We start from the raw sequence: 288358 nt of genomic DNA on the forward strand, positions 1-288358 counted from the left end.
AGCTGGCCGCCTTCCGGGAGGAGCTCCTCGCCGGAAGAGCGGTCAGCAGGAAGGCGGTGCCTCCCCGACCTGTTCCGGTACAGTCGGGGAAGGCAAAGAAGGGCGGAGTGAAGGCTCCGCCCAGCGTTGCGGCACCAGGGCCCCGGGTCGCGACCCCCGAGGGGGGTGGTGTACCCGTGGTCGCGGTGGTCGCGTCCTCCACGGCACCCTCCCAAGGGGGGGTGGCGTGGAGTGAGGTGGTGGGGCGGAAGGCGAAGCGGGCGGCGAGGAAGGCCTCGCAACCGCAGCCTCCGCCTCCGCCGCCGGCGGCCAAGGTAAAGGCCGCGAAGGTCGGGAAGGCACGACCAGGTCGTCCCCCAAAAACGGCAGCGGTGACGCTGACCGTTGCGCAGGGGGGCGACCTGACCCTCGCGGAGGCGATGCGACTCGCCAGGGAGAATATCTCCCTGGAAGAGCTGGGCATCGCCTCCGTGAGGGCGAAGAAGACCGTGATCGGGGGTCTCTTGCTGGAGATCCCCGGTGCAGAAGGCGGCGCGAAGGCGGATCGTCTCGCCCAGAGGCTCCCGGAGCCTCTGGGCGAGCGAGGTGTCCGGGTCGCCCGGCCCACGAAGCGCACGGAGATGCGCGTTTGTGGGCTGGACGACTCGGTCAGCGCACAGGATGTGTCCCGTGCCCTTGCGAGGGCGGGGGACTGTCCTGTGGAGGACCTGCGGATCGGAGAGTTCCGCAGGTCGCCCTCCGGCCTCGGGTCGGTGTGGGCCCGGTGCCCCCTCTCCGCCGCCCGTAAGGTGGTGGAAATCCTCGCGCCGCGCCCGCTCCAGTGTCACCGCTGCCTCGAATTGGGGCACGTGAGGCAGTGGTGCACCTCGCCGGTGGACCGCAGCGGTCAGTGTTACCGCTGCGGTGCCAAAGAGCACCGTGCGAGCCAGTGCTCGGCGGCCCCCCACTGCCCGCTGTGTACGGACATGGGGAGGCCAGCCGATCACAGGGTGGGGAGCAAGAAGTGCTCCCCCCCCCCTCCCGGAAGGAGAGGAAGAGGCGGGCTGCACCGGCTCCGGTGCCGAGGGCGGTGGCATCGTCCTCCATGGAGGTGGACGGTGCTACGGGGACGGACGGCCGGGAGGAGGCTGGCGCGGCCATTAATTAATGCCGCCCCGCCTCCTCCTCCAGGCCAACCTCAACCACTGCCGCGCGGCACAGGACTTGATGTCCCAAGTCCTCGCGGAGTGGAGGGTTGGCCTGGCGGTCGCCGCCGAGCCGTACCGCGTCCCTGATCACCCTCATTGGGTGGGCGACGCGGACGGCTTGGTGGCGACGGTATGGGGAGGGGGCGACGGGTCCCCACCGTTCTCCTTGTTGGAGCGCGGTCGGGGATTCGTCGCCGTGGACTGGGGGGGAGTCGCTGTGGTGGGGTGCTACATTTCGCCCCGTAGCGGTCACGCTGCGTTCGAGCTGTACTTGGCCGAGGTCGCGGCATGCGTGCAGCGTTACGCGGCCCGGCCCGTGCTGGTCCTGGGGGATTTTATTGCCAAGTCTGTGGCTTGGGGATCCCCCAGGACCTCCGTTCGCGGCGGGATCCTGGGCGATTGGGCGGCGGGGCTCGACCTCCGGGTATTGAACCGGGGGTCGGAGCACACATGCGTGCGGCGATATGGGGGGTCCATCGTGGATGTTGGATTCGCGACCCCCAACGCCGTGCGCATGGTGTCGGGTTGGCACGTGGTCGCGGGGGCAGAGACACTCTCCGATCACCGGTACATCCGGATGGAGGTCTCTGCCGCCGCGAGTGCATCCCGACACGGCCGCCTGCGTGGCGCCCCACCACGCCGTTGGGCGCTTCGGCGCCTGGACAAGGACGCCCTGATGGCAGCTGCTCTCGCTGCAACTTGGCCGCAGGGAGCGTAGAGGAGCATAGAGGAGGAGGTCGCCCGGCTCGGAGCATTGGTCGCGGGTATTTGCGACGCGGCGATGCCTCGGGTCGGGCGGGCTTCTCCTCGCCGGGCGGTGTACTGGTGGTCGGACGCGATCGCGGAGTTGCGAGTCGCGACTGTCCGCGCCCGACGCCAGTACACCCGCGCGCGCCGTCGTCAACGTACAGGCGACGGCGTGGCGCGAGCGAGGGCAACTGATGACCTGTATGGAGCATACCGCGTGGCGCGGGTTGCTCTGCAGGTCGCCATCAAACGGGCCAAGACCCAGGCATGGAAGGAGCTCCTCCAGACCCTTGATGACGATCCATGGGGGCGACCATATAAGGTGGTGCTGAATAAGCTCCGCCCGTGGGCGCCCCCCGTCACCGAGGGTCTTGACCCCCGGCTGCTGGAGGACGTGGTCAATACACTCTTCCCAATTGGGGAGAGGGGACCGCGTCCTCCGGCGGCGGCGGCTGTCCCAGTGGAGTGGACGGCCGAGCTGGGGGTCACGCAGGAGGAGCTGGCAGCGGCCATCAGACGGCTCGGGGTTCGTAGCACGGCCCCGGGTCCGGATGGTGTGCCCGGCCGGGTTTGGGTCTTGACCCAGGGCGTCCTTGGGGCCGACCTCAGGCGGTTGTTCGACCGCTGCCTGAGGGACGGGCGATTCCCCCCCAGTTGGAAGGTGGCGAGGATGGTCCTCCTCCGGAAGGAGGGTCGGCCCGCGGAGTCTCCCTCCGCATACCGGCCCATTTGTCTCCTCGACGAGGTGGGCAAGCTCTTCGAGCGTGTGATTGCTGCCCGCCTCGTCGAGCACCTGTCGCGGGGTGATCCCGGTCTGGCCGACTGCCAGTTCGGTTTCCGGGGGGGCCGATCGACTATCGACGCGATAGGTCATGTGAGGGCCCTCTCGGAGGCGGCCGTCTCCCGGGGAGGGGTGGCATTGGCAATATCCAAGGATATTGCCAATGCCTTTAACACCCTCCCCTGGGAAGAGATAAGGAGGGGACTCGAATATCATCGAGTCCCCCCTTGTCTCAAGGCGGTCGTCGGGGATTATCTCCGCGGCAGGTGGATCGAGTATCCGGGCCGGGATGGTGATATGCGGAGGGAGGTGTACTGCGGTGTTCCGCAGGGGTCGGTCCTCGGGCCACTCCTGTGGAACATCGCGTACGACTCGGTGTTGCGGGCCGGCCTCCCCGACGGCGTCAGCACGGTGTGTTATGCGGATGACACACTGGTGCTGGCCGTCGGGGCGCACTGGGGGAGGGCCATGCGTCGCGCGGAGGAGGGGTCGCATTTGAAGCGCCAGGCCCGGCAGTCCGTGTTGCTCGCGTGGCAGGAGCGGCTGGCTCTGCCAACCGCGGGGCACCGGACTGTCGGGGCTGTTCGGCCACTCCTGAAGGAGTGGCTGGACAGAGGCCATGGCAGCCTCACCTACCGGATGGCACAGGTATTTTCCGGGCATGGCAGCTTCGGAAGATACCTGTGCCGGATAGGGAAGGAGCCGACGGCGCGTTGCTGCCACTGCGACGCTGAGCAGGACACGGCGGATCATACCCTGGAGGTATGCCCCGCGTGGGAGGGGGAGCGCCGTGTCCTGGTCGGCGTCGTCGGGCGGGATGTCTCGCTGCCGGGCGTGGTGCGCGCCATGCTCGGCAGCGCGGAGAAGTGGAGGGCCGTGGCCTCCTTCTGCGAGAACGTAATGTTGCAGAAGGAGGCCGCGGGGAGGGAGCGCGAGCTTCAGCGGCGCGCTGAAGCTCGCGCTCGTGCGGTGGCCCGAGGTCGTCGCCCGGTCGCGAGGCGTCGCGGGCGGCCGCCTCGGCGTGGCGGATGACCTAGGCTGGGAGGGGGGTCCTGAGGGGACCCTCCTCCCGCCAGGCGGCGCCGGGTCGGACCGGTTGGGGGTAGGAGTGCCTCCCCCTATCGGTCCGACGCAAGGGGAGGCACCCTCGGCGGTCTGGTGCGGCCATGAACGCCCGGCCGCCGAGGGGTGGAAACGGGGTCGCGGGCGGTTGCGAGTTGGGGCTCGCAGCCGCCACTAAACGCGGCCCCGGGACGGATAGCGGCGGGATGGAGTGGCCCCTTCCCGCCGCTATGAGGCAGTGTGTCTACTGGGGGGACCGATTGTCCCCCCGGGGGATGGGCGCGAAAGCGCGGGCACGGGGAGGATACCAGAAGAAGGCTTCGAGCGATTCCCGGTATCCTCCCAAAGCGTGCCGAAGGGTCACCGTGGGGTTTTTAGTGGGTAGGTCCCGCGCCTGTCGTTGTACGGGCGCGGGGAATCCCACACACCCCTCCCACCTCTCCCCAAGGAGGTGGGAGGGAGTCTTTCGAAGATTTTCCCCGCGACAAAAAAAAAAAAAAAAAAAAAAAAAAAGTCCTGTGCCGCGCGGCAGTGGTTGAGGTTGGCCTGGAGGAGGAGGCGGGGCGGCATTAATTAATGGCCGCGCCAGCCTCCTCCCGGCCGTCCGTCCCCGTAGCACCGTCCACCTCCATGGAGGACGATGCCACCGCCCTCGGCACCGGAGCCGGTGCAGCCCGCCTCTTCCTCTCCTTCCGGGAGGGGGGGGGGGAGCACTTCTTGCTCCCCACCCTGTGATCGGCTGGCCACCCCATGTCCGCACACAGCGGGCAGTGGGGGGCCGCCGAGCACTGGCTTGCACGGTGCTCTTTGGCACCGCAGCGGTCCACCGGCGAGGTGCACCACTGCCTCACGTGCCCCAATTCGAGGCAGCGGTGACACTGGAGCGGGCGCGGCGCGAGGATTTCCACTCGCGCCGAAACCCACCCCACCAACACCCTCCTGGATTCCGCCACCTTACGGGCGGCGGAGAGGGGGCACCGGGCCCACACCGACCCGAGGCCGGAGGGCGACCTGCGGATCTCTCCGATCCGCAGGTCCTCCACAGGACAGTCCCCCGCCCTCGCAAGGGCACGGGACACATCCTGTGCGCTGACCGAGTCGTCCAGCCCACAAACGCGCATCTCCGTGCGCTTCGTGGGCCGGGCGACCCGGACACCTCGCTCGCCCAGCTGCTCCCGGAGCCTCTGGGCGAGACGATCCGCCTTCGCGCCGCCTTCTGCACCGGGGATCTCCAGCAAGAGACCCCCGGTCACGGCCCTCATGGTAGGACCCGACTTGGCCCCCTGCCAATTCGGCGTTAGAGAGGGACGGTCCACGCTCGATGCCATCCAGCTGGTCCGGTCCCTCTCTCAGGGGGCTACCTCCCAGGGTAGGATGGTTCTGGCGATATCACTAGATAACGTCAATGCCTTTAATACCCTACCCTGGGAGACGATTATGGGGGCGCTAGACTTTCATCGTGTGCCCCCATACCTGAGGAGGATAGTCGGGTCCTACCTGAGCGACAGGTGGATCAGTTGCACCGACCGGGACGGAGTTACGATGCGGAGGGGGGTCGTACGCGGTGTTCCGCAGGGGTCAGTTTTGGGGTCAATGACACGCTGGTGCTCGACAGCGGGTCAGACTGGAGAGGGACTGCGCGCGCCGCAGATGGTAGCGGTGGCCACCATCGTCGCCGAAATCCACAGGCTGGGTCTAGAGGTGGCACCCCAGAAAACGGAGGCCATGTTCTTTCATAGACTTGGCCCCCGAGGGGTACCACCGGCCGGCCTGCGGATCCGAGTTGTGTCAGTCTACGTCGAGGTGAAAGCCTATATGAAATACCTGGGCTTGATCCTCGACAGCCGGTGGCTCTTCGTCGAGCATTTCGGCCGCTTGGCCCCCCGTGTGGAGAAGGTGGCTGCTGCGTTAGGCCGCCTTCTTCCGAATATCGGGAGGCCAGATGTAGGAGTCCGCCGTCTCTATGTGGAGGTGGTGCGTTCAATTGCCCTCTACAGGGCCCCAATTTGGGCCCCGCAACTGGATGCCAACCGACGCAGCACGGAGATGCTGTGCCGTGTCAATCATCGGCTGGCCATCCGGGTTGTTAGAGGGTATCGCACCATCTCCTACGGGGCGGCGACTACCCTGGCCTGTTTTCCGTCACTGGAGCTTCTAGTCTGGAGAAACCAATTGGTTTTCCAGCATTCCAGGGAGCTTCAGAAGGCTGGGAGGCAGCCAGAGGATAGGAGGCAAGCGGTCGAAGCGACGAGGCACCGTGCCCAACGAACTGTTTTGTTTATGTGGTTCCACCAACTCATTCAAGCTGGTGGAGCCACACAACGGTCCGTTGGTGCGGTCCTGCCACATTGGCAAGAGTGGCAGGACAAACCGGGTAGGCTACCCTACAGGATGATACAGGTGCTTACCGGGCATGGTTGCTTTGGTGAGTACCTGTGTCGAATCGGGAAGGAGGCGGCGACGGTGTGCCACCATTGTAGAGACCCTCAGGACACGACGCAGCACACGCTGGAAGTCTGCCCAGCGTGGTCAGATGAACGCCGTGTCCTAGAGCAGGAAGTTGGGAGGAACCTCTCGCTGGCCACAGTAGTTGGCCAGATGACGGCCAGCGAGAGGACATGGCAAGTGGTGGCCTCCTTCTGTGAGGTAGTCATGTCACAGGAGGCCGCTGAGCGGGCTCGCGAGCAGCCCGTGCATCCCGCTCGGAGAGGAAGCGCTCGGAGGAGAGCCAGAGCAAGGCGACCTTCGCCTCCTGGCCCCCTCCAGCGGCCTTGAAGTCTAAGTGAACCTCTAGATGCGGAGCAGCCCGTCAGCCAACTCCTCCGGCAGCCACGTCGATGGCCGAGCAATTGACGGGCTGCCTCTGGGGGCTGCAGGTGCTCGGTGCGAGGGGCCCGAGCACCGAAGGCAGCCCCGGGGCCGCGGGCGTCGGGCGACCTGGCGTCCGCGGTGGAGAAATCAGGGGGGGAGGGACACGTTGTCGTTCCCCCCGGGATGAGCCTCGACAGGCTAGGCGCGGCGGAGGACTCTGTGATGTCTCACTAGAGTTCCCGGACCCCCGCCGCAGCGCCGGAGGAAGGTCACCGTGGGGTTTTAGCCGGTAAGAGTCCGGCACTACCTCGAGGCCCTCCCCAAATTAAGGGCCTCGGGGTGTCTATGCGGATTTCCCCGCGAACAAAAAAAAAAAAAAAGAAAGGGGTGGTGAATCCCTAGTCGTCTAAGCCAAGGCCTATTAGGAAGCCTTAATGATGAGTCCACTAGGAGGCCCGGAAGAAACGCATCCCCTCTTTTCCTGTCCTGTCTTCCTACGAAATTTTCCGAGTTCCTACCTGCAGCAAAGTAGCGCCATAAAGGAAATATAAAAATGTTACAAAAACTTTTCATGCACCCGTTTGGTTGTCCAGGCAGCAGGGGAGGTGAACCCCTACGTGGCGCGTCCCCAGGTGGCGGATAGCCTGGTGGTCTGGTGACCGCATCCTCGCATGGCATCCCGGAGGTCGGAGCGAAAGCTCCCGCGGACCAAACACCGACATGAATGCTTTGCGTGGGTGAATATGTGTGTGAGTGGCCCGGGGCATGGGATATTTGCCGCGAGTGTTACTTAAGGCTGCAGGTTGGCCCGTTAGCTGCGGATGAGTCTAGCGGCCAATGTGGCCACCCAGCCGGCGGCTTAGTCCTATGTCACGGGGCCGTGGGCGCTGGTGACCAGGCGCCTGCGGTTGTGTGGGAATGCGGTGGGAGGAGTGCCTCCCACCGGGAGGGGCCTGAAAAGGCACGACTCTGTGATGTCTCACTAGAGTTCCCGGTCTCTCGCCAGGCGTCTGAGCATGGTCACCGTGGAGTTTTAGTCGGTAAGAGTCCGACACTACCCGCCGGCCCGCCCTTCGCGTGGGCCTGCGGGTGTCCATGAGGATTTCCCCACATACAAAAAAAAAAGGGGAGGTGAAGCCCTACGTTACACGTCCCTAGGTGGCGAATAGGGGCAGCCGCTGGAATGGGATTCGGGGATGAGTTCATCAACCTGAGAAGGCTGGTGGCCGCATCCTTGGATGGCACCCCGGAGGTCGGGGCGAAATCTCTCGCGGACCAAACATCGACATGAATGTGTTGCATGTGGGAATGTGTGTGTAAGTGGACTGGGGCATGGGATATTTTATCCGCTGGATTTTCCCACGCACAAAAGGAAAACAAGGGGATGGCAATGGACTTACTGGAAGAACAGTTGAAGGTTGTGATCACGAATGATACAGATTTATTAATTTGATACAATTGTGGTTTCCAATTTGATATTAATGCACAGAATGTTTGCTTTAAAAGTTTCAAATTGAAATCGATTTTGACGACTTAAGCAAACTATACCTCCGCTATTTAAGGTATAGATTATGCAAATTATAATAATTTTCTTGTATATTTGGTAATTCTTTGTAGTTTAAGATATTTTTAATATTTTGTTCCAGTTGGTTCAACAGCGATTTAGCTCTACACTTAACATTTGTAGTAATTACTGACCGAAATAGTTACTACGGCTTTAATTGTTTTTTAGGTTAATACTTATAATTATTTGTTTTTGTTCTAATTATTATAGAAATATTTGACGTTCTATTGCAAATTTGAGCCAAATTTCCTTAGTTCCAGATAAGTTTTCACATAAAAAATGAGCTTTCCGTAAAAATTACGAACCGATAGCTCGCAAATTTTTAACTAGCTAGGAAACTAAAATTTCATCATGAAAAATCAAATACATTTATGTTCCCTTTTCAAATTACAGATACATATAAGCAAATGTATTTCAGGGCAAGATAAATTTCGACCAAATTTTAGCTGATCGTCCCATGTAGAACTATGATATCACAGTCAAATTTTATTACGACCTTTCATTTTCAACCGTTCTTACCTCCGCAACATTAGTACGTGAACACCGCGCAATTATTTAGGTAATCACAATTTCCTCTAAACGCGACATAATTTACACAAAACGTTTGTACAGAACTTGTTTCTTTAAAAATTATAGCGTTTATTATTAAACAGAGGTAATCAATTTTTAAAATCCATCATTACACTAAGCGATTGTAGTTAAACTATCCAACAATAATATAACTTCTCTGCTCGAGTTATATTATATTTAATAATTCAAATTTACGAGGCCAACTAACATTATCTGCAGCTCCCTAATCTTGCATCAGGTTCGTATTGTTCAATAATGATCACTTTACGATTTCTGATCTACTTTATTATTAAATCTTGTATTTTAAATATATCAATGATGACACTAAAGACTAAAAAATAACAAAAGTAACTAGATAAATATAATTAGCTACACCAAACACCAAATACAAATAGTTTTGATTTTCTAACATTCTTAGTCTTACAAAAATTTTTGCATAATTTTTTCATAATTAAAAAATATTAACGTACGCAAAATGCTTACAATTATTTTATAATGAGCAATTACTTAATGTTCTTTACTCAATGTGTATTTCACAAATGCGAAATAAACATTATGACGCTAAATATAAACGTAACAATTTCAGTTCGCTTTTTTTTGGTTCGCTGGTTCTATCCTAGTAAGGATACGGAGCGAGGAATCGTGACTTTACAGCCACGTTGGGTTTTGTGCCAGAGAGAATCATACACTTAGATTGTTCACTATATCATTTAATCACAATTAACTCGTTAGCTGCGGACGCTTCGAATCTTAACACAGTTCTGGTTTTAAAACAAAAACGCTCATAAATCGCACGCTTGATCCGGTTGATGGCGTGGCGATAGGCCTAATCCTGCACGTATGACGCCGTTGACGTTTCACAAGGTCGTACTAAGGCTCGGGAGTGCCTAGGTTTTATTACTTTTCGGAACACTTTGCAATAAATTGACGTTTCGAATAGAAATTCTGTTAACGTTATATCAAAAACGTGGTTTAATAGTAACAAAATGAACATGTGCCCGTACAGCCACAGAAAAGCGTGGTCGGTCTTCTCGCCAGTTAGTCAAACAGCAACCGATCATGGACAAAAGACGATCGTCCTCTCGCCTCACTCTCCGCACTCTCGTGGCGGTCACACAGATACAATACGGCAAATACAGATTTTCTTTTATTACTTCAACAAATTCTTTAACAGATCCAATAACACAATTTTCAACGACGCTATTCTATCTTTGAGCTCTAACGACAAATTACAATTTACAAAATTCAGTCCAAACCCACCGATCACCACTAAAACTCTAGCAACTACAATTGGATCTATCAATTTCATTTAAGACTATTTTACTATTTCTAAAGGGTGATTCGAATTTCTTAAATATACCAAGAAAATCTTCTTTGCTAGTGACATATTTCACTTGATTTTACTCCTTTTATTCTATTAAGCTGTTTACGGAACCGTGTGAAACGTAAGATGTTTCTGAATTTCTCTGGAATGGTTCTGTTAGACGATCTAACGAGGTCATTAGCTAGTTTCACATGTAAAACAGAGTTACTGAAGAACAGAACGCTTTGCTAAATAAAAAGCTCCCGAAATTCTAATTCTCAAAAATAGCGGAGAAGTCACGTCCGTATTGTAAACCCACTGATCCTGAACACAGCCGTTAAGAAAGTTTATGAATCTCGATTTTCTCTGGCTTGACTGCCCGTGTTGAATTTCATTGTACTGTTACGTCTGGATTCCGTCGGCATTGGTAAAAAAGGATTTCCCTAGACTTACTTGGTTTCATATTCCTCCGGGGGCGGCGTGCGGACCGGCAAAGGTATTTCACGTAGCGCTGTTACCGTGGATCGCCCTCGGGGACGTTGGCACGGTCAAGGCGTTGGGATGGCACCACTATCGGGATGAGCTGCCAAGGGGTCCGAACTCCGAGTAATTGCGGGTCTGCAGGTGCCGACAGATTTAAAAGGATCACTAGACGTCGAATTTGTTGGCGACGACCGGAGCGACGGGTTCTCTTAGGCATCTAAATTTTACGAGTATGCTGATTCGCTACTATTTTCCCAGGCGGGCTTCGACGCTCAGTAGCCCGGTAGAATAGTAGGATATTCTGTGGTCCTTGAATATTTTTCTAAATGTTGTGGACGGGCTTCAACACTCAATAACCCACTGGATAAAAGAATACTGAGGACTATTTTAATTTTGACACGCATGCTATTGTCGCCAAGAGAGTTGGATTAGGGAATGGAATGAATGGATCACCATTACAATTTGATTACATTGATTTATTCTTTAGAGGTGAGCCCTTGCACGGCTCTGTGTTACATAAAACAAATTACGAGCGATCGCAACCTATTACCCGGGTGAAGACCATGTGCAGATTTTGCGAACTTTTTGAGAGCTGGATTAGGAGGAGACTCTCCTTTTTATTTAATGTCTGTCGTTAAATTCTCAGTAATCGGAAGAGTGGGAGACCTTTCCCTGTGCTCCAATCTCCTTACAGTATCAGGATTTCCCCGAGTATCGCCGGCTGAGACGTCGCGCCCAGGAGTGCTCTCATGCTCCTCTGGTCACCTACGCCGTCCAGCTCGCTTCAAAAGTATGTAAAATCTATATTTCTTAATGCTACGCATGCTTAAATTCTATTACTTCAATTAACTAACTTCTATAAATTTTTACAAGACCTAAATGAATATAATAATTAACAATGGATAAACATAACGATTAATACATGAATAAGACTAAATATTATACTTAGTGATTGAATATAATAATTATTAGTGAATAAACAGAATGGTTATAATATTTTATGACGTTGCGGGCGGTTTCCGCAATCTAGTTACTTACTATCTAGTAACTAACTATTCGTATGTTGCGTCGGTGCCCGTGGAGCGCTGAACCGCTCTGCTCAGCGAGGCGCGCAAAAATCAAAACTACTCGATATGTTTGAAAGTACTTTAGCAAAATTTATTCGTTGGAGTTAACTCAGCGTACGACTTTCTGATACAACTTGGTTGAAATTGAAAATCGATCTATTCCTCCGCGAAAATCCTTCCGTCGTCCTAGGCGTTCGTCCCTTCTCCGGAAAATTCTCGATCCTCCCTCTAAGGTGGTCCTGGTCCAATCGGGATTTGTGCCCTGCGCCATCCGTCCGGATCATCTTCAATCGGTGATCCACCCCCGAGCCGAGTGGTGGTGGAGGCTGCGTGGCCATGTTCGGATCGGGCGCATGTGAGAGAAGGCGTGGGAGTCGAGAGAAAAAACGAAGCCAGCGACCTAAAGCAACCCATAAGAAAATTTATGACCCTCATGAAAAAAACGGAATGGAACGCGAAGTATCACGAGGGCCATGCTGTGTTTCAAGACCATCGCAATTCTTAACGGAAATAATTAATTCGACACAGTCCGTAATAAATTAACAGAAGGAACGATGGGAACTCCGATTTGACACGACCTTTAGAAAATAAACTAAGTGTCTCTAAGAAATGCCTTTCTTTCTCTCTACCTTCCCCAGTTTGATCGCCCACGTTGAAAAACACACAATTGCATTGTTCATTACAATACGCTGGTTCATTTGAATTTCACTCTTAATTAGAATGCAGTTACATGACTCTGTACTCGACGGTGCGTACTCGGGTTTCGATTAATTCCCGTTGTGGTGCTATGTACATTAAACCTACGTTCACGTGATAGCGTAACACGTAATATAGAGACGAGAGGCCAGAGTTGAGAGACGTACGCTACACGGACGTTACAGTACATTATAATATGCTAGTCCGTTTCTTCACTCCTAATTTGAATGCAGTCACATGATCCTGCACTGGATGGTGATTAATTAAATTCCAATTAATTCCTGTTGCGGTGCTATGTGTATTAAACTGTTACGCCATCGCGTGAATTTAGGTTTAGTAGATATAGCTCGGCGACGGGAATTTATGGGAACTCGATTAATAACCATCGAGTGCGCGATCATGTAACTCCATTAAAATTCGGAGCGAATTCAAACGAACCAACGACTTATAATGTACGCCGCTACTGTATAAGAGTCTACGTGGGCGATCAATCAGGGGAAAGTCAAGGGTTGAAGGAGAAAAGAAGGTATTCCTTAGAAATGCTTAGTTTATTTTCTAAAAGCCGTGTCGAATTGGAGTTTCCCCCGCCTCCTGATGAATTTTATTTTTTCTAGATCTCGCGAGGATCTTGAGACACAACGAGGCTCTCATGGTACTTTACTTCGCGTTTCCGTTTATTTTCTCCAAGAGGGTCATAAATTTTTTTAAGGGTTGCTTTAACCCACTAGCTAGCCTCTTTTCGCTCTGGACTCCCACGCTTTCCCTTACCACATGTGCCTGCTACGAACATGGCCGCGTGTCTCCCACCTCCACGCAGCTCGGGGGTGGATTGCCGATCAAAGAAGATCTTGACGGACGGAGTAGGACCAAACCCCTATTGGATCAGGACAACCTGGAGGAAGGATCTAAGAATTTCCCGGAGAAGAGACAAACGCCGAGGTTCACGAGAAGATTCTGTCGGAAGGGGAGATCAACTCTCGAGAGAGTACAGCAAACATCTAAAATACGGCCATGTTGTCAACCTACGAAATAAAGTAAATTTGTTTGGAGTTACTACGGAAAATTTCTAAGTGTTTTATTTTGCGCGCCTCGCCGAGCAGAGCGTTTCAGCGCTCTAAGAGCACCAACCCACATCCTTATCTCCCTAGGCCGCAGATCGGGACGCAATAAAACCCAAATTCACGCGATAGCGTAACAATAGAAAATTTATTTAAAAATTGTTAGGGAAATGGGTCAAGAATGTGGGTGACGAAAAATCGTAAAGAGAAACATTGCTTCGGAGCATCGACATAGCAATAGCCGTTAAGACGTGTACGAAAGTCACCCACCGGTGTCAACGGCATAGGTGATAAACACTGCCGAAAGGCGAGCGACCGCGACCGCGAGAGCGAGAGTGAGTGAGTGAGTGAGAGAGTGAGTGAGTGAGTGAGTGAGCGTACGCGCGTGAGAGAGAGAGGAAGTGTAAAGGGCAATAGACGCCGAAATCGGTGTGACAATGAATGTGTTCGAGAACGCGAATATAAGCAAGCGAACGATAGAAGTCGAGACAGAGTGTATAGAGAGCGAGACGTATAGAGAGAGATTACGAGGGATAATTCTCTAAATCGATATCACGAAACCATATCCCTACAAGAATGATTTTGATATGTTTGAAAAGTGCAATATATCTGCATAATTGGATCCTCTAAATTTTAGCGCAAATAGTACCAGATCATGATATTGTAGTGATTAGAAGTTACCGCTAGTAATATAGATGATATAGCCATGCAGAACATATGGGGCTTCGTCGTATGGTGAATCATGTGGCCAAGTCCCGCCGCGAGTTGAGATGCGTATTTATAGGCTCTTTTACATAAATACCATTTAATCACTTGAATAAGTTCACATCTATGTATAAAAATGAAATTCGCCGTCATCGTTGCTATTAACAACGATGCGTCGATGCAGCGAATTGGGGTTATTTATGGTTAAGAAAATTAAACTACATGATAGCACGCTGAAACATTTTCATGTAGGGTCGAGACTTGAGGTCTGGCTGGCACAATAGGTCGCATGAAGCGTACTCATATGTACTCGTGTAAACCAGCCTTAAGGTTGCGCGCGCAGCGCAGTACGGCGGGACCGTGTGCTTCCGCTTTCTTCGCGATGAAAGAATCTACGGGGAATCTCGACATTTTTTCGGTTTAACTCATCGAGTTTATACGCGTGTGAAAACGAAGTGTAATATCAAACCAAAGAGATATATGGTGAGTTGGAATCATTTATCGCTAACCAAAGGAAAGGGAGCATATAGTTGGAAATACAAAGACTGTTCTGCATTCACGGTTTGTTATTAATAAAGTTGGAAGTAGACGATCAACGAAGATTTGAACCTAACCAGTTTTGCGAATTTCAGGATACTACAATTTGGCGACGAAGATGGGATGCTTGTCGCAAATTTTGGCGTAAAAGTGTACATCGGGAATGTGATACATGAGGACCGTACATAACCTAAATCGAGCACGTGTTCTACTTCATCGGGCATGAGCGTAAGACGATTTACACAGTCGATACCGCCGGTTTTTATAAAAGGTAAGTCTTAACATTTAAGTAAACATTTTGTTTAAAAATTTTCTATGAAGGCCTTTGTAAGTTTTGTCTCACATGCTTCAAAAGTCTTCATACAATTTTATCACTTATGCATGCATGCAACTTAATTTAATTGGTTGTTTCATAAAACAAATTTATAAAATAATGAAATACGTTTTTGACAAGCCCTTTAAAATAATTCAGTTTATTCGTAATTTATCAGAAAAAGAATCTAAATGTATATTATCCAATAGACAAGATATAAAGACACACATATATAAAGATAAAAAGAATATTTTTATCAGTATCTTCATATTCTTAAATATATCAATATTCTTCTCACTTGGCCTACTTACTTTATTAAGCCCGATTAAATCATCAACACTATGTCTATATTTATTAACAAATCTCTTCGCATAGAACTTAATATTATTAGTCGGAGTACTCGTAAATTGAATCCCTGATTGCTTAACTAAAGATATAGTTACAGCTATAACATTCAGATTATTCGAAATACTTTTATCACTCATAAAATATTTTATGAAGTTGTATGCTAATTGAGGCTCGTTAAAGTATTTATGATCTGCTGGGACTTTATTAACTTTATGTCTTAATAAATTAATAGTCAATGTGTCTATATTAATATTATAATTAAGTAAAAATGTCACAATAATATTAATAATATTGTTTATTTTTACTATGTATCTCTAATGTTTAAATTTGATTAAATATTTTAAAACTGTTATCATTTTTTTGTAAATATCAAAATTATTTTTAAATCTGTAATTTGGAAAAATGAAAAGGACTTGAATATAAGGGGAGAAACCACTGCGACAGATTGAAAAAATTTGAAATTTTTGTTTTATCTCTTTTCAATGCTTGGAGTTTTAAGAATGATCCGCTAAAATATTAAAGTAAAATTCGCAAAAATGACAACATTACAGAAAATTTAGTAGATGTGGAAAGTGTAATACACATAATGTTTGAAACTAACTGCTCTTTACTTTCGGATATTCATTTGAAACTTTTTTATTATTTCTGCTGTGGTAAAGGTTTTATGTGAATAGGAAGCATTTTGATCTAGACAATTGTGTGAATGAAGAGTATTTAGAATGTATTGATACACGACTAAAGTGGTCCAGCTGGCAACTTATTTAGCCGTAATCCAATTTAACAATAGCTATTCAGAATTATTACAAATTATGAAGGTCCTATCGACACAAACAGAACATGCTTTGCCTTTTTGGTGCTGAGTGAAAACACAAAACAATGACACATGACATTCGGTTGAAGGAAAAAGGAGATATAAATGAAGGAGATGAGGATGATCTTTCTACAAAAGATACGTTTTTGGGTCTTGAAATGGGTACCCTTTAGAAAGTTTAAATGCTCCAATGTTATTTCTTAGATTAATTGGTGCAAAACTTTTTAAACACGTTTTTCTCAAAACCATATTTTTCAAACTGCGTATCTCAATAATGCAGTCGATTTTCATCCGATTTACTTAAAATTTCGTATGGTGATTCCTAATACTATTTTCTTCAGTTGCACGTTCGAAATTTTCGATGAAATAATTAGTTTCGACGTGGTGTTAAAAGAAATATTGATTTGATTACAATTTCTTGAAAATATTTCCTTCAAAGTTCCATCATTTTATAATATATAATCATTTTTAAAAATCCGTACGTGAAACTGAAGCTACTGTCTTACAGTTTAAGGAAATTGCATGATTTCTGGTTTCACAACTTGCAATGAAAAATTACGCGTCCGGCCGTTTCTAATAAATTTTTGGAAGCCTCTCATGCTGGTTCCTATCATGGTTATAACAATTAATATTTTTATACGAAATTTTTACAAGAAGTAGTTCAAGAAATGTGCTTTCGAAGACATTAAAGATTTATCAGAAAAAGTTTCACAGTTATGCCCAAAAAATTGTTGAAAGTTGCCTTCATTTTCAACTGTCACAGTGATTTCATCCCTTCATGTCATCTTTTATCTTAAGATCACATTTCAATAGAAATCGTAACTAGAGTTCTGTGTAAGACAATTTAATTTATTTTGTATAATAAGAGTCCTCTTCGTGCCTTTATATTCACATTTTGTATCACCAAAAATTCAAAGTACGGTTCACTTTTACTGAAGAAAGGTTCAACATCCCAAACATTAAGTGTAATTGATCCATTACTTAGATATTTATCTAATGCGTTAAATAATGTAGAGTTATAACATAATAGCATGCCAATTATCTTAAATATCGTGTTATTAATTAAATTACTTTTCTTAATGTGTTGAATATTCTTTCTTATTCATTATCTCTGAATTTTAAAATTAGACAGGCAAAAAAAATTTGTCTCTTCCTATTATTTTATCAATTTTTTTCACAGGGTAAATAGATTCGTCATCCTCTTCTTCATTTGCCTTATCTTCATTTTCTTTGTTTCTTTCTCTTTTTGAAATTTGAAAATTCTACCCTTTTTCTCCTAACTTAAGCCAAACACTAAATCTCAATTCATCTTTCATATATTTCATATTACTTCTGAGTTTTTTTTTTATAAATGGATTTCTGTAATCAAGAAGGTAGTCCAAAACTCTCATGAATCATTTTTTTTCATATTACATATTTGGGTACAGTGTTTCGTTTTATATGTAGATTTCTTACATGAATGTAATGGGTATTCAACATTCTTATTGCCGCTTGGCATATTTTTACTAATTGTAAGTGTAGGGGATAATCTTCTGTGAATGACATAGGTGGTGAGTTGGTTGTGGAGGTTGGCAGTGATGATGGGTGAAGTTGGTAACAAGGAGTGAGAGAGTAATACTGGAGGGTGTCGAGGAGACAAAAGAGTCACGAGAGGACAAGCGAGTTAAATACGTGTTAAGTTTTAGTTAAGGTGTTTTTTTGTATATTATTATAAATAAATCTGTTATTTAAAAGAAAATAATGCAACAGTAAGGATAGCGTTATTTAAGTACTATAGACCGATGAGTAGATAACGAGGCTAAGGTATGCGGGTATGATTGGTCGTCGTCGATAAGACAGCTCATGCACACGCATTCTAGATCGTCGCGCGCTGTGAGCCGATCCGGTCACACACACTAATCGCGTCGCCTGACAAAGGCGTTTCCAGACAAAGTAAGATGTGACGACGTTTGCGTTGCGGTGGATTTTAAATCAAGGGCGTAGGTTCGGATTATAGAGTTTCATCTACAAACCAAATAAAAATGTCATTATGTTTTTTAATACACTTATTTCAATTACTTATACATAAATATCAGGCTGTTACTTACTTATTCCATATCTTCTGAAAGACTGCTTCCACTTGAGCTTTCAGTTTTAGAATTGCTGTCTTCAATTGTCAATTCTGCCATCATAGTGTCTAATAAATTATCTTTCTCCCAATACTGCTTTTCCAGCTTGTCAACGTGCTCACAGCTTTTTTCCAATCTTCAGGTGTTATAGAATTTACAGCATCATCTGTTAATTTGTATAATTCGGCACTGGTCAAAGTGGAGGGATTATTTTCCTTTTTCTTTTCGTTTCACTTGTGCCCAAATTAATTCTATTGGATTCAGTTCGCACATATAGGGCGGTAATCTTAACATTGTGTGCCCGTCTGCTTTAAAAATTTCATCGATTTTATGAGTTTTTTCTTTAATTTTATTTTTCTCGATTAGTTCGTATAATTCATATCGCTGCATGCTTTCAGGAAAAGGAATATTGGTTTTTGTGAGCCATTCAATCATTTTTGGCTTTGTAGCATATTTGGAAGGAGGCTTATTTATTTGTACCGAATGATAAGGTGCATTATCCAGTATAATAATTGTATCTTCGGGAATGTTTGGTAACAATTTTTCTGGGATCCATGTGTTAACAATTTTTGTATTAGGAACAACTGTGAAACGTGAGCAGGATAACTTATCAAATATCTAATTCACTAAGAAATAGAAGTTAATTAAAGACACATGTAATTTAATTTCATGTTAATGTATACATACCTTTGAAAATTTTCCCCATTCATTTGTCCGTGATAATCTCCAGTTTCAGAACGGGCTTTAAACATTAATTTGGCACCATTAACAAATCCTGCCTTCCCTCCAGCATGTACAATTATGAATCGATGAGATGCACTGGTGTTTTCCACAATGCTAATCATGTGCTCACTTTGCCAACACTTTCCAAAAGATAGGGTATTGTTCACCAAAGTTTCATCGATGTAAATTATATTTTTTGTTCTGAGCATGATAATACTGAAGTGCTTTTAAATATTTGCCTCTCCAAGTGTAAGAAATAGTGGATATGTGTGTGTGCGTGTGTGTGGGGATGTGTGACGGGAGAGAGCGGAAACGTCCGAAGGCGGTCGAGAATAGCCGAACAGAGAAAAATGATGAGCGGGAAAAACAGAAGAAGGCGAGAGAAATAAAAGAAGAACGGGAAGAAGGTAGAAAGGAATCGTGCACGCGTGGAAAGAAAGATATAGTCGATAAGCATTTTTAATAAAGATATTAGGAAAGTGTTTGCGTTTTGTTGGTGCGCGTAACTTTATTGACCATCCTCGACAAGAATTACATCAGAAGTGGGATAATACCGCGTGATAATAAGTGGAAGGTGAGACCGCGTGGGCACGAGGTTAGTGGAGAAAGGATAGCTGTGTGCAAGTTAGATTACAGGCGATCATATTTCAACAGAGATCATAATTAGACTTGTATATAAAACAATTTAATTTATTTTGTATAGAAAGTGTCCTCTTCGTGCCTTTATATTCTGATTTTGTATGACCAAAAATTCGAAATACGGTTCATTTTTACAGAAAAGGGGTTCAACATTCCAAACATTAAGTGTCATTGGTCCATTACTTGGGTATTTATCTAATGCATTAGATAATGTAGTGTTATAACATAATATCATCCTAAATATCGTGTTGTAACAACCCCCTATTTAGTTTATTAATTGTAAGAGTAGCGTTATTGAAGTAGTTTATGGAGGAAATTGAGCGCGAAATTTATTTTCTTATAAAAATTTAATAACAAAGGGTAAAGTGGAACTCAAAATTATATTTTAGTTATTTTCTTTGGGTAGTAAAATAGATTTCATTGGATGTAAGAGTAGATTTAATGGGACAGTTAAGTATGTTTTATTATACTGTTAATGGAATATAATTGTGCTTTTAATGCTTAAGTGAATTATTGGGGCTGCCGCGGCTCTCCGCAAGTTTAAACTAATTATTGTTTAGTATATGTCAATGTAATTATTAAGAAATTTATGTAATCCTCGATTAGCTCATTATTTTTTAAATGTTTTAAGGGAAAGTGGGGCAACAGTGATGTATAATATACAAATTCCAAACACGACTTGTAACAGTAAAAGAAATCGCGAATGGTAATTATTCGCAACACTATTCTGAGATGCAATCGCGTTTACTAATCATTCGCAACGCTATTTTTAAAGCAAACATTCAGAGTCTAAGTTTGCATAAAAACAATCGCGAGTCGTGTCTAGTAGCAACAGTATCCGAGGATGATAATGAACAGCCATTCGTTGCAGTCCACTCTTGCGACAGTTTGTCAGGGCCTCTTCTACTCATAGAGTCTTTTCTTTTATCGGCAGTTCTGCCAAAGCCTGAAACTTACAACTAGATTCGAGTATTCCGTGAAATACGCAGACCTCCAACAAGTTCTAGAATTGTTGTCTGAGCACGTGTGAAGTAACTCGATTGGGTTGAACATTTCGAAGGGGGCTAACCACGACCGCGAACGCGAAGAGTGACTTCAAAATTGTGGCGCTGTCAAGAATCGAAAGTAATACCAAAACAAACAGTACAACTGTTTGAATCGGCTAACTTTTCAACTCACGAAATCGAACTACAGGTACAGGACTGACACGCGAAAACATGTCTACCCAAATAACTAATGTGGACAGTCCTGCCTTGACCTACCCACTTACGTTTAGCACATACACACCAGAAAGTATGCTACCTACCTATTTATCTCTATAGTTAAGAAATAGCAAAACTCAATTTCACAAACAAACACTCCACGATTCTGGCATATAATGTCCGGGCGCGACCTAGAGAGGACTCCCCAGGGTTCCCCCGACATCCGGACACAACTGACTCCAGTCACACTTTAGATGTACGTACCAGTATCTGAAATCGGCTGATACAGGCTAGAGACCATTGCGTATTTTTATCATGTAAAAAAACATTTATATGGAATATTTTACTCTATGGAATACAGGTTTTAATAAAATATATTATATGCATATGTAATTATATAAAATTGAAAACTATGAAGATTGTAAATCTATTAAGCATTTTCGGTATATTAAATTACAAATAAATGGTATATTGTTAGAAACTAAGGGTTCTAACCGGGGTCCGGACGAGGGAAATAGCAGGGAAATTCAATTGACATATTTTATTATTAATTTTTTCGCTTGTCGCACAGTGTTAGAAACTAAGGGTTCTAACCGGGGTCTGGACGAGGGAAATAGTAGGGAAAGTTGAATGATAAGTTTTTATTATTTGTATTTTCGCTTGTCGCTCTGCGACAAGCCGTTTATTTGGAAATAAACTTGAAAAAAATAAAAACGTAAAAAAATATAAAATGAAAAAAAAAAGAATAATTCTATTTTTTTGTGTGGCCGGGGTGGCTTCACCGTTGCGGCCCCTGGTGGGATGGACCTTGGTTGCAACAAAGGTTCGCTCAGATTAAATATGTGCGTACACGTATCGTAAACACACGCTCGTCAGCTGTTCGCCTCGCTCTCCTAGCGACTATCGGTGCGCTGGGAGGGGAAGATCAGCTGTCTTTTAGCGTGGATCAGTGGACTGTAAATTTGTACTTGTTCGCTGATAATTATTTATTGAAATTATCAGCGAGACTTTTACCCTGAACAGAAGAGAATTCACTCGTATCTGTCGGGGGCGACTTTGCCACGGACGCGTCACCAAATGGAGGTCGTAAAGCTCCAAGTGGGTGGATCCCGTGAGCACGCTCTCCGTGCGGGTGGCGTAGAAACGTCGTGCGAGGTGATTTCTGCCGGGGACCGTGACAGTAAAGTGTCCTTTGCAAAAAATCCCTCGCGGGTCCAATCGCACTGTAAAGCCTACCCGGCGACCGTGTTGCACGGGGACCGTATGTGCTAGGCGGCGTGACGGAAGGTGAGGCGATCTTGAACCCGAACTCCTCCGTAGGGTGTACGGTCGACTCGTACACCGACGGGTTTCTGGAGAGGGTTTTCAGCGACCTTTGCACGAAGAGCACTCTACGAGGCGGTACCGATTCAACGGTATGACCTTTGGGAGGCTCCGAAGCCGTATAGCTTTAAAGGGATTCTGGGTGGGTGCACCCTGAGTCCCTTACGTCGCGGACGCGGCAACGACTGCAACGTACAATCTTTCCTAGCAAAGGCGGTCGCGTCACGCGCAGCGTGTATTACGACCTCCCTTTTCTCGCAGGTAGATTTCTCTGTGAAAACTCAAACCGCAGCAACGGTGGGAATTCTTTTTTATCAAGTCCAAATATCAATTTTTAGAGCACGTACTTGAGGAGCGAGATCTTCAGGGATCCGTTCCCGTTCGCAGTCGTCTCGTGAATAATTACGAATATCGTCGCGGATCGACAGATGAAGACTCGGTCGCGCCTTGTCGTCGCGACGCGGCGCTGCCGAATTCAGCTGTCGATCTCTTTTCAATATATCATACGGTTCTCTCTCTCGACGCTGACGTCACGATACCGTTTAAACCGGTGCGAAGCGAATCTTCGCGTGAGGTCTGCGTACAAAAACACGTAAACGGCTGCGGTTTTAAATTGTTCGTACGTTCAACGAACTTGACGAACGCTTAACCTTCCGCAGTGTCACGTACACAAACGGATACGGGAATCGCGGCCGAGAATTTAATATTTCAGACGAATGCGATTTTAAATAGTTTTTAACATATTTAAACATACTGCCCCCCTTGCACGAATTGTGCAATACCCGGAGAACGCGGCAGTCCCGGAGAACGCTTTCGCCATGGCGATCTGGCTGAACGGCTGCCAAGCCCTCTTTCTTTTCTTGGCCTGCGGGCCTGTAGGGGTCGGCGGCTGCAGGCCGTTGGTGGAAGGTCCAGGGTTGGCGGGTGCATTTTTGCCCGGCTTCCTCTGCTTCCGGTTTGATTGCGGAGCTCGTTCGGCGGGGGCAGCCACAGTCGACCTTGGAACTGCTGGTGGTGGCGGCGAGGTCGATTCTTCCCTTTTATCGGCCCGCCACGCACAGGACTTCATATGTCCTTCCTTATCCCACCGGAGGACATATTGGCCTCCGGGAGCCCGGCAGTGGTACATCCTCGTTGTGGTCAGGACCCTGGCCGGGATCTTAAAGGAGTCGACCCCGAAGTTTAGGGTCACCTCCGGTTCCCTTGGCGCCGGTTCGGTTGCTGTCTCCTCGTCGTTGCGTCTCGGGGATATGGGCCGTTCCCCGAGTTGTAAAATACGCCCGAACCGTTCATCAATTTCCGGGTCCCCGGAAAATGACACCGCACTTCCCTCGCAAGACAGGTTTGAAGCTGTGTCGCTCATGATATTCTCTTTGGTACTCAGCGGTTTTCGGTTCTGCGAATTTCGTTACGATTCGGGGGCGCTCGGATTACTCGATACGCCCTACCAATAATCCAACTCAGATTGGTGGATTCGTAACCCCCACTAATCCGTTTGAACTTTTAGTGACAACGGTCAGGTGAGAATCAACACCGTTTATTTCTAGAAACGGTCGTTTCTCACCTTTCGATCACTTTCGACCGTTGGATGTTATGGTTTTTATGTGACCTCGTCGGCGTCGCTAACCGTCGCGACTCGATTTCTTCCACAGACAGCTTACACAACCTCGTAATAGGTCGCCTAGAAATGGATTTTTCCGTGCGTATTTTAACAACACGTGCATTTCCATCCCTGTCGGTGAATACCTCCTCTACTCGTCCCATTTCCCATTGATTCGGGGGGAGGAGAGGATTTTGCACTAAAACTAAGTCGTTTAGTTTCAATGTTTTTTGGGCTGTACGCCACTTATAACGATTCTGGAGGTGCGTGAGATAATCACGTGCCCAATGCCTCCAGATTTGTTCGTGAAATTTTTGAATCGCCCTCCAACGTGTCAAACGGGAGAGTTTTTCAATTTCCACTGATTGCGTCGGAATCGTGTCCAACGGACTTCCGACTAAGAAATGTCCCGGTGTGAGCGGCGCGTAATCGTCAGGGCTATCGCTCAAAGCGGCAATCGGTCGCGAGTTTAAACTTGCTTCGATTTTACAAAGCAATGTCTGTAACTCTTCGCTTGTGGGAGTGAATTCGCCCAGAGTCGTTCGGGTGAAATTTCACCGATTTCACACCGGCCTCTTGCATGCCACCGAAGTACGGTGCACTCGGTGGATTAAATCTCCATCTAATTCCTTTTTGACTGCATTTATTACGCATTTCTTACGTGTTGTACACTGCTTCGAAATTTTCACGTAATTCTCGATCTGCCCCGACAAAGTTCGTTCCATTGTCACTGAAAATATAGGACGGAACTCCCCTTCGTGCAATGAATCGATCTAACGCTGCCAAAAAGGCACTCGTCGTATAATCGTGGACGAGTTCGATGTGGCTGGCCCGTGTCGCGTAACAGACAAAAACAGCTATGTATGCTTTGTGGGCGGTTTTTCCTCGACTGGCGGAGTCGCGGACACGAAAAGGTCCCGCATAATCCACTTCACAGTTCGAAAATGCTCTCGCCTCGCGGCAACGCTCAGGTATTAAATCCTGCATGATTTGCGTGTAGGTGGATTACCGTTCGCGCTGCATTTCGACAGCCGAGTATCCAAAATCTTTGTCTCACCGTGTACATGGTCAACTGCAATCCCCCGTGCAACGTATCAATGTGGCACTGCCGAATTATCATTGTAGAAACGTGATGTTTCGGCAAAATTATGGGGTGCTTGGTTTCCCATGACAGTGTTGTATTTTCCAGTCTGCCTCCGACTCTCAAGACATCTTTGTCATCGAGAAAAGGGTTCAGACTTTTCAACGTTGATTTTGCTGGGATTTTTCGGTGGCTTTTCAAACACCGGTACTCCTTTGCAACATGCGTGCGCTGGATGTAGCGGACAATTCTTTCGCTTGCGAGCTGCATCTCAGACGCTTCAATGACCTACGCATTATACGAGCTTCGCTCACCTTGCATCGGTCCCCTCAGTCGGAGACAGTATGCGGTTACACGAAGTAGCTTATTCCAGGTCGAGAATCGAAATACAAATTCCCATTCTTTCTCCGGAATTGCTACGTGGGCGTGCACTATGCGCTTTCCTTCTTCGGTCTCGATGGACGAAGGCGTTTTCGGCCAACAATCTTTCGATTCCGTTAGCCAATTTGGTCCTGAAATCCACAGCTTAGATTGAAGGAGTTCCGCAGCTTCCACTCCGCGTGAATTCAGATCCGCGGGATTGTAGCGGGTGGGAACGTGCCTCCATTCAGCATACGGAAGTAACGTTTAGATCTTTGACACACGGTTGGCGATTAAAACCTTCCATGTGGAGGCGTACTTTCCAATACAGGAATTAACTGCGTTTTAATCGGAGCCACTCGCGTTTTTGCCATTATCAATATCGAGGAGGTGACATTGCTCATTGTGGTCACTCGTAAGTAAGTGACCGCTGAGTAGGCTACGAGCGAAGCGTCACAAAATCCATGAATTTCCACGGAAATTGTGTCGGCTCCATAATTAATCCATCTGGGGATTTTTAGCTTATTTAAGCTGCTCCAATCCACGCAAAACGTATTCCACGTATTAAGCGTATTCGCTCAGATTTGATCATCCCACTGCATTTTCTCCAGCCATTGGGATTGCATCAGAATCTTTGCGCGAATCACGACTGGTGATAACCAGCTGAGCGGATCGAACAACTTAGCAATCTCCGAAAACAAATTTCGTTTTGTCATCGGCGAGGAAGACGGCTGAAACCGTTGCAGATTGAAATAAAAATAATCGCCGGACGAAATCCAGCGTGAACCTAATACCTTTAATTCGCTGTCATCGAACAAGGTAAGGTCGACGGCGTGGGAGTGAGCGCTTTGGGGGATATTTCGCAATAACAATGGCGAATTTCCTGCCCATATCCGCAGCTTAAACCCATCTCTTTGTAGGAGCTCGCAAACTTGGTTACGAATTTTCTCCAACAAGGACGTATCGGGTGCTCCCATAAAAACGTCGTCTACGTAAATGTCCTGCTCGAGTATCGGGGTGGCAAGGGGGTACCTGTGCCCGTCCTGATTTTTCAACTCAAGGAGGCTTCGCATCGACAAGTATGGCGCACACGCCGTACCGTAAGTTACGGTATTTAATTCGAACGCACTGAGCTGTTCGTTGTCGGGTGTGCGCCATAGGATGCATTGGAAACGACGATCCTGCGGGGCGACGAGAATTTGTCGGAACATTTTCTCTATGTCGGCCACCAACACGTATTCATACAGACGCCATCGGGTCAAAACTGACGTGATGTCGTTCTGCAATTTTGGACCTACGTGTAGGATGTCATTTAAGGAACGACCGCCGGCAGTTCGGCTTGTCGCGTTAAATACGACTCTTAATTTAGTCGTTGCACTTTCGGTGCGTATGATCGCTCGATGTGGAATATAGAGTCTGGTCTCGTCAATAGGCTCTATGCGAGTTATATGACCCAGCTCCTCATATTCTTCGAGAAACGTCTTATATTCTCTTACGAGGGTCTGGTCTGTGTTCAATTTTTTTCTTAACCTTCTAAGGGCGGAGAGAGCGATTCGATAGGAGTTTCCTAACGCTTCCTCCGGTCTCGGGTGAGAAAAAGGCAATCGGACGATAAACCATCCTGTCGCATCTCGAGCGACGGTTTTTTTGGAAGTGCGTTTCACACTCCTCCTCCGCCTTGGTGCGTACCGAGGTCGAAGGGATTTCTTCGACTTCCCAAAACTTGCGAATCGCCGTGTCCAGCGATTCGAGGACGTTACAGTGCAACGCCCGCAAAGTTTTGTTTTTATTACCCTTAGCATTTGTTGGGCCGGAAAGAATCCAGCCAAATGCAGTTTCTTGGGCGACTGGACGTGTACTGCTTATTCGACGGAAACCCGGTCGAATAATTTGTGCGTACAAGTCCGCACCAATCAACACCTCAATCGGTTGACCAGAAGCTGGATCGGGATCTGCAAGCGGCAGATAACTCAGCGCGTCGCATTTGAGCGCACTTGCCAAGGGCGAGACGTAGCTCGTAATTTTTTGTACGACATACGCTCTCGTCATGACTATCGGCGCGGTATCTTGTACCGTTCCCAAATGCATTTTCACGCTGTATTTTATTTGTTGGGTTTTGCCGCCCCGTAAGCCCGTTACTGTGGCTGGGGATTTCCTCCGCAAGAATTTGAGGTCATTTGTCAAATTCGCGGAGATGAAGGACCACTCTGAGCCCTGATCGATCAGTGCGCGCGCAATTCGCGACGCACCGTTCTCTCCGTAACACGTTCGTTCGCCGTGGTTAACAGGACAGCCTTCGGTACGTCTGCACCGATCGCGGTACAGTGTGTCGTACCGGGCTGTGACGTCGTCGCTTGTGACGTCGTGGTACGAGCAGCTCGTTTGGCATGCTGCGGCCGGCTTGGTGGGGCCGTAGACCGTTTTTTCGGGCGTTTGTCTAACGAAACCGTTGTCGCAGGTTTACGACTTTTGGTTTCGCTCCGAAAGGTCTCGAAATGCAGCAGAGCATGATGTCTGCCATTGCATTTCGGGCACCCCTCCTCGGAAGGACAACGCGCGCTTCCATGCTGAGGTGACAGGCAGAGAATGCACTGCTGGCTATCTTTTATGAACTGATAGTGGCGGTTCGGCGTCAAGTTACGGAATGCACCACATTTGGTCATTCTGTGCTCGAGGCCGCAGAATCCGCAGGTCACAGTTTTTTCAGCTGGACTTTCTAGAACGGAGTTGTGACTCCGTACTTTATGTTTCGGTGGGTGTTCGATTGCAGGCTTACTCGGACCATTATCTAACATGGTTAGAGCCCTTGCATGCCCGTCCAGGAACTCGATCAACTCGACAGGCGAGGGATAGTCCGGGGAGGGACGCTGCGACCTTTCCGACTCCGCTTTGAAAGGCCCTTCCAAATGGCTTCGAATAATATGGACCAGCGGCCAATTTCGCTGATGTAAAATTGTGCCCTGCTTTTCGAATGCCGCAAGGGCCTGCTTGAAAACGACGACGATCTGGTTTAGGTTATCCAGATCATCTCTTTTTATCGGTTTCAATTTAGTTAATTGATTGAGCAGTTTGGCGGTCACAATACGTGATAACCCGAATTGTTCTTTCAAGGTTTTCAACGCCACTTCGAAATTCTCATCGGTAACTTCGAGGTGCGCGATCGCTGCCAACGCTTTATCTTCCAAGCAGGCGTTCAGAGATTGCAGTCGATGCACATCTGCAAGCCTCGGATTATTTATTATGCCGGAAGTGAACAGATCCGCGAAATGTGTCCATTTGCGTAGATCACCTCCGAACTTATGGAGACGTTCGGAAGTTCGATAGCGACGTCATGCGGGCTGACCGACGTGGGTGCCGCTTTCGATTCAGCGGCCAGTCTGGTCAGCTCCGTAGTAACGTACGCCTGAAACTCCATGTACTCGGTCTCCTTAGTTTCTACACCACCTTTTGCGAGGAAGTCGCAAGTGTTGCGTTTCGCAGGGGCATATTTTCTCCGAATCGACAAGTACTGCTCAACGGCTTCCTTGTATTGTTCGGACACGGTGGCGAGCTTTGTTCTGTAGAGCTCCTCAGTGTATTGAGCTCGGCCACGTTTCTTTAAATAAGAGGTCGACCTTGACATCATGTCGAACCGGGTGATCAGGTCGTCGAGATTGCCTTCGAACTCGCTTTGACCCTCATCCTTGGCTACAGACATGCTGATCTCTGATTCGAGGATTTTATAATCTACTCGAAGTTAATTTGTCCGTAAGCAGCGACTTACGTGAACGTACTTGCAAATCTTTCCTGTTCTTTCAACCTCAGTCCGGCTCGAAGGACCGTTTGTTAGAAACTAAGGGTTCTAACCGGGGCCCGGACGAGGGAAATAGTAGGGAAAGTCAATTGACAAGTTTTATTATTAACTTTTCGCTTGTTGCGAAGCGACAAGCCGTTTATTTTCAAAAAAAAAAAAAAAGATTTTTGAAAAATATAAAAATATAAAAAATATATTTTTTGTTGGCCAGAGGAGTGGCCTCACCGGCGTTGCCCTGTGTGTGATGGACCTTGAGTGCTGAAACAAAGGTTCAACCAAATTTAATACATGCGTACACGTATCGTAAACACACGCTCGTCAGCTGTTCGTCTCGCTCTCCTAACGACTATCAGTGCGCTTGGAGGGAGAGATCGGCTTTCGTTTAGCGTTGATCAGTGGACTGTAATTTTTAATTGCTCGCTGATAGTTATTTATTAAAGTTATTTATTTAATACTTTTACCCTGAACAGAAGAGAATTCACTCGTATCTGTCGGGGATTGACATACGAAGACTCGGTCGCGCATTGTCGTCGCGACGCGGCACTGCCGAATCCAACTGTCGATCTCTTTTCAATGTATATTACGGTTCTCTCTCTCGACGCTGACGTCACGATACCGTTTGAACCGGTGTTTGAAGCGAATCTTCGCGTGAGGTCTGGGTGCAAAAACACGTAAACGGTCACGGTTTTAAATTGTCCGTAGGTTCAATGAACTTGACGAACGCTTAACATTTCGCAGTGTCACGTACACAAACGGATACAGGAATCGCGGCCGAGAATTTAATTTTCCGGACGAACGCGGTTTTAAATAGATTTTAACGTATTTAATCACACGTCCAGTTGTTATATCTGCGCGTGGTACATTTCAGCAGGCTGTAACTTCGTTAGTTTTCCGAATTCCAATTTAATATTTGGTAGATATATTTTCGAGACTATATACTAAAAGAAAATGCAAAAAAAATTCAATTGTTTTAATCCCACAAAGTAGAAAGGCCCCTTCAGAATCTTTTGCGTTTTCTTGATTTAGATAAACAGAACTGCTGGACTCATAGAAGCAATTAGAACACTTTTTCGATATACGATTGAATACGAGGCTCTGCACTGCTACTACTTTTTACTGTTTCTCGTTGTACAAATTTGTGAATATTACTGAAGGAGTAATAAATATATATGCGATACGTCGATGCAAGAAAAATACCAAGGAGATCATTTAAAAAAACACGTTTTACAGCAGAAAACCCCTTGAAGATCTCACCCGGATCTGTTTTTCAAAAGAACCTATACATTTCATTATTAAACTCCTACATTTCTTACTATTTTGTACTAAAAAAATTTATGTATTCTCAAAATACGAATAATACAGTGAGCGAAATATTCGTATTAAGAAGTCTCATGGTTTTTTCGTATAAAATTCGGAAAGAATGTCTATTTTGTTGTCTACTTTATTAAAGGACCCTGCTAAGTACATATATCTGCTACTAACCGCGCCGATAATCGAGTGTAGTATTGCATGGTTTTATGGTACTTGAAAACTGCTTTTGACTGCAAGAGAGTATACAGGATAAATTTTCCAATTGTGTAACCGCTAGAAAGTTTTTCGATCGCAAGTTCGAGTCTCTTTTTGGATTTAACAATTTTTATTTTTTTACATATTAACATATAAGTATTCTAAAAGTATTTCAGAAATTTCCTTAAATTTTTTAAAATAACGTGTATGTATCGGAATAACTAAAAAACTATAACGTATACTAATCATTATTGACGGGCTAATTATATTCGAAGTCTAATCGAATCTTCAAATCAGGATATAAAACGTAAATGTAAAATTACATTGAAATTCACTAAGTTGTTTAGACTCGATCGTATTAATAATATAGATACATAAACGCACATTCATAAGCGTAGTAAGACAAAATTATTTATTTTCTAATAGTTAAAATGTGATCAGGGGGCCATCAAACGTGTATTTCTGTAAAAAAAATTTTCGAAATATGTTTTCATTCTACTACTTTGCTTCCTGATACATATATGCCTACATAGCTAGGAAAGATAAATGCCTGGGTGGGAATAGAGTGGACCTTAGTTACATTTAATGAAAAATTTTTTTCGAAACAACCCCAGGAATTGTGAAAATTTATTATTTTTGTAACCCGTTTTTCTCCATTAAATTTCCATGTATCGCTGTCATACATTTTTATACCCCTCTGAATTCGTTTTTTTACACTTTTATAAGGATATAAAAACAGAATTTTGAATTTTTTGTTTCTTATAAATTACGATCGTAAAATTTCAAAAATTAATTGCGAGAAAAAAATATACTTTCTCACATTATATTTTCTTCGTTAAATAGGACAAGTTTTACCTATATCATTTTTTTATATGTTTGTAAATAACGAAGATATTTAGTGTTTCTATTTCAATCATTATAAGATATAGAATCAATGCAATGGAATATACCGTACAAAATGAATAGCCGTGAAACTAAAAAAGGAATATGCAGTGAAATGAAATATGAAAATATAATACATCATATAATACAGTCATAATATCAAAATGTAATACAACAATGCGGGTTTGATGCGATTACGAGACATTGGGACGGAAAACATTCACCAGCTTTACATGGGGCAGGAAAAGTCAAAAGATTACCAATAATTATCACTTCTAGAGGTGTCATACGGTTGCTGTGGATTCCCATCATTCCACGTAACAGTGGGAATGATCAAGCCTCTGCGGTATATGACTCATTAGAAGAATGGTGCAACAAAGTTCAAACACTTTGCTGTGACACTACATACTCCAACAGACACTGGACGTTTCCAAGGAGCTTGCGTTCTACTTGAATAAAAATTAAACAGGGATATCTATATTTACCCTGTGGGCGTCGTATATATGAGATTATTCTACAGAATGTATTTAACGAAAAACTATCAAAATCTTTGGCTCCCAGTGCTCCGCTATACAACAAGTTTCAAGAAACATAATCAAAAATTGATAAATTGAGATTTGTACCCGGAATTGAAAATAAATATGTCCACCAAACAATTCAAACTACAGTAGTTCAAGAAATGATCCAATTTTCAACAAATATTCTAGAAAATGAGCAACAGCCACGAGAGAATTATAAAGAAATTCTTGATCTTGTTATTATTTTCATAGATGGAACTCAACTAAAAAATATAAGTTTTCGAGCTCCAGGAGATTTTTATCACGCTCGATGGATGGCGAAAGCTTTGTATTGCTTGAAAATATATTCATTCAAGGAACAATTTAATTTAAGTGATAAAGAAGAAAGTGGAATTAGAGATATTTGTTTCTTTCTCGCCAAAGTGTATTTAAAAACATGGATTAAAAGTTCAGCGACGATGGTAGCTTCACGCCAAGATTTGGAATTCGTTGCAGAATCTCATTCGTTTCATGAGATTGGTGAAGAAGTAAGCAAGGTAGAAATAAGGAAATGTTTCAATCACTTGTGGTACTTAACATCAGAAGCATTATCTTTTTCCGATAACAAAGTGGAAAAGGAGGGCTGAGTGCTGGAGGCGATGGATCAACGAGGTCATAGATGACTCTAGCAAAAGACTAAAAATTGGTACTGAAGATATACAAAATTATATTGACAAAGGACTGGACCATTTTGTATTCCACGAGGCAACATGATTTTTTGGAGGAATTTCCATGTCAACTGGATTTTTAAGAAAAGATCCTGACACGTGGGAAGATGATGACAATTGTAATGCCACTGCTAAACGTGTAATTAAACTTATGAAAGAATACAACTAATTATTATCCAAAAATGAGGAAGAAAAACAATTTTACATAATAAATAATTTCAAAACACCGAAAACAATTTCCTAATGTGATAAAACATACTTTAATGAAAGAGATTTTAACACAATAAAAATAATTTCTTTTTTTACTCTCTTAGATATTACTTCAATGCTTCAGAATTGCTTTTTGTATGTTATATTTTCTTCTATAAATAGATCGTTTAAATAGAAATAAGTAAATTCTATACATATCGTAGTTATTTGTGAATATATAACAAAATTGTTCGAACAAAAATTTGAAGAATCAAATGTAACCCTCAAAGAAAAAATTTTTTTCAAAGACAATTTTTGAAATTTCAGTCCTTGTTTTTTTTTAATGCAATGATATATTTTTGTCTATATTTTTATACAGCGTAAAAAGACGAATTCAGCGATATACAAAACTATAAAAACTGTGAATTAAAACGGAGAAAAACGAATTACGAAAATAAGAAATTTTCAATTTTGATGTGCAACACTTTTTCATCTAATGGCATAATCCTAGGGGGTGTTCCAATAATAATCCCAATGTTTAAAAATATGTGGCTGAACCACGGACGAGGTATACGAGTAGACCTGCAAAATTCGGAGGTGATTTTAGTGCCTTCTTCGAATTAGTATTGATGGGCAGACAGCTGTAGTATATGCGTAAATGCATGTTGATTGACTATGGGAGGGATTGAAAAAGGCAATGCAGTATAGTAATGCCTACATAAATGACCAAGCTCGGGACCGGCTTCGGCCATTTATGTGGGCATGGTTAGTTCTCAGAATTCAGCAGAGATATGGAAGGAGGATAAGTGCGAGTAAGGTACAATAGCTTGCACCCGGAACCATATACAGGGTGTTCGACCACTCCTGGGAAAAATTTTAATGAGGAATTCTAGAGGCCAAAATAAGGCGAAAATCAAGAATACCAATTTCTTGACTGAGGCTTCGTTAAATAGTTATTAACAATTAAATTCAAAAATTTCAAATCGTTCTGGAAAAATTATTTTCGATTGCGGGGGGCAATTACAATCATTTTTGTTCATTAGACGTACCCTCGAATTCCTACCCACTTTCGAGAAAAAAATTCGAGTAGGTACTAAAATTTTTAGACGAAATTAAAAAATTTCAAATCGTACTAAAAAAATTATATTTAGTTACAGGGGTCAATTACAATCATTTGTGGTCATTATACATACCCTCGAAATTCTACCAACTTTTGAGAAAAAAATTCGAGAAGGTGTGAAATTTTTCGATGAAATTAAAATATTTCAAATCGTTCTGAAAAAAATATTGTTAACTCTGGGGGTCAATTACAATCATTTTTGGTGAATAGACATAACCCCGAAATCCTACACACTTTCGAGAAAAAAATTCAGTTCTTGCGGAACTTTAAACATTAATAACTTTTTAACGAAGCCTCCATGAACAAATTGGTATTCTTGATTTTCGTCTTAGTTTGGCCTCTAGAATCCCTCATTAAAATTTTTCCCAAGAGTGGCCGACCACCCTGTATACAATGTATCGATATCGAACGGTGGCGTCAGGTTGTATTCGACACGCTCGATGTTCGAAGCCGCTTGGCTTCTAAGAATTGGTGGGGATATCCCTGGTCATTTATGTGAGCAAACATCAGTTCACTTATGTGGGCACTACTGTATTATCAAACGGCAGGCTGGTGCCTAAAGGAAACTACCCTTCCACTTAAACGCAATAATGCATAGACACCTTGTATTTGAGTTCCGGTGTTTCGTATAGCTTCGGGGATTCGAGAAGGAAGTCGAATATGAGTCTTTCCCCTTCTTGCTCTCAACACAGTTGAAATTCGATCTCGTATCACCGGCATGCGATTTCGAATCTTGACTGCCTAGGCATTTTTACTTTCCAACCTATGCAGGGTGTTCGGCCACCCCTGGGAAAAATTTTAATGGGGGATTCTAGAGGCCAAAATGAGACGAAAATCAAGAATACCAATTTGTTGATGGAGGCTTCGTTAAAAAGTTAGCGTTTGAAGTTCTGCTCATACTGAATTTTTTTCTCAAAAATGCGCAAGATTGCGGAGGTGTATTTATTTACCCTGCAACCGAAAATAATTTTTCCAAAATGATTTCAAATTTTTTTTTCCGTCGAAAAATTTTACACCTTCTCGAATTTTTTTCTAGAAAGTGGGTAGGATTTCGGGGGTATGTGTATTCATAAATAATGATTGTAACTGACCTTTGCAACCAAAAATAATTTTTCCTGAATGATTTGAAATTTTTGAATTCAATTGTTGATAACTTTTTAACGAAGTCTCCTTCAACAAATTGGTATTCTTGATTTTCGTCTCATTTTGGCCTATAGAATCCCTCATTAAAATTTTTCCCAGGAGTGGCCGAACACCCTGTATAGCTATAGAGTGCCATAATAAAAAGAAATTTCAAAATTTTTTTTACAGAAATACACGTTTTAAGACCCCCTGATCATATGTTAACTATTTAAAAGAGGACATTTTTTTACTATACTTATGGACGTGCATTCATATATTTATACTATTAGTACGATTGAGATTAAATAACCGAATGAATTTAAATGTAATTTTACATTTACGTTTTATGTTTTCATTTCAAGGTTTCATATACGTTATTTGTAAAAAATATCAAAAAAATATAAAGTAATAAAATTATAATTATAAAGAATGATTAAGTAATAACCAACAAATTAAAATTTATTTATTTATTTATTTATAAACGAGTTTAAAGGTCATAATGTACAAAAAGAGGGAGTGCATACAGACGAGCAATGTAGAGAATATAACTGTAACAAGAAATATACAAATTACAGTGTATTATACACAAGATCTAAACGAGATTAATGATGTAGAACGTAAGTTTTCTTCTTCGGCGAATGATTTGTCCGACTGATTCACTCGTATATGGAGGCCTGAAAAATAGAATCCATGAGAAATTATCATTATAATTATAAGTGCCTTTCTTTCATCTTAGTTCCATTACTACTATGTATGTATACAATAATATTAATATTATATAATATTAATATTATTGTATGTGTAATAATGTTAAGGGGATTGGCCACGTGAAGGCGTGAAGAAAGGACTTTACAATCCCGGAATACACTCAACGTTTCTGAAAATAGAAGCCATGCAATAGGCTATACAAATTATAATGTGATTCTACTATTATACATGACATCCCACAAATTTCCCTGAAAAACACAAAACCTTGAATGTATTCAAAATATGTACAAATATATATATATATATATATATATACATTAAATAGTCTACTTTGCTATGGAATACATTTATCTAAAAAAAACACGTTTACAAATTTTGCAAATTACGCAGTCTGGAAATATGAGAATTTCTAATAACAGAGAATCTCAGTTCCTGACCTAACCACACTGTATCTTTATGTATCTTCGTAATCATTGTAAAATAAACTAAATCCTTTCGATGTGTAGCACATTCAGTTTCTATAAACCACTTTAAATATTTTTGATGTACAGCATCAGATATAATCCGAAATAGTTTATCCAAAATGAATGTGTCGCTGCGCAATTATGGTATTAATAAATGACCAAACTCGACGTTTTCACTTACAATAAACGCGTGAAAGGATATTAGTAGTTGATCGTTTCGTTGAAATTCTCTGCTGTTGTCTGTTAAATCATTATAACACATGTTACATCGCGATTTTTCCGTGCTTTGTTTGGCAATATATCGTGCAAAGTATTCTATTGCACAAGATTCTAAAGAGCACACCGATGTCGACAATGATTCCAATTCGTTATGAATTTCTAACAGCATGTCATCATTCTCAACATCATTGTCCTCTATTTCTACATTATTAAATGAAACATCATTGTTTGATGATGCTGAAGTATATCGTGCTATAGCAACATCTTTTAAAAGCGTTCCGTCTTCATCAGGCGGACAATTACTATTTAGAGAACTACTGGTCAAATTTAACATTATATTCTTCCTGATAGCAAGACGCACCGCTTTCACAGATGGGTTTCGGTTGTAAGTGCCACCGTGCACTCGAAAAATCGAAAAGAAATTTTCTATAACATCCATATTCAATCGAGAGGTCATCAAAAACATGGCACCCTCTCTCTGTAAGTCGTGCCAAAGTTGCACAGTAGCATTTACTGACTGTCGCAATCCTAAGAAACAAGGCGGAGTTTTAAGTTCATTACCCGCGGTAACATACCAATTGAATATGTTATTTGATTGTGTTTGCAAATTGCTTTCGATATCAGGAAATAAATCAGAAATTGCGCACTTGTTTGGGTTAGGATCGGGAGCACATCTGCTGTTCAAATTATCAAACAAATCATTCAGAGTTTGAAAGAAGCATGCTGTATTTTGCACGGTACTCGATTTTATACATTTTGTAGCGCTAGCAGTAAACAAAGCAGAAGAAACTCTTTTACTAAATACTTGCAAAGCGAGCTTACATTTCATTTTATCAAAAGAATTTGGCCTAACATGTTGATCGCTTAATTTGTAAGCCGCTCTTGTGCCTTTATCGCATTCTACATTCCATAGAGATATAACACCGCACCGGGCTACTCTATGGTCATCAAATAAAAAATCGTACTTTAATAAATTATTCCTGATGCTCTTAAATAAGTGTAAATAATCAAATAAGAAATAAATTTTACGGCCATTTCGAATAAAAAAAGGATTTTCTACTTTTACTTTTTCTCCTGCTGTGCTTTAGTTGCTTGCTGCTTGGGCTGAAGCAACAGCTCTGACTATCAAACCTACATTATATAATGTGTCTAAAATAGCATTTAATAATGCTGATAATTGTTTCGATTTGATACCGTTCTTTCAAACAAATAACGCAAGCGGTTGTTTCGAATTCCTGAATAAACCTCTTATCATAAAAATGAGTACCTGCGTCCCCACTGCCGCGCTTCTACCCAAGAAACCTAAATCTTCGAAACCCTCAATTATTTGTTTACTTGGATAGAAACTAAATCACTTTTTAATTGCCATTTCATCAAATAGTAAAACACAATTCCGAACAAAAGCATCCATGTTGGCTGCTTTAATTGCTAAAACGTTAAATAAATTTGAACAAATTCCAGGTCAAATGTCGATTTTACCGAACCAACGAATGATTGTGACCGGACTTGGAAAGTGAAACTTGAGAACGTCGCGCATTTTATTATACGGCAAGGGCGAAGTATAATGCAGTGTTAAACATAAACGATGTACTTTTTTACTATATGCTTCCCTTCTTGAGGGGAATAATTGCATTAAAATAAATGTTAAAATAAAACCTCGAACTCTACGCGCGATAGCTTTCTTCAGACATGCATCACTGATATTGCTTGAAGAAATTTTTTCCGTTAATCTATCTACTACTTTACACTTTGTCCGTAATTGCGAGTAAAGAATCTTAGACTTATTCTTCTCTTGCATTAACTCATTCTCAAGTTTCTGTATTTCATCGCGTTTTTCTATTCTAGAAATGGCATTTTTTATTTTGAGGCAAAACAACCGGCTCATTACCAATATTGCTATCTATAGAATATAAATAAGGAACAGCATCCTTTTTTAATCTTCCAGAATTATGGAAATTATTAATAGAATAATGGTGATTACATATAAATTTTTTTTTTAATTCAGTGATTGTCATTTCCACCCAGTCGTCCAAGCCGCAATTTGTTAACCACGTTATACAGCGTTCATTGTCATTCATTGGAAAAGAAAAACAACGAATATTGTGAACATTTTCATGATTATTATTTTTATAATTATAATAAGAACACTTCTTATAATGTGGTCTCGCGTCTTAATAATGTTCCATTATATTAAATAAATTAGAGTCTTAATTTATATATTTAAATAAAGAATTTGTGACTTCCAGCAAATAAAAAGATAATAAAAAGTATAAACGTGATTAAAAAGTATTGTTTATGTCTCTTCTCTTTATTTAAATACTAAAATTTATAATACTAAAATACCATAATTTTATTATAGTATTATAAAATTTGCTAACACAAACTCCATATAAATCCAGCGTCATCCCTCGATGAAAAAACACTGGCACTAAACACTAATTGAAATGTGATTGATTATTGATAACAACCACAAATGTTAAAAAGCTGATGCTTTTAACGACGATGTCCGGATGGAGGGATTGGGTTTTTATTGTGGGAAGTGAATGGGACGCGTAAGATTTTCTTCGTCAAAAAAAAACGTTTATTATAAATGTAAAAAGAGAAATAAACTATAATGAAAATCAACTTATTAATTGCTGGAATAACTGGCTAGATTATTCCTCTCCGCTTTGTCGAATCTGCTGCGTTGAGGTAGGTCAGGATTCCTATGAACAGAAAAACACGGCCATGTGTTAGGCACACGTAAACACGTTACACGTATATTCGCCGCGTTTGTGTCCTCACGCTCCTGGCTTCGATATTCGAATGTATAGGTGCGGAGAATTTCGCTCCCTCGTAATATACGAGCTCGCAAGTGGTCTGTATTTGATTTTTGGCGTGAAAAGAATTAAATTTCTTTTCGACGCCGAATTGAGTCGATTGTCTAGTGGATGGGGATGCAAGTGGAGGTTGTAAGGTTCCAAATGCACTGATCCCGTGAGTATGCCCACTGAGTCTGTGCGTCGAGTCGCACTGCAGTGCAACGGTACGACCGTCGATCTGCGGCTTCTCTTTAACGTTCCAACAGATGACCTGTTGGCCGAGAGTTGCACTGCGAAGCCCGACTGCACGTTGTTCACTGCACGAATGCACTACTCGACGTGATTCGTTGCAGTATTTTGAACTACGTGGAGACCTGACCCACGACTCCGTTACCTCTCCGCACCTGGTGCTCCTCTAAGCGTTACACCGGCGGGATCTGTAGAAGTAAGGAGGCGAAGACCGAATATAAAACGTCCTAAGTGGACGTTGACCTGACTACAGTGAGCCCACCTGGAGGTTCACCACGTAGGTGCCTCCCTTCGGTGTCTCCTAAGCCAAACGGCAATCCCAAAGAAGTTTGGACGTTATTCGTCCACTTCTTTGTGTTTCAAACGTTTATACACTTGAAACGACCAGACAATTCTGTACAAGGGAAGTCGAACACCTTATTGGTGTATTCTCGAACCCTCCAAAATATTCAGTAAAGAAGGACTCGAAGCTCGCTTGGGAATTTCCCGAACGAAACTTCTGGATGCTCTTGTACGAATCGGAATTCGATTCGTTTGTCAAGTAAAGACTGAATTAATTATCACGCTTTTTCGAGCTTTAACGAATTCTCAGCTGTGCGAGGTCTATCTGTGGATCCGCACCAGACTGAACATCGGCTCGTTGCACCCTGTATTTAAGAACAATCTAATCGCTTTTCTTAAGAATTTCTATCTCAAGTTTCGCTCGAGTCCTGTTCGGACGCAATCAGGAGCCGGTGTGTCTCTATCAGAAGTCGTTGTAAGACTGTGCGGATTGACAGCCGTAGACGTCGCCGTGGTACTCTAATTAGTTGTCCCGCGGCGCTGTCTAAATTTCGACAGTCTATCTTTGTCTAATTATCTACGCGCTATCCTCTCACGATACTAACGTCATCAACACCGTTGGCACACTCGAATCGAAGGAATGAGCCGTTACCGATGCCAGAAAAACTAGTAATAAACGCGTTTTTCTGTCATTGCTTGCTGTACAAATCCTATTAGAGATAATCTCCTTAGTATTGTACGCTAACAGGATTAACGGTAATTGCGGCCGAGAATAATCGCTCGGCATTATGCAATCTTTAAACAAGAGTTAATTGGTAAAATTAAGAGTTGTAAAGCGTCCGGCGTTAATTTTTTGCATTTTTTTTTTTTTGGTTGTTTTTTGAAATTTTATATGCAGGGTGTTCGGTCACCCCTGGGAAAAATTTAAATGAGCGATACTAGAGGCCAAAATAAGACGAAAATCAAGAATACCAATCAGTTGATGGAGGCTTCGTTGCAAAGTTATTAACGTTTAAAGTTCCGCCTGAAACGCGGCAACCTGCGAGCAGATGCGTAAGCGCGGTAGGTCAGGAGACGGTGTGTTAGAGGAACCGAGGTTACCGACTTATCGATCGCCTTTCGTTTTTGCGTCAACTCCTCGGACGGCGAACGTGGTACGGTGAATAAGATACGACAGCCGCTCGTTTTTGCGTCAACTCCCAGGAAGGCAAACGCATATCGTCGAATGGGATTCAACCTGTCTTATGAACATCCGGAGGGGGCATATCAAAATTCGCCCGACAAGATGTTCACAGAGAGAGGGTGAATGCCTCTTTGAACACACACATTTTTTTCACAAAAATCACCCACACGCGAGCATACACGCATCGCGATTGTCCCGTCCGCGAGTGTCCACGTGTACGCACACCGCGATTGTCCCGACCGCGAGTGTTCACAAGTAAATACTTTTCGACGGGCACCACTATTCAATTAAATAATACACGCGCACCGCGATTGTCCCGCCCGCGAGTGTCCACATATTCACAGAGAACTGCCCTGCCTCACAATAAATGTTCCACGTGGCCACCATTCTCTTGTAGGCACAGCTGCATTCTTGTGTGAAAATTTCGTCGCATATTTTCCAAATTAGCCCCTTAACTCAATAATATCCGCTGATAATGTAATTCGGTGTTTGAGTTCCTCGAGCGAGTTTACTGGCATGGAGTAAACTAAATCCTTCAAGTGGCCCCAATAGAAGAAATCAAGGGGGTTGAAATCGGGCGAACGAGCAGGCCATGGTGTAGGTCCTCCTCGTCCAATCCACTTGTTTCCAAAATACGCGTTTAAATGACCGCGTACTGCCAGTGTGGAATGCGACGGTGCACCGTCATGCATGTACCACATGCTTCTACGTACATCTAGTGGTTCATCCTCCAGAAGGTTTGGCAACTGCGTTTCCAAAAATTCGAGATACAATTGTGCTGTTAAACGGTGTGGGAAGACCACAGGACCAATAATTTTATTGTCAAGTATTCCTGCCCAAATATTGACAGAAAACTGGCGTTGAGTATTTATTTCGTAAACCGCGTGTGGGTTTTCTTCTGGCCAAATATGGGCATTGTGTTTGTTTACTGTACCGTGGCGATTGAATGTTGCCTCGTCGGTAAACAGTATGTTTGAGATAAAATCTTCATTATCTCTAATCATGGATAATATCCATGTGCAAAAATCTTTTCGTTTTGCAAAATCACCCTCTTCTATTTCTTGTACCCGTTGAAAATGGTATAAGTGCAATTGCCTCTGCTTCAATACCTGCCAAACAGTCGAATTACTGACTTGCTCGGCTGCTGCAATTCTCCGTGTGCTGGTGCTCGGATCTTCTTCAATTCTTCGAATTATTCTTTCCTCCAATTGTTGGGGCTGTTGATCCCGCCCACCAATTGGACGGGTCAGGACCGACCCCGTGTCTCGCAAACGCTGGTATATTCTTGTAAATGTCTTCCTGTCCGGTATTTGCCTATCGGGGTACCTTTCGGCATAAATGCGACGTGCTTCGCAGGCATTGCCTTCTACTTCCCCGTAGCACATAATTACATCGGACAGTTCGACCAGCGTGTAATTGGTACCCGACATTTTTTCCGGTCCCGCGCCGCGCACTACACAACACAAACCACGCACACACACTACACTACACTACACTACGCTACACAATCCGCGAACTTACGTATTTTACGCACTATTATGGAATAAAAAATAAATACTGAAAGAAAAATGAAAATTATATTTAATTGCTAAATATTAAATTGCAGTTCAAGTCGTTCTAAGCTCTCTCTGGTCTGTATTCGTTGGCGATTGCCTTCGAAATGAGAAAAGCCAAACGAATGACGAGTGGTGAGAAAAGCGGACACATACTATTACAGTGCCAAACTCGCGGCCTACGAAGCACGTGGACGTGAATTCGGCACTTTGACATCGAGATCGACGAAAGCGAAACAAGGAGAGTGTAAATCTTTCCTTATTGCTCTCGTATAACTGAAATTCGAGTAACGTCGTCGCTATGCGATTTCGAGTCTAATCTGCCCCAACAGTTAATAACGTCAGGAGGAAATACATTGTAACAATATCCAGGTATGTTCTGGGTGTGTATCGCCGGAAAAAGGCAACTTTAATCATAAACTAATTTATTATTTATAAAAGTCCCAACATTTTTACGTCCCGACTTATGTAGGCATAAATACGGTAATGGAAAAAATTTCCAGAATTTTGTTTACGGAAATACTCCGTACGTAAATGAGATTAATTTTTGCACTTGGTTTTTAGTAGAAAACGCAACAAATTACACTGTATTTTTTAAATTTTGAACACAAATTTAATTATTTACGCGGTATTTATTGATGGGAAAATAACGTGTGTGATGTACACAGTGACTAGCTTCTTAGCGATCTCAATGTTTCTTGAATGCTGATTCGAAAAAGATGGCCTGGAAATTTCTATGAACCATCATACATTATTATCTCGTAAGTTGGCCGAAGCATTTGAATCACGAGGCATAGGGAACCATAGAGTTTTGTCATTGTTAGGATTTTTGAAGGTTCCCGCTACGGGGACACCGACCGCAAAGGATTAGAACGTGTATTTCCGTAAACAAAATTTTGGAAATTTTTTCCATTACCGTACTATCTACTATTCTACTACCGGACAATCACGATGCGTGTATGCTCGCGTATGGGTGATTTTTGTGAAAAAAAATGTGTGTGTTCAAAGAGGCATTCAACCTCTTTCTGTGAGCATCTTATCGGGCGAGTTTTGATATGCCCCTCCGGATGTTCATAAGACAGGTTGAATCTCATTCGACGATATGCGTTTGCCTTCCTGGGAGTTGACGCAAAAACGAAAGGCGATCGATAAGTCGGTAACCTCGGTTCCTCTAACACACAGTCTCCTGACCTACCGCGTTTACGCATCTGCTCGCAGGTTGCCGCGTTTCAGGCAGAACTTTAAACGTTAATAATTTTGCAACGAAGCCTCCATCAACTAATTGGTATTCTTGATTGTCGTCTTATTTTGGCCTCTAGTATCGCTCATTTAAATTTTTCCCAGGGGTGGCCGAACACCCTGTATAAAAAAAAGAGATAAAATAAAAGGCTTAGACGATCCTTTCGGCTAGGCGAAAAGTATATTTACTTGTACCGCTTATTTTCCGTCTGTTCCTTCCCTCGAGATCCGGACCCCCGTTAGGTGAGGTATTTTCAAACCTCCTCCCCCTAACATAAGTAATTGATCTAATTTGATATTACTACATTGTCAAATGGGAATTTGTAGAATGTGTATGCATAAAAATCAGTTTTTTACGCATAGACTTTGCTTGAGTTGGTCAGGTAGACAGTGTATGCCACAACAACTAACTCCTCCCCCCATATAACCCAGACCTAGTCAGATAGTACTTCTAGGTAGACAGTACATGCAGCAACAGTAAAAAATGTTGCCACCCCGCTCTGGCAGGGTTTACGAGTAGACAATATAATAAATTACTATTGTATGCAGTGCATTGGTTTAACTTTTTTTTATTATTAAATTTCATTATCATCTAAGTCCGGTATATTTTGATTTTCTACAGAATCAAATGAAATTTCTTCTAATAACTGATTTAATAAATCATCCTTTCCTTACTTGGAAGATTTATAAAATACGTAATGACTTTTAAGTACTGAATGGAATTATCTTTTTTGCTGAAAATAGAATATATTTATGGTTATATATGTTACAGAAAATATTAAAAAACGTGTGAAATTGCAAATACTAACCGACAATATTCAGGCAAAAAGTGTTTACAATGCCTCCACGTAGTTTCTATTGTATTTGTGTGAGCGCCCGTTTCTGGATTTATAAAATGTAACCTATGGTTTACGGTGAGATGTTTATACCCTTCTTTTTCCAAAATGTTGTAGACTTTCCAACAATCTGAGATAATTGTAGTTCCAGGCAACAAGCACTGTTTAATTATTGAAAGAAGGGATTCTGTGTCACTTTGCCTTTCTCTTCTTCCGAAAACCCACTGTCCTTCCACACGATGACCTCTGTGATATTTTCTTCAGCCAAATTTAGACTCGTCTATTTGTACCACTTTGCCTGGTCCACCAAATATTTCACATGAGTTTTGTAGCCTATCAGTCACCACTTGCTTCACAAAATAGTTCCATTGAGAAACAGTGTTTTTATTTAATTGTAATTCTCGTATTATATGATATTGTTCAAAATTGTGGACTAACATGTAAGTTAATTTTAGTACTATTTCGTAAGAAAGTTCTGTTTTTGAAAACCATGTTCCACGCTTTATAGATAGTTTTATATTACAAATTCGCGGTATATTTCTAGCAAACGGATCGTTCACCGATCGAGGTGAGTTATACGTCATTCGATTAGTCTAATTCAGTACATTATTGATATACATTTCATTATCTGCGGAAGTTCGTTATTTTTTTATAAACTTGTCGTAAAGTTACAGTAAAGAAGTAAGAGTGAAGTATATTTTGACAGGTTCACAGGTGGGAACAAGTGACTGTAGTTACTGTGTTCAAAATGCCAGGTAGTCAAATGCTAATTTGTTAAACATTTATTGAATGAAATTTTTGCTATTTCTGTTAATATTTCATTGAATAAATCACCATTTTCCTATTAGGTACATTTACTAAATACATAATGGCTCAGGTATCCAATGAAATTACTCTTCTTGAAAATATAAAATATTGATTGTATTATATGTTATAAAAAAGATTAAAAGATGTGTGGCATGCCTCCAAGTGGCTTCAATTTAATTCGTGTAAGCATCAGTAATGGTATCTTCAAAATTGATGCTGTGATTAATTTTCAAATGGCCCCTGTGATATTTTCTATGACAAAATGTTGATTCATCGATTTTTACAATTTACTCTACTCTGCCAATTGCTGTGCAGTATTTTTATTTAATTTTAGTTATATACTAATGTGACATTTCTCATGATTATATGTTAGCATATATGTTAATTTTAAAACATCTATAGCTGAGTTTGTTTTTAGAAAACCACGTTCTTTACTTTGCAAATATCTTTATATTACAACGTCTTTTACGTTTAGTTGGATTGACAGATCCTGGAATAGTTATCCTGCATTACCAATTTTCATATACCATTTTCATAACATTTCCACATTGCAGATAGTACAAGGAACAGAAGAAAAGCAGAAATTGTTTCAGTAATCATTTGTTTCAACTATCATTTCTGATTTTCTTCTGTTTCTTGTACTTTGTGAATTTTGTTCAACTGCGCTATAAACATGAGTGAATTAGTAGTTCCAGAAGTATGGACCTTATTTAAATTGCACGAATTTTGTAAAAATAAAGAAGCCTTATTGAAATTTTTGCAAAACAAAAAGTTAATTACCAAAAATCTTAATTGCCCACAGTGTGGAAATGCAATGAAATTGGTAAATGATAATTGGCGCTGGAGAAGAACAATCGCAGCATCTGCCAATGCTTGCAAAAGAAAGCGAATTTGGGAACATTCCTAGCAAATCGACCGTGTACCGATCGGGGTGAGTTATACGTCATTCGATTCGTCTAATTCAATACCTTATTAATATGTATTTCATTATTTGCAGAAATTCGTTATTTTTTATAAAGTGGTTGTAAATTTGTAGTAAAGAAGTAAGGTTAAGTATATTTTGATAGATTCACAGGTAGATACATGTGATTATCGTTGCTATGTTCTTCTTACAAATTATAAATGATTGATCTAATTTGATATTGCCACATTGGCATATGGGAATTTGTAGAACGTGTATGCATAACAATCAGTTTTTTACACGTAGACTTTGCATGAGTTGGTCAGGTAGATAGTATGTGCCGCAACAATTAACCCCCCCCCCCCCCCCCCCCCCCCCCATATAACCGAGACCTACTCAGATAATTCTTACAGCAACAGCAAAAAATGTAGACAGGTTGATAGCACATGCAGCAACAGTTAAGAATTGTGCTGCCCCCTTCTGTCAGTGTTTACAGGTAGACAATGTAATAAATTACTACTCTATACAGTACGTTGGTTTAACTTTTTTTTATTATTAAATTTCATTATCATCTAAGTATGGTATATTTTGATTTTCTACAGAATCAAATGAAATTTCTGAAATTTCTTCTAATAACTGATTAAATAAATCATCCTTTCCTTGCTTGGAAGATTTATAAAATACGTAATGACTTTTAAGTACCCAATGAAATTATCTTTTTTGCTGAAAATAGAAAATATTTATAGTTTTATATGTTACAAAAAATATTAAAAAACGTGTGAAATTGCAAATACTAACCGACAATATTCAGGCAAAAAGTGTTTAGTATGCCTCCATGTACTTTCAATTGCATTTGTATGAGCGCTTGTATTAGGATCTTTAAAATGCAAACTTTCGTTTACAGGAAGGTGTTTATATCCTTGCTTTTCGAAAATACAGTAGAACCTCGATTATTCGAACGAAATATTGCGGAACCTCAGATATACAGACTTGTGACTGAGCCTTTATTATCCGGACAGTGGTCGCGCGCCTCTCACAATCAGTTATACGAACGCGTCTTCTTATACAAATGTAATATGTAATAGGAGCTAACATCTGATGCAAGCTGAAACGTAATTTAATACAATTAATAAATTTGTAGATCATTTTTACATATTGTTCACAGTTTATTTGAAAACATTTATAAGTATGTACATAGGCAAAACAATTAGGTCTTAATAGCATAAAGAAAAATAATTAACAACAATAAATATAATTAGTTTTTACGCATTCGCAATTTTTGAACATGCAAGTTCTTTTAAGTTCAAGAAACATTTCAATTCACACTCAGCAATATTCGATTCTGGCTGTGCCATGAACCATTTGATTGCAGTCTTAAAAGCAGCTAGTGCATCGGCATCGCTGGAAATTTCTTCATTGATATGTAATTGTGATTCTTCTGATTCCTCTGATTCTTCATCATCTCTTACTTTCTCTCTTTCGTCAGTTGCTGCATTGTGTCCTGTAAATTTGTCTACAAGTTCTTCATCAGTTAAAATTTGGAAGCCGTGATCGTTTTCATCTCTTCTAAGCCATTCGTTGGCATCTTCAATTCCATTATCTGCATAACACGGAATGTTTCTTGCAACCTGATGAATATTCAAAATTTCTTCTTCATCTTCCCTGTTTCTTCTTTCGGGCACCTCCACTTCGTTGTCACGAAAGAGTTTTCTCCATGCGTTGAGAAGATTGTCCTGTGTCAGCAAGTTCCATGCTTCATTTGCCATATTGCAACAGTCCTTAAATGTTAAATGTTTGACAAACTGAACTACATTTACATTTTGACTCTCTTCAAGTAGTATTTTTTTAAGTAAATGTTTATGGTATAATCTTTTTGTCTTCTCTATAACGCCGCGATCTATTGGTTTAATTAATGATGTTACATTTGCCGGGAAAAATATAATACGGAACATTTCATCTGTCAATGTATTCAATCCTGCTACTGAATGTGATGGAGCGTTATCCAGTAGGAGTAATACTTTTCCTTTGTTTCCTGTAGTTTCCTGATGCCATTTAACAGTTGGAATGAAATCGGAAAGATACTAGGCTTTGAAAAGTTCCGTGTTTATCCGTCTATTTTTCTGTGCCTTATAACTGACCGGAAGATTACTAACGTGCTTAAAGCACCGGGGTTTCGCACATTTTCCTATTAAAAGTAACGGGAGTTTACGTGCTCCTGTTGCGTTGGAACAAACCATAATTGTCACCCGATTTTTTGAAACTTTATGACCAGGTGCGGTAGTTTCTGCACTTGAAGCAAGTGGTTTTCGGGATAATCACCTCCAGTACAAGCCAATTTCATTGGTATTGTATATACAGTTTTCTGAATATTGATGCTTTTTTATGAAATCAGATAAAAATTTCTTAAATATTTCAACAGCTTCCATGTCCACTGAGAGCTTTTTCTCTTGAATATGCAATAACTGTATCCCATGGCATTTTTTTAAATCTTCCAGCCACCCATTATTGGCCCTGAAATTGTCACTGCCTCCCATCTTTGCATTCAACTGCAATGCTTTTTCACATAAAATTGGACCGCTGATGGGTGTCCCTATGGCACGCTTGTTCGAAATTTCTTGATAAACCAACTTTACAAACTGATGGTTCTGTGAGTGCCAAGAGGTCACTCTTAGTCCTCTTACCAGAAGGCACCCTCGCCTTCCCCACTCCGTGGCCAGATCCTCAAGGAAGATAGTTCCTATTCTTTAAAGCAAAACAACGTCGTGTCGCTTACTTTTTCCTAACATACCCATGTTTCCTTAAAAAAAATCAATCCTATGGCGCTCGATAGCTACGTGACTTCGAGTCGCTAGTCATCGACAGGCATCTGGATTGTATCCTCGTGACCATCCCTTTTAAGCTACACGCAGGCCAAGTCCCTACCGTAAAACGTTCGAAAACGAAATATCGTCGAGCTAATTGCCCTCGACGTCCCTTAAAAATAAGCTGTCGCTAACACGCTGTTGCGAGAACCATCGGAATGTTGCACTATCCAAATTATGATTCTCAGCTCTATATATATATTTATATATATTTCAGGTTAAAGTCTTTGTAAAATGCCTTTAGAACATTTATAAATAAATATAAAGCATTGTTATATAGTTAGAATTTGAAAAAAAATAACGAATAAAAAAAAATACTAAGTCCCAAAGAGAGACCGAACCTATGGTAAAAAAACTTCCAGTGGTTCCACAGTCGGACATTCTAACGCTGCATCACCAACGCCGTTAAAAACATCGTTGATTTTTTAGGATATGTTGCGCTCAACGGTTGCTTTATTTTATTTCTTTCAATTTTTATGTAATTCTGCTTAGTGTAGAAACATTAAACAGTGTACAAAACACTCGTATATTGAAGAATACATAAAAATTCAACGTGTAAGTTACTCTAATACGCAGAAAATGAGGAAAAAATCGGTTTTTATTTTTTTTCACTGCGGCGCACCAAAATGAAAAATCTGAAAGAAATTGAGAATAATAGTAATAGCAATACGTGTTTACTGTAAAAGTATAAAAATAGTTCCGGACCTCCTTCAATACGTAATTGGCATTTTTCGGCATTTTTTGCGGTTTTTTATTTTTTACTACCTGGTACTTGAAGTGTCTCTGAATTTCTTTACACTTTTTTACTCAATAGGTTAAGAGAAATTGTACAAAAACATGATTTTCGTTTTCACCCCATTACTATCCCCATGGTCGAGATTTCAAGTTAAAAATTGGCAAATAGGGTTTTTTTTTGATAAGCTATCGAATGACCTGTCATTCGTTCAATTCGGTTTGGGGGCACATTTGACCCCCTTATTCGGCTATACCCTTTGGCAGAATTGTAGGGGCTGGTGCCCAAACGCAATCTGTAAAATACTAGATGTTTATGGCCCGCCATTTGTGTAAAAGATGGCTTTAAAGTGTAAAATTTCGATGTCGTCGGATCGGCGTTTTTTGTTTTCAAGTTATAGGTTTTGACGAGGGGAACACAAAAGTCCAATACATTTTTGCCGTACTATCAATAGTTTAAACAAGAAGTTGAGTTTTTGTAACGGAAGAAATCCGTATGTACCGTGTAGTTTAAGTGTACTTTCAGCAACTGTGGCACCCGTGGAGTTAGCGTCAAGGAATTCGGGCCGGAAAGCTTGGGTTTTGTCTCCGGAATTGGAGCATTTTGTTTTTTTTCTTTTTTTCGCTTATTTTTTAATTTTTATCTATTTTTTATTTTAATTTTTAATATTATGAAAAAAGTTGGCTGTTACAAACAAATAAAATACTGTTATGGTTATAAATGTTTATTTTCACACATATTTACAGACATATTCTCACATATATTTACATCTCACGTATAAATATATACAAAAATTTGATAATTATTTCAGACGAGTTTCGCAATGGATAGTACGATTTTTATCATAAAAACGTGAAAAACAAAATGGTTTCGTACCCCAAGCGCACGTTATAAATGCTTGTTCTGTACAGCATTTTTTATTTTTTAGGCCGTGTGGAAAGCATGCTTGATTCACATTACAAAATATTTCTTTTTTGTGATCTGGAGGGGTGAGTTTAGACGCATACCATGCATATTTAATCATGTCGGTAAAAATTGGTGCAGATAACTGATAATGGGTTATGGAATGTAATTTTATTATATCCTGTCTATTGGTTAGGTCTCTGTTTTCGCGGATCAATGTCGGGGCGTTTTGGAGTCTCGAAAGGAAGTTCTTAACCTGTCTAAAAAAGTACACGTCGCACGGTTGGCAAATGGGTGTACATTTTGGTGGTATAACTTTCAACGTGCAGGTAGTCATATTTTCGTCTTCCGGATCATGAAAGATGCTGTCGTATAATGCTGGATTTGTTTGTCCAACCCACGGATCGATGACTAATAGGAATTTATTTGTGTTTTCGTAAGATTTTAATGTATTTTTAAAAACAATTGATAAGTATCAGATTGCAATTTCCCTGACTTTGTGCAAGTAATGTGTACATTGCCTAATTCCTCTTCTTGTTTTTGAACATCTGTTGCCACTCGTGGTCCAAAAGCTCCTCCATCTTCTTGCAGGCACAAAAATATTTTTGGTAAAAGTTTTCTGGAATAAGTTAACGCATATTGCGCTGTATAGGAGTGCGACATTTTATTCAAACTCCCCACTGCAACTTCAGTGGTTTTCTCACCTTGAATACTTAATGTCCTCTTGGGTTGGATTTTATATTCACACCCAGTTTGATCGGTATTAATAACATAATCTTCATGAAATGTGGAAATTATTTTTTGAATTTGATCTTGGAATAATTGTGTTGATTTTGTAATTTCTCCCACCGTTAGTGTATCTTTCTTCGATACAAACCGTGTTATTTTTCGTTGTCTTATTCTTTGTTCTCGTTTTAATTTTTTTACTCATGATGTTGAACGCGAACTTAAAATCACCTGCCTTGAATTTATTTGAAGCTTGTAAAGCCCATAATTGTAACATTCGTGTAGTTACTTGCTTCTTCGATTGGCGAGCCTCTAGAAATCTGTCCATTGTCCACCGTGTAATTATATGATATTTCTCATGAGTAGAATTATTTTTTTCAACTGTCTGTTTCCAATGTGACAATTGGCTAGCAGAGCACAGCTGCCTTGTCACACTCCTCTGAATAGTTTTCCAAGTCCACGCAGGATGGAGCTCTGCAGCGGTTACTGCTTTTATTTTGGTATCCAACGAAATAATTCCTGTTTTCTCTTTCTTTGCGGATGGGCTGTATGTAGATTCATTGTCAGTATTGTTTCCCTCGCTGGATACTTCTTCTTCCTGGGGATCAGTTTCCTCCACGAATTGGTCGTCTGCGTTTTCATCCTCTTCACAGTGGACTACTGCCTCTTCCTCATACAGTACCATGCCTTCTATAGCATCTTCGATGCGTTTGAGAAACTAATTTCCAATTACAATTACAGCACTTGTCATGATGCCCGATGCTTTTTCGGCAGTCAAACCTTTTGACCGCAATGAACGCACTGCGAAATTCACAGCGTCTGCACAAATAATTTTGTACTCTTCGTTCACTGCTGCGATCGAGGTAGACGGTTGAGATTCCATTTTATTAGTAGATAAAGTCTACAGTAAATCGGTAGTCAAAAAGCGTGTTTTTTCTATGTTGCAAAAGGAAGGTTGTCGGAACGAACTAACTTCTATGATAATTTTGACTTAAAATTACACGTCGGAGGATTCCCGATTGGTGGAGGCCAATTGCGGTGGTGGACAGCTTTGAGCGGATATAATTCTGCAATTGGTTATTAAAAACGTCGTGGGAGGGTTTTTTGGAGAGAAAAGCGTGGGTGGTCTTAGGAATAAAAAGTAGAGATAGATACAAAGGTTGACGACGACTAGGTTGTTAACGTACTGGTGAGGGCAGTTACTTTCTAATTTTTAAGAAATTTCTGGCAGCCAAATGTTGGTATTTTCCTGTAGTGGCTTTGTCTCATCACATACAGGGTAACGGAATATTTCTTCGTGCAGGGGACGAAATTCTGGTATGGACCTTGGCACTGAATACATTGCGAATTTCGAGGGTGTTAACCGATTTTATGTGTTGATTTTGCTTGTTATGGCTATGGTGTTTTATTGCTATATGGTCCCGCGAGTCGGCGACGATCATTGACATTCGTGCCTAGGTACTACCTCCTTTACCGTACCGCAATATAAATCCATCACTGGTCAACCCGGGCGTAACGCATTCGGTGGACAAAGCGCTATTTATTTTATAACGAAATTTGCCAGATGCGAAAGACACCGAAACTTTGCGCGACGAAGTGATGGATCCGCATCTGGCAAAACAAAGAATGAATAACTTGAATTGACCGAATGGGAATAGTCCTATTTTCTGCTGCTCCACGCATTTATAACATGCGCTTGGTGTATGAAATCATTTTGTTTTCCTTGTTTTTATGATAAAAATCATACAATGCGTTGTGAAATTCGTCTGAAATAATTATCAAATTTTTGTATATATTTATACGTGAGATATAAATATATGTGAGAATATGCCTGTAAATATGTGTGAAAATAAATATTTATAACCATAACAGTATTTTATTTGTTTGTAACAGCCAACTTTTTTCATAGTATTAAAAATTAAAATAAAAAATAAATAAAAATTCAAAAATAAGCGCAAAAAAAGGAAAAAAAACAAAATGCTCCAATTCCGGAGACAAAACCCAAGCTTTCCGGCTCCAATTCCTTGACGCTAACTCCACGGCTGCCACGGTTGCTGAAACTACACTCAAACTACACGGTACATATGCATTTCTTCCGTTACAAAAACTCAAGTTTTTGTTTAAACTATTGATAGTACGGCAAAAATGTATTGGACTTTTGTGTTCCCCTCGTCGAAACCTACAACTTAAAAAAAAAAAAAAAACGTCGATCCGACGACATCGAAATTTTACACTTTAAACCATTTTTTAAATAAATGGCTGGCCATAAACGTCTAGTATTTTACAGATTGCGTTTGAGCACCAGCCCAGGTTGACAAGTCGTGACCTCCCCTTGTAAGTTGTAAGCAAAAAACCTTGACTGTTTATGAATGTTTAGAGGGTACGACTTTCTACATCCGCTGGCTTTATGAGTTAATTGTTACACTGTAACACTCGCGTTACCGTGTCGTAACATTTGAACCTCAGTTATTCGACCGTCAGCCCCGCTTATCCGAATGATTAAAAACACGGTGGAAGGGATAAGTACCTGAAACTCTATTATTGGACCACCTCGGTTATCTGAACTGCCTTGTCTCCCGACGTGTTCGGATAAACGAGGTTCTACTGTATATGTTTTCCAGCAGTCTGATATTACCATAGTTCCTGGCACCACCAACTGTTTGATTATCGGAGTATCGTAAAAAGGGACTCTGTGTCCCACCAAAAACCTACTGCCCTTCGACACGATGGTCTCTATGGTATTTTCTCCAGCCAAACTTGGATTCATCTATTTCTACAACTTTTCCTGGTCCGCTAATTATTTTACATGAATTTCGCATCCAGTTAACCATTACTTGCTTTACAAAGTAATTCCATTGGGAAAAAGTGTTTTTATTTCATTCCATTTCGCGTATAATATGATACCGTTCAAAATTATAGACCAACATATAAGTTAATTTTAACACTGTTTCATAAGGAAGTTTTGTTTTCGAAAACCATGTTCCACGCTTTATGGATATTTTTATATTACACATTCGGGTATATTCCTAGCAAATGGACTATCCACCTATCGCGGTGAGTTATACGTCATTTAATTCGTCTAATTCAGTACATTTTAGTAATACTGTTTAGGTAATACTGTAAAAATACTGTAGGCTTACAGCACATTACTTTATACCTATTTTTTATGCTACTCTTCTTTTTTAAATTATTTTGATGCTTTGGTTCATTAGCGATCCCTTTCCAATTATTACATCATCTACTTCAAAGCAGGTCTCGTTAAACAATATTTTGCGTGATTCCTGCTACTTTCTCCGGAAAGAATATTCTAGGTTTAGTTGGATTTCTGATTTTTAAAAGAGCCAATGTTATTAAATAAATGCTGCTAGGGGGAGGAGGTTTGGAAATACCTCGCCTAACGGGGATCTGGATCTCGAGAGAAGGAACCGACGGAAAATAAGCGGTACAAGTAAATTTTATCTTTCGCTTAGCCGACAGATTCAACTAAGCCTTTTACTATCCTTTTTTTTTTTTTTTTTGTATACAATAATGCAGGCCGTACGTCGGCGGCTGCCAGACGGTGTTGTGGTCCTGCTGATGTTGATGCCCTGTAACAGAAAGAAACACGAATAGGCGTTAAAAATCTATCGACGTGAGTCACGCTGTGTGTCTTACTCTTTTCCGCACGCTCCTGGTTTGTGCTTGTCGCACTCAGGAGCAGGAATCTCTGTCGCCGCGATACGTAGCTGAGTTTGCGGATTGTATATGTGAGCGTTCCCTTTAACTCGGGAATCGCTCGGTTATTTCTTCCAATTCTGAAAATTCAATCTCGTTTTCTTTTCGACTGGAACTCTTCATTGTCGCAGGAGAGGGTGCCTAGAAGGAGGTTGTAAGGCTCCAACCGTCACGCGGTCCTCGGCCCCTTACCGTCTTCGTATATGTGTGTGCGGAACACGATGTGGTGCAGTCTTTCAATGGCGTATATAACGACTTACAATTGTGACTGTCACCACGGCGCTTTTTGAGTCGCGTTCTACGCACAGTGGCCGTACAAGACTGGCGGTCAGTGAACAACGCTCTAGCTGGTCGCCGGAAGCTGGGCTTGGAATAACTCGTCCCACGCTCCGACTAGAAGGCGGCAAGTCCACCCAGGGTATGTGTGCCAAGAAGGCCCCTATAGGTGGGTGTATGATCGTTCGAGAAATCAAGGGAGGATCGAGTCTTAATCTCGATGCCTCTCACACGACCGCTGTTCGCAGCAATACGTGGAAATTTCGGGAACTCGATGATACCAACGAGTTTCCCGCAGTCTTTTAACCGGGTCGTACTCACGACCGAATCGATTAACTAATTGACTCGACAACCGGAATTACACGCAGTTTACTGGGGGCAGTTTGCTTACGCAATCTAATCCCGTAAAGCTACGGCTATACGTTGGTTGCCCGCGTTATGAAAGTTCGAATAACTCGAACTTTCAAATCTGCGAACGAATCAACCGATAGCTTACGAAATTTTTCTTTAATTTTCCAGAAGGCTCGAATGACTCGAAGCGATTCGGAAGTTACGAGATCTTTCTTGATTTTCAACGAATGCTCGAATAACTGGAAGCAGTTCAGAATTCTTTTGATTATACGAAGCGTGATCGGCTATCGAACTGCGCTTGGCAGGTTCTCGTTTTCAAGTGACGGACGAACACGAGCTGCCGAAAAGTACGCGTGAGAGAGGGGGAATCCTCCGACACGCGGCGCTGTCGCCGTATCTCTCGTCCGTCTTTATCTAACGTATAATTTTCGTACCTTCTCTATGGTCGATCGTTCAACCCACGAGTTCGAAATTGAACGTTACTGTATCGCTCGCGTGACTTACAGAGAAACTCGAGAAGCGGGGTTTTTTCTGTTGCCTTATGTTTCCAACCGCGTGCGCGTCGACCTAGAATATTCTGGTCGGTCACGTATATTGAAAACAAAACGGTTAACGAATTATTTCGGGTTTAAATAAATCGAATTAACTCGATCTTTAAACATACCGCCCCCCTTGCACGGTCCGTGCAATAATCACGGGGAGCACAATTCGCGGTTACGTCGCGGTAGTATTCCATAGGGAAGGTCGTAATGATTTTGTACTTTTTTTTTTTTTTTTTTTTTTTTTTTTTGTCGTGGGGAAAATCTTCGAAAGACTCCCTCCCACCTCCTTGGGGAGAGGTGGGAGGGGTGTGTGGGATTCCCCGCGCCCGTACAACGAAACGCGTGGGGCCTACCCACTAAAAACCCCACGGTGACCCTTCGGCACGCTTTGGGAGGATACCGGGAATCGCTCGAAGCATTCTTCCGGTATCCTCCCCGTGCCCGCGCTTTCGCGCCCATCCCCCGGGGGGTCAATCGGTCCCCCCAGTAGACACACTGCCTCATAGCGGCGGGACGGGGCCACTCCATCCAGCCGCTATCCGTCCCGGGGCCGCGTTTAGTGGCGGCTGCGAGCCCCAACTCGCAACCGCCCGCGACCCCGTTTCCACCCCTCGGCGGCCGGGCGTTCATGGCCGCACCAGACCGCCGTGGGTGCCTCGCCTTGCGTCGGACCGGTAGGGGGAGGCACTCCTACCCCCAACCGGTCCGACCCGGCGCCGCCTGGCGGGAGGAGGGTCCCCTCAGGACCCCCCCCCCCCAGCCTAGGTCATCCGCCACGCCGAGGCGGCCGCCCGCGACGCCTCGCGACCGGGCGACGACCTCGGGCCACCGCACGAGCGCGAGCTTCAGCGGCGCGCTCCCTCCCCGCGGCCTCCTTCTGCAACATTACGTTCTCACAGAAGGAGGCCACGGCCCTCCACTTCTCCTCGCTGCCGAGCATGGCGCGCACCACGCCCGGCAGCGAGACATCCCGCCCGACGACGCCGACCAGGACACGGCGCTCCCCCTCCCACGCGGGGCATACCTCCAGGGTATGATCCGCCGTGTCCTGCTCAGCGTCGCAGTGGCAGCAACGCGCCGTCGGCTCCTTCCCTATCCGGCACAGGTATCTTCCGAAGCTGCCATGCCCGGAAAATACCTGCGCCAGCCGGTAGGTGAGGCTGCCATGGCCTCTGGCCAGCCACTCCTTCAGGAGTGGCCGAACAGCCCCGACAGTCCGGTGCCCCGCGGTTGGCAAAGCCAGCCGCTCCTGCCACGCGAGCAACACGGACTGCCGGGCCTGGCGCTTCAAATCGCCCCAAGCAGGTTCCTGCCCGCCCGGGACCGCCCCCACCCCCGCGCGACGGTCGACGCGGTGCCGGTACATCACCGCGTGCGACCGCGCGAGCAGGTCCATGGGCGGCATCCCCGCTCGAACCGTCGCCGCCTCATGTGACACGGTCCGATACCCGCGGACGACCCTGAGCGCCATGCGCCTCTGCACCCGACGCAGCATAGTCATGCAGCCAGGTCGTCCGCCCAGACGGGGGCCCCGTATAGGGCCACCGACTGGACCATTGCCACATAGAGGCGACGAACTCGGCCCGCCGGGCCCCCCAGGTTGGGCAGGATCCGGCCCAGAGCCGCAACCATCCTTTCCAGCCGGGGGACCAGGCAGCGGAAATGCTCCTCGAAACGCCAGTGGCTATCGAGGATCAGCCCTAGATACCTGATCTGGGGCTTCACCTCGATGTCAGCCCCACCCACCCGGATCAGAGGGGGTGGCGGATCCTGCCGAGGTGAATGAAACGCAATCACCTCGGTCTTATGGACCGCCACCGTCATCCCCATCCCCCTGATCCGGTCGACGACGCGTTGCGACCCCTCCTCCGCGCGACGCATGGCCCTCCCCCAGTGCGCCCCGACGGCCAGCACCAGTGTGTCATCCGCATAACACACCGTGCTGACGCCGTCGGGGAGGTCGGCCCGCAACACCGAGTCGTACGCGATGTTCCACAGGAGTGGCCCGAGGACCGACCCCTGCGGAACACCGCAGTACACCTCCCTCCGCATATCACCATCCCGGCCCGGATACTCGATCCACCTGCCGCGGAGATAATCCCCGACGACCGCCCTGAGACAAGGGGGGACTCGATGATATTCGAGTCCCCTCCTTATCTCTTCCCAGGGGAGGGTGTTAAAGGCATTGGCAATATCCAAGGATATTGCCAATGCCACCCCTCCCCGGGAGACGGCCGCCTCCGAGAGGGCCCTCACACGACCTATCGCGTCGATAGTCGATCGGCCCCCCCGGAAACCGAACTGGCAGTCGGCCAGACCGGGATCACCCCGCGACAGGTGCTCGACGAGGCGGGCAGCAATCACACGCTCGAAGAGCTTGCCCACCTCGTCGAGGAGACAAATGGGCCGGTATGCGGGGGGAGACTCCGCAGGCCGACCCTCCTTCCGGAGAAGGACCATCCTCGCCACCTTCCAACTGGGGGGGAATCGCCCGTCCCTCAGGCAGCGGTCGAACAACCGCCTGAGGTCGGCCCCAAGGACGCCCTGGGTCAAGACCCAAACCCGGCCGGGCACACCATCCGGACCCGGGGCCGTGTTACGAACCCCGAGCCGTCTGATGGCCGCTGCCAGCTCCTCCTGCGTGACCCCCAGCTCGGCCGTCCACTCCACTGGGACAGCCGCCGCCGCCGGAGGACGCGGTCCCCTCTCCCCAATTGGGAAGAGTGTATTGACCACGCCCTCCAGCAGCCGGGGGTCAAGACTCTCAGTGACGGGGGGCGCCCACGGGCGGAGCTTATTCAGCACCACCTTATATGGGCGCCCCCATGGATCGTCATCAAGGGTCTGGAGGAGCTCCTTCCATGCCTGGGTCTTGGCCCGTTTGATGGCGACCTGCAGAGCAACCCGCGCCACGCGGTATGCTCCATACAGGTCATCAGCTGCCCTCGCTCGCGCCACGCCGTCGCCTGTACGTTGACGACGGCGCGCGCGGGTGTACTGGCGTCGGGCGCGGACAGTCGCGACTCGCAACTCCGCGATCGCGTCCGACCACCAGTACACCGCCCGGCGAGGAGAAGCCCGCCCGACCCGAGGCATCGCCGCGTCGCAAATACCCGCGACCAATGCTCCGAGCCGGGCGACCTCCTCCTCTATGCTCGGCAACTCGGCCGCTCCCTGCGGCCAAGTTGCAGCGAGGGCAGCTGCCATCAGGGCGTCCTTGTCCAGGCGCCGAAGCGCCCAGCGGCGTGGTGGGGCGCCACGCAGGCGGCCGTGTCGGGATGCACCCGCGGCGGCAGAGACCTCCATCCGGATGTACCGGTGATCGGAGAGTGTCTCTGCCCCCGCGACCACGTGCCAACCCGACACCATGCGCACGGCGTTGGGAGTCGCGAATCCAACATCCACGATGGACCCCCCATATCGCCGCACGCATGTGTGCTCCGACCCCCGGTTCAATACCCGGAGGTCGAGCCCCGCCGCCCAATCGCCCAGGATCCCGCCGCGAACGGAGGTCCTGGGGGATCCCCAAGCCACCGACTTGGCATTAAAATCCCCCAGGACCAGCACCGGCCGGGCCGCGTAGCGCTGCACGCATGCCGCGACCTCGGCCAAGTACAGCTCGAACGCAGCGTGACCGCTACGGGGCGAAATGTAGCACCCCACCACAGCGACTCCCCCCCAGTCTACGGCGACGAATCCCCGACCGCGCTCCAACAAGGAGAACGGTGGGGACCCGTCGCCCCCTCCCCATACCGTCGCCACCAAGCCGTCCGCGTCGCCCACCCAATGAGGGTGATCAGGGACGCGGTATAGCTCGGCGGCGACCGCCAGGCTAACCCCCCACTCCGCGAGGACTTGGGACATCAAGTCCTGTGCCGCGCGGCAGTGGTTGAGGTTGGCCTGGAGGAGGAGGCGGGGCGGCATTAATTAATGGCCGCGCCAGCCTCCTCCCGGCCGTCCGTCCCCGTAGCACCGTCCACCTCCATGGAGGACGATGCCACCGCCCTCGGCACCGGAGCCGGTGCAGCCCGCCTCTTCCTCTCCTTCCGGGAGGGGGGGGGGAGCACTTCTTGCTCCCCACCCTGTGATCGGCTGGCCTCCCCATGTCCGCACACAGCGGGCAGTGGGGGGCCGCCGAGCACTGGCTCGCACGGTGCTCTTTGGCACCGCAGCGGTAACACTGACCGCTGCGGTCCACCGGCGAGGTGCACCACTGCCTCACGTGCCCCAATTCGAGGCAGCGGTGACACTGGAGCGGGCGCGGCGCGAGGATTTCCACTCGCGCCGAAACCCACCCCACCAACACCCTCCCGGATTCCGCCACCTTACGGGCGGCGGAGAGGGGGCACCGGGCCCACACCGACCCGAGGCCGGAGGGCGACCTGCGGATCTCTCCGATCCGCAGGTCCTCCACAGGACAGTCCCCCGCCCTCGCAAGGGCACGGGACACATCCTGTGCGCTGACCGAGTCGTCCAGCCCACAAACGCGCATCTCCGTGCGCTTCGTGGGCCGGGCGACCCGGACACCTCGCTCGCCCAGCTGCTCCCGGAGCCTCTGGGCGAGACGATCCGCCTTCGCGCCGCCCTCTGCACCGGGGATCTCCAGCAAGAGACCCCCGGTCACGGCCCTCTTCGCCCTCACGGAGGCGATGCCCAGCTCTTCCAGGGAGATATTCTCCCTGGCGAGCCGCATCGCCTCCGCGAGGGTCAGGTCGCCCCCCTGCGCAACGGTCAGCGTCACCGCTGCCGTTTTTGGGGGACGACCAGGTCGTGCCTTCCCGACCTTCGCGGCCTTTACCTTGGCCGCCGGCGGCGGAGGCGGAGGCCGCGGTTGCGAGGCCTTCCTCGCCGCCCGCTTCGCCTTCCGCCCCACCACCTCACTCCACGCCACCCCCCCTTGGGAGGGTGCTGTGGAGGACGCGACCACCGCGACCACGGGTACACCACCCCCCTTGGGGGTCGCGACCCGGGGCCCTGGTGCCGCAACGCTGGGCGGAGCCTTCACTCCGCCCTTCTTTGCCTTCCCCGACTGTACCGGAACAGGTCGGGGAGGCACCGCCTTCCTGCTGACCGCTCTTCCGGCGAGGAGCTCCTCCCGGAAGGCGGCCAGCTTGCCATCAATCATGTCCCCAATCCTCCTCAGAAGATCGTCTTCTGAGGAGGACGGGGACTTCTTCACGGGCGGAGTGCGGGTGGAGGAGCCCGCGGTGCCCCGCACCACTGCCGCCGCACTCCGCTTATTTACCTCCGCCGAGGGTCGCGGCGGTGGAGGAGGAGGGAGGATGGGAGGGAGGGCCGCGCTGTTCCACAGCGCCTCTGCCCTCCTCCTCCCCTGTCGCTCCTCCTCCAACAGGAGCTGCAGACGGGCGTTCCGCCCTCTGAGCTCCCGCGCCGCCTCCCTCATTTCCTCTGCCGCGGCCTTCAGGGCCTCCGCGCCACCGCTTTTCTGCCCCTTAAAGGCGCAGGCAGCGGCGACTTTCTCCACCCGCCTCAGGGACGAGGAGATCCTCTCCGATATCTCCTCGGTCACCTCGTCCCTGAGGCAACTCAGCCTCACCGACGGGCTCATCGCCCCGCCCACCTCGACGACGGCCTGCCCCGTCCTCTTCCTCTTAGAGCCTATGAGGCTCCTGGTGGAGGAGAAGGATGAGACTGACGCAGTCTCGTCGTCCTCCTCCACCTTCCACGAAGCCGGGCCAGGCGCTGGAGGCGGCGCGAGCGCCTTCACTCCAGTCCCAACACCGCCTTCGTCCTCCCCCTCTGACTTACCCCGTCCCATCCCCGTTTTAATATTGAACTCCATAATATTCCCACGAGCATGTCGGAAGAAAAGGTCCGCCCGGGCAGAGCCGCCTTACCCGGGTAAGCCTATATACTCCGGGGGTTCGGCAGGTTCCCCGGAGGTGGTCGCTTGGGATTGGGCCTTCTCCCCCAACCATGCATCCCATCGCCGCGCACCATAGCTTAGGATTGGAGGGCGATTTTATAGAGTCGCCATACTCGTGGCCCAGGCGGTTAAGCCAAGACCCCCGTTCCTCCTGCCGTCACGTACCATTCACAAAACCAATAGGGAATTGTGAATGGGTCGTTGTGACGACCAACAGGAGGCTTACGGTGTGTGTATGACTCGGGTACCCCGGGTTCGTTAAGCCCGTACTGCAGCTGAAAGGCTGGCAGCCCCTGAGGGGATGATTTTGTACTTGAAAAATTCAATGTACTTACTCAGCGGCGAGATAGGGCCCGTCTGCCCTCCAAAACCTGGAGGGTCGTAAGGACCGCCTCCGTGATCGCGGCCCGGTCCGGTTCGTGGCGTTGACTCTCCCTCCACCGTTGTTGCCTCGGTGTAGGGTTTGCCCGTTCCCGCGGGCGGATGACTCCTATCTCCCGGGTGGGTCGTCGGTTTCGTCGCCTCCGTGTTGTATTGCGCCGCTCGTTGAACCTGGGCGGCGCGGGGGTAGTGGCAGGTCGCGTATTTTCGCCTGCTGGTTGCCTTGCAGCTGCCGCATGGGGCACAGCGGTGACCGCTAGCGCTGCCGGCGTCCTCGGGGTTGCAGCAGCGGGCCGGAATAGGACCCCAATAAGCCGCCCCCCTCTGGCCCACTTCAATTTAAAATGGCCTCCGAGGGCCTTGCACCTGAGGCGGCTGGTGGACCAGGGCACGAGGACGGGAATGGTTGGTGCATCCTGCCCCAAGTTTAGCAAAAAGGCGGGCGGCTGGGTGACTACCGGCCCAGGAAGCACTTCTGGTGCCGCGGTTGTGGTCGTTGCCGTCGGCATCTCCTCGGCTTCTGCAGCCCTTGACGTACCGGGTTGCGGTTGCTCGACGAGCTGCAGTAGCCGGTCGAACTGATGATTAATGTCTTGGGTCCTTGGTGACCCCACCACGGTCACCAAACTTTCATCACTGCTGCTTGACATTTTTTTTTTTCACTGGTTACTGGCTGCTTGAGCTAAAAACTGGACGAATTCTTCCGCGGGTCCTGCTTTTACGTGAGGACGCTCGCGGATCGCTCCCTTCCAGGTAATTAGCAGGATGGTAGGGTTAACTTCCCCTCTCATCTTGTTGTCTCCATTGATGCTGGGTATGTGGGAATCAACGCCGTTTTAATTTCAAACAGCTATTCTTCGTCCTTGTCTGAGCACCGCGGGATTCCGGACTTTGTCTGTCCTATTTGCTCGTTCGCCGGCCGTTGTCGTTATTGACTCATCGACGGGTAGTCTACACAGTCGCGTAATTGGGCGTGTGTATGTAGACGTGGCTGTGCGTACTTTTACTACACGCACACACCTGTCTCGGCCTGGCAATACTTCCTGAATTCGTCCCATTTCCCACTGTTTGGGGGGAGAAGAGGATTTTGTACTAAAACCAAATCGTTCGGTTTTAATTGCACTTGGGTGGTGCGCCACTTATAGCGGTTCTGGAGGTGCGTGAGGTAATCTCGTGTCCAATGCTTCCAGAGCTGCTCATGGAATTTTTGAATAGCCCTCCATCGCGTAAGCTGCGAGAGGTTTTCCGTTTCCACAGACTCGACCGGAAATGCATTCATCGGCCCTCCGATCTGAAAGTGGCCCGGTGTGAGGGGTGCATAATCCTCAGGACAGTCACTTAAAGCGGCGATCGGTCGCGAATTCAAACTCGCCTCGATCCTACAGAGTAGTGTCTGCATCTCCTCGCTTGTGGGTGTGAATTCTCTGAGGATGCGTTTCTGGTGATGTTTCACCTATTTCACACCGGCTTCTTGCATACCACCAAAGTGGGGTGCACTAGGTGGATTAAATTTCCACTTAATGCCTTTTTGACCGCACTTCGTTCGCATTTCTGGTGTATGATACACTGCATTGAAGTGTTCCTTCAATTCGCGATCCGCTTCTACGAAGTTTGTTCCGTTGTCACTGAACATACAGGACGGAACTCCTCGACGGGCGATGAATCGGTCGAAGGCGGTCAGGAACGCACTCATCGTATAATCGTGGACGAGTTCGATGTGCACGGCTCTTGTGGCGAAGCAGACGAACACTGCTATATGCGCTTTATGAGCCGTTTTCCCACGACCGGCGGAGTCGCGGACCCGAAACGGTCCAGCGTAGTCGACTCCGCAATTCGAGAAAGGTCGTGCTGCACGAGTGCGCTCCGGTATTAAATCCTGCATGATTTGCGTGGATGTTTTCGCTTGCCATCTCACGCATCGTATGCATTCATGGATAACCGTGCGCGCTGCGTTTCGGCAGCCGATGATTCAGAATTTTTGTCTCACCGTGTACATGGTCAATTGCAAACCCCCGTGCAACGTGTCCACGTGGCATTGCTGGATTATCATGTTAGAAACATGATGTTTCGGCAGTATTATCGGGTGTTTGGTTTCCCATGCCAGCGTCGCGTTCTCCAACCTTCCACCCACTCTCAAGACGTCTTTGCCATCGAGGAAAGGGTTTAGGCTTTTCAAGGGAGACGTTGCAGGAATTCCCTTGTGCTGTTCCAAACACCGGTACTCTTCCGCAAAATGCGTACGCTGCAAGTAGCGTGCAATTGTTTCCGTTGCACGCTGCATTTCCGACGCTTCGACAACTTTTGCATCGAACGACCTCTGTTCCCCAGCCAACGGCCTCCGGAACCGGAGGCAGTAGGCGGTGACTCGTAACAGCTTACTCCATTTGGAAAATCGGAATACAAAATCCCATTCCTTTTGTGGAATTGCCCCGAGGGTATGCGATGCGCGTTTACCATCCTCGGGCTCGAGAGAGGCCGGCGCTTTCGGCCAATTTTCCTCTGCTTGTCGAAGCCATTTCGGTCCAGAAATCCATAACTCCGACTGCATGAGTTCCGCAGCTTCTACACCTCGCGAATTCAAATCCGTGGGGTTGAAGCATGTGGGAACGTGTCGCCATTCAGCTTTCGGGAGCAGGGTCTGGATTTTTGACACGCGGTTGGCTATCACAACCTTCCATGTCGACCCATGTTTTCTCAACCAAGCGAGTGCAATTGTAGAATCTGTCCAGCAGATTATGCGGTCCATTTCGATAGGAAGTACCTTTTTACGTGCACTATGAGCTCGGAGAGGAGTACAGCCCCGTTCAATTCCAGGACGGGGATGGACTGTGTTTTCATCGGAGCCACTTGCGTCTTTGCCATTATTAATGTCGTGAAAACGTCATTGGTTTTTGTCGTCACGCGTAAATATGTGACGGCCGAGAAGGCAGCGAGCGACACGTCACAGAATCGACGTTCTAGGAAATTTCAATTCCTTGAGACTGCTCCAATCCACACAGAACGTGTTCCACGTCTTCAGCGTATCCGCGGAAATTTGATCGTCCCATTGGATTTTCTCCAGCCATTGGGACTGCATCAAAATTTTTGCACGAATTACGAGTGGTGATAACCAGCCGAGTGGATCGAAGAGCTTCGCCATCTCCGAAAATAAATTTATTTTGTCATCGGTAACGCAGACGGTTGAAACCGTTGCAGATTGAAATAGAAGTAGTCTCTGGAAGGGATCCAACACAAACCAAGCACTTTTAGGAATCATCCATCAGCGTGAGGTCTACGGCGTGGGAGTGAGCGCGTTGGGGGATATTCCGCAGTAATTGTGCCGAATTTCCAGCCCACTTTCTTAGTTTGAACCCACCTCCCTGCAGGAGTTCACAGACTTGCTTGCGAATTTTCTCGAGCAGGGGTTTGTCGGGCGCTCCCTTAAATACATCGTCGACGTATATAGCCTTCTCGAGAATCGGAGCGGGGGGGGGGGGGGGGTACTTCTCTCCATCCTGTTCCTTCAATTCGAGAAGGGTACGCATCGATAAATATGGGGCACACGCCGTACCGTATGTTACGGTATTTAATTCGAACGTTTTAAGCTGATCGTTGTTTGACGCGCGCCAGACGATGCATTGAAAACGACGGTCCTGCGGAGCGACGAGAATTTGTCGAAACATTTTCTCGATGTCGGCCACGAAGACGTACTCATACTGACGCCATCTCGTTAAAACCGAGGTGATATCGTTCTGTAGTTTTTGCCCTTCGTGTAGGACGTCGTTAAGGGGTCGCCCTCCGACCGTTCTGCTGGTTGCATTGAATACAATCCGCAGATTGGTGGTTGCACTTTCCGTGCGAATGACCGCTCGATGCGGAATGTACAATCGTCCTTGGTCCATAGGCTCAATCTGAGTCATGTGACCTAATGACTCATACTCCGCAAGGAACTCAGAGTATTCTCTGTCGAGGGTCGTTTTTTTTTTTTTTTTTTTTAAGGCGGAGGGGAAATCTTCCAAAGACACCCCGGGCTTTGAAACCCGGGGTAGTGTCGGATTTATGCCGACTAAAACTCCTCCGCCGTACTGATCCCGGGGCGGCATTGTTTGACACATTACTTCGCTCCCGGGGCCGTGGCCGCCAGCTGTTACGCAGCGGCAGCGAAAAACCCCCCTATCCGGAGAGGTCACCGTTATAAGTGACCCCTCCGGGGTTGCCTCCTATAGGCGGGAAACCGCCTTTACCCCGTCGATCCAAACGGACCTCGTTATTTTCAGGAAGGAGAGGGACATTTATGTGTCCCCCCCTTCCCTCGTCAACCACCACCATACCCACGTTGCGGGAGTATGCGTTCCCGCGCCTCCGTTTGACCCCGAAGGGTCCGCCGCAGTAGGGGTAGCACCCCTAGGCTCGCACGCCTTATTCAGCCATATGGTTTCGTCAAAACTAGGGTTACTGTTTCCAGCGCCCCTGTGTCAAACCTCCAGGTAGCCGTACCTTCAAGGTATCGGTTTCGTCCCAGGGTCTCCGTGGACCCACCCCTCGATCCGTGTGGTCCAAGACTTAGGACCAAACTTGGTGCCACCTTGCCCTCAAACTGCATCTACGTATACGTATACGCAGCGATATGCGATATCGTAGGCCATATATAAGGGCTATTTTAATGAAAGTAAACTAAAGATAAAACAATAGGTATGTAGATACATAATACTTGTGTGATATAGTATAGCGATATGGCGGAAAATCAGGTCGGGTAAAATAAAAGGAAGATAACTTGGTAAAATCACGAAGTAAAATAAAGAATAGGGTTAATACGGTAAAGTAAAGATTAAATTTTTAAATTTGACTAAGCTGAGGATAAGGATAAAATAACATGGAATAAAATAATTACATATGAATAAAATATAAGTAAATGTGAGTAAATGTGGAACAGATAATAAACAAATACGATGAAAATAAATAAAAGATAAAATATAAAAGGTAAAATAAAAATAAGGTAAAATAATAACAAGGTAAAATATAATATCAGTAGAGTATAATATCAGTAAATAAATAAATAATTAAATGAATAGATGGATGTAAATATATGTAAATATAAACGCGCCTATGAATGTAAATGCAGATGTGAATGTATAAATGTAATGTGTAAGTGTTAATGTATATGTATATGTATGTGTATAGATGTACTAAGAGAGTAATTGAATGTAAGCCCTAGATAGATCCAAAACGGATGTAAGAGTTGCTGCCACTGCAAAGCGCAAAGGTACGGCGGGAATGAATAATGGAAAGTGATACATGCAACCCTTTACGCATGGTGATACTATGCCGTGAGGTGTGAGTTGTCAGGTATATAAAGTAAAAGTAAAGTAGAAAGTAAAAAGTAAGAGTAAAAGTAGAGTAAAATAAAATGAAATAAAAATGATGTGTCGGTATAATATGTAGTAAGTGATAGAGTTATATGAAATGTATGAAAGATATATGAGCTGTAGATATAGACTATACATATACAATATGAAGAGTAGAATGCAGCCAGCTTGTTCCAAAGTTCGCTATAATGTATGCTGTGTGTGCATGGAAGTAAAGTGATGTGGGGGTACATACAGGTAGAAATCGAACTAAAGATAGTGCAATAGAGTAGTGAAATAAGAAGTAAAGTTAAGGTTAAAGATAAAGTACCGATGAAATAGGTGACGTGAATGTAAGAATAATATTGACTTAAGGTGAGAGGGAAAGTATCATGTATGCATGACAAGAAGAAGACGGAGACACGAGAAGGAAAAGAAAGGAAAGGAAAAGAAAAGGGAAAAGAAAGAAAAGAAAGCTTTATGATAGGGTAGTATCCTTGTGCTGTGGACGGAATAACCGTAATAAACCCCCTCCTACTACCTTACATCTAGTGTGCCCGTTACGCTGCTACCTCGGAGGGCGTGAGTGTGTGTATGTGTATAATATAAACGAACAATGATATATGGATGTAGGAACTTAAATTACTTATAACGTACCGTAGCGTAACTACAGTCTAAGACCGTGTCTACCACCAAGAATAAAGCCAAAGTAAGAGTGAAAATTGAAACCAGCAAGGTTCGAACAAGTATAATAATGAAATAAAGCTAAGTTATTTTGAAAATGAATAGAATAAATGGAATAAAATTAAAATAAGTAGGAAATACAATAATATAAAATAAGGATGGACCTAGAAAAGATACCAAAATATAATAAAGTAAATGAGGTAAATGTAATAAAATAAGCTACGGGACTAGAATGAAGGACGGTAGGTCCCTGCGTAAGTAAATAAGTAAGCAAGTAAGTAAATATGATGAACTCCAGGCAGGGCCTCGCCGTTATAGTAATTTATGACAATTCAGGTGAAACAGCCAGCTATGTTGGGATCCGGTTTCGCGGTGTGGCGGTGTATTTAACTAATGGCCTTATAGTATGACATTCGGTGTATGAGAATGAGAACATGAGCAAGTGAAATAAAGTACCGTATAAGGTAAAATAAAGTGAAGTAGAATGAAGAGACCAGCTGTGTGCACGTACAATACAATACTATAATAATAAAGTGTAATAAATTAAGTAGGATGAGGTGAGTAAAATAAAAGAAAACCATTGCCTCCATAAAGAGAAGCTGTAATAACAGTCGTAAAATAAGCTAGGCTATAGAGTAGAAACAGTATGGTATCGTATTTAAATTAAATGAGAATTTTGTTTGGGTTTAAGTTTGATTACAATACAGTTAAAGTAAAATTTGAATTTTGGCATTTAGACTTTAGCTTTAGCGCATAATAGATGGTCATTTCATTCCTCCTGACATAACATAGGGCACTTTTAAAGAAGTAGAAGGTCGTGCGTATAGATAAAATAATACAGACAGAAAGTAAGAGTAAAACGAAGTTCCCGGTGAAACTAGTATGCCGCGTATTCGGAAACTAAAATAAAATAGAATAAAATGGAATAGAATAGAATTAAGTTTATTATTACGCCAATTCGCCCAAACGCCCCATTGGCTGAGGTTAATGGAATAAAAGAAAACAGAAGCTTCGTTGCATGAGTAATTGCAACTTGCCAGTGTGTTTGAAGTGTAATTTCAAAATAACTGTTGTTGTTGCCTTACCTTGCCTTATCGTCTAGCTAGCTGGTACCACAGTGCTGCTGTATGAATACGCAGTCACGCTAAGGTGCTTTAAATGAAAGTCACGGTTTCCGTAGATAGTACATACATGAAACGTGGAGTAATTAAAGTGGTAGTATGGTAAAGAGTATGAACTGCGATAGCGTAAAGTATATATGAGGATAATTTGTTTTGCTTAAAATGGTAAGGATGAAATAGGAATCAGATTAAGTATAACGAAACCACGCTGTATCAAATGAGATAGAATGAGAATAAGAATAAAATAATAAAATAGAAGTAATAGAAACTAAAATAAGATAAAATAATTTTGTGGAGATGAGCAAGCTGAGGTGATAATAACTGCCACGCGTAGCCGAGATAATAAAATGAAATAAAGTACGGAGGAGTCTAGTATGACCATTGTGTTTTAAATCTGTTCAGTATGTTGAGTATGTTCTGTAAGATTAGAATTTTAAGAATTATCTAATACGATTCGCGACGCACACGGCCGGATTGTGTTCGTCAGATTGTCGTAATTGCAAAAAGCCCTGCATGTCGCGGACGCTCGCCTTTTATTGTACCCCGGCCGAATGTTCTCGATGTTTTCCGCGTTTCTGCGATTTCCAACATACACGCACATACACCAATCATACCGTACTCTTATCATTCTCGCCCGGCCGAATGTTCTAGACGTTTCCACGTTCTCGATGCTTCGGCCGGGCCATCGCACACATGCATATGAAACCACATTCACGCCATCAATGATCGCTCGTCTCCTACAGTTCTGTTATATTAAGTGTCGATGAGAATGAACTTGTTACTACTAGGAAAATAGATAAGTACCTAAGTAGCGAATGTAAATGCAGACAGCCTCCATAAGAATAGGTGTAGGGTGTACACGTTTGTAGATGTAAATGGGTAGAATAACAAATAAGTGAATGAATAAGTAGGTAAGTAAATGAGTGAGCAGAATCCCATATAACTAACTTAAGCTGGTTAAATACATAAAATAAAATAAGATAAGACAAAATAAAATAAAATAAGATAAAACAAAATAAAATAAAATAAAGTTAATATATGTTAAAATGGGTGCGAGTCGGTCTGGTGGGGGGTTTTCCCCCCTGACCCGATCTCTCACCCTTTAACGGGGTGTCCGAATTTCGAGGGATTGGAATTGTGTGGGAAAGTGAATTGTACATTCAAAAATTTCCTTCGCCTGGTCCACCGGACACAGGCCGTTTATTTAAACAAAATAAAATTGAAAATAAACAAAAAATGAAGGAAATTAAAATAATCGAAATTAAATTTATTTATTATTTAAAAAATTGCAGGAAAAAACCCCGAGCTGATGGCTCGGGAAAAAAAACTTACGCCGCCGTTGGCCCCTACGGCTCTCGTCTCGGTCTTCTGTAATCAAAAAGAAATACCGAAATCCGGCGGTTAATACCTGACAACGCTCGGTGTGTTGTCTGACTCGCTCTAATCCGTACGCTCCTTCTTCCGTTTACGGTAAACAGGAACGGGATTCTTACACAGCGATACACAACTGTGTTAGTGGACTGTATTATTATTTCAACGTTTCAGATTTTGGAAACGTTGAATTGCACATGGGGAAGACGAGATTCTAACCTCGATCTTCCCACTGCTGCAGGCTTGGTTTTTGCAGGAGAGGACAACAAGTGGAGGTTGTAAGGCTCCAAAGGTTGTCAACTCCGCGGTCCCTCGCCGTTCCCTGGTCCGTACGGGACTGGTGTGATGCAGAGCCTTAACTGCGCAGAAGCGACTGATTATTAAGGGTCTAACACCACGGTGCCCTTTGAACGTAGTTCTACGTCGAGTGTCCGTACCCACTGACGATCTGGAACCCACGCTCGAGCAGGTCGAAACCAGCCGAGATATTTACCCAGGGAATGCCAAATAAGGCCCCTATCGGGTGTTATCCCAAACTTTTGTTTCGACCCTGGAAAACGACGAACCCAACCCAGGGAGAATGCAACAAAGTTGCCCTATAGGTTGGGTTTTTGAACCGTGCAATAGCCAAGCAGAGAATCAAGAAATTCTCTCGATTCTCGAACACGACCACTGATTACAGCAATCCGTGTTCTTCGTCGCAACGGTGGCGATAATCAAGCACTATTTAAGTGTAAATTTGATTATGCTCAGCCACCGATTGCGGGTTAAATCGTTGGAAAGATAATCACGCTGATTTTTATTCATTTCCACTTCTACACGACCACTGATTACAGCAATACGTGTTTATTCAGCACCGATGGCGGTAATCAATCACTATAAAAGTGTAAATTTGGTACTTTTTAGCCATCGGTTGCTTTTTGAGCGAAGTGGAAAGAAAATCAGTTGGATTTTGTTTCTTTCCAAAATGGTTCGTTCGTCGCGGTGACCGATTTCTGCATGTGAACGTATGGCCGGAATATTTTGACTCAAGGGCAGGATTATTTAAATCCGCTGCAGTCTCAATTCCGAGCAACTTTGTTCACATGATTCTACGACAAGTTAGACAAAACTAACTTGTCGAGAATCGGTCTCCGACTTCAGACGAGGTCGACGATGAGGTCCGCTCTCGTCGACAACCAAATAGCGAGTACACCTGAGACATACCTGCTTAACCGTGGCCACGAGGGAGGGGAAATTTTCATCTCGTGGCACTGTCTGGTCTAAGCTGTCTGTCTCTTATTAATTTTGAATCCTCTCTTCGTTTTAGCGTAGTAACACCTGTTCTCTTGGAACCGTTACTGGGCCGATCGCGGAACTGTTATCGAATGTAAATACGGAGTTTTTCTATGCGGTATTGTTCCCGTAACGTATTACGCCTCAGAGAAGACTCTGGAATGTCGCGTAAACTAGGAACAACACCGTACAAGAAATGGCCCGTTTTTCTATTGATCACGCGATGGTTTAACCGACGTTTTTCGATTGTCGAATTAACGCGATATTTAAACAATATAAATATAATAAATATAGTAAAATAAAATAAATAACATAAAATAAGTAACTAGATAGATGAGTACATAAAATAAATGAGTTGTTAACCGAAGGCCTATATGAGTACATAAATAAATAAATAACTAAACAAAATAAATGCATGAACTGAATAAATGGATAAATAAATACACAAGTGATAGCTAAAAGTAACGAGAGATCTATGTAACCACGCTGTGAGAGAGCGTAAATTCGAGTGGGAAAATAGCGGCGGAAAGTGCACGTGGGTGCCAGGCCGGTACATCCCGTGTCCCGATGCACCCGTTGCACCCACCATGTCCTTCCAGGTGGTATGGCTACTGCGGGGGCGGCACAGGGGGGGAGGAGGAGAACCCCTTCGCTGAGCCCTGTCGATTTCCCTTTCGAAATCCTCCTTCTCTCGTATTATATCCGTTGCATATTTTTTTTTTTTTTTTTTTTTTGTCGTGGGGAAAATCTTCGAAAGACTCCCTCACACCTCCTTGGGGAGAGGTGGGAGGGGTGTGTGGGATTCCCCGCGCCCGTACAACGACAGGCGCGGGACCTACCCACTAAAAACCCCACGGTGACCCTTCGGCACGCTTTGGGAGGATACCGGGAATCGCTCGAAGCATTCTTCCGGTATCCTCCCCGTGCCCGCGCCCATCCCCCGGGGGGACAATCGGTCCCCCCAGTAGACACACTGCCTCATAGCGGCGGGACGGGGCCACTCCATCCCGCCGCTATCCGTCCCGGGGCCGCGTTTAGTGGCGGCTGCGAGCCCCAACTCGCAACCGCCCGCGACCCCGTTTCCACCCCTCGGCGGCCGGGCGTTCATGGCCGCACCAGACCGCCGAGGGTGCCTCCCCTTGCGTCGGACCGGTAGGGGGAGGCACTTCTACCCCCAACCGGTCCGACCCGGCGCCGCCTGGCGGGAGGAGGGTCCCCTCAGGACTCCCCTCCCAGCCTAGGTCATCCGCCACGCCGAGGCGGCCGCCCGCGACGCCTCGCGACCGGGCGACGACCTCGGGCCACCGCACGAGCGCGAGCTTCAGCGCGCCGCTGAAGCTCGCGCTCCCTCCCCGCGGCCTCCTTCTGCAACATTACGTTCTCGCAGAAGGAGGCCACGGCCCTCCACTTCTCCTCGCTGCCGAGCATGGCGCGCACCACGCCCGGCAGCGAGACATCCCGCCCGACGACGCCGACCAGGACACGGCGCTCCCCCTCCCACGCGGGGCATACCTCCAGGGTATGATCCGCCGTGTCCTGCTCGGCGTCACAATGGCAGCAACGCGCCGTCGGCTCCTTCCCTATCCGGCACAGGTATCTTCCGAAGCTGCCATGCCCGGAAAATACCTGTGCCATCCGGTAGGTGAGGCTGCCATGGCCTCTGTCCAGCCACTCCTTCAGGAGTGGCCGAACCGCCCCGACAGTCCGGTGCCCCGCGGTTGGCAGAGCCAGCCGCTCCTGCCACGCGAGCAACACGGACTGCCGGGCCTGGCGCTTCAAATCGCCCCAAGCAGGTTCCTGCCCGCCCGGGACCGCCCCCACCCCCGCGCGACGGTCGACGCGGTGCCGGTACATCACCGCGTGCGACCGCGCGAGCAGGTCCATGGGCGGCATCCCCGCTAGAACCGTCGCCGCCTCATGTGACATGGTCCGATACCCGCGGACGACCCTGAGCGCCATGCGCCTCTGCACCCGACGCAGCATAGTCATGCAGCCAGGTCGTCCGCCCAGACGGGGGCCCCGTATAGGGCCACCGACTGGACCATTGCCACATAGAGGCGACGAACTCGGCCCGCCGGGCCCCCCAGGTTGGGCAGGATCCGGCCCAGAGCCGCAACCATCCTTTCCAACCGGGGGACCAGGCAGCGGAAATGCTCCTCGAAACGCCAGTGGCTATCGAGGATCAGCCCTAGATACCTGATCTGGGGCTTCACCTCGATGTCAGCCCCACCCACCCGGATCAGAGGGGGTGGCGGATCCTGCCGAGGTGAATGAAACGCAATCACCTCGGTCTTATGGACCGCCACCGTCATCCCCATCCCCCTGATCCGGTCGACGACGCGTTGCGACCCCTCCTCCGCGCGACGCATGGCCCTCCCCCAGTGCGCCCCGACGGCCAGCACCGGTGTGTCATCCGCATAACACACCGTGCTGACGCCGTCGGGGAGGCCGGCCCGCAACACCGAGTCGTACGCGATGTTCCACAGGAGTGGCCCGAGGACCGACCCCTGCGGAACACCGCAGTACACCTCCCTCCGCATATCACCATCCCGGCCCGGATACTCGATCCACCTGCCGCGGAGATAATCCCCGACGACCGCCCTGAGACAAGGGGGGACCCGATGATATTCGAGTCCCCTCCTTATCTCTTCCCAGGGGAGGGTGTTAAAGGCATTGGCAATATCCAAGGATATTGCCAATGCCACCCCTCCCCGGGAGACGGCCGCCCCCGAGAGGGCCCCCACACGACCTATCGCGTCGATAGTCGATCGGCCCCCCCGGAAACCGAACTGGCAGTCGGCCAGACCGGGATCACCCCGCGACAGGTGCTCGACGAGGCGGGCAGCAATCACCCGCTCGAAGAGCTTGCCCACCTCGTCGAGGAGACAAATGGGCCGGTATGCGGAGGGAGACTCCGCGGGCCGACCCTCCTTCCGGAGGAGGACCATCCTCGCCACCTTCCAACTGGGGGGGAATCGCCCGTCCCTCAGGCAGCGGTCGAACAACCGCCTGAGGTCGGCCCCAAGGACGCCCTGGGTCAAGACCCAAACCCGGCCGGGCACACCATCCGGACCCGGGGCCGTGTTACGAACCCCGAGCCGTCTGATGGCCGCTGCCAGCTCCTCCTGCGTGACCCCCAGCTCGGCCGTCCACTCTACTGGGACAGCCGCCGCCGCCGGAGGACGCGGTCCCCTCTCCCCAATTGGGTAGAGTGTATTGACCACGTCCTCCAGCAGCCGGGGGTCAAGACCCTCGGTGACGGGGGGCGCCCACGGGCGGAGCTTATTCAGCACCACCTTATATGGGCGCCCCCATGGATCGTCATCAAGGGTCTGGAGGAGCTCCTTCCATGCCCGGGTCTTGGCCCGTTTGATGGCGACCTGCAGAGCAACCCGCGCCACGCGGTATGCTCCATACAGGTCATCAGCTGCCCTCGCTCGCGCCACGCCGTCGCCTGTACGTTGACGACGGCGCGCGCGGGTGTACTGGCGTCGGGCGCGGACAGTCGCGACTCGCAACTCCGCGATCGCGTCCGACCACCAGTACACCGCCCGGCGAGGAGAAGCCCGCCCGACCCGAGGCATCGCCGCGTCGCAAATACCCGCGACCAATGCTCCGAGCCGGGCGACCTCCCCCTCTATGCTCGGCAACTCGGCCGCTCCCTGCGGCCAAGTTGCAGCGAGGGCAGCTGCCATCAGGGCGTCCTTGTCCAGGCGCCGAAGCGCCCAGCGGCGTGGTGGGGTGCCACGCAGGCGGCCGTGTCGGGATGCACTCGCGGCGGCAGAGACCTCCATCCGGATGTACCGGTGATCGGAGAGTGTCTCTGCCCCCGCGACCACGTGCCAACCCGACACCATGCGCACGGCGTTGGGGGTCGCGAATCCAACATCCACGATGGACCCCCCATATCGCCGCACGCATGTGTGCTCCGACCCCCGGTTCAATACCCGGAGGTCGAGCCCCGCCGCCCAATCGCCCAGGATCCCGCCGCGAACGGAGGTCCTGGGGGATCCCCAAGCCACCGACTTGGCATTAAAATCCCCCAGGACCAGCACCGGCCGGGCCGCGCAGCGCTGCACGCATGCCGCGACCTCGGCCAAGTACAGCTCGAACGCAGCGTGACCGCTACGGGGCGAAATGTAGCACCCCACCACAGCGACTCCCCCCCAGTCCACGGCGACGAATCCCCGACCGCGCTCCAACAAGGAGAACGGTGGGGACCCGTCGCCCCCTCCCCATACCGTCGCCACCTAGCCGTCCGCGTCGCCCACCCAATGAGGGTGATCAGGGACGCGGTACGGCTCGGCGGCGACCGCCAGGCCAACCCCCCACTCCGCGAGGACTTGGGACATCAAGTCCTGTGCCGCGCGGCAGTGGTTGAGGTTGGCCTGGAGGAGGAGGCGGGGCGGCATTAATTAATGGCCGCGCCAGCCTCCTCCCGGCCGTCCGTCCCCGTAGCACCGTCCACCTCCATCGAGGACGATGCCACCGCCCTCGGCACCGGAGCCGGTGCAGCCCGCCTCTTCCTCTCCTTCCGGGAGGGGGGGGGAGCACTTCTTGCTCCCCACCCTGTGATCGGCTGGCCTCCCCATGTCCGCACACAGCGGGCAGTGGGGGCCGCCGAGCACTGGCTCGCACGGTGCTCTTTGGCACCGCAGCGGTAACACTGACCGCTGCGGTCCACCGGCGAGGTGCACCACTGCCTCACGTGCCCCAATTCGAGGCAGCGGTGACACTGGAGCGGGCGCGGCGCGAGGATTTCCACTCGCGCCGAAACCCACCCCACCAACACCCTCCCGGATTCCGCCACCTTACGGGCGGCGGAGAGGGGGCACCGGGCCCACACCGACCCGAGGCCGGAGGGCGACCTGCGGATCTCTCCGATCCGCAGGTCCTCCACAGGACAGTCCCCCGCCCTCGCAAGGGCACGGGACACATCCTGTGCGCTGACCGAGTCGTCCAGCCCACAAACGCGCATCTCCGTGCGCTTCGTGGGCCGGGCGACCCGGACACCTCGCTCGCCCAGCTGCTCCCGGAGCCTCTGGGCGAGACGATCCGCCTTCGCGCCGCCTTCTGCACCGGGGATCTCCAGCAAGAGACCCCCGGTCACGGCCCTCTTCGCCCTCACGAAGCATCACCGCTGCCGTTTTTGGGGGACGACCTGGTCGTGCCTTCCCGACCTTCGCGGCCTTTACCTTGGCCGCCGGCGGCGGAGGCGGAGGCTGCGGTTGCGAGGCCTTCCTCGCCGCCCGCTTCGCCTTCCGCCCCACCACCTCACTCCACGCCACCCCCCCTTGGGAGGGTGCTGTGGAGGACGCGACCACCGCGACGACGGGTACACCACCCCCCTTGGGGGTTGCGACCCGGGACCCTGGTGCCGCAACGCTGGGCGGAGCCTTCACTCCGCCCTTCTTTGCCTTCCCCGACTGTACCGGAACAGGTCGGGGAGGCACCGCCTTCCTGCTGACCGCTCTTCCGGCGAGGAGCTCCTCCCGGAAGGCGGCCAGCTTGCCATCAATCATGTCCCCAATCCTCCTCAGAAGATCGTCTTCTGAGGAGGACGGGGACTTCTTCACGGGCGGAGTGCGGGTGGAGGGGCCCGCGGTGCCCCGCACCACTGCCGCCGCACTCCGCTTATTTACCTCCGCCGAGGGACGCGGCGGTGGAGGAGGAGGGAGGATGGGAGGGAGGGCCGCGCTGTTCCACAGCGCCTCTGCCCTCCTCCTCCCCTGTCGCTCCTCCTCCAACAGGAGCTGCAGACGGGCGTTCCGCCCTCTGAGCTCCCGCGCCGCCTCCCTCATTTCCTCCGCCGCGGCCTTCAGGGCCTCCGCGCCACCGCTTTTCTGCCCCTTAAAGGCGCAGGCAGCGGCGACTTTCTCCACCCGCCTCAGGGACGAGGAGATCCTCTCCGATATCTCCTCGGTCACCTCGTCCCTGAGGCAACTCAGCCTCACCGACGGGCTCATCGCCCCGCCCACCTCGACGACGGCCTGCCCCGTCCTCTTCCTCTTAGAGCCTATGTGGCTCGTGCTGGAGGAGAAGGACGAGACCGACGCCGTCTCGTCGTCCTCCTCCACCCTCCACGAAGCCGGACCTGGCGCTGAGTGGGGCGCGAGCGCCGCCACCCTAACCCCAACCCCGTCTCCGTCCTCCCCAACCGACAAAACCCGCCCCATCCCCATTTTATTTTCTGTGTCCATAATAATCCCACGAGATGGTCGGAAATAAAGGTCCACCCGGGCAGAGCCGCCTTACCCGGGTAAGCCTAATACTCCGGGGGTTCGGCAGGTTCCCCGGAGGTGGTCGCTTGGGATTGGGCCTTCTCCCCCAACCATGCATCCCATTGCCGCGCACCATAGCTTAGGATTGGAGGGCGATTTTATAGAGTCGCCATACTCGTGGCCCAGGCGGTTAAGCTAAGACCCCCGTTCCTCCTGCCGTCACGTACCATTCACAAAACCAATAGGGAATTGTGAATGGGTCGTTGTGACGACCAACAGGAGGCTTACGGTGTGTGTATGACTCGGGTACCCCGGGTTCGTTAAGCCCGTACTGCAGCTGAAAGGCTGGCAGCCCCTGAGGGGTCGGCCAGGTACTGCTCGAACGCGGCGTGACCGCTGCGGGGCGAGATGTAGCACCACACCACGGCGACGAATCCCCGACCGCGCTCCAACAAGGAGAACGGTGGGGACCCGTCGCCCCCTCCCCATACCGTCGCCACCTAGCCGTCCGCGTCGCCCACCCAATGAGGGTGATCAGGGACGCGGTACGGCTCGGCGGCGACCGCCAAGCCAACCCCCCACTCCGCGAGGACTTTGGACATCATGTCCTGTACCGCGCTGCAGTGGTTGAAGTTGGCCTAGAGGAGAAGACGGGGCGGCATTACTTAGCGGACGCCCCAGCCTCCTCTCGGCTGTCCGTCCGCGTGGCACTGTCCACTTCCATTGTGGACGATGCCACCGACCGCGGTACCTGAACCGGAAAGCGCCGATTCCCCCTCTTCTTCCGGGAGGGGGGAAAGCACTTTTTGCTCCCCACCCTGTGATCGGCTGGCGTCCCCAAGTCCGCACATAGCGGGCAGTGGGGGGGGGGCCGCCGAGCACTGGCTCGCCCGGTGGTCCTTCGCTCCGCAGCGGTAACAGTGACCGCGGCGGTCCACCGGCGAGGCGCACCACTGCCTCACGTGCCCCAACTCGAGGCAGCGGTGTCAGTGGAGTGGGCGCGGCGCGAGTATCTCCACTCGCACCGAAACTCACCCCACCAACACCCTCCCGGATTCCGCCACCTTGCGGGCAGCGGGGAGGGGGCACCGGGCCCACACCGACCCCAGGCCAGAAGGAGACCTGCGGATCTCCCCGACCCGCACGTCTCCTTCGGGGCAGTCCCTCGCCTTCGCTAGGGCACGAGACACCTCCTGCGCTGTGACCGAATCGTCTAGCCCACAAACGCGCATCTCCGTGCGCTTCATGGGCCTGGCGACCCGGACACCCCGCTTTCGCCCCCGTCGGTCCGCCTTCTCCCCGCCCTCCGGTACGGGGATCTCCAGCTGGAGACCCCCGGTCACGGCCCTCTTTGCTCTCATGGAAGCGATGCCAAGCTCCTCCAGGGAGATATTGTCCCTGTCGAGCTGCATTGCCGCCGCGAGGGTCAGGTCGCCCCCCTGCACAACGATCAGTGCCACTGCTGCCGTATTGGGGGGGGGCCCAGGTCGCATCTTCGTGGCCTTTACCCTGGCCGCGGGCGGCGAGGGCGGCGGTTGCGGCTGCGCGGCCTTCCTCGCCGCCCTCCTCGTCTTCCGCCCCAACACCTCGCTCCACGACACCCCCCCTTTTTTTTTTTTTTTTTTTTTTTTTGTCGTGGGGAAAATCTTCGAAAGACTCCCTCCCACCTCCTTGGGGAGAGGTGGGAGGGGTGTGTGGGATTCCTCGCGCCCGTACAACGACAGGCGCGGGACCTACCCACTAAAAACCCCACGGTGACCCTTCGGCACGCTTTCGGAGGATACCGGGAATCGCTCGAAGCATTCTTCCGGTATCCTCCCCGTGCCCGCGCTTTCGCGCCCATCCCCCGGGGGGACAATCGGTCCCCCCAGTAGACACACTGCCTCATAGCGACGACACCCCCCCTTGGGACGGTGCCGTGGAGGATGTGCGATCCGGGACCGCAGGTACTCTGCCCCCCTTGGAGATCGCGACCCGAGGCCCCGGAGTGGCCACGCTGGGTGAAGCCTTCACTCCCCCCACCTTCGTCTTCCCCGACTATACCGGCGCAGATCGGGGAGACACCGCCTTCATACTGACCGCCCTTCCGTGGACGACCTCCTCCCGGAGGGCGGCTGTCTTGCTATCAATCATGACCCCAATCCTCCTCAGAAGATCATCTTCTGAGGAGGACGGGGATCTCTGCGCGGATAGAGTGCGGGTGGAAGGGCCGTTAGGGGCCCGCGCAACTGCAGCCGCACTCCACTTATTCACCATCGCCGAGGGGTGTGGCGGTGGAGGAGGGAGGATGGGAGGGAGAGCCACGCCATTCCAGCACGCCTCTGCCCTCCTCCTCCAGCAGGAGCTGCAGACGGGCATTCCGCCCGCTCAGCTCCTGCGCCGCCTCCCTCATCCTTTGGGCAGCCTTCCTCAGGGCCTCTGCCCGCCGCTCTTCTGGCCCCTGAAAGAGCAGGCAGCGGCCACTTTCTCCACCCGCCTCAGGGACGAGGAGATCCTCTCTGATATCTCCTCGGCTACCTCGTCCCTGAGACAACTCAACATAACGACAGGGCTCATCGCCCTACCCACTCCGTCGACGGCCTGCCCCGTCCACTTCCTCTTGGAGCCTATGTGGCTCCTGGTGGAGGAGAAGGACGAGACTGACGCAGTCTCGTCGTCCTCCTCCACCCTCCACGAAGCCGGGCCGGGCGCTGTGTGAAGCGCGAGCGTCGTCACCCCAGCCCCAACACCGTCTTCGATTGCCCTCTCCGAAATATCCCGCCCCATCCCCGTTTTTATATGAAAATCCATTAAGTTCACACGCGTAGGTCGGAAATAAAAAGATGTCCCCGGAGCAGGTCGCTTGGGATTGAGCCTTCTCCCCCAACCACACATCCCATCGTCGCGCACCGTAGCTTCGGATTGGAGGTCGATTTTATAGAGACGCCATACTCGCGGCCCGGGCGGTTAAGCCAAAACCCCCGCTCCTCCTGCCGTCACGTACCATTCACAAAACCAAAGAAGGAATTGTGAATGGGTCGTTGTGACGACCAACAGGAGGCTTACGGTGTGATTAGCATCAGGTACCTCGGGGTCGCTACGCCCCGTACTGCGCCCGACGACTGCCGGACACAGCCCCTGAGGGCAGTTTATTCCAGTTCGAAAACCGGAATACAAATTCCCATTTCGTTTTTGGAGTTGTTACATGGGCATGCACTGTACGCTTCCCTTCTTCGGTCTCAACTCCCGAAGGTGTTTTTGGCCAACAATCTTCCGATTGTTTAAGCCAAGATGGTCCAGAAATCTACAATTTTGATTGAAGGAGTTCCGCTGCGTCCACTCCCCGCGAATTTAAATCGGCGGGATTGGATCGTGTGGGGACGTGCCTCCATTCAGCCTTGGGAAGAAGTGTCTGGACCTTCGGCACACGATTGGCCATTAAAACCTTCCATGTGGAGGCGTGTTTTCTCAACCAAGCTAGTGCAATCGTGGAATTTGTCCAGCAGATTATTCGATCGACTTTCAACGAAAGTGACCTTTCCACATGCACTATGAGCTCGGCGAGCAGTACCGTGCCGTTCAATTCCAGAACAGGAATCGACTGCGTTTTAATTGGTGCTACTCGCGTTTTTGCCATTATCAATGTCGTGGAAATGACATTGTTCATCGCGGTCACTCGTAAATAAGTAACCGCTGAGTAGGCAGCGAGCGAAGCGTCACAGAATCCATGGATTTCCACGGAAATTGTGTCTGCTCCGTAATGAATCCATCTAGGGATCTTTACTTTTTTCAAGCTGCCCCAATCCACGCAAAACGTGTTCCACGTCTTTAGCGTATTCGCGGAGATTTGATCGTCCCACTGGATTTTCTCCAGCCATTGAAACTGCATCAAAATTTTCGCACGAATCACGACTGGTGATAACCAGCCGAGGGGATGGAACAACTTGGCAATTTCCGAGAACAAATTTCTTTTGGTCATCGGCACTGCAGACGGTTGAAACCATTGCAGATTGAAATAAAAATAATCACTAGACGGTATCCACCGTAAACCGAGCACCTTTAATTCGGAATCGTCCAACAAGGTGAGGTCAACGGCGTGGGAGTGTGCACTTTGGGGGATATTGCACAATACTTGTGGCGAATTTCCTGCCCATTTTCGCAGATTGAATCCTCCTCCTTGTAAGAGCTCGCAAACTTGATTACGAATTTGCTCTAATAAAGATGTATCAGATGCACCCATAAATACATCGTCCACATAAACGTCTTTCTCGAGTATCGGGTCGGCCAGGGGAAACCTATGACCGTCCTGATTTTTTAACTCAAGCAGAGTTCTCATGGGCAAATATGGCGCGCACGCTGTCCCGTAAGTTACGGTGTTTAACTCGAACGCACTAAGCTGTTCGATACCGGGAGCACGCCATAGAATGCACTGATAGCGACGATCCTGCGGGGCGACGAGAATCTGTCGAAACATTTTCTCAATGTCTGCCACCAACACGTATTCATACAAACACCATCGTGTCAGAACTGACGTGATGTCGTTCTGTAATTTCGGACCTACGTGTAGAATATCGTTTAGCGAGCGACCGCCAATAGTTTGACTGGTCGCATTGAAGACGACTCTCAAACGAGTCGTTGCACTCTCAGCTCGTATGACCGCTCGATGCGGAATGTAGAGTCTGGCTTTGTCAATGGTCTCGATTCGAGTCATATGACCTAGGTCCTCATATTCCACGAGAAACTCACTGTCTTCTCGCACGAGATTCTGGTCAATATCCAATTTTTTCCTCAGCCTTGTAAGAGCGGAGAGCGCTATACGGAAGGAATCTCCCAGTACTGCTCCCAAGCCAGTTACAGTGACTGGAGTTTTCCTCCGCTTACATTTGAGATCATTCGTCAAATTCGCGGTGCGTTGATACCGATCGCAGTACAATGCGACGTACCGGCCTGAGGCGTTGCAGCCGGTAGCGGCGCGGTGGTTTTCGTACGCTCGGCTTGCTGTGGCCGGCGCGCTGGGCCTGCAGGCCGCTTTTGCTCACGCCTATCTCTCGAAATCGCTGTAGTCGGTTTTCGACTTTCAATTTCGCGTCCGGGCAGCTCCAAATGCAACAGTGTATGGTGTTTACCTTTGCATTTATAGCATACCTGACCGGACGGACAACGCCCAGCCGCATGGCCGGACGACATGCAATTCATGCACCACCCATTATCTTTCGCATATTGAAAGCGGTGGTAAGGCGCCAAGCGCTGGAAAGCATGACAGTGAGCTATTCCGTGCTTGAGCTCGCAAAATTTGCAATTCTCGCCTGAATCTTGCTGGTTTTCCATCACAGAGTTGTGACTCCGCACTTTTGTTTTCGATGGAATACTTGGCGCAGATTTGCTCTGACCATCGTTCACCATGGTGATGGCTCGAGCATGCACCTCCAGAAATTCCACTAACTCGATAAACGAAGGGAATTTTGTGGAGAGCTTCTGAGACATTTCCCACTCTAATTTGAGAGACCCTTCAAGCTTGCTTTTGATCGCATGGGCAAGCAGCCAATCTCGCTGCTCTCGGTAGGTGCCCTGCTTTTCAAAAGCAGCGAAAGCCTGTTTGAAGACAACGGTGACCTGATGTAAGCTAGTCAGGTCATCCTTTTTAATCGTCTTCATTCTGGTCAACTGATCAATTAGTTTGGCGATCACAATACGTGGTAGCCCGAATTGCTCTTTCAGGGTTCGTTTACCCTCGGTAATTTCCAGGTGTGCGATCGCCGCCAGTGGCTGATCTTCAACACAGGCGTTCAGATACTGCAGTCGATGCACATCTGAAAGACTCGGGTTTTCTATTACACTAGCGATGAACAGATCCTCGAAATGGTTCCATTTACGAGGATCCCCGTCGAATTTATGGAGACGTTGCTTTGGGAGTTCAATGGCAACATCGTGCTGGCCGACGGACGACACCGAGGTTTTCTGATCATCGGCGAGTTTGGTCAGCTCCGCGGCAACATACGCCTGGAACTCCATAAACATCGTCTCCCATGCTTCGATTCCACCCTTTATCACGAAGTTGCTTAATTCGCACTTCGCAGGTGGATGTTTTCTCCGAACAGCGAAATACTGATCAACAGCTCTCTTGTACTGTTCGGTTACCGAGTCGAGCCTTGACTTGAGAAGTATCTCATTGTACTGAGCTCGACCGCGTTTCTTTAAATTAGCAATCGACCGTGACATCGCTTCAAATCGGAAGGTCAGGTCATCGAAATCGATTTCGATCTCGCTGCGAACGGCCTCTCTGGACAATGCCATGGTGATTTTGTTGTTCGAGGATTGAAAATCAACTCGAAAATTCGTCCCGTAAGTAGCGACTTACGTGAATGTAACTCTCTACTGTCTTTTCTACCTCGAATCCGATTCGAAGGACCAAATGTTAGAGTACTTAGGGACTCTAACGTGGGCCCGGATGAGGAAACAGACAGGTAGAGAAATTGTTACATTTACAAAAATTAACTTTATTATTATAAAAATATATCAATTACAAATGTAAATAATGCAAAAAATAAACAGAAACGGAAAACAAAGAGTATGGAACGAACGGCTCGCTCTTTCGGCCGGTCTCCTCTTTTCTTTCTTCAATTGTTTACCTTGGTGGTAGCCTTCTGTAACACAATTTTACAGCAAAGTATGAATATTTTGCGGACAGGTTACACGTTAACGCGCGCGTCAGCTGCTTATCTCGCGCTCCAGCGACAGTCTAGTATGTTTGGAGGGGAGAGCTGGCTGGCTATTTAGCGCTCTAACCAGTAGACTGTAATTTCTTTTTCTGGTCGTTGAGATTCGTTTCCTACGATCTCACCGACGCGCACAGCCGGGTAGACGAGGTATTCCTCCGATCTACCGGGTTCGCTCTCGCAATGCCACGAACGGGAAACTAAATGGAGGTTGTAAGGCTCCAAGAGGCTATATCCCGCGAGCACGCTCACCGTGCGAGTGGCGTCTGGACACCACCAACACAAGAGGACTTCCTGTCCTGGTTCGACTTCCTCGACGGCGGCTCCTCAGGAGCGACCTGCGGCCTGCCTACGCAGCTACCTCGCCAGCGATTCCTATCTATCAGGAATGCCCGACATCCAGCTGTAGCGACCTCGACGACGGCTCCTATGGACCGAGGAACTGGTCTGCGGCTCGCCGGATTAGGATGAATTCCCCTGCTAACCTAACCACCCTACTTTCCCAACCCAGTGTGATCGACTCACAGTTGATAGTAGGTGTAGAGGTGGGAGGAAGGCTCTTCGAACCCTTTGCTCCACCGAACGCTTGTGCTCTACCTATTGTCACCTCACGACGGTATATTGGAGCGGGTTCTCAGAAGCCCGATGCACGGAGAGCACCACGAGGTGATATCCTTCCTGAATATCTACCTTCCGGTTGCTCCTACGCCGTATAGCTCCAGATGGGTCGTTGAAACTTCCACCCCACTGGTCAGTGTACTCTCTGTGGTACACAGGACGGGTGTTTCCAGTGGGTTTCGTACGATCCCTACGAACGGTGAACTACCACTAGGCGATACCAGTATGTCGGTATCAGCCTTCCAGTAGCTCCAACCGTATAATTGGAAAAGACTCAAGGTGTTCCACACCGAATCTCCAACGTCGCAGTCGCGGCAACGAACTGCAACGTTCAATCACAATCCTGCGTCTACGATCGCTTCACACTCGGCGTGCCTTGCGATCGCTGCAACGTCAAGCAGATTGTTCTTTTTTTCTGGGAAAATCTCAAGTCGCGATGACGAGACTTTCAAGTGAATTAATATTGCTATCCGCTTGCTTTGGATACTAAGAGCGAGCTTGGCTCAAACTCTTCTGAGTTTCGATCGAAAACGGAGCGAGATCGTAACCAAATCTGCTGTGGATCACCGATGGTTCAGTACTGAACCGTGACGATCTGCAAACAGCCACGGCCCCGGCTGGCTCCGTCGCGCAGGCGCAGAACTGGGTAGCGACGCATCGCGCTGCTGGGCCCCGGGTAGCTACGCGCCGCGTGGCTACGGTGCGGCTCTGCCGCGTTTCGTTTATCGATCTTTCTTCGATAGATCTCTTTTCTCTCTCTCTCTCTCTCTCTCGATGCTAACAACACAATTTCCTAGAATTTGCTCTAAACCCAGAGAATTCCAGTGAAACTAGCTAGAAAAACCACGCAAATAGCCGCGGTATACTAATCTGAACGATGAAGAAATTCAACGTCAGCACAACCGTCTAGAATTACGCGAATTCAACATAGATACGGGCATCGCGGCCGAGTTTCTGTGTTTCGGACTCACGCAATATTTAAACAAATTTTATGTTCTCGTTTCAAGGTCTAATTAAATTTTGAGCGTGATCAGCTCCCGGGTAATGATGATTATACGTCTTATAATTTTATAATTATTTCGATACATATACATGTAGGAGACGAGCATTCTTCGTCAAATCGCATTGATCGCGGTGAACAGCTGAGCGGACTGAATGTGTCGAGTCTGATTGAATGATTGAATAGGTGAATGTATGAGTGCGTCGACCTTAGAGACGGAATGTTTACAACCGTTAGGAACATTCGCGAAACAATACCGGATGAGGAACTGGCAAGGAATAAATGCGAAACGTCAAAAACGTTCTGGAATGATTGAATTATATGAATGTGTCAACTCGGATTGATTAAATGATTGATTGTATGAGTGCGTGGACTATAGTAACGAAACATTGATGCGAAACGACGAGAACGTTCTCGAAGCTTTACCGGACGTGAAATCGACAAATGTTCGGGAGCGAAGGAATAAAAGCACACGTCCGGCAGACGAGGGCAGATTTTACGGCAGTCTGTTACGGTGAATGTTACGATTACGAATATTGTTTGCGCAATAGCACAATGTCGCACGCCAACTTAATTTTGTACAACTGATTGGGAGGATAAGCTTGGAGGCTCCAATACGAAATATCCGCTGGAGAGGTTCTTCGGTCTGTTGACTCGTGTTCTGTCTTGTGTGTGGTTGGTTTGCCTTTTTTACTTAATCTGCTCTCTGGGCCAAGGTTGTCCAAAGAGCTAGCCTCGCCATGGGCGTATCCAAGATCATGGGAGGAAGTATTAGTCGCTGATTGGTTTTGTATTATTGATGCGCCGGCCAATCATTTTGGCGGCGAAGTTTGTCGGTGGGAGGCGGCATGCAACGGTAGTTTTTAATAATTTTTGCGGGCCCGGGGTTTTCCGCGAGGAGGATACGGGCCCGGGCCAGCGCTTGGTGACTAGATGCGTCGCGCGGTACCTGGAATCGGCTATAAAACATCTGGCACCGGTCGTCGATGGTATTGCAGGTAGTAAAGTCATAGAGCGACTGGATTTGGAGGGCCATACCGATTTTAAGTGATTTTACTAATTAAATAGCCGCCTTAGGGGCATTAGGTTGTAAGCAAAGGCCTTGAATGTTTATAAAAGGTGTGATTCTACATCCGATGGCTTTATGAGTTTACTGTTGCGCTGCAACATGCCGCCCCCTTTGAACGATCGTGTTCAAAAACGAAGAATGGTTAATAATGTACGCCGCGCGTGGTTCCTGATTGCAATAATATAAACGACTAAATATAATTTAAAAGAACGCACGTATTGATATGTATGACGACTTAGAGCTAAAATTATGCTAAATTACGCAATCGTTAACCTGTCCTATACGCAGATGGTTGCTTAATAATAATTTATAATAAAAAGTTAACAACGATTTGGCAAAGGATTATAAGTCTGCGGTAGGTAATGGACATAGCCGGGTTATGCTTCGCTTGTATGTGCCGTGTGCTGTTTTCACCGTCACAACTCTTACGATCGAGTCACCACCGGGATGGAGATCTGTAATCCGCCCTAGTATCCACTTCATTGGCGGTACGTGGTCTTCTTTCAGGATCACAAGATCTCCTATAGCGAGAGCTTTCCCGCGGAAAGTTCTCCATTTGCTGCGTGTGTTCAGCTGGTTAATGTATTTTTTGTGCCATTTTGCCCAAAAATGCAGCTTGACCCTTTAGATGTGTTGCCACATTGACAACCGGTTAATGGCTATTTGCTGCAGATTTCTCTCAGGCATGCCCATTAGCGAATCTCCTATTAAGAGGTGGGCAGGAGTTAAGGCGTTTGTGTCGTTAGGGTCGGAGGACATAGGAGTTAATGGACGGGAGTTTAATATCGCCTCGATCTCAATGACGTAAGTGTTTAAGTATTCATACGTGAACAATTGATCACTGTTAAAAAGCTGATGCTTCTAACGACGAGGTCCGGATAGAGGTATAGGAGTTTTCAGGGAAAATTATTATGGGCGTCTGGTTTTCTTTTCGTCGGCCTTCTACGCCGACCTTTTATTACAAAAGTAAAATTGAAATAAAAGTAACAATCGAAAACCAAAAAATATATTAGGATTGTCTATATTCGTGCTGGGACGTTGCCTGCCTCGTCTCTGCCGGTCGCCGAACTCGCCGGGTTGAGGTAGGCCAAGGTTCCTATAATCAGAAAAACACGGCAATGTGTTAGACACGTAAACACGTTACACGTATATTCGCCGCGTGTGTGTCCTCACGCTCCTGGCTTCGATATTCGAATGTATAGGAGCGGAGAATTTCGCTCACTCGTAATATACGAGCTTGCTAGTGGACTGTATTTATAATTTTGGCTTTTGATAAAGAATAAATTCCTTATCTACGCCGTTTACAGTCGATTACCTTGTGGACGGGATTGCAAGTGGAGGTTGTAAGGCTCCAAATGCACTGATCCTGTGAGTATGCCCACGCAGTGCGGTGCAACAGCCCAACCGTCGAACTGTGGCTGCTCTTGGCTGCTTCAACAGACGATTTATTGGTCAGGGGTTGCACTACGGAGCCCGACTGCACGTAGTTCACTGCACGTTACACATCTATTCGTTGCACTTAGCAGTATTCGAACCACGTGGGGGCCTGACCCACGACTCCGTTACTCCTCCGCACAGGTGCTCCTCTAAACGTTACACCGGCGGGATCTGTAGGAGTAAGGACTCGCAGACCGGAAAAGTCAGACATCCTTTGTGGACGTCGACCCGACTACAATGGACCCACCTAGATGGTTCACCACGTAGATGCCTTCCTTTGGTGTCTCCTCAGCCTGGCGGTAATCACAAGAAAATTGAAGCGTAATTTTTGCCAACTTTCTTATGCCTCGATCGTTTATATGATCGAGACGACCGCTCAATTCTGCACGGAGGGATCGAACACCTTACTGGTGTATATTCTCGATCACTCCACAGGATATCGAACACCTTGCTGGTGTATTTTCTCGATCTCCTGTCGCAGGACTGATTTCGTGGAATCTCGATATGGGAAATCCCATACAAGATTCCGGGGCGTACTTGACCGAATCTAAACCGATCTGTTTGTCAAGGAAAAGGTGGATTATTTCCACACTTTTCTCGAGTTTTATCGAATTCTCAGCTGTGCGAGGTCAATCAGTGGACCCGCACCAGACTGAACATCTACTCTTTACACCCTTTAACTACAGGCAGAATCGTTCTGAATATCAAACAATTCGAACTTTCCTTTTGTAAATCTTTCCGTTCGAGTGCAATCAGGAGCCGATCCACTCTAGTTGGAAGTCTACGTAGGACTGCGCGGATTGACAGCCGAAGACGCGGCCGCGTTACTCTAATTAGTCGTTACGCGGCGCTGTCTAAATTTCGGCAGTCTTTCTCCGTCTGATTCTTAGCGCACTACTCCCTCACGGTACTGACGTCATCAACACCGTTATCACACTCGAATCGAAGGTAATGAGCCGTTACCGATGCCAGAAAAACTAGTAATACACGCGTTTTTCTATCACTGTTTGCTGTACAAATCCTATTAGAGATAATCTCCTTCGAATTGTACGTTAACAGGATTAACGGTAATCGCGGCCGAGGACAATCGCTCGGCATTATGCAAATCTTTAAACCAACGGTCCTAATTAAATGGTGCTTGAATGATTTCACGAGAGTCTCCCATAGGCCACCAAAATGAGGTGATCTTGGAGGCGAAAAATGCCAAGTGATTCCTTCATTTGACAGATAATTTAATATCTTAGTATTGTGTTCTGGCGTAGTTAATGCCCTTTGTATTTCCGAAAGCTCATTTTTTGCCCCTACGAAATTGGTTGCATTGTCTGAATAAATGTGTCTAGATTTTCCTCGTTGAGCAAAAAACCGTTTAAGACAACCTATAAATGCCTCCGTCGTCAAGTCGGTAACTAATTCTAAATGCGCTGCCTTTGTTGCAAAGCAAACAAATACGGCTACGTACGCCTTAACCTTAGTACGGTTTCGGAATTTCTTTTCCTTAATGTATAAGGGACCGCAATAATCGATACCTACAGACTCGAAAGGCCTAGCTGGAACGACACGATTTTTTGACAAATTTCCCATAATCGCGCTTACCGATGAGGGGCGCGCCCGGAAACAGGTAATACAATTTCGTATTATGTGCCGCGTGGTGTTTTTGCCATCGATGACCCAGTAGGTTTGCCTGATTGCGTTTAACGTGATCTGTATTCCACCATGGTATGTCTTAAGATGATTTTCCCGAATAATCAATTTGGTTATGTGTTGAACACGTGGTAATAGAATAGGATGCTTTTGCTGAAATTCTAGATCAGAATTATGTAGCTGGCCACCTACATGCAAAATACTCTGCTCGTCCATAAATGGATTTAAGTTTAAAATTTTGCTAGTTTTGCTTACATGGTTGCGCGTCTTTAAATCGTTTATTTCTTTAGCGAAGTATTGCTCTTGTACAATTCGTATGATACGGTTATGAGCGCGGTTTAATTCCTCGGCATCTAAAAGCCCCTTTCGATCTGCCTTCCGCGTGGCGTTTGTATAAAAGCGAAGACAATAAGCTATTACCCGTTTCAATCGGTTTATAGTTGAAAAGCTATTAAATATATCTATCTCATATGTTGTTTTGAGTACCGCAACGGGACGAAGTTCCGGAATATTCGTTAGTGGGATTCGAGTGACGGGCCATATCTTTTCTGATTCGCGTAACCACAACGGACCTTGATGTCACCGCGGATTTTTCCACAACTCAACGGGAGTTTGACCCCGCGATATAGCATCGGCGGGATTGTCTAATGATGCTACATGAAACCATTCGCCCGGTTCAGTGTGCTCCTGTATTTTTGACACGCGATTTGCCACGAAGGTTTTGAGTGTATGTGGTGGCGTATTTATCCAGCACAGAGCAATTGTCGAGTCTGTCCAAAATGTTATGGAATTGAACTTCAACCTAAGCGCGCTTTTTATGCTACAATATAACTTGGTTAATAAGACGGCCGCGCATAATTCTAGGCGGGGAATTGATACGGATTTGACGGGCGCCACGCGTGATTTCGATGCCACTAATTGCACTGTGATTGTGCCATCAGGCCTGCACGATCGGATGTATATGCAGGCACCGTACGCCTTTTCGCTGGCATCACAAAATCCATGTAATTGAATATTTGATGCCAGCCCCGCGACAATTTTTCTCGGTGCTTCAAATTTGGAAAGAAGAAGTAATTGTTGCTGAAATTCTTTCCAATTTACATATATATCTTGCGGAACAGATTCGTCCCAATCCACATTGGCTTTCCATAAGTCCTGCATGACGATTTTCGCCTTTGTAATGACTGGACCGACTAGACCCAAGGGGTCGAATAATTGCGCAACGCTCGATAAAATAGATCTTTTAGTTACGCGAGAATGGTTCTTGTCAAAGGCAATGCTGTAGGTGATTGTGTCGGTTGACGAATTCCAATACACCCCGAGTGTCTTTACTAAATCGTTTGAATTTAACGCGTGATTGCTATCCAGAGACCGCTCGGCAAGATCCTCGATCAAAGTCGGATCATTTGAAGACCATTTTCTTAAATGAAATTTTCCTAAATTTGTGAGACGTATTAACTCATCGCGTAATTGAATTGCGTCTTTATACGTTATTGCACCAGTTAATAGGTCATCCACGTAACAATCTTTAGTAAGTGCTATAGAAGCCAATGGGTTCGGTTTACCTTCGTCCTCTACTAATTTATGCAGCGCTCGTATCGCGAGAAAGGGCGCGGATGCTGTGCCATACGTGACCGTGTCTAGCCTAAATGTTTGCAAAGGTTTTTCTTGCGTTTCGCGCCAAAGTATTTTTTGATATATCGCATCACGTTCATGCAGCCGTACTTGGCGATACATTTTTTCCGCATCCGCGGTAAGAACATAATTGTACAAGCGAAATCGAACTAATAACGAGAAAAGGTCGTCCTGTATCGTAGGGCCTATTAGAAGAGTTTCGTTTAATGAAAGACCAGTGCTTGTTTTCGCGGATGCATCGAAAACGACTCTGAGTTTGGTCGTCAAACTAGACTGCTTGAAAATCGCGTGGTGAGGCAAATAATATCCTTCGTTAATATTATCGATCTTCGAAATATCGGTCATGTGCCCCAACGAATGGTATTCCTGCAGGAATTTGGAATACTCACTCTTCAAAATAGCGTCTTGTTCTAAACGTTTTTCCAACGCGTAAAAACGTTTTAATGCTCCGCCGCAGGAACTACCCAGCTTGGTTTTGGATTGATTAAAGGGTAATCGTACCACATAGCGCCCTCATGCATCGCGTCGCGTATGAATTTTAAAATGGTCTTCGCACAATTCCTCTTCCTTTGACCGAGGTTTTGTTGTGGAGCATTCTTCCATTTCCCAAAATTTAGCGAGTTGCTTGTCCAACGGTATGGATGACAAGTTACATTTCACGGATTTGGATGCAATACCCTTAGAACTGACCGCTCCCGATAATACCCATCCCAACGCGGTTTTTTGCAAAATAAGCGACGGCGCTGATAAGCGTATTTGACCAACGCGCATTAGCTGATAGAATAATTCCGCGCCTAATAGTGCATCGATTTTGGCTGGTTTATAATATTGGGGATCGACTAGCGGCACATTCTTCGGCAATTGTACGTGCGAATGACTAATTTGCTGTGAGGGCAGGTAGCCAGAGATTTGCGGTGCTACGTACAGCGTTATTTCGGATTTGTAGGCCGAATGTTTTGAGGCAATTATTGCCGTCACGGATGTTCGTATGCGTGTGTCTAGTTGATTGAAACCGGATACCGGTATATCTACATTGGTTTTCGATAATCGCAGTTTTTTCGCTAGATCGGTTGTAATGAAGTTTACCTGAGATGCAGAATCAAGCAAAACTCTGCACTCGTGGAAGGTACCTTCAATGTCGGATATAAAGAGGCGCGCGGTCGACAATAGAACCTCGGATGGGAGACAAGCGGTCAACATGGTTCGTGATTGCTCCGCAGGAGCCGATGTCGAAGGCGCTATCGTATTACTGTCGTTATTTTCTTCCCGGTGCAGCAAAGTGTTGTGTTTTCGATGACATTTCTTGCATGTGCTGGAATAGCACGCGGTGCAAGAATGCCCGAATTTTAAGCAATTAATGCATAATTTATCGGTCTTTGCCGCATTGAATCTATTGTCCGTGGAAAGGTTTAGAAACTGCTCACAGGATTGTATATAATGGCCTTTAGCGCAGATCGGACATTTAACCTTTGCTTGAGCGGTTATGTAAGTTTGTCGCGTGGTCTTGACTCTATAATCCTGAATTGCGGGCTTCTGGTACTGTCTTACATTTCACTGGATATGAGCCGCTTCAGGTGAGTTTGCAAGAGTTGTAAGTGCATCGTCGCGTGCAAATTTGGACAGAAAATGCAATAATTCCGCGATGGTCGGCATGGCATCATCGTCTAAAGACCGATCCCAATGTCGACGCGTAATTTTGTCTAATTTCGCGGTTACTATATAGACTAGGATTTCGTTCCACGCTTCTACCGAAATCTTGATGGCTTTCAACGCGTTTACGTGCTTTTCAGTAGCTGTGATCAAAGATCGTAATGCTACTGGGCACTCCTTCGTCAGATTGGGCAATTCAAACAATGTGTTAGGGGGAGGAGGTTTGAAAATGCCTCGCCTAACGGGGGTTCGGATCTCGAGGGAAGGAACAGACGGAAAATAAGCGGTACAATAAAGTATGATTTTCGCTTAGCCGAATGAACGGATAAGCCTTTTATTTTAGTCTTCTTTTTCTTATAGAGTTATAAGGTTCGTATAATTGCAGGCCGACGTCTGCTTCTGCCAGACTGTGTTGTTATCCTGCCTGCGTTGATATCCTGAAACAGAAAGAGACACGACTAGGCGTTAAATACCTATCGACGTGAGTCACGTCGTTTGTCTTTCTCTTTTCCGTACGCTCCTGGTTAGTGCTTGTCGCACCTAGGAGCGGGAATCTCTGCCGCCGCGATACGCAGCTAAGCTAGTGGACTGTATGTGTATGAGCGTTCCCTTTAAACCGGGAATCGCTCGCTCTATTCCAATTACGGAATTTCGTCTCGGTTTTTTCTGTTCGACTGCAACACTTGATTGTCGCAGGAGAGGGTGCCAAGAGGTAGGTTGTAAGGCACCAACCGTCACTCGGTCCTCGGATCCTTACCGTCTTCGTATGCGTGTGTACGGAACACGATGCGGTGCAGTCTTTCAATGGCGTATAGGACGTCTTACTATTGAGACTGACACCACGACGCCTTGTAAGTCGCGTTCTACGCGCAGTGACCGTACAAGACTGGCGATCAGAGAACAACGCTCTGGCATTCGCTGGAAGCTGGGCTTAGAGTAATTCGTCCCATGCTCCGACTAGAAGGCGGCAAGTCCACCCAAGGTATTTGTGCCAATAAGGCCCCTTTAGGTGGGTGTAAGGCCGTTCGATCAAATCAAGGGAGGATCGAGTCTTAACCTCGATACCTCTCGCACGACCGCTGTTTGCAGCAATACGCGGGAAATTCGGGAACTCGATGATACCAAAGAGTTTCCTGCAGTCTAACCGGGTCGTACTCACGACCGAATCGATTAACTGGTTTGATTCGACAACCGGACTACATGCAGTTTACTGGGGGCAGTTTGCTTACGCAAGCTAATCCCGTAAAGCTGCGGCTATACGTCGGTTGCCCGCGTTGTGAAAGTTCAAATAACTTGAACTTTCAACGTTGCGTGGGAATCAACCGCTAGAAACCCAGAATTTTCTTTATACTTTTCTTAATTTTTTCGAATGCTCGAATAACTCGAAGCAATTCGGAATATTTTAAATTAGGTGAAGCGTGATCGGTTATCGATCCGCGCTTGGCAGGCTCTCGTTTGCAAGTGACGGACGAGCACGAGCTGCCGAAAAGTACGCGTGAGAGAGGGGGAATCCTCCGACGCGCGGCGCTGTCGCCGTGGCTCTCGTCCGTCTTTATCTAATATGTAATTGTCGTACCTTCTCTATGGTCGAGCGTTTAACCGAAAAGTTCGAAATCGAACGTTACTGTAATGCTCGCGTGACTTAGAGAAAAACTCAAGAAGCGAGAGTTTTTCTGCTGCCTTATGTTTCAAATCGCATAAGCCTCGACCTAGAATATTCTGGTCGGTTGCGTATATTGAAAACAAAGCAGATTAACGGCTAATTACGGGTTTAAATAAATCGAATTAACTCGATCTTTAAACATACCGCCCTCCTTGCACGGTCCGTGCAATTAACATGGGGAGCCCTCTCGCGGTCACTTCGCGGTCGAAGCACATAGAGAAGGTTGCAATGATGAATTTTTTGTACTTGAAAAATTCAAGGTACTTACTTAACGGCGAGATCGGGCCCGTCTGCCCTCCAGCACCTGAAGAGTGGTGAGGACCGTCTTAGCGATCGCGGCCCTGTCCGGTGCGTGGCGGTGCCCGTGGCGCCTATACCGGGGCGCTGGATGACCGGATTTGTCCTTTCCCTCGGGCGGTTTGCTCCGGTTTCCCGAGCTGGACCGCGGTTCCGTCGTCTCCGGGTGTTCCTGCGCCGCTCGTTGGACGTGGGTGTCGCGGGAGTGGCGGCTGGTCCGGGGTTTGCACCTGCCGGTGGCCTCGTAGCAACGGCGGGCGGTACGGCGGTGTCCGGGTGTTCTACCGGCGTCCTCGGGACAGCAACGGCGGGCCGGAACTTGAGGTCGATCAACCTCCCTCCTCTGGCCCACTTCAATTTGAAGTGGCCCCCGGGGGCCTTGCACCGGAGTCGCCGTGTTGACCATGGTACATGTGCCGGGATGGTCAAGACGTCCTGCCCGAGGTTTAGTAAGAACGCTGGCGGCTGGGTGGCTGCCGGACCAGGCAGTACCTCTGGGGCGGCGGTGATGTTTGTGTCCACCGGCGTCTCTTCGGCTTCTGCAGCTCTTGATGTACCGGGTTGCGGTGGCTCCACGAGCTACAGAAATCGGTCGAATTGTTGATTGATATCGTGGGCCCGTGGTGACCCCACCACGGTCACTACGCTCTCGTCGCTACTACTTGAGGACATTGTTTTCTTATTTCTCGTGTCGCGAGAACTGGGCGAATTTGTCCGCGGGTCCCGCTTTTACGCGTGGACCCTCGCGGATCGCTCCCTTCCAGGAAATTAGTCGGATGGTAGGGTACCACTTCCCTTCTCATCATTCTGTCTCCAACGACGTAGGATATGTGGGAATCAACACCATTTTGATTTCAAACGGCTGTATTCCCTGTCCTTTTCTCTGTACAACAGGATTCGGGACTTTGTTTATCCTATGCTGCTCCTTCGTTGGCCGTTGTTGAAGTTGACTCATCGGCGGGCAGTCTATACAGTCGCGTAATTGGACGCGTGTATGTAGATGTGGCTGTGCGTACTTTGTACTTGTATGGGGCAATTCGTCCCATTTCCCACTGATTTGGGGGGAGAAGAGGGTTTTGTACTAGAACCAAATCGTTTGGTTTTAACTGCACTTGGGTGGTGCGCCACTTATAGCGGTTCTGAAGGTGCGTGAGGTAATCTCGCGTCCAATGTTTCCAGAGCTGCTCATGGAATTTTTGAATGGCCCTCCATCGCGTAAGTCGCGAGAGGGTTTCCGTTTCCACGGACTCGACCGGGAGTGCATTCATCGGTCCTCCAATCAGAAAGTGGCCCGGTGTAAGAGGTGTATAATCCTCGGGACAGTCGCTTAAAGCGGCGATCGGTCGCGAATTCAAGCTCGCCTCGATCTTACAGAGTAATGTCTGCATTTCTTCGCTTGTGGGCGTAAATTCTCCGAGGATGCGTTTCAGGTGATGCTTCACCGATTTCACACCGGCTTCTTGCATACTACCAAAGTGGGGTGCACTGGGTGGATTAAACTTCCACGTAATGCCCTTTTGACCGCACTTCGTTCTCATTTCTGGTGTATGATACACCGCATTGAAGTGTTCCTTCAATTCGCGATCCGCTCCTACGAAGTTTGTTCCGTTGTCACTGAACATACAGGACGGAACTCCTCGGCGAGCGATGAATCGGTCGAAGGCGGCCAGGAACGCACTCGTCGTATAATCGTGGACGATTTCGATGTGCACGGCTCTTGTGGCGAAGCAGACGAACACTGCTATGTACGCTTTATGAGCCGTTTTTCCACGACCGGCGGAGTCGCGGACCCGAAACGGTCCAGCGTAATCGACTCCGCAGTTTGAAAAAGGTCGTGCCGCGCGGTTGCGCTCCGGTATTAAATCCTGCATGATTTGCGTGGATGTATTCGCTTGCCGTCTCACGCATCGTATGCATTGGTGGATAACCGTGCGCACTGCGTTTCGGCATCCGATGATCCAGAATTTCTGTCTCACTGTGTACATGGTCAATTGCAAACCCTCGTGCAACGCGTCCACGTGGCATTGCCAAATTATCGTGTTAGAAACATGATGTTTCGGCAGTATTATCGGGTGTTTGGTTTCCCATGCCAGCGTCGCGTTCTCCAACCTCCCACCCACTCTCAGGACATGCTTGTCATCGAGGAAAGGGTTTAGGCTTTTTAAGGGAGACGTTGCAGGGATTCCCTTGTGCTTTTCTAAACACCGGTACTCTTCCGCAAAATGCGTACGTTGCAAGTAGCGTGCAATTCTTTCCGTTGCACGCTGCATTTCCGATGCTTCGACAACTTTTTCATCGAATGACCTCTATTCTCCAGCCAGCGGCCTCCGGAGCCGGAGGCAGTAGGCGGTGACTCGTAACAGCTTACTCCATTTGGAAAATCGGAATACAAAATCCCATTCCTTTTGTGGAGTCGCCAAGAGGGTATGCGATGCGCGTTTACCCTCCTCGGTCTCGAGAGAGGCCGGTGCTCTCGGCCAATTTTCCTCTACTTGTCGAAGCCATTTCGGTCCAGAGATTCACAACTCCGACTCAATGAGTTCCGCAGCTTCCACACCTCGCGAATTTAAATCTGCGGGGTTGAAGCGTGTGGGAACGTGTCGCCATTCAGCTTTCGGGAGCAAGGTCTGGATTTTTGACACGCGGTTGGCTATCACAACCTTCCATGTCGAGGCATGCTTTCTCAACCAGGCGAGTGCAATCATAGAATCTGTCCAGCAGATTATACGGTCCATCTCTATGGGGAGGGACCGTTTTACGTGCACGACGAGCTCGGAGAGAAGTACAGCCCCGTTCAATTCCAGAACGGGGATGGATGGTGTTTTTATCGGAGCCACTCGTGTCTTTGCCATTATTAACGTCGTAAACACTTCATTGGTGTTCGTCGTCACGCGTAAATACGTGACGGCCGAGAAGGCAGCGAGGGACGCGTCGCAGAATCTGTGTAATTCCACAGAGACTGCGTCTGCTCCGTATCGAATCCATCTGGGGAATTTTAACTCTTTGAGACTGTTCCAATCCGCGCAGAACGTGTTCCACGTTTTTTGCGTATCCGCGGAAATTTGATCGTCCCACTGGAGTTTCTCCAGCCATTGGGACTGCATCAAAATTTTTGCGCGAATTACGACTGGTGATAACCAGCCGAGCGGATCGAAGAGCTTCGCAATTTCTGAAAACAAATTTCTTTTTGTCAGCGGTAACGCAGACGGTTGAAATCGTTGCAGATTGAAATAGAAATAGTCTCCGGAAAGGATCCAACGTAAACCAAGCACTTTTAGTTCGGAATCATCGAACAGAGTCAGGTCTACGGCGTGTGAGTGAGCGCTTTGGGGAATATTCTGCAATAATTGCGCCGAATTTCCAGCCCACTTTCTCAATTTGAACCCACCTCCCTGCAGGAGTTCGCAGACTTACTTGCGAATTTTCTCGAGCAGGAATTTGTCAGGCGCTCCCATAAATACATCGTCGACGTATATATCCTTCTCGAGAATCGGAGCTGCGAGAGGGTACCTCCCTCCATCTTGCTCCTTTAATTCAAGAAGGGTAAGCATCGATAAGTATGGGGCGCACGCCGTACCATATGTTACGGTATTTAATTCGAAAGCTTTAAGCGGTTCGTTTGTTGACGTGCGCCAGACGATGCATTGAAAACGACGGTCCTGTGGGGCGACGAGAATTTGTCGAAACATTTTCTCGATGTCAGCCACCAACACGTACTCATACAGGCGCCATCTCGTTAAAACCGAGGTGATGTCGTTCTGTAATTTTTGCCCTACGTGTAGGACGTCGTTAAGGGATCGCCCTCCGACCGTTCTGCTGGTTGCATTAAACACAACCCGCAGTTTGGTAGTTGCACTTTCCGTGCGTATGACCGCGCGATGCGGAATGTACAATCGTCCTTGGTCAATAGGCTCAATTTGAGTCATGTGACTTAATGATTCGTACTCCGCAAGGAACTCAGAGTATTCTCTGTCGAGGGTCGAATCCACGTCGAGTTTACGTCGCAGCCTTGTTAAAGCGGACAGCGCTATGTGGAGCGAGCGTCCTAACGCTTCGTCCGGCCTCGAGTGATTCAAGAGCAATCGGACTATGAACCTTCCGGTCGCGTCCGGCCTGACGGTTTTTCGGAAGAGTGCTTCGCACTCTTCTTCCGCCTTGAAACGTACCGAAGTCACGGGGATTTCTTCGGTCTCCCAGAACCTTTGAATTGCGTAGTCTAGCGATTCGAGAACGGTACAATGCAGCGTTCTTATGGTATTCCGGGTTTCGCCAGCAGCGTTTATCGGGCCGGAAATAACCCAGCCGAACGCTGCTTCTTGGGCGATGGGACCATTGATCGACCCTCGTCGGAAACCCGCTCGAATTATCTGAGCGTAAAGGTCCGCGCCGATAAGAATTTCTATCGTTTGATCGGCCGCAGGATTTGCGTCGGCTAGCTGTAATCCTCGGAACGCATTGTAAACAAGCGCGCTCGCCGTCGGTGTGTGGTAGGTCGTGATTTTCGGCACGACGCACAGTGGTCCCAAATGCCGAAAAGATGGCTAAAATATGAAGGAGTTCTTCGATTTAGCTAAAAATTTGTAGATAGCTGTTATCGAGGTCGCTGATTACGAATCAAAAGACATAATTGGAAAAAACAAAATGGCGTCTCCAATAGACCTCACGCATATGCGAAGGAAATGTAGGAATCACGTGAAATTTGATACATAGGTGTTATCGAGGTCGCTGATTACGAATCAAAAGTCATAATTAGAAAAAACAAAATGGCGTCTCCAATAGAGCTCACGCGTATGCGAAGGAAATGTAGAAATTACGTAAAAATTACAATATATAATTATACATAAGTTATAATATATTTAAAACACACTGTTCAAGAATTAAAGCAAAGGTCTTAAGATTATTGATTGTACGCTATTTTTTGCTCGCTCTCTATTGGTTTGCTATACAGGGTGTTCGGCCACCTCTGGGAAAAATCATAATGGGAGATTTCAGAGACCAAAATAAAACGAAAATCAAGAATACAAATTTGTTGATGGAGACTTCGTTAAAAAGTTATTAGCGTTTGAAGTACCGCCCGTACTGAATTTTTTTCTAGAATATCGGTAGGATTTCAAGGGTATGTGTATTGCCCAAAAATTATTGTAATTGACGCCCGCAACCAAAAATAATTTTTTCAGAATGATTTGAAATTTTTTAAATTAAATTGTTAATAACTTTTTAATGAAACCTAAGTCAAGAAATTGATACTCTTCATTTTCGTCTTGTTCTGGCCTCTAGAATCTCCCATTAAAATTTTTACCAGGGGTTGCCGAACACTCTGTATAAGTAAAAAATCTACATGAAAACGAAAGAAAGAGAAAACGAAAGGTAATACCGCACAGATATTTTGTGACCGTCATAAAGTAAGGCAGGTATGAGGTACAATTTACAACTTGCAGCAGGGCCTTCGTATTTTTTGATTCTTAGTGCTTTTACATGACAAATGCGAAAAAATGTTTTATTTAGAAATTCTCAAATTTTATTAATTGTTTTCGAAATAAATAATTTTTTATCTAATTAGTTTAATACAGATTTATAGTCAATAATGAGCTAAATCAACTGGTTCATTAAAAAATATACAATTTTTAATAATAAAAAGTTATTTATGCATTAGTTTCAAGATTTATTAAACCTAATAATAAGTCCACCCAAAATTATACATTATTTATTTGAAAAAATTTGTTGCATCTGCCACAGTTTCCAAGAAAAAACCGCTTGATTTAGTAAGGCGGCCACCCTGCATTATAAAATAGGGTTGTACGATCAAAGGGGCAAGAAGTGGCAGCTAATTTTTGCAAATTCTATAAGATCAAAGTATCAAATACAAGTCTGAAGAGGAATTGTACCGTGATATTGTGGGATATGCAACTTTTTGCTTACATGTTTGCGATGCATGCATGAAATTTCACGTTCTATTTTCAATAATAAATGTACCGATTTACAAACTTACTGGATAACAATTTTCAATATATCAGCACTCAGAAATGTTGTACCTACTTCCAGGAACAGCATCCATTTTGCAGAATTGATATTGATGTCTTTTAAAAAAACTTATTCACTTTTCACTTGGTCGCACGTATTCACGCTTACGCTTTCGCCAAACGACTGACTAAAGAAGGCAAAGTTTGGATCGCAATTGCCATCCAGGTATAAGAATATGACACATTTCATTTTCCCTACCCTAAAGGGACACCATTAAACTAACGATTCCGACAGGTCAAACTTCCGTAGCGAAAAATTATTTTTTGGGGTTTTGGCCACGATTTCTCGATTTGGAACCACTGTGCACCGTCGCGATTCCGCGAATGCTTACGCGGATCATCCGTGGTCTCACGGAGTAACCAAATCGCTATAGGAAAGAAAAAAAGAATCATTCTTTTCCGTGTCGCCAACCGAGTCGTACGTAAGAACGTATCTCGTATGAATCGGAGCTTCAAGTAATCGGCCAGTTTTAACAAATAGATCATGTTTGGGTTTCGATGAGTCGACCAGGCTTATTACACAGACCGCATTTTAGTCAAGGCCAGCATGGACAAAAGTTAGAGTTTCGATAATAGAATGAAGTGTCATAAACTTGGTCGGCGAAGGCAGTCTCAAGTGGTTGCAACCACAGCGGCCTGTCGGACGGTCCACAGATGCTCGGCTTCGCATACGTGGGCCTTCCTTGTTCTCGTAGTTAGTTTTGCACGCGGACCCACGGACCGATGCGCACGGTGGAAAATCCCCAGAGTTGCCAAACAGGAACAGCATCCATTTTGCAGAATTGATATTGATGTCTTCTAAAAACACTTATTCACTTTTCACTTGGTCGCACGTATTCACGCTTACGCTCTCGCCAAACGACTGACTAAAGAAGCCGAAGTTTGGATCGCAATTGCCATCCAGCTATAAAAATATGACACATTTCATTTTCCCTACCCTAAAGGGACATCATTAAACTAACGATTCCGACAGGTCAAACCTCCGTAACGAAAAATTATTTTTTGGGGTTTTGGCCACGATTTCACGATTTGGGACCACTGTGCGACGTACGCGTTTACAATACACACCGGTTTCGCTTCGTTCTGCGAACCGAGGTTTACGCTGTATTTTATGGCTTGCGTTTGACCGCCCCCCAAGCCCGATACCGTGGCTGGGGTTCGTATCCGCTTAAGGTTGAGGTCGTTAGCCAGACCAGCGGAGATAAAGGACGTCTCTGAACCTTGGTCTAACAGTGCGCGAGCAATTCGTGTCGCACCGTTCTTACCAAATACGCGCACTCGTGCCGTAGCTAACACCACAGGCCTCGGTGCGCCTGTACCGAGCGCGGTACAGTGTGACGTCGAGGCCGGTTTCAAGTTAGCATTCGAAGCCGAATTTTTTTGCCTTGGCTTCGATTTGGCCGATCGCGTTGGCTGGTCACTTACACGACTTTCCTGGTTTCTGCCGTGTGCGTTATTGGTTAACGGCCTCGCACTGGCTTCTTCTCGTGTGCATTCGTAGTGCAGCAGGGAATGGTGCCTCCCACTGCACTTATGACACACAACAGGGCTCTGGCACTGCATTACGGTCTGTGAGGAAGCTAGGCACTGCACACACCATTGACGACTTCATACGTATTGACTACGCACTCTCGCCGGCAACACTTTAAAATTATGGCATTGCACTAATTGGTGTGGTCCAGCACAAAACCCGCACACTTCCGTTCGCACCTGCCTGACTCGTCCGTCGTGGTCCGAATTCGGCCCTCTTGGAATGGGAACCGGGTTGGAATTCACCACGACGTTGTGACTCCTCATGCCCTTTGAAGGGACACTCTTTTGTCGAGTGTCGATAAGCTTCGGTGCTCGTGACTTCATTTCGGGCGCGAGATGATCGATGAACTTCCTTACGTCTTCAAACGTCGAGTACTCGGTCGAGAGACTCAGCGTCCTCTGCCACTCCAACTCCAGTTTTGGAGTGAAATGTTGTTTCGCCCAGTGAGCGAGTAGCCATTCGAACAGCTGCTCGGGGGTTCCTCTTTTTCGGAGAGCAGCAATCGTTTCTGTGTAATCCACAGTGATCTGCTGCATGCTGGCCAAATCGTTTAAATCAATCGGCTTCAAGTACAGCAGTTTGTCCAGCAGTTTCCCGGTTACCAGACGTGGAAGGCCGTCTTTCTCTTTTAACGTTTTCCAGGCTTCCGGGAAATTTCGTCCGACGATTTCAAATGACGAAATCGTCGCGAGAGCCGGTCCCTCCAAGCATGCGTTCAGATGAAATAATCTCTGTACGTCCGAGAGCGATGCGTTTCGGATTACACCGGAGGTGAAAAGATCCTCGAAATGTTCCCATTCTCGAGGATCGCCTCCGAATTTCGGCAATCGTTGTTTCGGGAGCTCGATTAGCATGTTGGGTGGCTGTACTTCCGTTGTCGCTGGTTTTGCCTCAGCGACTATTCGGTCGATCTCAGTGGTAACGTAATTCTGGAATTCCTGGAATTCGTTTTCCGCACTGAGGAGGTAGCCCGGCTTAAACAGCACGTAGGCTTGTCTTTTCGCGGCGGGAATCATTCTCTGCACGCTCATGTACAGCGTTCGGGTATCACGCCATAATTGTGTGGCGTATGTGAGTTTTTCCTCAAGGAGTTTCTCCGAGTACTTGGCTCTACCCATCTTTTTTAGATTAACGGTCAGTGCTTTGAGACGATCGAACTCTTCGGTTAATTCCGTGAGTTGATCCCCAAGGTCGGACCGCGACACTTCCTCTGATACCGCCATAGTGATTTATCGAGGAGCAATCAACTCGATTTAAACTCTATCGTGGTAAATTCTTCACGTACAAGAGTGTTCACTCTTTTCCCGTTCCAATCAACCTCGTTTCGATCCGGCTCGAAGGACATTATGTTAGGGGGAGGAGGTTTGAAAATGCCTCGCCTAACGGGGGTCCGGATCTCGAGGGAAGGAACAGACGGAAAATAAGCGGTACAATAAAGTATGATTTTCGCTTAGCCGAATGAACGGATAAGCATTTTATTTTAGTCTTCTTTTTTTTTATAGAGTTATAAGGTTCGTATAATTGCAGGCCGACGTCTGCTTCTGCCAGACTGTGTTGTTATCCTGAAACAGAAAGAGACACGACTAGGCGTTAAATACCTATCGACGTGAGTCACGTCGTTTGTCTTTCTCTTTTCCGTACGCTCCTGGTTAGTGCTTGTCGCACCTAGGAGCGGGAATCTCTGCCGCCGCGATACGCAGCTAAGCTAGTGGACTGTATGTGTATGAGCGTTCCCTTTAAACCGGGAATCGCTCGCTCTATTCCAATTACGGAATTTCGTCTCGGTTTTTTCTGTTCGACTGCAACACTTGATTGTCGCAGGAGAGGGTGCCAAGAGGTAGGTTGTAAGGCACCAACCGTCACTCGGTCCTCGGACCCTTACCGTCTTCGTATGCGTGTGTACGGAACACGATGCGGTGCAGTCTTTCAATGGCGTATAGGACGTCTTACTATTGAGACTGACACCACGACGCCTTGTGAGTCGCGTTCTACGCGCAGTGACCGTACAAGACTGGCGATCAGAGAACAACGCTCTGGCATTCGCTGGAAGCTGGGCTTAGAGTAACTCGTCCCACGCTCCGACTAGAAGGCGGCAAATCCACCCAAGGTATTTGTGCCAATAAGGCCCCTTTAGGTGGGTGTAAGGCCGTTCGATCAAATCAAGGGAGGATCGAGTCTTAACCTCGATACCTCTCGCACGACCGCTGTTTGCAGCAATACGCGGGAAATTCGGGAACTCGATGATACCAAAGAGTTTCCCGCAGTCTTTAACCGGGTCGTACTCACGACCGAATCGATTAACTGGTTTGATTCGACAACCGGACTACATGCAGTTTACTGGAGGCAGTTTGCTTACGCAAGCTAATCCCGTAAAGCTGCGGCTATACGTCGGTTGCCCGCGTTGTGAAAGTTCGAATAACTCGAACTTTCAACGTTGCGTGGGAATCAACCGCTAGAAACCGAGAATTTTCTTTATACTTTTCTTAATTTTTTCGAATGCTCGAATAACTCGAAGCAATTCGAATATTGCGAGGGCCTTTTGAATCTCAACGAATGCTCGAATAACTCGAAGCAATTCGGAATATTTTAAATTAGGTGAAGCGTGATCGGTTATCGATCCGCGCTTGGCAGGCTCTCGTTTGCAAGTGACGGACGAGCACGAGCTGCCGAAAAGTACGCGTGAGAGAGGGGGAATCCTCCGACGCGCGGCGCTGTCGCCGTGGCTCTCGTCCGTCTTTATCTAATATGTAATTGTCGTACCTTCTCTATGGTCGAGCGTTTAACCGAAAAGTTCGAAATCGAACGTTACTGTAATGCTCGCGTGACTTAGAGAAAAACTCAAGAAGCGAGAGTTTTTCTGCTGCCTTATGTTTCAAATCGCATAAGCCTCGACCTAGAATATTCTGGTCGGTTGCGTATATTGAAAACAAAGCAGATTAACGGCTAATTACGGGTTTAAATAAATCTAATTAACTCGATCTTTAAACAATTTTGATTTTGAAAAATCGTATTATTAATATACATATGTACGCACACACATAAGAATAATAAAAAAAAATTTCTTTTTTTTTCAATATTTAAAATATGATCAGAGGATCTTAAAACGTATATTTCCGTAAAATAAATTTTATAAAATTTTGTTTTCATTATGGGTACTTTGCTTATGTGCGCCTACATAGGTCGGAAAGTAAAAATGCCTGGGCAGTCGAGAATCTCGAATCGAGATTCCAAATCGTATGCCGTTGACGGGAGGTCAGATTTCAGTTGTTAAGAGCGAGAAAGCAAATGTGAGCCTTTCTCTCTCAACTCCCACGAGGCAGTTCGAAATTACTTTGGGCAGCTTCGGAATAATCGAGAAAGAGGGCATGCGTCAGTTTGCCTTTGTCGACTTTCCGAAACTTTACGAGCTCACGTACGCGTGATCTGGCATGGTGTGAGAGAGCACCTTCGGTACACTTCTGGCATTTTTGTGCACTACGGCGGAATCGTGTCCTTCCGCTTCCTTTCGCGACATTCATCGAGTTAACATGCGTGTGAAAAACCAAGTGTAATAAGAAACCAAAGACTAACAAGCATTGCGTTGTTGAAATATATATCTGGTTGTTTTTTTTGTCAATCGTGAGTTGTAATAATTAATCGACAACCCTTTCGAAACCAAAGTAGGAGTGGGCCTACTAATAGACATTTCAACTCGTGGCAAGACTTGGCCATGTGTTCCTCCATAGAACGAAAATCTACAGGTATTTATTGAAATTCATTTAAGAATTAATCCGTGGCGAATTTCATCATGTGAACATGTGTAGTGTTGGTGGGTGAAGTATACGATTCAAATGTTTGATTAACAAATGATAAGTGCGTAACGATAATGTTCAGTTATTCATATTTTTTACTTCTACTAGTTTTATGGCTAGTGCTATATCGAAGGTACGAACAGCCAATCTTAAAAATAACGAATGTTTAAAAAAAACGAATATTTTCTGCTATTGAACATTTTCTTAAACTGAGATTACTTTGGAATATTTTATTATGTAATTCCGTCTTCCAAGGAATGAACGTTGAATTTCTTTGAATCTGAATATGAAGTTTTAAAAGAAAAGCATTGTTTATTCCGGAACATTCCTAGCAAACGGACCGTTCACCGATCGGGGTGACTTATACGTCATTCGATTCATCTAATTCAGTACATTATTGATATACATTTCATTATCTGTGGAAATTCGTTATTTTTTTATAAACTTGTCGTAAAGTTACAGTAAAAAAGTAAAGTGAAGTATATTTTAACAGGTTCACAGGTGGAAACAAGTGACTGTAGTTATTGTGTTCAAAATGCCAGGTAATCAAATGCTAATTTGTTAAACATTTATTGAATGAAATTTCTGCTATTTCTGCAAATATTTCATTGAATAAATCACCATTTTCCTATTAGGTACATGTACTAAATACATAATGGCTCAGGTATCGAATGAAATTATTCTTTTCGAAAATATAAAATATTGATTGTATTATATGTTATAAGAAAGATTAAAAAATGTGTGGCATGCCTCCAAATGGTTTCAATTTAATTCATGTAAGCATTAGTGATGGGATCTTCAAAATTGATGCTGTGATTAATTTTCAAATGGCCCCTATGATATTTTCTATGACAAAATGTTGATTCATCAATCTTGACAATTTACTCTACCCTGCCAATTGCTGTGCAGTATTTTTATTTAATTTTAGTTATATAATAATATGATATTGCTCATAATTATGTGTTAGCATATATGTTAATTTTAAAACATCTGTAGCTGAGTTTGTTTTTTACAAACCACGTTCTTTGCTTTGCAAATATCTTTATATTACAACGTCTTTTGCATTTAGTTGGATTGACAGATCCTGAAATAGTTATCCTGCATTGCCAACTTTCATATACCATTTTTATAGCATTTCCACATTGCAGATAGTACTAGAAACAGAAGAAAAGCAGAAATTTGTTTCAACTGTCATTTCTGATTTTCTTCTGTTTCTTGTACTTTGTGAATTTTGTTCAACTGCGCTATAAAAATGAGTGAATCAGTAGTTCCAGAAGTATGGACTTTATTTAAATTGTACGAATTTTGTAAAAATAAAGAAGCCTTATTGAAATTTTTGCAAGACAAAAAGTTAATTACCAAAAATCTTAATTGCCCACAGTGTGGAAATGCAATGAAATTGGTAAATGAAGATTGGCGCTGTAGAAAAACAATTGCAGCATCTGCCAATGCTTGCAAAAGAAAGCGAATTTGGGAACATTCCTAGCAAACCGACCGTTTACCGATCAGGGTGAGTTATATGTCATTTGATTCATCTAATTCAGTACATTATTAATATGCATTTCATTATTTGTGGAAATTCGTTATTTTTTTATAAAGTGGTTGTGAATTTGTAGTAAAGAAGTAAGGTTAAGTATATTTTCACAGATTCACAGGTAAATACAAGTGATTATCGTTGCTGTGTTCATGTTACAACTTATAAATGATTGATCTAATTTGAAAATGCTAGATCAGTGGTCGGCAAACTTATTAGCCAAAGAGCCAAATATGCAAGTTAAAACGATTAAAAAAAAAATTGAGAGGCAATTCTGTTTGTAAATGTAGTAAACTTTTATCATAATTTTAGACATTCATTAAATTATGGGTACACTGAATAAAACTTGATTTCATACTTAATAAGGACTTTATTCATTGATAAAAAATAATTTGATAGTAAAGTATCCATAACAAAACTACTTAATGCGAAGAATGTTCTTGCATCTCCTTTGAAAGTTTGTTCAAGTCCGGTTTGTAGGTTGTTGTTTTTAATTTTAAGCACATTTCCAGGTTCTCATCAATGAGACGACTTCTCAGTTTGCTTTTAATAAGATTCATACTCGAAAAAGATTGTTCGCATGAATACGTTGAGCCGAAAAGGGAAAGAACAGCAAACGCGAGTTTTTTCAGCTGATCATAACCGTCCGGAATACTATTCCAGGCGTTGAACATAATCATTTCTTCCTTCTCCAGGTCTTTCAAAGCAGACCACTTGTGTTGAGAACTTAGTTTGTTTAAAGACCTTAACCGCCCTTAGGGGGTTATTTTAGTCTGACGTGGTCCGGATTACGAGGGAAAGGACACTGGGAAAAAGTATTGAATAAATTGATGCACCTGAATTTGCTCTATGAAATTAAACGTTTATTTTTAAGTAAAGAAAAAAAGGAAAAACAACCGCCTAGACGACGGCCAGACGTCTGGGGGAAAGAAACCTGGGCCGGCTGCTCCTGGCCAAGTTCGCGATGTGTTGTTCTGTAACAAGGAAAGACAAGGCTGGATTTAAATACCTATTAACGCTTGTCGCGTCGCTCGTCTCGCTCTATCTCGCACGCTCCTGTCTGTGCCGTTCGTACTCAAGAGCGGAGATTACAGACACGTCTCGACGAACTGAGATATGTGTGAGTGGACTGTATATATGAACATTCTCGCAAATCGAGAACCGTTCGATCGCTGCGCGAAAGAAGAGATCTAATTTCTCAATTCTCCGCTTTTTAGCGATGGTTGAATGCCGCAGGAAAGAACAACAGGTGGAGGTCGTAAAGCTCCAAATGCTGTCCAAACCGCAGTTTCTCACCGTTCCCTGCGTACAAGACGCGGTGTGGTGTAGCCCTTAACGGCGCACGTAGCGTCTTACGTTTAAAGGAGCATACACCACGGTGCTCATTATGCGTTGCTCTACGCACAGGGTACGTACTCACTGGCGGTCAAGGAGCGTTGCTCGAGCAGGTTGAGCTAAGAAGTCCGGAATTTCTTAGCCCCGACCTGAGAAACGGTGAGCCCACGTAGGGTATCGGTCAGAGACCACCCTAGGGGTGTTATACAAAACCGTGCGGACAATTCAACTTGTCGCACGACCGCGTCAAATGCAGCAGTCCGTACGACAAATTCTTACACGACCGCGAAACTCAAACGTCACGTGAAGATAATCAGCCTCACACGATCGCGTCGAATGCAGCAGTCCGTGGAGTCGTCAGTACTGATCGGGCCGTAGCCCTTTGCTGAGACTGGAGTTTCGACACACGGGAAACGATTCTTATCTCGATTCCCCTTTCATGACCGCGAAGCACAAACGTCACATGAAAGTCGGTCGAAAACCCACAGTCTTTTAAATTTTGTTAATAATCTCGCCAAGCGGGAACCGAAGTTTTTCAATTCCCTCACACGACCACGTAGCTCGAGCGTCACGTGCTATTCGGCGAGATTGTACAGTCAATAATCGGGGCTGATAAAATTTCTCACCGATTTAGTTAATTTTGAGCAACAATTTAATATTCTCAACGAAAGGTTCGAGTGTTCTCAGAACCTATATTCGGAGATTTGGTTTCGTCGCGAAGCGGAATCGTTTATCGATCTGCTCGCTGCGGGGACCAGCTATCGAGTCTCGATACTAAGAAGCGAACAGACATCCGCAGTCGCGGCCACGAGAGGGGTAATCACCACCTCGCGGCGCTATCCCTGCTCTTCAATGTCTATCTCTTCTTAATTTCAATATTCCTCTACCCTCTCTGTTTATGGATCTTCGACGATCGATCCCAAGTAAATGTATTGGGTCGATCACGTGACTGAGAGCAGCCAACACTCGCGTATGGTTTTTCTAACCTGTATCGTTCCGTGTACCGATCTACGCATCAGAGTCTCTGGAATGTCGCGTATATGAAAACAATACCGTACGAGGAATTTATGGTTCTCAGTTATAATTCATGTTAAATTGAATATTTCTCTAAACGGTTCTCATATCCGTCAATTAACGCGATATTTAAACAAAGTTACTTGTGTTTTATGAACAACTACACATTATACATTAATTTTTTTAAAAATAAGGAAATCGGATTTGGGATTGGTTTTGAAAAAAGAACAAGATATATTAATAATATTATTTATTTAAATAATAAACATTTGTTACACCAGCTCCTGTACCACCTCTTCCTCCTCCTCCTCTTCCTCTTCTTCCCCCTCCTCCTCGTCCTCTCCCATAATGGCGGGAACGCCACTTCTTTTTCCAGTCGTTAAGCTACAATATTGAAGATGTTGTAATGATGTAGAAAGTGCAGACCTCACGTTGTCATACGAATGTAAGAAATGTGTGGATATACATACTTCTTTCCAGTAGCGCTGCGCCAACTCCCGGTGAAGAATATGTGCGCGGTGCGTCTTGGACCGAGTTGCGTCTGGAAGATCTCGGGCTGCGTCTGGAAGATCTTGGGCTGCGTCTGGAAGATCTCGGGCTGCGTCTGGAGGATCTCGGGCTGCGTCTGGAGGATCTCGGGCTGCGTCTGGAGGATGCCGAGCTGCGTATGGAGGATGCCGGGGTGCGTTTGGAAGATACCGGGCTGCGTCTTGAGGATGCCGGGCTGCGTCTTGAGGATGCCGGGTTGCGTCTCCTAGGTGCCTGGCTGCGTCTCCTAGGTGCCGGGCTGCGGCGCGATAGTTCCTTCATCTAAAAAGAAATGGAGAATGAATAAAAATGTTTTTTTCAAATTTCCACTGTTTGGTAATGAAACTTTAATCGAAACATGTCTAAATGGGGTCTCGGCTTCCAAGCAAAATATACACGGTGTTCAACCACCCCTGGGAAAAATTTTAATAGGGGATTCTAGAGGCCAAAATAAGACGAAAATCAAGGTTACTAATTCGTTGATTGAAGCTTCGTTAAAAGGTTATAGAAATATTTACGGCCACACACAGTATATTTTCGGCAAAGAATTTTTTCTCGAAAGTACGTAGGATTGTGTATGTGTACGTTAGCGTCAAAATGCTTTTGAAGCTAAGACACGTGTCGGGGTCGTACGAGAGGATGGCCGATGCAGTTAGGATCGGTGACACGTGTCAGGGTCAATGCATTTAGGACTTTGGCCTGACTCTCAAGAGTATCGTAGGTATCGATACCGGAACCATAAGTCTGTCATCAGACTGGACCCGACGTAGCTGATATTCGAGGCGCGACGAATTCTAGGAGTCGCGGATGTTTTGTTTATGCGTCGGCGATAGAGAGCTCGATCGCCGATCATCAAAAGTACCGTGTGCGTGGCCGATGAAGCGAAGTCATGGTGTCGCACGGCATGTACCCCAGAACCATCGAAGGTAAAACTTGTAACATGTATTCACCAAAAATGATTGTAATTGAGCCCCACAACCAAAAATAATTTTTTCAGAACAATTTGAAATTTTTTTTCTTCGTCGAAAAATTTAGGCACCTAATTAGATTTTCGGTAAAGAATTTTTTCCTCGAAAACGCGTAGGATTTCGGGGGTATATTTAATGACCAAAAATGATTGTAATTTACCCCTGCAATCGAAAATAATTTTTCCGTGAATAATTTGAAATTTTTATAATTTAATTTTTCAATAACTTTTTAACGAAGCTTCAATCAAGAAATTACAGAATCTCCTATTAAAATTATTCCCAAGGGTGGTCGAACACCCTGTATGTTACTCCCGGTTGCCTAGTACTAGGAGCATTTCAATTAAAAGCAAAGCACAAAGAGGAAAATAATATAATTTATTTTAAACTTGGAATTGTTTATTCATCGTGATCGTTTTGTAATCAAAACCCAACCAACTCTCAACAGGAATTGTAGAATGTAGTAACAATAATTATCATTACCTGCAATGAAGTAACTGTTTTTGTTACTCGTAATAGACGAGGTTGGTTTGCAATAACGAATAAATCACAATTCTAAGTTTAAAATAAATTATAATTACTTGTTCGTATTTCTTGTTGATGCGCCCTTAGCGACAAGTAACCTGTGTTTGAAACATAAATATTTTTTACACCAAGCGCAAAGAACTATAGCTAATTTCCCGCATATATGGCACGGATGAATGTCTTTAACCTGTTTTGAAAAACAATAATCTACTGGATTTTCGAAACGTGCCGGACGTTCTTCCATGTATCCACTTTTGCATCACAAATGCTTAAACAAATTTTGAAATCTATGTAAGGACAGTTGATTATGTACAAGAGATTCGAGTTTTATGATATTACTACATTGATGTAAAATAACATCATGATCCAATAAAATGACCTTATCCGAGGAAGTTTTCACAAAGTTTTTCCATATTCGGAAACTACAAACATCAAAAGGCTGTAATCTTCCTGTCGTCTTTTTCGGTATCGTCAGAAAAAGTACTTCTTTTCCTTCAGGAACAAGGTGTTGCAAAACATTTCGGCAGTGTCCACTCCACGAATCTAGTAGGAGAACGCTACGGGGTCCTACGTTTGTTACAAATATTTCAGTAAACCAAGTTTCAAAGTGCTCGGATTTCGAAGCAGTAACATGAACATTTGGAGTATTGAATAGTTTCCTTCACTCTGGGTCCGAATCGTCCGCTTGATTCCTTGAAAACTATGTAAAGCGGTGAAAGCAATTTTCCATTTGCAGATGCAGTAGGTTGTATGGTGTCCCTATGAATAGTTGATGATATGGACTGTACGACAGCTTCAATGGTTTTTGATCCCTTTACAGTTAGCGTTCGACCAGAATGAACTTCTAAATTAAAACCACTTTCGTCCAAATTAAATACATTTTTTGTACCACAAGTATTAATTTTGGATTTCACAAGTTCAATAAAATTATCGATAACTGAATCTATTTCTTGAGAATTTGCACGTTCTCGGTATGTTACAAATTTTGTTATTTTACGTGATACTGTTCCATGCAGTTTTTTAAATTTAAATATCCACGACTTTTATGCTGTAAATGCTGGCAAATCAATGTTTTCTTTTGCTTCTGATGCCCATTTTGCAATATCAATGTCATGGACTATGGATCCTCTTTCAAGGGCATCACGAAACATCGAAAGAGTAAAATCCGAAATATATAATAACTTATCTCTTCGCGTTCCACCTGCTTTTCAAAAAAATTTACACGCAGCTTTATAGACTTCAAGAAACGGTATAACTTCTATTTCAACTATTTTTTAATATCTTTTGTTATTTACGATTTAAGCACGTGCATTGAAAGTGCGGTTGGGATAAAAGGGTTGACATCTCTCTGAAAGTGCAAAACGGGCACGAATGAATTACACCTGCCTTCTTAGATAGGTCTAATAAATGTTTATGCAATATTTCATCAAAATCGGGGTGTATCAGTTCGCGATGTTCCCTTGTCAGTTGTAAAACGCTGCGTTGGTTGAGGTATCATTTTAATCATGATGACACCAACAATCCATTGATGTTTTTATTCCGATATGATGAGAAATATAGAAATTCGAATAAGACATTTTTGTTTGACTACGCGGTATTCTTTCATGTTCGCTAAACGCCGTATCTGGCTTCGCTCGACTGCCCCCTCATCCACTGTACAAAAAATAAAATTCTTCATTTTTCATTGTATCGATGAAAAAGATGGGCCCAAAAGATTTTTGGTGTTCTTCCGATCAAAATGATACCTTTGTTCCCAAACTTTCCCTCCAATGTAGACAGTAGTGTGTATCTTATATTGCTATGGCCCCTTTCCTTTTCTAAACTTTTCTTCTTTCTATGCATGTTCCACATGTTATGCATTGTAATTATTGATGTTTTACATATAGCCGAAAATTGAAAAAAAGAGCGTGTCTTACGGTAAGTCAAGTTACCTCGCCGGAACAAGATAATTCTGCAGGTACCTCTCATAAAGTCGTACTTGAAAGCACATCTGCTGTCAATTCTGTTCCTACCAATACGATACGTCAAGAAGACGTAGGAAATTTGGAAGAGGTTCCAATTATAGAAGAAGTTATAGAAGAAATTAATGAAAAAGTACAGTTTGATATAGAGGAACAGCATACGAAAGAAGATGAAATACAAAATGAAATGTCGGAAGATAATCATACAATACTGATCGACGAAATATCTTCCGTGACGGATATGAACGAAGAAAGGAATGAAGGTATTGAAGATTGTACAGATAACGACTGTAACTGGGTGGTAGAAAAAGATGAACCACAACAGTCGGAAGGAACAATTTCAGAGGAACAATTTCATTTTCCAACAAATAAAAAATTTGGGACAACATTCCACGATTGGCTGTGGCATCGAACATTTTCAAATAATCGAATGCCAACAGTACGGTTTAGAGAAAAAGTACATCGTCCAGTGCCAAATGTGCAATCATGTAGAGCGCATATCCTGCCTTCGGCAGAGTAATGAGAGCATGGACATTAACCACGCCGCTGTGTCTGCAACAATGGTAACAAACGGCGTATACAATCAGCTGGAGGAACTGTTATCCGGTGTAAATGTATCCTGCATGTCGAAAAGAATTTGTGAGAAATGTCAGAATGACATAATCGATGCATTCGAAGTGGCCGCACAACGTGAGATGGAAGATGCTGCGAAAGAGGAAAGAGAACTGGCCATAGCAAGAGGCGATGTATTACCAGGGTGTCATATACCATGGATCGCAGTTGTCGCAGATGGAAGTTGGATGAAACGATCATACCGCGGAGGAGATTATAATTCTCTTTCTGGCGTAGGAGTCATCTTGGGTTATAGCACCAAGAAAGTACTATACGTAAACGTCAAGAACAAATTTTGCATGATTTGCCAAACGGCGGCGAAAAAAAAGGTAGAAGCGCACGAGCATCGGTGCTTTAAAAACTGGGGTCGTAATCAGAGTTCGATTGGCATGGAAAGTGCTGCTATAATCGAAGGTTTCAAATGCAGTACAGAAATGCACGGCCTTGTGTATTCCATATTAGTTGCCGATGGCGATAGCAGTGTATACAAAAAGATATTGGACAATGATCCATATAAAGAGTATATGGTGCACGTACGAAAAATAGAATGCACCAATCACCTGCTACGCAATTTCAGTAGAAAAATTAACGACATCGGAACAAAAGGCAGATACAAAGAGCTAAGAGCTGTTGTAAAAGCTAATGCTCTTCGCCTGCGTACCGGTGTAAAGAAAGCAGCAGTTACCGGTTCAAAGAAAAATTAACACTCGTAGATCAAATAAAAAATTTGAAAGAAGACATGAAAAATGTACCGAGTCACGTTTTCGGAGAACACAAGGAGTGTCAGAGATTAACATATTTCTGCAAGAAATACTCTGGTTCAAACATTGTGAATTACGTTCCACAATTGATGCAAGCTGGTATTTTTCAAAGCATACAGGAAGCGATGCAGCCACTTTTTGCCCAAGCCGAAAGTTTGCTGTACTCTTTCAATAATAATTCTGTTGAGAGTTTTAATAACATCATCGCCAAATTTATCGGAGGCAAAAGGATAAATTTTGGGCGAAGAGGTTCCTATCAAGGTAGAGTCTCCGCTGCTGTCGTACAATTTAATACTAAAGAGGCATTCAGCAAAATGAGCACGGTAATGAATAAACAGCCGACAACCATCGTAAAAAGGATGGAAGAACGTCGTAAGCATGCTGCAGAAATGGCAATAAAATATAAACAAGAAGCGAAAGCATCGTCCTTCCGAAATGAAAAACAATCATGCGACCAGGATTACGGCCGCAGTGCAGAGAAACCAGATATGGACAAAGCAGTATACTTTTCGGAGTGTCAAAGGCACTTGGCTATACTGCATGAGTGGCAAACGATGCGATGCCAGATTGAAGCAGAAACTCGCGATCAAGCAAACAGCGAGAAATGGATAGCTTATAGGAAGAAATTATTAACCGCATCTAATTTTGGCAAAGTATGCCGATTACGAAAGGAAACACCACGGGCAAATACTTTGAAAAGTATAATGTACCCGCAACTTCAACACTTGCATTCAGTGCAATACGGAAGAGAGAATGAGGCAAAGGCGTTGAGACAATTGGAGGAAGAATTAGGAAAACATATTGTCCCGTGCGGCCTGTTTATCGATACCGCTCTGCCTTATTTAGGTACAACTCCTGACAGTGTTGTGGACGACGATACCATCGTCGAAGTGAAATGTCCTGAATCGGCGAAAGATTTATCGTCTGGCGAAGCAATACAGCAAATTCCTACAATACGGCGTATTTTCCGGGGTGGTGAAATGAATAAAAATCATCATTATTATTATCAATTGCAAGGACAATTGCACATAACGCATAGACAAACAGCTTTATTCTGTTTGTGGACGCCAAAAGGAATGACAATTACAACAGTATCGAGAAACGATGCATTCTGGGCAACAGAAATGGAGGAAAAACTGAGGAAGTTTTATGAAGGTTGCATGTTGCCAGAAATTATAGACAGTAGATTTAATCAACACCAGCCAATTAGAGAACCTCCGTACATAAAAACAGGAGGAGCATGTACCACTAAACAATACAGTACATGTTATAACGATGGATGACAACATCGAAGCAGCACCGGCGAGTGCATTCAGCAGATATAAAAAGCTGTTAAATAATCAATTGCAACTAAAATATAATATTGCACCGGCAAGTGCATTCAGCGGATATGAAAAGCTGTTAAATAATCAATTGCAACTAAAATATAATATTGCACCGGCGAGTGCATTCAGCGGATATGAAAAGCTGTTACATAAGCAATTGCAACTACAATGTACCATTGCACCGGCGAATGAATTCAATGGATAGGTGGAGCTGTTGAAAAAGGAATGTAAGTATGATGTATGTGAAAGACACAAAGTAAAGAGGGTCGTCTATAACGGGGGTGGTGATGGGTCCTTTTACATTCTTCTAATAATATATACTTTCACCTATTTTTTCAGCTACAAAATTGTAAGTATAGCACTGAAATTTTTCTTATGCAAATAATTGGATCAATTGAAAATCATTATGAATTTCTCTTTCAGCTATGAATTTCTGACATCTATTTCTGGTAAGCAGTATTATAGGCAAAAATCACCATGTATGAATCGAGGAAAGAAACCAAGGCTTCAGACCCCCTTCCGTACTCCAATCGTTTTCTTCATTTGAATCTCATCATTCTGTAGTTTCAAGCAAGTGGAACATTTTTTTCCACTGAAACTATTTCTTCAGAAGTACCTTCTTCCTCTAGCACCAAAACGTATCATTAATATACCAGCCGAAACTAGGGAGATTAATGTTAAGATATTTCTAATTTAAAAATACATTCTAAGCCTAATATAATCGATACCAAAGAATCACGTATTTATTTTGAATATCGTACAGTCAACAATACTTCACATATTAAAGATAAAGTAGATGATTTTACTCTCTCCGAAGACCAATTAGAAATATTTACGGGTTTAACATGAGAAAATCTATTGCAACTTCGCGAAATGATGACCTCCTTAAGAAATTCTGAACAGCAAACTATTACACAAGCCATCGTCGTTTTTTACTAAAATTACGTACCAGAAATTCAAATAAAATGATAGCTGCAATTCTTGGAATGGAAGATGAACAAAAAATACCGGAATTTTGTACATCTGTTTTAAATTCATTCGAAAAAGATACACTACCATTTCATTTCGGATTCGCGGCCATTTCTCGAAATAATTTGATTCAAAATGAAACATCATTCATTGCTAAACAATTATATAATTTAACAGACCAATTGGCACTGATTTTTGACGGAACATATATTCGACATGAAAAAAGTTTGAATACTGAGTAACAACGAAAATCATATTCCGGCCAACAAAAAGTACCGTTGTGCAAACCTTTTACAATTTGCACAACAAATGGTTATATAGTCGATATACTTGGTCCCTTTTATGCTAACCAAAATGTCGCGGAGATTCTAAAGATTGTTTTGAAGAATCCAACTGGTTTATCAAGTCTTTTAAAATCAGGGGATATTTGTATTGTTGATAGATGTTTTCGTGATGTAAAATTAGATTTAGGAAAATGCGGTTATACAGTTTTGATGCCGGCTTTGAAGGGAAAGCGTAACCAGCTCACTACACAGAATCAAATCAAGCGCGTCGTGTTACAAAAGTTCGCTGGGTAGTCCAAGCGATACACGGAATTCTAGGACAAAAATATAAATTGTTACATCACCAGTTGAACAATAAGTTACTCCCCAAAGTCGGTATATTTTACAAAATAGCAGATTATCTCCACAATACGCTTGGAAAACGTTTGTAGGGCTTTCTAATGAAATAGCAGCGAAAATAATATCATAAGATGGTATCGCAAATACGTTAGCAGTGCAAGTAGAGAATAATCATTGGAATAGGCGAAAATCTCTTTTCAAACTACTTTCAGCTTTCGAGATTCTTGATTTTCTGGAATTAACAGAACAAAACTTAAAAATTCTATTTACGGGAACATACCAATTATCACAAGCCATATCTTACTTAGCAGAAGTTATGGATGAAGATAATAATATAACTGTTCGTTGCCTTAAGCAGACAAAAAATATTATTAAATGTGAAGTAAAATCGCGTCACATCAATAGTAAAACATATAGACGTTACATTAACTACGTACCAAAATTAATCGGTTACTCCGGGATTAAACGCTATTGTTGCGAATGTGCGAATGGTAACCGTATTGTCGGTTGCTGTTCACACGTCGCAGCAATAATTTATTATTTATCACATGCTCGGTACCTTTCACGAATTGTACGTCCTGCAGAAATTCTGAATAACTTATTTTATATCGAAAAGGTAAATCCCGTAATTAGCGTCGCCAGCGACGAAGATTGAGCCATACTTTTTCTTAATCACTTCTAACCTATCCTTCGCCTCTCCTGATGGAAGAAGCCTACCACCATCCCGTGGTTTCCATCGACCAATGAAACTTCATTCAGAAATAAGCATGAAACGATCAAACTGGTACTTAAAAATGCGTTTATTAGAAAAAAGTATCATTGGCAGAGAGTGGGTTAATAGATTTGGCGTGGAATGGCCCTTACGTGTCTACGTTAGATACTGAAGCCGTAGCAAACATTTATATTTATGAAAGAAAAAGAAAAGGAAGGAAAGATCTGCGATCCATTCACAATAGTCAAAGGTAAGAAATTTGAAAGCTAACATTTCACATTAATTTCAATGTAAGAGATGTTAAACAACAATCGTAGTTGACAAAAAAAATAAAGACGCAAAACACGCTCCAAAATTATATTTATACATATTTCAGGTTAAAATATTTGTAAAATGCTTTTAGAGCATTTATAAATAAATATAAAGCATTATTATATAGTTAGAATTTGAAGAAAAAAAAATACTAAGTCCAGAAGAGAGTCTCGAACCTACGGTACAAAAACTTCCAGCGGTTCCGCAGTCGGACACTCTAACGCTACGTCACCGACGCTGTAGAAAACATCGTTGATTTTTTAGGATATACTATGCTCAACGGTTGGCTTTATTTTATTTCTTTCAATTGTTATGAAATTCTACTTAGTGTAGAAACATTAAATAGTATACAAAAACTCATATATTGAAGAATGCATAAAAATTCAACTACATTTTCCACTACAGCGCACCAAAATGAAAAATCTGAAAAAAATTGAGAATAATAGCAATAGCAATACCTGTTTACTGTAAAAGTATAAAAGTAGTTCCGGACCTCCTTCAATACGTAATTGACATTTTTGGGGGTTTCTTATTTTCTCCTACCTGGTTCTTCAATCAAAAAATCTATAAATCTCCCAAAATATGTACCCCGGTACCCGAAATGTCTCTGAATTTTTTTACATTTTTTTACTTAATAAGTCAAGAGAAATTGTACAAAAACATGATTTTCGTTTTCACCCCATTACTACCCCCACGATCGTGATTTCAAGTTAAAAATATGCACACAGAGTTTTTTTTGATAAGCTATCGAATGACCCATCATTCGTTCAATTCGTTTTGGGGGCATATTTGACCACCTTATTCGGCTGTACCCTTTCCTTCATGAACTACTGTAGACCGATGAGAAAATGACAAGCGGGACGGCACAGAGGCAAAGGGAGCACTTCGCACACTCCGCCTTATCCCCACGTTTGATCCTCGCATAGCCACAATCATTCGACTTTAGCAGCACACTTTTACATAGGCGTAGCAGTTCCGTATTTTCGAGGGAAATAGTACTATTGTTCGTGCATCACATTTCATGAGTAAAAACGTAAATACGGAAACTGTGCTGTATTGTTAATAGAATTCAATTATTTTTCCTTACATATACGGAATGTTCGGCTACTCCTGGGAAAAATTTTAATGCGGAATTCTACAGGCCAAAATAAGACGAAAATTAAGAATACCAATTTGTTGATGGAGGCTTCGTTAAAAAGTTATTAACGTTTAAAGTTTCACCCATACTGAATTTTTTTCTCGAAAATGCGCAAGATTTCGGGGGTATGTCTATTCACCAAAAATGATTGTAATTGACCACCGCAGCCGAAAATAATTTTTCCAGAACGATTTGAAATTTTGTTTTTTCGTCAAAAAATTTAGGCGCTTAATTAGATTTTCGGTAAGGAATTTTTTTTCTCGAAAGTGCGTAGGATTTCGGGGTTATGTGTAATGACAAAAAATGATTGTAATTGACCCGCACAACCGAAAATAATTTTTTTAGAACGATTTGAAATTTTTGAATTTAATTGTTAATAACTTTTTAACGATGCCTCCATCAACAAATTGGTATTCTTGATTTTCGTCTTATTTTAGCCTCTAGAAGCCCCGATTAAAATTTTTCCCAGGGTTGGCCCAAATTATCCGCAAATTGGTTTCCAATGTATTGCAAAGATATAGAATTTAAAATTTTAAAAGGGAAGAGAGTCCTGAAGCAAAAACATGTGGGCTGTCTTGAGAGGATGATTGGCGACAAGGAGTGCTTAAATCTTAAAGGTCACGTCTTTATTGAATTTCGAAAAAGTGACGGTAGGCTTGGAAAGTTTATGGTGACAAGGAACCCTTGAAGGCACAGGAAGTTTTCTAATGTTGGAAAGTGCTGTAAGCGGCAAAATGTTTGCCTGCTTATACCGCCCAAATAACTCTGTGAGCAGATCAATTATTCTGCATTTCTCATTTTACCACATGGCAATAATTTCTCTACACTGGATTCGAGTAAAAAGTGGGAAAAACGTTGCTTTTCCAACGACCAACAGTTTCTCCAGAGTAGCCTGCCAGTGCGTATCGAGTGTAACCAAACAGTTTTTTAATTATTTAATTTAAATTCTTTTTTACTATTATAGTAATGTAGTGTTTTTTACAGTTTAGTTTAGTTTATTATCTTGTTTTTAGATTTAGTTAATTTTTTTTATATTTCGTTTTTTACATTTATACATATTTATCTTTTCTACTTTTTGCATTTATATATATTTATCCTTTTTTACTGTTTGCATTTTTTACATTTTTATTTATTCAATATTAGCTTAGTAGTTTTACTTTTTATTAAATTAAATATTTAACAAACGAAATGGAATCTCGAAAGAGGGGCCAAACCATCCATAGTGAAGCGCGAAACATTATTCGGCGTGTAATCAGAAAGTGTGACGAAGAAGCAAACAAAGGGCAATACCTGCATGCCGCAAAGCAATCTAAAGGTCGATTTATACTATCCGTTTACAGCACGGCACGGCACAGCCGGCACGGTTCGGGCAAACATTCTTTCAAGCTGCTAAGATACGAGTATTTATACGTAACGTCGCGGATCCGTTTCGGCACGTTACGTTTCGAACGTGCACATCATCCATTCATGCACGTAACGTTTACAGCATTTCCAGTTTGGGCAGACACTATTGCGGGTATTGGAATAGGAGTGTTTATATCTAGCGTCACAGCACGTTCAGGCACGTTGCGTGTACGGACAGGCATAGATCAGTTTCTTCAACAGAATGTTTGAGTTCGGGCAAGCTCGAAGTCAAGGGCCCCGACAAAAAAAAAGGTCTAAGGTCCTTATCTGCTCGTATTTCTGTCCATTTAGCTAAAATTGTGTATTTACTTTGACTCCACGTCTTCGATGCCAAGAACCACCAGCCTTCTTCCCAAACAGAAAATTCATACTTCGCGCATTTCCCCTTCCATTTTAGAAAATAACCACACCTACTACCACTGTCACGAACCAATAAGCTAAAAAATTGTACATCCCCATCCCCAACATTTTTAACCAATAGCAACGCAACAGAACTTATATAAACCGCAAATACCCTCGAAAAACACAATTTCTCAGTTAAAAATGAGTACGTCAAACACAGGTGCAACGGAATCGCAAAGTATGAAAGATGAGAAATTAATAGAGTTGGTGCGACAACATAGTTTTTTATATAATCAGGAAGAAAGAGGATACAGTGACAATGAGAAAAAGGAAGCTGCTTGGAGAGACATTGGGAAAATTATAAATTTAACCGGTAAGTAACATATAATTACATGTATTTCATTATTTTTCGTGAGGATACAGATTTTTAGTTTCGTTCAGTATTAAAAAAATCTTTAAATGTCTCCCTTACGTGAAACGCGGTTGCAGTATTGCTACCACCTTGCAAGGGGAGACTTTGCATGGTTGTTTCCGCAGGTTCCATACCCATATCCAATGGTCGAAAATCACGAGATGACAAAATATAATTATGCAAAATACATGTCGTTAAAATAATTTTATCGACATTTTGCGGGTGTAATTGCATTCTTCGTAAATAAATTCGGAATTTTTGTACTAAAATTCCGAATGCATTTTCCGACACTCGTCTTGCTCGTGAGTGTCGATGATTATATTGTCGTTTGGCGAGATCATGGATTTGTGGTTTCGGATACGGTCTTAATAAGTATTTTTTCAAAGGAAAAGCTTCATCGCCAACAATAACATGAGGCATTACAGTATTAGTACCCGGTAATTCCGCATCTTCTGGTATATTCAATTTATTTTGTGCAAGGCACTTTCCCAATTTTGAATGGCTGAATATTCCTTCATCGCTATTCTTCCCGTACGATCCAATATCGACGGCTATGAATTTGTAATTGGCATCTACCAAAGCCAACAGCATAATAGAAAATGTTTTTTTGTAATTATAGTACAAAGAGCCGCTGTTAGGTGGTGCGAAAATTTGTACGTGCTTTCCATCCAATGCACCAATGCAATTGGGGAAATTCCATACTCTCCAAAATTCCTCCGCTATTTCAAGCCATTTTTCCCGACTGGGTATACTCATGTATTCTGGCATTAGTTGTTTGATAATTGCATTGCAAACTTCAATCACAATACGTGATACTGTTGTGTGCCCTAGTCGATAACTGAATGCAATTGTCTTATATGAATCACCAGTTGCTAAAAATCTGGAAAACAGTATATATATATACAGGGTGGGGCAGTAACTATTAGCACCTCAGATATCTTGGAAACTATAAGTTCCACAGAAATATTTGCTAAAGTAAATTGCACAGTACGAAGGGCGCTATTGGCTGGCGATAATAATTTTTTTGCAGGTGGAGGTACTTCGGACATTTCAAGGTCACATCCATTTCTTTAAATGGATCGGTATGTTTTTGCTTCCGTATCACGATAGAGGATCTTAAAACGAGTTCAACGACCTATTATACAAGGTCATTGAAGGTCATAGAAAGTAGAGAAAGGCGATAATACTTACGGTTTTCGTAGTAAATGAAACATGTTTATAGTAGGTGTTCGAAATGATGACATCACTGTCAATGCACCGTTCGATTCTTTTTACGATTAATTGACTTGCAAGTCTTACAGCGTCAGAACTTATTGATTTATTGATGCACAGGCTGCAATAATTCGCTGTTGCATATCGTGAGATGTAGTTGGTACTTCTTTGTACACTTTCTCTTTCAGTGTTCCCCACAGAAAGAAATCTAAAGGTGTTATGTCTGGTGAACGAGCTGGCCACAATATTGGACCGCCGCGTCCAGTCCAACGATTTCGAAATTATTCATCGAGTTCCCTTCGCGCAATCGATGAATAATGTGCTGGGCATCCATCATGTTGATACCACATGGTTTGTCGTGTAAATAAAGGTAACTCTTCTAGCAAAAGACCCAATGTATCCTTAATAAAATTAGCATAGACGTTGCCATTCAAATTTCCATTGATAAAATAAGGTCCAATAATTTTATCACCTATGATACCGCACCTTACATTCACAGACCATTGTTTTTGATGTTCAACCTGTCGCAGCCAATGTGGATTTTTCGCTGCCCATAAATGCATGTTATGCAAATTAACATTCCCGTGATTTGTGAATGTTGCTTGATCAGTAAATAAGACGGTATTAAAAAAAAGCTCATTGTTTTGAATCTGACGTATAGCCCATCGACAAAACTCAACGCGATTCATGAAGTCGTTCCCATGCAATTCTTGGTGAAGACTAACGTGATACGGATGAAATTTGTGACGGTGCAAAATACGAAGTACGCTCCTCCTACTAATGCCAGATTCGCGTTCAATTGTCGCGAACTAGTATGAGAATTTCTAGACACACTAGCGAGCACACCGATTTCCATTTCTTCGTTAATTACTCGTTTCTGGCGTTCACTTTTACGAACACTTAAACTACCGGTTTGCCTAAGTATGGCATACACATTTTTAAATGTTTGACGCGAAGGCTGAGACCGATGTGGATATCGTTCAGCATACAAGTTTTTCGCCCTTACAGAATTTTGTTGGCATTCTCCATAAATAAGAAGCATATCAACCTGCTCTTCAAACGGATACATCGTGCCGGATTGACCGATTTATCGATACTAATCTTATGATGTTTATCTTACTCTGCAAACTATTAAAGTGTCCTTCAAGCAGTGTTTATTCTCAGTGAAGTAAACGGTAAGCATTACGCATTCCTCTACTGTTGACAATACGTATGTTTCATTTACTACCAAAACCGTAAGTATTATCGCCTTTCTCTACTTTCTATGATGTTCAATGACCTTGTGTAATAGGTCGTTGAACTCGTTTTAAGATTCTCTATCGTGATACGGAAGCAAAAACATACCGATCCATTTAACAAAATGGATGTGACCTTCAAATGTCCGAAGTACCTCCACCTGCAAAAAAACTATTATCGCCACCCAATAGCGCCCTTCGTACTGTGCAATTTACTTTAGCAAACATTTCTGTGAAACTTATAGTTTCCAAGATATCTGAGGTGCTAATAGTTACTGCCCCACCCTGTATATATATTAAGTTTACAATACTTATATGCGTGGTAATTATTAATTTTATTTCATCTTTCCAGCTAAAGATTGCAAAAAACAATGGATATTGTTACGAGACTGCTTTCGTAGAGCCCTAAAAAAAAGGAGAGATACCAGCAGCGGGCAGGCCTCGACAAAAATAAGAAAATGGAAATTCGAGGACGAAATGTCTTTTTTAATTCCATATTTCAAAGAGAGGGAATGTATTACATCACTAGATACAGCCGATAATTTAAATGTAGAAGTAAATGATATTGTGCAGGAAACTACTGATTTTACCCCCAACGAAATTTCATCGCCCAACCCAGGTAATATACACGCAATAGTCAATAAATCCAAAAATAATAAAAAAAGAAAATCAGAGACGGCATCCGAAACAGTAATGAATTATATTTTACAAAATAGAAATATCGATGACAGTAACACAATATTTTTTAAAAGTTTAGCAGCAACAGTAAATAAATTAACTCCGTATAATCAAGCAATAGCCAGGGCCCGGACCTTCGCAATAATTTCAGAACTAGAATTACAGGAATTATCTAATAAAAATGACCATACCACATGCACTTTAATTACAACACCTCTGCCATCTTCATCACCACATTTACAAAACCCAAGTACTTCCTCCAAATACGTATAGCAATTTTTCAAATAAACCCGACGGATAGAAATAAATAAATTTTTGTACTTTTATATTATTGTATTTTTATTATATTGTATTATATTATATATTTTTATATTAATTAATTACGAAGAAATAATGTTTTTGTATTTTTATATTGTTTGTATTATTAAACATACCTCAAACATACTGCCAGTTTTTCTCTTGGGTATATAGCCTCCTTGAATACTGTGTCTTCCTTAGTAATAGAATTTTCAATTTTTTCCAAAAGTAAATTAAAACTATTAATGGGCATTCGGAAGTACTGGAAGAATTTTTCTTCATCATCCATTAAATGTTTATATAGTGTCCAATACTCTCCATCAATTTTTCTTCTTTTTAGCATGTTATGTACCGAAAAACGTCGTTTCCTCACTTTCCTTTCTTCCTTTTCATCTAATAGTAACGGTACGCAGCATAAATCTTCCACGGATAAATGTGAAAACATTTTTAACTTCTTCTAATTCACAATCACAGATTAAAAATTTTTCACGATTGTCGTTACCGAATGTACACTAAAGGAATGAACTTTTGCGCAGACTAAAAATGCGAAGGCGTAACTCTGTCAAAATTCATCTAACTCTCCGTCTTGATTTTTCCCATAAGGAAACCTTGGTCTCCCCTGTCAGGGTGACAACAGCGAACATTGCCTACTGGAGGGAGGATTGGTCAAGCCAATCCTTATCGTCGTCACCTTGGCAGGGCGGTTCCTAACAATTTGCAACATTCCCGCCCACGCTGCTGTCGTGTCCAGGTAGATCATGCAGGAGTGAGCGAGAACGTTGCGTTGTTACTAACTTATTTGGGAAATGCCCAACGACCGCGAGACCCCGGTGGTCCGCAGCTGTGCGCCAACGCGGGTTTACGATACGTCAATCGCTATTGAGACAAGGAAGAGCTCCAATGATTTCAAGTCCCGTGTGGAGTTTGGAGGTTCCTTAATGACCGTATCCTAATTTGTTCAAGTAAAAATGTCTTGAAAGCCTAATCCTCAAAAATAGCGGAGAAGTCACGTCCGTATCATAAACCCGCTTGTTTTGTGCAGTAGCACAATGTCGCACGGCAACTTAATTTTGTGCAAACTGTTTAGGGGGATACGTTTGGAGGCTCCAATATGAGATATCCGCCAGATGAAGTCTTCGGTCTGTTGATTCGTGTTCTATGTCCTTCTCAGTGTTGTCGGTTTGATTTTTTGACTCAATCTGCTCTCTGGCGTATCCAAGGCCATGGGAGGAAGTATCGGTTGCTGATTAGTTTTGCATTACTAATACACAGGCCAATCATTTTAACGGCGAGGTTGGTCGGTGGGAGGCGGTATGTAATAGTGGTTTTTAATAATTTTTTGCGGGCCTGGGTTTTTCCGCGAGGAGGTTACGGGCACGGGTCAGCACTTGGTGTCCAAATGTTTCGCGCGGTACCTGAGTCTGGTCATAAAACATCTGGCACCGGTCGTCGATGTTATTACAGGTAGTAAAATCATAGAGCCACTGGATTTGGAGAACCATGCAGATTTTAAGTGAATTTACTAATTAAATAGCCGCCTTACGGGCACTAGGTAGTAAGCAAAAACCTTGATTGTTTATGAAAGGTGTGACTCTATATCCGCTGGCTTTATGAATTTACTGTTACGCTGCAACACCGCTCGCTGTACCGACCCTGAACAGTGAGGTCTCGACAGATGAGCCGTGCCGGAACCAAAACGTTACGTGCCGAAACGCAAGAGGGCATTTGCTTGAACCGTGCCGTGCCGTGCCGTAAACGGATAGTATAAATCGACCTTAATACGCGTATTGCGGACTATACCGGTGTTTCCGTATCAACGATGACGAGGATCCGGAAGGAAGACTCCGGAGTCCACGGAAGATGAGCTTCTTTCATCTCCTGGGAAAAAGCGTCCGAAAAGAATTGAAAAGAAGTTCCATTGTTCGGAAGAAGATAGGACTGTGATACGAAATATAATTTACGATTTTTATACCAAAAAGAAAATTGTACCCAGTGACGCAAAATTATTAGCCGCAATAAGAGAAAAAATTGAATTCGGGCTATAAATGGAAAAAGTAGCAATATTAGAAAATTCTTAATAGAACGGCCACAAATTGTTGCTTGGAGATGCAAATATTTAAAAGCACTTCAGTATTATCGTGCTCAGAACAAAAATATAATTTACATCGATGAAACTTTGGTGAATAATACCCTATCTTTTGGAAAGTGTTGGCAAAATGAGCACATGATTGGCATTGTGGAAAACACCAGTGCATCCTATCGATTCATAATTGTACATGCTGGAGGGAAGACAGGATTTGTGAATGATGCCAAATTAATGTTTAAAGCCCGTTCTGAAACTGGAGATTATCACGGACAAATGAATGGGGATAATTTTCAAAGGTATATATACATTAACATGAAATTAAATTACATGTGTCTTTAATTAACTTCTATTTCTTAGTGAATTAGATATTTGATAAGTTATCCTACTCACGTTTCACAGTTGTTCCTAATACAAAAATTGTTAACAGATGGATCCCAGAAAAATGGTTACCAAACATTCCCGAAGATACAATTATTATACTGGATAATGCACCTTATTATTCGGTACAAATAAATAAGCCTCCTTCCAAATATGCTACAAAGCCAAAAATGATTGAATGGCTTACAAAAAACAATATTCCTTTTGCTGAAAGCATGCTGCCATATGAATTATACGAACTAATCGAGAAAAATAAAACTAAAGAAAAAACTCATAAAATCGATGAAATTTTTAAAGCAGACGGACACACAATGTTAAGATTGCCGCCCTATATGTGCAAACTGAATCCAATAGAATTAATTTGGGCACAAGTGAAACGAAAAGAAAAAGGAAAATAATCCCTCCACTTTGACTAGTGCCAAATTATACAAATTAACAGATGATGCTGTAAATTCTATAACGCCTGAAGATTGGAAAAAAGCTGTGAGCACGTTGACAAGCTGGAAAAGCAGTATTGGGAGAAAGATAATTTATTAGATACTATGATGGCAGAATTGACAATTGAAGACAGCAATTCTAAAACTGAAAGCTCAAGTGGAAGCAGTCTTTCAGAAGATATGGAATAAGTAAGTAACAGCCTGATATTTATGTATAAGTAATTGTAAATAAGTGTATTAAAAAACATAATGACATTTTTATTTGGTTTGTAGATGAAACTCTATAATCCGAACCTACGCCCTTGGTTTAAAATCCACCGCAACGCAAACGTCGTCTCATCTTACTTTGTCTGGAAACGTCTTTGTCAGGCGACGCGATTAGTATGTGTGACCGGATCGGCTCACAGCGCGCGACGATCTAGAATGCGTGTGCATGAGCTGTCTTATCGACGACGACCAATCGTACCCGCATACCTTAGCCTCGTTATCTACTCATCGGTCTATAGTATTTAAATAACGCTATCCTTACTGTTGTATTATCTTCTTTTAAATAACAGATTTATTTATAATAATATACAAAAAAAAACACCTTAACTAAAACTTAACACGTATTTAACTCGCTTGTTCCTCTCGTGACTCTTTTGTCTCCTCGACACCCTCCGGTATTACTCTCTCACTCCTTGCTACCAACTTCACCCATCATCACTGCCAACCTCCACTACCAACTCACCACCTATGTCATTCACAGAAGATTATCCCCTAACACTTAAAATTAGTAAAAATATGCCAAGCAGCAATAAGAATGTTGAATACCCATTACATTTATGTAAGAAATCTACATATAAAACGAAACACTGTACCCAAATATGTAATATGAAAAAAAGGATTCATGGGAGTTTTGGACTACCTTCTTGATTCAGAAATCCATCCATAAAAAATAACTGAGAAGTAATATGAAATATATGAAAGACGAATTGAGATTTAGTGTTTGGCTTGAGTTAGCAGAAACAGGGTAGAATTTTCAAATTTTAAAAAGAGAAAGAGACAAAGAAAATGAAGAAGGGGATGACGAATCTATCTACCCTGTGACAAAATAGATAAAATAATAGGAAGACACAAATCTTTATAGACTATGTAATTTCAAATTTCAGAGATAAAGAATAAGAAAGAATATTGAACATATTAAAAAAAGTAGTTTAATTAATAACATGATATTTAAGATAACTGACATGCAATTATTATATAACACTACATTATCTAATGCATTAGATAAATATCCAAGTAATGGATCAATAACACTTAATGTTTGGGATGTTGAATCTTTCTTCAGTAAAAGTGAACCGTATTTCGAATTTTTGGTGATACAAAATGAGAATATAAAGGCACGAAGAGGACTCTTATTATACAAAATAAATTAAATTGTCTTACATAGAACTCTACTTACGATTTCTATTGAAATGTGATCTTAAGATAAAAGATGGCATGAAGGGGTGAAATCACTGTGACAACTGAAAACGAAGGCAATTTTCAAAAATTTTTTGAGCATAACTGTGAAACTTTCTCTGATAAATGTTTAATGTCTTCGAAAGTACATTTGTTGTGCTACTTCTTGTAAAAATTTCGTATAAAAATATTAATTGTTATAACCATAATAGGAACCAGCGTGAGAGGCTACAAAAATTTATTAGAAACGGCCGGACGTGTAATTTTTCATTCCAAGTTGTGAAACCAGAAATCATGCAATTTTCTTAAACTGTAAGATAGTAGCTTCAGTTGCACGTACAGATTTTAAAAAATCATTATTTATTATAAAATCATGGAACTTTGAAGGAAATATTTTCAAAAAACTGTAACCAAATCAATATTTCTTTTAACACCACGTCGAAACTAACTATTCCATCGAAAATTTCGAAAGTGCAACTGAAGAAAGTAGTATTAGGAATCACCATACGAAATTTTAAGTAAATCAGATGAAAATTGACCGCATTATTGACACACGCAGTTTGAAAAATGTGGTTTTGAGAAAAACGTGTTTAAAAAGTATTGCGCCAAATAATGTAAGAAATAACATGGGAGTATTTAAACTTTCTAAAGGGCATCTACTTCAGGACCCAAACACGTATCTTCTGTAGGAAGATCATCCTCATCTCCTTTTTCCTACAACCAAATGTCATGTGTCGTTGTTTTGTGTTTTCACTCAGCAGCGGAAAGGCAAAGCATGTTCTGTTTGTGTCGATAATTCCTTCATAATTTGTAATAATCCTGAATAGCCATTGTTAAATTGGATTACGTCTAAATAAGCTGCCAGTTGGACCACTTTAGTCATGTATCAATACATTCTAAATACTCTTCATCCACACAATTGTCTCGATCAAAATACTTCCAATTCATATAAAACCTTTACCAAAGCAGAGATAATAAAAAAGTTTCAACTGAATATCCGAAAGTAAAGAGCAGTTAGTTTCAAACATTATGTGTACTACATTTTCTCCATCTACTAAATTTTCTGTAATGTTGTCATATTTGCGAATTTTACTTTAATATTTTAGCGGATCATTCTTAAAACTCCAAGCATTGATAAGAGATAAAACAAAAATTTCAAAATTTTTCAAACTGTCACAGTGGTTTCTCCCCTTAAATTCAAGCCCTTTTCATTTTTCTAAATTACAGAATTAAAAATAATTTTGATATTTACAAAAAAATGATAACAGTTTTAAAACATTTAATCAAATTTAAACATTAGAGATACACAGTATCAACAAACAATATTACTGATATTATTGTGACATTTTTACTTAATTATAATATTAATATAGCCACATTGACTATTAATTTATTAAGACATAAAGTTAATAAAGTCCCAGCAGACCATAAATATTTTAACGAGCCTAAATTAACATAAAACTTTATAAAATATTTTGAGTGATAAACGTATTTTGAATAATCTGAATGTTATAGCTGCAATTATATCTTTAGTTAAGGAATCAGGGATTCAATTTACAAGTAGTCCAACTAATAATATTAAGTTTTATGTTAAGACATTTGTTAATAAATACAGACATACTCAGATTTATTAAAGTAAGTAGGCCAAGTGGGAAGAATATTGATATATTTAAGAATATGAAGATACTAATAAAGATATACTTTTAATCTTTATATCTTGTGTATTAGACAATATACATTTAGATTCTTTTTGTGATAAATTACGAATAAACTGAATTATTTTAAAGGACTTGTCAAAACGTTTTTCATTTTTTTATAAATTTGTTTTATGAAACAACCAATTAAATTAAGTTGCATGCATGCATAAGTGATAAAACTGTATAAAGACTTTTGAAGCATGAGAAACAAAACTTACAAAGGCCTTTATAGAAAACTTTTAAATAAAATGTTTATTTAAATGTTAAGACTTACCTTTTGTAAAAACCGGCGATATCGACTGTGTAAATCGTCTTACTTTCGTGCCCGATGAAGTAGAATGTGCTCGATTTAGGTTACGTATGTTCCTCATGTACTACTTTCTCGATGTATACTTTTACGCCAAAATTTGCGACAAGTATCCCATCCTCTTCGCCAAATTGTAGTATCCTGAAATTCGCAAAACTGGTTAGGTTCAAATCTTCGTTGATCGTCTACTTCCAACTTTATTAATAACAAACCGTGAATGCAGGACAGCCTTCGCATTTCTACCTATATGCTCCCATTCCTTTGGTTGTCGATAAATGATTACAACTCACCATATATTTCTTTGGTTTGATATTACACTTCCTTTTCACACGCGTATAAACCCGATGAGTCTAACCGAGAAAGTGTCGAGATTCCCCGAAGATTCTTTCATCGCGAAGAAAGCGGAAGAACACGGTCTCGCCGTACTGCGCTGCGCGCGCAACCTTAAGGCTGGTTTGCATGAGTACACATGAGTACGATTCATGCGACCTATTGTGCGAGCCAGACCCAGAGATGCCAGAAAAGCACCGAAGGTGCTTTCTCACCCTATGCTAGATCACGCGTACGTGAGCTCGTGGAGTTTCGGAAAGTCGACAAAGGCAAACTGACACATGCCCTCTTTCTCGATTATTCCGAAGCTGCCCGAAGTAATTTCGGTCCGCCTCGTGGGAGTCGAGCGAGAAAGGCTCACATTTACCTTCTCGCTCTTAACAACTGAAATCCGACCTCTCGTCAACGGCATACGATTTGGAATCTCGAGCCGTGATTTTCGACTGCCCAGGCATTTTTACTTTCCGACCTATGTAGGCGCACATAAGCAATGTACCCATAATGGAAAAAAAATTTTGTAAAATTTATTTTACGGAAATACACGTTTTAAGACCACCTAATCATATTTCAATTATTGAAAAAAAAGAATATTATTAATACGATTGAGTATAAATGGCTGAATGAATTTAAATGGAACTTTACATTTAAGTTTTATGTTCTCATTTCAAAGTTCGATTAGTCTTCGACTATAATCAGCCTATGGATAATAATGATTATATCTCTTGTTTCATACTTGTTCCGATACATAGGCGTAATTTATAAAAGACCTCTTAAATGTTTCATATAAATCTTGGGAAGAATTCAATTTTATGTAAAAAGAAATTAAATAAACTTTTCCTTTATCTTGTCTAGAAAAGAAAAACTTAAATGAAATCTTATACATTACATGCTTACTTAAATCGCATTGAAAACGAATACCAGAAATGTTTTAGAATAATGTGCAAAATGGTTTTACTCGCAAAGGATTAATTGAGAAATAAATGCTTGGTAATTAAAAACAGCAGTAAGCAGCTTAACCGGCTGGGATTTTCGCTAAAACAAATTGAAAACTCGGTTCTAGCAAGGGAAAGTTGGAATGGTACCCGGTTTTGGGTTAAGTTTTACTGCAAAATATTATTAAAGTTATTACAGCTACTTATCTTCAAAAAATAGAACCGAATTCACCAACAACTAGCGTGGCGTGAGTGGTGAGGTGTTTGGCTGCAAGTTCGAGCTTCCTTTGCTCTGCAGGTTCGGACCCTTCCCTCAGGGGCTGCCAGCCTTTCAGCTGCAGTACGGGCTTAACGAACCCGGGGTACCCGAGTCATACACACACCGTAAGCCTCCTGTTGGTCGTCACAACGACCCATTCACAATTCCCTATTGGTTTTCTGAATGGTACGTGACGGCAGGAGGAACGGGGGTCTTGGCTTAACCGCCTGGGCCACGAGTATGGCGACTCTATAAAATCGCCCTCCAATCCTAAGCTATGGTGCGCGGCGATGGGATGCATGGTTGGGGGAGAAGGCCCAATCCCAAGCGACCACCTCCGGGGAACCTGCCGAACCCCCGGAGTATTAGGCTTACCCGGGTAAGGCGGCTCTGCCCGGGTGGACCTTTATTTCCGACCATCTCGTGGGATTCTTATGGACTCAGAAAATAAAATGGGGATGGGGCGGGTTTTGTCGGTTGGGGAGGACGGAGACGGGGTTGGGGTTAGGGTGGCGGCGCTCGCGCCCCACTCAGCGCCAGGTCCGGCTTCGTGGAGGGTGGAGGAGGACGACGAGACGGCGTCGGTCTCGTCCTTCTCCTCCAGCACGAGCCACATAGGCTCTAAGAGGAAGAGGACGGGGCAGGCCGTCGTCGAGGTGGGCGGGGCGATGAGCCCGTCGGTGAGGCTGAGTTGCCTCAGGGACGAGGTGACCGAGGAGATATCGGAGAGGATCTCCTCGTCCCTGAGGCGGGTGGAGAAAGTCGCCGCTGCCTGCGCCTTTAAGGGGCAGAAAAGCGGTGGCGCGGAGGCCCTGAAGGCCGCGGCGGCGGAAATGAGGGAGGCGGCGCGGGAGCTCAGAGGGCGGAACGCCCGTCTGCAGCTCCTGTTGGAGGAGGAGCGACAGGGGAGGAGGAGGGCAGAGGCGCTGTGGAACAGCGCGGCTCTCCCTCCCATCCTCCCTCCTCCTCCACCGCCGCGTCCCTCGGCGGAGGTAAATAAGCGGAGTGCGGCGGCAGTGGTGCGGGGCACCGCGGGCCCCTCCACCCGCACTCCGCCCGTGAAGAAGTCCCCGTCCTCCTCAGAAGACGATCTTCTGAGGAGGATTGGGGACATGATTGATGGCAAGCTGGCCGCCTTCCGGGAGGAGCTCCTCGCCGGAAGAGCGGTCAGCAGGAAGGCGGTGCCTCCCCGACCTGTTCCGGTACAGTCGGGGAAGGCAAAGAAGGGCGGAGTGAAGGCTCCGCCCAGCGTTGCGGCACCAGGGCCCCGGGTCGCGACCCCCAAGGGGGGTGGTGTACCCGTGGTCGCGGTGGTCGCGTCCTCCACGGCACCCTCCCAAGGGGGGGTGGCGTGGAGTGAGGTGGTGGGGCGGAAGGCGAAGCGGGCGGCGAGGAAGGCCTCGCAACCGCAGCCTCCGCCTCCGCCGCCGGCGGCCAAGGTAAAGGCCGCGAAGGTCGGGAAGGCACGACCAGGTCGTCCCCCAAAAACGGCAGCGGTGACGCTGACCGTTGCGCAGGGGGGCGACCTGACCCTCGCGGAGGCGATGCGGCTCGCCAGGGAGAATATCTCCCTGGAAGAGCTGGGCATCGCCTCCGTGAGGGCGAAGAGGGCCGTGACCGGGGGTCTCCTGCTGGAGATCCCCGGTGCAGAAGGCGGCGCGAAGGCGGATCTTCTCGCCCAGAGGCTCCGGGAGCAGCTGGGCGAGCGAGGTGTCCGGGTCGCCCGGCCCACGAAGCGCACGGAGATGCGCGTTTGTGGGCTGGACGACTCGGTCAGCGCACAGGATGTGTCCCGTGCCCTTGCGAGGGCGGGGGACTGTCCTGTGGAGGACCTGCGGATCGGAGAGATCCGCAGGTCGCCCTCCGGCCTCGGGTCGGTGTGGGCCCGGTGCCCCCTCTCCGCCGCCCGTAAGGTGGCGGAATCCGGGAGGGTGTTGGTGGGGTGGGTTTCGGCGCGAGTGGAAATCCTCGCGCCGCGCCCGCTCCAGTGTCACCGCTGCCTCGAATTGGGGCACGTGAGGCAGTGGTGCACCTCGCCGGTGGACCGCAGCGGTCAGTGTTACCGCTGCGGTGCCAAAGAGCACCGTGCGAGCCAGTGCTCGGCGGCCCCCCACTGCCCGCTGTGTGCGGACATGGGGAGGCCAGCCGATCACAGGGTGGGGAGCAAGAAGTGCTCCCCCCCCTCCCGGAAGGAGAGGAAGAGGCGGGCTGCACCGGCTCCGGTGCCGAGGGCGGTGGCATCGTCCTCCATGGAGGTGGACGGTGCTACGGGGACGGACGGCCGGGAGGAGGCTGGCGCGGCCATTAATTAATGCCGCCCCGCCTCCTCCTCCAGGCCAACCTCAACCACTGCCGCGCGGCACAGGACTTGATGTCCCAAGTCGTCGCGGAGTGGGGGGTTGGCCTGGCGGTCGCCGCCGAGCCGTACCGCGTCCCTGATCACCCTCATTGGGTGGGCGACGCGGACGGCTTGGTGGCGACGGTATGGGGAGGGGGCGACGGGTCCCCACCGTTCTCCTTGTTGGAGCGCGGTCGGGGGTTCGTCGCCGTGGACTGGGGGGGAGTCGCTGTGGTGGGGTGCTACATTTCGCCCCGTAGCGGTCACGCTGCGTTCGAGCTGTACTTGGCCGAGGTCGCGGCATGCGTGCAGCGCTACGCGGCCCGGCCGGTGCTGGTCCTGGGGGATTTTAATGCCAAGTCGGTGGCTTGGGGATCCCCCAGGACCTCCGTTCGCGGCGGGATCCTGGGCGATTGGGCGGCGGGGCTCGACCTCCGGGTATTGAACCGGGGGTCGGAGCACACATGCGTGCGGCGATATGGGGGGTCCATCGTGGATGTTGGATTCGCGACCCCCAACGCCGTGCGCATGGTGTCGGGTTGGCACGTGGTCGCGGGGGCAGAGACACTCTCCGATCACCGGTACATCCGGATGGAGGTCTCTGCCGCCGCGAGTGCATCCCGACACGGCCGCCTGCGTGGCACCCCACCACGCCGCTGGGCGCTTCGGCGCCTGGACAAGGACGCCCTGATGGCAGCTGCCCTCGCTGCAACTTGGCCGCAGGGAGCGGCCGAGTTGCCGAGCATAGAGGAGGAGGTCGCCCGGCTCGGAGCATTGGTCGCGGGTATTTGCGACGCGGCGATGCCTCGGGTCGGGCGGGCTTCTCCTCGCCGGGCGGTGTACTGGTGGTCGGACGCGATCGCGGAGTTGCGAGTCGCGACTGTCCGCGCCCGACGCCAGTACACCCGCGCGCGCCGTCGTCAACGTACAGGCGACGGCGTGGCGCGAGCGAGGGCAGCTGATGACCTGTATGGAGCATACCGCGTGGCGCGGGTTGCTCTGCAGGTCGCCATCAAACGGGCCAAGACCCAGGCATGGAAGGAGCTCCTCCAGACCCTTGATGACGATCCATGGGGGCGCCCATATAAGGTGGTGCTGAATAAGCTCCGCCCGTGGGCGCCCCCCGTCACCGAGGGTCTTGACCCCCGGCTGCTGGAGGACGTGGTCAATACACTCTTCCCAATTGGGGAGAGGGGACCGCGTCCTCCGGAGGCGGCGGCTGGCCCAGTGGAGTGGACGGCCGAGCTGGGGGTCACGCAGGAGGAGCTGGCAGCGGCCATCAGACGGCTCGGGGTTCGTAACACGGCCCCGGGTCCGGATGGTGTGCCCGGCCGGGTTTGGGTCTTGACCCAGGGCGTCCTTGGGGCCGACCTCAGGCGGTTGTTCGACCGCTGCCTGAGGGACGGGCGATTCCCCCCCAGTTGGAAGGTGGCGAGGATGGTCCTCCTCCGGAAGGAGGGTCGGCCCGCGGAGTCTCCCTCCGCATACCGGCCCATTTGTCTCCTCGACGAGGTGGGCAAGCTCTTCGAGCGTGTGATTGCTGCCCGCCTCGTCGAGCACCTGTCGCGGGGTGATCCCGGTCTGGCCGACTGCCAGTTCGGTTTCCGGGGGGGCCGATCGACTATCGACGCGATAGGTCGTGTGAGGGCCCTCTCGGAGGCGGCCGTCTCCCGGGGAGGGGTGGCATTGGCAATATCCTTGGATATTGCCAATGCCTTTAACACCCTCCCCTGGGAAGAGATAAGGAGGGGGCTCGAATATCATCGAGTCCCCCCTTGTCTCAGGGCGGTCGTCGGGGATTATCTCCGCGGCAGGTGGATCGAGTATCCGGGCCGGGATGGTGATATGCGGAGGGAGGTGTACTGCGGTGTTCCGCAGGGGTCGGTCCTCGGGCCACTCCTGTGGAACATCGCGTACGACTCGGTGTTGCGGGCCGGCCTCCCCGACGGCGTCAGCACGGTGTGTTATGCGGATGACACACTGGTGCTGGCCGTCGGGGCGCACTGGGGGAGGGCCATGCGTCGCGCGGAGGAGGGGTCGCAACGCGTCGTCGACCGGATCAGGGGGATGGGGATGACGGTGGCGGTCCATAAGACCGAGGTGATTGCGTTTCATTCACCTCGGCAGGATCCGCCACCCCCTCTGATTCGGGTGGGTGGGGCTGACATCGAGGTGAAGCCCCAGATCAGGTATCTGGGGCTGATCCTCGATAGCCACTGGCGTTTCGAGAAGCATTTCCGCTGCCTGGTCCCCCGGTTGGAAAGGATGGTTGCGGCTCTGGGCCGGATCCTGCCCAACCTGGGGGGCCCGGCGGGCCGAGTTCGTCGCCTCTATGTGGCAATGGTCCAGTCGGTGGCCCTATACGGGGCCCCCGTCTGGGCGGACGACCTGGCTGCCTCCCGGCGCAGCATGACTATGCTGCGTCGGGTGCAGAGGCGCATGGCGCTCAGGGTCGTCCGCGGGTATCGGACCATGTCACATGAGGCGGCGACGGTTCTAGCGGGGATGCCGCCCATGGACCTGCTCGCGCGGTCGCACGCGGTGATGTACCGGCACCGCGTCGACCGTCGCGCGGGGGTGGGGGCGGTCCCGGGCGGGCAGGAACCTGCTTGGGGCGATTTGAAGCGCCAGGCCCGGCAGTCCGTGTTGCTCGCGTGGCAGGAGCGGCTGGCTCTGCCAACCGCGGGGCACCGGACTGTCGGGGCTGTTCGGCCGCTCCTGAAGGAGTGGCTGGACAGAGGCCATGGCAGCCTCACCTACCGGCTGGCACAGGTATTTTCCGGGCATGGCAGCTTCGGAAGATACCTGTGCCGGATAGGGAAGGAGCCGACGGCGCGTTGCTGCCACTGCGACGCTGAGCAGGACACGGCGGATCATACCCTGGAGGTATGCCCCGCGTGGGAGCGGGAGCGCCGTGTCCTGGTCGGCGTCGTCGGGCGGGATGTCTCGCTGCCGGGCGTGGTGCGCGCCATGCTCGGCAGCGAGGAGAAGTGGAGGGCCGTGGCCTCCTTCTGCGAGAACGTAATGTTGCAGAAGGAGGCCGCGGGGAGGGAGCGCGAGCTTCAGCGGCGCGCTGAAGCTCGCGCTCGTGCGGTGGCCCGAGGTCGTCGCCCGGTCGCGAGGCGTCGCGGGCGGCCGCCTCGGCGTGGCGGATGACCTAGGCTGGGAGGGGGGTCCTGAGGGGACCCTCCTCCCGCCAGGCGGCGCCGGGTCGGACCGGTTGGGGGTAGGAGTGCCTCCCCCTACCGGTCCAACGCAAGGGGAGGCACCCTCGGCGGTCTGGTGCGGCCATGAACGCCCGGCCGCCGAGGGGTGGAAACGGGGTCGCGGGCGGTTGCGAGTTGGGGCTCGCAGCCGCCACTAAACGCGGCCCCGGGACGGATAGCGGCGGGATGGAGTGGCCCCGTCCCGCCGCTATGAGGCTGTGTGTCTACTGGGGGGACCGATTGTCCCCCCGGGGGATGGGCGTGAAAGCGCGGGCACGGGGAGGATACCGGAAGAATGCTTCGAGCGATTCCCGGTATCCTCCCAAAGCGTGCCGAAGGGTCACCGTGGGGTTTTTAGTGGGTAGGTCCCGCGCCTGTCGTTGTACGGGCGCGGGGAATCCCACACACCCCTCCCACCTCTCCCCAAGGAGGTGGGAGGGAGTCTTTCGAAGATTTTCCCCACGACAAAAAAAAAAAAAAAAAAAAAAAAAAAAGGTTCGGACCCTGCTAAAAGAAATCTTTTTTTTTTAATTATATTTTAATCGTACACTAAATGTGACATTATATATTTCTCTAATCTTCGAATATTTTTTTTTAAAGTTGAATTTACCAATTACATTTAACATGTGTTATTTTCAATATATGAAGTACATGAATCAGGATGGTATTTTTCGTAAAAACAGTCAAAACATAAAAATTTTGAACACCACGTTCATCTAATGAAAATTCTGTTTTCACAGAAATTACAAAATTTTGTATTTAACTCTGATGGAAAGGCCTCTTCATTTACATTGATATAATGTGAATGATTTTCAGATTTCGATTTACTTGAACCTCGTACTTTTTACCTTATACTTCAGGTAAAAAGGTATATAACTGGCTAAAACAGTTTTATGATAGTACCTGCTAACTCATGTTACTGTTCTAAAATGAAACGCTATGTTTTGTACCTTTAAAAATATTCGAATATGTCCTTTTAAAATTTTAAATCCAATCCATACTTTGTATCACGTGCACGATACTGGCAAAGAGTGGACTCTCATTTTAATTTATTAATTTTCAATCTTAAAGAATTTTGATTTTGAAAAATCGTATTATTAATATACATATGTACGCTCATACATGGGAATAATAAAAAAAATTTCTTCTTTTTCAATAATTAAAATATGATCAGGGGGTCTTAAAACGTGTATTTCCGTAAAATAAATTGTACAACATTTTTTTTCCATTATGGGTGCTTTGCTTATGTGCGCCTACATAGGTCGGAAAGTAAAAATGCCTGGGCAGTCGAAAATCTCGACTCGAGATTCCAAATCATATGCCGTAGACGGGAGGTCGGATTTCAGTTGTTAAGAACGAGAAGGCAAATGTGAGCCTTTCTCTCTCGACTCCCACGAGGCGGATCGAAATTACTTCGGGCAGCTTCGGAATAATCGAGAAAGAGGGCATGTGTCAGTTTGCCTTTGTCGGGTTTCCGAAACTCCACGAGCTCACGTACGCGTGATCTTCCATGTGTGAATGGGGCACCGGGTGCTGAATCTGGCATCTATGATGGAGCGTGCTCATTTGAATGCGCGGAAACCAGTCTTAAGGTTGCTCACGCAGTGCAGCACGGCGGGATCGTGTTCTTCCGCTTTCTTCGCGATGAAAGAATATTCGGGGAATCTCGACACTTCCTCGGTTAGATTCATCGAGTTTATGCGGGTGTGAAAACGAAGTGTAATATCAAACCAAAGAAATATATGGTGAGTTGTAATCATTTATCGATAACCAAGTAGGAGTAGGAGTATTTAGTTAGATATACAAAGACTGTTCTGCATTCACGGTTTGTTATTAATAAAGTTGAGAGTAGACGATCAAAGAAGATTTGCACTTAACCAGTTGCCCGAATTCCAGGATACTAAAATTTGGTGACGAGGATGGGATGCTTGTCGAAAATTTTGGCGTAAAATTATACATCGAGAAAGTGGCACGTGAGGACCGTACATAACCTAAATCAAGCACGTGTTCTACTTCATCGGGCATGAGCGTAAGACGATTTATACAGTCGATATCGCCGGTTTTTACAAAAGGTAAGTCTCAATATTTAAGTAAACATTTTGTTTAAAAATTTTCTATAAAGCCCTTTGTAAGTTTTATCTCTCATACTTGAAAAGCCTTTATACAGTTTTATCACTTATGCATGCATGCAACTTAATTTAATTGGTTGTTTCGTAAAACAAATTTATAAAGAAATGAAAAACGTTTTTGACAAGTCCATTAAAATAATTCAGTTTATTCGTAATTCATCAGCAAAAGAATCTAAATCTATATTATCCAATACACACGATATAAAGACTGACATATATAAAGATAAGAAGAATATTTTTACCAGTGTCTTCATATTCTTGAATATATCAATATTCTTCCCATTTGGCCTACTTACTTTAATAAATCTGAGTAAATCGTCAACATTACGTCTGTATTTATTAACAAATGTCTTAACATAGAACTTAACATTATTAGTCGGACTACTCGTAAATTGAATCCCTGATTCCGTAACTAAAGGTATAGTTGCAGCTATAACATTCAGATTACTGAAATTATTTTTATCACTTATAAAATATTTTATAAAGTTGTATGCTAATTTAGGCTCTTTAAAATATTTATGGTCTGCTGGGACTTTATTAACTTTACGTCTTAGTAAATTAATAGTCAAAGTGTCTATATTAATATTATAATTAAGTAAGAGTGTCGCAATAGTAACAATATTATCTTTTGTTAATACTGTGTATCTCTAATGTTTAAATTTTATTAAATATTGAAAATCTGTTATCATTTTGTTATAAATATCTAAATTATTTTTAAAACTGTGATTTGGAAAAATGAAAAGAGCTTGAATTTAAGGGGAGACACCATAGCGACAGATTGAAGAAATTGAAACTTTTGTTTTAATTCTTTTCAATGCTTGGGATTTTAAGAATGATCCCCTAAAATATTAAAGTATAATTTGCAAAAATGATAACATTACAGAACATTTAGTCGATGTATAAATTGTAATACCCATAATGCTTGAAACTAACTGCTCTTTACTTTAGAACATTGAAACTCTTTTATTATTTCTGCTGTGGTAAAGGTTTTATATCAATTGGAAGTATTTTGATCGAGATAATTGTGTGAATGAAGAGTATTTAGAATGTACAGATACACAACTAAAGTGATTCAACTGGCAACTTTTTTAGCCATAATTCAACTTAACAATGGTTATTCAGGATTCAAATCTATAATAAAGGTCCACGATATTAGAATTAGATCACAGGTTACGCATATTGACACAAACAGAACATGCTTTGTCTTTCCGCTGCTGAGTGAAAACATAAAACAGCGACACATGACATTCGGTTGAAGGAAAAAGGAGATGAGGATGATCTTTCTACAGAAGATATGTTTTTGGGTTCTGAAGTAGATCCCCTGTAGAAAGTTTAAAAACTCCAATATTATTTCTTAGATAATTTGGTGCAAAATTTTTTGATTACGTTTTTCTCAAAACCACATTTTTCAAACTGCGTGTCTGAATAACACTGTCAATTTTCATCCGATTTACTTAAACTTTTGTATGGTGGTTCCTAATAGTATTTTCTTCAGTTGCACGTACGGAATTTTCGATGGAATAATTAGTTTCGACGTGGTGTTAAAAGAAATGTTGGTTTGGGAATAGTTTTTTGAAAATATTTCCTTCAAAGTTCCATCATTTTATAATAAATAATTATTTTTAGAAATCTGTACGTGCAACTGAGGCTACTGTCTTACAATTTAAGAAAATTGCATGATTTCTTGTTTCATAACTTGCAATGAAAAAGTACACGTCCGGCCGTTTCTACTAAATTTGTGGAAGCCTCTCACGCTGGTTCCTATTATGGTTATAATAATTAATATTTTTATACGAAATTTTTACAAGAAGTAGTTCAAGAAATATTATTAGTTCTTTCGAAGACAGTAAACATTTATCAGAAAAAATTTCATAGTTATGCCCAAGAAATTGTTGAAAATGGCCTTTATTTTCAGCCATCACAGTGGTTTCACCCCTTGATGCATCTTTTATCTTAAGGAGATCACATTTCAACAGAGATCATAATTAGACTTCTATATAAAACAATTCAATTTATTTTGTATAGAAAGAGTTCTCTTCTTGTCTTTATATTCTCATTTTGCATGACCAAAAATTCGAAATATGGTTCATTTTTACAGAAAAGGGGTTCAACATCCCAAACATTAAGTGTCATTAGTCCATTACTTGGATAATTATCTAATGCATCAGGTAATGTAGTGATATAACATAATAGCATGTCAATTATCTTAAATATCGTGTTATTAATTAAACTACTTTTCTGACTATGTTAAATGTGCTTTCTTGTTCTTTATCTCTGAATTTTGAGATTACAGAGGTTACAAAAATTTGTAAATGGATTCGTCATCCCCTTCTTCATTTGCCTTATCTTCATTTTCTTTGTCTCTTTCTTTATTTGAAATTTCAAAAATTCTACCCTTTTTCTGTTAACTTAACCCAAACACTAAATCTCAATTCATTTTTCATATATTTCATATTACTTTTCAGTTTTTTATTTATTGATAGATTTCTGTAATAAAAAGTTAGCACAAAATTCCCATGAATCTTTTTCTTCATTACATATTTGAGTACAGTGTTTCTTTTTACGTATGCATTTCTTATATAAATGTGATGGGTATTCAACATTCTTACTACAGCTTGGCATATTTCTACTAATTGTAAGAATAAGGTTATTTAAGTAGTTTATGAAGATAAGGGTATAGCTGAATAAGGGGGTCAAATGTGCTCTTGAACCAAATTTGACATACGATGTCCATCAATAGAGCATCAGAAAAAACATTCTGTGCCAAATTTCAACCCTCTATCTTGTTCGAAAAGGTAGTTGTAGGGGAAATTCGGATTAGCGAATTTGTGCCTATTTCCCTTATTTAATCGAGTACGAAAATTATGAAAAAAATCCGGTGCATTGTGGTTATTGAGATACGTGTTTGAGAATTTTTTCCGATTTTTCAATTTGAAATTTTAGATGTGAAAAATTAAAAACGCAAAAGAATGCAGAAAAATACCGAATAGAAACTGCTCCACAATTGTTTTTGTGTATATTTTAAGTGAAAATATTTTTGAAATATTTTAAATAGATTTTCATTGTTATATAGTTGAAAATTGAAAAAATATATAATCTAAGGGAGGGTTACGTTTCCTGGAGGGGACGGCGAGGAAAACGTGAACAGATTGGGAGAGGATGGTGGTAAGGGGCAGATGGGGAAGGTGTGGGTGCTTAGAGAGACACTGGCAGCTTTGGTGGATGCAGGAGTCAGCCCGGAGGTGGACTCGTGTTTATTTTGCTTCTTGTACAAAGGTCCGACGTCGGAGATTGCTAGACTTTGGCTCAGTGCGCGGGGCATTGAGTAGTCCTTCCGGAACGGTGGTGGGGCGCTCTCCTGCAGTTTGGCACAACCGCGTAGGAGCCGGCACTGAGGAGCTTTCCCGAGCGAGTATACCCGACGGTTAGCCGATAGGTTTTCCAGCAGTTTGGCACGTCCGCGTAGGAGCCGGCACTGTGGAGCTTCTCTGACTTAGTCGGATAGAGACTGTCGAACATGGGCCTGAGGGCCCGTATTTATACTCGGGGTAGCGCGCTAGCGCTGACCTGGGCCGCCGCTGATTGGTCGCGACCCTTACTATTTTTAACGTTACCTGAGTATTTTGGCGAGAGCTACGTCGGTGTTTTATCCTAGTTAAAACTAAGGGCGCGGGGTATTGGCGAAAGTCGCGTCGTCGTTCTTATATCTATTATGTCGCGTTACAATAACTAATAAAATAAAAAAAAGATATGGTTTAAACAGGCCACGAACTAGCGTCAAAAAGTTTGCAGCGTATCCACAGTCAAGCATCTTGATCACTACACCATCGCATCTCTTGGCAATACTGCTGATATTTCTGAATATAACGCGCATAGCACCTTTAATTTGGTGATTTATTTTTGTTTTTCTATTCTATACATCGTTCTATTCAACATAGAATTGTTTAAAATCATAGAATATAGTTATCCATTGAAGGGAATACAAAAATTCAAAGTATAAGTTGCTTTTTCACGCGAAAAACGCCGAAAAAATCAGTTTTTGATTTTTGCTACTACGGCGCACCCTGCCCAAAAATCTGAAAAAATTCAGGGACATAACCAATGACAATATGCATGTACAGTAATTATATAAATCTAGTGTCTCGAAAGCTTCCATACGAAATCGGTATTTTTCCGCGTTTTTTTGCGTTTGTAATTTTTCACGTCTAGGATTTCGAATCGAAAAATCGGAAAATATTCTCAAACACGTATCTCAATAACCACAATGCACAAGATTTTTTTCATAATTTTCGTACTCGATTAAATAGGGGAAATAGGCACAAATTCGTTAATTCGAATTTCCCCTACAGCTACCCTTCCGAACAAGATAGAGGGTTGAAATTTGGCACAGAATGTTTTTTCTGAAGCTCTATTGATGGATCCATCGTATGTTAAATTTGGTTCAAGGGCACATTTGACCTCCTTATTCGGCTATACCCTTTCAGGGTAGCATTTCTGGCCTCACATTAGATTTTCAGTAAAGAATTTTTTTCTTGAAAGTGCGTAGGATTTCGGGGTATGTCTATTCACCAAAAATGCTTGTAATTGACCCCTGTAACTACATATAATTTTTTTATTATGATTTGAAATTTTTTAATTTCATCTAAAAATTTAAGTACCTACTCGAATTTTTTTCTCGAAAGGGGGTAGAATGTCAGAGGTATGTGTATCCACCAAAAATACTTGTAATTGTGCCGCGCAAACAAAAATAATTTTTTCAGAATGATTTGAAATTTTTTAATTTAATTTTGTTATACTTTTTAACGAAGCCTCCAACAACAAATTAGTATTGTTGATTTCTGTCTTATTTTGGCCTTTAGAATCTCTCATTAAAATTTTTCTCAGGGGTGGCCGAATACCCTGTATAGATGAACAACGAAATGCATTCCAGAATCCTGTTGAGTACTGCTATTCTGTTGAAAATGAACCAAGATGCCATATTTGTGGTAACGTGGCAATAATTAAATGCGCATGGTGTAAGAAATCTTTATGTTTCAAACATATTTTCGACGAGTACCACTAATATCGAAACTACACAGAGTAATTGCTATACACACTGTATGTATTTATAATTTATAAATCGCTCCACCTTTGCGACGATGTCATAGGTGGGTAATAAAGACAATTAATCTTTTCATTGCTGTTAAGAAACTTTTTACTGTTATTGTTACTTATTACTTGTTACTGTATAATTCAGTGTAAAGTTAGAAAAAAGTCAAAGTTAGAACGGCTACTACCATAGTGGATGTACGCGCAAGATGTAAATCATCAAAATCTGCAGAACTGTAGGAGGCAATTTTAAAATATTGCATACCAGAATAATATTAGAATCTAAGGGTTCTAACCGGGGTCCGGACGAGGGAAATAGCAGGGAAAGTTCATTGACAAGTTTTATTATTTATTTTTTCGCTTGTCGCATAGCGACAAGCCGTTTATTTAACACAAAAATAGAAAAGTTTGAAAAATATAAAAAAAAAATATATAAAAATATAAAAAAATATAAATATATTTTCCTATGGTCGGGGGGGGGGGGGGAGGGGGGGAGTTGCCCCGGATTTGCTGGACCTTGGTTTCTGTAACAAAGGTTCGATACAAATTAAATACGTGCGTACACGTATCGTAAACACACGCTCGTCAGCTGATCGCCTCGCTCTCCTAACGACTATCGGTGCGCTTGGAAGGGGAGATCAGTTGTCGTTTAGCGTTGATCAGTGGACTGTAATTTTTAATTGCTCGCTGATAGTTATTTATTGAAACTATCAGCAAGACTTTTACCCTGAACAGAAGAGAATGCACTCGTATCTGTCGCGGGCGGTTTAGCCACGGACGGGTCACCAAATGGAGGTCGTAAAGCTCCAAGTGGGTGGATCCCGTGAGCACGCTCTCCGTGCGTGTTGACGTAGGAACGTCGTGCCACGAGATTTCCTGCGACACTGTAGAATTACTGCACGGCGACCGTTTCTTCCGGGGACCGTGACAGTAAGTGTCCTTTGCAAGAAATCCCTAGCGGGTCCAACCGCACTCTAAAGCCTACCCGGTGACCGTGTTGCACGGGGACCGTATATGGTAGGCGGTGTGACGGAAGGGAGGCGCTTTGAACCCGAACTCCTCCGTAGGGTGTACGGTCGACTCGTACACCGATGGGTTTCTGGAGAGGGTTCGCAGTGACCTTTGCACGAAGAGCACTCCACGAGACGGTACCGATTCAACGGTATGACCTTTGGGAGGCTCCAAAGCCGTATAGCTTTAAAGGGATTCGCGGTCGCGGCAACGACTGTAACGTACAATCCTTCCTAACGAAGGCGGTCGTGCCACGCGCAGCGTGTATTACGACCTCCCTTTTGTCGCAGGTAGATTGTTATGGGAAAACTCTAACCGCAGCAACGGTAAAAATTCTTTAAAAAACAAGTCCAATCGTATGTGCGAGTCCGTACTTGAGGAGGAGATCTTCAGGGATCCGCTTCCGTTCGCAGTCGGCTCGTGAATAATTGCGAATATCGTCGCGGATCGACAGACGAAGACTCGGTTGCGCCTTGTTGTCGCGACGCGGCGCTGCCGAATTCAGCTGTCGATCTCTTTTCAATATATCATACGGTTCTCTCTCTCGACGCTGACGTCACGATACCGTTTAAACCGGTGCGAAGCGAATCTTCGCGTGAGGTCTGCGTACAAAAACACGTAAACGGCTGCGGTTTTAAATTGTTCGTACGTTCAACGAACCTGACGAACGCTTAACCTTCCGCAGTGTCATGTACACAAACGGATACGGGAATCGCAGCCGAGAATTTAATATTTCAGACGAACGCGATTTTAAATAGTTTTTTAACATATTTAAACACCATGTTTCGGCGAATTTTCCTACCCAGATTAGAAATTGATCGAAGATAGTCGAAGGCTTCTTCAATTCAATGTTTTAATTGGTCAACTAATCTGAACTGTTGACCTGAGTGATAAACAATATTTTTCATTGTACTCTAAAGGAAGAAATCCAGTGGTTTTAAGTCCAGAGAACTTGGAGGCCATATATATAGTGCAGATCATATGTGCTCAGTTCTTTTTTATTAATAATTTTCTGTACTAAAAAGGCAGCCCAAAATACAGTGTTTCTTTTTATATATAGATTTCTTATGTACATGCGATGGATATTCAACACTTACTACAGCTTTGCATATTTTTACTAATTGTAAGAGTAACGTTATTTTAGTAGTTTATAAAGGAAATTTAGCGTGAAATTTATTTTCTTAACAGCGATGCCACATGACAAAGCGACAATATTTTCGAAGGGAATTTCTCTTTCGCTCATGGCAATCTCAAATGTTTTAAATAAATTATCAGCGCCACAATTTGTGGCATTAAGATTTGATAATTCTACCAATTCCATTCGAACATCCAAAGTCTCGAGTACAGCGTAACGAACAAGAAACGTCATCCATTTTTCGTTGGTTGAGTCTGAAGTTTCGTCAAGATAAATAACAAATTTAGTGTTTTGTAAAACACTAGAAATACATTTTGTTTCATAAGGATACAAAACGTTTCATATAATATTTGAACACTTTGTTCGACTGAACGACATATGTTGCAAGACATCAGGATCTTACCCAATGTCTTTGAAAACTTCAAGAATCGTCCCTGCGATTCGATACGGAATATTTTTCTCGGCTATTAACTTGTGTTAGAAATAGGGAGGGTTCAAATATTTTATTTGAATGCCTCGTTTAACGGAGGTCCGGATCACGAGGGAAAGGACAATGGAAAAGTAATAATTGCACGTTTAATCGAATTATCGACGAAGCCATATATTTTATCTTATTCAGCGTAACCGAACGTTGACTCTTAATTCTAGTTATTTTTCTTTTTTGCCGCAACGTCTAGCCGGCGTCTGGTTAGAAAAAACCCTGCCGATGGGCCGTCGACGGTTGGTCAGAGATGCCAGAAAAGCACCGAAGGTGCTCTCTCACACTATGTCAGATCACGCGTACGTGAGCTCGTGGAGTTTCGGAAAGTCGACAAAGGCAAAATGACGCATGCCCTCTTTCTCGATTCTCCGAAGTTGCCCGAAGTAATTTCGGACCGCCTCGTGAGAGTCTAGAGAGGAAGGCTCACATTTGCCTTCTCGCTCTTAGCAACTGAAATCCGACCTTCCGTCAACGGGATACGATTTGGAATCTCGAGTCGAGATTCTCGACTGCCCAGGCATTTTTACTTTCCGACCTATGTAGGCGCACATAAGCAAAGTACCCATAATGGAAAAAAAATGTTGTAAAATTTATTTTACGAAAATACACGTTTTAAGACGCCCTGGTCATATTTTAATTATTGAAAAAAAAGAAATTTTTTTTTATTATTCCTATGTATGAGCGTACATATGTATATTATTAATGCGATTGAGTATAAATGGCTGAATGAATTTAGATGGAACTTTACATTTAAGTTTTATGTTCTCATTTCAAAGTCCGATTAGTCTATGACTATAATCAGCCCATGGATAATAATGATTATATCTCTTGTTTCATAGTTGTTCCGATACATTGGCGTAATTTATAAAAGATCTTTTAAATGTTTCATATAAATCTTGGGAAGAATTCAATTTTATGTAAAAAGAAATTAAATAAACTTTTTCTTTATCTTCTCTAGGAAAGAAAAACTTAAATCAAATTTTATACATTACATGCTTACTTAAATCGCATTGGAAACGAATACCACAAATGTTTTAGAATAATGTGCAATATGGTTTTACTCGCAAAGGGTTAATTGAGAAATAAATGCTTGGTAATTAAAAACAGCAGTAAGCAGCTTAACCGGCTGGGATTTTCGCCAAAACAAATTGAAAACTCGGTTCTAACAAGGGAAAGTTGGAGTGGTACCTAGTTTTGGGATAAGTTTTACTGCAAGATATTAAAGTTATTGCAGCTACTTATCCTCAAAAATAGAACCAAATTTACCAACAACCAGCATAGCGTGAATGATGAGGTGTTTGGGTGCAAATTCGAGGTTCTTTTGCTCTGCAGGTTCGGACCTCGCTAAAAGAAATCTTTCTTTTTTAATTATATTTTAATCGTACACTAAATGTGACATTATATTTTTGTCTGATCTTCAAATATTTTTTTTTAAAGTTGAATTTACCAATTACATTTAACATGTGTTATTTTCTATATATGTAGTACATGAATCTGGATGATATTTTTCGTAAAAACAGTCAAAACATAAAAATTTTAAACACCACGTACATCTAATAAAAATTCTGTTTTCACAGAAATTACAAAATTTTGTATTTAACTCTTATGGAAAGGCCGCTTCATTTACATGGATATAATGTGAATGATTTTCGGATTTCGATTTACTTGTACCTCGTACTTTTTACCTTATACTTCAGGTAAAAAGTGATATAACTGGCTAAAACAGTTTTATGATAGTACCTGCTAACTCATGTTACTGTTCTAAAATGAAACGCTATGTTTTGTACCTTTAAAAATATTCGAATATGTCCTTTTAAAATTTTAAATCCAATCCATACTTTGTATCACACTGGCAAACGGGATCACTATTCCTTTGTTTTTAAACGGTTTGATGGTGGGGATCTCGTGACTCCTAGTAAAAGAGTTCAGTTGTTGATTGCCAACAGGCAAATAAAGTTATTCTTTTAAATTCAATTTAATCGAGCCAGTGTATGTGCAGAGTGTAAATATTTCTTGTCGTTGGGTAAGTTTTTAATAGTTGATTTTTAATTAGTGCAAATAAATTCTAGAATAAAAATGGCAACATTTGAAGGAGCCAACAAAAAGTTAAATTATAAATTTCAATCTGTTTGGATGAACGATCCAAATTTGAAATTATGGCTCCGCGAAGTTTCAGGGGACAATAGTGTTTTTTATTGTTCCGTTTGCAAAAGAACTTTTAAGTATCGATCCTCAAATGTTAAGAGGCATTTAGAATCTGCGAGGCATAAATTTGTATTAAGTAAATTAAATCTTGATACAACGGAACGTCCGACGGAGACTGTCACGTCTCAGTGTTTTAACATTGAAAAATTTAAACCATGGTTACGTGAAGTCGACGGCGTTCCGTCTTCTTGTTATTGCTCAATTTGTGAGATAAGATTAAAGCCGCGTTTATATATTTTAAATTACCATGCAGATTCTAAATGCCATCTTGAGAACTGCGCAAAAAATGGAATAGACGTGATTAGATGGAATGATTTTAATATGCAATCCGAAGGATCGGCTCTGTCGTTCGAGGAACAGCGGCATAGCGCGGAGATTCAGTATGCAGCTTTAATAGCTATATTGAATCTCCCGTTTAAAGTCGCGAGCCGGATCCTTGAGTACTTTCAAACTGTGTCAAAACCGATTTTGGACAGTATGAAAATAAGTCGAACAAAGTGTACCAATATTATAACAAAGGTTCTCTATCCCTACGAAACAGATCGTCTTTCTAGTGTTCTACGGAGCAATAAATTTTCAATTTTTATTGACGAGACATCGGACTCGACGAATGAAAAATGGATGACGCTTCTAGTTCGTTACGTCGATCCCACGACTTTGGATGTACAATCGGAATTATTAAAATTAATTAATCTCGACCCGAAAGAATGTAGTTCCGAAAAGATATTTGAAGCATTTAAACATGAAATGTGGAAAAAAGAAATTCCGATTAAAAACATCCTTGCCTTGTCATGCGATAACGCGTCTGTCATGGTAGGGCAATATTGTTCGTTCAAGACTGCTCTTGCAAAAATTCTCGGCGATAACTTTTTAACTTTGAGATGTCCTTGCCATTCCTCTGCATTGGTAGTGCGCGCAGCGTGCAGTACCCTTTCAGACAAATGTGAGGAAGTTTTACATCTGGCAGTAGGTTTTGTATATTCCAGCCCGAAACGGACTGCAATATTTCACAAGTTTCAAGAATATTACCAAATTAAAAGCCGAAAGATTTCAAAATTATGCACTACACGCTGGCTTCCCCACCACGCGGCTGCAACTTCATTATTAGATAATTGGGATTGTATTATATCATATCTTCAAGAATTTGTCTTGAGCGAAAAAACATAGTCTGGGGAACATCTAATCTTGTTACAAAATCCAGAAATAAAAGCATATATCTATTTTTTGAATGCTCTTGGCTTTTTCGTTCAATTTAATATATTTTTTCAAAGCCAAGAAACCAGGATCCATTTGCTTCAACAATCTGCAATATCTCTGTTGCAATGCATGCTGCGAAACTTTTTGAAGCCAGAGTTGTTGAAGCAAGTAGATACAATAATTAATGTAGATTTTTCGAGTCACGGGAATCAAATCAAGCTTGATGTGGTATGCGTCGATTCGGAATGTGGTAGCTTCCTCGATGATTTGATTGAGGAAGGCAAACCCGATATTGCTAAAACTGTTCGAAAACATTGTTTGGATTTTTATATTACAGCTGCAAATGAAATTCGTCATTGATTACCAATCAATGACAAATTTCTCAGCAGTCTACGTATTTTCAGCCATCAATGGGCTTTAATTAATAATAAAAATAGAAACAGAAACAATTCCTTCAGAGTTGTTCTCTATATTGCAAACAAATTCGATGGTTTCGATATAAAGGGTTTGCGAAAAGAATGGTTTGGTCTACATCTGGATTTTGATACTAAAGAAAAGGAGATGCTTTCTAGTAAGAAATTTGATGGTGTATGGAAAATGATCTTGTCAACGCGAGATGAAAATAATGCATTTAAATATCCAAATTTGGGTAAATTAATCAACCCTATCAGATGCCCACCAAATTCGAATGCCGAAGCCGAAAGAATATTTTCCATATTACCAGACGTGAAAACTAGAAAGCGTAATAGACTTTGTTCAACTTCCACGAGTGCTGTTTGTGTGTTGAAATCGTCGTTAAGGACATCAGAGGGAAAATACCGAACCATAGAGGTAGATAAAAAACATCTATCTCTAATGAGTTCCAAAAACTTATATTCAACAACTGCTAAGAGGCAGAAATGTCAATTACGTATTCATGCCGTAGATGATGACGGTACCGCGAATATTCCCTCTACGTCATACAAGGACGATGATCTTTCTATGTCATATAACGTGGACGGAACATCCAAGAGGAACGTCAAAGAGGATCCCCCTACGTCATATAACGTAGATGTTCAAGATTCATCTACGTCACATGGCGCGGGCTAGACTGCAGTTACAAAGCACATGTTTCCCACGATATCGCGGTATTTCCCTGTTTTGTTGCTTCTATGAACTGCGACATAGGCGCAACAAGACGTAATATCGGATAAAAACACTTGCATTGTAACCGCAGTCCCATTGGTAATGTCCAAAATATAGTTTTTTGGATATTGCCAACTGACTGTTCGATTTGTCTCGCGCTATTCGTTTTTTAACTTGCTTGCTAGTAGTATTGTAGTTTTTGCTTGCTAGTAGTATTGTTGTTTTTGCTTGCTGTATATATGCGCGAAGACAGTTCGCGCGGAAAATATTTTCGCGCGGAAATGCTTGCCCGCAGGTAACTGTAGAATAGTTCTCTCCCACGCACCCTTTCCTTTGGAAATGTAAACAGCTGTATAATACTTTTATTCCTATAGCTCGTATGTACGTTAATCAAAAATTAATGTATCTACGAGCTCTTTTTTCATTACATTAGTTTAAACATTTCAATATTGCACATTGCATAATTAAATAACAGTTTTTTACATTTCCCTCCTGATGGAAGAGACCACCACCTTCCCGTGATTCCCATTGAGCGGTATCGTGCACGTTATTAATTTTTATGGATCGATACAATCATTTTTTTGTGCAAAATTAAGCCAAATCAAACATATAATATTTAGTTCGTTATAACAAATTAATACGGTTAACTCAAAATATATCGAGGAAAATCATTATTAACCCTTTCGGTACGAGCGCCGGATATATCCGGCATCGATCTGATGACCTGTGTGGACGAGTGCCGGATATATCCGGTATCCGTCTGATGATCTGTGTGGCCGAGTGCCGGATATATCCGGCGAGCATCTGATCACTGGTATCGACGAGTGCCGGATATATCTGACATCTATGATGTGTGACAATCCGTGTGAAAAAGAAACAAGTGACATCTATGTACAGTTTATACAATTATATTTTATTTTACCGACGTATGTGATATGGATCTTATTGAAAATATATTTCGCACTGACGCATAAAACCTTGAACTTTTACATTGTTTAACAATCGTTCTGTGTTTTTATCTGTGTTGATTGGCTATCAGTGGAGCGATAGTTCTAACCTAATACAGATCATTTTAACAAAAAGTCTTTTGTTACAAGAATTCTGGTAAAACAGCTACAGGTATAATTGTTGTTTGATTTCAACTAATCTATTAAAAAATTTTGAGGTTACGCATTTGTTCGAAACTTGTTTATAGATTTTAAAAAATTCAGGCCCTTTTCAGAATGAATAGAGAAAATAAAAGATTTAGAAACGGTCTTACTGACTCAGAAAGTGACGAGAATTGTGAAAATGAAAATAATTTCAATCGACGTAAAAGAAGAATAAATGTAATATATAGCAGTTCTGAATCGGAAACAGAATTGACCCAAGAGGTTGATAACACGAACTGTGAAGTAAAATGGTCAAACAATCATTTTGTACCAAAAATTCATCGATTCAATTCAAAACACTCGGGAATCACCAACCAAATATGCCTGTCATCTGAAATCATTGATTATTTTCAATTATTTATATCTGAGGAGTTAGTAGACATAATTGTAGAAGAGTCGAACTATTATTTGGCCCAACAAACCAATAACAATACGAATAATCAAGAACCAATGACGCGAAATGAGTTGTATTGTTTTTTAGCCACGTCGTTATTGATGACGCGAAATAAAAAACTATCACTCAAAGAGTACTGGAGCACAGACGATTTTCTACGCAGCGATATTTTTGGGAAAATAATGACCAGAGATCGTTACTTCCTGCTACTCAGAATCTTACATTTCTCCCATGAACCAGGATGCATTGGCGACCGCCTAATAAAAATAAAACGAATAGTTGACATACTGCGACACTCGTTCAGTGCGGCATTTGTGCCTTACCAAAAACTTTGCATAGACGAAAGCTTACTTCTATATAAAGGCCGCCTATCTTTCAAACAGTATATTCCGAAGAAAAGGAATCGGTTCGGGATAAAGTCCTTTATTCTTTGCGATTGCAAAACCGGATTCGTGCAGGACATGATCATTTATACTGGAGCATCTACAGTTGCGGATAGTCCGATCAAGGGCATTGGAAAGTCTGGAGCAACCGTCTTACAACTATTGAAGACATACTTAGGAAAGGGCCATACTCTTTATGTGGATAATTTTTACTCCAGTCCCACATTATTTAGTCTATTATTCGCCAACCGCACAAATGCATGCGGGACAGTAACAAAAAGACGACAAGGAATGCCCAAGATCGAAAATAAATTGAAAAGAGGAGAGGTGTCTTTTCGTAGCTCGGAAAGTTTATTAGTTTTAAAATGGATGGATAGGAGAGAAGTATACATGATCTCAACTATGCATACTGCAGATGTTATGACAGTATCCAGACATAGAGGAAGACAGAGTGTACAAAAGCCTGTATGTATTGTAGATTATAATAATTCAATGGGTATAGTAGATAAAGTGGATATGGTAATAAGTAGTGTAAATTCAACTCGAAAAACTTTAAAATGGTACCGGAAATTTTTTTTTCATCTAATTGATATTTGTGTATGGAATGCGTATTGCCTTTATAAAAATAAAAGGAACGCAACCATATCCATGGCGAACTTTCAATTGCAGTTGATAAAAAAAATATGCGATAAATACCATAAAGATTACATCAATCAACAAATAAGAAAAAATGATTATCCGATGAGATTGACAGAGAGACATTTTCCATCATTGTTTGTGTCAAAAAGAAAGAATCTGAGCCGACGGTGCGTTGTTTGCAGCAAAAATGATAAAAGATCGGAATCAAGATACGAATGCAAAGAATGCAATGTTGGTTTATGTATAAATCAGTGTTTTAAAATATATCACACCCAATTATATTATTAGCCGTTATACTTATAATCATATAATTTTTTGTTTTTTATTTTATATATTTTATATATTTTATTTTTTTATATTATATTATATATTTTATATATTTTACATAAATAATCTTTAATATTGAACCAACAACCAACACTTGTTGGAAAAACATTGTTTTATTAAGCACAGTTCTTATTTAACGCTTAGAAAAATGTTCATAGAAAGGTAGACTGACAGTGTGTTATACGATACCTTTCGGCCGAATCAAGACAGTTTGTTATAAGCACATTTTCGGCGCGACACCTCGTTCAGCGGGGGTATCATGACGGACAGAGCGCCCGTACCGAAAGGGTTAATTAATTTCCGCAACTATTAATTCTACTTTTTTGTTTATGTCATAAAAATAAGAACTCTTCTTATTGAAAAATGCCACAGCGTGCACAATACTGGCAAAGAGTGGACTCTCATTTTAATTTATTAATTTTCAATCTTAAAGAATTTTGATTTTGAAAAATCTTATTATTAATATACATATGTACGTTCATACATGGGAATAATAACAAAAATTTCTTCTTTTTCAATAATTAAAATATGATCAGGGGATCTTAAAACATGTATTTCCGTAAAATAAATTTTACAAAATTTTTTTTCCATTATGAGTACTTTGCTTATGTGCGCCTACATAGGTCGGAAAGTAAAAATGCCTGGGCAGTCGAGAATCTCGACTCGAGATTCCAAATCGTATGCCGTTGACGGGAGGTCAGATTTCAGTTGTTAAGAGCGAGAAGGCAAATGAGAGCCTTTCTCTCTCGACTTCCACGAGGGAGTCCGAAATTACTTCGGGCGGCTTCGGAGAATCGAGAAAGAGGGCATGCGTCACTTTGCCTTTGTCGACTTTCCGAATCTGTATGAGCTCACGTGTGCGTGATCTGGCATAGTGTGCATGGAACGTATCCATGCGAGCGCGGGTAAACCTGCCGTAAGACTGCGCGCGCAATGCACCACGGCGGGATTGCGTCCTTCCGCTTCCTTCCTGACATTTCTCGAGGTAAGACACATGTGAAAAACCAAGTTAATGAGAAACCAAAGACTAACACGCATTGCGTCGTTGAAATATATATATCGTTGTTTTTTTATGTTAATCGTGAATTGTCATTATCAGTCGACAACCCTTTCGATAACGAAGTAGGAGTGGGCCTACTAATACGGATGCCAACTCGTGGCAGGACTTGGCGATATGATTCTTCATACAACGAAAGTCCACAGGTATTTATTGAAATTCATTTAATAATTGATCCGTGGGGAATTTCATTATGTGAACATGTATAGTGTTGGTGGGTGAAGTAAACGATTCGAATATTTGGTTAACAAATGGTAAGTGCGTAACGATAATGTTCAGTTATTCATATTCTTTATTTCTACTGGTTTTATGGCTAGTGCTGTATCGAAGGTTCGTACAGTCAATTTTAAAAATAACAAACACTTAAAAAAACGAATATTCTCTCCTATTGATCATTTTCTGAAAAAGAGGTTAGTTTGGAATATTTTATTATGTAATTCTGTCTTCCAAGGAATGAACATTGAATTTCTTGGAATCTGAATATTGGGGATTCTTGCTTTTAGATGTATGAAAAATGACATGCATATATATATATATATATATAATACAATATATAACAAAGAAAACAACTTATGGGACACTTTTCCGTTCCTTCACGCACGTTGGGTGAGCACGTTCTGCAAGCCGGTTCATTCTCACACACCCATTCACACCTAAGCTGACCCAACGCGACTCGCAATTTCCGGAACCTCGCCAATCAAGACAATTTCCAACATACTCCTCCTCGATTTAAACTCAGATAAACATTTTTTATAAATAAAAAGAAAAATTTTCTCTCTTTTAAATCGCTTAACCTTAATCTTAATTTTTCTTACCAATATCTTAAACACTATTTAATATCAATACATTTTCTTAATTCCGTAAATCTATCTTTGGTCAACGCCTTAGTCATTGAGTCAGCCAAATTCTCTTTCGAATTAACATACTCTATCTCTATAATTTTCTTTCGAGCAATGTCTTTTATGAAATGTTCTTTAATTTCAATATGTTTTCCTCGTTTAGAATTTTCATATGATTTAATCATACTTATCGCTCCTTGATTATCAATTCGCAGGACTGTTTTGCCAGTGAAGTTAAAATTTTGTGCGATTCCTTTCAAATTTACCAAGTCTTGTGTAGTCGATGCCGCTGCCACATACTCCGCTTCAGCAGGTGATAACGCTACACACGATTGCTTCTTTGACTGCCAAGAAACTAGATTATCCAGGAAGAATACTACAATACCACTGATGCTTTTCCTATCTGTTTTATCACCGACCCAGTCAGCATCTGAAAATCCTTCCGTGCTTCTATTATCAACTTTCTAATACTCTGATCGCATTTCTTTTGTTCCCTTCAGATACCTCAATATACGTTTGGCAGCCTTCCACGTTTGTTCTGAGGGTTTATCTAAGACTCTACTTAAATATGAAACTGTTTACATCAAATCTGGCCTTGAGGTTGTCGCCAAGTACATTACACTACCTATAAGCTCTCTAAATGGCACGTTTATTTCTTTAGAATCTTTATCAATCTGAAAATTGACCTCCATTGGAGTATTTGCAGTCCTACAGTCTTCCATTCTGAATTTATTCAAAACTTTATCTATCATCTTTTCTTGACTGATGAACAAACTAGAACCCAATCTTGTAATCTCCATTCCCAGAAAATTTCTAACTTCACCCATATTTTTAGCTTTGAATTTACTCATTAGCGCTTCTACTACTTCTGAACTATCTCCACTTATCAATATGTCATCAATGTAAATCACTAGCCAACAATCTCTTTTATAATACATACAAAAATCATATTTCTTTCAAACCAAACAACGCTTTGCGAAGTTTTAACGTTTCTATTCCTTCAGACGCTAGACCTTTTGGTACTTTAATATACACCTCGGGCTCCAAGTCTCCGTTTAGAAAAGCCGTCGGTATGTCTAACTGTTTTATAGATAAATTTTCTTGAACTGCTTTTGACAATAACATACGTATGGTCGACAGCCTTGCTACCGGAGCATAAGAGTTTTGATATTCGCTCTCTTTCACCTGAAATCCCTTCGCCACTAACCTTGCTTTTCTTCGTCCGTTTTCTTTCGTCCTAAATACCCATCTAGTCTCTATAGCTGTCTTCCCCTTTGGTAACGTGGCCATCTCCCATGTGTTCTGATTCTCAAGTGCAGTCACCTCATCTTGTATTGCATGTCTCCATTCTTTATTCTTCACTGCTTCTTCGAATGTAGGTGGATCCTCTTTTTGGATTAAAAGACAATATGTCATGTACATCTCGTATTCAGTTTGCCACTCTGGCCTTTTTACTATTCGCTTAGGTCTTGCTCCCTTGTTCTCTTCTTCTTCGCTTTCCTCTTCACCAGCTTCCTTTTCCCTTTGTCCTGGTTGTTTATCACAGTTTTCTATTCCTTCTGTGACCTTTCGTTCTACAGTTTCTCGTTGTCGACATTGTTTTTCACTCGTTCCTTCTTCATCTTTTATTTGTTCATACATTTTTCCGTTGACTGGCTCAATAACACCTAATTTCTCTTCATCAAATACTACATCTCTCGATACAGTTATTCTATTTTGTACATAGTCCCACAAACGATAACCACTTCCTCCATATCCTACTAAAATCATAGGTTTTGCTCTAGGATCTAACTTACTTGGTCTTGGCAGTGTAATTTTCCATTCATGGCACCCAAACACTTTTAGTTTTGTTAAATCATTTTCTCCATACCAGATCTTTGCAGGCGTTTTATTATTATTTGCTTTTGTTGGACTCCTATTCAGTTCATAAGCTGAGCATCTAATTGCCTCTCCCCATAAAGTTTTTGGTAATTTGGTTTCTATTAATTTCACTCTTGTTTTATCCATTAAGGTTCTATTCATCCTCTCAGACTTTCCATTTTGTTGGGGAGTGTAAGGGCATGTATACTGAATCCTTGTTCCTTGCATTTTGCAAAAACTTTTAAACGATCCCGACGTAAATTCTCTTCCATTATCTACTCTAATGTTTTTAACCACTATGCCACGCTTGTTTTCACTTCAATCATATAGGTTTATAAATTTTCTTCTGCTTCATCCTTATTTTGTAACAAGTACACAACCGTGAAGTGTGAATGGTCATCGATTATCACCTGAAAATATCTATGCCCTTCAAGAGTACATGGAGTTACTGGTCCAGACAAATCAGAATGTATTAAGTCTCCTACTTTATGTGATTGTTTCTTACATTTATAAAATACTGGTCTTACTACCTTACCTTCAACACAAGTTGAACACTTGTCATCATTCGTGGGTAGTCCAAGAATTCTCATACCTTTTCTATTTAAATGACCCATCCTTCGATGCCACAGTTCAGCTTTTTTACTTACATCTGCCTCTCGACCTTCGTAAACACTTTCTCTAATGTTCTTTAACCTTAAAATATATAAATTATTTTCTCTTTCACAATATAAGCAATTTTTCTCATCTGTTATCTCCATGCCTCTATTGTTGAATGTCACTTTATAATTGTTCTGCGCTAGCTTTCTCACAGACAAGAGGTTATGATCCAAACCTCCTACTATCAGAGCCCTTATTCTAATATTCTGACCTCTATAGGTCCCAACGAAGTCATCGTGCTTTACAGCCTTCATCTTCTCTCCATTTGCTATAATTATGGTTACTTCTTTTCCTAGTGCTTCGACACCACACATATACCTTTCCATACTCTCTTTCACTAGCTGTACTGACGCCCCAGAGTCCAGTATGAACTTCGTGTATCCGCTTTCGATATCATCAATTTTGCTGCTTAAGGCAACAAAGGCAATTTCATCCTTATTGGCTTGACTTGCCGTTTCTGGTCTCTTTGGTCGATAACCTTGGCCCCTAAAGTAACCTCTACCCCTATGTATATTTCTCGAATTTTTGTTAAAATTTAGCTTGTCCTTTACATTACAATCGCTAATTTTATGGCCTACTTTTCCACACTTGTAGCATGCAAATGGAAATGCTTTAAAAGATACCTCATCGTTGTTACCTCTTTCATTCGTTGTCTTACTCCTTAACTTTAGCTCTTCATCTAATAATCTTGCCTTAACAAATTCCAGATTGACTTCCCTACTGTTCATTGTTTCTATCGCAGTTATCACTGCATTGAATTCTTCTGGCATCGCTAGCAGCAAATGACATATTTTGTCTGATTCGTCCATTTTAGCCTCAGCATTGTCCATCTCCCTAATAATAGTATCAAATTTTAGAAAGAAATCTTCAAGCTTCTCCTTTGGACCACATTTTAATAATAATATTTTCTTCTTTAAGTGCAACTTTGAGAACGTGCTTTTCCTTTCAAACATGTTTGTTAAACTTTCCATCATTTCTTTTGTCGTAGCTGCATCTTTCACCAAGTCCAAATATTTGTCTGGTATACACTGCACCACAATAGACTTTCCTTTTGCGTCTTTTACCATAAAAGCCCACTTCTCTTCTTCCCTTGTTAACGACGCAACTTCTACGTCCAACGTGTCGGCAATTTGTTTCTCGTTTAACAGACATTTTACTCGAAACTTCCAATTATTGGAGTTTTCCGCCGACAATTGGGGAAGATACTGAATGTTATAGTTATTAAGATTCATTTCTAGAGCCTGCTTTAAACTTTTTTGTACTTTTAAGCTGCACGTGGTCTTTTCCTAGACTGTTCGTTATGGCTTTTAGAATGTGCGCTATGGCGTCCCTTTCCTTATTCACTATCGTTTTACTACTTCACACCGTTTGTGGGCCCATAACCTATTGGGAATACTTGCTTTTAGGTGTATGAAAAATTACATGAAAAATTACATAATATACATATATTAAAATATATATATATATATATATATATTTTAATATATACATATAATACAATATATAACAAAGAAAACAACTTATATATATGGGTCACTCTTCCGTTCCTTCACGCACGTTGGGTGAGCACGTTCTGCAAGCCGGTTCATTCTCACACACCCATTCGCACCTAAGCTGACCCAACGCGACACGCAATTTCCGGAACCTCGCCAATCAAGACAATTTCCAACACTGAACATGAATTTTTAAAAGAAAAGTATTGTTTATCCCTTGTTTGAGAAACCATGAAACAAAAAGAAGAAAAGGTGTGTGGTGTTTTACACTTATCATCAAAAATTTATTATTTATTAGTCTTTTTATTAACTGTAACTAATGTCAAATATTATAATCTAAGTTAATTGCAATTGAGGTTAAATGACATTTCTCTCTGAAACTGTTTAAGAAAATATTAGAGATAGAGTAGATAGGAATAAGAGTAAATTTTTATTGAAAGTACTATTATAGCTACCCATTCTAAGAATGGGATATTGTTTAAATATGTTAAAAAATTATTTAAAATCGCGTTAGTCTGAAAATATTAAATTCTCGGCTGCGATTCCCGTATCCGTTTGTGTACGTGACACTGCGGAAGGTTAAGCGTTCGTCAGGTTCGTTGAACGTTCGGACGATTTAAAACCGCGGCCGTTTACGTGTTTTTGTACGCCGACCTCACGCGAAGATTCGCTTCACACCGGTTTAAACGGTATCGTGACGTCAGCGTCGAGAGAGAGAACCGTATAATATATTGAAAAGAGATCGACAGCTGAATTCGGCAGCGCCGCGTCACGACGACAAGGCGCGACCGAGTCTTCGTCTGTCGATCCGCGACGATATTCGTAATTATTCACGAGCCGACTGCCAACGGGAGCGGATCCCAGAAGATCTCGCTCCTCAAGTACGGACTCGCATATAACATTTGGACTTGTATAACAAAGAATTCTCTCCGTTGCTGCGGTTAGAGTTTTCCCAGAACAATCTACCTGCGACAAAAGGGAGGTCGTAATACACGCTGCGCGTGGCGCGACCGCCTTCGCTAGGAAGGATTGTACGTTGCAATCGTTGCCGCGACCGCGACGTAAGGGACTCAGGGTGCACCCACCCAGAATCCCTTTAAAGCTATACGGCTTTGGAGCCTCCCAAAGGTCATACCGTTGAATCGGTACCGCCTCGTGGAGTGCTCTTCGTGCAAAGGTCGCCAAAAAACCCTCTCCAAAAACCCGTCGGTGTACGAGTCGACCGTACACCCTACGGAGGAGTTCGGGTTCAAGGTCGCCTCACCTTCCGTCACGCCGCCTACCAAATACGGTCCCCGTGCAACACGGTCGCCGGGTAGGCTTTATAGTGCGGTTGGACCCGCGAGGGATTTTTTGCAAAGGACACTTTACTGTCACGGTCCCCGGTAGAAACGGTCGCCGTGCAGTAATTTTACAGTGTCGCAGAAAATCACCTCGCACGACGTTTCTACGTCACCCGCACGGAGAGCGTGCTCACGGGATCCACCCATTTGGAGCTTTACGACCTCCATTTGGTGACCCGTCCGTGGCTAAGTCGCCCCCGACAGATACGAGTGAATTCTCTTCTGTTCAGGGCAAAAGTATCGCTGATAATTTCAATAAATAATTATCAGCGTACAAGTACAAATTTACAGTCCACTGATTCACGTTAAACGACAGCTGATTCCCCCCTCCCTGCGCACCGCTGGTCGCTAGGAGAGCGAGGCGAGCAGCTGACGAGCGTGTTTACGATACGTGTACGCACGTATTTAATCTGAACAAACCTTTGTTACAGCAACCAAGGTCCATCCCAACCGGGGCAACGCCGGTGAAGCCACACCCCTGGCTGGATTAAAAAATAATTCTCTTTTTGTAATTTATATTTTTTTATTTTTTTCATTTTTTTTTGTTAAATTTAAATAAACGGCTTGTCGCTTCGCGACAAGTGAAAATTACAAAATAAAAACTTCTCAATCACTCTCCCTAGTATTTCCCTCGTCCGGACCCCGGTTAGAACCCTTAGTTTCTAACAGATATGATGGATTTGTAGTTTCAACTCTTTCACATTTGGTATAATTACTGTAAGCTTACAGCACATTACGTTGTACCTATTTTTTACACTACTCTTTTTTTTTTAAATTATTTTGATGCTTTGGTTCATTAGCGATCCCTTTCCAATTATTACACCACTTACTTGAAGGTAGTTCTTGTTAAACAATATTCTAGGATTAGCTGGCTTTCTGATTTTTAAAAGAGCCAATATTATCAAATGAATGCTCTTGTGATTTGTGTATTATGATGGCATATGAAACAATCACTGGAAATTACCAATGTTTTAATAAGAAAAGCAGTAACGTATCGCTCAGTATCATATCTATGCAGAGTATTATTGCTATATATTTCTTCCTTTTTCCTGAAATTATTTTTGCTACAATGTAATTACTGGTCAGTGTCAATATCTAAAGCCTCATTCCATTTAATAAACCTTTCTTTGCATTGAAATTTCTCAACAACATAATTAGACCTCCAACCTTCAAGTTTAATTTATGTGGTGATGAATTTGACGTCTGTTGATTACAGTAGAACTTCATTTATCTGAACCGAAAGGGAGACAAGAGTGTTTAGATAATAAGAGCTCACGGATTATCTTTTCCTCTACAGTTTATTGGTTTGCATAATAGGATCTAATATTCGCATAACTTGATTTCTAGTCTTACTTATTTAATTCAAATTTTTCAGAATGGTAGATTTTGCTTCCCTGTTGTTGAAAGTATATAATTATATGGGCCACCACTTAATAATTTTTTAGATATTTGCAATTGAAAATTATTTAACCCTTAAGTGGACTCTCAATCTTAGTTTAGTTGTTGGGCACATGGGGCTGCTGCAGCCTCGTAGGTGAATTCGCAAAGTGATCTTTCTCTTCCACTTACCATGCAACAGATTCTTAAACTACCAATTGTTTTATAGTGTAATAAGTTTAGAAATACATGAAGATATTAAAAATTTGAGATTTGAAGCAGGTGAGATTACTTTACGACTATTGTCAAACACAGAGTGTGCAATGCTTTTTTATTTTAAACAGTCACTATAAATTATTTTTCAATATTTTTTGCATATATTTTTATTACACTTTTGGCAAATTTTAGCAAACACGTCTCTTTATTAAACACAAATGACATCTTGAACGTTTTATCTGCTTTTTTTGTAATTTTGTCGATGGACCTTCCTTCAACAGCGTTTATAGTACGCTTTAATATTTTACTACGTATATTCTCACATATTTGAGACTGATGGATAAGATTGATAGATAAAATTAGTAAATAAATTTTTTATAACTAATCATTCTTTTGGTCAACCTATTGAAGGACCACTCCCTCATGGATTTTGATGAGCCTGAAATATGTTACAAAGATATTTTTGACAACATTTTCCTATACGTATAGTAGGTGATTGAATTCAGTGTAATGATACCGAAAGTTTTTTGAAAATATCTTGGAAACTAAAGCCATTCATTTATTATATGTATAGGAAAAAGTTGTACTAAATATTGTCCTTTGCAACATATTTGAAGCTCGTCAAACTTCATGAATAACATTCTTTCGTTACATGTATAAAACTTCTCTGAGAATGATTTCAATACCACAAAATATAACTTTTTCAGGAAAACACAGTTAAAATACCTTACAAGTTCATAGCATAAGATCTAATGCTCGACTGTCTTTTCTGGCATCACGTTATGTTTATGTTTATATTATCTCAGTTCAGATCTGTTTACATTGGAATTTCGTGACGAAAAACAGACCTTGTTACTAAGAATCAAACAACCGCGACTAGCCGTTCAGTAAGCGAAATGTATCGGGGCCGCTGGGGCCTCGAAAGTCCAATTGAATTATTTTATTTATTGTTGATTTCTACCTAATTGGTAAATGGAGATCAACTTTTCCTTAAAGTATTTAAAAAATAACGAACTAATGGTGGATTACATAAATTTTCAAATAATTACATTAGCATATAGCATCCTTTAATAGTTACTTTCCATTAAATTTTTTATTAAACTCACAATTACTCGTACCGGAAATATTAACTAATTGTAAAGTTGAAGATTGTGAATCCATTCTAACTTTGCTATAATTGCAATAAATATTTATATAAATGATCGTTTCTGTAGCTTTTTATCTTTAACCATAATTTATTTTTTTATGTTTTCTTATGACAAATTAAATTTTTACAAGTTTTTAGCAAGTAAAGACATTTAATTTCTAATTTATTTAAATTCCATTATGTATTTTTATATGTAAAAAATTATATGATATTATTTTTTATATATAAAAAAAATATGTAAAAACAAAGCGTAAAGATTATTCTCGTTGTTTGCGGAGTTGAACTCGTATCCCTGGGCGTATGAACACTAATCCGTTGTCACTACACTAAATCATTACATAGTAATAATCCTGAACAGAATTGAATTTAAGGAATGGCAAATAATATATATTTTCTTTTCTTTTTAAGCATAATGTATATTTTCAGCAACAGGGGAGTAAAATCTACCATTCTGCAAAATTTAAGCTAAATTGGTGACTTTAAAGCCTTGCTGTCTCCTTGTTGGTTACTATTTCTTACAAGATGCAGTAATAACTTCGTATATTTGAAATGTATCCACAATCTTTAAAGTTATGAAATAATTTCCAACTTAAGAATTCTATCTTTCTAAATAGCATATTATATGTTCCCATAATTATGAAAGTGGTCTAATTGTAAGTCATATATTTCTTGTTTTGAGATATTTAATAAATTGCATTAGAATAAATTAAAAAGTATTTTTATATTATGCAACATTTTAATTTAGAATTTTATTAGTTTTGATTAATGGAAACTTATTATGAATATGAAATTTAGTGTGAATTTCATACGAAAATGTTGTTTTTAAAATTTGAATTGACTTAGAGCATTTTCAAATGTTAAAAAGCTGATGCTTTTAACGACGAGGTCCGGATAGAGGGATCGGATTTCTTATTGTGGGAAGTGAATTCAGGCACTTATGATTTTCTTTTAAACAACAAAAACGTTTATTTCTAATAATAAAAAAAATAAACAATAAAGAAATTCTCCGAAAATCATAAATCAATAGAAAAATTAGAAATTAAGTTCGGAGGTTCTGGCTCCTGCCTCGGCCCGGTCGACGAACTTGCTTCTTGGTTGAGGTAGGCCAGGATCCCTATGAACAGAAAAACACGGCTATGTGTTAGACACGTAAATACGTTACACGTATATTCGCCGCGCTTGTGTCCTCACGCTCCTGGCTCGTTATTCGAATTTACAGGAGCGGAGAATTTCGCTCGTTCGTAAATTACGAACTCGCTAGTAGACTGTATTTTATTTATTGGCGTGAAAAGAATTAAACTTCTTTTCTTTGCCGATTAGGTCGATTGCTCAATGGACGGGGATGCACGTGGAGGTTGTAAGTCTTCAAATGCACTGATCCCGCGAGTATGCTCACTGAATCTGTGCGTCGAGTCGCACTGCAATGCAACCGCACGACCGTCGATCTGCGGCTTCTCTATACGTTCCAACAGAGGACTTGTTGGTCGAGAGTTGCACTGCGAAGCCCGACAGCACGTTGTTCACTGCACGAATGCACCACTCGATGTGATTCGAAGCAGTATTTTGAACTATGTGGGGGCCTGACCCACGACTCCGTTACCTCTCCGCACTGGTGCTCCTCTAAACGTTACACCGGCGGGGTCTGTAGAGATAAGGAGGCGAAGACCGAATGTCACACGTCCAAGGTGGACGTTGACCTGACTCAAGTGAGCCCACCTGGAGGTTCACCACGTAGGTTCTTCCCCTCGGTGTCTCCTAAGCCGTATAGCAATCCCAAAGAAGTTTGAACGGTATTCGTCCACTTCTTTGTGTCTCAAACGTTTATACGCTCGAAACGACCTTGTAATTACCAGGGAGGTCGAGCACCTTATTGGTGTATTCTCGATTCCTCCAAATTGAACAATATTTAATCGGAAGCTTGTCTGGGAATTTCCCGAGCGAAACTTCGAGATGCCTTTGCACGAATCGGAATCCGATTCGTTTAGCAAGCAAAAAGTGAAATAATTCTCACTCTTTTATCCGAGCTTTTGAATTCTCAGCTGTGCGAGATCAATTCGAGGACCCGCACCAGACTGAACATCTGCTCGTAGCACCTTCTATTTTCGAAAAAGCAATCCAATAACTTAAGAATTTATTTCTCAAGTCGTGTTCGAATTCTGGTCGGACGCGATCGGGAGCCGATGTGTCTCTCGCAGAAGTCGTTGTTGGACTGTCTCGATTGACAGCCGAAAACGTCGCTGCGTTGCTCCAATTAATCGTTCCGCGGCGCTGTCCAAATTTCGGCAGTCTATCTTTGTCTAATTCTCTACGCGCTACTCTCTCACGGTACTGACGTCATCAACACCGTTAGCACACTCGAATCGAAGGTAAAGAGCCGTTACCGATGCCAGAAAAACTAGTAATAACCGCGTTTTTCTATCACTGCTCGCTGTACAAATTCTCGAAGAGATAATCTCTCGATTATTGTACGCTAGCAGGATTAAATGATAATCGCGGCCGAGGACAATCACTCGGCATTATGCAATCTTTAAACATACCGCCCCCCTTGCACGGCTCGTGCAATGAACCAGGGAGCGATAGTACCGAACGGCCAAGACCCGAGTGAGAGTAGGCGTGTACATAATTAAAACATGCAATGTACTTACATTGGTTTGAGGGTCCTGCAGTATTCCTTCCCTGCATCATCTGCAGGGAAGTGAGAACGACCTGAATCGCCTTCAATGGCAGGTTGTTCTGGGGTGCCCTGTTAGGATTGCCGGGCCACCGGCGACGCCTCTCCCTGCGGGTTTCCGGCCGCTGTACCCTGTGCTTCGTTAACCCTTCGGCCGCGGAGGGTTTGCGGTGCCGGTTCCGTTTCTTCCGCGCCGTCTCGACCTTGGCTGCGGTCGTGGTCGTGGCCGCGACCGGTGCAGCGGCTGAGGTGGCGGCTGCGGCTGGGACGGCGATAGCGGCTGAGGTGACCTCCGTCGGCACGTCCTCCCGGTAAAGGCAGGACTTCAAACTGTCGTCCTTCGCCCACCGCAAGACGTATCGTCCGCCCGGTACCGGGCATTTGTACCGGCGTGTTGTCGGGATGTGCGCCGGGACGGATATTATTTGGCGGCCCACCGGGAACAGCAGCGGGGGTTGTACGCCCCCGCTGGTCGTCGGTACCGGCTGATCTTCGCACTCCGGTTTCATGCTGGCCGTGCCCAGCTCGCCGAGTTGCAGGATGCGCTCGAACGCTATGTCGAACCCGGGAGACGACACTCCCGTTTCCGGCGTACTTGCACTCTCGCTTTCCATGGTTAATCAGTAACTGATCTTTTCCGGCGAGGTGTCGTACGAATTTCGATTTAGGGGCGCTAGCGTAGGCTCAGTGTCCCCGTACCTAAGCGATAACGAGATTGGCGGATTTTCCCCCCTATTCTTCGTTATCGCACAGAAGTCAAGTGGCCGGTGAGAATCAACCGTTCTCACCTTCCAAAATCCTTGCCTTTTTGAACTCGAACGGTTTTGTTTAGATCACCTGCTCGGCTTCGGGAACCGTTGCCGAAGGTGACTCAAACGAAAACTCAGCCACTAGCAGCGTACACAATCGCGTAATTGGTCGCGTATATGTGGATTTGGCAGTGCGTACTTTAACTACACGTACATGCCCATCCTTTCCCGGAAATACTTCCTCTATTCTTCCCATTTTCCACTGATTCGGGGGGTGGAGAGGATTCTGCACTAAAACAAGATCATTCTTTTTTAGGCGTGTATTTTCTGTCTGCCATTTGTAGCGGTTCTGGAGGTGCATGAGATAATCTCTCGTCCAGTGTCTCCAGAGTTGCTCGTGGAATTTTGCATAGCTCTCCATCTTGTCAGATGCGAAATATTAGCATTTTCCACGGATTCCATCGGGGGTGCCATCATGGGCCCTCCAATTAGGAAGTGTGCCGGTGTGAGCGGCGCATAATCATCAGGGCTATCACTCAGAGCGGCAATCGGTCACGAGTTTAAACTGGCTCCGATTTTACAGAGTAACGTCTGTAATTCCTCGCTCGTAGGAGTGAATTCTCCTATGATGCGCTTTAAATGATGCTTCACAGATTTGACTCTGGCTTTCTGCATCCCACCGAAATGGGGGGCACTGGGTGGATTAAACTTCCACCGAATGCCCTTTTGGCCACATTGGTTTTGGACCCGCACCAGACTGAACATCTGCTCGTAGCACCTTTTATTTTCGAAAAAGCAATTCAATAACTTAAGAATTTATTTCTCAAGTCGTGTTCGAATTCTGGTCGGACGCGATCGGAAGCCGATGTGTCTCTCGCAGAAGTCGTTGTTGGACTGTCCGGATTGACAGCTGAAGATGCGGCCGCGTTACTCTAATTAGTCGTTACGCGGCGCTGTCTAAATTTCGGCAGTCTTTCTCCGTCTGATTCTTAGCGCACTACTCTCTCACGGTACTGACGTCAGCAACACCGTTAGCACACTCGAATCGAAGGTAATGAGCCGTTACCGATGCCAGAAAAACTAGTAATACACGCGTTTTTCTATCACTGTTTGCTGTACAAATCCTATTAGAGATAATCTACTTCGAATTGTACGTTAACAGGATTAACGGTAATCGCGGCCGAGGACAATCGCTCGGCATTATGCAAATCTTTAAACACAGGTGTTTTCAAATGGGTTATTTCATGCGAAGTCGGACACCTTTTGGAGTACCATGTCGGATTTTGTTCTGATTTGAATATGTTGTAGTCTTTAGTGATATATAAACGTATCTCGAAAGATTTTTAAAAATTTTAAAAATTGTTGGTTTTACATTTGTTTGAAATATAGAGCTCACTTTTTTCAATAAATAATAGCTGCTAAAGTAAGAAAGTTATAAAAATGAGACTTTAGGTACTTGTAGTAGATCCATGGGAGTACCGAATAAAAATTATTTCAATTAAAGAAAAAATTTTTTAACTATTTTGCAATTGTTTACAACAAATGTCATTTTTTTATAGCGGGGAAATATTTAAAAATCTGAAAGAAATGTGCATATAGTCCTGTTTGTCCCTTTACGGCCCAAGTTTTAAAAATACGGACATTAAAGTTGGCCTGATAAAAATTAATTGAATGGAACGCGGCGTCGCGTCGTGGCAGGCTGGCTCGACCGGCCAAGTCGCGCGGTGCCTGCACAGCCAAGCGGCTATACCTGCTATTGTTATACATACATAGGATGTTGGACTGCTGGAAGGTGTAACAGTTATTGGACACTCACTCTTTGTCAATGACACTTAGCATTATACACATGTTGTCAATGTTCAATGGAAACCACGAGAAGGTGGTGAGTATTCTTCCATCGGGAGGCGGGATAGGATATGATGGGATGTAATGGGATTTGGTTCTGGTTAAGGAATAATAGTTGGATTCTACCAATGATCGTCTATCGGATTAAATTGTTTGTTATAAAATTACTTACCTCATAACAGCTACAACTGTTGATTTTTCACTGTCTGAATACATTCGGGTATTTAAATGCGTTACTTCTTTGGTTGGAGTAAATGAGTGAAAATTGCGTGTTCCACAGATTGTTGTAGCCGGTCCATGCCTTCCAAGCAAAAATTCCGAATGTTTCTTATTGTTATAGGGAGGAGGTTTGATTACCTCACCTAACGGTGGTCCGAATTTCGAGGGAAGGAACTGTGGCAAAAAGAATACAACTTTGATTTTAATTTTCACTCAGCCGAATTATTCGGCTAAGCCGTTTATTGCTTATTGTGACGGTTGATTGGTGGAAGAAAAACTTGTCTGCGGCTACCAGACGTCGAAGATAATTCGCCAGAATATACCCTGCAACAGAAAGAGACACGAATAGGCGTTAAATGCCTGTCGACGTGATTCACGCTGTGTGTCTTACTCTTTTCCGCGCGCTCCTGGTTTGTGCTTGTCGCACTCAGGAGCGGGAATCTCAGCCGCCGCGATACGCAGCTAAGCGAGCGGACTTTATATGTGTGTAGGATCATACTGACCATGGGCTGACAAAACCTTTGGTATTTCAAGGAACGAATATATTTAACAGTAAAGAAACAAATGAATACACAGATATGTTAGAGAAATGCCTCAAAGCAGCGCGCTTCTCCACGTCTCGACGAGAGCTGCCCGATGCCGAACGTTCTTCAAGCTCGTCCACATTATCTGCTATTGCATCGCTCGGACCACCTGGGTCCGCGTGAGTCCTTTATTCCCGCCGCCAAACATTAAACGATGCCGCCGAACGCTCGCGGAACGAAGGCACACGGAAATGACAGCCGCGCCCGAGAGCTTACCTTTTACGCGCGGCACTATGATTCACTCTCCTTTTCGGAACCCACATGTGTGTGAGTGTTCCCTTTAAATCGGGAATCGCTCGATTATTATTTCGTGAATACGAGATTTAATCTCGTTTCTTCTGCGACTGCAACACTTGATTGTCGCAGGAGAGAGCGATTAGAGGGAGGTTGTAAGACTCCAACAGTCGCCCGGTCCTCGGCCCCTTACAAGTATTGTCGCTTTGCCCTGAATGGGCCCTGGGATGCCTGTACCCTGCACGAAGGCTGGGCATACTCCCGGTACTAAGCGGTTTTTCTATCTACCTTCCGACGACAACGGCGAAGGGAAGCGTACGGTGTAGGTGTTCTACCGCACTCTGGGCTGGAAATACCCTGTCCTCGCCTTGCGGGTCTTTGGACAAGTTGAATCTACCCTTTCGGGAAGCAGCTCTCTTAGCCGACGCTCCAGGTTGCGAAGCAACCTGCAGCGTCGTTACCAGCGGGGGCCACGAGGAGGCGGAGCTGCCAGCTTTCGCTCGATTCCAGCAGGTTGGCACGAGCCGATTATTGCCTGCAACCACCGCAGCTTCTATCCAGAGGTCTGCCTGCACCGGTGGTCGCAGGTTGTATTACCTTAGGGGTGCCCCTCGATGATGTGTTGTCCTGTCCTTGTATTGATGTCCTTTCCCTTGTGCGTAGTCCGGGTTGGTTATTTGTGGGTGTAGTTGTGTGTGTGCGTGTGTGTTGGCGTGTGTTAGTGTACGTTGTCCTGATCCCTCTTGATGTGTCCTTCTTCTTTCTTGATGTTCCGATGCACTTTTAATCCACTGCACTGCTATCCCGATGCGCGCGCGTTGTTGACCGAAGAAAAAAAAAAAAAAAAAAACTCGCGGTGTCGCGGTCGCGCGGTATCGCGGTTTCGCGGTCTTGCGGTGTCGCGGTCGCGCAGTCGCGCAGTCACGCGGTCACACGCGGTATCGCGGTTTCGCGGTTCGCGGTTCGCGGTTCGCGGTTCGCAGTTCGCGGTTCGCGGTATCTCGACTCGCGGTTCGTGGTGTCGCGGCTCGCGATTCGCGGTTTGTCGACACTCACTGCACTGCACTACACTGTGTTCTTCTTCTCTCTTCTTTCTTCTTTCTTCTTTCTTCCTAGTCGTCCTGTTGCCATCCCACGTAGGCTGGGGTCTCTTTGGCCTTGAGCGAGGCTCGTGCGAAGTCGCGGAAGTGTCGGAAATTGGTTTTGGAAACCAACTCCGCTTCCGTGACCGGCCAACCGTAGCCGTTAAGCCGCAGTGCCGTCTTCAAGACCGCCCTGGCCGCCTCGTGCCTCGGACAGTCGAGAAGTATGTGCTTCGGCGTTTCGTCGCCGGTCCCACATTCGCACATTGCAGTTTCACTCAGAGCGAAGGTTCTGAGCTTCCACCTGAAGTTACCGTGACCACTAAGAAATTGCGTGACATAGTGGTCCGGTTCTATCCAGGTGGCCCGTGTTCTCTGCCGGACGTCTCCGAAGAACTCGAAGGTCGTCCGACCATGGGTTGAAACCTGCCAACGCTCCTGCCAGGCGTCCAGCATTTCCGCCGCCGCCCGTCTTCTTTCTTCGCCGTAATCACGGCCTTCCTCTTCCTCGTTGGCGTTGTTTCGTCCTCTTCTTTCTTCCGTCCGAATCCAGTATCTTCTTGCCCTTTCTTCCACCACCAGGTCGATCGGGGGTACGCCCGCGATCACCGTTAGTGCGTCCGAGGCCGTCGTGCAATATGCCTTGGTGACTCGAAGGAGAGCCTGTCTCTGAGAACGAGCCAGCATCCGTTTTGCCATTTTGCTCATCAGGTCACTCCAGCCCGCCGCCGCGTACGTGGTTATGGGTACAAAGAGCCCCCCGTACAAGAGACGGAGTGCACGATGTCCCAGTCCCCAGTTCGCTTTGGCCACCTTCGCGAGACTGTTGAACAAACCTCTGCATTTCTCCGAAGTTTTCACGATATGCGTGTTCATCCGGAGTCCCTTCTCAAAATGTACTCCTAAGTACCGAATTGCTGGCTTCATCCTTATACCTCTGCCGGAGATGCGGATGGTCGGTGGACGCGCTGCGTCGAGCGATCCTTTGACCAAGAGCATCTCCGACTTTTCGGCTGAGAGTTCCAGCTTCCTCCTTCCGCACCACTCGGACATTGCCGTGGCGACCCCCTGGCCCTTCCTTCTCAGCTCCTCTCTCGAGTTGCCGGAAATCATGACCAGGACGTCGTCCGCATAGGCAACCGGTTCACATTCCAGCTCGTCGGATGTGAGAACCGCCAGCAGGTCATCGAAAATTAGGTTCCAAAAACTTGGACCCAATATCGAGCCCTGCGGGCAGCCTCTGGTAACGGGTTTCCGGACTGAATCTTGTTTCCCCACGATCTGTACTGCCCTCTCCGAGAAGTAACTTTCCACTAGCCTGTATAGGTTTCGTGGGCAGTCCCTTCTCTTGAGTTCGTACAGGACATTTGGCCACCATACGTTGTCGAAAGCGCCCGAAATATCGAACACTATCGCAATCACGTATTTTGCCTCCGCGAATTCCCTTTCCCTAAGAATGCTACGGAATTTAACGATCGCCTCCTCCGTCGACCGTCCAGGTTTAAACCCGTATTGTCGGTCGGAGGTTAGGTCATGATCGAGAAACATGCTCGCGAGTCTATTCGCCATCAGTCGTTCGAGCAGCTTCCCTACCATTGAAAGCAGGCAAACTGGCCGATACGACTTCGGGTTACTCCTATCCTTGTCCGGTCCCTTGGGTATTGTGATGATCGTACCCACCTTCCAACGAGCTGGGAATACTCCCCATTCGAGGCATCCGTTACAAAGCCTGAGGAGCTCCTCGTAGAGTCATCCCCAGGATTTCTGGATAACTTCCACCTCGATCCTGTCCGGCCCCGGACATTTACCTTTTCCGAGGCGCGTTACAGCGGCACTCAGGTCTTCCCACTGGAATGGGGGGCTGTCCTCCGTTGTTGGCTGGATCCGGACTTCCTCGCGTGTCCTTGCTTGTTCTGGGGTGTCTGTCTCCATGTCGTCCTCCGGGACGAGCGCCGTCAACATCGCTTCCGCGGTTGATCTCCACGAGGTCGTATGACCCCCGTGCGGCAGTCTAATCGAGGAAGTGGCTTCCTCCCTCCTGAGTTTCCCCAGGGATGTTTTCGTTGCGACACCCCAGACTTCCTGGTTCCCTTGGCTGGTGACGAACTGGCGCCATGAGCGGTTCTTCTCGCTCGTCACCTTTTTCGTGTAGGTTCTCCTGAACCGTCGGTATTCCTGTTTAAGTATCTCCCTCGTCGGGGGATCGTGTGTCCCCTGGTACAGTCTTCTTGCCCTGTAGGTTGCCCTTTTCATCCTCGTAAGTTCTTCGGTCCACCACGGTACAGATTTCTGGTGCCATTTCTTATTGGGCATTGCCGCTTCGCAGGCGGTCAATATTACCCGCTCCATGGTTTCCGCCATTGCCTCGACGTCTTGCCGACTGTTTAGGTCGGCGTTCCTCAAGGAGCGCTTCTCCTGGATGAGTGTCCTCTGGAGCTTGTTCCAGTCGGCCTTCCTGGTGTTGTACCGTGGCTGTAGGGGCGGCGGCTGTCCTCTTCGCGTGCCGAGGTTCAGGCGCGTCTCCAGGATCCTATGATCGCTGGAGGTTCCGTCCTCGTACACTTTCCAGCCGTGTACGAGCGGTATAGCTTCCCAGGTCGCGAGAGTGACGTCGATATTCGACGATCCTTGCGTATTCTCAAACGTGGTGGGATGTCCCGCCTCGTTCAGCACCAACAAGTTATGTCTAATGAGTAATTCCTCTAGTAATACCCCACGTTCGTCGGTGACTCTACTGTTCCATACATGCGACTTCGCGTTCGCGTCCGCGCCTATTATAATTCTTTTCCCCCTTAGCCTTGTTAGTACTGTGTCGAGGTGGGTTAGCCCGAGTTCAATATTTTCCGACGGCGGAAAGTATTGACTCACTACGTACAGTTCCGTGCTACCGTCGAAGAGCTGAACACAGACGCAATGCGTTGTGCACAAGTCTGCGATTTTGAGCACGGAAAACTTTCTATTCCTCACGCATACGGCCGCGAGCGGCGGTTCGTCTGCGTGGTTGTGAAAAACTATCGTAGCGCCCGTCCCGAAACCTGGGATAACTCGTTTGAAACTATACGGTTCCTGCATAAGCAGGATATCCGCATTGGTTTCTTCCATTTGTTGCCTGACCTCGTGTGGCACGACTTTTGATCGCTGCATGTTGAGCTGCAGGATCGTGAGTCCTCGTCCGTCTGTAGAAGCGTTATTATACATAACTGGTTCTACTTACGGACCTCTGGACTGCCTTCTCGTATCCCGGGCACGTCGCGCTGGAAGCGGCGTGGTCCCCCTTCTTGCCAGCCCGTTTGCAGTTCACGCAGACTGCGGGCTGGCTCCTCTTTGGACACGCCTTCGCGCTGTGTCCAATGTGTGCGCAGTGGCCGCACACGTCCTCCTTCTGGCGGCAGTGCTTTGCTACATGGCCATATGCCTGGCACTTGTAGCACCTGCTTACTGCGAGGAAATCTCGCACCTTACAAGCGCTCCAGGCCAGGAACAGCTTATGTGCATCAAGCATCCTTGTCCGCAGCCCTGGGGAGACTTCGACCACCCAGTTGGTCTCGTCGCCGTCCTTCCGCCCGGTTCTGAAGCAGAACCTTATCTCCTTCTGGTCCTCTTCCTTGACCACGGTCGGGTTTTGTTTCTGGAAACATGTCCGTATTTCCTTTTCCGTCATCGACCGTGGGACGTCGAAGATGGTCATCTTCGGTTTCCTGATGGCAGGAGTCCTAACCGATAAACCGGCATCTTTAAGTTTTGCACTCTCCGTGAGTGCCTTCAGTCCCTCGGCGGTTGTGGTTTCCACTGCAATGCCATTGCCATGGATTTTTCTCACCGCCTTCACCTGTAACCCCTTCTTCCTGGGGTTGACGAGGGTGAAGACCGCCTCTCTGGCTTCCTCACTGGTCCGGATCTCCCCGTCCTTCTGATCGGGGAATATCATTGCCACGTTCCTTGGCGGTCCGAGCGCTGTCGGGACCACCTTCGGCGACGGCGTCGCCCCCATTTTAAGCTTCTCCGCGTAGGAGAGAGCCTTGGGTGACTCCACCTTCTTGACGGCGCGTTCCAGGCATTTGGTTGCTTGGAGCGACTTCTCGACCGCTCCACTAAGCACCGCCTGAGACGACTCCGTCTGTGACCTCGCCTGCTGCAGCTTCCCTTCCAGGAAACTGTTCTCCTCTGTGAGATCCTGGACCACTCCGCGCATCTCTTTGAACAGACGCATGATGACAATGGCCTGGTCCTTATTTATCTTTTTCTGAGGATCCATGCAGTATGCAAGCATGCGATCCTCTATGGCGCTGGCCGTGGCTTTCATGTCGACCACGGTCTTCCTAGTCTTCTTTCCCTCCTGGGCGGGTTCCGTCGCCCTCTTCTTATTGCCCTCGCTGCCGGTTTCCTTGACCGGCGTGATGCTGGCCTTCCTTTTTAATGCAGGAGGCTGTCGTGCTCCCACGGTCTTTGGCGTTGATGGTCCTGGTGCTGGTGCTGCTGGTGTTGGTGCCGCTGGTGCTGGTGCTGTTGGCGCCTTCTTCTTCCCGTCCATCCGCTGAAGAAGAACCTTCGCCGGCGCGGTCGGCGCCATACTGAAGCGGGGACCGTCCCCCACTCCTCCTCCTTGCTCGGATCCCGCCGGATCCGCTCGTGTGCGGTCGGCCGGTTGCAGCGCTCGGGACTCGCCCCCACTCCTCCTCGGCGATCAGGCCCCGTCGGCTCGACTCGGGTGCAGTCGCTCAGTCGGCGGCGCGGTCGAATCCAAGATGGCCGCGCACGCTCTACCAGGCGCTGATCGCGCGTCACGCGCCCGACCCAAGATGGCGTCACTGACGTCACTGGGTGTTGGCTACGTGCCACGCGGTCGGCTCAAAATGGCGGCGCTGACGCGGCCCGCTTGGAATTGACGTCCACGCACTTAAAAACGTCCTGAAAATTCGAATCCTACTCCGATTTTGAATCTAAAACTACCGTTCTACTCGCGATGATGCCTACAGCTCACTGCCGCGAGAACACACCGATATCCAGCCGGATGGCGTAGATATACGGCGACGAACCCGCACGGTCGCCCCGAAGATTTGAAAATTACAAATCTCGTAGAGTATTTGCACTTCACTCCGAGGAAACCACAGAAAACCGCAGCACTACGCGAATAATCCCTATAACTGTTCTCTATAACGCGAATCTAACGCGGACACGCCCGTAGCAGCCACGTAGGCGCTGGGAATTCCGGCACGCCCCGGGAAAAACCCACGCGGCGCCTCGGCCCCTTACAGTCTCCGTTATGCGTACGGGGTACGATGTGGTGCGGTCTTTCAACGGCGCACTTGGCGACTTACGATTAGGACTATAACACCACGCCGCTTTACGAGTCGCATTCTACGCACAGTGGCCGTACAGGACTGGCAGTCAGTGAACAGCGCTCTAGCTGATCACCGGAAGCTGGGCTTGGAATAACTCGTCTCACGTTCCGACTGGAAGACGGCAAGTCCACCCAGGGTATACACGCCTCGAAGGCCCCTATAGGTGGGTGCAAGACCGTTCGAAAATCAAGGGAGGATCGAGTCCTAATCTCGATGCCTCTCACACGACCGCTGTTTGCAGCAATACGTGGAAATGTCAGACTGACATGAACCGAAGTTCACTGCTGAAGGGAAATCTCGTTGAACGAGTTTCCGGAGTCGTTTAACCGGGTCGTACTCACGGCCTCATCGATTAAATAGCTGATTCGACCAAACGGAATTGCGCGTAGGTTACTGGTATGAGTTTGCCTACGCAATCTGTACCAGCAAAACTACCGCTATACGTCGTTTGGCTGCGTAACGAAGGTTTGAAAAACTCGATACTATTCGAACCCGCGACGGAATTAGCTAATGTGTCACGATATGTCTCAACGGAAGCTCGAATAATTCGACACTATTCGGAAAATTTTCTTAGGTTCTGCGGGGCGTGATCGATTACCGATGTGCTGGCGGCAGGATCTCAATTGCGAGTGACGGACGAGCACGGACTGTCAAAATATACATGTGAGAGGGGGTATCCTCCGACACTCGGTGCTGTCGCCGTGTCTCTCGTCCGTCTCTTTCTAACGTGTAATTGTCATACCTTCTCTATGCTCGAGCGTTTAAACCGCTTGTTCGAAACTGAACGTTACTGTATCGTTCGCGTGAATTGCAGAATCCCCCGAGAAGCGTGGTTTTTTCTGCTACCTGATGTTTCGAATCGCGGACGCGTCAACCTAGAATATTCTGGTTGGTCGCGTTTACCGAAAATAAAACGATTAACGAATTATTTCAGGTTTAAATAAAAATCGAATTAACTCGATATTTAAACACTTATATTCTTCTATTGAGCTAAATTCAAAATGTATATTTTTGTGGTGTCATTATCTGGTCTTCCAACGGCCTTTGTAAACTAGCTCGAGCAGCAAGGCGTTTTAAAGAACCACCAATACCATCGCATACATTTTTGCCATGCGATGTTGTAGAGTAATGCCATTCGGCGTTGATTTCAAAGTCTTTAAAATGGAATTTGAGATTTAATAAATTATATTTATTTTTGTACTGAGATGATGCTCCGTCAGAAAAATATTTGATTTTCTTGATAATTGTGTCATGTGTTTCCTTCAAAAATTCCACTAATTTCTTCTGGTATATGTAAATAAACTGTGGTGCTGTCATGTTCGAGACAATCCGAAATAATTACGAAGTTTTCATGGTTCAATGAATGTGTGTATTGTCCCCTGTTTGTTGGACTAATGATAATTTTGGATTTCGTCTTGGATAACGAAGGAATAATTTTCCGCAAAATCGTCGACGATAACAAATTCATCAGGTCCTATATTTTCTTTAGAATGTTTAAAAAAACTGCTTTGACTTCTTGCAATAAAATGGTGAATTTGCAACTTTGATAATCGGATTTCTAATCCATCTACAAACTGTCGCTGTGTATTCAACATTTCTAAATTGGACCTGTCAGTATTTGTTCACTGACAGCACGAAATGGATACAACACAATGATGCTCGAATATTTTTTGCAGTTTTTTACGGATAGGGCCAAATCCTGGACAATTTTTGCACTTATTTAGGTTGCAAGACTCACTGGACACTTCGCAGCACATACTTAATAACATTTCCTTGTATATTATTGGGAAGTCAAAAGGTACGGGAAGTAATTTTTGAAGTCTGGCACCAGCGAGCAGTAATTTCACATTTTGATGGAGTACACATACACATATAGAATATGATCCACTGGTTCCTGCTAACACACACTCTTCAGGTCGGAGATAAGAAAATTTACTGAATCCAATTTTCATTGTTGAATTCCGATCTTTAAAAAATGAATATAGTTCTTTTAAATTATTAAGGAGCAAACGTTTTTGGACCTGCATTTTAAAACCGTCTCTTTTGACAGAGACGAAGTCTTTTTCCCCGGGCATTATTCAGCTTACTTCGTCATTGCAATAGAATTATTCCACCGCTGATTTTGTATGCTCTGGTAATGGCGCTCCTTTCTTTTTATCAGGATAGGATAAGATACCCTTTTCTTCATGTAACTGTTTTGCAATAGTTGCCATATGTTTTGAACATCCTATTGCTTGTGTCATTTGTCTAATTCTCCAAGATTTGGGAAGAATAGTAAGTAGATGTAACTGCTCATTATAATTGGTCAACGCACTATATTTTTCTCTCAATTCGGGTGGCACTTAATTAATTTTCGTTTCACCGTTGTTTGTATCGAATGTAATTTTTGTTTTGCAAAAATACGCGACGACAAATGAATGAAATTGATTGGTGATTGATATAAAATTTAAGGTTTCATTCTGTTTAAATAGGTGCGAGTTGTGCAAAGGTTTATACAAAAACCTTGTTTCGCAACCTTCAACGCAGTAGTCCGGGTCACGAGGGATTGGAAATATCTGGGGAAAGTAAATGGTACAGTCCACTGGACTAAGCCATTTATTTAAAATTAAATCAACATGAAAATAAAAATTAAATAAACAAATGAAAAAAAAATTTAATAATAATGAAAATCTAGCCAGGAAAAACCGAGCCTGTGCTGGGCTCGTAAAAAACCTGGCTGCGGCCTGCCTCGCCCGCTACGGCTCTCGCATCAGTCTTCTGTAACAAAAGGACCGAAATCTGGCTGTGAGTATGTGATAACGCTCGTCGCTTTGTCGGACTTGCTTCAATCCACACGCTCCTTGCTCCGTTAATTGCAAACAGGAGCGGGAATTTCTACCACAGCGATACGTAGCCGGTTTCGTGGACTATAAATCTTCGTTTCTTATTTCTGAAAACGTTTGATTGCAGATAGAGAAAACGAGATTTTAATGTCGATTTTCCCACTGCTGCAGGCTTGGTTGTTGCAAGAGAGGACAACAGGTGGAGGTTGTAAGGCTCCAAAGGTTGTCTACTCCGCGGTTTCTCGCCGTTTCCTGGTCCATACGGGACCGGTGTAATGTAGTCCCTTAACTGCGCAAGAAGAGGCTGGTTGTTACGGTGCTTACACCACGGTGCCCTTTGAGCATCGTTCTATGCCGAGTGTCCGTACACACTGGCGATCCGGAAGCCACGCTTGAGCAGGTCGAAAACAGCTGGGAGTTCACCCAGGGAATATGCCAATAAGGCCCTTTTTTCTGTACGTGGGGAAATCCTCATGGACATCCGCGGGCCCACCTGAAGGGCGGGCCGGCGGGTAGTGCCGGGCTCTTACCGGCTAAAACCCCACGGTGACCATCCTCAGATAACTGACGAGGGACCGGGAACTCTAATGAGACATCACAGATGGTGGGAGGCACTCCTGCCACCGCATTCCCACTCAACCGCAGGCGCCTGGCCACCAGCGCCGCGGCCCCGTGGCATAGGACTAAGCCGCCGCCGGGTGGCCACGTTGGCCGCAGGACTCATCCGCAGCCAATTGGCCAACCTGCAGCTTTAGGTAACACCCGCGGCAAATATTCCATGCTCCGAGCCACTCACACACAGAAAGCATTCACACCGGTGTTTGGTCCGCGGGAGTTTTCGCTCCGACCTCCGGGATGCCATGCGAGGATGCGGTCACCAGCCTTCTCAGGTTGATGACCTCATTCTCGCATCCCATCCCAGCGACTACCCCTATCCGCCACGTAGGGGTTCACCTCCCCTGCCGCCTGGACAACCAAACGGGTGCGTGGGGGTCAATAAGGCCCCTATGCGGGTGTTATCCCAGGCTCAGATTCGACCCTGGAAAACGGCGATCCCACCCAGGGAATTTGCCACAAAGGCGCCCTATAGGTTGGTTTTTAGAACCGTGCAACAGCCAAAGAGAATCGAGAAATTCTCTCGGTTCTTGGAGCACAACCGCTGATTCCAACAGTACGTGCTTTCTATACAACAGTGGCGGTAATCAAACACTATTCGAGTGTGAATTTGATTATATTCAGCCACCGTATGCTGTTTGGAAAATTACTTAAATTTTGAGAAATTTTTTGTTTCTAGAATGGTTCGTTCACCGCAGAGATCGAACTATACACACTAAACCGTATGGTACGAAATTCGTTATATTTCTTATTCATATTGTTGCGTTAGCACGTGATTCTAATAAGCTTCAGATATGAGTGTTATCTTTCATTAAACATAAGTAATACTTTATTAACTGAATGAAGGTAATTAACAAAAAATAAATAATTTTAAACAATATTCTTCTAATTCGACCACTTTTACTTCTTACGTTTTTACACAGTTCCTTTACTCTTTCGCCATACATACACACACACAGACATCGCTCCTCGTTGCCAATTTATAGGAAGATTATTCCTTAACACATATATCATATATATTATTAAGTATTATAGCTCGTTCTTTGTAAATTTTTTTGCAAATACCAATTTCCGATAATTCTTTTATAAATATAAATATCGCATTTTGTGATTCTTTAATATACGTATTATATGAGCACCAATCTCGGTATGCTATTAACAGCGTTTGAACAAAGGAATCAAATGCATATGTATTTTTCACTAATACATGCTTGCCAGTGATTAATTGCGGTTCTAATAAAATACCATTTTCTAACATAGGCAAATTTTTATTTAATTTCGGTTTTTTATGTATGTCTGTAATATCCGGACAAATATTTAAATATTTTCCTTGCTTTTTGATCGGTGCATTTACTTTTCCTCCCCAGTTTTCAGTTTCGTTTAAAATTTTGTTTTCTTTGGAGGACTCGAAAATATTATCATAATTAGTAAAATTTATATTTTCCTTATTATCATCACTGTCTACAGTGTTATTTCGATTAAGTTATCTTTGTCTTGAAGTTAGTTTATCTACTATTGTTTTTTTATTTAAATTAGAATTATCCACAGGTACCATAATATCTATCGAACTATTATCTATTCGTTGAGAACTGGGAGAAGGTAATAAACTATCTTTATCAATCAAATGAATTGTATCGTTTGTTTTAGTTTCTATTTTTGGACTACTAGTGGATAGAATTTTACGTTGTTTACGTTTTGATTCCCTTGACTGATTAGCATTCAAAATTTTGATATGGCCCGCTAATGACTTAATGTGTTGCAATATAAATTTGTCCAAACGAATATTTTTTGCGTGTTTCAAAGTTAATTCTTTCAATTCTCTGAAATATTCCTCTACATACGCCGACGTTGGGACATCATTTGGATCAGATACAAAGGAAGTCCAAAGTGGAAAATGTTTACATATTTGCCGAAAGTTTGAGAGGACATCGAGATACCAATACGGATTTAGTCTATCAGAGATAGAAATGTTAACATCTAAGGACTGATCTTTCACTTCGAGGAATCTTAAAAAGTTATTTAAAGTATTACTATCATTCATATTACAATCTGATGTTCTATCAAAATCACTATTATCATTATCGCCCGTATTGTCGTACTTGACGCCTGTTTTATTTGTTTTTATAAAATTAATTGTTCTTTGTTGCGAAATAATACACAATTCGTGTTTTGTTTGGAACATGGATACTGTAACTATATCTCGGGATATAGTTCGAAGCAAATTCATGTCGTCACATGTAGTTAATAAGGCAATACAACGTACATAAAAATCCTTTACTCGTTTCGGTTTATGTTTGATGCAATTCCATCTACATATAATTTTAATAAAATGAGCAATATCTATTTTAATGATACTTTTTGGTTGGAATGAGATATTATTAGTTTCTAAATATTTTATACAATTATCAACGTATCTTGATACGTCTACATTATTAAAAGCCAATACTACGGCATTGAGTAAAGCAGAAGAATAATCTATTATGATGTGAGAAGGAACTTGAACTAAACTTGATCGAAGCCATTCTCTTAAGAAAAATGTAATCATATTTGTATCATGCCTTTCGGAAATCATTTGAAATACTGGAAAAACTTGATTTTCGAAAGGGACAACTGCTTAGTATAACAATATTGTTTTACTAGAACCATCTGATTTTCTTATTTTTTTAACAATTGACCGTGTAGCATCGATACATAAATGCCTACATTTGTATGACTTCTTTTTCATGATTTGTTTATATAGATACACCTGCTCCGGGCTCCAATACATTATAAATATATCGTTTACTTCAATTTGTCTCACTGCTCTCATAATTTCTATATTTTCTTCTTTCATTTTTAATAAATTATATAACGGGTCAGAGAGTCTATCGGCTCCTAATTCTTTATCTTCTTCTAACTGTTTTGCCTTTCACAAAACTTCTGGTTTAACTACATTTCGACGTGTAGCCTCGTGTAATTGTCTTTTTTTACTATGACTAATATCTTTCGTATCACATGTGGAAATGTGTAATAGCAATTCATTATTAATTGGACCGTTTATATTATACCCGTTTAAATTATTGCCACATTCAGTGCATTTAGCAATTAATTTAAAAAATAATTCATTATTTTTAAAACCGTCTTTTAACACAAAATATTCACGGTTTTTATACAAAACACTTTCAGGTGTAATTTTTGTGCATTCATCCTTTGTGATCGTTACCATGGTACGTAGCGGAGACACGCCATTATCCAAATCGCCGGTAGACCAATTAGACTCATTTTTAACTATACTGTCACTAAAACTATCACTTTCATCAATTGTGTTCACACTCCACAAAACTTTTAAAGAATCTAAAATACCGAATCTGTTTTGTCATATATATAAATAGATGTGTTTTTTGATAGCACATCATTTAGACGGGTACATGCAACATTCCAAACATCGTTAGATAAAGAATGTTATTTATATTCTTCATTAAAAAAGTTCAAATCTTTCACCACCTCTAAAATTTCGTCGCAACTTAATTTTGCTTTGCGCGGCATGATGAATCATTTGCACGCACTAAAAACATTACGTACAGAATATACGTTTACGACGCACAAATATGCTATGAAAGCCTCTGTTCGATCCGTGGTCGAGTGTTGCTCGTTCGGCTGTAAAACTTCGGCTCGTTCGGTTTGGTAGTCAAAAACCAAGTGTTTTATGTTTAGAGACGAAGTCTTCGGCGTTCCGCCGTTTTCCTAAGGCGCTAACTTTATGCGTCCCCTTCCACCAAGAGTTTCCGTGGCAAGGGCGTAACAATGCCAACGTAGCTTGGCGTCCAAGATGGAGGATGCTACGTTTGGCAACTCTGGGGATTTTCCACCGTGCGCATCGGTCCCTGGGTCCGCGTGCAGAACTAACTACGAGAACAAGGATGGCCCACGTATGCGAAGCCGAGCATCTGTGGACCGTCCGACAGTCCGCTGTGGTTGCAACCACTTGAGACTGCCTTCGCCGACCAAGTTTATGACACTTCATTCTATTAACGAAACTCTAACTTTTTTCCATGCTGGCCTTGACTAAAATGCGGTCTGTGTAATAAGCCTGGTCGACTCATCGAAACCCAAACATGATCTATTTGTTAAAACTGGCCGATTACTTGAAGCTCCGATTCATACGAGATACGTTCTTACGTACGACTCGGTTGGCGACACGGAAAAGAATGATTCTTTTTTTCTTTCCTATAGCGATTTGGTTACTCCGTGAGACCACGGATGATCCGCGTAAGCATTCGCGGAATCGCGACGGTGCACAGTGGTCCCAAATCGTGAAATCGTGGCCAAAACCCCAAAAAATAATTTTTCGCTACGGAAGTTTGACCTGTCGGAATCGTTAGTTTAATGGTGTCCCTTTAGGGTAGGGAAAATGAAATGTGTCATATTTTTATACCTGGATGGCAATTGCGATCCAAACTTTGGCTTCTTTAGTCAGTCGTTTGGCGAGAGCGTAAGCGTGAATACGTGCGACCAAGTGAAAAGTGGATAAGTTTTTTTAAAAGACATCAATATCAGTTCTGCAAAATGGATGCTGTTCCTGGAAGTAGGTACAACATTTCTGAGTACTGATATATTGAAAATTGTTATCCAGTAAGTTTGTAAATCGGTACATTTATTATTGAAAATAGAGCGTGAAATTTCATGCATGCATCGCAAGCAAGTAAGCAAAAAGTTACATATCCGACAATATCACGGTACAATTCCTCTTCAGACTTGTATTTGATACTTTGATCTTATAGAATTTGCAAAAATTAGCTGCCACTTCTTGCCCCTTCTGATCGTATAGCCCTATTTTATAATGCAGGGTGGCCGCGTTACTAAATCAAGCGGTTTTTTTTTTGGAAACTGTGGCAGATGCAACAAATTTTTTCAAATAAATAATGTATAATTTTGGGTGGACTTATTATTAGGTTTAATAAATCTTGAAACTAATGCATAAATAACTTTTTATTATTAAAAATTGTATATTTTTTAATGAACCAGTTGATTTAGTTCATTATTGACTATAAATCTGTATTAAACTAATTAGATGAAAAATTATTTATTTGGAAAACAATTAATAAAATTTGAGAGTTCCTAACTAAAACATTTTTTTGCATTTGTCATGTAAAAGCACTAAGAATCAAAAAATACAAAGGCCCTGCTGCAAGCTGTAAATTGTACCTTATACCTGCCTTACTTTATTACGGTCACGAAATATCTGTGCGGTATTACCTTTAGTTTTCTCTTTCTTTCGTTTTCATGCCTTGAGTCGAAATATTTAAGCCATACGTTCACGTGTAGAAATCGGTCATCGCGTCGAACGAACCATTTTGGAAAGAAACAAAATCAAACTGATTTTCTTTCCACTTAATTAAAAAGCAACGGATGGCAGAAAATTACCAAGTTTACACTCTTATAGTGATTGTTTACAGCCATCGGTGCTAAATAAATATGTACCGCTTCAGTCAGCGGTCGTGTAGAAGTGGAAAGGATTAAAATCAGACTAATTATCTTTCGAAACAATTAAATAGCAACCGGTTGCTGAAAAATACCGAGCCTACACTTTTATAGTGATTGGTTACAGCCATCGGTGCGAAGTAAACACGTACCGCTTTAGTAAGCGGTCTTGTAGGAGGTATCGAGAAAATTTCTCGATCCTCCCTTGATTATTGCACGGTGCTAAAATCATCCAATAGGGGCCCCTTGGCGTATGCCCTGGATGAAATCACCGTTCCCCAAGGTGGAGGCAGGATTACACCCACATAGGGGCCTTCTGGCGTATTCCCTAGGTAAAATTCCAGCTGTTTTCGACCTGCTCGAGCGTGGTTTCCGGATCGTCAGTGTGTACGGACAGTCGACGTAGAGCGACGCTCAAAGGGCACCGTGGTGTAAGCGCCTTAATAGTCAGTCGCTTCTGCGCAGTTAAGGGACTGCACCACACCGGTCCCGTACTGACCAGGGAACGGTGAAGAGCCGCGGAGCGGACAATATTCGGAGCCTTACAACCTCCGTATGTTGTCCACTCCAGCAATAATCAAACCCTGCAGTCAAGGAAAAATCGAGATTAGAATCTCGCCTTCCCATACTGCAATCGAACGTTTCTCAATCATACGAGAAACGTTCACTTATACAGTCCACTGACACAGTTGTGTATCGCTGTGTAAGAATCCCGCTGCTGTTTACCGTAAACGGAGTAAGGAGCGTGTGGATTAGAGCGAGTCAGACAACGCAACGAGCGTTGTCAGGTATTAATAACTCTGTATAGTGGAAGCAGATTTCTTCAATAAAAAGAACTTAAGCAGTCTTTGCATATAGTTACGGATATTATGATGGCAAGGTTTATGATGTGCACGATTGGATTTCGATATTCTCCGTGCACAGTATTTACATTTATTGACAGATTAAATTACATATTTCAGACGAGAAAATGTTCTATTGTTACCTATTTCCGTCATACATGTCTATATTGATTTCTGTTATTAATACAATTCTTTATATTTTTCGATACTTAATACATATATGAACTTTTTTGTACTAATACTCATGTACATGATCGTTACGTAAATAGAATAAAGTCATATGTGATGTGTTTAGACTTCATCGCTCTGTTCATTAATAACAGATGCTACTTGCTCTCCGTTAAATATTTTACTTAATATTTCTGAAGCCCTTGTAATTGTTGACAAGTATAGAACGTGTGACAAATAATAAATAATAGTTGCAATATGTAAACAACCCCCAATCGAGCGATTGCTATTAACGCTTTCACAGCAATAGCGTTTCATTCCGAAATAGCCAATTGAGTTTGGTATGTAATCTATGTAACATTCATACACTTTACTATTATTATGGCGTAATTTTACTTGGAATTTGATGATGATATTATTTTCTTTTGAGGTATATATATGTAAATATTATTGTCCTGAACCATTATTTCCACTAACTACGAAATTACTAGCGATAACTGATGCGATCCGATAAATAGAATTTTTGACTTTTTCTCTCATCTCTGGAAAATCGAGAAGATCCATCGCAGATACCCATGTTAAATGTTACTTTTCGTCTGTTACAGTGTTTTGTCACAACTTCTAGAATTAATTGTTAAAAAAGCATGCTATTCTACAGTATAATTCGATTATTTTTATAACGCGCTATTTTTTAATAGTTGCTTTCGTAATTATGCATTAATGTTACGCTGCCAGAGAAACGATGGAATAGAAACTGCTCTATAATTGTTTTTGTTGTATTTCTTTCTTAAAACGTACAGATTTATTTGTGATAACATACAAAAAGAACTTAACTAAAACCTTAACAACTATGCAACTCTTCTCCTTCCTTCTTAGTCTCTTGTTCTGCACTGACTCCCTTGTCTCTTCGATACGCCCAGTGATGCCAGATTCAGCACCCGGTGCGTTACTTACACATGCCAGATCTCGCGTACGTGAGCTTGTGGAGTTTCGGAAACCCGACAAAGCCAAATGACGCATGCTCTCTTTCTCGATTTTCCGAAGCTGCCCGAAGAAATTTCGGACCGCTTCGTGGGAGTTGAGAGAGAAAGGTTCACATTTGCCTTTTCGCTCTTAACAACTGAAATCCGACCTCCTGTCTACGGCATACGATTTGCAATCTCGAGCCGAGATTTTCGACTGCCCAGGCATTTTTACTTTCCGACCTATGTAGGCGCACATAAGCAAGGTCCTATAATGAAAAAAAAATTTTATAAAATTTATTTTACGGAAATACACGTTTTAAGACCCCCTGATCATATTTTAGTTATTGAAAAAAAAGAAATTTTTTTTTATTATTCCTATGTATGAGCGTACATCTGTATATTATTAATACGATTGAGTATAATGTGCAAAATGGTTTTACTCGCAAAGGGTTAATTGAGAAACAAATGCTTGGTAATTAAAAACAGCAGTAAGCAGCTTAACCGGCTGGGATTTTCGCTAAAACAAATTGAAAACTCGGTTCTAACAAGGGAATGTTGGTATTGTACCCGGTTTTGGGTTAAGTTTTACTGCAAGATATTATTAAAGTTATTACAGCTACTTATCTTCAAAAATAGAACCAAATTCACCAACAACCAGCGTGGCGTGAATGATGAGGTGTTTGGCTCCAAGTTCGAGCTTCTTTTGCTCTGCAGATTCGAACCCTGCTAAAAGAAATCTTTTTTTTTTAATTATATTTTAATCGTACACAAAATGTGACATTATATTTTTGTCTGATCTTCGAATATTTTTTTTTAAAGTTGAATTTACCAATTACATTTAACATGTGTTATTTTCTATATATGTAGTACATGAATCTGGATGATATTTTTCGTAAAAACAGTCAAAACATAAAAATTTTAAACACCACGTACATCTAATGAAAATTCTGTTTTCACAGAAATTACAAAATTTTGTATTTAACCCTTATGGAAAGGCCGCTTCATTTACATGGATATAATGTGAATGATTTTCGGATTTCGATTTACTTGTACCTCGTACTTTTTACCTTATACTTCAGGTAAAAAGGGATATAACTGGCTAAAACAGTTTTATGATAGTACCTGCTAACTCATGTTACTGTTCTAAAATGAAACGCTGTTTTGTACCTTTAAAAATATTCGACTATGTCCTTTTCAAATTTAAAATCCAACCCATACTTTGTATCATACTGGCAAACGGGATCACTATTCCTTTGTTTTTAAACGGTTTGATGGTGGGGATCTCGTGACTATTGCTCGTATATACATTAATCAAAAATTAATGTATCTACGAGCTCTTTTTTCACTACATTAGTTTAAACATTTCAATATTGCACATTGCATAATTAAATAACAATTTTTTACATTTCCCTCCTGATGGAAGAGACCACCACTTTCCCGTGGTTTCCATTGAGCGGTATCGTGCATGTTGTTAATTTTTATGGATCGATACAATCATTTTTTTATGCAAAATTAAGCCAAATCAAACATATAATATTTAGTTCGTCATAACAAATTGATACGGTTAACTCAAAATATATCGAGGAAAATCATTATTAATTAATTTCCTCAACTATTAATTCTACTTTTTTGTTTATGTTATAAAAATAAGAACTCTTCTTATTGAAAAATGCCACAGCATGCACGATACTGGCAAAGAGTGGACTCTCATTTTAATTTATTAATTTTCAATCTTAAAGAATTTTGATTTGGAAAAATCGTATTAATAATATACATATGTACGCTCATACATAGGAATAATAAAAAAAAATTTCTTTTTTTTCAATAATTAAAATATGATCAGGGGGTCTTAAAACGTGTATTTCCGTAAAATAAATTTTACAAAATTTTTTTTCCATTATGGGTGCTTTACTTATTATGCCTACATAGGTCGGAAAATAAAAATGCCTGGGCAGTCGAGAATCACGGCTCGAGATTCCAAATCGTATGACGTAGACGGTAGGTCTGATTTCAGTTGTTAAGAGCGAGAAGGCAAATGTGAGCCTTTCTCTCGCGACTCCCACGAGGCGGACCGAAATTACTTCGGGCAGCTTCGGAATAATCGAGAAAGAGGGCATGTGTCAGTTTGCCTTTGTCGACTTTCCGAAACTCCACGAGCTCACGTACGCGTGATCTGGCATAGTGTGAGAAAGCACCTTCGGTGCTTTTCTGGCATCTCTGCGTACCACGTTCGCCGTCCGAGGAGTTGACGCAAAAACGAAAGGCGATCGATAAGTCGGTAACCTCGGTTCCTCTAACACACAGTCTCCTGACCTACCGCGTTTACGCATCTGCTCGCAGGTTGCCGCGTTTCAGGCGGAACTTTAAACGTTAATAACTTTGCAACGAAGCCTCCATCAACTAATTGGTATTCTTGATTTTCGTCTTATTTTGGCCTCTAGTATCGCTCATTTAAATTTTTCCCAGGGGTGGCCGAACACCCTGTATAAAAAAAAAAGAGATAAAAGAAAAGGTTTAGCCGATCCTTTCAGCTAGGCGAAAAGTATATTTACTTGTACCGCTTATTTTCCGTCTGTTCCTTCCCTCGAGATCCGGACCCCCGTTAGGTGAGGTATTTTCAAACCTCCTCCCCCTAACATAAGTGATTGATCTAATTTGATAATGCTACATTGTCAAATGGGAATTTGTAGAACGTGTATGCATAAAAATTAGTTTTTTACGCATAGACTTTGCTTGAGTTGGTCAGGTAGACAGTGTATGCCACAACTAACTCCTCCCCCCCATATAACCCAGACCTAGTCAGATAGTACTTCTAGGTAGACAGTACATGCAGCAACAGTAAAAAATGTTGCCATCCCGCTCTGGCAGTGTTTACGAGTAGACAATATAATAAATTACTATTGTATGCAGTGCATTGGTTTAACTTTTTTTTATTATTAAATTTCATTATCATCTAAGTATGGTATATTTTGATTTTCTACAGAATCAAATGAAATTTCTTCTAATAACTGATTTAATAAATCATCCTTTCCTTACTTGGAAGATTTATAAAATACGTAATGACTTTTAAGTACTCAATGAAATTATCTTTTTTGCTGAAAATAGAATATATTTATGGTTATATATGTTACAAAAAATATTAAAAAACGTGTGAAATTGCAAATACTAACCGACAATATTCAGGCAAAAAGTGTTTACAATGCCTCCACGTAGTTTCTATTGTATTTCTGTGAGCGCCCGTTTCTGGATTTATCAAATGTAACCTATGGTTTACGGTGAGATGTTTATACCCTTCTTTTTCCAAAATGTTGTAGACTTTCCAACAATCTGAGATAATTGTAGTTCCAGGCAACAAGCACTGTTTAATTATTGAAAGAAGGGATTCTGTGTCACTTTGCCTTTCTCTTCTTCCGAAAACCCACTGTCCTTCCACACGATGACCTCTGTGATATTTTCTTCAGCCAAATTTAGACTCGTCTATTTGTACCACTTTGCCTGGTCCACCAAATATTTCACATGAGTTTTGTAGCCAATCAGCCACCACTTGCTTCACAAAATAGTTCCATTCAGAAACAGTGTTTTTATTTAATTGTAATTCTCGTATTATATGATATTGTTCAAAATTGTGGACTAACATGTAAGTTAATTTTAGTACTATTTCGTAAGAAAGTTTTGTTTTTGAAAACCATTTTCCACGCTTTATAGATAGTTTTATATTACAAATTCGCGGTATATTTCTAGCAAACGGATCGTTCACCGATCGAGGTGAGTTATACGTCATTCGATTAGTCTAATTCAGTACATTATTGATATACATTTCATTATCTGCGGAAATTCGTTATTTTTTTATAAACTTGTCGTAAAGTTACAGTAAAAAAGTAAGAGTGAAGTATATTTTGACAGGTTCACAGGTGGGAACAAGTGACTGTAGTTACTGTGTTCAAAATGCCAGGTAGTCAAATGCTAATTTGTTAAACATTTATTGAATGAAATTGTTGCTATTTCTGTTAATATTTCATTGAATAAATCACCATTTTCCTATTAGGTACATTTACTAAATACATAATGGCTCAGGTATCCAATGAAATTACTCTTTTTGAAAATATAAAATATTGATTGTATTATATGTTATAAAAAAGATTAAAAGATGTGTGGCATGCCTCCAAGTGGCTTCAATTTAATTCGTGTAAGCATCAGTAATGGTATCTTCAAAATTGATGCTGTGATTAATTTTCAAATGGCCCCTGTTATATTTTCTATGACAAAATGTTGATTCATCAATCTTGACAATTTACTCTACCCTGCCAATTGCTGTGCAGTATTTTTATTTAATTTTAGTTATATACTAATGTGACATTTCTCATAATTATATGTTAGCATATATGTTAATTTTAAAACATCTGTAGCTGAGTTTGTTTTTAGAAAACCACGTTCTTTACTTTGCAAATATCTTTATATTACAACGTCTTTTACGTTTAGTTGGATTGACAGATCCTGGAATAGTTATCCTGCATTACCAATTTTCATATACCATTTTCATAACATTTCCACATTGCAGATAGTACAAGGAACAGAGGAAAAGCAGAAATTGTTTCAGTAATCATTTGTTTCAACTATTATTTCTGATTTTCTTCTGTTTTTTGTACTTTATGAATTTTGTTCAACTGCGCTATAAACATGAGTGAATTAGTAGTTCCAGAAGTATGGACCTTATTTAAATTGCACGAATTTTGTAAAAATAAAGAAGCCTTATTGAAATTTTTGCAAGACAAAAAGTTAATTACCAAAAATCTTAATTGCCCACAGTGTGGAAATGCAATGAAATTGGTAAATGATAATTGGCGCTGGAGAAGAACAATCGCAGCATCTGCCAATGCTTGCAAAAGAAAGCGAATTTGGGAACATTCCTAGCAAATCGACCGTGTACCGATCGGGGTGAGTTATACGTCATTCGATTCGTCTAATTCAATACCTTATTAATATGTATTTCATTATTTGCAGAAATTCGTTATTTTTTATAAAGTGGTTGTAAGTTTGTAGTAAAGAAGTAAGTTTAAGTATATTTTGATAGATTCACAGGTAGATACATGTGATTATCGTTGCTATGTTCTTCTTACAAATTATAAATGATTGATCTAATTTGATATTGCCACATTGGCATATGGGAATTTGTAGAAAGTGTATGCATAACAATCAGTTTTTTACGCGTAGACTTTGCATGAGTTGGTCAGGTAGATAGTATGTGCCGCAACAATTACCCCCCCCCCCCCCCCCATATAACCGAGACCTACTCAGATAATACTTACAGCAACAGCAAAAAATGTAGACAGGTTGATAGCACATGCAGCAACAGTAAAAAATGTTGCCACCCCACTCTGGCAGTGTTTACGAGTAGACAATATAATAAATTACTACTCTATACAGTACGTTGGTTTAACTTTTTTTTATTATTAAATTTCATTATCATTTAAGTATGGTATATTTTGATTTTCTACAGAATCAAATGAAATTTCTGAAATTTCTTCTAATAACTGATTAAATAAATCATCCTTTCCTTGCTTGGAAGATTTATAAAATACGTAATGACTTTTAAGTACCCAATGAAATTATCTTTTTTGCTGAAAATAGAAAATATTTATGGTTTTATATGTTACAAAAAATATTAAAAAACGTGTGAAATTGCAAATACTAGCCGACAATATTCAGGCAAAAAGTGTTTAGTATGCCTCCATGTACTTTCAATTGCATTTGTATGAGCGCTTGTATTAGGATCTTTAAAATGCAAACTTTGATTTACAGTAAGGTGTTTATATCCTTGCTTTTCCAAAATACAGTAGAACCTCGATTATCCGAACGAAATATTGCGGAACCTCAGATATACAGACTTGTGACTGAGCCTTTATTATCCGGACAGTGGTCGCGCGCCTCTCACAATCAGTTATACGAACGCGTCTTCTTATACAAATGTAATATGTAAACGGAGCTAACATCTGATGCAAGCTGAAACGTAATTTAATACAATTAATAAATTTGTAGATCATTTTTACATATTGTTCACAGTTTATTTGAAAACATTTATAAGTATGTACATAGGCAAAACAATTAGGTCTTAATAGCATAAAGAAAAATAATTAACAACAATAAATATAATTAGTTTTTACGCATTCGCAATTTTTGAACATGCAAGTTCTTTTAAGTTCAAGAAACATTTCAATTCACACTCAGCAATATTCGATTCTGGCTGTGCCATGAACCATTTGATTGCAGTCTTAAAAGCAGCTAGTGCATCGGCATCGCTGGAAATTTCTTCATTGATATGTAATTGTGATTCTTCTGATTCCTCTGATTCTTCATCATCTCTTACTTTCTCTCTTTCGTCAGTTGCTGCATTGTGTTCTGTAAATTTGTCTACAAGTTCTTCATCAGTTAAAATTTGGAAGCCGTGATCGTTTTCATGTCTTCTAAGCCATTCGTTGGCATCTTCAATTCCATTATCTGCATAACACGGAATGTTTCTTGCAACCTGATGAATATTCAAAATTTCTTCTTCATCTTCCCTGTTTCTTCTTTCGGGCACCTCCACTTCGTTGTCACGAAAGAGTTTTCTCCATGCGTTGAGAAGATTGTCCTGTGTCAGCAAGTTCCGTGCTTCATTTGCCATATTGCAACAATCCTTAAATGTTAAATGCTTGACAAACTGAACTACATTTACATTTTGACTCTCTTCAAGTAGTATTTTTTTAAGTAAATGTTTATGGTATAATCTTTTTGTCTTCTCTATAACGCCGCGATCCATTGGTTTAATTAATGATGTTACATTTGCCGGGAAAAATATAATACGGAACATTTCATCTGACAATGCATTCAATCCTGCTACTGAATGTGATGGAGCGTTATCCAGTAGGAGTAATACTTTTCCTTTGTTTCCTGTAGTTTCCTGATGCCATTTAACAGTTGGAATGAAATCGGAAAGATACCAGGCTTTGAAAAGTTCCGTGTTTATCCGTCCATTTTTCTGTGCCTTATAACTGACCGGAAGATTACTAACGTGCTTAAAGCACCGGGGTTTCGCACATTTTCCTATTAAAAGTAACGGGAGTTTATGTGTTCCTGTGGCGTTGGAACAAACCATAATTGTCACCCAATTTTTTGAAACTTTATGGCCAGGTGCGGTAGTTTCTGCACTTGAAGCAAGTGGTTTTCGGGATAATGACCTCCAGTACAAGCCAGTTTCATTGGTATTGTATATACAGTTTTCTGAATATTGATGCTTTTTTATGAAATCAGACAAAAATTTCTTAAATATTTCAACAGCTTCCATGTCCACTGAGAGCTTTTTCTCTTGAATATGCAATAACTGTATCCCATGGCATTTTTTTAAATCTTCCAGCCACCCATTATTGGCCCTGAAATTGTCACTGCCTCCCATCTTCGCATTCAACTGCAATGCTTTTTCACATAAAATTGGCCCGCTGATGGGTGTCCCTATGGCACGCTTGTTAGAAATTTCTTGATAAACCAACTTTACAGATTGATGGTTCTGTGAGTGCCAAGAGGTCACTCTTAGTCCTTTTAGTCCTCTTAGTCCTCTTACCAGAAGGTACCCTCGCCTTCCCCACTCCGTGGCCAGATCCTCAAGGAAGAGAGTTCCTATTCTTTAAAGCAAAACAACGTCGTGTCGCTTACTTTTTCCTAACATACCCATGTTTCCTTAAAAAAAATCAATCCTATGGCGCTCGATAGCTACGTGACTTCGAGTCGCTAGTCATCGACAGGCATCTGGATTGTATCCTCGTGACCATCCCTCTTAAGCTACACGCAGGCCAAGTCCCTACCGTAAAACGTTCGAAAACGAAATATCGTCGAGCTAATTGCCCTCGACGTCCCTTAAAAATAAGCTGTCGCTAACACGCTGTTGCGAGAACCATCGGAAAGTTGCACTATCCAAATTATGATTCTTAGCAGCTGTTAGAAACTAAGGGTTATAACCGGGGTCCGGACGAGGGAAATAGTAAGGAAAGTTGATTGGTAAGTTTTTATTTATATTTTCGCTTGTCGCTTTGCGACAAGCCTTTTATTTTAAATTTAACAAAAATGAAAAATAAAAAAAAAATATAAAATTGCAGAAAAAAAAAGAATTATTATTTTATATAATCCGGCCGGGGGTTGCTTCACCGGCGTGGCCCCGGTTGGGATGGACCTTGGTTGCTGTAACAAAGGTTCGTTCAGATTAAATACGTGCGTACACGTATCGTAAACACACGCTCGTCAGCTGTTCGCCTCGCTCTCCTAGCGACTAGCGGTGCGCTGGGAGGGGGGAATCAGCTGTCGTTTAACGTGAATCAGTGGACTGTAAACTTGTACTTGTTCGCTGATAATTATTTATTGAAATTATCAGCGAGACTTTTACCCTGAACAGAAGAGAATTCACTCGTATCTGTCGGGGGCGACTTATCCACGGACGGGTCACCGAATGGAGGTCGTAAAGCTCCAAATGGGTGGATCCCGTGAGCACGTTCTCCGTGCGGGTGACGTAGGAACGTCGTGCGAGGTGATTTCCTGCGACACTGTAAAATTACTGCACGGCGACCGTTTCTACCGGGGACCGTGACAGTAAAGTGTCCTTTGCAAAAAATCCCTCGCGGGTCCAACCGCACTATAAAGCCTACCCGGCGACCGTGTTGCACGGGGACCGTATTTGGTAGGCGGCGTGACGGAAGGTGAGGCGATCTTGAACACGAACTCCTCCGTAGGGTGTACGGTCGACTCGTACACCGACGGGTTTTTGGAGAGGGTTTTTTGGCGACCTTTGCACGAAGAGCACTCCACGAGGCGGTACCGATTCAACGGTATGACCTTTGGGTGGTTCCAAAGCCGTATAGCTTTAAAGGGATTCTGGGTGGGTGCACCCTGAGTCCCTTACGTCGCGGTCGCGGCAACGACTGCAACGTACAATCCTTCCTAGCGAAGGCGGTCGCGTCACGCGCAGCGTGTATTACGACCTCCCTTTTGGCGAAGGTAGATTGTTCTGGGAAAACTCTAACCGCAGCAACGGAGAGAATTCTTTGTTAAACGAGTCCAAATATTATATGCGAGTCCGTACTTGAGGAGCGAGATCTTCTGGGATCTGCTCCCGTTGGCAGTCGGCTCGTGAATAATTGCGAATATCGTCGCGGATCGACAGACGAAGACTCGGTCGCGCCTTGTCGTCGCGACGCGGCGCTGCCGAATTCAGCTGTCGATCTCTTTTCAATATATCATACGGTTCTCTCTCTCGACGCTGACGTCACGATACCGTTTAAACCGGTGTTTGAAGCGAATCTTGGCGTGAGGTCTGCGTACAAAAACACGTAAACGGCCGCGGTTTTAAATCGTCCGAACGTTCAACGAACCTGACGAACGCTTAACCTTCCGCAGTGTCACGTACACAAACGGATACGGGAATCGCAGCCGAGAATTTAATGTTTCAGACTAACGCGATTTTAAATAGTTTTTTAACATATTTAAACATACCGTCCCCCTTGCACGAATTGTGTAATACCCGGAGAACGCGGTAGTCCCGTACGGTCACTTTTTTACGCGGAGAGAGAGAACTCGCGCACTTTTAATTGTAAAAAATCAAAAGTACTTACAATTGACCAGCTGCAGCTTGATGAATATAGCGCATGGAGGTCATGAGCATTTGGTCCGCCATGGCCTTTGCCATGGCGATCTGGCCGAACGGCTGCCAGGCCCTTTTTTCCGCTTGGCCTGCGGGCCTGTAGGAGCTGGCGGCTGCAGGCCGCTACTGGACGGTCCAGGATTGGCCGGTGTCTGGTTTGCCGGCTTCTTCCTCTTTCTCTTTGGCCGCGGAGCCTGTCCAGCGGGGGCGGCCACCGTCGATGTCGGCGCGGGCGTCGCGGCTGGCGGTGTTTCCGCGGCCTTGTCGGCCCTCCAATTACAGGACCGGAGGTCGCCCTCTGGTCCCCATCGTAGGATGTATTGCCCTCCGGGCACCCGGCAGTGGTACTTCCTCGACGTTGTTAAAATCCTAGCCGGGATTTGAAAGGTTTCCCGGCCGAAGCAAAGAGTGACGTCCGGCTCACGCGGGGTTTCCGCGGTGGAGACCCCAGGGTCCGACGTCCCGAGGCTGGACGTTTCCCCGAGTTTCAAAATCCGCCCGAACCTCTCATCGATCTCGGGGTCCCCCGACCTCTTCCGCTCGACTGGTTTCGGAACTAGTATCGCTCATTGTCGTTTTGGAACTGAGCGGTTTTCGATTCCGCGAATTCCGTTACGATTCGGGGGCGCTCGGATTACTCGTTACGCCCTACCAATAATCCAACTCAGATTGGTGGATTCGTAACCCCCACTAATCCGTTTGAACTTTCAGTGACAACGGTCAGGTGAGAATCAACACCGTTTATTTCTAGAAACGGTCGTTTCTCACCTTTCGATCACTTTCGGCCGTTGGATGTTATGGTTTTTATGTGACCTCGTCGGCGTCGCTAACCGTCGCCGACTCGGTTTCTTCCACAGGCAGCTTACACAACCGCGTAATAGGTCGCGTAAAAATGGATTTTTCCGTGCGTATTTTAACAACACGTGCATTTCCATCCCTGCCGGTGAATACCTGCTCTACTCATCCCATTTCCCATTGATTCGGGGGGAGGAGAGGATTTTGCACTAAAACTTAGTCGTTTAGTTTTAATGTTTTTTGGGCTGTACGCCACTTATAACGATTCTGGAGGTGCGTGAGATAATCACGTGTCCAATGCCTCCAGATTTGTTCGTGGAATTTTTGAATCGCCCTCCAACGTGTCAAACGGGAGAGTTTTTCAATTTCCACTGATTGCGTCGGAAGCGCGTTCAGCGGACTCCCGACTAAGAAATGCCCCGGTGTGAGCGACGCGTAATCGTCCGGGCTATCACTCAAAGCGGCAATCGGTCGCGAGTTTAAACTCGCTTCGATTTTACAAAGCAATGTTTGTAACTCTTCGCTTGTGGGAGTGAATTCACCCAGAGTCCGCTTCAGGTGAAATTTCACTGATTTCACACCGGCCTCTTGCATGCCGCCGAAGTGCGGTGCACTCGGTGGGTTAAATTTCCATCTAATTCCCTTTTGACTGCATTTATTACGCATTTCTTGCGTGTTGTACACTGCTTCGAAATTTTCACGTAACTCTCGATCTGCCCCGACAAAGTTCGTTCCATTGTCACTGAAAATGCAGGACGGAACTCCCCTTCGTGCAATGAATCGATCTAATGCTGCCAAAAAGGCACTCGTCGTATAATCGTGGACGAGCTCGATGTGGATGGCCCGTGTCGCGTAACAGACAAAAACTGCTATGTACGCTTTGTGGGCGGTTTTTCCTCGATCGGCGGAGTCGCGGACACGAAAAGGTCGCGCATAATCCACTCCACAGTTCGAAAATGCTCTCGCCACGCGGCAATGCTCAGGTATTAAATCCTGCATGATTTGCGTGGAGGTTTTTGCCCTCCATCTAACGCATCGCATGCATCCGTGGATTACCGTTCGCGCTGCATTTCGACAGCCGAGAATCCAAAATCTTTGTCTTACTGTGTACATGGTCAACTGGAATCCCCCGTGCAACGTGTCAATGTGGCACTGCCGAATTATCATCGTGGAAACGTGATGTTTCGGCAAAATTATGGGGTGCTTGGTTTCCCATGACAGTGTTGTATTTTCCAGTCTGCCTCCGACTCTCAAGAGATCTTTGTCATCGAGAAAAGGGTTCAGACTTTTCAACGTTGATTTTGCTGGGATTTTTCGGTGGTTTTTCAAACACCGGTACTCCTTTGCAAAATGCGTGCGCTGGATGTAGCGGACAATTCTCTCGCTTGCGAGCTGCATCTCAGACGCTTCAACGATGTTCGTATCATACGACCTTCGCGCACCTGGCATCGGTCCCCTCCGTCGAAAACAATATGCCGTTACGCGAAGTAGCTTATTCCAGGTCGAGAATCGAAATACAAATTCCCATTCTTTCCCCGAAATTGCTATGTGGGCGTGCACTTTGCGTTTCCCTTCTTCGGTCTCGATGAACGAAGGCGTTTTCGGCCAACAATCTTTCGATTCCGTTAGCCAATTTGGTCCTGAAATTCACAGCTTAGATTGAAGGAGTTCCGCAGCTTCCACTCCGCGCGAATTCAGATCCGCGGGATTGAAGCGGGTGGGAACGTGCCTCCATTCAGCATTCGAAAGTAACGTTTGGACCTTTGACACACGCTTGGCGATTAAAACCTTCCATGTGGAGGCGTGCTTTCTCAACCATGCCAATGCGATCGTGGAATCTGTCCTGCAGATTATTCGGTCGACCTTCAATGAAAGTGACCCTTCCACGTGCACAATGAGCTCGGCGAGCAGCACGTCGCCGTTCAATCCCAATACAGGAATTGACTGCGTTTTAATCGGTGCCACTCGCGTTTTTGCCATTATCAATGTCGAGGAGGTGACATTCCTCATTGCGGTCACTCGTAAGTAAGTGACCGCTGAGTAGGCTGCGAGCGAAGCGTCACAAAATCCATGAATTTCCACGGAAATTGTGTCGGCTCCATAATTAATCCATCTGGGGTTTTTTAGCTTATTTAAGCTGCTCCAATCCACGCAAAAGGTATTCCACGTATTAAGCGTATTCGCTCAGATTTGATCATCCCCCTGCATTTTCTCCAGCCATTGGGATTGCATCAGAATCTTTGCGCGAATCACGACTGGTGATAACCAGCTGAGTGGATCGAACAACTTAGCAATCTCCGAAAACAAATTTCGTTTTGTCATCGGCGAGGCAGACGACTGAAACCGTTGCAGATTGAAATAAAAATAATCGCCGGACGGTCTCCAGCGTAAACCTAATACCTTTAATTCGCTGTCATCGAACAAGGTAAGGTCGACGGCGTGGGAGTGAGCGCTTTGGGGGATATTTCCCAATAATAATGGCGAATTTCTTGCCCATTTTCGCAGCTTAAACCCACCTCTCTGTAGGAGCTCGCAAACTTGGTTACGAATTTTCTCCAACAAGGACGTATCGGGTGCTCCCATAAAAACGTCGTCTACGTAAATGTCCTGCTCGAGTATCGGGGCGGCAAGGGGGTACCTGTGCCCATCCTGATTTTTCAACTCAAGGAGGGTTCGCATCGACAAGTATGGCGCACACGCCGTACCGTAAGTTACGGTATTTAATTCGAACGCACTGAGCTGTTCGTTGTCGGGTGTGCGCCATAGGATGCATTGAAAACGACGATCCTGCGGGGCGACGAGAATTTGTCGGAACATTTTCTCTATGTCGGCCACCAACACGTATTCATACAGACGCCATCGGGTCAATACTGACGTGATGTCGTTCTGCAATTTTGGACCTACGTGTAGGATGTCATTTAAAGAACGACCGCCGGTAGTTCGGCTTGTCGCGTTAAATACGACTCTTAATTTAGTCGTTGCACTTTCGGTGCGTATGATCGCTCGATGTGGAATATAGAGTCTGGTCTCGTCAATAGGCTCTATGCGAGTTATATGACCCAGCTCCTCATATTCCTCGAGAAACGTCGTATATTCTCTTACGAGGGTCTGGTCTGTGTTCAATTTTTTTCTTAACCTTCCAAGGGCGGAGAGAGCGATTCGATAGGAGTTTCCAAACGCTTCCTCCGGTCTCGGGTGAGAAAAAGGCAATCGGACGATAAACCATCCTGTCGCATCTCGAGCGACGGTTTTTTGGAAGTGCGTTTCACACTCCTCCTGCGCCTTGGTGCGTACCGAGGTCGAAGGGAGTTCTTCGACTTCCCAAAATTTGCGAATCGCCGTGTCCAGCGATTCGAGGATGTTACAGTGCAACGTCCGCAAAGTTTTGTTTTTATTGCCCTTAGCATTTGTTGGGCCGGAAAGAATCCAGCCAAATACAGTTTCTTGGGCGACTGGACCCGTACTGCTTATTCGACGGAAACCCGGTCGAATAATTTGTGCGTACAAGTCCGCACCAATCAACACCTCAATCGGTTGACCAGAAGCTGGATTTGGATCTGCAAGCGGCAGATTCCTTAGCGCGTCGCATTTGAGCGCACTTGCCAAGGGCGAGACGTAGCTCGTAATTTTTTGTACGACATACGCTCTCGTCATGACTATCGGCGCGGTATCTTGTACCGTTCCCAAATGCATTTTCACGCTGTATTTTATTTGTTGGGTTTTGTCGCCCCGTAAGCCCGTTACTGTGGCTGGGGATTTCCTCCGCAAGAATTTGAGGTCATTTGTCAAATTCGCGGAGATGAAGGACCACTCTGAGCCCTGATCGATCAGTGCGCGCGCGATTCGCGACGCACCGTTCTCTCCATAACACGTACGTTCGCCGTGGTTAACAGGACAGCCTTCGGTACGTCTGCACCGATCGCAGTACGGTGTGACGTACCGGGCTGTGACGTCGTCGCCTGTGACGTCGTGGTACGAGCAGCTCGTTCGACATGCTGCGGCCGGCTTGGTGGGGCCGTAGACCGTTTTTTCAGGCGTTTGTCTAACGAAACCGTTGTCGCAGGTTTACGACTTTTGGTTTCGCCCCGAAAGGTCTCGAAATGCAGCAGAGCATGATGTCTGCCATTGCATTTCGGGCACCCCTCCTCGGAAGGACAACGCGCGCTTCCATGCTGAGGTGACAGGCAGAGAATGTGTTAAGGATTCTTAAGGAACCTTGACATCGCAGGGTTTATGATACGGACGTGACTTCTCCGCTATTTTTGAGGATTAGGCCTTCGAGACATTTTTGCTTGATAAAGTACGTTACGGTCATTAAGGAAACTCCAAACTCCACACGGGACTTGGAATCCTTGGAGCTCTTCCTTGCCTCAATAGCGATTGACGTATCGTAAACCCGCAGTAGCGCACATCTGCAGACCACCGGGGTCTTGGGGCTCTGGTTTTCCCCAAATTATTTATAACAAAGGCAACGTTCTCGCTCACTCTTGCATGATGTACCAGGACACTGGTCGGCAGGGTGGGCGGGAATGTTGCAAAAGGTTAAGAAACGTCCTGCCAAGGTGACGACTTTGAGGATTGGTTAAACCAATCCTCCCACCGGTAAACGCTACGCGTTTTCGTCACCTTGGTAGGGGATACCGAGCTTAGGTTAAGGGTAACTTTAAGATTCGGTGGAGATTGATTGGAGACACGGTTGGGATTTGTTGGTGATTCGGTTTAGATTCGTTTTGAGAGTCGTTTGGGCGAATAAGTCGTTATAGCGAAATAAAGTAGCAACGGGCTCTCCTTGAATCAACGGGATTCAAGGGTATCGGCAATTTCCCAACATAAGTTGGGTGGTCCTTCGCGCCACGGTTAAGGGAACACAGCATCGGAGCTGTTGTAATATGCACGGTCCGCGCAGCACACAGCAACTGGGCATAGTGCTTCGTGGCCGAAACAGAATGCACTGCTGGCTATCTTTTATGAACTGATAGCGGCGGTTCGGCGTCAAGTTACGGAGTGCACCACATTTGGTCATTCTGTGCTCGAGGCCGCAGAATCCGCAGGTCACAGTTTTTTCAGCTGGACTTTCTAGAACGGAGTTGTGACTCCGTACTTTATGTTTCGGTGGGTGTTCGATTGCAGGCTTACTCGGACCATCATCTAATATAGTTAGAGCCCTTGCATGCCCGTCCAGGAACTCGATCAACTCGACATGCGAGGGATAGTCCGGGGAGGGACGCTGCGACCTTTCCGACTCCGCTTTGAAAGGCCCTTCCAAATGGCTTCGAATAATATGGACCAGCGGCCAATTTCGCTGATGTAAAATTGCTTTTCGAATGCCGCAAGGGCCTGCTTGAAAACGACGACGATCTGGTTTAGGTTATCCAGATCATCTCTTTTTATCGGTTTCAATTTAGTTAATTGATTGAGCAGTTTGGCGGCCACAATACGTGGTAACCCGAATTGTTCTTTCAAGGTTTTCAACGCCACTTCGAAATTCTCATCGGTAACTTCGAAGTGCGCGATCGCTGCCAACGCTTTATCTTCCAAGCAGGTGTTCAGAGATTGCAGTCGATGCACATCTGCAAGCCTCGGATTATTTATTATGCCGGAAGTGAACAGATCCGCGAAATGTGTCCATTTGCGTAGATCACCTCCGAACTTATGGAGACGTTGTTCGGAAGTTCGATAGCGACGTCATGCGGGCTGACCGACGTGGGTGCCGCTTTCGATTCAGCGGCCAGTCTGGTCAGCTCCGTAGTAACGTACGCCTGAAACTCCATGTACTCGGTCTCCTTAGTTTCTACACCACCTTTTGCGAGGAAGTCGCAAGTGTTGCGTTTTGCAGGGGCATATTTTCTCCGAATCGACAAGTACTGCTCAATGGCTTCCTTGTATTGTTCGGACACGGTGGCGAGCTTTGTTCTGAGGACCTCCTCAGTGTATTGAGCTCGGCCACGTTTCTTTAAATAAGAGGTCGACCTTGACATCATGTCGGACCGGGTGATCAGGTCGTGAGATCGCCTTCGCACTCGCTTTGACCCTCATCCTTGGCTACAGACATGCTGATCTCTGATTCGAGGATTTTATAATCTACTCGAAGTTAATTTGTCCGTAAGCAGCGACTTACGTGAACGTACTTGCAAATCTTTCCTGTTCTTTCAACCTCAGTCCGGCTCGAAGGACCGTTTGTTAGAAACTAAGGGTTCTAACCGGGGCCCGGACGAGGGAAATAGCAGGGAAAGTCAATTGACAAGTTTTATTATTAATTTTTCGCTTATTGCGAAGCGACAAGCCGTTTATTTTCAAAAAAAAAGAGATTTTTGAAAAATATAAAAATATAAAAAATATATTTTTTGTTGGCCAGAGGAGTGGCCTCACCGGCGTTGCCCTGTGTGTGATGGACCTTGAGTGCTGAAACAAAGGTTCAACCAAATTTAATACATGCGTACACGTATCGTAAACACACGCTCGTCAGCTGTTCGTCTCGCTCTCCTAACGACTATCAGTGCGCTTGGAGGGGGAGATCAGCTTCCGTTTAGCGTTGATCAGTGGACTAATTTTTAATTGCTCGCTGATAGTTATTTATTAAAGTTATTTATTTAAGACTTTTACCCTGAACAGAAGAGAATTCACTCGTATCTGTCGGGGATTGACAGACGAAGACTCGGTCGCGCATTGTCGTCGCGACGCGGCACTGCCGAATCCAACTGTCGATCTCTTTTCAATGTATATTACGGTTCTCTCTCTCGACGCTGACGTCACGATACCGTTTGAACCGGTGTTTGAAGCGAATCTTCGCGTGAGGTCTGGGTGCAAAAACACGTAAACGGCCACGGTTTTAAATTGTCCGTAGGTTCAATGAACTTGACGAACGCTTAACATTTCGCAGTGTCACGTACACAAACGGATACAGGAATCGCAGCCGAGAATTTAATTTTCCGGACGAACGCGGTTTTGAATAGTTTTTAACATATTTAATCACACGTCCAGTTGTTATATCTGCGCGTGATACATTTTAGCAGGCTATAACTTCGTTAGTTTTCCGAATTCCAATTAATATTGGGTAGATATATTTTCGAGACTACAGGTATATACTAAAAGAAAATGCAAAAAAAATTAAATTTTTTTAATCCCACAAAGTAGAAAGGCCCCTTAAGAATGTTTTGCGTTTTCTTGATTTAGACAAACAGAACTGCTGGACTCATGGAAGCAATTAGAACACTTTTTCGATATACGATTGAATACGAGGCTCTGCACTGCTACTACTTTTTACTGTTTCTCGTTGTAAAAATTTGTGAATATTACTGAAAGAGTAATAAATATATATGCGATACGTCGATGCAAGAAAAATACCAAAGAGAACATTTAAAAAAACGCGTTTTACAGCAGAAAACCCCTTGAAGATCTCACCCGGATCTGTTTTTCAAAAGAGCCTATACATTTCGTTATTAAACTCCTACATTTCTTACTATTTTGTACTAAAAAAATTTATGTATTCTCAAAATACAAATAATAAAGTGAGCGAAATATTCGTATTAAGAAGTCTCATGGTTTTTTCGTATAAAATTCGGAAAGAATGTCTATTTTGTTGTCTACTTTATTAAAGGACCCCCCTAAGTACATATATCTGCTACTAACCGCGCCGATAATCGAGTGTAGTATTGCATGGTTTTATGGTACTTGAAAACTGCTTTTGACTGCAAGAGAGTATACAGGATAAATTTTCCAATTGTGTAACCACTAGAAAGTTTTTCGACCGCAAGTTCGAGTCTCTTTTTGGATTTAACAATTTTTATTTTTTTACATATTTAAATATAAATGTTCTAAGAGTATTTCAGAAATTTCCGTAAATTTTTTAAAATAACGTGTATGTATCGGAATAACTAAAAAACTATAACGTATACTAATCATTATTGACGGGCTAATTATATTCGAAATCTAATCGAATCTTCAAATCAGGATATAAAACGTAAATGTAAAATTACATTGAAATTCATTAAGTTGTTTAAACTCAATCGTATTAATAATATAGATACATAAACGCACATTCATAAGCATAGTAAGACAAAATTTTTTATTTTCTAATAGTTAAAATGTGATCAGGGGGCCTTCAAACGTGTATTTCTACACAAAAAATTTTTTAAATTTGTTTTCCAATGCCTGGCCGAGAATAGAGTGAACCTTAGTTATATTTAATGAAAAATTTTTTTCGAAACAACCCCAGGAATTACGAAAATTCTTTATTTTTGTAACCCGTTTTTCTCCATTAAATCTTCATGTATCGCTGTCATACATTTTAATACCCCTCTGAATTCGTCTTTTTACACTTTTATAAGGATATAAAAACAGAATTTTGAATTTTTTGTTTCTTATAAATTACGATTGTAAAATTTCAAAAATTAATTGCGAGAAAAAAATATACTTTCTCACATTGTATTTTCTTCGTTAAATAGGACAAGTTTTACCTATATCACTTTTTTATATGTTTGTAAATAACAAAGATATTTAGTGTTTCTATTTCAATTATTATAAGATATAGAATCAATGCAATGGAATATACCGTATAAAATGAATAGCCGTGAAACTAAAAAAGGAATATGCAGTGAAATGAAATATGAAAATATAATACATCATATAATACATTCATAATATGAAAATGTAATACAACAATCAATGACTGCGGGTTTGATGCGATTACGAGACATTGGGACGGAAAACTTTCACCAACTTTACATGGAGCAGGAAAAGTCAAGATTACCAATAATTATCACTTCTAGAGGTGTCATACGGTTGCTGTGGATTCCCATCATTCCACGTAACAGTGGGAATGATCAAGCCTCTGCGGTATATGACTCATTAAAAGAATGGTGCAAGAAAATTCAAGCACTTTGCTGTGACACTACATACTCCAACAGACACTGGACGTTTCCAAGGACCTTGCGTTCTACTTGAACAAAAATTAAACAGGGATATCTATATTTACCCTGTAGGCGTCGTATATATGAGATTATTCTACAGAATGTATTTAACGAAAAACTATCAAAATCTTTGGCTCCCAGTGCTCCGCTATCCAACAAGTTTCAAGAAACATAACCAAAAATTGATAAATTGAGATTTGTACCCGGAATTGAAAATAAATATGTCTACCAAACAATTCAAACTACAGTAGTTCAAGAAATGTTCCAATTTTCAACGAATATTCTAGAAAATGAGCAACAGCCACGAGAGAATTATAAAGAAATTCTTGATCTTGTTATTATTTTCATAGATGGAACTCCACTAAAAAATATAAGTTTTCGAGCTCCAGGAGATTTTTATCACGCTCGATGGATGGTGGAAGCTTTATATTGCTTGAAAATATATTCATTCAAGGAACAATTTAATTTAAGTGATAAAAAAGAAAGTGGAATTAGAGATATTTGTATCTTTCTCGCCAAAGTGTATTTAAAAACATGGATTAAAAGTCCAGCGACGATGGCAGCTTCACGCCAAGATTTGGAATTCGTTGCAGAACCTCATTCGTTTCATGAGATTGGTGAAGAAGTAAACAAGGTAGAAATAAAGAAATGTTTCAACCACTTGTGGTACTTAACATCAGAAGCATTAGCATTATCTTTTTCCGATAACAAAGTGGAAAAGGACAGTAAGTTATGAGTGCTGGGGGCGATGGATCAACGAGGCCATAGATGAGTCTAGAAAAAGACTAAAAATTGGTACTGAAGATATACAAAATTATATTGATAAAGGACTGGACCATTTTGTTTTCCACGAGGCAACATGATTTTTTGAAGGAATTTCCATGTCAGCTGGATTTTTAAGAAAAGATCCTGACACGTGGGAAGATGATGACAATTGTAATGACACTGCTAAACATGAAATTAAACTTATGAAAGAATACAATTAATTATTATCCAAAAATAAGGAAGAAAAACAATTTTACATAATAAATAATTTCAAAACACCGAAAACAATTTCCTAATGTGATAAAACATACTTTGTGAAAGATATTGGAACACAATAAAAATTTCATTTTTACTCTCCTAGATATTCCTTCACTGCTTCAGAATTGCTTTTTTTATGTCATATTTTCTACTATAAATAGACTGTTTAAATAGAAATATGTACATTCTATACATATCGTCGTTATTTGTGAATGTGTAACAAAATTGTTCGAACATAAATTTGGTGAATCAAATGTAACCCTCAAATAAAAGAATTTTTTTTCTAAGTCAATTTTTGAAATTTCAGTCCTTGTTTTTTTTTTTTTTTTAATGCAATGGTATATTTTTGTCTATATTTTTATAAAGCGCAAAAAGACGAATTCAGCGATATACAAAACTATAAAAACTGTGAATTAAAACGGAGAAAAACGAATTACGAAAATCAAAAATTTTCAATTTTGATGTGCAACACTTTTTCATCTAATGGCATAATCCTAGGGGGTGTTCCAACAAAAATCCCAATGTTTAAAAATATGTGGCTGGACCACAGACGAGGTATACGAGTAGACCTGCAAAATTCGGAGGTGATTTTAGTGCCCTCTTCGAATTAGTATTGATGGGTAGACAGCTGTAGTGTATGCGTTAATGCATGTGGATTGAGTATGGAAGGGATTGAAAAAGGCAATCCAGTACAGTAATGCCTACATAAATGACCAAGCTCGGGACTGGCTTCGGTCATTTATGTGGGCATGGTTAGTTCTCAGAATTCAGCAGAGATAGGGAAGTAGGATAAGTGCGAGTAAGATACAATAGCTTGCACCCGGAACCATATATGCAATGTATCGATATCGACCGGCGGCGTCAGGTTATATTCGACACGCTCGATGTTCGAAGCCGCTTGGCTTTTAGGAATTGGTGGGGATACCTCTGGTCATTTATGTAAGCAAACATCAGGTCACTTAGTTGGACACTACTGTATTATCAGGCGGCAGGCTGGTGCTTAAAGGAAACTACTCCTCCACTTAAATGTAATAATGCATAGACACCTTGTATATGCGTTCTGGCGCTTCGTATAGCTTCGGGGATTCGAGAAGGAAGTGGAATGTGAGTCTTTCCCCTTCTTGCTCTTAACACAGTTGAAATTCGATCTCGTATCACCGGCATGCGATTTTGAATCTTGACTGCCTAGGCATTTTTACTTTCCAACCAATACAGGGTGTTCGGCCACCCCTGGGAAAAATTTTAATGGGGGATTCTAGAGGCCAAAATGAGACGAAAATCAAGAATACCAATTTGTTGATGGAGGCTTCGTTAAAAAGTTAGCGTTTGAAGTTCTGCCTATACTGAATTTTTTTCTCAAAAATGCGCAAGATTTCGGAGGTGTATCTATTTACCCCGCAACCGAAAATACTTTTTTCAAAATGATTTCAAATTTTTTTTTCCGTCGAAAAATTTTACACCTTCTCGAATTTTTTTCTAGAAAGTGAGTAGGATTTCGGCGGTATGTCTATTCACCAAAAAGTTATTGTAATTGGCCTTCGCAACCAAAAATAAATTTTTCCTGAATGATTTGAAATTTTTGAATTTAATTGTTGATAACTTTTTAACGAAGTCTCCTTCAACAAATTGGTATTCTTTATTTTCGTCTCATTTTGGCCTATAGAATCCCTCATTAAAATTTTTCCCAGGAGTGGCCGAACACCCTGTATAGCTATAGAGTGCCATAATAAAAAGAAATTTCAAAATTTTTTTTACAGAAATACACGTTGTAAGACCCCCTGATCATATGTTAACTATTTAAAAGAGGACATTTTTTTACTATACTTATGGACGTGCATTCATATATTTATACTATTAGTACGATTGAGATTAAATAACCGAATGTATTTAAATGTAATTTTACATTTACGTTTTATGTTCTCATTTCAAGGTTTCATATACGTTATTTGTAAAAAATATCAAAAAAATATAATGTAATAAAATTATAATTATAAAGAATGATTAAGTAATAACCAACAAATTAAAATTTATTTATTTATTTATTTATAAACGAGTTTAAAGGTCATAATGTACAAAAAGGAAGAGTGCATACAGACGAGTAATTTAGAGAATATAACTGTAACAAGAAATATACGAATTACAGTATATTATACACAAAATCTAAACGAGATTAATGATGTAGAACGTAAATTTTCTTCTTCGGCGAATGATTTGTCCGACTGACTCACTCGTATATGGAGGTCTGAAAAATAAAATCCATGAGAAATTATCATTATAATTATAAGTGCCTTTCTTTCATCTTAGTTCCATTACTACTATGTATGTATACAATAATATTAATATTATTGTATCTGTAATAATGTTAAGGGGATTGGTCACGTGAAGGCGTGAAGAAAGGACTCTACACTCTCGGAATACACTTAACGTTTCTGAAAATAGAAGCCATGCAATAGGCTATACAAATTATGATGTGATTCTACTATTATGCATGACATCCCACAAATTTCCCTGTAAAATACAAAACGATATTTTCACTTACAATAAACACACGAAAGGATATTAGTAGTTGATCGTTTCGCTGAAATTCTCTGCTGTTGTCTGTTGAATCATTATAACACATGCTACATCGCGATTTTTCCGTGCTTTTTTGGCAATATATCGTGCAAAGTATTCTATTGCACAAGATTCTAAAGCGCACACTGATGTCGACAAAGATTCCAATTCGTTATGAATTTCTAACTGCATGTCATCATTCTCAACATCATTGTCCTCTATTTCTACATTATTAAATGAAACATCATTGTTTGATGGTGCTAAAGCATATCGTGCTATAGCAACATCTTCTAAAAGCGTTGCGTCTTCATCAGGCAGACAATTACTATTTAGAGAACTACTGGTCAAATTTAACATTATATTCTTCCTGATAGCAAGACGCACCGCTTTCACAGATGGATTTCGGTTGTAAGTGCCACCGTGCACTCGAAGAATCGAAAAGAAATTTTCTATAACATCCGTATTCAATCGAGAGATCATCAAAAACATAGCACCCTCTCTCTGTAAATCGTGCCAAAGTTGCACAGTAGCATTTACTGACTGTTGCAATCCTAAGAAACAGGGCGGAGTTTTAAGTTCATTATCCGCGATAACATACCAATAGGATATGTTATTTGATTGTGTTTGCAAATTGCTTTCGATATCAGGAAATAAATCAGAAATAGCGCACTTGTTTGGATTAGGATCGCGAGCACATCTGCTGTTCAAATTATCAAACAAATCATTCAGAGTTTGAAAGGAGCATGCTGTATTCTGCACGGTACTCGATTTTATACATTTTGTAGCGCAAGCAGCAAACAAAGCAGAAGAAATTCTTTTACTAAATACTTGCAAAGCGAGCTTACATTTCATTTTATCAAAAGAATTTGGCCTGACATGTTGATCGCTTAATTTGTAAGCCGCTCTGGTGCCTTTATCGCGTTCTAGATTCCATAAAGATAGAACATCGCACCAGGATACTCTATGACCATCAATTAAAAAATCGTGTTTTAATACATTATTCCTGATGCTCTTACATAAGTGTAAATAATCAAATAAGAAATAAATTTTACGGCCATTTCGAATAAAAAAAGGATTTTCTACTTTTACTTTTTCTCCTGCTGTGCTTTAGTTGCTTGCTGCTTGGGCTGAAGCAACAGCTCTGACTATCAAACCTACATTATATAATGTGTCTAAAATAGCATCTAATAATGCTGATAATTGTTTCGATTTGATTCCATTTTTTCAAACAAATAACGCAAGCGGTTGTTTCGAATTCCTGAATAAACCTCTTATCACAAAAACGAGTACCTGCGTCCCCACTGCCGTGTTTCTACCCAAGAAACCTAAATCTTCGAAACCCTCAAATAGTAAGACAAAATTCCGATCAAAAGCATCCATGTTGGATACTTTAATCGCTTAAACATTAAATAAATTTGGACAAATTGCAGGTCAAATGTCGATTTTACCGAACCAACGAATGATTGTGACCGGACTTGAAAGGTGAAACTTGAGAACGTGGCGCATTTTATTATACAGCAAGGGCGAAATATAATGCATTGTTAAACATGAACGATGTACTTTTTTACTATATGCTTCCCTTCTTGAGGGGAATAATTGCATTAAAATAAATGTTAAAATAAAACCTCGAACTCTACGTGCGATAGCTTTCTTCAGACATGCATCACTGATATTGCCTGAAGACATTTTTTCCGTTAATCTATTTACTACTTTACATTTTGTCCGTAATTGCGAGTAAAGAATCTTAGACTTATTCTTTTCTTGCATTAACGCATTCTCAAGTTTCTGTATTTCATCTCGTTCTTCTATTCTAGAAATGGCATTTTTTTTTTTGAGGCAAAACAACCGGCTCATTACCAATATTGCTATCTATAGAATATAAATAAGGAGCAGCATTCTTTTTTAATCTTCCAGAATTATGGAAATTATTAATAGAAAAATGGTGACTACATATGAATTTTTTTTTTAATTCAGTGTTTGTTATTTCCACCCAGTCGTCCAAGCCGCAATTTGTTAACCACGTTATACAGCTGTGGGGTAGGTTAGTCAATGTAGGAAACGCCGTTGGGGTGACAAAAGTTCTTTTATTCTTCCTAGATATGGTACTCGTTGGAGCGCGCAAAACCAAGTCCCGTTTCGTTGCTTCTCCATCCGTGTCGACCCCACGTTCGCACTGGTAAAATTGTTAAACAACCCTGATTGGTTAACCCCACGCGTTGGGCCTTTCCAATCAGTGCCGTTTATTTTCCCCAAATCACCGCCTATTTCTTACGCCCACAGCGTGCTTGTTTTCGAAACGGCGTGGTGATTGAGGGAGACGACGTTGCGCCCTCACTGCAAGATTTCCTTCGGGCCACCCGCGTTGGGCCTACTTGGCGAAGCTCCGATGGGAACGCGTCGAGTGTCCTCTGGATATCCCTAATTTACGACGGTCTCTATTTGCTGTTGAGGGACTTAGGAAAAGAATTTACTGAACGCATTCGTTACGCGTGTCTGGAAAATATCTTCCTCAAAAATAGCTTCGACGAACGAGAGTCGTAAATTACGTGGGCCGTTTGCACGAAAGAAAAACTTTCTCTTGTGCGTACGACCGGACGCTACATCACCCCCTTACCAGTGCAAACGTTATCTTAATGATCTAATCTTAACTATTTACACTATTTAAACCTACTATGTACACAAATATAATCTATTTACTTTTCACTAGGTCTGTAGAATCCTTACTTGCTATTTGCTAAAACTACTTATTATCCAATCTGTAAACGGTCAGGGAACCGTACCCGTCTACCTGAACGGGTACGCAAAGGTTCTTGCATACAGGTTGGTGGAGTGCTTATGTCGTCCTGTACAGGTGCTGGCGTAACGTGCACCTGTTCACTACTTGCACTCGATGCTAGAATGTAGGCGGGTTTAAGCCAGTCAATTGAGTCTGTGGTCTCTTTGCCCCTAACCCGCACTACGAAATACTGTTCTTTCCGGGATACGACTGGGAATGGCCCGTCGTACGGTTTATTAATCGGACCCCGTACAGCATCCGTTCTAATAAAAACGTGCGACGTAGTCGCTAAATCTTTGTAAACGAAAGTTTTTTTACTACCGTGACGGGTACCATTCACCGGTCGTATCCCTCGGAAATGTTCGCGGAGCTGCAGCACTAACGTCGCTGGATCCGATTCGCAGATCGGCTCGTCGCTAAACATTTCTGCGGGGAGTCTAATATTCTCGTCGTATACGAGCTCCGCGGTAGACGATTTGAGATCGTCTTTGTACGCGGCGCGAATATCTAATAGAACGGCAGGTAACGCATCTGTCCACCGTTCGTTGGCGCGACACTTTATCGCGGCCTTCAACTGTCGGTGGAACCGTTCCACTAAACCGTTCGCTGCGGGGTGGCAGGCGGTCATCTTTAAATGCGAGCTCCCGAGCAATGCATTTAATTGCCTGAGAAGGTGGGACTCGAATTGCCGGCCTCGGTCAGTGGTGACCCGTGCCGGTGTCCCAAAACGCGCGACCCACCCCGAAACGAAGGTTCGCGCGACAGTCTCGGCCTCGATATTCTCGAGCGGGTAGGCTTCGGGCCATCGCGTAAACCTGTCGACGCAGGTAAGGCAGTATTTATTGCCGCTTGACACTGGTAGTGGCCCTACCAGGTCAAGATGCACATGCTCAAACCTGCTCGACGGCGGCGCGAAGGTTCCTACCTCGCTCGATACGTGTTGGCTAACTTTTGTCCGTTGACATTCGAGACAATCACGACACCACTCACGGCAATCTCTCTCCATCGACGGCCAAACGAACCGCTCCTTCAATAACCGCACTGTCGCCTTCGCACCTGGGTGCGACAGCTCGTCCCACAGGTCGAACACTTGGCGTCGGAAAAGTTGAGTCACGAATGGACGCACGCTTCCGGTTGAAACGTCGCAGTAAACGGGTGCGTCGTTTATACTTATGCGTATTCGTTTCAATTCCAATGAAGTGTCAAACGTCTCAAGAAAACTCTGAAGCTCTGCATCCCGCTCTTGCGCGTTCGCGAGTTCTGCGTAACTCAGCGGTGCGGCTACTGCATCAATTCTCGAGAGCGCGTCTGCGACCTCATTGCCTTTTCCGCTGACGTGTTGAATGTCCGTCGTGAATTGTCCGATGAGATCGAGATATCGGAATTGTCTCGGCGTACACTTCTCCGGTTTTTGCTTGAACGCGAACACTATTGGCTTGTGGTCCGTATAGATCGTAAATTCGCGACCCTCGATTGCGTGACGGAAATGTTTCACCGCGGTATAAGCGGCGAGTAATTCGCGATCGTACGCGCTATATTTTCTCTGCGCGGGCGACAAAGCTTTTGTGCAAAAAGCTAACGGTTGCCATGAACCGCTTTGCCGCTGCTGTAAAGTCGCGTCTAAAGCATAATCCGACGCATCTACCATAATTGCGAGTCGCGAATCGTTCGACGGATGGGCCAATAATGTCGCGTTCACCAATGCAGTCCTAAGACTTCCTAGTGCAGACTCCGCTTCGCTCGTCCATTGGACGGGAGCGTTGCCCTTCAACCTGCGTCCACGCAGCAGTTGATTAAGTGGGGCCTGCAATACGGCGGCGCCGGGTATAAATCGACGGTAGAAGTTTACCATACCCAAGAACCCGCACAATTGTTTAATTGTCGCTGGTTTTGGGTATTCTTCTATTACTTTTACTTGTACCCTCGGCGCTGACCGTATAATCTAAGAATTTGACCTGCGATTTCGCAAACACGCACTTGTTCGGGTTGACTATTATGCCGTACCCTTCGAGACGTGCGAAAAGTGCGCGCAGGTGATCTCGATGCTCTGCCTCACTATCCGACGCTACTAAAGTATCGTCAAGATACGCGTAGCAGAAATCAAGTCCCCTGACGACGGTATCGATAAACCGCCGGATAACTGATCCATTGGCGGCAAACAGTTCATACTTCGTCTTGGGGAGAGGACCTTTGATGAATGCGCATGGGTACACGCACAGGTCCGACCCCGTATCGACTAAGTATTCCTCGTTCCGAGCGCGGTCGAGGACGAAAAGGCGGCAGGTTCGCAGTCCATCACTGACTGCCGCGTTCAGTGCTGGCTGGTCGGGTTTCCCGACCCGTAATTACACGGTGGTTGGCACCTCGTCGATCTAGCCCCAAATGTCCGGTGGTACCAGCAATGGTCCATTTGCTGGGGCGAGTTGCTTCTTCTGCGCGACCTCGACCGTCGGCGGTTCCTGGACGTTCTGCGCGTATTCCACGATCTGCCCATTTCGTCCATCCGGAGCTCCATCGCCTCCAATCGTCTCATCAATTTTTCCATCACGCTGTTCTGCGTGGGGACTCGTTCCGTGGTTGCTATGGCGGCTAACTGCGGCTGGTTCGTACCTTCATGTATTTAGTCCGCTATTTCCGCCAACTTGCTCAAGGGCAGGTCGGCCTGGGCGCTGACGATGGCCCTGGTCATCGGCGGTAGTCGGCTGGATCACAGGGTACGCAGGAAATCCTCCGACACCGTCTTACCTGCTAAACCCTGCATGTGGCGCGGGAACTGAGACGACGTCCGGTCACCCATATCTTCTTTTTCCAGAAGTTGCCGAATCCGTTGTGTCTGCGAACACGACAACCTCTGGATGAGTTCCCTTTTCAGGGTCTCATACTTGTCGGTCACTAGAGGGGACTCTAATACGTCTTTCACTTCGACCGCGTATTTTGGGTCCAGGTGGGACATTACGTAATAAAATTTTGTGGAATCCGCTGTGATTTCACTCAGAACAAATTGGCCCTTCACCTGGCAAAACCAAATTTCAGGCTGCTCCGGCCAAAATGGCGACACCTTGATCCCGACGCGCTCTACTTCGGGCGTCGCGACGCTGCCCAGACTCGAGGCACTACCCCTAACCGCGGCACTTGCTCCATCTCCGGCCGACTGCATTGTTTTTCCACGGACACCGAAAGTGTATTAAACGAAGAATGACACAATCACCAGTGCCTACACTACAAAATCACGTTGGCGGTCACCAATGTTGGGATAGTTGGTTGGTAGTGCAGACTACAAGTTTGGGGTGACAAAACTTTCTTTATTTGTTATTAGCTCTTACTATGGTCTGTCCGCGATCGTCGCTTGCAGAAGAATCCTTTCTTTTTCATTTTCTTCTCCATGTCACCCCTCCATTCGCACTGGCAAAATTGTTAAACAACCCTGATTGGTTAACCCCACGCGTTGGGCCTTTCCAGTCAGTGCCGTTTATTTTCCCGAAATCACCGCCTATTTCTTACGCCGACAGCGTGCTTGTTTTCGAAACGGCGTGGTGATCGAGGGGGACGTCGTTGCGTCCTCACTACAGGATTTCCTTCGGGCCACCCGCGCTGGGCCCATTTGGCGAAACTCCGATGGGAACGCGTCGAGTGTCCTCCGGAAATCCCTAATTTACGACGGTCTTTATTTGCTGTTGAGGGACTTAGGAAAAGAATTTACTGAACGCATTCGTTACGCGTGTCTGGAAAATATCTTCCTCAAAAACAGCTTCGACGAACGAGAGTCGTAAATTACGTGGGCCGTTTGCACGAAAGAAAACTCTTCTGCGTACGCCGGACGCTACAGGTCTTCTACTGCTTCGTTATTTGGTGCAATGTACGTCCAAATACAATTTCGTTTTCTGGAACAGTATATTCTTCGGATTCTGACGTATCAGATTTGTCGGATTCCCAATCCTGCACCTCTGGCTCAGAATCGCTATTCGAAGCACTTCCACCATCCGATGACTGTTCGCAGTTGTGAACGTCTTCGTCGTCTTCCGCAAAAAGAGATTGCTCGTCATTTGGTAGTAGCAGGTCGCGCTCTTCTCATTTTTTCCCTAGCACTGCATTGCGACAATACTTTCCTTCCTTTATATACAGTAACATTTGATGACGATGCTCTATCTGCGGCATTTTTCGATAAAATACTGTGGGATTATCAGGGACCGTGGTTGTTCGTAAAACACAGCAAGTATCTTTATAAATGCTTTATTCGTGCTCACACTAAACTTTCTCTCGCTACTAAAATCACTCCGCTAGTATTTCGACAAAATCACTCCGCTAATACTCGACATTGTCTATCACAAGTCTCCGCGGCTCACTCGTGTTTATTTTCTTCAATACATTCTCACCTACGTTCGACGGTTGCCGAACTTTTCAATCTTTCTCTCTTCCACGCTATCGTTTCTCACTTTTTGGATTATTCACCCATCAGCTATTCGGCCGTTCGCTCGCCGCGTGTTGACAGTTTTTTTCGCCAGTAACCGCCTTCGCTTGCGTCGGACAGCGAACGATTCGCTGCTCAGCCAGAATTCGTACGCGATTTAATACTGTTTAAATGCACGGTTCTCTACAGTACCTTCATTCATTGTAAAATTAAAGGAATATAAATATTCCTTGCCAATTGTAAAGAATTTTGTACATTTTATTCATTTCACCCAGTATTACTTTTTGTTAAAATAGGTACGAGTTTGTGTAAAGGTGTATAAAAAGACCTTGTCTCGTACCCTTTAACTTAGTATGGTCTGGATCACGAGGGATTGGAATTTTGGCGGAAAGTGAATTGTACGGTAATATATTTCTTTCGCCTAGTCCACTGGACTAGGCCATTTATTAAATGAAATTCAAAATGGAAAATAAAAATTAAATAAACAAATGTAAGAGAAATTTAATAATAATATAAATTCAGGCAAATTTAGGCCGGCCTCGCCTTTACGGCTCCCGCCTCGGTCTTCTGTGTTACGTATGTCGAACGTTTCGTTCCTCAAATTTTTCTTGCCACTTGCGTGCATTAGGAAATCGCCCTGCTACTTATCTAACCTTTGAAATGGAGGTCACTTCCGTCGCGATGCAGCAGCCCGTTAATTAATACAATTCGGAGAATAGAGCAGCTCGTTAATTAATACAATTCGGAGAATAGTGCACACAGTGATTTCTAACGTACTTTTGAATCCGCCCCACACAGATTTTTTGGTATATAAACCCCGTGATTTCGTTACTCAGGGGATCATAATCGTACCGTCACGCTTAGTGTCAACTCCACGACTCTCGTTACGCGTATACGATTTTTGTTAGTCAGTTGTATTTGTGAGATCGGGCTACAGTTCCCTGTCGTATCAATATTATACCATATAGAATCCGTGAACCGGCATAAATTCTATTGCGGCCATTACTTTCAACTGACATACCCCCGCATCGCCAGTGCGTCAACACCGCGCAAGATCTTTTTAGATAAATATAATCATTCTTTGATCGCGACACAAGATACACGAAACATTTGTATTTTACTTGTTGATTTAAGAATATATATACTTTCATTGTTAAATCAGAGTTATCCAACTTCTTTAACCCATAATTATATAAAGCGATTATCATTAGTTAAACGTTCCCATAATAATATAACCTTACCGCTCGGGTTATATTATATTTAATAATTCAAAGTTACGAGTTCAAATTAACATATCCTAATTCCAAATACAAATTCTTACAACCTAGTGGCTCCTCGATTACGCATCGAGTTCGTCCACGCAATCTATTACCATCCTAGCGGCTCCCTGATTACGCATCAGGTTCGTCCGCATCCTACAGCTCCCTGATTTCGCATCAGGTTCGTCTGTGATTTATCCAACTTCCCAGCAGCTCCTCGATTACGCATCGAGTTCGTTTGCGCGCCTTCCAACCTCCTAGCAGCTCCCCGATTTCGCATCGGGTTCATTCGCGACGTTTCACCCTCCTACGGCTCCCTGGTTTCGCACCAGGTTCGTCCGTACGTGACTCCATCCCAGGAGGCTCCCTGATTTCGCATCAGGTTCGTCCTCGTTAGGAACTATCCTAGCAGCACCCCAATTTCGCATTGGGTTCGTCCGTGCACCTAACTAATAAATTGATACCATATTCCATACTCTCTCTCACACTCGCAGGCCACGCGCTCTGCACGGCCCTGGCTCGTAACATCTGTAACAAAAAAAGACCGAAATCCGGCTGTTAATATGTGACAACGCTCGTCGCGTTGTCGGACTCGCCTCGATCCACACGCTCCTTGCCCCGTTTATTGTAAACAGGAGCGGGAATTTTTACCACAGCGATACGCAGCCGGGTTCGTGGACTGTAAATTTTCGTTTCTGATTACTGAAAACGTTTAATTGCAGATGGGGAAGACGAGATTTTATTCTCGATTTTCCCACTGCTACAGGCTTGGTTTTTGCAGGAGAGGACAACAAGTGGAGGTTGTAAGGCTCCAAAGGTTGTCAACTCCGCGGTCCCTCGCCGTTCCCTGGTCCGTACGGGACCGGTGTGATGCAGAGCCTTAACTGCGCAGAAGCGACTGACTATTAAGGTGCTTACACCACGGTGCCCTTTGAGCGTCGCTCTACGTCGAGTGTCCGTACACACTGACGGTCCGGAAACCACGCTCGAGTAGGTCGAAAACAGTTGGGATTTTATCCAGGGAATGTGCCAATAAGGCCCCTATGGGGGTGTTATCCCAAGCTCAGATTTGACCCTGGAAAACGGCGATCCCAACCCAGGGAATTTGCAACAAAGGCGCCCTATAGGTTGGTTTTTTAAATCATGCAATAGCCAAAAGAGAATCGAGAAATTCTCTCGGTTCTTGTACACGACGCTGATTGAACCAGTACGTGATTTTCGACACAACGGTGGCGATAATCAAGCACTATTTAAGTGTAAATTTGATTATTCTCAGCCACCGATGACGGGTTGGAAAACAGTCTTGATTTCGCTCCGTTTTGGTTCAGTAGATCGACGATCGAATTAGACGAATCTAACTAATCGTATATATCGATCTGCGATGATAGACGAGGTCGGCTTAGGAGGTCCGCACTCGTCGAGAACCAGATAGCAAGTGTCCCCGAGACATACATGCTTAACTGTGGCCGCGAGAGCGGGGAAATTTTTCGTCTCGTGGCGCTGTCTGGTCTAAGCTGTCTGTCTCTTATTAATTTTATATCCTCTCTGTAATTTCGGCGTAGTAACACCTGTTCTCTGGGAACCGTTACTAAGCCGATTGCGTGATTCTTATCGAAAGTAAGTTTGCAGTTTTTCTACACGTTATTGCTCTCGAAACATATTACGCCGCAGAGAAGGCACTGGAATGTCGCGTAAACTGAGAATAACACCGTATAAGAAATGTCCTGCGTTTTCTATCGATCACGCGATGGTTCAACCGACGTTTTCAATCAACGAATTAATGAGTTATTTAAACATACCGCCCCCCTTGCACGGCCCGTGCAATAAACAAAGAAGCGGTAATTCGCGGTTCTCATACGATATAGAGAGGATTCTTTGTTCACTCAAAATTAAGCTACTTAGACGAGGACGCCTGGTTGCTGGTCTGCTGCTCCTGCAGCAGCTTCAGCGATGTTAGGACGGCCTCGGTCAGGAGGTTGTCCGGTTTCGGTTCCTCCCTTCCCTGGGTTTTCCGGGCCTCCGCCCTCGCTTTCCGTCGCTGCTCTTTCCTTCTCCAAAACCGTCCTTTTTCCTGGGACTGCTGGACCTCAGTGGCTGGCCTTTTTTTTCAACCTTCGTCAGGGCCGGCCCGGGTGGCGTCGTTGATGGCTGAACGGCCGGCGTCGTCGCGGCCTTCGGGCCTCGTTGCGGCCTGTTGCCCACTTAAGGTGAAAATGGCCGCCTTCGGCCGGGCATTTGTATCGCCTCGACGTCCACGGTATATGGCCTGGCACCCGTATCAACTCCGGCCCCAGGTGGACGTCGTATGTGGGCAGCGGGCCTATGGTGGCGGCTGGCGGTTCGCTGACGGGAACTGTTCCGGAGCGGCCGTCTACTTGCACCGGCTCCTTGGTTTGGGCTTCTTTGATTGGTATAATTCTTTAACCACTCCCGAATCCGCAACCTCCCACATACTACGGTGAACCCCTAGGGGCAGAACAATATGTTTCGATTTTTATAAAAAGTTCTAGAACGTATAAGAATTAAAGTTTGCAATTTACTTGTATATGAATGGCATATAATAATTACAAAATCTACAAGATACGTCATTTCGTTTAGACAGATATGAATCAACGCCGGTTAAATATCGAAGAAAGTGTGTGAAATTGATTTACTTTTTGCCACAATTCCAACCCCATTTTAGGTAGGAATGTATTAATTCTAAACAAAAGCACCGTTAGAGAGTAAACGCGAGTAGTATTAATAACAAAATATGAGCAGGTTAGAAATACGCACCTCGTTGGTCGTTAAACGTGTTACTACGTTAATTTACAGAACATGAATGATAGCTAATAGATAGCGGGGAAGCTCCGATATCTCGCGAAGCTTGTGTTTCGAAAAAGAAGGTAAAACCACGTTTTCGAAACTTTGTTAATTCGCGGAAGTAAAGATGCTTCAGGTAGATACCGTGGATTCAAAATAAAAAAACGAAGACACTAACAATAAGCCTACAAACTTGAACAATGTAAATACCTTGTGTGTAGAACCCTATTGATGGATGAGAAAATTCTTGAATTCGTTCACATTATTCATTTCGAAAATCACACTTCAATATTATTCACAAAATTACATTTCTTATGCATCAGTGTGGACCTTATTTATATTTGATGAAAATTATATTCCCTGAAATTGTGACAATAGTTGAAAAAACAACCTATGCAAAATCTGAAATTGAACGGACAATGGGAAAACTTGGCACGTAGTAGTTGAAAATTTGGCAGTGAAACCTGACTGCAATGTAATTTGTTTTCTTTCGTTTTAATTCACAGTTTTTATACAGTTTTGTATATCGCTGAATTCGCCCTTTACGCTCTATAACAATATAGAATAAAAAATATAGGACTGCAATAAAAAGAAATGATGAGTTTGAAATTTCAAATATTGACCTTGAGAAAACTTCTTTTTCAGGTTATATTCCTTCATCAAACAACGCAATTTTTATCAAAAGATTTTTTTCATGTTTTGTTAAAATTTGATTTTGGTGCTATTGCAGCTCTTGGTCATGAGTTAGAATATTTAATAATTAGTACTTAATAATTAATCAATTTGTCGCTGTCTATCTGAACTTCATACAAACCTTGCGCAGAAATTGCGTTCAACATTTAATGACTGCGAGCCTTATGCGATTGCAGTATACTGGGACAGAAAACTTTTACCAGTCTTATACGGGGCAGGAAAAGTTGAGCTATTACCAGAAATTATTACTTGTAGAGGTGTCGAATGATTAGTGGGGATTCCCACCATTCTATCTAACAGTGGAAATAATCAAGTATCTGCGGTATATGACTTACTAGAAGAGTGGTGTAATAAAGTTATGGCACTTTGCTGTGATATTACTTTAAGGAACATTGGACGTTTCGACTGTCATAAACCTCGGGCTGTCCAAAGCTGTGGGGGAGATATTACTTCTCTAGCCATTGCCGGCTAACGAGGCTCTGGCTATAATATGATCTGGCTATAATAAATATGAGTCGAGCGCACTCTTAGAACATGGGTTCCAAGATACAAGACGACTCTAAAGAAAAACTCTTTGTAGTGCAGTAATGGCTTGGAGTCAAAATTGGTCGACAACTATCCCACCTCAAGGATATGGCAGTATTGAGGGGGCTAGTAGTTCTCTGTTTTCGTACTTGGCAGGGGTGCTTGTCGCACCATAACACCTGTCGGTATAGGCGAAAGCCTGGGTACGACACTGCTCGCGCTTACGTGCTCGCAAAAGCTGATCATACACATTCACTGTCATAAATTTCGCCTAGCCGCGAGTCTAGGCAGTCGACCGCTACAGTTTCTTACAATGGTTTAATTTTTCCTTGATGCTTTTTTTTGGTTCGAAATACGGAGGGTTTGTGCTAGGACTATAAGCTGGCCTGCAGATGTGACAATCTTGGCCTTGCATACAGTTTTGGACGCTTTTTCTTACCATAAACTTTCCTTAGCGCAAATCTAACAGGTGGGTTGATTTAGCCTCAACAAATTCAAGTACTAGCCCCGTTCCCCTCCAACATTCAGTACCTGATCCTTTGTTCAGAACAGATAGTAGCCTGATGGACCATAGTTAAGGATTTTTAAGTACTATATAGCATCTAGTCGAAGGAAAATGTAGTAGCATTTCCAAAATATTGAATACTATTTCGCACGTATTTACATAAATCATTTTGTCCGTATGATTTAATTGAAATACAAAATAATTAAGAAACTATAATCTTGATATACACCTACATCATTTCAAAATATGAAATGAAAGATGTAAAAACGCTTTAAAAGATCACTGTAAATATCTTCGTTATTTATAAACAGAGGAAAAAATGTTATGAGTAAAACTTGTACTATTTATCGAAGCAAATATAATGCGAAAAAGTATATTTTGGTTCCGCAATACATTCTTGAAATTTGAGAATCGCAACTTATAAAAAACAAAAAATTCAAAATTTTTTTTCTATATCTTTATAAAGCGTAAAAAGATGAACTCAAAGAGGTACTAACATATATGATAGCAAGACATTATAATGGAGAAAAACGGGTTACAAAGACACCAAATTTTCAACTACGATTTGCCATGTTTTCCCGTTGCCTGATCAACTTCAGATTTTGCATAGGTTATATTTTCATCTAGTGTCACAATTTCTGAAGGTGTCCCAAAAAAATTCGAAAATCGAAAAATAAGGTCCTCCGTATTATGCATAGAGTGCGTACGTGATACGAATGGACGTTTCTATTCGATTACCGATCGAAGAGTTTCTGTTCTTCTAGCAAAACGAATAAATTTTATTCTTTTACTTTCTGTATACATAAAATGATTGTCAAAGGCAGTTTAATTCAGAAACTGATCTAAGATTGATTCTCTTTCCAACAGAGTATTTAATAATTGTCGAAAAGTAATGTGATACGTAGTCTATTAAATTTGATTCTTTGTTTACAATCGATAATTGATTGTAAAGTCAGACACTTTCCGATTTGTAGCATTCGCCGTACCTAAATCACACGTTTTCGAATAAATATATCTTTTTCAAACAATCGTTTAATAACTAATTAAATATTGTTTACATCACCGATTCAATATGAGGTTATGTTTTAACAAATCAAAATACTGATCACGTAAAATATCGATAGTGTTATAGCGCACTTTGTGTTTAAGGACAGTGGCTCTGCGAATCATATTTAACCCGTTCGTTGATATTGGTAACGAAAGGAAATTCACGAATTTTTCTTCTGATGCGCTATCGACAAAAGTTTCGATCAAAAATTATTTACGCATTGTACGGTCGTATGGTTCGTAAGTCGAGATATTCTTATATTGCCCAAATTAATTATGAATCATATGGTAGATCGAGACCTGATCCTCCAAATTAGAATTTGGAAAAGGAAATCAATAGTTTCTCATCGTTCGTAATTCTAAATGGAACTAGTCAATTAATATAGATTATTTGCAACTTTAACCAGACAAAGAAATGCGAATAATTCGTATTTTGCAACTCACATATATTTATACACAACCATAGTCTGTTTGCCCATCCCACGAATTTAGTGAATAGTTTTTCTGCCGACCGCTATACATGAGAAGTGGACGCTAAAATCACCTCCGAATTTTCAGGTCGGTATGGCAATCAGATTTGGCCACGAGTCCATAAGGTGTAAGGTCTACTCGTATACCTTGTCTGTGCTGCCGCGAAGGAGCCGGTACTTTGAAAGGTTACCTTTTCGGTAGTCGGGTAGTGACTGACTGCGATGGGCCAAAGGGACTATATTTATACCGAAACGGTAGATCGGCTCGAGCCCATCAGTCGTCGCTGATTGGTGCGGCCTAGCTTTTTTCGCCGTGAGCTTTGTTGACTTCGTAGAACTTTGATCGGTTTTCGGTGTAGGCCGCGTCGTTTCTTTTAGTTTAATATTAACATGAAAAGAGGGGTGGTAAAGTACAGTGGTTCTTTTTACATGTAGATTTCTGATATACATTTGTTATGGGTATTCAACATTCTTACTACAGGTTGGCATATTTTTACTAAAAATAACGTTACATAAGTTGTTCATGAAGGAAATTTGACGCGAAATTTATTTTTTTTAAAAAAACATTAAGAAAAGTGTAAAGTGGAACTTAAATGATGTTTTTCGTATTTTCTTTGGATGTTAACACTTTGCCGTCCGCACGTCTCGTAAAAACGTATTCTCTTGGCGCCGGCTGCACTAATTAGGATTACTTCGCTTGTCGCTGGCCGTTTCTCAGGTTATCGGGAGGTTATAAATTGTCAAGTTTTACTAATCTCATCGTTAGTTCTCATGTGTCTTCAACACTGTCTCCCTGCTTTCATGAAATTTCGAAGATATACATACGTAAATAAATATAAAATTTGTTTGTTTTATATATTTATTTATTCGCATTTCCTCGTGGTACTTACAAGGAACCTTCGTGAACGGTCCGGCTTCGATTTTAATGAAACTTCGTACACTTATAAGGCAGCCAAAAATAATCGACACGTATTCTTTAGCTGCGGTAACTTGAGTTTAGGGGGTGAAACCACCCCTTGAAGATGTGGCTCGAAACGGCCTTCTCGAAAACGGAAAGACATACGAAAAAATTGTTAACGGGCGAGGTTAATGGTTTCTTTTATACAATAACATGGTGTTAAAAAATTTAACAAAATGCAATTTATAACAAAAAAAAATATATTAACTTACAAATCCCTTGGCATGTAACATTTTAAAATTGCCTCTTATAGTTTTGCAAATTTTGATGATTTACATCTTGCGCGTACATCCACTATGGTAGTAGCCGTTCTAACTTTGATTTTAATGAAGCATTGTAGGCTTGCACTAAATTATACAGTAACAAGTGTAAGGATTGGCGAGGATGGTCAGAGGCTTATGGTCGAATTCAAACACGCGGACAATAAACGTAACTATATTAACTGTATTATTTAATATTTAGTAAAACTAGTTAACATAGAGAACATAAAAGAAAGACATAAAACGTAAACGTAAAATCCATAAGCATAAAACTGTGACTCCTCTCGATTAATGTTCGATGCAGAGTGACGTTCCCGCAGTCAAAGTCGACCCTTCCTTATACCTATCTTACAATAATGATCTAAACAAAACGCATGTTCGAGGCGCAGTGCCCCGAACGTATTTCAGCTTAAACCTACACACCTCACTCGATGCCTACACTAGCTTAGACTAAACATCATCGACGCCAACGGTCCCACGGTCCAAACATATAGACTTCTTACACAAGCAACAAGTAATAATAACAGTAACAAGTTTCTTAACAGCAATGAAAATTGTTGTTATTGCCCACCTACGACATCGTGGCAAAGGTGGAGCGATTTATAAATTATAAATACATACAGTGTGTATAGCAATTACTCTGTGTAGTTTCGATAATAATGGTACTCGTCGAAAAAATGTCTGAAACATAAAGATTTCTTACACTATGCGCATTTAATTATTGCCACGTCACCACAAATATGGCATCTTGGGTTCACTTTAAACAGAATAGCAGTACTCAACAGGATTCTGGAATGCATTTGGGTTTTCATCTATACAGGGTATTTCGCCACCCCTGGGCAATATTGTAATGGGAGATTCTAGAGGCCAAAATAAGACGGAAATCAAGAATACTAATTTGTTGATGGAGGCTTCGTTAAAAAGTTCACAAAATTAAATTAAAAAGTTTCAAATCATTCTGAAAAAATGTCGTTAAAGATTTCCCTAAGCAAGCTTAATATATTATTCTGCACGGAGGAGCCGAATTTATTTGGGTCTATTAGGATACTGAAGGTATCGGAACGCAAAGAGTTTAGTAGATTTTTGAGGGATTTCAGGAAGTTTTGGATATGATCAAAATTTAATTCGTCTTGGGGATCGGTTTTGAAAAACAAAAAGAATACCGAGTATTTGTCCTGAGGGAACGCCATGGCATTCCCAACATTTAGTTTGTATAGTTGTACCTGTTCTATTGATAGACCTATTCGATTTAACAGTCCCTTGCTGGTGTGGGAAGTATCGGTGCCGTTGATAGGAACGAAGTGAACGAGGTTATCTTGTCGTGTAAGAAGGTGGTCCTTCAAATAGAATACAGTAGGAACGATAGGGGAGGATTGCGTCGGTTCATTCATATCGGCGGTTGTGGTTAAAATTCTTTTCCCGACATTGATTCTATTTTTGTCATTGATATCTTGTGCAGCTAAAAGGTTTTCTACAGGGTCTACCGGATTTACTACCGAGGTCACACCTCTGGATATCCTTGTGCGGTCCTGGTCATCCCCATTCACACTTTCATCTGGCATCATCGGCCAGGATACACGCAAACCTCGGTTCAGTAGGTTCGCGGAGAGTAAGGGGACTGGGGGGCGCGTATTCTCAGGAACGCGATTTGAACTATACCGACGGCACTGTCTTTCCGTGTGCCCCGTTCCCCTGCATTGTTGGCATCTCGGTGTGTATGGTCGGGATCTATGAAATCAGTTATTAGCCTTGCGTCGACAGTCCGCGACCAAATGCCCCGTTTCCCCGCAACGGAAACAAGCTCGCTCATGTACTTCCGTCCTAAGTATCCGGGACCGATCCCGGGGAATGTTCGCGGGTTTCGGGTTTCGCGTAAAACCGGCTAGGCTTTTAATTCTGGAGGCTGACTTTATGACCGTTTTTAGATCCTGCAAATCGTCCCTCGATATTATCCCCGAGATAATGTCGCTTGGCAGGCCTTTTAGGAAACCGCGAACCGCGTTCTCCGTGAGCAACGCCTTGATCCCGATGAATTGCTCCGGATCGTAATTTTCACGCGCCGTCTGAATCCCACGATCTACAATCCCATGTATCCGGTAACCGAATTCTTCGATAGTTTTATGATCGTGACGCTGTACGCCCCGTAATTCGTTTTGCAAGTCGTTAAGGTTAAATCTCCGGGGATACGCGTATTTTATTAGATTTATTAATGCTTCTGCAGTTCGGGGGGAATCGTCGCCTACGATGCCGCGGTAGATTAGGTACTGTACTCGGCTCTGAATCAAAGCGAGTAGATAGGTTTTATCCTCGGCCCTAACCAACGAGTCTTAGATCAGCTAGGAGGAGCTAAGTCCAATACGGCTTTCTTTCCCCCCCCCCCCCCCCCCCCGGGCCATTTTGAATTCAACCGGATGCCTTTTGGCCTGAGGAACGCGCCAGCCACCTTTCAACGAGTTTTGGACCTCGCGCTATCCGGGTTGCAGGGAATCGAACTCTTCGTCTACATGGACGACATTCTTATTTACACAGCTTCCCTTTCGGAACACGCACGTAAACTGAAGGCCCTTCTGGCTCGCTTGCAAAATGCTGGATTAACTCTTCAACCAACGAAATGTCGTTTCCTGCAAAAAGAAATCGCATACTTAGGTTATAAAATTACCAGCGAAGGAGTGAAGCCTGACCCAGATAAAATTCGAACTGTAAAAAATTTCCCAGTACCCCGAACGCGGAAAAACATTAAACAATTTCTAGGTCTGGTAGGTTGCTACAGACGATTCATCCCCGATATGGCTAAAACCGCAAAACCATTAACGAAACTTTTAAAGAAGGATGTACCTTTTCACTGGCATGTTCTCAGAAGCGATGTGTTGAATATCCACTAGCCCTGAATCGACAGCCTCGCGAACGAAATGATGCCGGATGTTTATGTGCTTGGTCCAAGCGTGGAAAACTGGATTGCTTGCAAGTCTCTGAGCTCCAAAATTATCATTTGACAATTTTATAACGTCCACGCTCTCGCCGAGCTCGCGTAGAAAACGCCGAAGATAGATAGCCTCCTTGGTTGCCTCGCTGAGTGCCATATACTCAGCTTCGGTTGAAGATAAAGCCACGGTCCGCTGCTTCTTCGAATCCCACGTTACGCACGCGCCATTCATAATGAATGCATACCCAGTAAATGACCTCCTGTCATCAATACATCCAGCCCAATCCGCATCGACGAATCCTTCTATCGGCCGTTCGTCGCGCCAGTAGATGATGCCCAGATCTGCTGTTCTTCGTAGATACCGTAGAACCCGTTCTGCTGCCATTCAGTGAGTCCGTCCAAAACATTCGTTGAACTGGCTCAGCAAACTAGCCGCATGAGCCACGTCCGACCGCGTTACTACGGATAAATACAACAATGCTCCGACTAACTCACGATACGGCGGTTTCGGTCCATCGGACGGGGTCCACACTTCCGTTCTCGTCAATTTTATACCCATGTGACCGTTCCCCCATGGACGGTCCGATTTGAGGGGGACGCGGAGGAAGGTGGCAGGTGCCGACTCAGTCGGCGGTCGAGGGTTCGCTGCGGTGAGTGACGTAGGCCGGGTTGTTGGTTGAAACGTATTTATTGCTAACTTAGTCTAGGTACTGTCCTCCGCTCACTTGAAGTCCCGCGGAAAGAATGCGGGAGAAGTAGAAGGGATACACGTATTCCCACGCACACATTGATCTCTAGCTCGCTATTGGTCGCGGCAGTTACACACACATGTGGACTGACTGACGAGGAAGGCAACGAGATAGAAAGAGATAATGAGAAACACGTGCGGACAGAGCCCCATTGGCGTAGTGTAACTTATATTACTATTATACAAATTATATGTAATACAAGACAACAATATGCTAGGAAAGTATACGTTATGTAATTACCAGTGAAAGTATAATACTGTTATTTAATATTTAAATCCTTTTAATAAAAAAATATTTTTTTTTAACAATACAATAATAAAAATATCTCAATGAAAAATTTAGAAATAAATAAAGAGGTGATAACAACTCTATATGTGTGTATACATATATAACAAGCATAATTTATACAAATATAAATATAAAATTTCTACATACTTAAATATATGCAATATTATATATATAATATTGTATGATATGACACATATAAAAAATGTGAACAGATCTAAAATAATGTATTATTTATTACGCTGAAGCATTCAAGTCTCGTTGAAATGTGTAAAATTTTGTGCGGTGTGACAGTGAATTTTCCTCGCTACGGAAGACGAACAGACTATGTGGTCCAGGTATGTTTACTTGTTAAAATAATTTTTCATTTGAAAGGAAACTGTATATACAAATTGTAAAAAAAATATAGTGTGTATTTTGTTACCTCATTCATTATTTGAACTTATGCTGGATTCCGACTCAGCATCAGATTCTTCATCTAGTGTCACCAAACCCATTGCTTCGACGACATCTTTTAAAAGTCCATCTTTCTCCCAATATTCATTTTTTAATTTTTCTACGTGCTTGCAACAATTATTCCAAAAAGTAGCAGTAATTCCGTTGAGCGCTTCTGCGGTATATGTCTCCAATTGATCCTTTGTTAATATCGAAACATTTCTTTCTCTTAAATTTCTCTTCATTTCGGCCCATACTAATTCGATGGGATTCAGATCACAATTATATGGCGGCAAGCGCAAAGTATTGTGTCCGTGTAATTTTAAAATTTGATCAATTTTAAAAGTTTTCTGTTGTTTATTATTTTTAATAAAATCAAATAATTGAAATTTCCTCATTTCAGAAGAAAATGTGGTATTGTTTTCTGTTAGCCACTTGATCATGGCAGCTTTTGTCGACGATTTCGTCGGTGGCTTATTTGTTTGCAACGAATGGTATGGAGCGTTATCCATAACGATGACTGAATTTTGGGGGACATTCGGTAATAATTTTTCGACAATCCACTTCTCAAATTTCTCTGCATCCATCTGTCCGTGGTAATCTCCAGTTGTTAAACTCGATTTATAAATTAATTGAGCTCCATTAATAAAACCACTTTTTCCTCCGGCATGAACAATTACCAAACGATGTGAGGAACTATTACTTTTTAAAATGCCAAGAATGTCATTACTTTGCCAGCATTTGCCGAAGCACAAGGTATTATCCACCCACGTCTCGTCTATATATACTATGTTCCTATTTTGTGATCTATAATATTGAATTGCATGTAAATACTTGCCTCGCCAAGCAACAATGTCCGGCCTTTCGATTAAAACTTTTCGGACGCTGTGGCTTCTCTTCCATTTAAAACCCATACGTTTCAATAACCTGTATAAGGTGTCTAATTGCCACGGGAACACAATCCTCTCTTGAATGGCCGCCAATAATTTTTTGTCCGTTGGTACAGTTTTGTGCACTGTATAAAAATCGAAGATAATACTCTTGATTATTTTCTCATCTTCAGCGATGCAAGTAAATTTTTTCTCCTCTGCTTTCGGACGTCTTTTTCCGGGTGACGATAATTGCCCCTCCTGGCTGCATGATGCATCTTCCTTCCGAATGCGTGACACAGTTTTTGTTGACACACCACAGTATGCAGCAACACGGGCGTTTGCTTGCTCTAGAGGGTGAATCAATTGATTCGAAAATTTTTCTTCGTCACACCGTTTCAATACATGCCGAACTATATTTCGAGCCTCACTATGGATGGTCCTTGTTTGCGTTCCATAATAAATTTTTTATTTAATTAAATCAATTAAAAAAACGATAAAATTGAAATAAATGTAAATGTAATAAAAAAAATGTAAATAAAAGGAATATAAAAAATTATAATAGAAAACTAAAACTATGATAAAAACCACACAAAAATGAAAACTATGCCGAAAAAAGTAACACTAAAACTAAAACTATGATTAAACACTTATACAAAAATTACACTAAAAATAAAACAAAAATACGAGATATTACAGGTAAAACAGTAGAAAACTATACTCTAGTAATGATAAAAAATTGAATAATAAATTAAATAATAAAAATCACTATGAATCGCTATACAGAAGAAACGCTTGATCTCGACTTGCAGAGGATTTAGAGGAATATGCAGAGCTCGGAAGATGGTCCCTCATATACATATAGATCGAAATTGTTTATATAAACGGCAAATAATGACGCCATGGTCGCCATAGAATTTCTTGGAAACGATAAGAAACTGGGACTTATTGTAACAAGTGTGTATTATTGTTTATGTTTAAACATAGGAACGTTGACACGAGAAGAAAATGTTATCGTTGATGTCGACGATGGAAGTGTTTTGGCTCAGATGAAATGCGTATTGATCATCAAAATATTTAGGTTTAGGTCAAAATGCATTCGAGGATCTGCTCCTCGAACGTGCGTAGTAAAAGGGGTCCTCCGTCAGTGACCTCTTCTGTTTATGTGTAGATAGGAATTGGGAAGATTCGACTGCGATAGCAGAAAGACACTGCATCGAACTTGTGTCAAGAGTAATCGGTACATGGTTTTTTACATTTGTGACTTAATGCTTTTTTGAGGAAAATGACTAGAGTTAAATCGGATTTTGTCCGACAAAATATTTGATTCCATTAAGTAAAACTAATTACAGATAACCCTCCTATAACACGGTAGATAGGTTCCTAGAAAATGCCGTGTTATGTGAAACCGTGTTATATGAGACCCAGAGCCGGTACAAAAAGGGGAGTTACGTTCCGAAAATTTATTAAAATAAATATTTTTTTTTAATTCTACATAGGCAACTTCATTTTTATGAAAAATATAAATGTATGTATAACACAAAACAAAAAATATTATTTTAATTTAACGTGACCTTAATTTAATAAATTATAATTTCTTTATATTTTTTCATGTAAAGCCACCATAGTTCATTCTTCCTTCGCGTCCATTATTTTAAGGTAATTTAGTTTTTAAATATGTTAAGCAAAAATCATGTTATCCAATGCTGTAGAAGTATAGTGTTGTACAAAGATTTTCGCAATTTTCTTATCGCGTTAAAGCGAAACCATGTTATAAGTTGCTGTGTTATAGGAGAGTTCTCGCAATTTATGAATCGTGTTATAGTGAAACCGTGTTATAGGATGCCGTGTTGTAGGAGGGCTACCTGTATATTTCAAAATCATTTTGATTACTCCACTTATAAAAAATTGCTAATATTACATATTGTTCCTTCCTATATGAAATAACACTTATGAGATAAAACAGACATTTTATACATTAAACATGAACGAAACCTTAGTAGTTTATGGTCTCTAAGCTTTAATTTTGTATATACATATACTGCAATAGGGACGCGAATGAAATCTGTTCCTACGACTATGTCACACGGCGTGTCCGAAGGTTGGATCATGCGGCTCAGAGAGCATTAAAGGTGGGGATGGGCGGTCCGACTCCCCTTGCCCCTGTGCTGTCCCACGAGACTTCAAGTGAGCGGACTACTGTACATCTAGTGGTTCATCCTCCAGAAGGTTTGGCAACTGCGTTTCCAAAAATTCGAGGTACAATTGTCCTGTTAAACGGCGTGGGAAGACCACAGGACCAATAATTTTATTGCCAAGTATTCCTGCCCAAATATTGACAGAAAACTGGCGTTGAGTATTTATTTCGTAAACCGCGTGTGGGTTTGTTCTGCCCAAATATGGGCATTGTGTGTGTTTACTGTACCGTGGCGATTGAATGTTACCTCGTCGGTAAACAGTATGTTTGAGATAAAATCTTCATTATCTCTAATCATGGATAATATCCATGTGCAAAAATCTTTTCGTTTTGCAAAATCACCCTCTTCTATTTCTTGTACCCGTTGAAAATGGTATGGGTGCAGTTGCCTCTGCTTCAATACCTGCCAAACAGTCGAATTACTGACTTGCTTGGCTGCTGCAATTCTCCGTGTGCTGGTGCTCGGATCTTCTTCAATTCTTCGAATTATTCTTTCCTCCAATTGTTGGGGCTGTTGATCCCGCCCACCAATTGGACGGGTCAGGACCGACCCCGTGTCTCGCAAACGCTGGTATGTTCTTGTAAATGTCTTCCTGTCCGGTATTTGCCTATCGGGGTACCTTTCGTCATAAATGCGACGTGCTTCGCAGGCATTGCCTTCTGCTTCCCCGTAGCACATAATTACATCGGACAGTTCGACCAGCGTGTAATTGGTACCCGACATTTTTTCCGGTCCCGCGCCGCGCACTACACAACACAAACCACGCACACACACTACACTACACTACACTACACAATCCGCGAACTTACGTATTTCACGCACTATTATGGGATAAAAAATAAATACTGAAAGAAAAATGAAAATTATATTTAATTGCTAAATATTAAATTGCAGTTCAAGTCGTTCTGAACTCTCTCAGGTCTGTATTCGTTGGCGATTGCCTTCGAAATAAGAAAAGACAAACGAATGACGAGTGGTGAGAAAAGCAGACACATACTATTACAGTGCCGAACTCGCGGCCTACGAAGCACGTGGACGTGAATTCGGCACTTTGCATCGATATCGACGAAAGCGAAACAAGGAGAGTGTAAATCTTTCCTTATTGCTCTCGTATAACTGAAATTCGAGTAACGTCGTCGCTATGCGATTTCGAGTCTAATCTGCCCCAACAGTTAATAACGTCAGGAGGAAATACATTGTAACAATATCCAAGTATGTTCTAGGTGTGTATCGCCGGAAATAGGCAACTTTAATCATAAACTAATTTATTATTTATAAAAGTCCCGACATTTTTACGTCCCGACTTATGTAGGCATAAGTACGGTAATGGAAAAAATTTCCAAAATTTTGTTTACGGAAATACACCGTAAGTAAATGAGATTAATTTTTGCACTTGGTTTTTAGTAGAAAACGCAACAAATTACACTGTATTTTTTAAATTTTCAACACAAATTTAATTATTTACGCGGTATTTATTGATGGGAAAATAACAAGTGTGATGTACACAGTGACTAGCTTCTTAGCGATCTCAATATTTCTCGAATGCTGATTCGAAAAAAATGGCCTGGAAATTTCTATGAACCATCATACATTATTATCTCGTAAGTTGACCGAAACATTTGAATCACGAGGCATAGGGAACCATAGAGTTTTGTCATTGTTAGGATTTTTGAAGGTTCCCGCTACGGGGACACCGACCGCAAAGGATTAGAACGTGTATTTCCGTAAACAAAATTCTGGCAATTTTTTCCATTACCGTACTATCTACTATTCTACTACCGGACAATCGCGATGCTTGTATACTCGCGTGTGGGTGATTTTTGTGAAAAAAAATGTGTGTGTTCAAAGAAGCAATCACCCCCTCTCTCTGTGAACATCTTGTCGGGCGAGTTTTGATATGCCCTTCCGGATGTTCATAAGACAGGTTGAATCCCATTCGACGATATGCGGCGGCTTCCTGGGAGTTGACGCAAAAACCAGTGGCTATCGTATCTTATTCAACGTACCACGTTCGCCGTCCGAGGAGTTGACGCAAAAACAAAAGGCGATCGATAAGTCGGTAACCTCGGTTCCTCTAACACACCGTCTGCTGACCTACCGCGTTTACGCATCTGCTCGCAGGTTGCCGCGTTTCAGGCGGAACTTTAAACGTTAATAACTTTGCAACGAAGCCTCCATCAACTAATTGGTATTTTTGATTTTCGTCTTATTTTGGTCTCTAGTATCGCTCATTTAAATTTTTCCCAGGGGTGACCGAACACCCTGTATATCCGCCACTTACTCTCATCCGATCCATGTAATCACTTCTAACCTATCCGCCTCTCCTGATGGAAGAAGCCCACCACCTTCCCGTGGTTTCCATTGAGCAATGATACTTCATTCAAAAATGAGCATGAAACGATCAAACTGGTACTTAAAAATGCGTTTATTAGAGAAAAGTATCATTGGCAGAGAGTGGGTTAATAGATTTGGCATGGAATGGCCCTTACATGGCTACGTTAGATACTGAAGCCGTAGCAAACATTTATATTTATGAAAGAAAGAGAAAAGGAAGGAAAGATCTGCGATCCATTCACAATAGTCAAAGGTAAGAGATTTGAAAGCTAACATTTCACATTAATTTCAGTGTAAGAGATGTTAAACAACAATCGTGGTTGACAAAAAAATTAAGACGCAAAACACGCTCCAAAATTATATTTATACATATTTCAGGTTAAAATATTTGTAAAATGCTTTTATAACATTTATAAATAAATATAAAGCATTATTATGTGGTTAGAATTTGAAGAAAAAAAAATACTAAGTCCAGAAAAGAGACTCGAACCTACGGTAAAAAAACTTCCAGCGATTCCGCAGTCGGACACTCTAACGTTACGCCACCGACGCCGTTGAAAACATGGTTGAGATCTTAGGATATATTACGCTCAACGGTTGGCTTTATTTTCATTGTTTCACTTGTTATGTAATTCTGCTTAGTGTAAAAATATTAAATAGTATACAAAAACTCATATGTTGAGGAATGCATAAAATTTCAACGTGTAAGTTACTCTAATACCCAGAAAATGAGGAAAAAATCGGTTATTATTTTTTTTCACTAGAGCGCACCTAAATGAAAAATCTGAAAAACATTGAGAACAATAGCAATAGCAACACGTGTTTACTGTAAAAGTATAAAAGTAGTTCCAGACCTTCTTCAATTATCGGCATTTTTTGCGGTTTCTTATTTTCTCCTACCTGGTTCTTTAATCAAAAAATCTACAAATCTCTCAAAATATGTACCCCGGTACCCGAAAAGTCTCTGAATTTTTTTACATTTTTTTATTCAATAAGTCAAGAGAAATTGTACAAAAACATGATTCTCGTTTTCACCCCATTACTACCCCCACGATGGTGATTTCAAGTTAAAAATATGCACACAGGGGTTTTTTTGATAAGCTATCGAATGACCCATCGTTGGTTCAATTTGGTTTGGGGGCACATTTGACCACCTTATTCGGCTATACCCTTTCCTTCATGGACTACCACCGTAGACCGATGAGAAAATGACAAGCGGGACAGCACAGAGGCAAAGGGAGCACTTTGCACACTCCACTTATCCCCACGTTTGATCCTCGCGTAGTCCACATCATTCGACTTTAGCGGCGCACTCTTACATAGGCGTAGCAGTTCCGTATTTTCGAGGGAAATAGTACTATTGTTCGTGCATAACATTTGATGAATGAAAACGTAAATCCGGAAACTGTGCTGTATTGTTAATAGAATTCAATTATTTTTCCTTACATATACGGGATGTTCGGCTACTCCTGGGAAAAATTTTAATGCAGGGTTCTAGAGGCCAAAATAAAACGAAAATCAAGAATACTAATTTGTTGATGGAGGCTTCGTTAAAAAGTTATTAACGTTTAAAATTCCGCTCGTACTGAATTTTTTTCTCGAAAATGCGCAAGATTTCCGGGTTATATCTATTCATCAAAAATGATTGCAATTGACCCCCACAACTGAAAATAATTTTTCCAGAATGATTGAATTTAATTGTTAATAACTTTTTAACGAAGCCACCATCAACAAATTGGTATTTTTTATTTTCGTCTTGTTTTGGCCTCTAGAAATCCCCATTAAAATTTTTCCCAAGGGTGGCCGACACCCTGTATATAACAAAATTAAATATTCTTAATAGACTAAACTTAGAGTCTCACTACAACGATTTCAAATTATCTGCAAATTGGTTTCGTCTTTATTGAATTTCGAAAAAGTGACCGTAGGCTTGGAAAGTTTATGGTAACAAGGAACCCTTGAAGGCACGAGGTCAAGTTTTCTAATGTTGGAAAGTGCTGTAAGCGGCAAAAGTTCTGCCTGCTTATACCCCCCAAATACCCCTGTGAGGAGGTTAATTATTCTGCATTTCTCATTTTACCACATGGCAATAATTTCTCTACACTGGCTTCGAGTAAAAAGTGGGAAAAACGTTGCTTTTCCAACGCTTTTTCCAATGACCAACAGTTTCTCCAGAGTAGTCTGCCAGTGCGTATCGAGTGTAACCAAACCGTTTTTTAATTATTTAATTTAAATTCTTTTCTCTATTATAGTAGTGTAGTGTTTTTTACAGTTTAGTTTAGTTTAGTTTATTATCTTGTTTTTAGTTTTAGTTAATTTTTCTTATATTTCGTTATTTTATATTTATACATATTTATCCTTTTTACTTTTTGTATTTTTACATAGTTATCCTTTTTAACTTTTTGCATTTTTTACATTTTTATTTATTTAATATTGTGGATGATGAAAGAATCGTAAAGATAAATACTGCCGAAAGACAAGCGACCGCGAGAGCGAGAGTGAGAGAGAGAGTGAGAGCGTACGCGCGAGCGAGAGAAGTGTAAAGGGCAATAGACGCCGAAATCGGTGTGGCAATGAACGTGTGCAAGAACCGAAATATAAGAAAGCGAACGATTGAAGCCAGGTTCAGAGTGTTTGATGCGAGCGTGACGTTGAGAGAAATTGTGAAATTAAAACCTGTGAGTGCACCGAAATTACGAGGGATAATTCTCTAAATTGACATTACGTAACCATATCCCTACAATATTAGCTTAGTAGTTTTATTTTTTATTAAATTAAATATTTAACAAACGATATGGAATTTCGAAAGAGGGGCCAAACCGTCCGTAGTGAGGCGCGAAACATTATTCGTCGTGTAATCAGAAAGTGTGACAAAGAAGCAAGCAAAGGTCAATATCTGCATGCCGCAAAGCAATCTAATGCGCGTATTGCGGACTGTACCAGTGAAGATTCGGAATCCACGGAAGATGAGCTTCTTTCATCTCCTGGGAAAAAACGTTCGAGAAGTATTGAAAAGAAGTTCCATTGTTCGGAAGAAAATGGGACTGTGATACGAAATATAATTTACGATTTTCATACCAAAAAGAAAATTGTGCCCAGTGACCCAAAATTATTAGCCGCAATAAGAGAAAAAATTGAGTTCCCTTGGAAACTCGATACACTTCGTAAATTATTAAAAAGTATAGGCTATAAATGGAAAAATGCAGCAATATTAGAAAATTCTTAATAGAACGACCACAAATTGTTGCTTGGAGAGGCAAATATTTAAAAGCACTTCAATATTATCGAGCCCAGAACAAAAATATAATTTACATCGATGAAACTTGGGTGGACAATACCCTATCTTTTGGAAAGTGTTGGCAAAATGAGCACATGATTGGCCCTATGAGAAACATCAGTGCATCTCATCGAATCATAATTGTACATGCTGGAGGGAAGGCAGGATTTGTTAATGGTGCCAAATTAATGTTTAAAGCCCGCTCTGAAACTGGCGATTACCACGGACAAATGAACGGGGGAAATTTTCAAAGGTATGTACACATTATGTAGTAGTTTCACACGGGAGAAAACGGGAATCGTAATCAAACACTGACGCGATAATATAGAGATATATATATTTAAATGAGAAATCACATTGAACAAACATAAAGTACGTATACTAAATCGGCACCACACCGTAACATAAATTCATAAAGCCAACACGTGATTCGCACCTTGAACGTTACCACGAGACTCCCGATCCTTTTGTCTCCGTCCTTTTTTGTTTGTAAAACAAACCTTCGTCGAACGTCAGACATTTGTTTTACAGCGTCACCGACGCTCCGCTACGCTTGTCGGCCTCAAGCCTCAAGCCTCGCGTACCATTCTCAAATACATACTATATACATAATAGAAGCAATAATGTATGTACATTGATTCACAAAACAATAACAAAAATGTATTTATTGAAGATTTTATGGGTAGGCAAAAGTATCGGCACATGATGTTAATCCGCATTTCCTTGAAAAATTTCCGATCGTCGTTTTAAAATGTAGCTACGGGACTCCCCGATTGTCACTTTTAACAACGATCATCTTAAAGTTTAGTTGTCTAGCAACAGGGAAATTAAAACAAAGTAATAATCTCAAGAAAAGCGAAAGAAACGACAAATAAGGAGAGGGAAATAATATTAAATTTATATAAAAAGCAAAAATCTTATTGTGAAATATCACAAATTGTTAATAGAAGTCGTTTTACTATTAGAAGCATCGTAAAACGATTTATAAATCAATCAGATTTTGATAGTGTGAATCGAAATGGTCGTCCTCTCAAGTTATCTGTTAGACAAAAACGTAAAATTGTACATGAAGTGAAGAAAAATCCCAAATTAAACTTTTCAGAACTCGGAATGATATTAAATAAAGAGTGCCAAAGAAGGAAGTTTGAAAACTGTGGAGGGGGTATGAAAAACTGCCGTATATTCTGCGTGTGTTGCGCGAAGAAAACCATACATATCAGAAAAAAATCGAAAGATGAGGATTGAATTTGCTAAAGAATTTATAATAAAGGATTCTACATTTTGGAGAAATGTACTGTTTTCAGATAAAAGCAAATTCAATATATTTTAAGCGCATGGTAGAATATTAGTTTGGAGAAAGCTAAGTACTGAGATGGATGAACGAAATTTACGAACGAATGTAAAATATGGAGGTGGTGGAGTTATGGTGTGGAGAATATTAAAACGAAATTTATTCATAAGTGCAGAAATATTAAACCTGCCGCGGAATTTCTATTTCCAACAAGATCGCGAAATATTCATTTATAATATTTCTCATTCCCTAAATACACCACCCCAGAGTCCAGACATGAATTCTATGAAACATGTCTGGAACGAATTAGAAAAAAGGATTAGAAAACATCATATAATAAACAAAGTAGACTTGAAGAATGTGCTTTTAGAAGAATGCAACAAAATCGAGCCGGATTTTACAAAAAAGTTGATTCGATGCCTAAACAATTAAAGGATTAATATGTAATTCTAAGTCATTTTTAAATGTTTTTATGTAAGTGTGCCAATACTTTTGTCCACCCATAAAATATTCCATAAATACATTTTTGCTATTATTTTGTGAATCAATGCATATATATTATTGCTCCTGTTAAGTAATAAGCTATAATAGGTAATAAACGAATATATTAAAAAAGTTTTTCCTTCAAATCAATTTATTTAGTAGTGTTCAGGATTGACCACGCCGCGTGCGGCCAATCAACAAGAATGGGAAATCGCACGAGTCGAGACATCTATTGGACAAATCAGCTACAATAGATCACTGTCTCGGTTTGTCGCGATTCCCCCCACCCGCGCGACACTCTCACTGCGCGGTTCTACCTTTCCCGTAAGAAAGGAAACGCTCTCTTCTCTTCCGGATCTCCGGCAAGTACAAGTGATTGCGTTAAACCAGAGAAAACGTGCTCGCGTTAAACCAGTGAAAACCGATCTCGGTTTCCGATCCGCTCAAGTCGCGGTTACTTTGTTAATAAAACCAACAAGACCGTTTTATTAAGCAAATTATTGTAATTAAAGTGTACATAGTTAAGCTATTAAACTTAAGTACATTTATAAACCAACTATAATCAAAGACAATATTTAATTGGATTCCGTTTTTAAACTAAGTTACGTTCTAGAATTAATTTAATTAAATCGAGGCTATCCAGTACCCTGGAAAGCCATCTCGATTGAAACAGTGGTCCTTCGAGCCGGATCTCCGACAAATTGTGCCTCGTTTCCACGCGTTCCGTTGCTCCTCTTGTTCTAGTGCGCGACCGTTAACCGGGCGTGGTAGTGCTCCTGTAAACAAACAGTGACCTTTAACAATTTCGTTTAAAATGTCTGAGCTATTAAAAGAACAACTCGACATGTGCCACCGTTTATCTCGAGGCGTCAAAAATCTGAAAAAGAAAGGTGCGGCGAACATAACGGCCGGGCTAGTGCAATCTCGAATTGACGGGTTGGAATCTATGTGGTCGGAAATACAACGGAAACATCGCGAGTTAAAACGAAGCGCCAACACCGAAATGCTCGCTAAACAAGAGTACTTCCGCGAAAATTATTTTGACTCCGTGGAAGAATCCTTCCTTGATCAACGCGGAGTGTTATTCGATTTTCTAAAGAAACTCGAAGCGACTTCGTCGTCTGCCGACAAATCTAGAAAAAAACTGCGTGGTGGACGCCGGTCAGTGATCTCGCACCGTACTCCCACGCATCGATTTGCCGGTGTTCGATGGGTCGTACAAGGAGTGGCCAACCTTTCATGATTTACCCTCCCCCAGTGCGCCCCAACGTCCAGCACCAGTGTATCATCTGCATAACACACGGCGCTGACGCCGTCGGGGAGGTCGGCCCGCAACACCGTATCGTACGCGACGTTTCACAGGATTGGCCCGAGGATCGATCCCTGCGGAACGCCGCAGTACACCTCTCTCCGCATATCTCCATCCCGGCCCGGATACTCGATCCACCTGCCACGGAGATAATCCCCGACGACTGCCCTGAGATAAGGGGGGACCCGATGATCTTTGAGCCCCCTCCTTATCTCTTCCCAGGGAAGGGTGTTAAAGGCGTTGGCAATATCCAAGGATACTGCCAAAGCCACCCCTCCCCGGGAGATGGCCGACTCCGAGAGGGCCCTCACACGACCTATCGCGTCGATCGTCGATCGACCCTCCCGGAAGCCGTATTGGCAGTCGGCTAGGCCAGGGGCACCCCGTGACAGATGTTCGACGAGGCGGGCAGCAATCACTCGCTCGAAGAGCTTGCCCACCTCGTCGAGGAGACAGATGGGCCGGTATGCGGAGCGAGACTCTGCGGGCCGACCCTCCTTCCGGAGGAGGACCATCCTCGCCACTTTCCAACTAGGGGGGAATCGTCCGTCCCTCAAGCATCGATCAAACAACCGCCTGAGGTCGGCCCCAAGGACGCCCTGGGTCAAAACCTAAACCCGGCCGGGCACAACATCCGGCCCCGGGGCCGTGTTACGCGCCCCGAGCCGTTTGATGGCCGTGGCCAGCTCCCCCTGCGTGACCCCCAGCTCGGCCGCCCACTCAATTGGGACAGCCGACGCCACCGGAGAACGTGGTTCTCCCTTCCCAATTGGGAAGAGAGTATTGATCACGTCCTCCAGCAGCCGGGGGTCAAGACCCTCGGTGACAGGGGGCGCCCACGGGCGGAGCTTATTTAGCACCACCTTATACGGGCGCCCCCAAGGATCATCATCGAGGGTCTGGAGGAGCTCCTTCCATGCCCGGGTTCTGGCGCGTTTGATGGCGACCTGCAGAACAACCCGAGCCGTACGGTATGACTCATACAGGTCATCCGCCCTCGCTCGCGCCACGCCATCGTCTCTTTGTAGACGACGGCACGCGCACTCACGACGCGTAGTTCTACGATCGCGGCCGACCACCAGTATACCGCCCGGCGAGAAGAAGCCCACCCGAACCGGGGCATCGCCGCGTCGCAAATATGTGCGACTAATCCCCCGAGCCGGGCGACCTCCTCTATGCTCGGCAACTCGGCCGCCCCCTGCGGCCAAGTTGCAGCGAGAGCAGCTGCCATCATAGCGTCCTTGTCCATGCGCCGAAGCGCCCAGCGGCGCGGTGGGGCGCCACGCGGGCGGTGGTGTCGGGATGTACATCCGGGAGCAGAGACCTCCATCCAGATATACCGGGGGTCCGAGAGTGTCTCTGCTCCCCACCATCTGCCATCCCGACACCATGCGCACGGCGTTGGGGGTTGCGAATCCAACATCCACGATGGACCCCCATATCGCCGCACGCACGTGTGCTCCGACCCCCAGTTCAGTAACCGAAGGTCGAGCCCGGCCGCCCAGTCGCCCAGGATCCCACCGCGAACGGAGGTCCTGGGGGATCCCCACGCCACCGACTCGGCGTTAGAGTCCCCCAGGACCAACGAGGGCACCGCCTTCCTGCTGACCGCTCTACCGGGGAGGAGCTCATCCCGGAAGGCGGCCAGCTTCCGGTCAATCATTTCCCCAATCCTCCTTAGAAGTTCGTCCTTTGAGGAGGACGGGGAACTCTCCGCGGACGGAGTGCGGGCAGAAGGGCCTCTAGAGCCCCGCACCCCGCTTATTTTCCACCGCTGGGGGACGCGGCGGAGGATGCGGGAGGATTGGAGGGAGGGCCGCGCCATTCCAGCAGTTAATTGACTTCACCTGCTATTTCCCTCGTCCGGACCCCGGTTAGAACCCTTAGTTTCTAACAAATTGTAATAACTGTGTAACGCGCATATCCGACGCGGGACCGCGAACCGAGCACCGTCGCGGCCGAGTCCCCACGATCGGTGGTTTCCCGCGCGGCCGCTAGGCGTCCGCGACTTCTCGCCGCGTAGGTATTAATACTGGGCCACCGGCCGGATTCGGCGGACTCGTGTCTTGCTCGTCGAAGCCAGTTCAAGTGACGAGAGATTACGTACGAACCATACGGGTCTACACGAGCTCCGACTTTTTGCAAACACGAGAGTGCGAGGGGCACTCTCGCGACCAATCCGCCGAACCTCCCGTAACCCTGGATACTGGGTCGAACCGCTCCTAGATCTCCTGCCCTGGCCCTACCGACATCGCGGCCTCGTAGCAGCGTAGGTAGGGTATTGCCCGACTCCGCACCCACTGTGGCCTCCGACCGACACTGCACCTCCAATAACCCTGGATACTGGGTCGAACCTATCCCACCGTTCCTACCCTGGCCCTACCGACATCGCGGCCTCGTAGCACCGTAGGTAGGGTATTGCATTACCGTCCTGAACCGACCCCTCAGCCACATCCCGCCACCCACCGAACCTCCAATAACCCTGGATACTGGGTCGAACCTCTTCCCTATTTCCTACCCTGGCCCTACCGACATCGCGGCCTCGTAGCAGCGTAGGTAGGATATTGTATGTCCTCTCCCCTCCGCTGAGCGCCTGAACGCTCATTGCGCTGCTCTCATCGAGCGACCGACCGCTCGCCGCGCTCTTCTCCGTAGCCATAAGTTTGTACATAGACTAAGTTAGTAATAAATACGCTTCAAACATCAACCCGGCATACGTCACTCACCGCAGCGAACCCTCGACCGCCGACTGAGCACCTGCCACCTTCCTCCGCGTCCACGGGGGAACGGGAACGGTCACAACTGTACCAAGAAGACCATAGATAACAGGGCTACCTGCCCTATCAATTTTAATATTCCTGACGACCCGTAAATGGATTTTAACTCTAATTTTAATTTTATGTTAATAGACGCGGGCCGAGGCAGTCCAACTAATACGCCCGGATCAAACCGGGGTTCTGTTTTTAGAAGGACTCCGGCCCCGAGTGGTGCGACCTCTGCGGTCGATAGGAGAGACGCCGTCGTGAATCGGAGGCAGACAGCGACGAGGGGGCGCGGGAGTGCTCCCAACCCAGTAGCATCCACACGTCGTGACTAGATGGTGACCGGTGGTAGGCGGACACAGCGGGCGTGCGTGGGGCTCAGGCATGGGCCGGTGCGCAACCCCGACGCAATCGTGGAGAGTCCAGGAAGAGGGCCCCCCCCCCCCCCCCGGGCGAGCAGACGCCTGTGGCTGCCCCTCGGCGACGCGGCAGCAACAAGGAAGCGTCTGAAAGGGCGAGAATCGTCGCTGTCGCGGTGGCGGTGGGGACAGCGGAGGGCTTAGAAGCCCTTGCCGCCATTGTGGCGGATTTCTTTGGTTCGTGGTGTTCTGCTCATGGAAGGGGCGAGGGGGTGCCGCAAAAGCCACCGGGGGAAGGGGCGGAAGGTCGGATGCGGCGGAGGGTTTGGGGGGGGGCGTCCCTGGGGGGACGCCGGTTGCAACGGTGCAACCGAGGCTCCCTCTCACACGGACGGCACATGTCCGGGAAGCAACGCGAATCCAGCGTTCGTTCCCAACGAACCTCCGCACTGCCAGGTGCCCAAGGACATCATCCAAGGGCACTTTAGTTCAATTTATGCGTTTCGGGATCGTTCGGAACACTTCCCGGTGCTTCACCACGACCAGCCGGAGGAGGGTACCAATGAAGCCCTGGAGAGGCCCTTCGGGGCGGTCTAGGTGTCCAACCGGCTCAGGAGGATGAAGAAATCATCCCCTGGACCGAATGGTATCACCTACGCCGACCTGAGGGGGGCCGATCCGGGTGCCGAGGTCCTGACGGCGGCATACAATGCGTGTCGTTGGGTGGAGTCGATTCCCTCCCTGTGGAAGGAGTCCAACACCATCTTGCTATACAAGAAAGGTGAAAGGGATGACTTCAGCAACTGGCGTCCCATCGCTATGGGTGACGTTATCCCCAAACTATTCGCCGCCGTGATGGTCGACCGTCTCATCCACTGGGCCGCACAAAATCGACGGCTCTCCCCGACACAGAAGGGTTTCCTGCCGTATGAAAGGTGCCTTGAGCACAACTTTGTTCTGCGAGAGGCCCTTGCCGACGGTGAAGGGAACTGGAGGTGGCGTGGCTGGACCTTTCCAATGCTTTTGGTTTGGTCCCCCACACCACCATCCTGGGTGCGTTGGCCGGTGCCGGTGCCTCCCTTTTTTTTTTTTTTTTTTGTACGAGGGGAAATCCTCATGGACACCCGCGGACTCTTACCAGCTAAAACCCCACGGTGACGATCCTCAGACGCCTGGCGAGGGACCGGGAACTCTAGTGAGACATCACAGAGTCCCCCGCCGCGTCGTGCCTTTTCAGGCCCCTCCCGGGGGGAGGCACTCCTCCGCACTCCGCATTCCCACTCAACCGCAGGCGCCTGGTCACCAGCGCCTGCAGTCCCGTGACATAGGACTAAGCCGCCGGCCCGATGGCCACATTGGCCGTAGGACTCATCCGCAACCAAATGGCCAACCTGAAGCTGTAGGCAAAACCGGCAGCAAATATCCCCTGCCCCAGTCCACTCATACACACATTCACACACAACACATTCATACCGGTGTTTGGTCCGCGGGAGCCTTCGCTCCGACCGCTGGGATGCCATGCGAGGATTCGTCTACCAGCCTTCGCAGGCTGATAACCTCATCCCCGCATCTCATCCCAGCGGCTGCCCCTATCCGCCACCTGGGGATGCGCCACGTAGGGGTTCACCTCCCCTGCCGCCTGGACAACCAAATGGGTACGTGGGGTGCCGATGCCCCCCGTGCGATCGTTAACCTCGTTCGGTGCTTATACACCGATTGCACGACGAGGGTCCGTACTGCTGAAAGATACATCGATAGGATCCCCATGCGGTCGGGAGTGAGACAGGGCTGCTCCCTGAGCCCGATACACTTTAACCTGGCAATCGAACCTGTGGTCCATCAGGCCACGGAGTCGGGGACCGGGTACGAGTGGCGGGTCTTAGGGTAGCAACCCTGGATTACGCGGACGACATCGCGCTGATTGCGACGTCTCCCGAAAGCATGGGTCCGCTATTGGGTGCAGCGGAGGCCACGGCTTAGGATCTGGGCCTCACGTTTAACCCGTGGAAGTGTGCTACACTACACGTCTTCGGGAGCGGCGTAGTGGCGCGGACCGAGTTTGGCCTCAACAAGGGACTAGTTCCAGCGCTCGCAGACGGGGATGCCTATCAACACCTGAACGTACCCACTGGGGTTCGGATTGACCAAACGCCCTACTCTACGATCCGGGACGTGCTGAGGGACTTGGGGGCGGTGGACCGCTCTTTACCAACCCCGTGGCAGAAGGTGGAAACCTTAGGTTCGGTCATAATTCCACGGTTGGACTTCTTGCTGCGGGGTGCCAGTGTGAGGAAATCGGCACTGGCGAAGGTGGACAAGGCTGTCCACCCTCGTGGGGTGGATGTGGGCTCCTCCCGCTGGCAGACCTGGCCGACGTGACGACCGTGGTCCACATGTTCAGACTTCTGAGCGCGGGGGTTCGGTTGTCGCGTCGTTAGAAAGAGCATCCCTTGACGCGGCAGCGCTGGATAAGCTGCGTCGGCCTCCGACAGAGGGAGACCTCGCGGAGTACCTGTCGGGTTGTTTGACCGGGGACTTCGCGAGGCCAACCAGCGGATGTGCCTCGTTCTGGTCGCGGGTGCGGACCGCCGCTCTCAGGTCTGTGGCGCGTTTCGGTTTTCGGTGGAGGTGGGACGATGGTCGGGCCGAGCTGTCGGTAGAAATCGCCTCGCGGGGCGAGCCGGTTGTGGTGTCGCCGGGAGCGAAGGCAGAGATAATCCGCCGGATGAGGACGGCAGTGGCTGAGCACTACAGAATGACACTGGTCCGAAAACCAGACCAGGGGAAAGTTCTCGGGCTGACCTCCCGCCATGCAGTGAGCAATCACTTCATTCGTGGGGGGTCGTTCACTCGCTTCGCTGACTGACGCTTTGTACATCGGGCGCGCCTAGACGTTCTTCTACTCAACGGAGCAATCCGTTGGGGGGTGGGCGACAAGCGATGTCGGCGTTGTGGGTACAAGCTCGAGAGCCTTCCTCACGTGCTCGGTCACTGCGGCGTTCATTCGGCGGCTCGCCAGCTCCGACAGCACGACCTGGTTCGCAGACTTGCGAAGACGACCCGTCTTCTGGGCAACATCCGGATTGATCGGCGAGTCCCGGGCGTCCCTGACGTATTGGCGGCCTTGCGTCCCGACATAGTCGTGACGCATGAGCCATCGCGGACCGTCTACCTGATCCATGTGGCCGTGCCCTTCGAAAACACCTTCGCAGCCTTCGAAGAGGCCAAGTCGGAGAAGCTCCAGAAATACACGCTGTTAGCGTGTGCTCTCCACTGGCGCGGCTACACCATCCACGGGGACGCGTTCATCGTTGGGGCCCTGAGCGTCTGGCATCCGGAGAAGGAGGCCCTCTTGAAAATGCTGCGCGTCTCGTGGTTCTATGCGAGGACCATGAGACGACTCATGGTATCGGAGACCATAGCCTGGTCCAGGGGCATATACGTGGAGCATGTCTCTGGGACTCGGCAGTACTCCGCGCAGTCCGCGATGCCTGAAGCCAACGAGGACACGGCGGCATCATTAGAAAGGTAAAAAATGGGCAAGAGGACCGTGGGGGGCGAGGGGCCGGTAAGGAAAGCACCACCAGACTGTCCCGTGCTCAAAACGAGCAGCGGGCGTCCAACTTGATTTTATGTATCGGCCTAGTCGTCGCTCTAAATGTTCCATTTAATTAATTATTTATTTATGTATCGATTTTAGCTCATTTTATTCTATTCTGCAATATTACCATATTTTATATCTCGTAATTATATACTATTTTATTTTATCGTATCTTATCTCATTCTGGTTTGTACTATCCTTTTTACTATCTTTTTCGTTTTTTTTCATTTCTTTTTTCTTCCTCTTCTTTACCTTACAGTACTCGTCATCTTTTGCGGCCCTTTACACCGATAATTTGTTATACCAGTCGTGCTGTATCCTTTATTTTATTTTATACTTTCTTTTCGGTTATTATTATGTTTATTTATTTATTTATTTATTTATTTAATTTATTTATTATTTAGTTATTTGATTTTATTGTTATTATACCTGCGGATCGATGTGATCAATGGAACTATTTAAGGAGCGACCAAAAATGTGTGTAAATGTATGTATATTAACTGGACGCCTAGCGCGAGCAAAATGTAGTAAAATATTGCGACCCAAAGAGCGCAGTGGGAATGTCTCTGCGCCCTTCGGAATTTTATTTTTTACAAATTTCGTGAAGTTCGTTAACAAAATGACCACCACGCGTAGCAAAACCGCAATCACGGAAGCCGAGCTCTTGGAATTGTAGGAGTCGTTGTCGAAACGCGAACGTAAAATTCGCGAAGACGACGAACGCGTTAAAGCCTCCGAGAAATTCGCGAACGAACAGTTCGAAATGATTAATGTCGAAACCCGTAGAATCCGACACGAGGAAGCAAACGTCGCGAAAGTGAACGAGGAATTAGAATTGAGATCGCGTAAACTGCGCGACGACGAAGCCAGAATCCGCGAAACCGAAGCGCGCCTAAATCTCTTACAAAGCGAACTAGAAATCGAGTCGTTAAAAGTACGCGATAGAAACACGTCCCCTCGTGTCCCGCCCGTGCACGGTGAAGAACTCGCCAATTTTTATCACGCCGATACCCGCGAGCTTCCCTCCAGGCACGAACGCCGACGCGCGAATCAAAATCAATTAGACGTAAACGCGCAGAATTTTTTCCCGCGAGACCACAGCGATTCCCAAAGTTCTATGCCGATCAATTATTCGATGTGCGAAGCCGTGGAATCTATACCTGTTTTCGATGGACACAATATGTCCGTCTCTAAATTTTTACGTGCATGTAAACACGCGCTCGCCATTTTACCATCGTACGCCGAAAACCAATTCACGAAACTCGTCGCGAATCGCCTTACGGGACAAGCGTACCTCGCCGTCGAGGACGAACCTTACAATTCCATTCTGGAACTTTCCGATTTGCTCCGCGAATCTTTCGGTCCCACGAAATCCGTCGACCATTACCGCGGCGAGTTAGCTAATATATTTCAATTTCCGAACGAGCACGTATTAAATTTCATCAGCCGGGTAAAAGACATAAAATCCGCCATATTGGACTGCGACAGGTTACAACGTGACCAGTACAATATGTCGAGTAATGTAGATAATTTCGCGCTTAAATGCTTCATAGACGGTTTAATTACTGAAATTCGGCATCAAATGAATCCTTCTGAAATTCATACATTAGCGGACGCATTCTCGAACGCAAAAATTCTATTCAAATGGCACGAACTCGACAAAGAAAGGTACGGCTCAGGTAGACGAACCAACCTCCCAAACGCGGAACGAAAAGTTAATTTTATCCAAAGTTGTACGCGATGCGGGCGAACAGGCCACCACGTGGGAAATTGCTGGGAAAACCCCGACGAGCGTGACTCATTCCGAGCACGGCCGGGTACCAATTTTCAGAGGCACTTGAACGACCCCAATAAACCACTCGAGCGCGAGCGACGCGACCCTTCTAGACAATACCCGCCGAAACCCTTCGAAAACCGACCCGCGTTCGACAAAATTAAAACCTGCAGGTACTGCAAAAACGTAGGCCACGAAATCCACGAGTGTCGGAAACGCGAATATTATAATAAAATTAATTCGGGAAGCGACAACGGCCTTTCGCTAAAACCGGGTACCAGTCGGAAGGCCGCAATAGAATCAGGAAATCCGGTACACATGATCCACGCGGAACCAGCAACGCTCGAGTTACAACAGTCAAATTAAATACGAAATCGTTCATTCCCACGGTCAGCTTAAATTCCCCGAAATTCAATCGTGAAAATATTTTTATGATCGACACCGGTTCCGAGCCAAACCTCATTAAAATCAACACCCTACATCCGGACACCTTAATAGACGAACGAGACACGCTAAAATTCCACGGAATCACCGAGGGCACAGTTTTCACTATCGGCTCAACAAATATCGAAATACTAGATAAAATCGTCAAATTCCATGTAGTCAGTCCAGATTTTCCTATCGAAGCCTCCGGAATATTGGGTTCAGCTTTCTGCAACGGCGCCGCAGAAATATTATACACCGAACAACGCCTAAAATGGCATAATCATTCGAATCCGTTTTTTAACGCCGACACGATCAAAATCCCCGCGAGAACAAATAAAGTCATCGCGATCAGGGTATTAAGCGACAACGTCGCCGAAGGCATAATTCCCCGAATCGATATCGAACCGGGACTCTATCTCGGTAACTCTAAAGTTCGGAACGAGCACGGACGCGCTCTCACCCGAATTATAAACACGACGGACCGCGACATCGAGTTAGCAACGCCAACCGTTGTGCTCGAAGACTTTGACGCCAGCGCATACCTCGCGGCCGCCGACCAAATAAACATAGACTCCATCGACGACGAAGAATTCTCCTTATCTAAAATATTCTCGATATCCATGGGCAATGATGTCACCTCTAAACCAAAAGAGAATTCTTCGGCCGCCAAAATACGCGTCGATCACCGCAAAGAACGCGTAGGAAATTGTTCGAAATCCGCTGTATCCCCGAAAGCGTCGGGAAATTTTTCGAAGTCCGCTGTATCCCCGAAAGCGTCGGGAAATTGTTCGAAATCCGCTGTATTCCCGAAAGCGTCGGGAAATTGTACTAAATCCGCTGTATCCCCGAAAGCGTCGGGAAATTGTTCGAAATCCGCTGTATCCCCGAAAGCGTCGGGAAATTTTTCTAACTCCCCTGTATCCGCGGATCTCTTTGAATCAGCCCGGGTTAGAACGACGGGGCAAAATCCTAAATCGCGATACGACGAAATCCTCCCTCTCTTGCGCCTGGAACACTTGAACGACGAGGAACGCATAATTGTACAAGATCTCGTAAAAGAAAACGCAGATCTTTTCCATCTTCCCGACGAACCGCTTCGGAAAACAAATCTAGTCAAATATAAAATTCCGCCTACCGATGATATTCCAATAAATGTAAAGCAATACCGCCACCCACCGAACCATAAGTGTTTAAAGATTTGCATAATGCCGAGCGATTGTCCTCGGCCGCGATTACCGTTAATCCTGTTAACGTACAATTCGAAGGAGATTATCTCTAATAGGATTTGTACAGCAAACAGTGATAGAAAAACGCGTGTATTACTAGTTTTTCTGCCATCGGTAACGGCTCATTACCTTCGATTCGAGTGTGCTAACGGTGTTGATGACGTCAGTACCGTGCGAGAGTAGCGCGTAGAGAATTAGACAAAGATCGACTGCCGAAATTTGGACAGCGCCGCGGAACGGCTAATTGGAGCAACGCGGCGACGTTTTCGGCTGTCAATCGACACAGTCTCACAACGACTTCTGAAGAAGGCACATCGGCTCCCGATCGTGTCCGAACAGATTTCGAGCGAATCTCGAGAGTGAAATTCTCGAGATAAAGCTAGCAGACAATTAACCAATAAAGGGTGCAACGAGTCGATGTTCAGTCTGGTGCGGGTCCTCTGATTGACCTCGCACAGCTGAGAATTCATTAAAACTCAAACTAGCACTCATTAATTTTAGTCTTTGCTTATCAAACGAGTCGACTCTCGATTCGAATAAAAGCATTCAGGAGTTTCGTTCGGGAAAGTCCCAAACAAGCTCAATTTCTATTTTCTGTCTAGTTTGGAGGGCTCGAGAATACACCAATAAGGTGCTCGACCCCCCTCGTGCAGTATTATTTTGTCGTTTCAAGCGTATAAACGTTTGAAACACAGAGAAGTGGGCGAATACCGTTCAAACTTCTCTGTGATTGTCGTTCGGCTTAGGAGACACCGAAGGGAGGCACCTACGTGGTGAACCTCCAGGTGGGCTCACTGGAGTCAGGTCAGCGTCCACTTCGGACGCTTGACTTTCGGTCTTCGATTCCTTCCCTCTACAGACCCCGCCGGTGTAACGCTTAGAGGAGCACCTGTGCGGAGAGGTTAAGGAGTCGCGGGTCAGGCCTCCACGTAGTTCAATTACTGTCACGAATCGAGTGGTGCATTCGTGCAGTGAACCACGTGCAGTCGGGCTTCGCAGTGCAATTCTCGACCAACAAGTCATCTGTTGGAACGTTAAAGAGAAGCCGCAGATCGACGGTCGTGCCGTTGTACTGCAGTGCGACTCGACGCACAGACTCCGTGGGCATACTCACGGGATCAGTGCATTTGGAGCCTTACAACCTCCACTTGCATCCCCGTCCACTAGACAATCGACTCAGTTCGGCGTCGAAAGGAAATTTAATTCTTTTCACGCCAGATATTAAATACAGTCCACTTGCGAGCTCGTATATTACGAGCGAGCGAAATTCTCCGCTCCTATACATTCGAATATCGAAGCCAGGAGCGTGAGGACACACACGCGGCGAATATACGTGTAACGTGTTTACGTGTCTACACATTGCCGTGTTTTTCTGTTCACAGAATCTTGGCCTACCTCAACGTGTCGGTTCCGACCAGAATTGGAAACGATTACCGGGAGAACTAAATGAGAATTTCTTCATTTCTTATTGTTTATTTTATTTATTTTTATAATAAACAGTTTTTTTGAAAAAGAAAATCTTACATTCCCAACTCACTTCCCACAATAAAAATCCGATCCCTCTATCCGGACTTCGTCGTTAAAAGCATCAGCTTTTTAACAATAAGGAAGAAATTAATAGACAAATTAACGAATTATTGAAAAATGATATTATTAAACCATCTCAATCGCCTTACAATTCTCCCTTATGGGTCGTCCCCAAGAAACCGGACTCGCAAGGGCAACAAACGCTGGAGAGTCGTAATCGACTACCGAGCTTTGAACGAAAAAGCCATCACGTACCCGTTATATCACGGAAATACTAGATCAGCTCGGCGGAGCGAAATTTTTCAGCGTATTCGATTTAGCGAGCGGTTTTCACCAAATAGGTATAGACGATGCAGACACACCTAAAACGGCCTTCTCAACCCCGTACGGCCATTTCGAATTCTCGCGCATGCCCTTCGGTTTATGTAACGCGCCAGCCACTTTCCAAAGGGTAATGGATTCCACCCTCTCGGGCCTACAAGGCAACGAAATGTTCGTATACATGGACGACATCGTACTATACGCTAGCTCTTACCAGGAACATTCCGTAAAATTCAGAAAACTTTGTAAGCGACTCAGGCAGGCGAATCTCCAGTTACAACCGGACAAATGTGAGTTCCTTCGCAAGGAAGTGGCATACCTGGGCCATGTTATAAGCGAAAACGGAGTCAAGCCCGACCCTCATAAAATCGCCGCCGTGAAAAACTTTCCGAGACACAAAAATCAGAAAAAACGTAAAACAATTCCTCGGCCTAGCAGGCTACTACCGTCGGTTCATACCTAAATTCTCTAAAATAGCGAAACCCCTTACGAATTTATTAAAGAAAGATACACCGTTCGAATGGTCACCCGCACACGAAAACGCGTTCGTATGCTTGCGCGATACGCTGTGCACGTCTCCGATCCTGCAATACCCTAATTTTTCTTAACCATTCAACATCACGACCGACGCATCCGGATACGCGATAGGAGGAGTGCTGAGTCAGGGAATATCGAGAAGAGATTTACCAATCGCATACGTGTCCAGATTGCTCATCGGGGCAGAGTTAAATTACTCCACAATAGAAAAGAAGTGTCTGGCCATTCTATACGCGGTACAATATTTCCGACCCTATGTATACGGTCGACAATTTACGCTTATCACAGACCACAAACCGCTTGTGTGGATGCACTCCGTTAAAGATCCTTCCTCCAGATTACTACGCTGGAGATTAAAACTAGCCGAATACGAATACGAAGTCAAGTATAAATCGGGAAAAATAAATTTAAACGCAGACGCATTATCCAGGAATCCCGCGCAAGTCTTATTTCTCGCCAATTCCAGTTCCGACGAATCAATTTTTTCAGCATCGCGCGAAAAACCCCAAAACCCAGAAATCAGGGAGCCAACGCCCCCTCCATTGCCTCTCTCGCCCACCAACCCTCAAACCAGCGACGCGAATCTCTCCCCTTTTTCTTCGCAAGACCAGTCCCTGCAGACGTCCCACGAAAGCACGCCTTCCCCACCATCCCTATCCACATCAACACGACCGGACACACCTGCGACAACATACATTAAAGACAGTACAGACACGAGCGACTCAGACGAACAAATATTCGAATCAGAAATTATTCCTTATCGACAAACGAAAACGCACGGAACTCGCATCATAGAAACCCGCGACAAACTTGTTATGAGAAACGATAATTTGGTATATTTCACAACTATTACCGGCGAACCAATCGATCAAGGCGCGAATGAACTCTCTAAAAACAATAAACTAACTAAATTTACAGACGCCATCTTAGCCAGAGCCAAAGTAACAAAAAGAAATCAAAAATACCACATCGTGTTAACAATTAAAAATAACACACACCAACCACTGGATCCGGAAATCCTCACTGAATCGTTGAAATCACTTCTGGACGTCGTACGAAAGTTACAGTTACCTACGTTCAGTAAGGCAAAAACGCGTATCGATCACATTCCATGGACAAAAATCCGCGACTTACTCCTACTAATTTTCCTAGAAACCACATGCAAAATCATAGTATGCCAAAGCCTAGTTCAAATCCCCGCAGAAAATACTCGGCAAGACATTATTACAGAAAATCACGCACCTGCCTTTGGCGGTCACAAAGGAGTTAACAAAACTTACAGTAGAATCAGACAGAGATACTACTGGCCGAAAATGAAGGAAGAGATACAAACTTTTGTCCAAGGCTGTACCAGCTGTCAATTAAAAAAACTAACGCGACAGAAAACACGACAACCAATGACGCTTACCGATACACCGGGCGCATCCTTCGACAAAATTTCCATGGACATAGTAAGTCCCTTACCTTCCACTCCCGCCGGACACGTATATATACTAACAATGCAATGCCTCCTAACGAAATATTCACTAGCGATCCCCTTAAAACAGGCCACGTCTGTCGATATTGCTAATTCCCTCGTAAATTCTTTCATATGTAGATTCGGCGCTCCGAAAGCAATTCTAACAGATCAGGGAGCAAATTTTACAAGTAGACTAATGAAAATCGTAGCTAAAAGATTCCGGATAACGCAGATGCAAACAACAGCCTTTCATCTTCAATCAAACGGATCCATCGAAAGATCCCACGCAGTCTTGACGGAATACCTCAAACACTTTATCGGCAAAAATAGAAATTGGAACGAATGGCTAGACTTAGCCTCCTTTTCATACAACACAAGCGTACACGAAGGCACGATGTACACGCCACACGAACTAGTTTTCGGAAAACTTGCCCAGCTCCCTTCAGCCCAGCCCCTCGAATTAGATACGGTCGACGAGACGTACACAGCGTACTTCGACGAACTTCAGCGTCAAATTCAATCCGTACAAGATTTAGCGAAAGAGAATCTAAACAAACATCATAATGAAACATCATAATGAAACATCGTGACAACAATGGCAAGGATATGTTCTCAGCCCGGGCAGCGCAGGATTGCGACACCTGCTCGGAAACCCATCATCAGCGCTACCAGCGGCAGAGGGTGCAGGAGAAATACCTCCTGCGAAGCAGTAAACACAACCCCTCGAAAACCCGCCCGTCTCAAACCGTGGCACACCCCCTTCAACGATCAGCATAAGCGCAAGGCGCGTGGCAAACACCACGCTCTTTCACCAATCAACGAGCAAAGCCGCTCCCAAGCAGCAGGCACCAACACGCCTACAAACCGGATAGACCGCAGAGAATGGACTACCAGCTCACCCCACATACAAGGACGTCATCAGAAACCAACCCCAGCCCCGTCCTCCGTGAACACCAAAGAAAAAGGCTTTTGTAAACAGAACGCATCCCTATGGTAATCAGTTGAATAAGAATACCATACCCGTCTCGCTCTCGTTCGCTCTCCGCCTAGTTAGCAAGAGAGCTTAGCATGGCTAAGCTTCTTTTTCCGGGGGGGGGGGGGGGGGGGGGGGGGAGATGTAACGTCAGGCTACGCCCGTCGACTCCCCTGCACACCCTTCTATATCTCCGATATACGTTGATCAGGCAATTGCACTACAAGCATATTAATCTGTATGTCTACCATTAAGCATTTCTGTGATTATTCTGTGAGACGCGCGAACCCTTCGCCGAGGCAGCAAGTAGCTGCCGATACACGCGCGACCCCCCTCCACTACCGAGGTTCGTACACGCGCGCCCCATCCGACGGCGCAAGCAGGCAAGCTCCCCCACTACACGGAGCCAACCGTGGCCACGTGACTATCCCTACTCAGCGGAGTAGCGGATACCGACTACTCCCCACTCCCGAGAGTGAATATAAAAGCGACCACGCGACGCGTAAGAGTTAGTTGAGAGTTTAACAGAAACATAGAGTTGAGAGGTTAGCAGATTGATCCGATTGTCAAAAGAGCGTGAAATATATTGTAATCCATACACACCGACCAGCGAAAGCTCTGAATCTTGTAATCTTTGTCAACCATCGAAACCAGTCTCAGTCTTTGTACCATTTTCCATTGTTAACACGAGTCGCGCAAAGGCTCGTATAAGAATTAAGTTTGTACAAGTTCAAGTGTCAGAATATAGTTATTTCACTACAAAATACATTCGCCTCTCAATTCATTTCGCGCAAACCACCCTTGGAAGATCTTCTCCATCGTCAACATCCTCTGCAAGCAACCCAGCTGCCGAGGAACCCTGCGAGTTCGCCTGTCCAGACAATCGCCGGCCATTCAACACGCATCCCCGAAAGCCCACCTGACGATCAGAGGCTCTGCTTCCACGAGGTGGATCCCTCCAGAGACAACACGGCAGACTCCTGAACGCGCCAAAAAATAGAAGATACAGGTAAAACAAACAATTACGCGTGACGCCACGTTAACTGCATACAAAATTCCCCGATCAAACGTAGACGTACGTGCTGCGTGGACGAAAGGGCTTTATTCTTTACGCGGATCGTGTAGCTGGATAAGAAATTCCTTTTTTTTTTTATTCCTGGACCGAGCCCCGCCGTAACAACACCACCGCCTTTCTCTTTTTTTTTTGTACGTGGGGAAATCCTCATGGACACCTCATGGTAGTACCGGACTCTTACCGGCTAAAACCCCACGGTGACCACGCTCAGACGCCTGGCGAGGGACCGGGAACTCTAATGAGACATCACAGAGTCCTCCGCCGCGTCGTGCCTCTTCAGGTCCCTCCCGGTGGGAGGCACTCTTCCCACAGGCATTCCCACTCAACCGCAGGCGCCTGCTCACCAGCGCCCGCGGCCCCATGACATGGAACTAAGCCGTCGGCCGGGTGGCCATGTTGACCGCAGGACTCATCTGCAGCCAACTGACCAATCTGCAGCCTTAGGTAAAGCCCGCGGCAAATATTCCATGCCTCGGGCCACACACACACACAATCACACACGCAAAACATTCATACCGGTGTTTGGTCCGCGGGACCTTTCGCTCCGACCTCTGGGATGCCATGCGAGGATGCGGTCACCATCCTCCTCAAGTTGGTGACCCCATCCCTACATCTCATCCCAGCGGCTACCCCTATCCGCCACCTGGGGACGCGCCACGTAGGGGTTCACCTCCCCTGCCGCCTGGACAACCAAACGGGTGCGTGGACCTGGAGACGCGCCTACCCGGAGCCCAACTCCATCGTCGAGGGGGACAGCCGACGACATCCCCGGCGGCGTTAGAATGCCCCATCCCGCGGAGGGGAAGAAGCTTCCAGGCTGTGTCCGAGCGACGAGATGACGCGAGAGTGCTACCAACCGGAGATCATCCACACGTCGTGACCCGAAGGTGACCGGAAGTACGCAGACGCAGTGAACGTGCGGGGGGGGGGGCAGGCATGGGCCGGCGCGCGACCCCGACACAATCGTGGAGCGTCCAGGGAGAGGGTGCGGACCCCTCCAAGGTTTGCAGACGCCTGTGGCTGCCCCTCGCCGACGCGACACCATCGAGGAAGCGTCCGAATCGTCGCGGTCGCGGAGGCCGTGGAGACAGCGGAAGGCTCCGAGGCCCTTGCCGCCCTTGTGGCGGAATTCTTTGGTTCGAGGTGTTTCTGCTCGAGAGAGGGGGAGGGGTGCCGCCGCAAGAGCTACCGGGGGAGGGGGCAGAAGGCCGGATGCGGCGGAAAATTTGGGGGGTATCCCTTGGGGGACGCCAGTTGCAACGGAGCGACCGGGGCTCTACTCACACGGACCGACCACGTCCGGGAAGCAACGCGAATCCAGCGTTTGTTTCGAACGAACCACAAGCGGGCAGTGCAGGAGGTACTAGCCGGGCAATCTCCACACTGTCAGGTGCCCAAGGACATCGCCTAAGGGCACTTTAGCTCGATGTACGCAGTTCGGGATCGTTCGAAACACTTCCCGGCGCACCACCGCGACCAGCAGGATGAGGGTTCCAGTAAAGCCCTGCAGAGGCCCTTCGGGGCAGCCGAGGTGTCCAACTAACTTAGGAGAATGAAAAAATCGTCCGCTGGACGATTGGTCGGTGGAGTTGATTCCCTCACTGTGGAAAGAGCCCAACATCGACTGGATTCACAAGAATGGTGAAAGAGATGACCTCAGCAACTAACATCCTATCACTATGGATGACGCCGCCCCCGAACTCTTCACAGCTGCGATGGCCGACAGTTTCACAAGCTGGGACGTCCAAATCCCATGGTTTTCCATGGCACAGAAGGGCTTTCTGTCGTACGAGGGGTGCCCCAAGCACAACATTGACTGCGCGAGGCCCTCGCCGACGCGAAGCGGGGTGAGAAGCGAACCCCGGCAGAATAGGGTGACGGGGCGTATAAGGGGACAGGGTGAATGGCGAAGACGGAGCAAATAACGAAGACGGGACGAACAACGAAATCGGGGCGAACAACGAAAACGGGGCGAATAGGTATGACGGCGCGACCAGCGAAAACGGGACGAATAGGGGCTACGGGCGAATGGCGAAGATGGGGCGAATAGGGAGACGGGGCGTATAGGGCGACGGGCGAATGGCGAACACGGGTGCATAGAGAGACGGAATGTATAGCAAAGACGGGGCAAATGCCGTAGTCGGGGCGAATAGGAATGACGTAGCGTGTAAGGAAGACGAGGTGACCAGCTCAAACGGGCTGAATAGGAAGACGGCGCGAATAGGGACGACGGGGCGAGTTGGGAAGACGGGGCGACCAGCGAAGACGGGGCGACAAGCGATAACGGACCGAATAGGGTTACGGGCGAATGGCGTAGACGGGGCAAATAGGGAGGCGGGAGCGAATGGCGAAGACGGGGCGTATAGGGATAACGGAACGAGTTGGGAAGACGGGACGACCAGCGAAGACGGGGCGAATAGGAATGACGAGGCGACCAGCGAAAACGGGCCGAATATGGGTACGGGCGAATGGCGAAGACGAGGCGAATAAGAAGACAGCGCGAATAGCGAAGACGGAGCGAACAGGGAAGGCGAGGCGAATAGGGATGACGGGGCGAATAAGGAAGACGGGCGTGTTGTGATGAGGGGGCGACCAGCGAAGACGGGGCGAATGACGAAGACGAGGTGTATGGGGGGACGGGGCGAATAGGGCTAATTCAACATCTTTCACGTTTTGTCACTTGAAACAAACAGAATGGCCAGTGCCATGAATACCGTGAGACAACCTTTTTTAAAAGCCACTGTATTTGAGAGTATACAGTATCATCAGTTTTAACTATTTTTCGCCCAAAAAATTGAAAAATGTCACTGAAACATGTAGAAATAAACCTTGTAAATTTAAAGAGGAACGTGATATCAGCTAATTGAGTGTCCAAAAAGTGATTGATTTGTCGTAGAATGACACAAATATTAATAATTTCAATAAGTGGCTGATTTAAAATGGACAGAGCAGACGAAAAATCATACAGAGTCCATTTCTTCAACTTCAGTTCATTCTTTCTCATTTGTTATCCTTTTCTTCGACTGCCTTTTATTTTTTCTCATTCGCTCCCACTCGTTCCCACTCGCTGTCCTTTTCTTCAGTTGTCAACTACGGCTGTCAGTGAAAGCTACAGGCAATTTCGAGTCTCGACGACATGGCCGTATAGTTAATCCCGTAAGTATTCGTACCCTCATTGCTTATGGGAGAAATTTGTTGAAATCAAACGATGCATGTAAGATTTTGCAATAAACTTTTTGCTGTTAATGAACACATGTATAACGTTTATCTATACCAAATTATAATAGAATTGATTAACTAATAACAAAAATATTGTTTAAATAACGCGTTAATTCGTTCATTGAAAACGTCGGTTAAACCATCGCATGATCGATAGAAAAAGCAGGACATTTCTTATACGGTTATTCTCAGTTCACGCGACATTCGAGAGCCTTCTCTGCGGCGTAATATGTTTCCAGAGCAATGCCGTGTAGAAAAATTACAAACTTACTTTCGTTAGGAATCACGCGAACGGCCTAGTAACGGTTTTCAGAGAACAGGTGTTACTAGGCCGAAATTACAGAGAGGATATAAAATTAATAAGAGACCGACAGCTTAGACCAGACAGCGCCACGAGACGAAAATTTCTCCTCTCTTGTGCCCACGATTAAGCAGGTATGTCTCGTAGACACTTGCTACCTGGTTCTCGACGAGTGCGGATCTCCTGAGTCGACCTCGTCTATCCGTCGGAGATCCATATACACGATTAATTAGATTCGTCTAATACGATCGTCGATCCACTGAACCGAACCGGAACGAGATAAAGACTGCTGCGGATTCGAAAGAATTACGCCAAGTCAAATTTCGTACCCTACGGTTTCGTGTAAATAACTCGATTTCTGCGGTGAACGAACCAATTTGGGAACGGATAAGTTTTCTCGATAGTTTGAACAATTTTCCAACCCGCCATCGGTGGCTGAGCATAATCAAATTTACACTTAAATAGTGCTTGATTATCGCCACCGTTGTGACGAAAAACACGTACTGCTGCAATCAGCGGTCGTGTACGAGAACCGAGAGAATATCTTGATTCTCTTTTTGGCTATTGCACTGTTCAAAACCCCAACCTATAGGGCGTCTTTGTTGCAAATTCTCTGGGTTGGGATCGTCGTTTTCCAGGGTCGAAACTGAGCTTGGGATAACACCCGATAGGGGCCTTATTGGCACATTCCCTGGGTAAAAATTCCGCAGCAGTGGGAAAATCGTGATTAAAATCTCGTCTTCCCCATCTGCAATTAAACGTTTCCAAAATCAGAAACGTAAAATTTACAATCCACGAACCCGGCTGCGTATCGCTGTGATGAAAATCCCCGTTCCTGTTTACAATAAACGGAGTAAGGAGCCTCTGGATTGAAGCGAGTCCGACAACACGACGAGCGTTGTTCCTTATTAACAGCCGGATTTCGGTCTTTTTTTGTTACAAAAGACCGAGGCGAGAGCCGTAAAGACAAGCCTGCTTAAGCACAGCAATTTTGTTTTTAAAAGAAAATAAAAGTTCCGTTTCAGTTGTGTTTTATTCTCATTAATTTTGCCTTTTTCCATTAATTTTCTTTACGTTCATTTAATTTTTGTATTTAATTTTAATAAACGGCCTAGTCCCTTGGACTAGGCGAAAGAAAATTATAAAACACTATATTCACTTTCCCCCATATTCCCAATCCCTCGTGATCCGGACCATATTGCGTTAAAGGGTACGAGACAAGGTCTTTTTATAACCTTTGCACGAACTCGTACCTATTTTAACAAATTGCATTCTACGTAGATAAGTTCGGAATTTTTGTGCCAAAATTCCGAATGCATTTTCCGACACTCGTGTCGCTCGTGAGTATCGATGATTATAATATTGTTTCCCGGGATCATGGATTTGTGGTTTCGGATACGATGTTAATAAGTATATTCAATTTATTCTGTGGTAGACAGTTTCCTAATTTCGAATTGCTGAATGTACCTCCATCGCTATTCTTTCCGTATGATCCAATATCGACAGCTATAAATTTATAATTGGCATCTACCAAAGCCAATAGCACAGTGGAAAATGTTTTTTTTTATAATTACAATATAGAGAACCGCTGTTAGGTGGTGCAAAAATCTGTACATGTTTTCCATCCAACGCACCAATGCAATTAGGGAAATTCCATGTTCTCCAAAATTCTTCCGCTATTTCAAGCCACTTTTCCCGACTGAGTATACTCATATATTCTGGCATTATATGTTCAATAATTGCATCACAAACTTCAATCACAATACGCGATACTGTTGTATGGCCTAATCGATAACTGAATGCTATTGTCTTGTATGAGTCACCAGTTGTTAAAAATCTGGAAAATAGTATATATATATTAAGTTTACAATACTTATATGCGTAGTAAGTATTAATTTTATCCCATCTTTCCAGCTAAAGATTGCAAAAAGCAATGGATATTGTTACGAGACTGCTTTCGTAGAGCCCTAAAAAAAAGGAGAGAAACCAGCAGCGGGCAGGCCTCGACAAAAATAAGAAAATGGCAATTCGAGGACAAAATGTCTTTTTTAATTCCATATTTCAAAGAGAAGGAATGTATTACATCACTAGATACAGCCTATAATTTAAGTGTAGAAGTAAATGATATTGCGCAGGAAACTACTGATTTAACCCCCAACGAAATTTCATCGCCCAGCCTAGACAATATACACGCAATAGTCAATAAATCTAAAAATAATAAAAAAAGAAAATCAGATACGGTATCCGAAACAGTAATGAATTATATTTTACAAAATAGAAATATCGATGACGGTAACACAATATTTTTTAAAAGTTTAGCACCAATAGTAAATAAATTAACTCCGTATAATCAAGCAATAGCCAAGGCCCGGACCTTCGCAATAGTTTCAGAGCTAGAATTATAGGAATTATCTAATAAAAATGACCAGACCACATGCACTTTAATTACAACACCTCTGCCATATTCATCACCACATTTACAAAACCCAAGTACTTCCTCCACTCCAAATACGTATAGCAATTTTTCAAATAAATCCGACGGATAGAAATAAATAAATTTTTGTACTTTTATATTATTGTATTTTTATTATATTGTATTATATTATATATTTTTATGTTAATTAATTACGAATAAGTAATGTTTTTGTATTTTTATATTGTTTGTATTATTAAACATATCTCAAACATACTGCCTGTTTTTCTCTTGGCATATAGCCTCTTTGAACACTGTGTCTTGTTTAGTGAATTTTCTATTTTTTCCAAAAGCAAATTAAAACTATTAATGGACATTCGGAAGTATTGGAAGAATTTTTCCTCATCATCCATTAAATGTTTCTATAATGTTCAATATTCTCCATCAATTTTTCTTCTCTTTAACATGTTGTGTACCGAAAAACGACGTTCTCTCACTTTCCTTTCTTCTTCTTCATCTAATAATAACACTACGAAGCATAGATCTTCTATGGATAAATGTGAAAACATTTTCAACTTCTTCTGATTCACAATCACACTTTAAAAACTTTCCACGACTGTCGTTACCGAACGTACACTGAAGGAATGAATTCTTGCGGAGACTAAAAATGCGAAGGCGTAACTCTGTCAAAATTAATTTAACTCACCGTCTTGATTTTTCCCATAGAGAAACCTCGGTCTCCCCTGTCAGAGTGACAACAACGAACATTGCCTACTGGAGGGAGGATTGGTTAAGCCAATCCTTATCGTCGTCACCTTGGCAGGGTCGTCACCTTGGCATCCTAACAATTTGCAACATTGCCGCCCACGCTGCTGTCCAGTGTCTAGGTAGACCATGCAGGAGTGAGTGAGAACGTTGCGTTGTTATTAACTTATTTGGGGAATGCCCAACGACCGCGAGACCCCGGTGGTCCGCAGCTATGCGCCAACGCGGGTTTACGATACCGTCAATCGCTATTGAGGCAAGGAAGAGCTCCAATGATTCCAAGTCCCGTATGGAGTTTGGAGGTTCCTTAATGACCGTATCCTAATTTGTTCAAGTAAAAATGTCTTGAAGGCCTAATCCTCAAAAATAGCGGAGAAGTCACGTCCGTATCATAAACCCGCTTGTTTTGTGCAATAGCACAATGTCGCACGGCAACTTAATTTTGTGCGAACTGTTTAGGGGGATACGTTTGGAGGCTCCAATATGAGATATCCGCCAGATGAAGTCTTCGGTCTTTTGATTCGTGTTCTGTGTCCTCAGTGTTGTCGGTTTGATTTTTTGACTCAATCTGCTCTCTGGCGTATCCAAGGCCATGGGAGGAAGTATCGGTTGCTGATTAGTTTAGCATTACTAATATGTTTCGCACGGTACCTGAGTCTGGTCATAAAACATCTGGCACCTGTCGTCGATGTTACTACAGGTAGTAAAGTCATAGAGCGACTGGATTTGGAGGACCATGCAGATTTTAAGTGAATTTACTAATTAAATAGCCGCCTTACGGGCACTAGGTAGTTAGCAAAAACCTTGATTGTTTATGAAAGGTGTGACTCTATATCCGCTGGCTTTATGAATTTACTGTTACGCTGCAATACTGCTCGCTGTACCGACCCTGAACAGTGAGGGCTGGAGAAATGAGCCGTGCCGGAACCAAAACGTTACGTGCTGAAGCGCAAGAAGGCATTTGCCTGAACCGAACCGTGCCGTGCCGTAAACGGATAGTATAAATCGACCTTCAAGCATGCGATCTATGAGCGTTTTTGTTTTGAAACCATATGTGTAAAGGTTCGAAGCGTCCGCAGAAAACGAGTTTTCTTGTTGTAAATTTTCGACCACTGTGATTTGTACTTTCAACCGAACACCGTCGTTAATTATATTGTCGTCCAGGGTATCATCGTAATCGTTATAGTAAATTGTGATTAAATGATATAGTGAACAATCTAAGTGTATGATTCTCTCTGGCACAAAACCCAACGTGGCTGTAAAGTCACGATTCCTCGCTCCGTACTAGAACTAGCGAACCAAAAAGTGATTGGCTGACTCGAGAAGCACTCGCCGAGCCATTTACCACGAAACGTCGCTTTCGAGGAAACATTGAAATTCCAGATTTTGTTGCCGAGGAATTCGGAAGGTGAAGTACCACCACGTTCATAGCAACCGGTGTCTACTTCCATCTATCCGTCGTTGTTAAGGCTCAATCTGAGGTACGGGTTGCCTAGCAACGTAAACAACCCGAGTAATGCTGCGGTCCACGCGTCGCCATATTGGCTTCAGTTAAATCTGAGCTTCGAGATGAGTGACACACGCAGCAACCCTGAAGACAATACGATCATGATCTCGGGAGATCCCGAGATTGATCTAAGGTTCGGGCAGATTCTGCGGATCGCCGAAGAGTCCAGAAACCCGTCCCGGGCGGACGAGGTCGAAGCCGACAAGCCTGAACCAGAGCCAGAGCTGGTTATAAACTTGGGACTGGACAAGTTCCGAGTTCCGGTTCAGATTGTCGAGTCGGGTGTAAGATACAACGCCCGGATCGCCGAAGGAATGTACGTCCTTCGATGGGCGCCAGGCGGGCGCCTTCTACATAGCGCTGGAGAGAAGCTGGAGGCACCGGCCCAGCCGCCAGGCCAGCAACAACCGATTCCGTCGTCGGTCCAGCCAGCGGCGATTCCGCCGCCACAGCAGCCAGGACCAGCGCAGGCCGGCAGCAAGGCGGCTGCAAAGAAGTGACGAAGGCGAAGGCAGGCAAAGCCCGCTGCGGAACCGCAGCCGGGACCCAGCGGAGCCCGTCAGCCGATGAAGCCCCAGCCGGGGAAAAAGGCCAGATGGCATCCCGGCCATCCCGGCCATCTTCGGACGGTGGAAGCCACCACGCGAGCCCTGGCAGACCAGATGCTGCTAACCTCGATGAGGTTCTTGCAGCAGGCCACTTCTGGACAACCGTAAGTACTTTTAATTATTAAAAAATGTTTTTAATTTTTTGAATTAAAAGTGCGCGTCTCACTTTCTTGGTTCGCGTAAAATCATTGCCGTACGGGGCAACCGCGTCCTCTTAGTGTTGCACAATTCGTGCAAGGGGGGGGGGGGGTTAGACGTAGAAACTCGGCCGCGATGCCTGTATCTATATTAAATTCGCCTAATTCTAGATAGTTGTGCTGACGTGGAAATTTTCCATCGTTCAGATTAATATACCGCGGCTATTTACGTGGTTATTACCCGGTTCTGCGCTTGCGCGACGAAGCCGGCCGCGGCCGTCGCTACTTGCAGATCGCCACCGTTCATTCTTGAGCCGTCGGCGATCGAGAGTGGACCCTGTGACGGTCGTGTTCCCATTTCCCTACGAGCTCCGAGGAGGATGAGTCGATCTCGCTCCTCGTAATAGAATCAGTTTGCGGACACAATTTATTGGAAAATCTCGTCATAGCGACTGGAGATTTTCCCCAGAAAAAGGACAATCTACCTGACGTTGCAGCGATCGCAAGGCACGCCGAGTGTGAAGCGATCGTACACGCAGGATTGCGATTGAACGTTGCAGTTCGTGGACGCGACTGCGACGTTGGAGATTCGGTGTGAATCGCCTTCAGTCATTTCCAATTATCCGGTTGGAGCTACTGGAAGGCTGATACCGACATCCTGGTATCGCCTGGTGGTAGTTCACCGTTCGTAGAGGTCGTACGAAACCCACTGGAATCACCTGTCCTGTGTACCACTGAGAGTACACCGACCGGTGGGGTGGAAAGTTCCAACGACCAGATTAGAGCTATACGGCGTAGGAGCAACCGGAAAATAGATATTCAGGAAGGATATCACCTCGTGGTGCTCTCCGTGCATTGGGCGTCGGAGAACCCGCTCCAATATACCGTCGTGAGAGGACAATAGGTAGAGCCTAAGCGTACGGTGGAGCGAAGAGTTCGAAGAGCCTTCCTTCCATCACTACACCCACTACCAGCTGTGAGTCGACCACACTGGGCTGTGAACGTAGGGTGGTTGGAATTGCAGGGGATTGAGTCCTGAACCGGTGAGCCGCAGGCCAGTTCCTCGTGTCATAGGAACCTCCGTCGAGGTAGCCACGGCTGGCTGCCGGGCGTTCCTTTAATGAAGGAATCGCCGGCTTGGCAACCACGTGAGCATACCACAGGTTGCTTCTGAGGAGCCGCCGTCGAGGAAGCCGAATCAGGACAAGATGTCCTCTTGCGTGGGTGGTGTACACACGCCACCAGCACGGTGAGCGTGCTCGCGGGATCTAGCCTCTTGGAGCCTTACAACCTCCATTTGGTTTCCCGTCCGTGGCATTGCGAAGAGAACCCGGTAGAACGGAGGAAAACCTCGTCTACCCGGTTGTGCGCGTCGGTGAGATCGTAGGAAACGAATCTCATTGACCAGAAAGAGAAGAAAATACAGTCCACTAGCTAGTGCGCTAGATAGCCAGCCAGCTCTCCCCTCCAAGCACACCAGACTGTCGCTGGAGCGCGAGAAACAGCTGACGAGCGCGCGATTGTTGACTTGTCCGCAGAAATATTTATTAGGCGGATTCTTTTGTTACAGAAAGCCTCCACAGTAGAAAGTTGAAAAAAGGAGACTGAAAAAGAGGAGACGAGGCAGCAGTAGGAGCCGTCGTCATTTTTCTTTTAGTTCAGTATTTTTGTTATTGTTTAAATACCGCGTTAATTCGACAAACGAAAAACGTCGGTTAAACCATCACGTGATCGATAGAAAAACGGGCCATTTCTTGTACGGTGTTGTTCCTTGTTTACGCGACATTCCAGAGGCTTCTCTGAGGCGTAATATATTCCAGGAACAATACCGCATAGAAAAACTCCGTATTTAGATTCGATAACAGTTCCGCGATCGGCCCACTAACGGTTCCTATAAGAGGTGTTACTACGCCGAAACGAAGAGAGGATTCAAAATTAATAAGAGACAGACAGCTTAGACCAGATAGCGCCACGAGATGAAAATTTCCCCTCCCTCGTGACCACGGTTAAGCAGGTATGTCTCTGGGGGACTTGCTACCTGGTTCTCGACGAGTCTAATACGATCGTGGATCCACTTAACCGAAACGGTACAAGAAAGAGATTGCTGCGCATTCGAAAGAATCACGCCAAGTCGAATTTCGTACCCTACGGTTTCGTGAGAATATCTCGATTTCTGTGGTAAATGAACCATAGGAACGGGAAAATTTACTCGATAATTTGAGTAATTTTCACAACCCGCCATCGGTGGCTGAATATAATCAGATTACACTTAAACAGTGCTTGATTATCGCCACCGTTGTGACGGACAAGCACGTATTGCTGAAATCAGTGGTCGTGTTTGAGAACCGAGAGAATTTCTTGATTCTCTGCTTGGCTATTGCACGGTTCAAAAACCCAATCTACAGGGAGCCTTCGTTGCAAAATCCCTGGGTTGGGTTCGCCGTTTTCCAGGGTCGAAACAAAAGTTTGGGATAACACCCGATAGGGGCCTTATTTGGCATTCCCTGGGTAAATATCTCGGCTGGTTTCGACCTGCTCGAGCGTGGGTTCCAGATCGTCAGTGGGTACGGACACTCGACGTAGAACTACGTTCAAAGGGCACCGTGGTGTTAGACCCTTAATAATCAGTCGCTTCTGCGCAGTTAAGGCTCTGCATCACACCGGTCCCGTACGGACCAGGGAACGGCGAGGGACCGCGGAGTTGACAACCTTTGGAGCCTTACAACCTCCACTTGTTGTCCTCTCCTGCAAAAACCAAGCCTGCAGCAGTGGGAAGATCGAGATTAGAATCTCGTCTTCCCCATCTGCAATTCAACGTTTCCAAAATCTGAAACGTTGAAATAATAATACAGTCCACTAACACAGTTGTGTATCGCTGTGTAAGAATCCCGCTCCTGTTTACCGTAAACGGAAGAAGGAGCGTGTGGATTAGAGCGAGTCAGACAACGCACCGAGCGTTGTCAGGTATTAACCGCCGGATTTCGGTCTCTTTTGTTACAGAAGACCGAGACGGGAGCCGTAAGGGCAAACGAGAGCCGTAAGGGCGAGGCGCCCAGTATTTCTTTTCTCTTCGTTTGTTTTTTTTTAATAAATTTTCTTTATTTTTGTTTATTTCATTTTTGAATTTTTTTCATTTAAATAAACGGCCTAGTCCGTTGGACTAGGTGAAAGAAAATTATCAATTGTACAGTCACTTTCCCCCAAATTTCCAATCCCCCGTGATCCGGACCATATTTCGTTAAAGGGTACGAGACAAGGTTTTATCATAACCTTTGCACGAACTAGTACCTATTTTAACAGTTATAATTTTATAAAGAATTAACTTTATATTTTTGTAAAATAAAGAATTTATTGAAAAACTTGTAACAATTTCTCTCCCTGTCTGTTTCCTCATCCGGACCCACGTTAAAGTCCCTTAGTACTTTAACAAACATGGTGTTAAAAAATTTAACAAAATACAATTTGTTTATAACAAAAAAAAATTATTAACTTAATTTTTCATTTTATTGAAATTTTCATAATGACAAAAAATGACGAGCATTTTATTCCAAATCCATTGGTATGTAACATTTTTAAATTGCCTCTTATAGTTTTGCAGATTTCGATGATTTACATCTTGCGCGTACATCCACTATGGTAGTAGCCGTTCTAACTTTGATTTTAATGAAGCACTGTAAGCTTGCATTAAATTACACAGTAACAAGTAACAAGTAACAATAACAGTAACAAGTTTCTTAACAGCAATAAAAAGATTAATTGTTTTTATTACCCACTTATGACATCGTGGCAAAGGTGGAGCGATTTATAAATTATAAATACATACAGTGCGTATAACTATTACTTTATGTAGTTTCGATAATAGTGGTAGTCGTTGAAAAAATCTTCCACTTCTTCGAAAAGTTGCAATGTAGCGATTTTTTCTTCTTTTAAAGAAGCGCGAGCCTCTTTTGTATAATGAAGACTGCGGCGCTCCTGCTGTTTAATGCGGCGTTTATTTTCATTATCAGTAAATCTTTTGCTGTGCTATCCAATTACTATATTGAGCTCTTTCATTGTTTGAAGGACGAACGAAAATCCTTCGTTGAATATTCCAGCAGCCAAAAATGCAGCTATTTCAATAATGTGTATGCCACAATTGAGATGCTTGGGAGCTAAACGTCAAATCATGGCGTTAAAGCTCTCGTTAACATTTTGTGTGTGGCCACCTAAACATCTCTCCAACAAATCATCTCGTGACAATTCTTTATAAATGGGACGAATATGTTTTGGCTCGTCTTCATGTAATGAAGGTGGATGATCAAACTCTTGTCCCAAGGCTTGTGCAACGCGCCACTTACACCACGAATCGGCGCCGGGAGGACAGTCGTCGTGCTGCGGTTTCTCATCTGTTGAAGACAGATGATAAAATGTTGCCATTATCGCCTTTCTCATCTCAATAACAGAATCACTGTTACGCCTGATAGCGAGACTATAGTATTTTGTTAATTTTTTTATTAACACATCGGTCAACTTTCCTTTTCGTCCTAATTTTGCAGTTTTCTTTATATTGCGCAACCGAGTGCCCATCCTCTTCTCCACATGTCCAATGCATTCGTTCTTTTTAATTTTGAACTCATGACCATACGGTTCAATATCCAAAATTGCTTTGAACGTTTTAGCGTCACCGTCTCCTATGTAATTACTGTAACGTACTCCGTGTAATTGTTCAGAGCGGAGAAACATTTCTACGACGGCATCTACTTCCATTTTACCCGAAGAGCCACTGTGATTCACTGTATAATGCCCATCTTCTTTATGTTCCAAATATTCGGGGTGCTTTTTATTATTTTTGAAATATGTACATGTCTGACAATAACTACTTTTTACCAATAAATCGATGACATTCCCTGTGTTATAACCAATGAGCGTCGTTACACCGTAGAGTGAAGAAAATCCTCGTTTTTTCCAAGAATCATCTCCAGATATTTTAAGATTTAACAAGGGTTGTTCCTTTTTTTCATTAAACTGTTTTTCTTCCTCAACAGCTTTGTGACACGTATCATTAAACATTTTTTGCAGTGAAATATGTATATGCTGTATAATGCCGTCATAAGCACGTACACTCAATTCACAGCCAAAATCCATCATGCCGCAAAAGATATTTATACCTTTACGTGCAACACCTAACAAACGCATCACGAACACAATTCTGCGGTTAATTTCAAAACTGTTGTTTACAAAAGGTCCCGAATTAATTAAAGTTGTCCCACACGCACATGTAACGGCGATTTTAAATCCCAATCCACGATTGCCTGCTTCTCCAAATGTTTGTTTTCGTTTACATGTTTTGCACATAGAAATATCCGAAATTGCACCAAAAACACTGATAAATTCTATAATTCGGTAACAGTGTGTAAAATTAGAAATTGTATTTGCTGACGTAACTCTTATTTTTTTAGCAGAAGAGCTTGTTCCTTCGCCTCTGCTCATCTGTTCACTTTCTGTTTCAGCACTCATGTCAAATTTTTTAGGAGCTTTTCGTCGTCTCGGACGATTCGGACGATAATTAGGATTATCATCTTGCACTTTTCGACTCATTTTCACTATAGAATACGTGGTATCTTCGGAGTTACTTCTCTATTTCCACAATGACTGAGCGTTCTGAGCGTTCTGGGCGTTCTGAACTGCTTCTTTCGTAAATGTTCCATCCGGTCAACTCAGGGTTTTTCGTTCGTTTATGGGGCCAGATGCGGAAACTTGACATTGTCGAAAAAGTCTTCGAATATTCCGCATCTGGCAAATTTCATCGTAAATCATTCAAGCACTCTAGCAACCCGAAAGCGCAAGGCCCGAGTTAACCGACGAAGGACTGTATTGTCCTGCGGGTGGCACAGACCTCTACAACGACCATCACCAACTCGTAGAACAATACAGCCATAAAACAGTTGCAACGCACGTGTAGCTACGCGTCTTAATCCGGAGTCCCGTTTTTTCCTCGGCAAAATTAATGGGGCCTTCGACTTGGGGAAAAAACCTCGGTCATCTTCGTCCAGGGTGACCTGGGACTTTCCTCCACCACAATCGGGTGAGGGAGGAGTTTCCTGCCCAACGGGGTTGGTCCCCCGTTTATCCTACTTCCCCAAGTCGATGGACAATCAATAAACTCGCAAAGTCAACGCGAATCGGTTGACAAACCCCCAAAATCGAGTTTCGGAGGGGGTTCGCGCTACGAAGGAAACGGGCTCCGGAAACTTCGAACATTCGTTTGACATTCGAAGTAATCATTCAAAAATCTAAATTCGAACATCAATTTCGGAAAAATCATAGTCAAGTCTCATCGTAAAAATCACAGCTCCAGCTTAATAGAACTAGTCGCTCAATATTAATTTGGCGAGCGACGCCGCGCCCAATACAACCGCTTACTTTATTTTGAAAATAAGGTACAAGGAAATCTCTGATCACTTTCTAACTTTTATATCGTATTCCTGAGGAAATTTCCTATCAATTTAAGCAAAAAAAAAAAATTGCTCAAAAATTTCATTTTACATGAGGTTCCCCCCTTAAGCGGACAAGCGACGTATAGCCGTAGCCTTACTGCTTTAGATTGCGTAAGCAAACTCATCCCAGTAACCTACGTGTAATTCCGTTTGTCGAATCAGCTAATTAATCGATTCGGTCGTGAGTACGACCCGGTTAAAAAGACTGCGGAAACTCGTTGGCATCAACGAGATTTCCCCTCAGCAGTGAACTTCGGTTCACGTCAGCCTGACATTTTCACGTATTGCTGCAAACAGCGGTCGTGTGAGACGCATCGAGATTAGGACTCGATCCTCCCTTGATTATCGAACAGTCTTGCACCCACCTATAGGGGCCTTCGTTGCGGATATACTCTGGGTGGACTTGCCGTCTTCCAGTGGGAGCGTGGGACGAGTTATTCCAAGCCCAACTTCCGGCGACCAGCTAGAGCGTTGTTCACTGACCGCCAGTCCTGTACGGCCACTGTGCGTAGAACGCGACTCAAAAAGCGCCGTGGTGCCAGTCTCAATCGTAAGTCGTTATATACACCGTTCAAAAACTGCACCACACCGTGTTCCGGACGCACATACTAAGACGGTAAGGGACCGAGGACCGGGTGACGGTTGGAGCCTTACAACCTCCCTCTAATCGCCCTCTCCTGCGACAATCAAGTATTGCAGTCGCAAAGGAAACGAGATTGAATCTCATAATCGAAAGGAATAACCGAGCGATTCCCGATTTAAAGGGAACGCTCGCATTTACAGTCCGCAAGCTTAGCTGCGTACCGCGGCGGCAGAGATTTCCGCTCCTGAGTGCGACAATCAAACCAGGAGCGAGCGAAGAAAAGTAAGACAGACAATGTGACTCACGTCGATAGGTATTTAACGCCTATTCGTTTCTCTATCTGTTACACGGTATCGTCTGGCAAAGTCCAAACAACGTCTGGTAGCCGCCCACGTGCTTTCCGCCGTTGTCGGAATCAAACGAAAAAAGAAATAACGGCTTAGCCGAACCTTTCGGCTAAGCGAAAATAAAAGTTTAATTGTACCGCTTATTTTCCGTCAGTTCCTTCCCTTGAGATCCGGACCCCCGTTAGGCGAGGTATTTTCAAACCTCCTCCCTCTAACAGTAGAAAATAATGTATTAAATTGTAAATAACGGCAATAAAGTAATACTAGAAATATGATTAATTATTTAATATAAGTAACGTGACCCAGTAATAATTACTTTTACATAATGTTGAAGTACATCAAGGAGAGCTTCGCATACATTTGGAATGATTCCTGAAATTGCTTGTTTTGAAATTTTAAACAGGTACATAAGGGAGTGATACGAAATTAAGCGAAAAGCTTAATTAAAACTTGTCAAAACTCTCACCCCGTCTATTCCCTCGTCCGGGCCCTGGTTAAAACCCTCAACTTTTAACAAATATACTTTAATTTGTATATTTCTTGTCATAGTTATATTTTCTACATTACTCGTCAGTATGTACTCTTCTTTTTTGTACATTATGAATTTTAAACCCGTTTATAAATAAATAAATAAATAAATTTTAATTTATTGGTTATTACTTAATTCTTCGTAAGATTTTATAAAATATTTGAAAAATTTTTTACAAATAACGTATATGTATCGGAATAACTAACAAACTATTGCTTAAAGATTGCATAATGCCGAGCGATTATTCTCGGCCGCAATTACCGTTAATCCTGTTAGCGTACAACAATCAGGAGATTATCTCTAAGAAGATTTGCACAGCAAGCAGTGATAGAAAAACGCATTTATTACTAGTTATTCTGACATCGGTAACGGCTCATTACCTTCGATTCGAGTGTGCTAACGGTGTTGATGACGTCAGTACCATGAGAAAGTAGCGCGCTGATAGTTAGGCAAAGATACTCTGCCGAAATTTAGACAGCGCCGCGGAACGACTAATTAGAGTACCACGGCGACGTCTTCGACTGTCAATCCGCATAGTCTTACGACTTCTGAGAGAGACACATCGGCTCCCGATCGTGTCCGAACAGAACTCGAGCGAGACTTGAGAAAGAAATTCTTAAGAAAAAGCACATAGACTGTTATTGAAAAAGGGTGCAACGAGCAATGTTCAGTCTGGTGCGGGTCCACTGATTGACCTCGCACAGCTGAGAATTCGTTACAACTTGAAAAAGTGTGAAAATTAATTCACCCTTTGCTTGTTAAACGAATCGAATTCCGATTCGTACAAGTGCATCCAGAAGTTTTGTTCGGGAAATTCCCAATCGAGCTTCCATTCTTTCAATACTGCTTATTCTGGAGCGATCGAAAATACACCAATAAGGTGTACGACCCCCCCCCCCCCCCACCTGTGCAGTATTAACTGGTCGTTTCAAGCGTATTGTTGCGACGGATTGAAGATGCATCGTTACGGCAACGTAAAGGCTGTTCCGCAATGATGTGAAGCTGCCCCTACGAACGAGCGGATGCGAGATCCCGTGCCTTCCGGTTGCTGAGAAACCGGCAACGATTTGAAGAAAAGAACTACGATAGATCTCGTGACGAACGAACGTATTCAAAGCATCATTGTCAATAAAGTTCACAGTTTGCGTTAACAGTTGTGTTACGTTGAATATTTGTTGTGTTAATTTTTCCGTATCATAAATATGCGTCGTTCGACGAGCAATACTCCCCGGCGTAACAGTATAAACGTTTGAAATACAAAGAAGTCGGCGGATAACGTCCCAACTTCTTTGTGATTGCTATTCGGCTTAGGAGACACCGAAGGGGGGCACCTACGTGGTGAACCTCCAGGTGGGCTCGCTGCAGTCACGTCGACGTCCGCTTAGGACGTTTGACATTCGGTCTTCGCCTCCTTACTGCTACTGTCCCGCCGGTGTAACGCTTAGAGGAGCACCTGTGCGGACAGGTAACGGAGTCGTGGGTCAGGTCCCCACGTAGTTCAAAATACTACAACGAATCACGCCGAGTGGTGCATTCGTGCAGTGAACAACGTGCAGTCGGGCTTCGCAGTCCAACTCTCGGTCAACAGGTCAACTGTTGGAACGTTTAAGAGCAGTCGCAAATCGACGGTCGTGCCGTTGCACTGCAGTGCGACTCGACGCACAGATTCAGTGGGCATACTCACGGGATCAGTGCATTTGGAGCTTTACAACCTCCACTTGCATCCCCGTCCATTAGGCAATCGACAAAAATAGGCAAAGAAAGGAAGTTTAATTCTTTTCACGCCTGAAAAATAAATACAGTCCACTAGCGAGTTCGTATATTACGAACGAGCGAAATTTTCCGCTCCTGTACGTTCGAATAACGAAGCCAGGAGCGCGCGGAAACAAACGCAGCGAATAGACGTGTAACGTGTTTTCATGTGTCTAACACATAGCCGTGTTTTTCTGTTCACAGGAATCAGAGCCTACCTCAACCAGGCAGGGCGAGTTCGGCAACCGGCCTGGGATTGAAATCAAGATCTCTGTTCTCCGTTTTTTTTGTTTATTTTCACAACAATTGATTTTTCTACAATAGTTTATTTCTCATTGCTTAATAGACGTTTCTTAAAAGGAAATTCAAACGCGTCTCATTCACTTCGCACATAAACTCCGATCCCTCAATCCGGACTTCGTAGTTAAAAGCGTCAGCTTTTTAACAATTATAAAAGGAGTATTGATTATTATCCACGGGCTAATTATGTTCAAAGTCTAATCAAACCTTAAAATGAAGCTCATTCGGTTGTTTAACCTCAATCGAAATACTAGTATAGATACTATATGAACGCACGACCATAAGCATAGTAAAAAAATTACTTTTTTTTTAAATAGTTAACATATGATCAGGGGGTCTTAAAACATGTATTTCCATAAAAAAATTTTTGAAATTTTTTTTTATTACGTCATTTTATACCTATACCGGGTATTCGGACACCCCTGGAAAAAATTTTAATGGGTGATTCTAGAGGCCAAAGTGAGACGAAAATCAAGAATACCAATTTGTTGATGGAGGCTTCATTAAAAAGTTATCAGCAATTAAATACAAAAATTTCAAATCGTTCTAGAAAAATAATTTTTGGTTGCGGGGGTCAATTACAATCATTTTTGGTGAACAGATATACCCACGAAATCCTACCCACTTTCTAGAAAAAATTCGAAAATGTGTGAAATTTTTCAACGGAAAACAAAATTTGAAATCGTTTTGGAAAAATTATATTTGGTTGCGGGGGTCAATTACCATTATTTCTGGTGAATAGACATACCCCCGAAATCTTGCGCATTTTCGAGAAAAAAATTCAGTACGGGCGGAACTTTAAATGTTAAAAACTTTTTAAAGCAGCCTCCATCAACAAATTGGTATTCTTGATTTTCATCTTATTTTGGCCTCGAAAATCTCCCATTAAAATTTTTCCCAGGGGTGGCCGAACAACCTGTATAGGTAGGTAAGTAAAAATGCCTGGGCAGTTTAGATTCGAAATCGCATGCCGGTGATACGAGATCGAATTTCAACTGTGTTGAGAGCAAGAAGAGGAAAGACTCACATTCCCCTTCCTTCTCGAATCCCCGAAGCTATACGAAACACCAGAACTCATATACAGGGTGTCTATGCATTATTGCGTTTAAGTGGAGGGATAATTTCCTTTGGGCACCGGCCTGCCATCTGGTAATGCAGCAATGCCCACATAAATGCCGAATGTTTATGATCAGAGGTATCCCCACCAATTCTTAGAAGCCAAGCGGCTTCGAATATTGAGCGTGTCGAATGCAACTTGACGCCGGTCGTTATCGATACATTGTATAAATGGTTCCGGGTGCAAGCTATTGTATCTCACTCGCACTTATCCTTCTTCCTTATCTCTGCTGAATTCTGAGAACTAACCATGCCCACATAAATGACCGAGGCCGGTCTCGAGCTTGGTCATTTATGTAGGCATTATTGTACTGGATTGCCTTTTTCAATTCCTCCCATGATCAATTCGCACGTATTTACGCATATATGTACTACAGCTGTCTGCTCATCAATACTAATTCGAAGAGGGCACTTAAATCACCTCCGAATTGTCAGGTCTACTCGTGTACCTCGTCTGTGGTTCAGCCACATATTTTTAAACATTGGGATTTTTGTTGGAACACCTCCTAGGATTATGCCATTAGATGAAAAAGTAACCTATTCAAAATCTGACATTGATCGGACAACGAGAAGGAGTGGCATATCGAAATTGAAGTATTTTATTTTCGTAATTCGTTTTTCTCCGTTTTAATACACAGTTTCTATACAGTTTTGTATAACGCTGAATTCATCCTTTTACACTGTATAAAAATATAGACAAAAAATAGATCATTGCATTAAAAAAAAAAAAAAAAAATAAAATAAGAATGAAATTTCAAAAATTGACTTAGAAAAAAAAATTTTTTCTTTGAGGGTTACATTTGATTCATCAAATTTTTGTTCGAACAATTTTTTTACATATTCACAAATAACGGCGATATGTACAGAATTTACATATTTCTATTTAAACGGTCTATTTATAGTAGAAAATATGGCATACAAAAAGCAATTCTGGAGCACTGAAGGAATATCTAAGAGTAAAAAATGAAATTTTTATTGAGTTCAAATATCTTTCATTAAAGTATGTTTTATCACATTAGGAAATTGTTTTCGGTGTTCCGAAATTATTTATTATGTAAAATTGTTTTCCCTCCTCATGTTTGGATAATAACTAATTGTATTCTTCCATAAGTTAAACTTCATGTTTAGCAGTATCAGTATAATCGTCATCATTTTCCTACGTGTCAGGATCTTTTCTTAAAAATCCAGTTGACATGAAAATTCTTTCAAAAAATCTTGTAGCCTCGTGGAAAACAAAATGGTCCAATCCTTTATTAATATAATTTTTTATATCTTCAGTACCTATTTTTAGTCTTTTGCTACAGTAATCTATGGCCTCGTTGATCCATCGCCTCCAGCACTCATAACTTACTGTCCTTTTCCACTTTGTTATCGGAAAAAGATAATGCTAATGCTTTCGATGTTAAGTACCACAAGTGGTTGAAAAATTTCTTTATTTCTATCTTGTTTACTTCTTCACTAATCTCATGAAACGCATGAGGTTCTGCAACGAATTCCATATCTTGGCGTAAAGCTGCCATCGTCGCTGAACTTTTAATCCGTTTTTCAATACACTTTGGCGAGAGAGAAACAAATATCTCTAATTCCACTTTCTTCTTTATCACTTAAATTAAATTGTTCCTTGAATGAATACATTTTCAAGCAATACAAAGATTTCACCATCCATCAAGCGTGATAAAAATCTCCTGGAGCTCGAAAACTTATATTTTTTGGTGGAGTTACATCTATGAAAATAACAACAAGATCAAGAATTTCTTCGTAGTTCTCTCGTAACTGTTGCTCATTTTCTAGAATATTTGTTGAAAATTGGATCATTTCTTGAACTACTGTAGTTTGAATTGTTTGGTGGGCATATTTATTTTCAATTCCGGGTACAAATTTCAATTTACCAATGTTTGATTATATTTATTGTAATTTTTTATATAGCGGAGCATTGGGAGCCAAACATTTTGATAGTTTATCGTTAAATACATTCTGTAGAATAATCTCACATATACGATGCCTACAGGGTAAGTATAAGATATTCCTGTTTAATTTTTGTTCAAGTAGAACACAAGCTCCTTGGAAACGTCCAGTGTCTGTTGGAGTATGTAGTGTCACAGCAAAGTGCTTGAACTTTGTTGCACCATTCTTCTAATGAATCATATACCGCAGAGGCTTGATCATTCCCACTGTTACATGGAATGATGGGAATACAGCAATCGTTCGACACCTCTAGAAGTGATAATTACTGGTAATCTCTTGACTTTTCCTGTCCCATGTAAAGATGGTAAAAGTTTTCCGTCCCAGAGTACCGTAATCGCATTAAGCTGGGTGTCATTAAATTTTGAACGCAATTTCTGCGCAAGGTTTGTACGAAGTTCAGATCGACAGCAACGAATTAATGTATTATATTTTCATTTCTCATTTCACTCCATATTCCTTTTTTAGTTTCAAGATTATTCATTTTATACGGTATATTCCCTTGCATTGATTCTATATCTTATAATGATTGGAATAGAAACACTAAATATCTTCGTTATTTACAAACATATAAAAAAATGATATAGGAAAAAATTGCCCTATTTAACGAAGTAAATATAATGTGAGAAAGTATATTTTTTTCTCGCAATTAATTTTTGAAATTTTAGAATTGCAATTTATAAAAAATAAAAAATTCAAAATTTTGTTTTTATATCCTTATAACAATGTAAAAAGACGAATTCAAGGAGGTATTAACATGTATGACAGCGATACATGGAGATTTAATGGAGAAAAACGGGTTACAAATATAAAAAGTTTTCACAATTCCTGGGGTCGTTTCGAAAAAAATGTTTCATTAAGCATAACTACGGTCTACTCTATTGCTGCCCAGGCATTTATCTTTCCTACCTATGTAGGCATATATGTATGTAGAAGCAAAGTAGCAGAATGAAAACAAATTTTGAAAATTTTGTTTACAGAAATACACGTTTGAAGGCCCCTTGATCACATTTTAACTAATAAAAAATAAGAAATTTTGTCTTAGTATGCTTATGAATGTACGTTGATATATCTACAGGGTGTCCCGTAAATAGTGTAAGAACCGGAAATGGGGGGTAGCTGAGACGATTCTGAACAATAATTTCCTTTGCGAAAGTGCCGGATGTGGCTTCGTTTTTGAATTATTAACGAAAAACACCGACCAATCACGGCGCGCGCCTACCGCGCGCTCAGGGCCATCCGAACTCAGAGAGCCACCGTGTCGGGTAGGTAGCAAGATGTGCATCGGAGATACGTCGAGGAACGAATACAAATAATTAAAAATACTACCACTGCAACTGTTACCTCTGCGGATTGGATAAATCAGCCAGCTAAATCCAATTTATTAATCATTTGTATTCGCTGTTTCCAAGGAAGAAGGAATAAAATGTAGGAAGATGTTCTCGGAATTTTTAGGAAATTAATTCTTCGCACCTGAGTGACGCTTCTCGCCAGAGTGTGTTAAAATTAAAATAAGAATTATTTTCAGAAAATTAAAATAAATACGGTAAGCACCATTTGTAATCGTTTGTTAGTAAAAACTGTACTGGAAAAGCAGACTGGATTTGTGCGTACCGAAACATTCTTCGCATGCAAGGGGTTAATAGTGTAGGATAAAATCAGCGCACACACTCGCTCCGCATTCCCCAATCGCTCGCAACGCTCTGTCTTTTCTCCGGTCACTCTCTCCTAATCTCTCATCTCATACACATACACACACACACACATGCTCGCCTTAAGACAAAACCTGCACGCATTCATTCTGCATTCGTCTTCGTAACCGGGCAATCGATTAGTTTGCTTTCCCGGTCCGAACAGCTGACTCCAGTCACTGACCTCGCGCATTTACATACCAACACACTCACATTCTCACTTCACAATAGAGAATTAATTGAAATTCGCCTTACCCATTTACTTGCAAGTTGCAATAGGGCCGGTTAGTGCACCACTGTCGATCACGGAAAGGTCGAAGACCCCAATAAAAATCAGTTGATGGGACGGCCCGGTCACTGCACCTGCTTCTTACCCCGAAAACACTTCACAGCACGGTCACTAGCACTTTTCACTTTTACATGCCGGTGTGTTTCGTTGCACCCTTCTTCGATTGTTGCTCCTTTTTGGGTTGATGACGGTGTCTGGATGTTATTCTCTCCTGAATTGTTGCTCCTTCCTGAATTGTTGCTCCCTCTTGAATTGTTGCTTCTTCGATTATTACTCCCTCCAGGATTGCTGTTCCTGCAAAAAAGAAAAAAAACTGTCTGGCTCCGAAAGGGGCCGATAGGAAGGGTATTTAATTTTTTAATTATTAGTTCGATTGTTATTGAGTTTTTGGGCCCCGAAAGGGGCCGATTGTTCACTCGGCTGAAGCCAGAGCATATTCCTCGTTGAAAATATTTGGTGGCCCCCCCCCCGAGGGGGGCCGTGTGTCAATGTAGGAGAGGCTCCACATTACCTCCCTCCGCCGCCACGCAGTCCTCGGCACGGTTAGCGACGCTTCGCTGTACTCGGCGAAGCGTCTCGACGGTGATAGTCGCCACGGCCGCGTGTATACGCGACACCACTTCCTCCTTGGTGGAGACGGGGTGTCGGTATACTTCATTCTGCAACAAATAATGAAGAAACGTAATGTTAGCAGGAATGCGTTAAAGGGTTTGGGGGATAAGAGAAAAAAATGAATACACCTTTAAGTACCCCCAGAAGAAAAAATCCAGTGGATTCAAATCCGGGGAGCGAGGGGACCACGCAACAGCACCGCCGCGGCCGATCCACCTTCCGGGGAAGGTATCGTCAAGGTATCGGCGGATATGTGCGGCATAATGGGCCGGAGCACCATCATGCTGGAAAATCATGTTCTTCCGGATTTCTAGTGGAATTTATTCCAAGAGAACCGGAAGAACATGTTCCAGGAAGTCCTTGTACGCTGGACCGTCCAATCTGTGAGGCAGAAGGTACGGCCCAACGATGGACTCCTTGTAAATGCCCGCCCATACGTTGACGGACCACTGATGCTGTGTTGCGCGTGGGCGAATCGCAACCGGATTCCGATCGTCCCACACGTGTGCATTGTGGGCGTTAAAGCACCCTTCTCTAGTGAAGAGTGCTTCATTCGTCCACAAAACACACGCGGGGAACGACGGATTCCGTTGGATTTGCGCCAACACCCACCGCGAATAATTCACCCGCTGAAGGTAGTACCTGGGGAGCAGGAGCTGCACCCGCACATACTTGTACGGGTGCATCCCAAAACGATGGACTAGCCGATGAACCGTTGAGCGGTTCACTCTGAAATGAAATCTAAAAAATTATTAATACATGGAAAAATCTATTGGCACTGAGAAACGTTTAATTAACTATACGAATGATTGTCTTACCTCGATTTCCGGCTGACCTCGCGTATGCTAACCGTGCCGTCCCGATGGAATTCTTCGAGCGCTTCGTCCGCCCGTGTCGTGGAAATTCGACACGCGCGTCCCGCATCGCGATGCGGGGGTTGAAACGAGCCACTCGAGTATAATCGACTCGCGAGTCTGCGAAAGCATTTTCGCGGTCGGTGTGTTTCCACCGGGATATCTCTCGCGGTACACGCGGGCAGCCTCCTCCGCATTACCATTATATTGTGCGAAGATGAAGAACATCCGATAGAATTTGGAGTTCGAACGGTCCACGTTCCTGGAAAAACGCGAAGGTACTGTGAAAAATGTTGACTAATAAATTCCATTTTCCCTTCCGA

General features: G+C 44.1%; 1 protein-coding gene and 1 pseudogene across 1 annotated transcript; both read right to left on the reverse strand.

Moving 5' to 3' along the window:
• Nucleotides 1-234763: 234763 nt before the first annotated feature.
• Nucleotides 234764-235285, reverse strand: LOC143348747 (uncharacterized). Its single transcript, XM_076779343.1, has one exon. The coding sequence runs from the start codon at nt 235283-235285 to the stop codon at nt 234764-234766; it is 522 nt and encodes a 173-aa protein (XP_076635458.1).
• A 40076-nt stretch (nt 235286-275361) lies between these two features.
• LOC143348748 (uncharacterized) lies at nt 275362-276699 on the reverse strand (annotated as a pseudogene).
• Between the last annotated feature and the right edge of the window lie 11659 nt (nt 276700-288358).

Source organism: Colletes latitarsis, chromosome 12 (assembly GCF_051014445.1).
Source record: "Colletes latitarsis isolate SP2378_abdomen chromosome 12, iyColLati1, whole genome shotgun sequence".
Taxonomy (NCBI): domain Eukaryota; kingdom Metazoa; phylum Arthropoda; class Insecta; order Hymenoptera; family Colletidae; genus Colletes; species Colletes latitarsis.

What these genes read in the sequence shown, in the direction of transcription:
- LOC143348747 (XM_076779343.1), bottom strand. Translation starts at nt 235,285, where the DNA reads ATGGATAACGCTCCATACCATTCGTTGCAAACAAATAAGCCACCGACG.